General features: G+C 44.7%; 1 protein-coding gene and 1 long non-coding RNA gene across 2 annotated transcripts; both read left to right on the top strand.

The window, feature by feature from the left end:
* Nucleotides 1-105,047: 105,047 nt before the first annotated feature.
* On the top strand, nt 105,048-108,444 carry LOC126425027 (uncharacterized). Its single transcript, XR_007576247.1, has 4 exons — nt 105,048-106,463; nt 107,143-107,377; nt 107,509-107,782; nt 107,983-108,444. It is a non-coding gene; the product is annotated as an uncharacterized LOC126425027 (long non-coding RNA).
* A 46,157-nt stretch (nt 108,445-154,601) lies between these two features.
* Nucleotides 154,602-287,522, top strand: LOC126425223 (uncharacterized). The gene is made up of 6 exons (XM_050088181.1): nt 154,602-154,646; nt 214,099-214,149; nt 239,997-240,990; nt 255,863-258,055; nt 278,949-279,035; nt 283,784-287,522. Exons 2-6 carry the CDS (start codon nt 214,100-214,102, stop codon nt 285,707-285,709), a joined length of 5,250 nt encoding a protein of 1,749 aa, XP_049944138.1. The 5' UTR covers nt 154,602-154,646; nt 214,099; the 3' UTR covers nt 285,710-287,522.
* The last annotated feature ends 836 nt before the right edge of the window (nt 287,523-288,358 follow it).

Raw genomic sequence — 288,358 nt, 5'->3', positions numbered from 1 at the left:
CGCAGTCAGTTCGGGGGACCACGGAGTAGCCTGCTTACGAACATATCTCGCGACGTGAGGAACAGAAACAGCAATAGCTGCTTCAATAGAAACCAATAGGTGTCCTACTGCACCGTCCACATCTGCAATTTCCATACCCAGCTCTGGATGTCGAAACTCCTGCGCCAGCCTATCCCAGTTCGTTTTTGCATAATTGTATCTCTCGACCAAGTCCCCGAGATCTTCTGTGACCTCTGTCTCAAAGTTAAAATATATACAATTGTGATCACTAATCGTAACATTCTCGGAATCACACCACTGGAGCACATGGGGCGCAGCACCCAGAGTGGCTAATGTTACATCGATGTTTGAGACCGCGCCAGCCCTTCCGGAGAAATTAGGCGGGTACCCAGGTTGATTCAAGACAATCATATTCGCTTCCATTATTAAATCTTCCAACTCTGAGCCCCGATCGTCCCGCTCCAGGCTGTGCCACATCGGGGACTTGGCATTTGCATCCATACATATTATTATTGACTGGCCTGCTAAGGCCCTTAGTATCCATCTTAGCTGGTCCAAAAAAGTAACAATGTGCTGTCGAAACTGACAGTATACATTTACAATGTATAATATATGTGTTAACATGTTTGATTGGACCACAGTTATATGTTCATTACAAAACTGAGTCAATACAGTTAATCTGATGAGCTTGTTTAAGACCACAACCGCACACATGGGGTTCTCACCAGAGAACGCCACTTGCGCGGCCGCCGGAAAGCCAGGGATTCGGCCAGCGCAGGAGGCTGGTTCCTGTATCATAATAATATCCAGCTGTTCTTCTTCCGCCACGCATAACATTGATTTGCAACATCCTGAATCTCCCCATTACCCAGGGGCATAGAAGACGTGCAGACGACTGGCGGGCCAAGGCTTCGGACGTACATTTTGACCATATCCTTAAAAATCTTGTCAAGATCAAATTTGCGACCGCGCCTATCAAAAACTTTGATGACTAATTCCTGTAATTGTTCCAACTCAGGCGGAATGTTAGCGACAGACAGCTGAATGCAATCTACATCCTCCAGAGCCGGATAAGTGACGTCTTCTCCGTTAGGGTGTCCCTTCCTGACCAGCTGCCTCAGTGCCGTAGTAAGTAACGAAGGCTCCTCCAGCCTTGACAGCCGCACCAACTCCTCCAAATCTTTGTATATATTTTTAGGATCAACTTGTCTATAAATGATCCCTACACCAGATTTTTCATCTTTGTCTACTTTCACTACACTACTTGTATCTACACTATTTACAATTCCATCTCCATCACAATTACTGCCTACTTCCACTACACTATTTGTGTCTACACTATTTACAATTCCGTCTCCATCACAATTACTGCCACCACCTCCTGTTACCAGGGCAGTAACATGTGATGCATCTTCATCCTCCTTTGAACCCATCGTTGATTCCTCTTCTGCGGAGGTCGACGGCTGAGTCGAAAGGCGGTTGACACCCGCCTCCAGATCGTCCACCGTCTGAACTCCAACTTCCACTGTCAGATGGCCAGCTGACCCCGAGAAGCACTCTGGATCAGCCAACGAACCTGTGGAAAGAGCTTTAGATATTAATTTCCCCCTTTCTGCATCTCGTTTAATTTTACTCGGAGATTTTCTTTTAGAAGTCTTAATGGTCGCCATAGTCGGTTCTCTGAATTATTCTGTCCAGAAACATTTTGTAGGTGGGGCAGTCCTTGACTCCCCCACATTTACGCCCTCTCTTACTGCAGGGTATACATATGGATGGGCGATCCTTGCTTTTACAGTCTCTTTTATCATGTCCAGTCTGCCCACCATGGGCACAGATAACTTGAGTTTCAGTACAGAACTTATTGGTATGGTTCAAATCATGACATTTAGTGCATCTAGATACTGCTAAGTAATCTTTAACATTGAGAGCTGAGTATCCCACATATAAGCTTCCTATTGTTGTCAACAGTTTCCACAACTCGGGAGAAACCTCCACCACATGGTGAACTGTCAGTTTCTCCCGAGGACCAACTTTAAACTTCAACTTAAATTGTTCATCGAACTCAACTCGAGTCATTGATACGTCAAAATTCTGGATATATACCGTGTCCAACAAATCATCAGCACTTAGATGAGTTGGAACATCGTACATAAACATCAATGGTCGACGTTTCCGTGGAGGTTCACATTTAACTTTCTCCGTTAACTGGGAATTGGAAAGTATCTTTTTACTGTCCTCTTGAGTTGCGATTTCGACTATCAAGACATTTTTGACCGTTCTGACACTGTTAATTTTAATTTTGTCTCACTTCGGATTTACGCATTTCTCAAAAACCGACTTCACCACCCATATGTCCTCACCAGATTTAGGCTTCATAAATACTGTAGGTACAGTTTTCTGAATAATTTCTGAATAGTTTCTTTTGCCGTCGGCGCTTTGCCCACAGGGGCAGCTGCGACCGCGGCATAAGTTTTCGCACTGACTGGCTGACTCCTCAAACGTTCATTTTCGCGCTCAAGTTCCATAACCCGTCCCTCTAATTGGGAGTGAGCTATCGCCCAACACGCCACAAAGTGTCTGATATTATTTATGGCATAATTGCCGATCTTACCATTCTTAATACTCGAATCAAGCAACTTTAAAAATCTTGCGTGTCGCTCAGCGACAGACAAGGTCTCTGCGATCTCGCATCCAGGCACATCATCACTCTCTATGTTTTCCGCCATATTTGACATTTAGAGAGTGAAAAAGGGGAGGCCCGTCTCTTTCCCCGGACCGGCCTCTCTGGCATGAGGGGAGGCTAAATGCAGCTCACTCACCGGTCCCGCCCCTTGACCAAGAGCTTTCAACAACTGAGCTGCTAGGTTTAGCGCGCCGTGGGAACAGCGCACTAGTCCTCTTCGAACGCTGCATCATCGAAGTTTTCTCCCGCTCCCTTACCGGCGAATGCCACCCACATTCCGGGAGAGTGGATTCACCCTCCGTCCTTCGCCCCCTACTAGGCCGAGTTCCCACCAAAAGGCTAAAGACCCGGTCCTACTCAGGTGCCGGGCCGGTCCCCCAGACGTTCGGGGGTCTGGACCCATCTAACCTAACCGGGGACGTGTCACCACGCCCCGGCTTGGTGGATCATGCCCCGGAATTCCAGGGGCAAGGCGGGTGACCTTCGCCGACTTGGGCCAGGATCCCGCCGCGACAAATGCAGCATCCGGAACCGGCGTGCAAGATATTCAGCACGCCGTCGCCCCCCTGCCCTTCGGTCGCCCGAAGGCTTAACAGCTGCACCGCGAGAAGGCGGGCAGGGACACTTGGGAAGGAGAGGCTAAGATGTTCGAGTCGCATCCTTCCCCCGCTGCCTATTCCAAACCATGAGCCCACAAAAATCGGGGCACATAGCATGAGACAGCCGCAGCAAGTTTCATAGGTACAGCGAGAGTCCACCTGTCGGCACTGAGGGCGTCGCTGTCCCACCTGTAAGGCGCGGGCGGGTGTGGCGAGGGGCGGCACAATTCCCGCCGTTGAGGCGCGGCCGTCGGGAAGACCGGAGTTCAGAACTTGATGCAAATAGTTTCATAGGTACAGCGAGAGTCCACCTGTCGGCACTGAGGGCGTTGCTGTCCCACCTGTAAGGCGCGGGCGGGTGTGGCGAGGGGCGGCACAATTCCCGCCGTTGAGGCGCGGCCGTCGGGAAGACCGGAGTTCAGAACTTGATGCAAATAGTTTCATAGGTACAGCGAGAGTCCACCTGTCGGCACTGAGGGCGTCGCTGTCCCACCTGTAAGGCGCGGGCGGGTGTGGCGAGGGGCGGCACAATTCCCGCCGTTGAGGCGCGGCCGTCGGGAAGACCGGAGTTCAGAACTTGATGCAAATAGTTTCATAGGTACAGCGAGAGTCCACCTGTCGGCACTGAGGGCGTCGCTGTCCCACCTGTAAGGCGCGGGCGGGTGTGGCGAGGGGCGGCACAATTCCCGCCGTTGAGGCGCGGCCGTCGGGAAGACCGGAGTTCAGAACTTGATGCAAATAGTTTCATAGGTACAATGTTTTTTTTTTTTTTTTTTTTTTTTTTTTTCAATGTTTATTATACATACAATGCCCACTTACTAACACTTATGCGTGGGCGTGCTACGTAACTAGACAGAACTACATGTTACAATTGTGGTTACATATGAAATATTTACAAAAACAAAAACATATCTTCTACATTACACAAATAAAAGAACGGCCTCTTAGCCTCTCTGGGCTAATCCCAGAGAGTTGCCCGTCCCTAGCCACGAGGAGGCGGGCCGCTACAATCCAACTGAAACCACTGCTTTATAACTCACAGCTCCCACCACCACCCCTATTGAACAACTGTATCTACTTAATACAAACTATATACAAAAGAACTATAACCAAACACATCACTCTTGTGCTTTAACTTCTTGATAGTACCAGCACGTAGTGAGAGGCAACCAACTAAGAGTAACAAAAACTGAAATTCCACAGTACATTAACACAAAAGGTGACCTCTTCACCTCTTACCTCCCACATACAACATCTTCACTTCCAGCGGCCAAGCCCCAGGCGGACCGAATAAATCGCCATTCCTAGGGCGGACCAGCTGGCTCTTCTCACATCTTATTGTCCACAATCAATTGTTATTTAAAATATGCCATGCATTTGAAATGTGCCATTCACTCATAATTGGTACATACGCTGAGCTTCCTTAGAAACTGCGTTAACCATTTTAGAGAAAAGTTGGAAATATTCTCCATTGTTTAGAAATTGAGTTACGTCATTTCCAGGTAAAAGCTGCCTCTCAGCTGAGGCAACTTGCTCGTATATTGGGCACTGAAATACTACATGTTCAGGAGTACCGTAAGGGAACCCACAGTCACACCCCGGCGTCGGCCGCTTCCCTATACGGTGTAAATACTCCGGATAGGGACCATGACCAGTCAGGAAGTGTACTATGCCCTGAGATGGCCGTATAATCTTATTCTTCAGACGTTCTTTTACGTTGGGAATAAAGGAATAAACCCTTCTCCCAGTATCTGAGCGATTCCACTCATCCTGCCAAATATTAAGTAATTCATTTCTGATTAATTTAATACTTGTCAAGGGTGCTCCAATTATTTCACGTACCCTCTCAATGTTTTGTTTTCGCAGCCAATAAAGGGCTGCATGCTGTCTGATGATCAAATCTAATGGGCATAAGCCCATAATGACCAACAATGCATCGGTAGGGCTGGTGCCGAAGGCACCAATACACCGTAACAAGATATTTCTTTGAATCCTCCTGACTGACATGGCTGGCCTAACCAAAGCCAGTCTGTGGGCCCACACGCTCGCCCCATAACCCACAATCGGAGCCAACACACAGTTATGATATAAATGAATTGCTTTCGCTGGCAAGTGAAAGCGCCTGTGTCCAATAGTTATTAATTTATTAAACAGGGCCAAAGATCTAGCTGCTACCTGCTCTATATGAACATTGAAATTCCAGCGTTCATCCAAGTATACACCCAGATAACGCGCTGAACGTTGTCTTGATACTAAAACATTGTCAATTCTTACGGTTGGATCTCTGTTGAGCCTCCCTTTTAGCAACATGTACGATGACTTCTGTGGCGCAACAGTTAATTTAGACCGATTGCACCACTCTTGTAATATCTCTATTGCCTGTCTTGCATGTTCTTCCATTATGGCTCGAGAATTGCCTTCCACCAAGATGACAAGATCGTCCGCATAAGCCACGACACCCAGCACTGAGGTGTCCCTCTGCAAGGTGTTAAGCAGAGACTCCATATTTATGTCCCAAAAAACAGGACCGAAAACCGATCCCTGGGGACAGCCCCGGGTGATCCTTTTGGACACCACAGTCCCAGGAGCCGTGATCCTGGCCAGTCTGTTATCACAGTAGGCCTCCAAACAACCATATAGTAGCCAAGGACAGCCCATCTCTCGCAAAGAAGAGAAGAGAGCCGGCCACCACAGGTTGTCGAAGGCCCCCGAAATATCCACCATTATCCCCAGAACATACTTTGCACTGGCTGTGTGGACAGTCCGGGCTACCTCGTTGATCGCATCCTGAGTGGAGCGACCCTTCCGGAACCCGAACTGCCGATTGCTCATGCCATGCAGAGCTCGATGACTTAACAATCTGTCAGTGAGTAACTTCTCAAAGGCTTTGCCCAGTACATCCAAGAGACATATCGGTCTGTACGACTTTGGCAGCTGAGGATCTTTATCAGGACCTTTTTTAATGATAATCACTTCTGCGATCTTCCACTTCCTCGGGTACACCCGTAGTTGCAAGCAGGTGTTGTAAATCTTGGCCAACTCTGGACCAAGCTGCGGTGCCAGATGCTGCAGGATCTCAGAAGGAATGCCATCAGGACCTGGAGCCTTCTTCTTGGCGAAGGAACGAAGTACAGCCACCACTTCTTCGACAGAAAAAGGATAGACAAGTACATCATTATTGTATGGCTCCATCATCATCCGACGTATGCCACGTTGCTCGTTTGTATCTTCGTCTTCCCTGTCGTCTGGGAGTAAAGTGTCCAGCAAAACTCTTGCGGTTTCCTCCCAGGATATAGTATATCCTCCATCCAGGCGTAGCGTGGATAACATGGTCGGCGATCTAATTTTCTCTCTGACCAGTTTATATGGGACCCCCCAAGGGTCCATTCCCAGCTGATCTTTGACAAAAGTTTCCCATGACTGCCTTCGAGTCCTCTGTAACAATGTCTTGTATCTTTCTTTAAGGCGACGATAAATCTGTAGATGAAAATCCCTCTCCTCTTGGGCAAAGCTTCTTTGATAATTACTCCGCGCCCTCCTGACAGACCGCTTAAGTGCGGTCAGTTCTGGGGACCACGGAGTAGACTGCCTGCGGACAAACCTCGCCACCCGAGGAACCGCCGCAGCAATAGCGGCGTCAATAGCCATAACAATTGCTTCCACTGCTTCTTCTACATCCTCAGAGTCAAGATTAGGTCCCAGCACTGGGGGACGGAATTCGCGTGCTAGTCGCTCCCAGTCCGTCCTTAAATAGTTATAACGTACTTCCCAAGCGCCAGTCTCCTCCTGAACCACGGTATCATACTCAAATTTTATACAATTATGGTCACTGATAGTTAAGTTGGAAACAACACACCAGTTACTTATATGAGGCGCTGCACGCAGCGTTGCTAAAGTAACATCAATATTAGAAATTGCACCAGCCCTACCAGAAAAGGTAGGTGGGTTGCCTGGCTGATTCAACACTACTAAATGAGCTTCCATTATCACATTTTCAAGTTCAATGCCTCGATCATCCAATTCCTCACTGTGCCACATAGGAGACTTGGCGTTCGCATCCATACAAACAATTACAGGGTGACCCTCTAAAGCTCGTAGGATCCATATCAACTGCTCCATAAACGGTGTAATATGCTGTCTAAACTGGCAGTATATGTTAACAATATATACATTATGTGACAGCAAGTTCAATTGGGCAACCATTACATGTTCGTTGCAGAACTGATTTAAAATTGTTGTCTTAATCATCTTGTTTAGCACCACGATTGCGCTCATGGGACTCTCCCCAGAGAACGCCACTTGCGCAACCGCAGGAAATCCTGGGACCCGACCAGCACAGGAACCCGGTTCTTGTATAATTATTACATCGAGGTTCTCTTCCTCTGAAATCTTTCTAAGTTCTTGCGTAACCGTATGGCTACGCATGGCATTTACCTGCAACATTTTAAACCTCCCCATTATCCAGGGGGATAAAAAACGTGCAGCCGACTAGCAGGCCAAGGTTTAGACAAGTCACAAACATTACGGCCGTACATTTTGACCATCTCTTTAAATACTTTTTCTAGGTCAAATTTACGATCTCTTCGTGCGTATACTTGTTCCACCAATAACTTCAATTTTTGTTTTTAAGTTTCATAGGTACAGCGAGAGTCCACCTGTCGGCACTGAGGGCGTCGCTGTCCCACCTGTAAGGCGCGGGCGGGTGTGGCGAGGGGCGGCACAATTCCCGCCGTTGAGGCGCGGCCGTCGGGAAGACCGGAGTTCAGAACTTGATGCAAATAGTTTCATAGGTACAGCGAGAGTCCACCTGTCGGCACTGAGGGCGTCGCTGTCCCACCTGTAAGGCGCGGGCGGGTGTGGCGAGGGGCGGCACAATTCCCGCCGTTAAGGCGCGGCCGTCGGGAAGACCGGAGTTCAGAACTTGATGCAAATAGTTTCATAGGTACATATTTTTTTCGAGAGTCCACCTGTCGGCACTGAGGGCGTCGCTGTCCCACCTGTAAGGCGCGGGCGGGTGTGGCGAGGGGCGGCACAATTCCCGCCGTTGAGGCGCGGCCGTCGGGAAGACCGGAGTTCAGAACTTGATGCAAATAGTTTCATAGGTACAGCGAGAGTCCACCTGTCGGCACTGAGGGCGTCGCTGTCCCACCTGTAAGGCGCGGGCGGGTGTGGCGAGGGGCGGCACAATTCCCGCCGTTGAGGCGCGGCCGTCGGGAAGACCGGAGTTCAGAACTTGATGCAAATAGTTTCATAGGTACAGCGAGAGTCCACCTGTCGGCACTGAGGGCGTCGCTGTCCCACCTGTAAGGCGCGGGCGGGTGTGGCGAGGGGCGGCACAATTCCCGCCGTTAAGGCGCGGCCGTCGGGAAGACCGGAGTTCAGAACTTGATGCAAATAGTTTCATAGGTACATATTTTTTTCGAGAGTCCACCTGTCGGCACTGAGGGCGTCGCTGTCCCACCTGTAAGGCGCGGGCGGGTGTGGCGAGGGGCGGCACAATTCCCGCCGTTGAGGCGCGGCCGTCGGGAAGACCGGAGTTCAGAACTTGATGCAAATAGTTTCATAGGTACAGCGAGAGTCCACCTGTCGGCACTGAGGGCGTCGCTGTCCCACCTGTAAGGCGCGGGCGGGTGTGGCGAGGGGCGGCACAATTCCCGCCGTTGAGGCGCGGCCGTCGGGAAGACCGGAGTTCAGAACTTGATGCAAATAGTTTCATAGGTACAGCGAGAGTCCACCTGTCGGCACTGAGGGCGTTGCTGTCCCACCTGTAAGGCGCGGGCGGGTGTGGCGAGGGGCGGCACAATTCCCGCCGTTTAGGCGCGGCCGTCGGGAAGACCGGAGTTCAGAACTTGATGCAAATAGTTTCATAGGTACAGCGAGAGTCCACCTGTCGGCACTGAGGGCGTCGCTGTCCCACCTGTAAGGCGCGGGCGGGTGTGGCGAGGGGCGGCACAATTCCCGCCGTTGAGGCGCGGCCGTCAGGAAGACCGGAGTTCAGAACTTGATGCAAATAGTTTCATAGGTACACTTTTTTTTTTTTTTTTTTTTTTTTTTTTTTTTTTTTTCACTAGCTGCTTATATTTTATGACCCACCGTCTAATTTCTTATGGTGGGTCGTATATTGCCACTTAGCCGCTGTGACTGGGTCCGGGGTCCGCAGTGACTTAAAGTAACACCACACCGGCACCCGTCCCCACTCACACCGTTGCCCGTGTCCCGCCACGTGGAGGCGGGCTCTGTTTAGATCCATTTGTTATCTTTTTTTTGTGCAGCATTAGAAAAACTTATAACTAATACAAAATCAAGTAAGATATTAATAAACAAAACGAAATTAAATATTTAGAAAGAAGGAAGGAAGAGAACTGAATAGAGAAGTTATATGTATAATATGGCCCGTCACCTGGTTGTGGGCTGCGGCCCGGGTCTTGGAATGACCATCAAGACGCTGGCCGTTGCTCACCATGCCTTTAACATCTACCATCCTAAAAACTACCTTAACTAGAAGAGATTAGGGTACGTTAAAGCTAGAAACTAAGACTAAGACCTCCATGTCCAGCCTGCTAAACTATTTACGATATACAATAGAGAGGTAACTGATATTGTGCTTGGCTCAAAGTTGCTAATGAAAGGGTACTCGTGGTAAAAGTAATAAGGTAATGACGCTAACGGTTTGTGTTGAGCCTGCAAGGCTCCTAGTAGAGTACATCAGGCGCAAGCACCTCCCGGCCCCGTCGACAACACGACCTGAACGGTGGTTTTCCCCGATCTACCATAGGTATCCGTCGGGTTGGGCTCAAAAGAGAGGAACCACAATTAAGATCCTTCCATCCAGGACGTGCGCCGCCTCTTACCAGGGGGGCGTAGGTCCCTTGAAGAGGTGCCCAACTTTAAGCTTCAGATGAGAGGTTCTTAGTATAGTGGAGGTTGAGGTATAGGCTGTGTAGGTTGGTTGTACAAACAGTTCACACTGAGCCAATGAGACTTACAATGATACGTGGTGTGGCAGTTAGCACCTTCCGGCCCCGCCAGCAACACAGCCTGAGCGGTGGTTTTCCCCGATCTACCATAGGTATCCGTCGGGTTGGGCTCAAAAGAGAGGGACCACAATTAAGATCCTTCCATACAGACTGTGCGCTGCCTCTTAACGGAAGGTGTAGGTCCCTTGAAGAGGTACCTAGCTTTAAGCTCTTATTGGACATGGAGATGCTGTAAACTATTTATATATACGGTGCAATCTGTTTTTAGGATTGTGTGTGACTTGTGCACCTCTTGTCGGTTGTTCCACTCTGTTCTTTGAATTTGACTTGGTTGACACTATGGATCATCCGCGCTGGACGCTTCAATATCTGTGTTGGTGCCCTGGTCTGTATCTGTTTCTTCTTCATCACTCGTGGTGCTAATCATATCTGTATCCCCCTGGGCATCGTGACGTCTGTTTGGACCGACTTGCCTTCGGTAGGGTCTGTTGCGCAAGTATTCTATTTGTTGGATCTTCGAGATTTCGTCCGTTAGTTTGTTGAGTTCAGTCCACCTTTCCGGGTCGCGTATTATGGCATGTAGTTCGTTCTGTGTGTTCAGGCGATTTATGTGTACTGTGTGTCTTGTGTTCGTGCGTTGTCCGCAGAAGAAGACAGTATGTTCAGGGGAACCTTCTTCCCCGCATGTGCATCTATTAGTCTGCTGCAGACTCACGCGGTACAGGTGCGTGGGATAAGGGCCATGTCCTGTGATGAAATGTACCATACCGCGGCTGGGATCAATATGTTTTAGTTTTAGTCTTTCCCGGATGTCAGGGAAGAAGTTGTAGACACGGCGGCCCTTATCGCTGTTGGCCCACTCGCTCTGCCAGGTATCCACTCGCCATGCTCTGAGTTGGCGTGTTGTCTCAATCGGTACACCAGTGATCTGCCGAACCTGGTCTATTCTCCCCATCCTAAGCCAGTACATTGCTGCGCGGTACCTGATGGTGATATCTATGGGGAAAATTCCCATGACGACACATAGTGCGTCATTTGATGTTGTATTGAATGCCCCTGTTAGTCGAAGTAGAACACTTCTTTGGCCTCGACGTACAATGGTTCTGTTGGTTGAGAGATTTAACCTGTGGGCCCACGTACTGGCAGCAAAGCATAGTACTGACTCGAAGAGAGCGCAATGGTATGTTCGTGTCACTGACAGGGGTAGTCTGAATTGCTCCGAATTTAGCCTAGCCAGTTTGTGTAGTATCTTTTCTGCTTTGTTTGTGCATATTCGCATGTGTTCGTGGAAGTTCAATCGTTCATCAATGTATACTCCTAGATAGCGTGTGACTGCTAGTCTTTTTATGTTTGTGTCCCCAATTTTGACTATTGGGTTCCTGCGCAGGATACCCTTTAGCAATGTATAAGTTGTTTTGTTTCCTGCTATCTTTAATTTATTATCTGTGCACCATTGGGTTATTGTCCTAAGTGTTCCATTGGCTCTTTCTTCTAGCTGGGCACGGTTATTTGCTGAAACTACGACGAGTAGATCATCAGCATAAGCGACAGCTCCATCTGTCAAGATGTGCTCCTCTAGTAACTGTAGGAGCGGTTCTATAACTATGTCCCAGAAGATGGGGCCGCAGATCGACCCTTGTGGACAGCCTTTTGTAATTCGTTTAATCACTTTCTGGTTGTCCATTTGCCAAACGACCGTTCTGTCTCTGCAGTAGTCCATGAAACTATTATACAGAGACTCCGGTACCTGCAGGTGTCTGAGCCTCTTGAACAAGGCCGGCCACCAGAGGTTGTCGAAGGCACCTGAGATGTCTATCATAATTGCAAGTGTGTATTTGGAGGGTGTGTCGTGTACTATTTGGAGTGCTCTGTTAATTGCGTCGTCTATAGATTTCCCTTCCCTGAAGCCGTATTGGTGTGGTGTCAGTCCCCGTAGTGTTCGGTGTGCTTGTAGTCTTTTGCAGAGTAGTTTTTCTTGTACTTTACCGAGTGTATTGATAAGGCAAATTGGTCTGTATGACTTGGGGTCTGATGGGTCTTTGTCTGGAGCCTTTTTGATGATAACCGCCTTCGAGGTCTTCCACACTGCAGGCACACGGCCCAGCCTTAATGCATCGTTTAACAACGTTGTGAGAAACGGGGTGATCTGCGGTGCAATTTGTTTCAGTACCTCAGAGTGGATACCATCCGGTCCAGGCGCCTTTTTGTTTTTGAGTTCTGAGATCGCTGTCGCCACTTCTTCCTGCGCAAATGGACAGGTGACGGTTGGTGTGGTGTATACTGTGTCTACTTCGCGTCTCAGTGCTGCGTGTTGTGGTGTGTCTGTGTCTGCGATGTCGTCGGGCAGGAGTTTGCTCAGCAGGAACTCCGCTGTGCGTCTCCAGCCCTTAGTCATCTCACCATCCTCCTGTCGCAGCGTTCCCAGAACCAGTGGGCTCTTAATTTTCTCTGTCACGATTTTGTATGGTTCCCCCCAAATGTTTAGTTGTGTTTGTGCTGCTACATGGCTGTTCCAATGGTCTTTCCTGGTCTTATTCAGCTCAAGTTTATATTTATCCTTGGCAAGCCGGTAGTCGTGTAGTCGTAATTGTCTTTCTCTATCTGAAATTGCTCGTTGGTAAAGCTTACGTTTACGTTTTGAGTCTTGTTTGAGTCGTGTTAATTGTGTAGTCCAGGGAATATTTTGGTGTTTTGTCATTCTTTGCGTGGGTATGCAGGTGTTCTGTGTGTGTATAATGATATCTGTCAGCATGTGTGCTCTGTAATCAACACTGCCGGTGATGTCTTGCGGTATGTGCTCATGTATTTTTTGTCTGACCCTGTCCCAGTCTGTTTTGTCAAATAATAGTCTTTTTGGTAGTGTTTCTGTGTTGACGTTTGGTGTGCCACTTAAGGTTAGTGTGATGATGTTGTGGTCGCTAGCAGTGATCTGGTCATGTACGGTCCAGTCTCGTACGTGGTTGATGGCGGCATTATTAACGAGGGTGATGTCTATGTTTGATGAATGACCGTTGTGTCCGATGTGAGTCGGGTGATGTCCTTCCTTGTTGAGTACGTGTAGTCTGTTTTCTTGGATGATGTCATTTATTATTCTACCTCTGTCGTCAGTTCTGTCTGAATGCCACAGGGTTGATCTGGCATTTATGTCTGCACAGATGAGAAGTTTTTTGTTGCCAGCGTATTGCGCAACATCTCTGATGAGGTCTGCGTATGGTTTGATGCAATGACAGAATTGGGCGTACAGCGACGCGATGATCCAAGTATCCCCCTTGTGTGTGACTTCAACTGTAACTAGGTGCTCGGAACAGAGTTCTGTAATTTTGACTGGATGTATTTCTTTGTTTAGGATTATGGCAGATGCCATGCAGCCTGTCCCCTCCGCAACTGTCACCGCACTTGGAGGAAAGTTGGGGATATGCCCTTGTCTAGTGTAGGGCTCCTGTATGCACAGAATGTCACTTTTTAGTTCAAGTAGGACCCGTGGGAGCTCCGAATTTACAAGTATACTCCGCATAGCATTAAGCTGTGCTATTAGCAATTTGGGTGTTTAACTGTGGCGTAGCACTTGCTGCCAGTTTGACTGTAATCGAAGTATGTTCTCCCATGAGCCCTTACGTGATCCTTGTAAAGCTTGTCCATATCGAATGGTTCCTCCCTGCGGGCGCACACCTGCATGAGCAGGTCTAGTAGGCTGTCTGGATCTGTTGGAATATTCTCCGTTTTGAGAATCAGTCTATCGGTTTGCTCTGATGTACGGAAACAAACAGATTGGCCGTACGGGTGTAGGGTGCGGATGAGCATCCGCTGTGCCGTCTCTAAGATGTCTCTTTTTTCTAGCCTACTTAATTTTACATTTATATCTAGCTTGTCGTAACTAAAACTATCGGTGTCGATGGCGTGTGTTGGCGTCTCTGCAGCCGTGACGTGTCGTGATGGTGTAGTGGCGTCGTTGTGCACCTCTGCGGGGGGCGCTGGATTGACTTCCTCGTTGGTTGTTGTGGGGGTTTCCTTGGGCGTCGGCATTGAGGTTGTTGGTTGGGAGGCTGCGAAGGTGTTGGTATCATCAGGGGTATGCACTTTCGTATCACTAGGTTTTGAGGTAGCCTGCGATTGCCGCGATTGGTCGTCACACGCTTTCACTTTCGGGACTCTCTTAGGCTGATTGGGTTTCCTATGCGGTTTTAGTTTCCTAAAGGCTGCGATGATTCGTTTGTTTTTTGTGTGTGTTTCGTTTGTGCAGTCTTGATGTGTATCAGATGTGTTGGTTGTTTGTGCCTCCATTCTGCATTGATTTGACGTGATTTGGTTCCCACTTGACTGCTCGTCTGCGCTACCTGTGACAGACATAACAGCTTTTGCACTGTCGCCTCTGTTGCCAGACCCTCCGCAGACTTTTGTTGCGGTTGTTGCTGCGGCTTTTTGTGTGGCATTCGTGATGTCTGCCGGCGCTGTGGCCTGCTCAAGGTCGGTATTACTGTTTCGAATATTATTATGAACACTACAATCTCTGGCGTAAGGGCAATAATAGACGTCGTCTTCTTCCTCTGTCAGTGAGTCAGAGAGAGTTATTTTGCGTTTGATTTGATTACAGTCTGAGGTGTCTGATTTGTTCATGTTTTCCGTTTGGACTCCAGTTGTGCTTGCTTGCGTTACGGTTGTGTTTAGCACCGTTGGGTTCAAGGTCTCGCCTTGTATGAATTTTATTGGTTTGATACGTCCTTCGCATTTTGTAGTGTCGTATGTGCGTCGTTGTGCTGGGGTGGATGGGTGATCTTGAGTCGTTAGCAACGCTGTTTTGTGCAGTTGCTTTGGTTGGTCATGTGTGGTATGGTTTTCTGGTCTGTCGGTATCAGGATTTGGGGTTATCATGTCTATTCTCAGTAGTTCGTCTTCGAGTTCGTCTATCCTGTTCATAAGGGTCGTCTGGAATGTCATCCAGTACATTATTTGTCTTTTGATTAGTTTGGCGGCTTCTGGTGACATTTGTCCTGTGAGTGTTAGGTCGTCTATGTATTCAGTGATTGCATGATGGCTGTCCTCCAGGTTTGTATTGTGTATCAAGCCTGGAATGTGACCATTGTTGGGGTAGTCGTCAGGTAATAGTTTTTGCCTCTTACGCCAGAGTATTGCACGTAGATGGTTTCTGTGCCTGGTGGATGGTGACTTGTATGATCTTATTTTTTCAGGGGTTGATTTATGGAGCATGTTGTTTGACTCAGGGGGATGTTCAGTTGCCATAGTCAGTACTGTCAATTAGTCTATCAAGCAGCTGTTTGTAGGTCTGGCAGACGCCACCCCTGCTCTTATTGCAAATTCGGTTTCTGTTCCTGCAAGGGATGCAATCGATGGGCTCTGATGCTCGACAGTCCGCGCGTTTGTGGCCCTTTTTGCCACACCTTGAACAGGTCGTACCTGTGTCTGCGCAGGCTTTGGTTGTATGGCCAAGGTCACAACAGTTGTAACACTGGCTCACTGACGTATAGTCTTTGACAGATAGGGATTGGAAGTCTATGTACACCCTTCCTTTTTTGGTGAGGTACCAATAAATTCTTGGTGTGACTTCCAACACTTGGTGGTTGTATCCCTTTCCTTTGGGCCCTGTGCGGAATCTGATTTTCACGTCTTTGTCGAATTCGTCTTTTGTGAAGTCGTCACTGAGATTTTGGTCGTATAAACACTCAAGAAATTCTCTATCCGAGATAGTGTCTGTCACTCGATAGACTATCACCAAAGGTTGCCGCTTTCTGGGCCCCTCACACGCGATATTCTCAATATCTTTCGTCTTTTCTATTATTTTCCTACAGTCCTCCTGTGTTGCTGCTTCGACAATCACAGCTGTCTTCGTGTTTCTTATTGACTTAATGTGTAGGTTGTCTCGTCTTGGGTTGATGTTTTTTGTCAACGTTTGTTTTATTGTTTTCGTGTCTTGGTTGTTGGTAGACTTTATGAAGAGAGTGGTTGCTTGCTTGGCTTTTGCCACCTCAATGCGTTTATGTTCTTTGGGTGCGGTGGAGAGTGCCGCAGCGTATGTTAGTGTCTTGGCCTGTTGCTGTGCCTGTTCAGTAACCTTTCCTGTCAGATCCCTAATTTGGTCCCTGAGCTCTTGGTTTATTTCAGCGAGTTTTGTATTGTCTTCCTCGAGTTTGTTGACCTGTTCTGTGAGAGACTCAATTCTAAGGTCCTTAACGGGGTCAGCTGAGTGCTGAAGTTCGCGCAGTAGATCTTTGTTCTGCTCTTGCAGCAGCTCGACCTTTGCTTGTGCTGACGTGAGTTGGAAAGCCAAAGGGAATATTTTATTCCTTATCGTATTCAGTACGCTACTCGATACGTGTTTGGCCTTTAATTCCGCCCCAATGTCATTTAATAGCTCGTCAATTGCAGCGATCTTCTGGCTCGGTGACATGACGGCATATTCGTGGGCACCAGACGCCATGCCTATAGGCGATACTTTGCAACTGGTGCTGCTCTGCGCTCTACTAAGCGTCCCTTTCGTGGACTTGGGTGTGGTGTTAGCACCACTTAGTAGGCGTGCTCGATCCAGGATTGCGAATCTGTGTTATAGTTCTTAAAGAGTGACCTTTTTTTTAGTGTGTATTGCGTGTGCGGCACCACATTGTGACACGTAAGTCCCAAAAGCGATACGTCACAGAGCGAGGCCGAATGTGGGCTGGGTGGCTTCGCCGGCGATGTCCGATCGACACCGAGCGCCGCGGTCAGCTCCGCACGGCAGCCGGCCACGTGGTTCGCGGGACCAGGTGGGGACTGTGAGCCCGCGTAAGCTGCTGACTCCCGCGGTTGGACGCGGAAACAGTCGTGTTTAGCAACACAGGTTTGCTGTGGCCAGCGCAGTTTGGCCTACTTGCGAAACTCACGCGTAGTGCGTGTCAGCTGGCGCACCGCGACCTACTCTCGGGACTTTGCGTTCCGTCGCTCGGCGTGTCGCTTTACGTTACTCGTAATCGATTTTCTTCACTATCGACAGTTTATGACTTTTACCTATAATATGTCTATAATTCAGAATTATGATCGTTTCCCTTCACTGTATGGGTATTGTTCACATTGATTTCCTTCATATTAAGCTAGTCTTTTCTGCGAGATTTGCTACCATATGTTAGTCTTCGTTTTTAGTCTAAGTCCGTTATTATCAGTTTTTTATTCAGGACACTTTTGGAAGCTACCCTTCACTGTTCTAACATGTTATCGTGAGTTTGGTGGATATTTAACGTCTAATTACGGAGAAAAATCCTACCATACGTTACTTTGATGATTCGTCACACGGTAACTTTCCTTTCATATTGTTTTTAACACTTTCACAGCACTGCGGTTAGTAATGTTAGTAATGTCAAGCGTTCCTAATCGTATTAGTAGTGTTTTTGGATATTAGTTGTAGTGAAATACCTTTGATGAGGTCCAATATTCCGTAAATGTGCCCGCGAAGTCACTAATGCACTATTTCTCTAGTCTAAACACGAGAAAATTTTGTAGGACTGCTTCACTTCACTATTATCCATCACTGATCACTGTTTTTTTCGTTCACTGGCGTGATTGTTCCCGAAAGAACCGACAAAAAGACCGTAGTTGCGGGAGCGCGCGCGAGACACGTCCGTACGCGCTCGTGCTGGACGACACAAAGTTTCATAGGTACAGCGAGAGTCCACCTGTCGGCACTGAGGGCGTCGCTGTCCCACCTGTAAGGCGCGGGCGGGTGTGGCGAGGGGCGGCACAATTCCCGCCGTTGAGGCGCGGCCGTCGGGAAGACCGGAGTTCAGAACTTGATGCAAATAGTTTCATAGGTACAGCGAGAGTCCACCTGTCGGCACTGAGGGCGTCGCTGTCCCACCTGTAAGGCGCGGGCGGGTGTGGCGAGGGGCGGCACAATTCCCGCCGTTGAGGCGCGGCCGTCGGGAAGACCGGAGTTCAGAACTTGATGCAAATAGTTTCATAGGTACAGCGAGAGTCCACCTGTCGGCACTGAGGGCGTCGCTGTCCCACCTGTAAGGCGCGGGCGGGTGTGGCGAGGGGCGGCACAATTCCCGCCGTTAAGGCGCGGCCGTCGGGAAGACCGGAGTTCAGAACTTGATGCAAATAGTTTCATAGGTACATATTTTTTTCGAGAGTCCACCTGTCGGCACTGAGGGCGTCGCTGTCCCACCTGTAAGGCGCGGGCGGGTGTGGCGAGGGGCGGCACAATTCCCGCCGTTGAGGCGCGGCCGTCGGGAAGACCGGAGTTCAGAACTTGATGCAAATAGTTTCATAGGTACAGCGAGAGTCCACCTGTCGGCACTGAGGGCGTCGCTGTCCCACCTGTAAGGCGCGGGCGGGTGTGGCGAGGGGCGGCACAATTCCCGCCGTTGAGGCGCGGCCGTCGGGAAGACCGGAGTTCAGAACTTGATGCAAATAGTTTCATAGGTACAGCGAGAGTCCACCTGTCGGCACTGAGGGCGTCGCTGTCCCACCTGTAAGGCGCGGGCGGGTGTGGCGAGGGGCGGCACAATTCCCGCCGTTGAGGCGCGGCCGTCGGGAAGACCGGAGTTCAGAACTTGATGCAAATAGTTTCATAGGTACAGCGAGAGTCCACCTGTCGGCACTGAGGGCGTCGCTGTCCCACCTGTAAGGCGCGGGCGGGTGTGGCGAGGGGCGGCACAATTCCCGCCGTTGAGGCGCGGCCGTCGGGAAGACCGGAGTTCAGAACTTGATGCAAATAGTTTCATAGGTACAGCGAGAGTCCACCTGTCGGCACTGAGGGCGTCGCTGTCCCACCTGTAAGGCGCGGGCGGGTGTGGCGAGGGGCGGCACAATTCCCGCCGTTGAGGCGCGGCCGTCGGGAAGACCGGAGTTCAGAACTTGATGCAAATAGTTTCATAGGTACATTTTTTTTTTTTTTTTTTTTTTTTTTTTTTTTTTTTCATTTAAACACTACAGAGTAGCCCACCACCTGGGTTACTAAGGTGGGCCGTGTGCTACTTAAAACAAGTAACAAGCCAGGCAGTATTTGGTCTCTTAGCCGAAATGGCTCCTTGCAAGTTATGTCAGCTTGACAAGTCCCCATTCCGTTACCGTCCCTGCCACGTGGAGGCGGACCTTTTCTAGTGTTTCTGCCCTGGCTGTTGCTCTGTGTGTTCGTACACTAATTATTACAATGTGTGACGTTTATATGCAAGCTAATTGATAAAAATAATATAATTATTTAAGTATAAAAGAAATAACAAATAAAATATAAAAAGAAATAAACACAAAAGAGGACAAAGGAAAGAGAAATTCTACACTATAAGGTGTCTACAAGAGAACCAGGGTCTCACTGCTACATTTTTGAGTACAGTTTACACATATGTCCAAAATTTAAAGTAGGCTAAATTCATATATGTAAGATTATAGTGATATTAGGATTTTACATGAAACATGGTAGCATAATAAATATTAAAATATCTTGCATACACAATCTTAGATACAAGAAAAATTTGATTAAAGTATGAGATAACATACTAATTAACAATTTTAGAAATAGGTGAATCTCAAAGTTAATATAATTACTAAAAGGAATATGATTATACTTAAAATTAAGAAAATAAATATCTGATTTCTCTCACATGCATCTCCTGAATACGAAGGCAATGTATATGCCTGTAGACTGTCCATAAACTAAATTCCTCTATATAACAATAAAAATTAGATTACAAAGACAGAATAACAATATTAATATATCATAAGAGCTAGAAAACTATATAGACAAATCAAAAGTATGTTGCATGGAAGTTTAAATTATAATAACTTGAATGTAAAATTACTTAAATTAATACATATAAATCCAGAATATGTAGCAAGACAAGCGACAAGGTTGCGAGCCAGGACGGGGAATCTGCATAAGTGTCCAATAAGATCTCTGATGCTCTATAAGACAAAGCTGGGAACCTTCAGTGTCTACATCCATATAGTATTGATCAACACCGTCCATCAGAATTAATCCATATCTGTAGTATTGTCTATGTCACTGTCAGAGCTTGTATCTTCCCAAGTCATGTGTTGAGGTTCTGTCTCTGTCTGTATTCTTGTTCTGTCAGTGGGATGTTGCTTTTTATAGATATCAAGCAGTGTCGTTGACACTGAGTCAGCCAGACTATTTATAGTGTTCCATTTATCTGGGTCCCGGAGGACCGCACTGACCTCATCATCTCTTATTGCAGGTCGTTCATGGTCGAGTAGATCACACCTTAGCACAACATGTTCGGGCGTTCCAAGAATGCCACATGTGCAAATCTCTGTAGGCCTTACTCCCATACGGTGTAGGTGTGTTGGATAAGGTCCGTGCCCAGTCAGGTAGTGAACCATACCACGACTTGGCTCCACATGTTTTAGTTTTAACCTCTCAACTACATTTGGAAAAAAGGAAAACACACGCCGCCCTTTATCTGATGTCTCCCATTCTCTTTGCCACATGTCTAACTTCCATTTGTGTAGCTGTTGCTTGGTTTGTATGTTTTCTCCTGTTATTTGGAAAACCGTTTCGAGGTCACCATTTTTCAGCCAATATAAGGCAGCTCTACAACGAATAGTAAGATCTATTGGGCATGTTCCTAGGACCACATACAGGGCTTCGACAGGTGTTGTGCTAAACGCTCCCGACATCCTAAGTAGAACACTTCTTTGCCCTCTCCTGACTATTGTTTTATAAGTTACCAAGCATAGACGATGTGCCCAGGCACTTGCTGCAAAACATGCGATAGACTCAAATAATGCCGTGTGATACATCCGCATCATCATTAATGGTAATCTGAACTGCACTGAGTTTAATCTCGCAAGTTTATGCATAATTTTAGCAGCTTTGTCCACAGTGCGCTGTATGTGTTCTTTAAAGGAGAGCTGTTCATCTAAGTGGAGTCCTAAATATCTTGCTACCTGCTTCCTTTGTATATTAATGTTATTGAATTTTATACTAGGATTTCGCTGGAGTATTCCCTTGAGCAATAAATAAACTGTTTTATTTCCTGCTATTTTCAATTTGTTTCGATTACACCAGTGATTAATCATCTGTAGTATTAAAGTACACTTATTTTCCAATTGCAGTCTAGATGGTGCAGAAGCAACGACCAAAAGATCATCTGCATAGCCAACAACACCTTCTACAAGTGTGTCCCTATCCAAGATGTCCAATAGTGGCTCAATTGCTATGTCCCAAAAGATGGGACCACAGATTGATCCCTGTGGACATCCCTTGGTTACTCTCTTAACCACCTTCTGTGTTCCTGCTTTCCATTCGACAATTCTTCCCCTACAATAGTCCATAAAACTAGAATACAGAGCATTAGGTAGTCGAATTTCCCGTAGTCTAGCAAATAGTGACGGCCACCAGAGATTATCAAAAGCTCCAGCGATATCAATGAGTATAGCGACCGCATATTTCTCCGTCGTATTCCCCACAATTTGCAGGGCGCGGTTTATGGCGTCATCTATCGATTTTTGTTTTCTAAATCCAAATTGGTGGGGAGTTAGACCATAAAGGCGCCTATGTGCCTGTAGTCTGTCACACAGGAGCCTCTCCTGCACCTTTGCAAGTGTGTTCAGGAGACAGATAGGTCTATAGGATTTCGGGTCAGTTGGATCCCTATCTTCAGACTTTTTAATAATGACTGCATTAGCCATTTTCCAGAGTGTAGGGATTCTTCCTTGTAGTAGGGCTTCATTAAAAAGGTCAGTTAAATACGGGGTGATCAGTATACTGGCATTCTTCAATGTTTCTGTGTATATTCCATCAGGACCTGGCGCCTTCCTATTTTTGAGTTTATCTATTGCTAGGGCTACCTCTTCCTGCGAGAAAGGGAGTATGACATCCTGATTTACATATGCAGATTCCATTCCGTCACGTAAGTCACGATGATGTCGCTCATCCTCTATGTATGAGTCATCTGGTAGAAGCTTATTTAGGAGATACTCTGCTGAGCATCTCCAGCCACTTGTCATGGTTCCGTCTGTTCGTTTTAACGTTGACATCACCATCGGGGTTTTAATACGATCAGTCAGTAATTTAAATGGTTGTCCCCATATATCTTTCTGTAGATTCGTTTTAACAAAGTCAGTCCAATACTTATGTCTGGTTTTACAGAGTTCAGTTTTATACTTTAGTTTTGCATTCCGGTACTGATCCAGTCTAAGCTGTCGTTCTTGGGCTGATGTAGCCCTCTGATAGTACTTTCTCTTATTCCGCGAATCTTTCCGTAGACGAGTCAGTTCAACTGTCCAAGATCGTTGATACCTCCGCTTAGCCCTGGCCAGTGGGATGGCACTCTTTTGTGCCTTTTGCAGGACATCTGTCAAAGCATGTGTTTTAAAATCTATACTACCTTGGGTAGTATACAATACTGATTCTTCTATTACATTTCTTAATTTGTTCCAGTCTGCCCTACCAAAAGCTAGATACTGTTGTTGTGTCTGAGTATTTTGAGTGTTTCTATAATTGTCTGTGTAGATAATAATAACATTGTGATCACTGTGTGTGGCCCCATCCATGACTTCCCACATATATATATGTGGTAAGGAAATATCATTTGCCAAGGAAATATCAATATTACTTTGGCCACCAGCATGACCACGAAAGGTTGGAGGTTGTCCTGCTCTGTTTAATGGGAATAAATTACATTCGTTTATTACATCCTCGACCATATGTCCTCTAACATCTGTCCTATCAGCATGCCATATGGTTGACCGTGCATTTATGTCTGCTAATATAAGCAATCTTTTCCCTTGTGAAAACCGTGCAATATCTCGCATTTTTTCGATAAAGGGATCAATTTCATATGAGTATTGGGCATATATAGATGAAATTATCCATGTATCACACCCGTGTACAATCTCTACTGTAGCAATGTGTTCTGTACAGAGCTGAGATATCCTTGTCACAGTCAAATTAGGGTTAACCAGCACTATTGCTGCCTTCGCATTTTGAGTTCCCACAATTGTGGTGAGTTGCACCGATAGGCCAGTAACTTTGCCACCCCGCATGTGTGGCTCTTGCAGGCAAGCTATATCGACATGTATTTCGTCTATTAACCTGTTAAGTTCCATGCCTACATGGGTACTTCCCATACAGTTGAGTTGAATTATCGTCATTTCTTTAGTATGGCTAGCATTAGATGGCTGTGTAAATACTTCCGTGACGGGTTGGGGGTGTACTGTCTCGCGATTTAAGTTACAGTTCATGTTAGTGAGCATCATTCACTATATCGTAGTCTGTACGTTCAATTTGTCTTTCATAGAGCATTTTATATGTTTGACATTCAGGCCCCCCTGCCTTGTCGCAGACCTTGTTCCTATACTTGCACGGAATACATCCAATTTCTGTCTCCTCTTTACAGTCAATTTTCTTATGCCCTGTCTTGGCACACCTTCCACACACCTGCATCTTATCACATCGTTTAGTGGAGTGTCCAAGACCCCAGCAATTAAAGCATTTCTGTACACCTACGAAATCTCTAATATTTAATGCTTCAAACTGGATGTACACCCTATCATTCAGTAATAGCTGCTGACGAATTTTTGGTGATACCTCAAGGACATTGTTTACTGTACGTTTCCCTCGTGGTCCCGTTTTGAACTTAATTGAAACACCCTCACTGAATTCTTCCCTTGAAATGTACTCACTTAGATTGATTTGATACAACTCTTCGAGAAATTCATCATCAGTTAGAGTTGTTGGTACTTGATACACAGCAAGCAGTGGCCTAAATTTTCTAGGTTCCTCACATCTGATATTCTGAAGCAGTGCTGTCTTTTCCATTATTTTTATTTTATCTGCTTGTGTTTCTGTCTCCAAAATTACAGTGTTTGCCGTCGATCTTATTGCCTTTATTTTAACTTTGTCCTGTTTCGGATTTATTGTCTTTGTTACCACTTCCCTTATTGTTTTAGCATCTGTATTATTATCCGACTTAAAAAAGAGGGTGCTAGTCTGTTTCGCTTTCATTTGACTAATCTGTTGTTCCAACTTACTTTTCAAATTTCTCTGAGGAACACTAGCAACCGCATTTGCAAAGGACACTGGAAGGGAACGATTTTCGGATCTCAACTTCTCGTTCTCCGCTTTCAGTTCAACTATCTCTGCCTGTAATTTCTCACACCGTGCCTGCAAATCAGGAGCGCTTACTGCTGCTAATTCCCTACTTAACCTAGTATTTTCTACTCTGAGTTCTTCTATTTGCCCATATAGTTTCGCCTGCCCCAAAGCAAGAATCCATATTTTATTCTTTACCAATGAGGATATAACCGTTGATGTTTTCTTTCCTCTAAGGTCTGTCTGAAGTTCTGTGATTATTTCCTCCACGGCCTCTGTCATGCGACTTTCCATGTTTGATCTTCTAGGTGTCTCTCCCCACGGACTGCTACGTGGTATCTCCCTACTGTGCCTACCTGTGGGTGTGTCAATACTATGTCGACGAACACTATTAGGTGTACCCTCCATATTTATTGACATGGTTTCACCTTCACCTTTAATTAATTCTTTAGCTGCCACCAGCTTTTATAGAAATATTCCGACTCCGTTTCCGCGTATTAACGCGAGAGTAAACAGGTCAATGTTACAGCGTTCAGCACAAATCATCATAAAGACTTTAGACAAGAGAAGTCCACATAATGTTAAAACAGACGCCAAGGATTAGCACGTCGGCTCGCTTCCCGTGTCTCTCCCTATCAAGAAAGAGTTCACTTCACGCCTGCGTCACTAGATATCAGTGTCTCAGTATCCGGGTGATGCACCCATGTATGATAAAGTAAGACACTCAGCCCTACAGTGCTGCACTCGCCAGTCGAAAGCAGGAGATACGCTCTGATAGTTGACAAAACCGCAGCAAGATAACACTACGACAGCGTACTGGACATCAAAGTGGTTACCAAACAGTGCTGCACTCTCTGGCCACAAGGAGAAGTCAGTAGTTAAGAAGATTCGCCGCAAGATGACGTCGCAGCGTCGAACTCAACACCAGGGCGGTTATCACCAAACAGATGACTCTTTTAAATTCACCAATGCAAGGCTCCTATCGCAAGTGACGCAACAGAAATGACAACAAGAAGAGGCACGGAAATATGCTAGCCACTCCGGTCTTTTCCCGCCAGGAATACGTCACACAAACGGATACCAGTCAAATGCCACGACATCCCACCACAATAAGATAGACACAGTCAAATTTCAAAGTTAGGACCATGTTACGCATAGGCCATCATACCCTTATTAACCTGTCTACAAAATTCACACAGAATATCTACAAAACGACCGAACAGACAGCATTAAGTTTTCTTTCAATCCTCAAAACACTCTCAGCCTGGCTAGTTTTTAAACCATGAAAGTAAATTCATAAACGATTCTTAAGAAATAATTTAACACTGTCGCACAGTACCTTCTTCTGCATACACCCAGAAAACACTCAACATCAAAAAGCACTACAGGATACCACTAAGAAATTCAAAGTTCACTAAGCACTTCACAACCCATAGGGACAGCGGGAATGTCGCATATAGGTACAGCGAGAGTCCACCTGTCGGCACTGAGGGCGTCGCTGTCCCACCTGTAAGGCGCGGGCGGGTGTGGCGAGGGGCGGCACAATTCCCGCCGTTGAGGCGCGGCCGTCGGGAAGACCGGAGTTCAGAACTTGATGCAAATAGTTTCATAGGTACAGCGAGAGTCCACCTGTCGGCACTGAGGGCGTCGCTGTCCCACCTGTAAGGCGCGGGCGGGTGTGGCGAGGGGCGGCACAATTCCCGCCGTTGAGGCGCGGCCGTCGGGAAGACCGGAGTTCAGAACTTGATGCAAATAGTTTCATAGGTACAATTTTTCTTTTTTTTTTTTTTTTTTTTTTTTTTTTTTTTTTTTTTTTTACAATTTGCGAAATTATAACTAAAGCCCACCACCTTGATATCTAAAGTGGGCTGTACAATGTATTTTATTTATGTTATATTACAACTTATAGTGGTTTTTATTTTATTAATTACAATAATTGATACAATTCTAGAATGATTCTGGCCTCTTAGCCGCTCCGGATATCCTGGAGCGTTGCCCGTCCCTAACCACGTGGAGGTGGGCCAGGCTCTACTTCCGGCAAAACCACTCGTTTTGTCTAATTTTTTTCCTCCCAAAACCATCCCTTGATTACAATTTATTCTTTTGTTACAATTCTACATTACAATATTCTTTTCTACCACTACAAACTACGCGCTACTTAATATAATACAATAAGATCTTTACAATGTTTACTGATTGTTAGTTTACAATTTGTTTACAGTTCTTATTCTACATCAATTTTCTTAGTTACATTTGGTGTTTTTAGCTATTGATTGTTAGTTACATTTGCACATTATTAATCTAAATACACTTGTTAGTCACAAATTACAATTCAAAACAATTGATATCGCCATGTTAATTCTACTACCAGTTCCTTGTGTCATCATCGTCTTTACTTTAACTATTATTTCTACATGATTGGTGTTTTAGTCATTTCTGGGAATTAGTATGGATCAGCATGAAGCCAAAACCTTCCGCCTCGCGCCCCGAGACATCCTCCTAATCTATTTCGCAATAGATAGGGGAGTCTCACCTACTCACCCCAACTTGCCCTCAATGCTGTCCTGTTTAATACGTGTTACGTCCAGGGCAGTGGCGGTCAGGCCCCGGACCAGCCATGCCACCGAGGGCAGAAGGATTTCTGCCCATCGGGGCGGTCATGCCCCAGCCAGCCAATCCACTTACCATGGGAATCTATACTTTCTTATTGTCATGGATTGATGCCAATACCACTCAGACTTGCTGAGTGGTAGGGCGTTTCTCCCCTAAGTTTTATTCGTTAGCAATTCTCTCAAATACTGTTCTTGATAATTTTGAAACTTGATCTACCAATCTTTGTAAACTATTATATTTGTCTGGATCTCTTATTATATCAATTAATTGATGACCACGAAGTACCTGCCTGTACTCCGAGACAGCCTGCCCGAATGCTGGACACTCAAAAACTACATGATCTGGCGTCCCTGCAGGGGCGCCACAGACACACTCTGGTGAGGGTCGGCTTCCTATCCGACACAAATGCGTCGGGTAGGGTCCGTGCCCGGTCAGGAAATGGATCATTCCTTGTGTTGGCAAGAGATGTTTTATTTTTAACCTTTGTCTTACGTCTGGGAAGAGGTTATACACCCTTCTCCCAGTGTCCGAATTTTGCCATTCTATTTGCCACGTATCCAAAGCCCAAGATTTTATTTCCTTTACATTTAGTAAGTGTCTCCCCGTTATCTCATGAATTTTATCATGCACTTGTTTTTGAAGCCAATTTATTGAAGCATTTTGTCGTATAAGTATGTCTAACGGGCAGAAGCCCATTAAGACAAGTAGTGCATCTGTGGGTGTGGTGCCGAAGGCACCAACACAACGTATAATAATGTTACGTTGTATGCGTCTTACCGACTGTGCGGGTCTCACCAGAGCGAGCCTGTGGGCCCACGCACTGGCCCCATACCCCACAACCGGCTCAAGGATGGAATTATGATACATTCTGGTAGCCACAGGAGGTACATGGAAACGTCTTTGACCTATACTTATCAGCTTGTTAAAGATATTTGTGGCTTTTGTCGCGACATGTCCTATATGTGGGGTATATGACCAGGCCTCGTCAATATACACACCTAGATATCTTAAGGTTTTTTGTCTTGTCACTATTCTGTTATTTATTCTTACTGTGGGATCACGTGCAAGCTTTCCCTTTAACAGTATGTATGATGACTTATGTGGTGCAATTTGTAACTTGGAGTCACTGCACCACCGCATTAGTATTTCTATTGCAAGTGCAGCTCGGTTTTCTATCTCCAGACGACTGTTCCCCTCCACCATTATGAAGAGGTCATCAGCATAGGCAACCGCACCAAGTACTGCATTGCTTTCTTGTAGTGCATGCAACAAAGGGTCCATGTTTATGTCCCAAAAAATGGGGCCACATACTGAACCCTGTGGGCATCCCTTCGTTATTGGTTTGGACACTACAGCACCCGGAGCGGAGATCCTTGCAACTCTATCTTTACAGTAATCCCTCAGACAGCCATATAGCGACACCGGACACTCAATTTCCCGCAAACGGGAGAAGAGTGCCGGCCACCACAGGCTGTCGAAGGCACCAGATATATCCACCGTGATTCCTAATACGTACCGACTGGTGGAGGAGCGAGCCGTTTCGGCTACTTTGTTAATGGCATCTGATGTCGATTTACCCTTCCTGAAGCCGTACTGCAACTCGCTCATGCCATGCAGTATTCTGTGGCTCGACAGTCTATGCACGAGTAGCTTCTCCAGAGTCTTTCCCAGGACGTCCAACAGGCAGATCGGTCTGTAGGACTTAGGAACTGTAGGATCTTTATCCGGATCTTTCTTAATAATGACGACCTCCGCAGTTTTCCATTTCGTTGGGAAGCGTTGAGCTTCTAGACAGTGGTTGAAGATAACTGTAAGACATGGAGCCAGCTTGCGTGCCAATTGCTGCAGGACCTCCGCAGGAATTGCGTCTGGTCCTGGAGCCTTCCGCCTGGCAAAGGAGTTCACTGCATTTACTACCTCCTCCTGTGAGAAGGGGTAGACATTTAGTTCATTATGGTATGGATCCTCTACTGCCTGTCTCAGGATGGCTTGCCTTTCGGTGTCATTTTCTAGATCGTCATCTGGCAAGAGAACTCTGAGTAATTCCTCAGCAGTCTGTTGCCAGTTTGTCATCATTATGCCTGTGTCCGCTACCCTCACTGTTGACAAAAGCATTGGTGAATGAATCTTCTCCCTCACAATCTTGTATGGAACTCCCCAGGGGTCCAAAACAAGATGCGAGTGCACAAAGTCCTCCCAACTTTTCTGTCTATGCTTTGTTAAGGATTCCTGAAAGTTCGCCTGACAGCAGCGGCAGGCCGCACCAGAGCTAACCTGTGGGCCCACACACTGGATGCGTGCCCTACTATTGGTGCCAATATACTGTTATGATACATATTTATTGCCTTTGACGGCAGATGGAACCTTCTTTGTCCAATTGATATTATCTTATTGAACAGAGCTAAGGACTTTGTCGTTATTTGCTCAATATGCGGAATGAAACTCCAATTCTCATCTAAATATACCCCAAGGTAACGGGCATATCTCTGTCGTGACACTGCTTGGCCATTAATTCTGACTGTTGGGTCCCTATTCAACTTGCCTTTCAAGAGCATATATAGCGATTTTTGTGGTGCAATAGACATTTTAGTCTTCTTACACCAGTTGGTTAACAGTTCAATAGCCAGTCGTGATCGGTCTTCGATCACATTGCGAGTGTCACCTTCTACTAGAATTGCGAGATCATCCACATAAGCAACGACTCCCAGAACTGCAGTCTCTTCCTGCAGGACGTTCAACAAAGGTTCCATGTTAATATCCAAAAAAATGGGACCATACACCGATCCCTGGGGACAACCACGGGATACCCTTTTAGATACGACGGCTCCAGGAGCCGTTATCTTAGCAGTCCTTCCATCACAGTAGGCCTCCAGACAGCCATACAGCAGCTGCGGGCACCCAATCTCTCTTAGGCGAGAGAAGAGTGCCGGCCACCACAGGTTGTCGAAGGCCCCTGAGATATCTATCATTATGCCAAGGACATACATTGATGTCGCAGAGTGAACAATTCGGGAAACCTCATTGATCGCATCCTGGGTGGAGCGACCCTTTCGGAATCCGAACTGCCTATCACTCATACCATGCAGAGTTCGATGACTTTGGAGACGGTCAGCCAGCAACTTCTCAAATGCTTTGCCCATTACATCCAGCAGACAGATAGGCCGATAGGATTTCGGCACTGTTGGATCTTTATCAGGGCCTTTCCTGATAATTACAACTTCTGCCCCTTTGTAAACAGATGTTGTAAATACGACTTAGTGCCGGGGCGACCAAGTGTGCGAGTCCCTGTAAGATCTCCACAGGGATCCCATCAGGACCAGGCGCCTTCTTCCTTGCGAAGGTGTAGATAGTTGCCTCTACCTCCTCTGCTGAGAAAGGGCACACGTTTGTATCGTTAAGATACGGAATCGAGAGCGCCTGACGTATTTCCCGCTGCTCCTGCGAGTCCTGGTCCTCGATGTCATCTGGCAGTAATGCGTCCAACAGCAATCTTGCTGTTTCTTCCCAATTCTTGGTCGTGTCTCCATCCCCAGCACGTAGCGTAGACACCTTCATGGGCGATCTAATTTTTTCTCGAACGATTTTGTAAGGAACTCCCCAAGGGTCTGTTCCCAGCTGATCGTTCACAAATCTTTCCCAGGATTGGCGCCTTGTATTGTCTAACTGATCCTTGTATCTCTGCTTCAGACGACGATAAATACGCAGGTGGTATTGTCGTTCGTCGTGGGCAAAGCTTCTTTGATAGTTGCTTCGCGCCCTTCTGACCGACCGTTTGAGCACAGTCAATTCAGGGGTCCATGGGGTGGACTCCCTGCAGATGTATCTCGCTATTCGAGGTACAGCCAGTGTGATGGCTGTTTGCACGGAGGTCACAAGTTCCTCCACAGCTTCGTCAATATTACCTATGTCCTCTCCGAACTCAGGAGGACTGAACTCCTGCACGAGTCGGTCCCAGTCTATCCGAGCAAAATTGAACCGTTCCACCCACTCGCCTGGCACATCCGTGATGGTCGGCGCTATTTCAAATGTTATACAATTATGATCACTGACAGTTAGATGTTCTCTTACTTGCCAGTTATGGACGTGGGGTGCTGCCCTCTCGCTTGCTAGTGTGACATCAATATTTGATGTTGCACCCGCCCTCCCTGAGTAGGTCGGGGGGTACCCAGGCAAGTTTAGCACATGCATGTGCGTTTCCATTATCAAATCAACAAGCTCCGCACCCCTACCGTCCTGTACATCACTGTGCCAGAGTGGGGACTTAGCATTAGCATCTAGAGCCACAATTATAGCCTGCCCGGCTAAAACTCTTAGTATCCAGTGCAACTGATCAAGATAAATCTTGATGTCATGTCTGAACTGGCAGTAGACGTTTACAACGTACATACTGTAGGACAACAAATTAAGTTGTACAACTATAATATGCTCAGTACAGAACTGATTTAATATCGTAGTTTTAATAGTTTTGTTCAATACTATAATTGCACTCATGGGGTTCCCACCCGAGGAGACCACCTATGCTGTTGCTGGAAAACCAGAGACTCGACCCGCACAGGAGTTTGGTTCTTGTATCAATAGAATATCTATTCCTTCTTGTTCCGCTACTTTCCTTAGCTCATGTGCAACCATCTGGCTGCGCATGGCATTGACTTGTACCACTTTAAATATCGCCATAATCTGTTCTTTGAATAAGTCTATCTAAGAACATTCGGTGGGTTGGACAATCTTTAAGTCCACCACACTTACGGCCTCGTCTTCTGCATGGTACACATACTGCAGCTTTGTCCTTATTAGGACAGCCTTTTTTGATATGTCCAGAGAGGTCACAATGGCCGCATATGATATCGGGTTGTGTACAATGTTTATTCGTATGATTAATGTCCTGGCATTTAGTGCATCTCGGCACCGCCAGGTAATCTTTTATGTTCAACGCAGAGTAGCCAACATACAACCGACCCACTTTCGTTAGTAATTTCCATAAACTTGGCGAGACTTCTACCACGTGGTGTACTGTTAACTTCTCACGCGGACGTACTTTGAAGCGTAACTTGAACTGTTCGTCAAATTCTCCTCTTGACATGTTTACATCAAAATTTTGTGTATATATTGCGTCAACAAGATCATCTGTTGTCATGTATGTAGGCACATCATACAGACACATCAAAGGTCGACGCTTGCGAGGAGGTTCACACTTCACTTTGTTACTTAATTGTTCGTTGTTTAATGTCTTTTGACAGTTCTCTTGTGAGGCCGTTTCTACTATCAACAAGTTCTTTGCAGTACGTACATTGTTTATCTTTATCTTATCCTTTTTAGGATCATTGCACTTCTAAAATGCTGACTTAACAGCCTTAATGTCATCGCTAGGTTTAGGTTTTATATATACTGTAGGAGTAACTTTTTTGAAGTTCTCCTGTATAGTTTCTTTCGCTGTCAGTGCCTTGGCAACTGGGGCTCCTGCAACCGCAGCATAAGTCCGGGCCAGTTGACCTCTGAATTAGAAAAAGAAAATGAGAGACTCTATAGCCAACTGGGCAATCGCCCACTCTCAGTTGGAGGGTAGGGTAACTAAGTCCCTAATATGATTGATAGCATAATTGCTTATCTTACCGTTTTTTATGCTCGTATCCAGTAGTCTAAGGAATTTCGCATGACGAAGTATCGAGCCTCGACAATATCTCTGTTGCTGAGCATCAGTATCTAACCCATTAACACTCTTGATTCTCACCCATTTTTGAATAATTAGAGAGTGAAAAAGATGGAGGCCCATCTCTTGCCCCCGGACCGGCCTCTCTGGCATGGGGGGAGGCTATATGCAGCTCGTTCACCGGTCCCGCCCCTTGACCAAGAGCTATCAATAACTGAGCTGCCAGGTTTAGCACACCGTGGGTACAGTGCAGTAGTCCTCTTCAACAGCCACACCACCACAGTTTTCACCCGCTCCCTTATCGGCGAATGCCACCCACATTCCGGGAGAGTGGATTCACTCTCTGTCCTTTGCCCACTACTAGGCCAGGTTCCCACCAAAGGCCAAGGACCTGCTCGTACTCAGGTGCCGGGCCGGTCCCCCAGACGTTCGGAGGTCTGGATCCATCTAACCCGACCGGGGACATGTCACCACGCCCTGGCTTGGCAGAGCATACCTTGGAGTCCAAGACAAGGTGAGTGGCCTTCGCCGACTTGGGGCAGGATCCCACCACAGCAAATGCAGCCACCAGAACCAGTGTACAAGTTGTTCAGCACACCGTCGCGCCCCTACCCTTCAGTTGCCTGAAGGCTTAACAGCTCCACCTCAAGAAGGCAGGTAAGGGCACTTGTGAAGGAGAGGCTGTTTGAGACGCATCCTTCCCCACACTGCCTTTTACCAACCAAGAGCCTGCACAGCTTGAGGGCCCACAGTATGGGAACGCCGGAGCTAGTTTTGTAGGTACACTTTTTTTTTTCACTAGCTGCTTATATTTTATGACCCACCGTCTAATTTCTTATGGTGGGTCGTATATTGCCATTTAGCTGCTGTGACTGGGTCCGGGGTCCGCAGTGACTGAAAGTAACACCACACTGGCTCCCGTCCCCACTCGCACCGTTTCCCGTGTCGTGCCACGTGGAGGCGGGCTCTGTTTAGATCCATTTGATATCTTTTTTCTTGTGCAGCATTAGAAAAACTAATACAAAATCAAGTAAGGTATTAATAAACAAAACGAAATTAAATATTTAGAAAGAAGGAAGGAAGAGAACTGAATAGAGAAGTTGCAGGTATAATATTGCCCGTCACCTGGTTGTGGGCGGCGGCCCGGGTCTTGGAATGACCTTCAAGACGCTGGCCGTTGCTCACCATGTCTTTAACATCTACCATCCTAAAAACTACCTTAACTAGAAGAGATTAGGGTACGTTAAAGCTAGAAACTAAGACTAAGACCGCCATGTCCAGCCTGCTAAACTATTTACGATGTACAATAGAGAGGTAACTGATTTTGTGCTTGGCTCAAAGTTGCTAATGAAAGGGTACTCGTGGTAAAAGTAATAATGTAATGACGCTAACGGTTTGTGTTGAGCCTACAAGGCTCCTAGTAGAGTACATCAGGCGCAAGCACCTCCCGGCCCTGCCGACAACACGACCTGAACGGTGGTTTTCCCCGATCTACCATAGGTATCCGTCGGGTTGGGCTCAAAGGAGAGGAACCACAATTAAGATCCTTCCATCCAGGACGTGCGCCGCCTGTTACCAGGGGGGCGTAGGTCCCTTGAAGAGGTGCCCAACTTTAAGCTTCAGATGAGAAGTTCTTAGTATAGTGGAGGTTGAGGTATAGGCTGTGTAGGTTGGTTGTACAAACAGTTCCCACTGAGCCAATGAGACTTACAATGATACGTGGTGTGGCAGTTAGCACCTTCCGGCCCCGCCAGCAACACAGCCTGAGCGGTGGTTTTCCCCGATCTACCATAGGTATCCGTCGGGTTGGGCTCAAAAGAGAGGGACCACAATTAAGATCCTTCCATACAGACTGTGCGCTGCCTCTTAACGGAAGGCGTAGGTCCGTTGAAGAGGTACCTAGCTTTAAGCTCTTATTGGACATGGAGATGCAGTTAACTATTTATATATATGGTGCAATCTGTTTTTAGGATTGTGTGTGACTTGTGCACCTCTTGTCGGTTGTTCCACTCTGTCCTTTGAATTTGACTTGGTTGACACTATGGATCATCCGCACAGGACGCTTCAATATCTGTGTTGGTGCCCTGGTCTGTATCTCTTTCTTCTTCATCACTCGTGGTGCTAATCATATCTGTGTCCCCCTGGGCATCGTGACGTCTGTTTGGACCGACTTGCCTTCGGTAGGGTCTGTTGCACAAGTATTCTATTTGTTGGATCTTCGAGATTTCGTCCGTTAGTTTGTTGAGTTCAGTCCACCTTTCCGGGTCGCGTATTATGGCATGTAGTTCGTTCTGTGTGTTCAGGCGATTTATGTGTACTGTGTGTCTTATGTTCGTGCGTTGTCCGCAGAAGACAGTATGTTCAGGGGAACCTTCTTCCCCGCATGTGCATCTATTAGTCTGCTGCAGACTCACGCGGTACAGGTGCGTGGGATAAGGGCCATGTCCTGTGATGAAATGTACCATACAGCGGCTGGGATCAATATGTTTTAGTTTTAGTCTTTCCCGGATGTCAGGGAAGAAGTTGTATACACGGCGGCCCTTATCGCTGTTGGCCCACTCGCTCTGCCAGGTATCCACTCGCCATGCTCTGAGTTGGCGTGTTGTCTCAATCGGTACACCAGTGATCTGCCGAACCTGGTCTATTCTCCCCATCCTAAGCCAGTACATTGCTGCGCGGTACCTGATGGTGATATCTATGGGGAAAATTCCCATGACAACACATAGTGCGTCATTTGATGTTGTGTTGAATGCCCCTGTTAGTCGAAGTAGAACACTTCTTTGGCCTCGACGTACAATGGTTCTGTTGGTTGAGAGATTTAACCTGTGGGCCCACGTACTGGCAGCAAAGCATAGTACTGACTCAAAGAGACCGCAATGGTATGTTTGTGTCACTTACAGGGGTAGTCTGAATTGTTCCGAATTTAGCCTAGCCAGTTTGTGTAGTATCTTTTCTGCTTTGTTTGTGCATATTCGCATGTGTTCGTGGAAGTTCAATCGTTCATCAATGTATACTCCTAGACAGCGTGTGACTGCTAGTCTTTTTATGTTTGTGTCCCCGATTTTGACTATTGGGTTCCTGCGCAGGATACCCTTTAGCAATGTATAAGTTGTTTTGTTTCCTGCTATCTTTAATTTATTATCTGTGCACCATTGGGTTATTGTCCTAAGTGTTCCATTGGCTCTTTCTTCTAGCTGTGCACGGTTATTTGCTGAAACTACGACGAGTAGATCATCAGCATAAGCGACAGCTCCATCTGTCAAGATGTGCTCCTCTAGTAACTGTAGGAGCGGTTTTATAACTATGTCCCAGAGGATGGGGCCGCAGATCGACCCTTGTGGACAGCCTTTTGTAATTCGTTTAATTACTTTCTGGTTGTCCATTTGCCAAACGACCGTTCTGTCTGCAATAGTCCATCAAACTATTATACAGAGACTCCGGTACCTGCAGGTGTCTGAGCCTCTTGAACAAGGCCGGCCACCAGAGGTTGTCGTAGGTACAGCGAGAGTCCTCCTGTCGGCACTGAGGGTGTCGCTGTCCCACCTGTAAGGCGCGGGCGGGTGTGGCGAGGGGCGGCACAATTCCCGCCGTTGAGGCGCGGCCGTCGGGAAGAGCGGAGTTCTAAACTTGAAGCAAATAGTTTCATAGGTACATTTTTTTTTTACATTTATTGTTAACTTACATAAACCCACTATCTGGTTAGCCTAAGTGGGTAGTAAAGCTAAACAATTCTACTTTATTACAATTACAGTGATTTAAATACAATACAAATATTCTAATTAACAATTCTGTAATTCCTTCCGGCCACTTAGCCGCTCCGGGATACCGGGAGCGTGTCCGTCCCTACCACGAGGAGGTGGGCCGGCTTCTACTATCTAGAAACCACTGCTTTTATTTAGAATTTTATTTTCCATCCCTCCACCACCCTTTAATTACAGAATACTACATGAAAAAAAAGCAAAACTACTCTACTACATTTGTACAAAATAAAAACGCGCTCTTCTGCGCTAAGTAACAAAAAAAATTTATTCATGCATGGATTTACAAAGTCTCGTTTGGCTACTAATGTCTAGTCGGTGGTTTTTTAGTCAGTAATCGGTTTGATGTTCGGACAAGCGAGAAGGCGGGACACTCACTTGGTACTACCCCAAGGCATCCCACTCATCTATGTTTCCATAGATTGGGGGGCCTTACCTACTTCGTCCTTCTTGCCCTCTTCACTGTCCGCAATATTTGTTTCTGCTCCATTGGAGCAAGGCAGACAGAGGTCGCCTGTCCAGAGTGGCATGGAAATCCACATCACTCTGGCAGGCGGCCCTCCCTTCCTATGTCATTTCTTGGTGTAAAGTCTATAGATAGATTCACATTACTCCTCAGACGTAGCTGAGGAGTACAGCTTTTCTCGCATATTAATTTTGCGAATTTGGAGACCTGATCGACTAGTGGTTGAAATACGGGAAATTTTTCTGGGCTTCTTAGTATCTCCATGAGCGGAGTGTTCCGCAATTCCCGTCTTGCCTCGTTGGCAACTGGCTCGAATTCCGGGCATTCCAGAGTCACATGCTCGGGCGTCCCCAAAGGGGCACCACAGACACACTCTGGTGATTGTCTGCTACCAATTCTATGTAAATATGTGGGATACGGGCCATGCCCGGATAGGAAGTGTACAACTCCTAGTGTTACATTAAGGTGTCTCATCTTAAGCCTCTCTCGGACACTGGGAAAGAAGTCAAAGACCCTTCTCCCAGTGTCTGAGGACTGCCACTGCTCTTGCCAAATATCTGTTATTTTTTCTTTGATTTGTTTAATGTTATTCATATGTTCTCCTATGAGTGCTGTTACTTTTTGGTATTCTCGTTTTTGGATCCAGTGTATAGCTGCGTGTTGTCTTATTATTAGATCTAGCGGGTGAAGTCCCATTATCACCAATAAAGCGTCCGTTGGTGTGGTGGCGAAGGCACCAACGCACCGCAAGATTAGATTTCTCTGTATGCGCCTAATGGCAGATGCAGATTTCACCTGAGTGAGCCTGTGGGCCCATGCACTGGAGCCATACCCCACAACCGGTACCAGTATACAATTATTGTACATTTTGGTTGCCCTGGGGGGCAAATGGAATCGTCTTTGAGCAATACTGATTAGTTTATTGAATATTGTCAGGGATTTGGTTGCCACATGGTCGATGTACATAGCATAGCTCCACGCGTCGTCTATGAAGACGCCCAAGTATCTTGTGGATTTGGATCTCGCAACTTTTTTGTTATCCAGCTGCACGACTGGATCACGGGCCAATTTTCCCTTTAAAAGGATATAATTCGATTTATGTGGTGCAACTTGTAGTTTTGATTTTTGGCACCATTGCATTAAGATCTCAGATGCTTGCACTATTTTGTTCTCTATCTCAGCACGACTATCTCCTTCGACCATGATGAAAAGGTTGTCTGCATACGCCACTGTCCCCAGTACAGTGTCGTTTCCATCCAAAGTTCTCAACAGGTGGTCCATATTTACATCCCAGAACACGGGGCCACACACAGAACCATGCGGGCAGCCCTTTGAAATGTTTTTCAACATCACGGCACCGGGAGGCATGATTCTCGCAACTCTTTTCCGACAGTAATCCCTCAGGCGACCGTATAGCGTCCCTGGACACTCCATCTTCCTTAACTGGGAGGAGAGTGCCGGCCACCACAGGTTGTCGAAGGCGCCGGAAATATCCACCATGACACCCAGGACATACTTCCTCGTGGTCGAGCGCGCAATACTTGTTACTTTGTTTATGGTATCAGATGTAGACTTGCCCTTTTTGAACCCATATTGCAGTTCACTCATACCACGAAGAATCCTGTGACTAGACAGTCTTGAGATCAGAAGCTTCTCAAAGGTTTTGCCCAGAACATCAAGTAGACAGATGGGCCTGTAAGAGTTTGCAAGTGTGGGGTCCTTGTCTTGACCCTTTTTTATTATGACAACTTCTGCTATTTTCCAGCATGTTGGGAAGCTCCGCATTTCCAGGCATCTGTTGTAAAGTTTGGCAAGACTTCGAGCCAATTTGTGTGCTATGCACTGCAGCACTTCTGCCGGGATACCATCTAGCCCCGGGGCCTTCCGCTTCGCGAAGGATTTTATTGCTTGCACCATCTCCTCTTGCGAGAAGGGGTAAACTTGTAGATTATTGTTGTATTCTAATTGATCCTGCTGGCGTATCTCCCTCAGCAGCTCAGTGTCCATGTCGGGTCGGTCATCTGGGAGGAGCACATGAAGTAGCTCCTCTGCAGTTTGTTTCCAGTCAGTTGTCATGTCGTCTGTGTCATCCTTTTTGAGCGTAGAGAGCTGCATTGGGAATGCATTTTTTCCCGCACGATTTTGTATGGCATGCCCCAAGGGTCCAGGGTAAGATGCGCCTTGACGAAGTCCTCCCAACTCTGCTGTCTGTGTTGATTTACGGTGTCCTTAAAGACCCTCTTCTGCCTTCTATATGTGACAAGATGGAATTGTCTTTCTTCGTGGGCAAAGGCCCTTTGATAGTTCCTGCGTGCTCTTCGCATAGACAGTCTGAGCCGTGACAGCTCCGGAGTCCATGGTGAAGTTGCTTTCTGGATGAGACGTCTTTTCACTGGTATCGCTACGGCGATAGCCGCCTTTATAGAGATTGTTAGGGCCTCAACTGCCTCCTCCACGTTAAATTCATCTCCCAGCTGTGGAGGATCGAACCCCGCCTCCAGAAGATCCCAATTGGCCTTCCCATAGTCGATCGGCATCGTCCACCCCTCCGGCACCCGGTCCTCCTCCACAGATATTTCAAACTCGATGACATTGTGATCACTCGTGGTAACACCATCGTGTACTTTCCAATTATGTACTTTGTTTGCTATACCCATAGGTGTTAGTGTGATGTCAATGAAAGAAGCGGCCCCGGCTCGGTTCCTGTAATTAGGAGGGTTGCCGTGGAGATTCGCAACATGCAAATGAAGTTCCATAACTATGTCTTCTAATTCAGTGCCTCTGTGGTCTTGTACTGGACTGTGCCAGAGTGGCGACTTTGCATTTCCGTCCATGGATATTATTATTGGCTTATCTTGTAGGACTCTTATTGCAGTCTGCAGTTGCGCCAGGTAGGTATCAATGTTGTGTCTATACTGACAATACAAACTTATTAAGTACCAACTGTGTCCCTTAAGATTCACCTCTACAGCCGTAAGATGTGTTGTACACAGTTGCGTGATTACAGTTGTTTTAATTATCTTGTTTACTATTATAATTGACGACATGGGCTGCATTCCTGAGGCAATCACCTGGGCTGTGATGGGAAAGCCAGGAACCCTTCCAGAGACGGAGTATGGTTGCTGTAATAGTAAAACGTCTACTTCATGTTCCTCTGTTAGCCTTCTTAGTTCTTGTAAAACTAACAAACTTTTCATGGCATTCACCTGAAACACTCTAAAGTTCATCAGGACACCTTGTGTAAAAATGACTATTTTGCCAAGTTTGGGCAGCATCAAAGGCGATCCTGCCATACATCATTACCATATCATTATACACCATATCATTATACACTTTCTTTAAGTCAAAAACCCTTCTCCTTCAGGCAAAAACTTTTGATACAAGTTCCTTTAATTCCTTAAACTCAAGAGGTATGTTTGCTGCGGCAAGCTGGATGCAGTCCGCATCCTCCAGGGCAGGGAATGCTGTCTTTCTTCCTCTGGGATACCCGGTTCTCACCAGTTGCCTGAGAGCCACCATCAACATCGTTGGATCTCCTAAATGGGATAACCATAGTGTTTCTTCTCATATACCGTACGTGTTCCTAGGGGGACAGTTATTAGAAGTCTTTTTTTATCTACAGAGGTCACTTGGTCTACTGAGTCTTTTGTCTTTTTCTCCACACCGCCACCAGTTACATTTTTATCTACATGCAAACTTGTTGATGCTACTTGTTCTACAGAGTCTTTTAACATTTTCTCCGTGCCGTCACCAGTTACATTTTTATCTACATGCAGATTTGTTAATGCTACAATTGTCTTCAGATTGTTCAGCAGCCGAACCGGTACCGGACGCCAATGACCTCCCCCTCGAGGCCAGGAAGCCCCTGACCTGGCAGGAGAAGTCTGTTCCAGTTCCCGCGGTGCAGCAGGAGATGGCAAAGTAAGAATCCTCAATTTCGTCATCATCCAAGGAGGATTTCGATCTCCACCTACGCCATTTGTCCGCATCCCATGCTAACTTACTGGGTGACTTACACTTATGGACTTTACAGCTAGTTGCCATAATTAGTGCGTTGAATGAGTCTTTGAAGTAACAGTTTATATGTCATGCACTCCCTTCCGGAAGAGTGACAGACTCTCTTCCTATATCTACAAGGAATGCAGATTTCGTGTATTTCACAAGATTTTTAATCATGGCCATCTTCACCACATTTTCCACATACTGGGGTTTGGAAATTACAATATTTAGCTACATGCCCCGTAGTCTTGGCACATGGTACATTTTGCCAATGCTGTATAGTTTTCTATGGATATAGCTGTTTAGCCAATATACATCTTGTTCGTCCTCATTATCATTTTCCTGAGGTCGGGCGCCACCTCTACGGCGTGATGCACTGTAGGTCAGTACCGTGGACCTGTTTTGAAACTTTACTTGAACTTTTCTAAGAAATCTTCCCTCGTCATCTTATCCTCATATGTGCAGATGATGATGTACGACGTCCTGGTGTACATGTCTCAGGATGACATCATCATTAGGAGTCTACGCTTTCTCGGTTTTTCACATATGAAGGAATCATTTAATTTCTTATTTTTCAGTAACTTGTTGCAGTCCTCAGTTGAAGCTAATTCAACTGTTAATATATTTTTAGTTTTTATGACGTGATTGATTTTTATTTTGTCTGTTCTGGGGTTGACACTCTTTTCAAACTGTTCTCTGGCTTTCTTTATATCTTCACCTTTCTTAGGTTTGAGAAAAATGGTGGGAACAGTCTTTTCTATGTTCTGTTTTATGGTCTCTTGGACCATCTTTTTCGGTTGAATCGCTGCTGCTGCTGCAGCATATGTCTTTTGGGGTTGTTGTAACTATTTGTGGAGCCGCTCGTTTTCAGCTTTCACTTCCATGTATTGACCGTCAAGTCTTGATTGGGCAAGAGCCCAGATTGCAATGTTTTCTTTTAGTGCCCTTTCTGATCTGTGTTGATCTTTCCATGCTTTACACTCTGATCTAATAATCGGAGAAAAGGAGCAGGTCTCCCCATAACGGTTTGATTTTCATTGTCATCTCCAATGGGAGCATCATGCCGTTTCCAGCACACTCGTCCTCTTTGACGGCCTCACCATCGTGGCTTTCATCCGTCTCTCCCCAGCAGCTGCCCCCCACACTCCGGGAAGGTGGATTCACCTTCCATCCTTCGCCCCCTACTAGGCCAAGCTCCCATGCAAGGCCACGGACCCGGTCCTACTTAGGTGCCGGGCCGGTCACCCAGAGTTTCGTGGGTCTGGACCCAGCTAACCTAGCCTGGGACATGTCACCATACCCTGGCTTGGCAGATAATGTCTTGGGAATCCAGAGACACGGCGAAGGACACTTGACGGCTCGGGCTGGAATCCCACCCCAGCGAGCCAGACCATCAGAACCAGTGCACAAGAAGTTCGGCGCACTGTATTTCGGGAACAGGTGTTGTGTCCCAGTTGATGCAGCTTCCCCTGCACCATGCACCCTTTGCTTTAGCTTGGGTTGGGGGCATTAACGTCCTGCCGTGATGGGAGTTTTACGTCCTACCTTGACACAACGACAACCCACACCTATCAATGCAGCCCAGAAGGTGTTAAAGGAGTCAGTCCGGGTCTTATATGTGGAGTTTTACATCAATGAGACGGTGCGACACTCAAGCCCGAGTTACGTACCCCGGAGGGTCTCCACACGTACTGGGGGATCATGACCGACCATGTCTCACCCACTGCTTTTGTTAATTCACGGTGGGCCTGTGCGGACCAGTGTGGGTTGCACCCAGTTAAGGGCTAGCCTTTTAACGTCGTGCATGGACGGCCCTTCCTGTGTTAGCTTCGCCCCATCCAAGGGGGGTACTGAGCGCCAGGGCTACGTCAAGGCCACGGGATAGGACATTGCGGTCCCCGTCCCACTCAGGTTGCTCTGAGCCCTGCTGTAGACAAAATTTCAGGGAATCAGGTCTCCTGGCGGTTTTAACACCGTTCTCGGGAGGCAACGCACCTCCCCCGGGTGGCGCCACGCAGACCGCTTTCCCAGCGAGTTTCATAGGTACAGCGCGAGTCCGCGGTCGGCAATGAGGGCGTCGCTGTCCCACCTGTAAGGCGCGGGCGGGTGTGACGAGGGGCGGCACAATTTCCGCCGTTGAGGTGCGGCCGCCGGGAAGAGCGGAGTTCAAAACTTGATGCAAATAGTTTCATAAGTACACTTTTTTTTCACTGCTGCTACTCTTTTTAATAACCCGCCATCTTTATACATAAGACGGGTCCTTTCTAGCCTATGGGCTGGTCTCTTAGCCGCCACACGGAGCACTACAACCATGCTCTGTGTGTCGTTGCCCGTGCCCCACCAACGAGGAGGTGGACCACTATGCCCTCTTTCTAAGTATTGATTGCAGCCATAAATACTTATTAAAATATAAATATACATAGATTTAACATATTATAATTCTAAAGTTTAATCACTACTTAAGTTCATACAATATCTTAACTTACACTAACATTAAAGATTGTCTTAAACATGCAGGAGTATATTGATAAAATTTTTGTTTAAGTTAACAATGCATACAGTTACTGTTCATTTATCAAGAGTGCAGACTTTAAATTGAGACAGATTTATTTTGTGTTCATATTAATTTGCTTCTTCTATATGACCAATGAAATTTTACCAATATTTGATTATATAAAACATAAAACTTAGGATTAATAGATATCATTTGTAACTCGTTGTTTACATGCACTTAACGCATTAAAACCTTACCTATCTAGGACGTGATAACATAAAACTTGCCATTGACATAAATATTAACATTGAAATTGTTGTCAGTCACTAGCTTAAATTTCTCAAACACATGTTAAAAACTTAAAATATTACTACTACGTCAATTCATAAAACTTACAGTTAGTCAGTCATAAAAGTTGCAATTAGTACATCATATCTGTAATCTCTGTTTATACCGTCAGAGCATTACAACTTTACAGTTCTTGGTATACACATCGTGTTAGCCCGTCAGTGCTGTCTCCCTCTGTTTCCTCGCTGTCACTGTCGTCCTGGAGTGTCTGCCGTTGCTGTGGCCGGAACTGCGCAGCTTAGCGTTGCCTCTCTCTTCTGTACTCTTCCTTCAGGGCCCTTGAGACTCTGTCTACCGTGTCACTGATTAACTACCATTTATCAGGGTCCCGCAGCACTTGCTTCACATCGTCTTGTAGCAGTTGTACTGCCCCACCAGGTTCATGTCTATTGCACTGGAGAACAACATGCTCTGGTGTGCGCACGTTTCTACATGTGCAGTTGGCAGCTCTGTCCTGACGTATACGGTTAAAGTACGTTGGGTACGGTCCGTGACCTTTAAGGAAATGCATGTCAGCATGTCTCATTTTCAGGCGCTCTTCAATATTAGGAAAAAACTCATATACGCGCCTGCTCTTTTCTCTGGTGTCCCACTGCCTTTGCCACTCCATCAGTCTCCATCGCTTTAAGCCGTGTCTGGTTGGGACATCCTCGTCAGTTATCTCCTGAACTTTGTGATTCTGTCCCCATCTCAGCCAATACGCTGCTGCTCTGTACCTTATTGTTATATCTATAGGATACATGCCAAGCACTACACATAGGGCTTCAGTAGATGTTGTTCCGAAGGCGCCAGATTGCCGCAGGAGTACATTCCTCTGACCACTTCTGGCGGCTGTCACATATGTCGATAGACGTAATCTGTGTGCCCATGTGCTAGAGGCAAAACTCACTATCGACTCGTATATTGCATAGTAATACGTCTTGATCATTCTTAGTGGCATCCTATACTCTGCGGTATTGATTCTGGCGAGTTTATGTAGAATAGCTACTGCCTTGTCTGTTGTCAGCTTTATATGCTGCATAAATGATTTTCTGTCGTCTAGCTGTACTCCAAGGTATCTAGTTACCTTCTTCCTGGCAATGTTATTAGTACCTTATTTTATCAGAGGATTCTGCTGTAGGTTTCCTTTCATCAACATATATGACATCTTTGCTGGGGCTATTGTTAACTTATATTTCTGGCACCAGTTGTTCATATCAAGCAGGGTGTCATTTGCCTTTGTTTCCAATTCAGCTTTTGAGTTCGCCGTCACTAAAACTGTTAGATGGTCAGCATAGCCCACAATCCCTTCTGTGTTGACGCTTTCTTCCACGAGACTGAGAAGTGGCTCAATTGTAATATCCCAGAATAGGGGCCCTAGGATAGATACTTGTGTACATCATTTTGTAATTTTCTTGACTACCTTTCTGTTTCCTTCTTTCCATTGGACGACCCTATCTCGACAGTAATCTTTCAAGCTGTGGTACAGGGTTCCTGGGACCTGCAGCTCTCTTATTGTAAAGACCGAGTAGTCGAATGGCAGATGGACAGCCGGAAAGTAATTAAAAGAATTACCAAAGGCTGTCCTCAAGGGTCGATCTGCGGCCCCATCTTCTGGGACATAACAATCGAACCCCTCCTACAACTTCTGGATGGGGATGACAGGTCAGACGGAATTGTCGCCTACACAGATGACCTATTAGTTGTAGTCACTGCAAACAACAATGCCCAATTAGAACAGAAAGCCAGTGGAATACTACAAACAATTACTCTGTGGTGTCACAACAACAAACTCAGGATACCTGAAAACAAAACAAAACAATTACTCTGTGGTGTCACAACAAACTCAGGATACCTGAAAACAAAACAACATACACTTTACTGAAATGATTACTTCAAAGGAATCCTTCGGTTAAATTTGGGAACACAAACATCAAACGAGCACACGTTATTTGCTATCTTGGGGTACACATAGATGAAAAATTGAATTTCAATGAACACATCAGGGTAACAACAGACAAATTAGAAAAAATACTACACAAACTGGTGAAGCTAAATACAAAACAGTACAGTCATACGTACATACCACTGTGCGCTCTTCGAATCAGTACTCAGCTTCACAGCTAGCACGTGGACACACAGACTGAACGTGGTCACCAATAAAGCATCTGTCAGACGAGAGCAGAGAAGTGTCCTACTTAGGCTATTTGGAGCATTCAGTACCACCTCAGCGGATGCACTGTGTGTGATCGCGATATCTATGGGGCATATTCAGAGCACCAAATACAGAGCTGCAAGGTACTGGTTAAAGGTGGGGAGACTAGATAAGGTACACACAATAACCGGTGTGCCGATACACGTCACCTTAAAAGTTGGCGTTTGGATACATGGCAAGGTGAGTGGGATATAAGTGATAAGGGATGTAGACTGCACTACTTTCTCCCTGACATAAGGGAGCAGTTGAGAATCAGACATACCGATCACAGCCGCAGTATGGTATATTTCTTAACCGGACACAGACCTTATCCCTCGCACTTAAACCACGTGTGGGGAAGAAGGTTCCCCAGAACACACTGTCTTTTTCTGCAGGCAATACGCGAACAATAGACTGTCTCTGCCTGTGTAATCTAAGTGTAGTGTCTTAGATACACACACAGCAATAAGAGACGAAGAACAATGGGCACAATTAAACGCACTGACAAACAGTATTTCAAAAACAACACATGAAGAGTATATGCGGACACGACATTACAGACATGCCTATGTGCAGCGTAACGGAAGTTGAGATGTGACAGTAAATAAGCAAAGGTGCTGGCAATCTAGCCAAGAAAACACCAAATGCTATACATGGATGGGCACCTAAAGTAGTTAATACACTCCTGGAAATGGAAAAAAGAACACATTGACACCGGTGTGTCAGACCCACCATAGTTGCTCCGGACACTGCGAGAGGGCTGTACAAGCAATGATCACACGCACGGCACAGCGGACACACCAGGAACCGTGGTGTTGGCCGTCGAATGGCGCTAGCTGCGCAGCATTTGTGCACCGCCGCCGTCAGTGTCAGCCAGTTTGCCGTGGCATACGGAGCTCCATCGCAGTCTTTAACACTGGTAGCATGCCGCGACAGCGTGGACGTCAACCGTATGTGCAGTTGAAGAACTTTGAGCGAGGGCGTATAGTGGGCATGCGGGAGGCCGGGTGGACGTACCGCCGAATTGCTCAACACGTGGGGCGTGAGGTCTCCACAGTACATCGATGTTGTCGCCAGTGGTCGGCGGAAGGTGCACGTGCCCGTCGACCTGGGACCGGACCGCAGCGACGCACGGATGCACGCCAAGACCGTAGGATCCTACGCAGTGCCGTAGGGGACCGCAACGCCACTTCCCAGCAAATTAGGGACACTGTTGCTCCTGGGGTATCGGCGAGGACCATTCGCAACCGTCTCCATGAAGCTGGGCTACGGTCCCGCACACCGTTAGGCCGTCTTCCGCTCACGCCCCAGCATCGTGCAGCCCGCCTCCAGTGGTGTCGCGACAGGCGTGAATGGAGGGACGAATGGAGACGTGTCGTCTTCACCGATGAGAGTCGCTTCTGCCTTGGTGCCAATGATTGTCGTATGCGTGTTTGGCGCCGTGCAGGTGAGCGCCACAATCAGGACTGCATACTACCGAGGCACACAGGGCCAACACCCGGCATCATGATGTGGGGAGCGATCTCCTACACTGGCCGTACACCACTGGTGATCGTCGAGGGGACACTGAATAGTGCACGGTACATCCAAACCGTCATCGAACCCATCGTTCTACCATTCCTAGACCGGCAAGGGAACTTGCTGTTCCAACAGGACAATGCACGTCCGCATGTATCCCGTGCCACCCAACGTGCTCTAGAAGGTGTAAGTCAACTACCCTGGCCAGCAAGATCTCCGGATCTGTCCCCCATTGAGCATGTTAGGGACTGGATGAAGCGTCGTCTCACGCGGTCTGCACGTCCAGCACGAACGCTGGTCCAACTGAGGCGCCAGGTGGAAATGGCATGGCAAGCCGTTCCACAGGACTACATCCAGCATCTCTACCATCGTCTCCATGGGAGAATAGCAGCCTGCATTGCTGCGAAAGGTAGATATACACTGTACTAGTGCCGACATTGTGCATGCTCTGTTGCCTGTGTCTATGTGCCTGTGGTTCTGTCAGTGTGATCATGTGATGTATCTGACCCCAGGAATGTGTCAATAAAGTTTCCCCTTCCTGGGACAATGAATTCACGGTGTTCTTATTTCAATTTCCAGGAGTGTACATAGGATTAGTAATAAATAGGATAAGCAACATTATTTCTCTAATAATAACTATTTCTCTCTCTCTCTCTCTCTCTCTCTCTCTCTCTCTCTCTGTCTCTCTCTCTCTCTGTGTGTGTGTGTGTGTGTGTGTGTGTGTGTGTGTGTGTGTGTGTGTCACTGGCGGTCAACGGCTCGAAGAAACCATTCCAAGGTAATCACCGTCAGTCATATTCGGTGATCTTACTAACAAATCTCACATCTATACTATCTTCTTTTTATATTCTTCTTAAAAAACAACAAAATTTTATGCATATTTCAACCTTAAATTATTGTTATTTTGAAAAGTATCATTCTTTGTAATTGTTGTAGATAAAACAATAGGAGAAAAAATTCTAAAAAGATGAAAAACGAAAATTGTAAGATCTACGCCCTGTTTTAAACATCAGATAACAGGTCTATAATTTGGCAATAAATAAATAAATATATGTACCTATGAAACTATTTGCATCAAGTGTTGAAAGCTGCTCTTCCCGGCGACCGCGCCTCAATGGCGGGAATTGTGCCGCCACACCCGCTAATGCCTTACAGGTGGGACAGCGATGCCCTCGGTGCCGACTGGCGAACTCTCGCTGCACCTATGAAACTACAGGAAATCGGTCTGTGTGGCGCCACCTGGGGAAGGTGTGTTGCCTTCCAAAACTGGGTTAAAACCGCCAGGAGACCCTCTGATTCCCTGAATCTTCGATCGCAACAGGGCTCAGAGGAACCTGGTGGGGCAGGGACCGTAATATCCAATCCTGTGGCCTTGTTGTTGCCCCGTGGCTCAGTAATCCCCTCAGATAGGGTGAAGCTAACACGGGATGGGCCATCCATGCATGACGTTAAAAGGCTAGCCCTTAACTGGGTGCAACCCTCACTGGTCCGCACTGGCCCACCGTGAATTATCAAAAGCGGTGGGTGAGACATGGTCGGTCATGATCCCCCAGTACGTGTGGAGGCCCTCCAGGAAACGTAACTTGGGTTTGAGTGCTGCACCATCTCGTTGATGTGAAACTCCACATATAAGACCTGGACTGACTCCTTTAACACCTTCCAGGCTGCGTTAATAGGTGAGGGTTGTCGTTGTGTCAAGGCAGGATGTAAAACTGTCGTCACGGCAGGATGTTAAATGCCCCCATCCCACGCGAAAGCAAAGGGTGCATGGCGCAAGGGGAGTTGAGTTACGAGAGACACACCATCACTCTCTCCTGAGTTGAGCGCGGCGCCTGGGCGAGGGTATGAGGGTAAGTCTAACGACGATCCCGGATCCCAGCAGTCTGGCCTCTGCAGTTCCTCACGCCTCGGACGACGTTAATCGTCCCCCAACCCAAGACGAAAGCAAAGGGTGCGTGGCACAGCGGAAGCTGCGTCAGAAGGGGGCACAACACCTGTCACTGCACAGGGCACAAAACATCTGTGCCCTGTCTTCCCACGGCCACATTTGTTGTGGAGGGATCGCAGCCTGAGCCGGCAAAGGCTCATTGCTGTGAACGGGATGTCCCGGACACGTTCTGCCAAGCCAGGGCGTGGTGACATGTCCCTCACTAGGTTAGATGGGGCCAGACCCCCGAACGCCTGGGGGACGAATCCAGCACCTATGCAGGACTGGGTCCTTGGCGTCAGGGTGGAATCGGCCTAGTAGGGGGCGAAGGCCGAGAGGTGAATCTGCCTCTCCGGAATGCGGTGGGCATATGCTGGGGAAGGACGGATGAAATCTCCAGTGATGTGGTCGTGGAAGGTGACTAGTGCGCTGGAAATGGCGCGCTAAACCCAGCAGCTCATAAGGCTCTTGGTGAAGTGGTGAGACTGATGAGCGAGCTGCAGATATCCCCCCCCCCCCTCCCTGCCAGAGGTGCCAGTCAGGGGAAACACAGGCTCCATTCTTTTTTCACTGTTCAAACAAATCATGGCTGAGCAAATGGAGAGTGAAACGGAGATATTGGAGCAAGATGCTCCCATTGATGTGAATATGGAGTTACCTGTCATGGAAAGACATACAATTTTCCTACGACTACTTGATCGCAGTGTTAAGCACAGTAAGATCACCGCTGACCAGATCTGGGTGATAAAGGAGGACATAGCCAACTGGGCTCTAGCACATGCTAGGCTTGAAGGGCAACCTATGCTGCTACGTTAGAAACAGCACCAGTAAATAAAAGAATGGTCCAGGAGCCCATCAAGTAAAATGTTGAGACAGCTCTTCTGACACTATTCATAAAACCTAAAAAATGTGATGATGTAAAGAAAGCTAAAGAAAAATTTGAACAAAGCATAAACCCTCTTGTTGACAAAATTAAAATAAATAATATCAGGACAACCAAAAAGTGTTATTCAGTATTTTTTCACTGTCCTCAACTGAGGCCACTTCGACGATTAATTCGAAACTAAAAGAATCATTAACATGTGAAAAGCCAAAGAAACGTCGCCCCCTGATGATGACGTATGATGTACCGTAATACATGTCGCAGGACAACATTACAGACTGCGTGTATGTGCAGAATTTTGAAGATAAGATAAGTTGTTCGTTAGACTCTTCGCAAGTCAAAATACGGTTCAAAGCAGGTCCTCATGACATGAACCCTGTCCATTACACAGTAGAAGTCGCACCTGTACTACGAAAACAGATAATAACAACAAATAGACTATACATTGGGTATAACACAATATCTGTAAAAGATTACACAGCTTTAACTAAATGTTCAAAATGTCAACTATGGCCATGTTGCCAAATACTGTAATTTTCAGAGACCTGTGTGTGGAAACTGTGGGTGTGACAGTCACGATAAAAAGAATTTAGAAAGAGAAACTCCACTCTGTATCCTGTGCAAATACCGCAAACGAACATGTGACGCTCCTAGTAAGGAGTGACTGACCTATAAGTTACTTTTAGAACGACTTATCCAGAGGACCGATTATGGCAGTGCGCTATAAGGTCACTCATCGGAAGTCACCCAGTAAAACACTAAGAGACGTGGGAAGGTGGAGAAGTTGCAGGAGTGACTGTCCTCTCTGGACGGTGAGGGTGAGGAGGAAGTAAAAGTTTATTCTGTTTCAGTGCCAGCAGTACAGCTGGAGATGACGGATTTCTCCTATCAGGTCGGGGGCTTCCTGGCCAGCAGGGAGAGTCCTCCAGGTTCGTCGGTGGTGAAGGCGGCTGGGCCGGCGGGTTTCTCCTCCCTGCGCGGGGACTGCTCCTTGCGGGAGGAGGGGGAGATCTACGCTGTTCCGGTGCCTGACGTGCAGCCGGAAACAGCAGACTTCTCCTGCCAGGTCGGGTCCTTCCTGGCCTCCAGGGGTGGTCTTCCAGGTCCACCGGAGGCATTGGTGGCTGAGGTGGCGGGTCCCCCCTCCCTTCGAGATGGGGATTCGTGCCTGAGGGTAGAGATGTCGGCATCTGCTTCGGAGGGGCCTGCAGATGGGAAAACGAAAGAGACTTTAGAATTAACAAAAGTAGCCACAAATGTTGACAAATTAACTCTTGGTGACGGTGTTGTGGGAGATACTCATATAGTAGAAAAACAGACTTATAATAAATGTCCACCTGGAAATACGTTCGGGCTGGGCATCCTCGTGGAAAGAAAGTTACATTCCCCACTCTGGAGGATGCAGACTGTATAAAATTAGTTGCATTAAACATTCCTATAGAATATACTAAATTAAAAGACTTAGTTTCGAAAGTCTATATCCGACGGGGAAGGAAATTTGACCTAAATAAAGTATATGAAGACATGGTGAAAATGCATGATAGAATCGCGTTTGACCCTGCCCGGACGTGGCCTGCAAGTCACTTTTATACCTGGTTCCCTGACTAGACTCAATATCTTGCAGATAAATGCAATGCGGAGCTCATTGGTCACTCAGGAGCTCCGCAAATTGGCGGAAGAAAGGGACAGTGATATTTTATTGATACAAGAACCAAACTCTGTCTCTGGCAAAGTCTCAGGCTTTCCTGTAACTGCTCAGGTAATCTCAACCGGTCAAGATCCAATGTCAGTTATAGTTATTCTGAATAAGTTAATTAAAACTACTGTTCTCACTCAATTTTGCACTACACATGTAACTGTGGTTGAGATATACTATTGCAATGCACGCTGGTATTTGATAAATATAGAGACCCAATAGACATTTACCTGGGACAATTGTCAATCGTTTTACGTGCCCTAACTAGCAAGTCACTCATTATTACAATGGATAGTACCGGAAAGTTCCCTCTCTGGCACAGTGGAGTCCAGGACCGAAGGGGTCTTGCACTGGAGGATCTTATCATGGAAAACCATTTGAATGTGATAAAATCTCACTGGAAGCCCTCTTACCTATAGGAGTCGAGTCAGGGCAGCTTCGCACATCGATGTTATGCTGAGCTCTATCAATGTAGCGAATAATATTCAAAACTGGAAAGTCTTGGAAAATCTTACAAGTGACCATAATGTAATCGAGTTCTCAATAGTACCACATGTGGAACACGTGCAGGGTGGTGGACAATGCAATTCGAGTACGGGAGAGCTGACTGGGACATGTTGGAGGCAGAGTTACAATCCTACACAGTTGGGAGACGGCCCTTTTGACGTGGACGAGGCTGTTGAGGCCTTGGTTGTCTCTATCAAGGCGACTGTGGCCGTGGCGATACTGACGCGAAGGCGTCTCATATGGGAAGCGGCCTCTCCATGGACTCCAGAGCTTACCCAGCTCCGGCAGTCTGCGAGAAGAGCACGTCGTAGCTATCAAGAGTCTTTCACCCAGGAGGAAAGGCAATACCATCTTGCCTTGTACAGAATACGGAAGTGGCTCTTCAAGGAAACTTCGAGACAACACTGCCAGCAGAGTTGGGAGGACTTTGTGAAGTCTCACCTCACTCTGAACCCATGGGGTACTCCATACAAAATGGTGAGAGAGAAGATACACTCTCCAATGCATCTTTCGACTGTAAGACTTGGTGACGCTGACAGGATGACGAATGACTGGGTTGAGACTGCTGAGGAGTTACTAACTGTGCTCCTCCCAGACGATCAACCTGAAATGGACAGTGAGATGCAGCAGGAGATCGGAATGCAAGATCAGATTGAGTACAACAACGACTTACAAGTGTAACGCTTGTCTGTTGAGGAGGAAAAAACAGCCATTCTTTCATTCGCCAAACGCAAGGCCCCGGGGCCAGACGCTATTTGTGTGGAAGTCCTGCAGAGTATTGCGAATAAGATAGCCCCAAGTCTTGCAAAGATATATAACAAATGCTTAGAAACACAGTCCTTCCCAACCCGCTGGAAGATTGCTGAAGTCATAATAATAGAAAAGGCACCAGACAAAGACCCCATAATGCCTATGTCCTATAGGCCCATCTGCTTACTGGATATTTTGAAGAAAACACTTGAGAAGCTACTGGTCTCAAGGCTGTCGAGTCACAGGATTCTATGTGGAATGAGTGATTTTCAATATGGATTTCGCAAGGGAAAGTCAACATCAGATGCTGTAAACAAAGTGGCAAGTATTGTACACTCATCTACGAGGAAATACGTTCTTGGAGTCATGGTGGACATTGCCGGTGCCTTCGACAACCTGTGGTGGCCGGTACTCTTTTCCTGTCTTCGGGAGGTGGAGTGTCTGGTAATGCTATATGGTTGTCTGAGGAATTACTGCCGGAACAGAGTCGCCAAAATCACGGCTCCTGGTGCTGTGGTGTTCAAGAATATATCAAATGGCTGTCCCCAGGGTTCTGTGTGCGGCCCTTTGTTCTGGGATATAAATATGGATCCTTTACTGATAACACTCGAAGAGAACAATGTGGCATTGGGAGTCGTGGCATATGCAGATGACCTCCTCGTCCTTATCGGGGGCGACAGTCATGCTGAAGTAGAGACAAACGCAGGCCATGTTTCTGAGATCCTAGTACAATGGTGTCGATCTTCAAAGGTGGAAATTGTAATTAGATTTATGGGGTGCATTCTTCGTAAGGGCAAATTGGCCCGAGACCCGATTATAAGACTATATCAGCATAGCCCAACGGTGCTTTCATCTTCCTCCGCTAGCAACAAAGATGTACCATAAGTGCATACTCGTACCAATAGTTGGATATGGCTCCAGTGCCTGGGCACACAAACTCACTCAGGTGAGGCCTGCAATGATGGTCAGGCGCATACAACGTAACGTCATTCTCAGATGTATAGATCCTTCGGCACCACCCCAATTGACGCTCTTTGTATCATCATGGGGCTTTGCCCATTAGAGTTGTTAATGAGGCAACATGCGGCCGTCTACTGGCTGGCTAAATGGGACTATCGACGAGTATCACAGATTATGGGAGAACATTTAAACAATGTTAAAGAAATCAAATAAAAGACACTAAGACTATGGCAACAGCAATGGAACACATCAGAGACAGGAAGGCGAGTCTATGACCTCCTTCCTAATGTTCATGAGAGGTTGAACACTAAATGCTTCATACCTACACAAGGCATAGTTAGCTTTTTAACAGGACACGGCCCCTATCCTACATACCTTCACAGGATAGGTAGCCCTCCTACACCTGAGTGTGTTTGTGGTGCCCCTATCAGGACACCTGAGCACGTGGTTCTGGAATGCCCAGACTTCGAACCGGTTGCCTCCAAATTAAGGCAGGAACTACGCAATCAGGAGGTTGCAGACATACTAAGAAACCCTGATGCATACAAGGCTTACAAAATCTGGTCGACTCAGTATCCGGATTTGCAAAATTAATTTTTGAATAAATTCCCTAAGTTAAACTAGAGAACAGCCATACTCCTCAACAGGAATGAGGAGTATTGAGTGACAACCATTTTCAAAATGAACTCAAATCACATCCCGGTAGAGGATGAAATGGTGGTTTGCCTGGCCTACTGGAATTCTGTTAGCAGAGGCACCCGTCCGCCTCCCTCACCAGGGGGTCAGAATTGTTTATGGACAGAAATGAGGGCAAGTTGGAAGAGATGGTGGGGCTCCCCAGACTATGGCGACACAGATGCGTGGGATGCCCAGGGGTGTTTCCATAAGGTAATCTTTGCCTTCTTTTGAGTCCAAATATATACACAAAGAACTTGGAAACATGATCAGATTAAAACAATAATTAATCATTCTCATAGTTTTTACAAAATGTCAAATGTGCAATCACGTTATCAAGTATTATATAATTAGTGCAGAAGTAGAAGTAGTGTAAAGTAATAAATGTGTAAAGTAAGGGTGGTGGAGGGAAGACAAAAAAAATTAAAATACGGCAGTAGTTCTCTAGATAGTAGACGGCCCACCTCCTCGTGGTTAGGGACGGACAACGCTCCTGGACATCCGGAGCGGCTAACAGGCCGATTTTGTAATAACATAAATGTAATAAATAACCTTTTGTAAAGTAGAAATACTGCTATCATGAATGACGTAGAATTGTTTAGTACTTATTACCCACTTTTGTATTCTAGGCAGTGGGTTACAATAAAACTGTAAAAAAAAAAGAAGCTGTACCTATGAAACTATCTGCATCAAGTTTTGAACTCCGCTCTTCCCGGCGGCCGCAACTCAACGGCGGGAATTGTGCCGCCCCTCGCCACACCCATCCACGCCTTAGAGGTGGGACAGCGACGCCCTCAGTGCCGGCCGGCAGACTCTCGCTGTACCTATTTCAACGATCAGCTCAGAACTGGCACAGAGTGGGGGAATCCGACTGTCTAATTAAAACAAAGCATTGCGATGGCCCTAGCATGTGTTGACGCAACATGATTTCTGCCCAGTGCTTTGAATGTCAACGCGAAGAAATTCAAGCAAGCGCAGGTAAATGGTGGGAGTAACTATGACTCATACCGAGGCTTGTTCATATTCTTCAGAATAGTAACATTACAGCCAAGAAGTTGGACTACGTGCACCACCTTATCATACAGTTTGTCAAGGCAACTCCCCATCTGCCCAAGACAACTCCAATTCCATTCCTCCATGCTAAGCAGCGTGACGGTGGCTTGGGCATACCAGCATTAAGGCTGCTGATTGGTTCTGTATTTTACAGGAGAATTCAGCAGCTGTCGTCTGTTAATGACATACATTTGCAAGCCATCACCAGAGCAGAAACGTGTCCAAGCTTGTAGCCAAGCTCAAGAGAATCCTAAGAGTTAAAGGTACAGTAGTCGTCCCAACATCTGACGGGGTTACAAGATATTGGCGGGCACGGTTACACAATTCTGCACTAGGCCACGGCTTGGAATATTGTCAACATGCCTCTGAGTGCAATAAGTGGATCAACGACCCTCCACCATTCTGGACAGGTAGGCAATACATCGGCACAGTCCATCTGCAAATTGGTTTGTTGCCCACCAGAGGAGCCCCGTATATACGGGGTCCTGCCGCCTACTGCAGAGCAGGAGTTCCTTGCAGGAACCGGGGAGAGACTCTTCAGCAGGAACCGGGGAGAGACTCTTCAGCATGTCCTCCAACGTTGCCCACTTACCCACTTCGCTAGGATTGATAGTGTGGTATCACCGCCAGACACCACACTTGCTAGGTGGTAGCCTTTAAATCGGCCGCGGTCCGTTAGTATACGTCGGACCCGCGTGTCGCCACTGTCAGTGATTGCAGACCGAGCGCCACCACACGGCAGGTCTAAAGAGTCGTCCTAGCACTCGCCCCAGTTGTACAGCCGACTTTGCTAGCGATGCTACACTGACCAATACGCTCTCATTTGCCGAGACGATAGTTAGCATAGCCTTCAGCTACGTCATTTGCTATGACCTAGCAAGGCGCCATAGCATTTGATATTGAGATTATAACATGTATCGTGAAGAGCGATGTACACCAATTGTGGATTAAAGTTAAGTATTATATCAACTACGTACTTTATTTGCTACTATTAATTCCCTTAACTGTTACAGACCTCACGCCAGTCAGCATGTAATTAAACGCGTGCATTTCGGCCTTCTCTAGCAGATAGGTACAACCGAGTTGGTAGCACAATCCAAAAAGAACTTGAGCACAAAGGGTACAAGGTAATTACAACCCCATCTATCACCCTTATCAACTCAGACTGGTATGTCCCAGATCTAATAGTTACCCACGATGCGGATTTCAAGCCAGGAATGGGGCTTGGGACAATAATTGAGACAACCGTAACATATGAATACACCGGGAGTCTCAATCGTGCCGAAATGCTTAAGAGGCAAAAGTATGAGAAGCCAGCGGTTCTCAGCGCACTCCAGCGGAAATACAATCTAAGCCGCCCGCCCGATATTATGCCGCTCGTTGTTGACGCACAGGATACTTGGGCACCCTGTAATAAGACTATATGGAGCTGCTTCCATCTCTGCCATTTCCTCATTAGGGAACTCATCTGTAACACCGTAACTGCAAGTGTCCGAATACACCAACAGTTCATGTGTACAGTTTGGTGGACGGCTCGACAAGAATGAGCACTCTTTCTCAAACATCGGTAGAAGGCAATGCTACATGAAGGAACCCAGACATTATTGCTTCCTTGCCCCACCAGTGGCATTTTAATAACTTGGACAAGATGGCCACGAGGCTGTCCACCTACCTGTCCAAGTGGCGGCTGTTCGGCTGCATCCAGACTCGACTTTCCGAAGCGTGGTTCTGCTGTAGTCGGGCCACTGCTATGAGGCACCTTCCTGGGGTTGTAGTTACAGGGAGAGTGATGCGCAATATATGGGCCTAGCCCTCTTAGCCTCTCCTCTCCTGCAGTCTTCCCCCCTTCATGTGGGCCCTCTGATTTCGCTGAGTCGAAGACTGCACTGGGGGTTGGGGGGGTTACCAGCCCCCCCTCACATTATACCCTTTTTAGTTGCAGGCAGCAAGAAAGATAAAGGGGAATTGGCCCTCTCACTGGAGGTGCCAACCCAGCTATGCCAGTGCCTACTCAGCCAACCAGTCCTGCTGAGGGTCTTGTACAGGATGCAGCACACCAATGCCCTGATTGTCCCCATGCCTTCACCACCAAGTCTGGCCTGGGGGTCCACCGCCGCCGACAACACCAGGTGGCAGACAACACGGCCATAGTGATGGACCGAAAACATGCGAGGTAATCCGAGGAGGAGGCCCTCTCCCTCGCCCGGGCGGAGGCGGAGCTCTCCTTTGGGAGGGACTGCCGGTCCTTCTTCTCCAACCAGGAGCTTCTCCGACTTTCCCGACAGGTCGCTCGATTCCATCAAGTGCCAGAGGCGGAAACCTGCTCACCACCAGCTTGTGCAGGCGTTTCTGGCCACCCTGCGGGAGAGGGATGCGGAGGGGCCCGCGCACGGCCCAGGGCCGCCGGACAAGAGAGAGGACAACACGACACCGCCAGGGACGCCGCCACCAGAGGCCAATGTCGTCGCTGGACTGCATCATTCGTTAGGGGCCGGGGACGCCAGCTGCTACGATCTTGGACATGCTTCCTGAAGCCCTCACCGCTGTTGGCTCTAAGAGGGGGAGAATTCACAGGTCATCACCGTGCTCACCACCTAAGCGACAGCAGCCGCCTGAACGGCGGAGGAAGTGGCGCTGGTGGGAGTTCGCACGGTCACATGAGGCCTTCCAGCAGTCCAGCGTGCGGTGCGTGTGGGGCCTCCTGGATCGCACCCTGTTGCAGCCGCCACCTGACATCCCTGGTCTGCAGAACTTCTGCGCCGACCTCTTCCAGCAGCAGCCGCAGTCCACTGCTGGCGCCATCGATGACCGTCTGACGCTGCACTCACAGCCCGTTGACTTCGAGTGCCTATGGCGACCGGTCACAGAAGATGAGGTCGCTGCTTCTCTGCCACCCAGGGGTTCTGCACTGTGCCCAGACGGCCTGACTCCAACCGAGCTGCGCCGCCTGCCACGCGAGGTGCTGCTGAAGCTCTTGAATCTTTTCCTCCTTGCGCGAGCACTCCCTCCCTCCTCCAAGCCCGGACTACCTTACTCCCCAAAATGGCTGCACCAGCATCCCCCGCTGACTTACGCCCCATCGTCGTATGCTCGGTGGCGTTCGACTCGCTCGACCATGCTGATCTACGCCCTGTGCTGAAAGCGCATGGTCTTCTGACCGAATTGTGCTGCCCCTGTAGCAGCTCTCGACGTAGTCAGCAGTCAGTGATAGCGGGCGGCGGCGGCATGTGCAAGGCCATGCAGCTGTCAAGGGGTGTCCGTCAAGGGGACCCACTCTCTCCCCTCCTATTCAATATGGCCTTGGACACGATGTTGAACACCTTGCCTTCCCACATAGGAGCCCGGATTTTAGGTCTCAAGATCAACGCTGCGGCCTTTGCTGATGACGTCCTGCTCTTTGCATCGACGAAGAGGGGCCTGCAGTCCCTCATCGACGCAGCCACAGCAGCCCTCGCCCATCTGGGGTTACATATCAATGCTCGGAAGTGTTCACCTTCGCCTTAGTGGCCTCGGGCTGCGAGAAGGAGGTGAAGGTGGAGGACACTATCACCTTCACAGTGAGCAACGCCACCATGCCCGCCTTATGCGTGGGTGTAACCTTCCGATACCTGGGGCTCCAGGTCTCCTCTTCCGCTTGGTGCTTGTTCCATCCGCGCCGCCATCTGCAGGAGCAGCGGGACGTCATCACCCGGTCTCCTCTGAAGCCGCAACAGCGCCTCTACACCCTTGTCCACGTGCTGCTGCCAGGCCTGTATCACGGGCTGACTCTCAGCCGCACTCAGATCGGTGCCCTGAACACTACAGACACCGCAGTGCGTGCAGCTGTGAGACGATGGTTCCGCCTCCCAGCAGACACCCCCTTGGGCTACTTCAACACTCCTGTGGCCCATGGGGGCCTTGGCATTCCATCTGCCCGCTGGATGGGCCCTATACTACGGCGGGGCCGCCTCTGGACACTGCAGAAGATGGGGCCAGCTGTGGACGACGCAGGCCTGCGCGGGGCACAGCGCGAGGTCGCGGCGCTCGAGCGGCACCTGACGTGGGATGGCCACTTTCTCAAGACGTTGGAGCAGATAAGGGACATGTGGGCAGCACACTTGCACGTCGCCTTCGATGGTGTGGCCCTCTCGGAGTCTACCACCATCCGGGGGCATCACCAATGGGTCACCGACACCAGTCGTTTTCTATCTGGGCGCTACTTCATCAACACCATCCACGCCCACATCAACGCCTTGCCGTCCAAGGCGCGTCGAAGTCACGGGCGCGCGGCTGACAAGCAATGCCGCGCGGGCTGCAGGGCCGTCGAGACCGCCAACCACGTCATTCAGGCTTGTGGGCAAATGCATGGGTCCCGCGTGAAACGTCACGACGCAGTCGTGAAGTACCTCGCGCGTGGACTCGCGCAGAGGGGCTTCGATGTCTCGCACACCAGAAGGCATCCGCAAACCTGACATCATCGGGGTCAGAGACGGCCAGGCCCGCGTTGTCGACGCCCAGATAGTCAGAGATCACCTCCAGCTCGACTGGTGTCACCAGCAGAAGGCGGCGAAGTACAACACGCCGTCCATCAGGCGTGCTGTCCTCGGCCTTCGTCCCGGCGTCCAGAGTGTTGTCTTCTCCTTGGCCACCCTGAACTGGAGGGGAATCTGCTCCCCACAATCCGCGTGTGACCTTATAATGAATTCTACTCTGTAAATGATGAAAGTCTATATGAATGCAGCTTGCCGCTAACTTGGTGTAATGTTTTGTCTGTACAGAAGTGTATCTGTCGCTTTTATCGCTCTTTCACCCTCACACATAAATCGGTACAATAAAGTCAGGGCTTCGTGTTTTCTTATTAGGCTGATCCGTGAAAAGACAGACAAACAATTATGCTAATGGAGGATTCTGAGTAATTTCTCGAATTTCATTCGCTCTCTCTCTCTCTCTCTGTCCTTTATCTGTGTACAGTTTAACTATATTATTTACGTGAAATCAGCCTTGTAGAATCTCTGGTGGAGCCCTTCGTCTTAATGTTCAGCGGCTTGCTTGCTGGAAAAGATCTTTACATTTGTTATTATTATTAAGCGCTGCATTCAGTTGGGAAAATCGATCGTTTGAACAATTCGTTCAGTTTACGACAGATCTAAAATTTCAGATGTGGACGAAGCCTTTTTGGACGATTTATAAAAACTCAGAGATTGCAGGCTCTCTTCGTCACAGCTGAAACTTCCCAATTAATTACAGAGCCCAGACAATCATCAGTGATTCAGACAGAGAACTCATTCATCATTCATTCTAGAATAAAATGGTCACAAACCTTATTTCTGAGGAAAATTGTATATTGAATCCATTTTCGTACATGTTCCGTTTTCTGTTGGTTCCAAGTCTCATGTAATTTTCTTTTACAGGTTTTTCTTTCTCTTTATCTATCACGCTAGTGGCACAAACTTTCCTAGCTCGCTTTAGCGCGAAGAAGAGTAAATAAATCTCTTTTAGCAATCCGAAAATCTTCCAACCGATACTTCCGAAGCTGTTCCTTTCTCCCACTGTAATAACCATGGAGCATACATATCTGTACCTCTGTTGTTCCAAAGAATAAACGTACTAGAAAAATACCTTGGCGTCGACGAGCTGTCGGCGCATATATTACTAGAGAATCTGATCAGATACTTTTCAAACGTAAATAAATGTGGATGATTTGATTGACCATTATTAATTATTGCGTGGTAGAGGGTAATTTTCCGTGGGGAGATTACAATGCCCCTCGCAGCGAGCGAAGTTTGTGAGCTCAATTTTTATTTACCGAACACACTTCGCGAGCTATCTATTAGCGTGGATAACCCGGAAGTGATGATTGTCAGTCCTCCGACTGGAAAAGAATATTATGTTTGCGACTTGGAACCAACAGAAAACGGAACATGTACGAAAATGGATTCAATATACAATTTTCCTCAGAAATAAGGTTTGTGACCATTTTATTCTAGAGTGAATGATGAATGAGTTCTCTGTCTGAATCACTGATGATTGTCTGGGCCCTGTAATTAATTGGGAAGTTTCAGCTGTGACGAAGAGAGCCTGCAATCTCTGAGTTTTTATAAATCGTCCAAAAAGGCTTCGTCCACATCTGAAATTTTAGATCTGTCGTAAACTGAACGAATTGTTCAAACGATCGATTTTCCCAACTGAATGCAGCGCTTAATAATAATAACAAATGTAAAGATCTTTTCCAGCAAGCCAGCCGCTGAACATTAAGACGAAGGGCTCCACCAGAGATTCTACAAGGCTGATTTCACGTAAATAATATAGTTAAACTGTACACAGATAAAGGACAGAGAGAGAGAGAGAGCGAATGAAATTCGAGAAATTACTCAGAATCCTCCATTAGCATAATTGTTTGTCTGTCTTTTCACGGATCAGCCTAATAAGAAAACACGAAGCCCTGACTTTATTGTACCGATTTATGTGTGAGGGTGAAAGAGCGATAAAGGCGACAGATACACTTCTGTACAGACAAAACATTACACCAAGTTAGCGGCAAGCTGCATTCATATAGACTTTCATCATTTACAGAGTAGAATTCATTATAACCTCTTGAAACTGAGCTTCAAGGTGCGGGAATTTTCCATTGTCTCATCAAGGGTGTTAATGTCGTGCTGCGCTTCATACAAGATCTTCGAGCGTATGACGGCTCGTCGCCCGATTCCCAGGGCTGGCGTTGGATAGTGCGTTGGTTCTTTTCTACCCTGACTCCTGGGGTCTTTCACAGGAGCAAGAACCAGTCTTTATTCCTTTCTTCCTTCTGTATTTTGTTCTGTTTTGATATTTAAGTTATGTTTATTTCTATCTATATACATTGAGGTGTTACACCATGTAAACCTTCGTTCCGGAGGTATGGCATGGTATAAGACACCCAGTACCTGTATCTCATGTATGTTTATTTCTTGGGATAAAGACGGCTTTAAATGGCCAAGTGGCAGCAGTGCGGCTGCATCCGGACTCGGCTTTCTGAAGCGCGGTTCTGCTGTAGTCGTGGTGCTGCTGTGAGGCGCCTTCCTTGGGTTGTAGTTACAGGAAGAGTGATGCACAATACATGAGCCTAGCCCTCTTAGCCTCTCCTCTCCTGTGGTCTTCTCCCCTTCACGTGGGCCCGCTGATTTCGCAGAGTGGAAGACTGCACCAGGGGCTTGGCAGAGTTACCAGCCTTCCCTCGCATTATCCCTTTTCAGTTGGGGGCAGCACAGAAGAGATTACGAGTGGTAGCCCTTCCGCTGAAGGTGCCACCCCAGCTTCCCCAGCACCTGCCCAGCCAACTGACCGTGCCGCAGATATGGCAGCAGTTGCAGCAATCTACGCCTGCAGCGAGTGCCACTGCACATTTACGACCAAGAACGGCCTTGGGGTCCACCGCTGCTGCGAACACCCAGCGGCCGCCAACGCAGAGATCGTGACAGAGAGACATTACACGAGGTGGACAGAGGAAGAGGTCCTGTCGCTCACCAAAGCGGACGCCGAACTTTTTCTCGAGAAGGACGCACGGTTCTTCTTTGTCAACCAAGAACTGACACGGATGTTCCCTGACCGAACACTCGAGGCGATCAAGTGCCAGCGGCGGAAGGCTGCCCACAAGCAGCTTGTCCGTGAGTTCATGGAGGCACTTGAGATCGGTCAGGGGGAAGAGCTGGTGTCCCGCCGGGGTGCGGAGAGGTCGCCGCCCGACGTGGGCGACGGAGCTGCGCCAGCCGATGACGCAGCTGAGGACTTAGCTGCCGACACCACCGGGTCGCCGCCGGAGGGGCCGACCGATGCTGCTATCTGTGAGAATTTAGTGGGGCTACCCGCTTCCGCTCAGCGTTTCTCGGCTCTGGACCGTGTCATCAGCCTGGGGCCGTGGTCGCCGCCTGACGTCATCCTAGGCATGCTCCCGGATGACCTTGCGTCGGTCGGGTCCGCAGGGGAGAAGACGAGTACGAGGACGCAGAGGCCACACCAACCACCGAAGCGGCCGTCTGTAGGGCCGCCGCAGCAGAGGCGCAAACAGCGCAATTGGGACTATGCAAAGACACAGGATGCCATCCGAAGGGAGCGCGCGCATTGCCTGTGTGAGCTCTCGGATGGCACCCTGCTACAGCCACCACCCAACATCCGTGGTCTGCTGGACTTCTTGGCAGACCTCTTCACGAAGAAGCCCATTTCCACCATGGGCTTCATCCGTGACCCCTCCTGCCGCACTCGGAGCCTGTCGCTCTCGAGTGCCTGTGGGGGCCAGTCACCGCCGAGGGGATTAGTGGCCGATCCGGACGGCATGACTCCCGCTGAGCTTCGGCGCCTGCCACACGAAGTCCTCGTAAAGCTTCACGCCCGTGCCCTTCCCAAGCGTCTGCTACGCACGCGCACGTCCCTTCTCCCCAAAATGGCTGCACCGACATCCCCCACTGACTTTCGCTCCATTACAGTCTGCTTGGTGCTGGCGTGGACTTTTCACAAGGTTCTCGCATCGTGCCTGATGTGCACTTGTACTGTGGGCGAATGTCAGCAGGCATTGATCCCCCGAGATGGGATGTTGGAGAACTGCTTCATCCTGGACACTGCTCTCACCGACGCAGTCCGCACCTGCCGCTCTGTCTTTGTGGTGTCGATCGACGTTTCCCAGGCATTCGATTCGGTGGATCATGCTGCCCTTTGCCCTGTGCTGAGGGCGCATGGCCTGCCGGACTGCTTTATTGAATACGTCGAGCAGTGCTGCGAAGGCAGTGCAACGGTGATAGCGAGTGGCGCTGGCGTGGGCGTGTCTGTGCAGCCGTCACGGGGCGTCCGTCAGGATGATCCTCTCCCACCTCCTGTTCAGCTTTGTGGTGGAGTGTTTTAGGACAACTCCCCTCCCACATCGGAGCTCGAATTCTCGGTCGCAGAGTCAATGCTGCGGCCTTTGCAGATAACATCCTGTTGTTCAAGTCGACTCTGAGGGGCCTGCAGTCCCTCATAGATGCAGCTGTCACAGCCCTCGCACACCTGGGGCTGCAGATCAATGCCGGGAAGTGTTTCACCCTCGCTTTGGTCGCGTCTGGCCGCGAAAAGAAGGTGAAGGTGGATGGCGACGTCACCTTCGAGGCTGGCAACACCACCGTGCCTGCCCTATGTGTGGGTGAGACCTACCGATATCTGGGGGCTGCAGTTCTCCACCTCGGATCGCTGCGTCTTCGACCCCCGACGCCACCTGGGGAAAAGCTGGATGTCATTTCCTGAGCTCCGCTGAAGCCGCAACACCGCCTCTATGCTCTCACCAACGTGCTTCTCCCTGGCCTGCACCATGGGCTGGCCCTCAGCCACACCAAGTGGGTGCCCTGAATTCGGTGGACACTCGCCTGGGCGACTTCCACACTCCTGTTGCCCAGAGGGGCCTCGGCATCGCTGGATGGGGCCAACCCTCCGTCGCTCCCGTCTCCTGGCGCTGAAGAAGAAAGGGCCAGCCTTCGATGGTGCAGGCCTGGATGAGGTGCAGCGTGAGATCAAGGTGCTGAGGCGGCACCTGATGTGGAAGGGTCACCTCCTCAAATCGTCAACGCAGGTTGGAGAGATGTGGGCTGCGCGCCTGCAATTTTGCCATCTACGGTGTGGCACTGTCATCTTCCGCCGCAGTCTGAGGGCAGTACCAATGGGTCGCCGACACCAGTCGACTACTATCTGGGCGTGACTACATCGACGCCCTCCGCGCCCGTATCAACGCCTTCCTGGCGAGGGCACGGCGCAGTCGGGGGCGTGAGGCAGACGCCAGATGTCGCGCGGGCTGCCAGGCCGTCGACATCGCCAATCACGGACTACAGGCTTGCTACAGGACGCACGGGTCCAGAGTCAAATGACATGACGCAATCGTGCGATATGTCGCTCGTGGGCTCGTGCAGAGGGGTTTCAATGTCTCCGTGGAGACCCACCTCCGAACACCTGACGGACTATGCAAGCCTGACATGGTGGCGGTAAAAGACGGCACCGCCCGCGTGATAGACGCCCAGGTAGTCGTCGACCATCTTCGACTTGACTGGTGTCATACGCAGAAGGCAACCTATTACAACACATCATCCATGTGATGTGCTATCTCCAACCTGCATCATGACATCCAGGAGTTGACAGTGTCCACTGCAACGTTTAATTGGAGAGGCACATGGTCTCCTGCGTTGGCGAGGGACCTCATTAACTTGGGTTCCGATCTCGAGAGCTGGCGGTACTTAGCAGCAGGGTTCTGCAGAGCTGCTGCATCAGTTACCATATCTTCGAGCGGATGACGAAGAATAGGCTGATGCCACGAGCCGGTGTCGGTTAGGATGCTGGATATTCTTATCTCCCTGACTCCTGGGGTCTTTCAACAGGAGAAAGAACGTCTTTATTCTGCTTTTCTTCTTCTTTCATTTGTGTTTTCTTCCTTTCCTTTAGTATACACATATACGAGGGCGGTTCAGAAAGTAACCTCCGATGGGTCATAGTGCGGGTTGTGGGGGAAGTAGCGACGCCATCTGTGCGTTCACGCACTCAACAGGTCAGTTGGCATCAAGCCGTGGTCGAGTGAACGTCGTACCTGCGGTAGTTTAGTTTTTGTGGCAGTTTGAAATGTGTGCTGCAATAGAAAACCCCGCCAAATGTGAAGTGCGTGCTGTCATAAGGTTTTTTACAGCCAAAGGATATTCTGCAGCAGCTATTCATCGTGAGCTTTGTGCCGTGTACGGACCAAGAGTTATGAGTGAAGGAGTTGTCCATGAATGGGTACGTTTATTTAAAAGTGGACGAGAAAACGTTCATGATGAAGAGAGGAGTGGTAGACCATCATTGGTGACTGACGAACTCGTTCAGACAGTTGATGCAAAAGTTCGTGAAAATCGACGTTTCTCAATGTCGGAGTTGTCTACTGGTTTTCCACAGATTTCTAAGACTCTCTTGTACGAGATAGTGACAGCAAGATTGGGTTACCGTAAGTTCTGTGCACGATGGGTGCCCAAAATTCTTACCGACCACCACAAAACTCAAAGAATGGCCTCTGCATTAGACTTTCTGTCACGTTATGAGGACGAAGGAGAACCATTGTTAAACAGAATCGTGACCGGTTACGAAACCTGGATTAAGTACGTGAACCCTGAGACAAAAGAACAATCAAAGATGTGGGCACATTCAAATTCGCCTACCAAACCAAGAAAAGCCTCGCAAGATTTTTCTGCCAGAAAACTGATGGCAACGGTGTTTTGGGATGCCAAAGGGGTGTTATTGGTTGAATTCATGGAACGTGGTACGACCATTAATCAAGACGTGTACTGTGAAACAATAAAAAAGTTACGACGGGCTATACAGAACAAACGCCGTGGTATGCTGACTTCCGGTATCGTTTTTTTGCACGATAACGCCCGTCCTCACTCTGCTCGCAGAACAACGGCCCTTCTTGAGTCCTTCAAGTGGGACGTTATCAACCATCCACCTTACAGCCCAGACCTGGCGCCAAGTGATTATCACCTCTTCATGCATTTGAAGAAATGGCTCGGGTCACAGCGGTTTGATGACGACGAAGAGCTCAAAGATGCGGTCACAGGCTGGCTCCAGGCACAAGCGGGTGATTTTTATGCAGAAGGAATTTCAAAGCTTCTGAAGAGATACGATAAGTGCCTCAATCGCTATGGAAACTATGTAGAAAAATAGTGCAAAGATGTAGTTGTAAGATGTATATATTAAAATATTTTTATTTAACTTGGTGTATTTTTTTAAATCAACCGGAGGTTACTTTCTGAATGGCCCTCGTATTATTTGGTATTTCGCCCTGTAAGTCCCCACTTTGGTGGAGGAATGGCGTGGTATAAAACACCCATATATACCATATGTACCATTTCTATATTTATTCTACGGAATAAAGACAGCTTAAATAGCCAACAGCCTCGTCATCTAATTAGCCGCCGACCAGAGCGGATGTGCCGGCCGCGCGCTCTCCGCGTCGGTTTTTTCCGGTATAATCGCGCCAAAGTGGGTATATCACTTCACACTACACTGAAGTTGGTCACTGTTGCTCACTGTTTATAGTGTAAAAATCGTTTTATCTGAGAAAAGTGTGCATAGTGAGATCGAGACTGCGCGCACTGGATTGGACCTCACCAAAGGTATTCGACAACAACTGACACTCAAAAACATTACTAACACCGCTAGGAACTCTTGACTGTACTAACAACACTAACTGCTGTTTGTGAAGTGCCTAAAGTGACATGAATAGAAAACATCTCGTGTGACGAATCAAAACCGTAACATGTGGTAGGAGTTTTCCCCGCCATAGGACAACAAAAAACTACCAAAATCAAGTCACAACTGCGCAACAGCGTAGGCAAACGTCTGTAAAAATCTCAGACTGAAAACTCTAATTTTAACGGAGTTACAAGGCAATGTAAGATAGATCGTGGCTAACATTTGGTACCGATTCTCCAAGTACAGTCTAGCTAGATTTGAATTGAAATGATACTAAAATAAGCAGAGTAGTGTAGGGAAGTGGCGAATAGGATTTTAGAACACAAAACTCAAATCATCGACAATTTCTGAGCTAAAAGTGACTGTTGCCAAGGAGTGAAAAAACTGTTTAAAACTGACTAAAATGCCAACAAAAGCACCTTAGAACAGAGTCTCAGTAAACCATAGACTTGACAGCCAATATACAAAATACCTAGCTGCCTGGCGTAGCTTTTTCCGGAAAACGAATAAATCAAAGCGATATGTCACACATAGCGACACAACGCAAAATCCCCCGAAGCAGGTCGACGCACGCTGGCAGTGGCGAGCTGTGTGCAAATCCCATAAGTAGGACATAATGCGACGGCTGACGCGTGCCCGTGTTGCCAATCGCGAACGTAGTTCCGCGCCCGACCGGGGGAGGCAGCAGAGCATGGGGACTACACAGCCGCCATTTGTGCGTGAACTGCGTGGCTGGCCACAGCGCAGAGCCCGAACGCGGAGCGCAGTTCCAGCTGGCCGCTGCAGGCGAGAACAACAACAGTGACAGCCGCTGCTACGCTTTAAGCTGGCACAGGCTCAACTTATTCGATACCAAAGAAGCTTGATGCTTGTGCCAGTCTGCACACTGCGTAATGTTCTACTTTCGATCTAAGTGTGAAAACTGGGGCGAAGTGCGGGACAGGCAGATTCGGCGGCTGTCAAGCTGGCCTCTGCTAGGAGAAGAACCAGTAACGCTTCCAGCACGCCAGGGACATCTCGACAATGCGCAAACACGGAGGAACGATCTAGTAAAATTCACAAGGAGAAGGTTGATGCCATTGATACATTCATAGCGGAAATTCAAACAGAGTTGAAAGCCAAAAAAGTTTCACTGAACCTACCTTCTGCATTCCGAAACAAACTAATTGGCAATGCAGTGACACACGCTAGGTTAGAAGGACAAATCCAGGCCCTATAAAAGGAAAATGCTCGACTAAGGCAACAGGTGGAAATACAATTGCAGCAGCTAGACACGATCTAGAAGCAACTGACTCACTTATACATGCGAGATTGGAGGGGCAGATTGACATTCTCAAAGACGAGAATAATAGTCTGTCTGTCCAAGTAGAGGAGTTTAGGCTCGAAAACTTCAATCTCAAAAGAGAGAATCACGACCTAAAGAAAGAACTAGATGAGGCAAAAATAATCAAACCTGAGACAACACTCCCAACACTACCATCCTTCGCCAGTATTGTCAAATCTGAACCTAAAACCAAACAAACACTGAAAAAAGAACAGGCCAAAGCTAAACAAGCCACAACATTGTTCATTACCTCAACGGAATATAAGGATCCGAAAATAGTGCGACAAACCCTCACACAGAAACTTGACCGCAAAAAAGACAAAATAAAAATCAAGGCGGTCAAAACCACAGCAACGGCTGTTGAAGTTGAAACTGCAACGCAGGACGACTGCAAGAAGTTGCTCGAGTCAGCCAAGAATATCACCAGTGGTCGTCTCTTCAGTGGGGGCTCACACCTGATTGTGTTGATCATTCGTCACATGCCTGGCACAACCAGCGACGAAGATTTCCTCAAGAGCCTGTATGAACTGAATCTCAGCGAAGAAATTGAGAAAGAAGCTTTCCTGAAAGACACTAAAATTAAATTCCGAACAAGACCAAGAGGGCGAGGTTACAACAATCAGGTAATTGAGGTCACGCCGGAATTGCACAAAATTTTGACAAAACGGGACAGAATCTATATAGACTTTCAGTCCCTAACCGTCAAAAACTTTGTGCACGTCCCCACCTGCTACAAGTGCTGTGACTTAGGACACACCATAAAGCAGTGCAAAGACACAAAAGTCACATGCTCAAACTGCAAAGGAAGGGCCACATAAAGAGTCAGTTTAGAATACCAGAACAAGACATTTGCATCCCCTGCAGAATCCGAGGTAAACTGTGTGCCAGACAGAGAGGCCTTGACTGTCAGACCCACAAATTCCTCCAAGATCGACTCCTACAGAGCTTCGACTATGGAGGGTGAAAGCAGTCCAATACTGTTCAAATAGCTCTGAGCACTATGGGACTTAACATCTGAGGTCATGAGTCCCCTAGAACTTTGAACTACTTAAACCTAACTAACCTAAGGAAATCACACACATCCGTGCCCGAGGCAGGATTGGAACCTGCGACCGTAGCAGTCGCGCGGTTCCGAACTGCAGCGCCCAGAACCGCGTGGCCACCGCAGTCAGCTCCAATACTGTCCCAATCTACAAAGTAAAAAACTAAGTATAAGTCACCATCGACCATTAACCGAAACCATCACAGAGCGATAAGCTGGCACAGGCAGATGAGATTGCTCCCCAACGACCTCACTCATACAAACGATATCCCATCTCTTCAAGGTTTGCATGCACTGCATGATAGCTACGTAAATACCATAGATTACACCGATGACATGGTGTTTAATGGAGCAATACACTATAACATAGCCAAGCAATCGAATAAACAGGTGCATTACTGGGTCAATTACCAACAAGCATTGCAGGCACTAATTGACGTGCTGGAGTTAGAAGTGCTATATAATGCACACAACAACATCAATCGAAAAGGAAACAATAGCACGGAAACAATAACACACAGACAAGTCTGAAACCACGAACAAACATACTGAGAACGAAAAAACGGATAATACACTGAAATCTCACACGGTACTCGACTGTACAAAAGCTCACAGCAAAGAAAAAACAAAAGACAATACACCGAGGATGTACAACACAAAAAGATGTACAGCCTACATAAAACCTGTGAACTTTGTGTCTGGAGGGATAATCAACCCTGCAGGCCCCGTACAACAAAGCGAAACACAACAACACAAACAACTACAACAGCAGACGGGATGTAGCGAAACAGAAAGAAAAACGGTAGTAATTCTTGTTGCAAACCTAACTGCAGGAGACCGTGACAGTGATGATGAGAGTGCAGATAGTGTAAACAAAATGAAAGGTGATGAGAGTGCAGCAGATAGTGTTAGTAAAAGAAAAAGTAGTGGTGAAATAGGAAGAGCCACAGGTAGCAGTTCATCAGCATCACGGAAGACCGATCAAGACGCCACACCGGTGGCATCTGCCCATCGAGAAAAATGCGAAGGACTCATCCCATAATATCTCTTTATATTCGATGAATTATTCTGATACAATTCTACCCTTGAATGACGTTTACTAATTTTCTATCTTCATACTCGCAGAATCCATGCGAAAAGTAGCTCATACAATAGCTATGCCATGAGTGCATAAGTATTCTTTGCAGTACAATAGCTATATGCCATGAGCGCATAAGTATTCTTTGTAGTGCCGACTAGCCTGAGCTTTGTTTGGAAGAACTGTAATCTGACTATTGAGATTTATCACAGAAGATAACTGATACGAACTGTACGATTAAAAAGGAAATATATATAGATTGCTCCTTCATACCAAAGGTGTGTACTTGACATTTGAGAATTAATGATATTTATCGATATATTGCGTAATTGTTAATCAGAAGGGAACTTCCGAAAGACTGGATACGAACCTGCATTTAATAATCCAAGATCTCCATTACTTCTTTGGAAGGTTAAATTTCATCAAAGCCAAATACCTGCTTGATCTGAGGTTTCCCGACTGATTATACAACGCTCCCAAAAATTACGAGGCATTTTATTTGTACAGATTAGCAGACTGCCGCAAAGCACGAGCCTCCAGAGAAGAAGAATCATCGCCTGATTTCATTCTAACAAGTAAAATTTCTGAATCATTTTGAGTGAATGAGCTATGACTGTGTTTCATATTATGAATGACTGATTGCTCGAACGAATTGAGAGCTACATAATCACGTAGATAGGAGGAAAAATTACAGTGGCGCCAGTGTGACAGGACTCTCTTCGATTGTTATATGTATTTTTTGTTTCATGAAAACGAACGAGAACGATAGGTAACGAACCTGAAGTGAGATTTGGTGCCCATAGTAAAAGATTGCTGATACCAAGAAACGATTTCAACTATTGGACAACACCGAGACTACTGAACAAGGCCAGAGAAATCTAATTTTTTATCCTGTAGTTAAAATTGTTTGAAATCAATTTAGAAAGAACTTTTTTCCAGGTAGTAGTTAGATTGTAGAACTGTATATTGTGTGATTTTCGTATCTGGACATTGAACTTTATGCCATCTGTGAAGTAATTTGAAAGTTAAGTGTGTCTACGACAGTAAACTTGAAACTGTATTTAGTGATTAGAACCTGATATTGACAGTTATTTAATGGTATTGACTAGAGCAGCATTTAAAATGTCTTTGAATCAGCTATTAGACGTGCAACAGTCTTCAGCTGTTTGCACAGAAGCAGAGGCCACAGATAGCAATTCTGAGACTGTTGTGGCTAGCGGTAGCAATATAATTAATCCCGCTGGTTCAGAAAACACTCATACAACAGCTGATCAGAGTGTTGTTGACACATTAGTTGTTATTATGCAACAGTTGTCTCTATTAGCCGAAGGCCAAGCGTAGGTAAAACGAGACTTATCCGTTATACAAAATGAACTCCAAAATCAATTAGCTGAAAATCAAACAGAATTACAAAATCAATTAAGAGCATCCTTTACTGAATTAAATCAGAGATTAAATACCCAGACACAGGAAATAAAAGAACAGGCAGTAAGGACCGAACAGAATCTTATTGCTCAAATTGAGCAGGTCCGCCAACAATGTCAAGAAAGCAATAGTAAATTAAAAGCGGAACTAACCGAATATGTATCTGTCAAAATTGACATGATACAAAAACAAGTAGAATTGTTTCCTCAAGTAATACAGGCTCAAGAGGACATACAGTGTTCCGTAGCTATGATACCAGAAATTATAGAATCCCAAGATTATCTAAAGAAGCAATTTGACGAAGTGAAGGAAAAAACAGACGACAGTTGAACATAGAATGAATGTACTTGCGGGAAAGTTTTCAGAAATGACATTAGAGCGGCAAAATTTCCCTTCGGAAACGATAGAAGAAACTGTGAAAGTAGCTTTACAGTCAATTTCGGAGAGTTCCGAGGAGAATTTTTTCAACAAAGGGTTAAAGGAAGTTCGTGAACAACTTGGCGAAGAATTCTCGCGTTGGAAAGAAAATATAGAAAGATCACTAAATCTCTCGCAGGAGGATTTAGAAACTGCGAGAAGTAGGAAACAAAATTCTCAATCTGCGCGTGACATTCCGTCCATGTCAAGATCCGATGTAGACAGATCAGGAACGTCACAAGCCAGATTCGATATAACGGATAGCCACAGGGAAAAGTACGAACAGGATGATTTTTGGAATCGTAGTACTGTTGAGGAGAAGATGATTAAACAGAGACAATTTCAAATCTTTAACCCTGACAAAAAGAATGTTCATCCTGTAGTCTTGATTCGAAGTTTCAGAGGTCTATTTCCACGACAGAATGGCAAAAGATTAGTTTTGTATCTGGATATATACAAGGATCAGGAGCATTGTGGGCATCCGAACAAACATCTTCTTGTAAATGTTACGGCTTTTCTAGCAAAATATTGGTCTGCTGGAATACAAGAAAGACTTAGGCAGGAAGTATTATATCCTGAGTCTTTCTCATTTTCTAGAGGATCTCTAAAGAGATATTTTGAGAAATACATTAATAAATCTTTGTATTGGGATCTACCGATTCCTTTGCCGGATATACTTAGGATACTCAACTCCAGACTACCCACCATACCCACCAGTATAAGGAATCAGCTGTTATATATAAATGATAAGGATATAGACTCATTTATGACTACGCTTGATCATATTGATATAATTGAGGAGGACAATAAAAGGGCAAGAGAAATGTCATATCAAAGAAGAGTAATAGAAGCGAATCCGAGCTGCAACTCGAATGGGAATGGCAGTAATGGTTGCAGTAACAATAATCATAACCAACTACACTCTCCGAGGACACTTAGAAATGGACAAAATGCAAACAGTAATTATTACCATAATGGAAACTTTAGTAATGGTGCAGCGAGGGGCTATTTTAGGAACAATAGGAATTTTAATCGATATAATCCAATGTATGGCAACACAAGACAGTTCTACCAACACCAGCAGAACAACAACAATAATTACACAAATCAAGCAAGACAATATAGACCGAATTCACCACAACAACCGATAATCACTGAAGTAGCTGAAGAGACAAATACCAGTCGGACCAACAATCACTCAAACTAAACATGACCGCATCGTGCCCTGGAGGAGCGGTCAGGGGATCTGTTAGGGGCAAAACAGTAAAATTACAGTTGTTAAGATATAATGATGGTGAGCTGTTGACTGAAGAGTTAACAAAGGATTTAATAACGTGTCATAATGACAGATCGAGTGTTCCGGTATCGGAAGTATTTGTTGAAATAGAGGAAGTTCCAACGAGTGTGATATTAGACACCGCCACTTCCGCCAATTTCATCTCAGGCGCTCTTTTTCGGAGAATTATTAGGGAGAAGAAGGTACCAATTTTGCAGGTACAGAACTGCAAAATCATCGGAGCTGTTGGAGCACGCTCTCCCAATGTCAAAATCCAAACACAATTAGAGATGAAAATGGGAAATGTAGCAATAAAATGCACGTTCCTTGTAGTGGAGAAGTTATTAGTGGACTGTGTCCTTGGTATTGGGAGTATGCAGGAGAACGATTGTCAGATTTATTTTTTGGAAGGAATAGTTAAATTTAGATTAAATGGAGAAGAGATAGCACTGGATTTAAATAGAAAGGAAACGGTGCATGAGAAATATTGTCGCGGTGCCATAATTCAATTAATTGACACTACAAACGGTCGTTGGAAGGAGCTTTCAAAGGATTTGATACAACAGGAGGACTTTAATCAAACAACAATGATAAAAGCTAGTGAATCAAATCAGCTTACCGGAGAACAAAGGCAGCAGCTTCATTATTTGTTAGAGGCATATGAAGAGATTTTTGATGAGAAACCAGGAATTATTAAAGGGTATATTTGTCACCTACAAGTGAAGCCACATCAGACTTACTGTTACACGCAGTATCCGATCCCCTGGTGTTTAAAACAATCTGTTCAAAGGGAGATAAATAGAATGTTAGAATGGACTTGATTGAGCCATCAACTAGTCCATATTGTTCTCTGCTCTTAGTCGTTTCAAAACCTGGAGGCAACGTAAGATTAGTTCTGGATACGAGAGAGATTAATAAAATAATAGTACCTGTAAGAACTCATCTGGAAAATATAGATGAATTAATTCAAAATTTCCAGGATGTTTCGTACTTAACTAGTGTTGATTTGAGAAGTTTGTACTGGCAGGTCCAAATGGATGAAGAATCTAGGAAATATACCGCATTTATCTATGAGGGGAGAAGTTACCAATTTAGAGTTGTCCCATTCGGACTTAATATTAGTGCTGGAATATTTATTTCAGCGTTGGGTTATGTTCTTGGACCAGAATTGCGTAGTCGTATAACTTTGTTTGTTGACGACTTATTAATAGCCACGAAAACATGGGAAGAGCATTTGCATTTTTTGGAAAGGATTTTTGCTGTTTTCAAGAAAACCGGAATTACAGTAAACTTACAAAAGTCTCATTTTGCTTTACCACAAATTAAGTTCTTAGGACATATGATAGATGCGAAAGGTATCCTGCCTATCGAGAAGAAAATAAGTGCAATTCGAAATTTCCATCACCACGGAATAAAAGACAGCTGAAGGGATTTATAGGTATGGCATAGTTCTGTCGTTTCATAAAGACTCAAGCCATGAATTCTGAGGCATTAAACCGGCTTCTACAGAAGGATGTGCCATGGCAATGGACTGAAGAATGTGAACTAGCTTTTCGAGACATTAAAGACCAACTCGTTAACGCATCCTTATTATATCACCCTGATATGAATTGTGAGTCCACGTATTCATCGGATGTTGGATTAGGTGCTTGTCTCTTCCAAATAAGGAAAATAAAAGGGGTACCAACATTCTGTCCGATAGCATTTGCTAGTCGAGTGTTATCGCCCTGTGAAAGAGCCTATACGACCACAGAACTTGAAGCACTTGCAGTTATCTGGGCATTCGAGAAGTTTAACTAATATTTATATGGTTCGAAAACGATTGTGTATTGTGACCATCAATCACTAACCTTTTTGCAAACGTGTAAATTATTACATCCTAGACTGTCACGTTGGACAATGACACTACAACAGTACCAATTTAAAATTATTCATGTGTCTGGCAAAGAAAATATTATTGCGGATGCACTGTCAAGATCCCCAGAAGGTTTAACGCCGGAAATAGAATCAGTAAATACTTCGGATTTTCCAGTATTACTGTTGCAGGACAATATCTACAAGACTTATTATGTACATCTTTGTAGAGATATGGGAAATTTACAACGAAAAGACCCTCGATGGAAGAAGATAATTCAGCTAAAGGAACAACAAAATTCAAGGGCTGGTTTAGATCATTATAAATTAGTAAATGGAGTATTATTCTTCAGATGTGGGAAGGACAACAATCCATGGTTGTGTGTATGTATCCCGAAGGAATATGAGGAAAAATTAATTTGGTTTACCCACTTATCATGGGGACATTTTGGTGTAATTAAATGTGCCAGTAAAATAGGAGCATACTGTTATATTCCGAATATTCGGAGAAAAGTGCACCAAACAATACAAAACTGTTTACTCTGTCAAAAAGCAAAACCGGATAATAGAGGTAGTAAGCATGTTCTGCATTCAATTATTCCACGAGAGCCAAGGGCGTTAATTTCGTGTGATATCTGCGGCCCTCTCCCACAATCAAGAGGAAGAGTCAAATTCATTGTTGGATTCTTTGACATGTTTACAAAATATGTAAAACTATATCCATTAAAGTGTGCTACTGCCAGAGCTGTTGTAGTGAGATTGGTGCGTGACTATCTTCCACATGTAGGTTTACCGAAATCCATAATTACAGATAATACCAGAATTTTTACTGGATTTAAATGGAAGCAAACATTAACACAACTTGGTATTCGACAAATTTTGACATCACGTTACCATCCACAGGGTAGTCCAAGTTCCGAGAATTAAACCGATTTATGCATACCTACTGTCACAGTAAACAAACATCATGGGCTGATTATTTGTCAGAATTTGAACAAATATTTAATAATCTGACACATACCTCAACTAACTTTACTCCAACAGAGCTTATGTTCAGTCAGATTGAAAAGAACTTCTGGATAAACCATCTGCCAAAGTATGAAGACCAGAATTTAAAATGGGAGGAAAAGATTCGACTCACACTTGTCAGTTTAACTAAAAAGGCAATACAACGGAAATTGACATATGATAAACGGATTCACCAGATTCAGACGTTTCATCTTGGAGAAAAGGTTTTATTGAGATGACACATCCATTCCTCGAACCTGATGAAGAACATAAAGAAATGGAATCTTGTTTATACCGGAACATATGTTATTGTAAATATACCAAATCCTGGATCATACTTGTTGGCATATCCCGAATCGAAAAGAATAAAGGGACTATTCCCGCATAATGATATTAAGAAGTTTTTTGAAGGATCGTAGATCTGTGATACCAAATATGGAGAAGAATTTAGAGTGGAATTTGACTATGAGTCGAATGTGTATATAAATATCAAGAAGTTTATGTTGTCCAGAGGTTAAGAGACAGTGAGATTACTCCTGTGATAGGTTACGAGACAGTGAGATTGCTCCTGTGATAGGTTAAGAGACAGTGAGATTACTCCTGTGATAGGTTAAGAGACAGTGAGATTGCTCCTGTGATAGGTTAAGAGACAGTGAGATTACTCCTGTGATAGGTTAAGAGACAGTGAGAATACTCCTGTGATAGTATAACACATAAATTTTAAGATAGGTAGAAGAATTTGTTAAATACTAGTGTTTGTAAGTGTGGACTATGAGCAGAAGGCACCGTGATATACAATGAAAGTGCGTCTACATTTCCTCAAGACACGGCACTTATGTGAGAATTGCGTGTGAAACTTGAACTGTGTGGGATATGTAGGTAAATACGCTGTGTGTATGATGTGCACTGTTCGTGCAAGAAAACAAATGAACTGTGAAATGAAGCAACGTCGATAATGTCACTGTTGCAAAGAATTGAAGAAACTCTGGTTGCGCGAGAGAAAATTGTTATAATTTTTAGATTTTTTCAATATGCTTTCTTTACCAGGAGAATTAATTTAAGAATTTTAATTAACATTTTAAGAATAGCAGTTTGTGTGTTTCATATTATGGACATAATTGTTGAAATATATTTCCATAAATGTTCATGAGAGGATGAAGAAGATTCTGTGAGTGGATGATTTGTGAAATGAACATACATCATCATTAATGATATTTATTTGCAAGTGGATCTATAAATCAATTAATTATAAGAATAATGAAAATTTTTCAAATTATTCCTTTTGTGGAGTCAGTGTCATATGCCTATGTTTAAAATTTTTCATCAGGTGTAAACTTAAATTTTATCCATAATTTCGTAATTGAAAGCAAACCTCGGACAGATTCAATGCTCTACTTCCACCTGTACTATAACAAAACGAAGATTAGATTAAAATTTTTTAAGAGGAATACATTCGATATGAGCTACAACAAAATTTAAATGCCCACAGTCTATTTGGCAATGTTTTGGACAATCAGCAGTTGTAATGCACAACAACTTTGGTATTGAGGACTACAAAAAAATTCGCGATTGTCAGGACTGATGGATGTTCCAGTCTAGTACAGATGGAAGAATATAAGAATCCACTCCGATTTTGAGTTCAACGATGAAATATGGACTTCGTTGCCTTAATCCACTCTCTTCCAGGGATTCATTCAGTCAGAACCTTTTCTTATTCCACTTTAAACCTGTTCCATGTTCACATCCCTGACCATCTGTTCCTGAGATCATCTTGCTGTTTCTACGGCACATTACCAGCTTCTGTCCTGTACCATAAGCCATCGCCTGTCCTCCGCACCGCCTCCACCAAACGCTGTATGTCGCCTACTCGCTGTCCGTACCCAGTGTTCCTGTTCCATCGACTTCACAACGAGATCGCCGGCTACATCGTCGAAAGAAGAATTTAGAAAATTTGTTTTGAGCAATATTGTAAAATTTTTTTTGGCTATGAGGCACTTTTCCTTCGATCTAATCTATGGAGCTTCTATATATTTCAAAATTACTGGATTTAGGCTTTCCTATCTTCTTTAATACCTGAGCTGGGGTCTATTCTTCTGGGTTTTCGAGGGTTTCCCTGTGAAGGCCAGTTCCCAAATGGGTAGACCTTTTTCGTAATTACACCAGTCTACATCTTCCCTGGTTATGTACTCGGGATGCGGGTGTACCCCGGTACATGTAAAAGCTACAGCTTAGGTATTCTCGTAACTTATTGTCTTAACATGTTACCCATACTCCTATAGTAAAATTCTACTAATTCAAAATATTCCTCTTTTGAATAAACAACCCAACAAATTTTTTCTGTTAGCTCGCAAAGTGTATTATCATTAACTTTGCTCGCTGCGAGGGGCAATTGTAATACCTCTTTATATTCGATGAATTATTCTGATACAATTCTACCCTTGAATGACGTTTACTAATTTTCTATCTTCATACTCGCAGAATCCATGCGAAAAGTTGTTCATACAATAGCTATGCCATGAGCGCATAAGTATTCTTTGTAGTACTCTCTCTGGTGGTTGTAAAAAAAAAAGAAAGGGAGCTTCCGAGATTGTCTTCATGCCGATTAGCCTGAGCTTTGTTTGGAAGAACTGTAATCTGATTATTGAGATTTATCACAGAAGATAACTGATACGAACTGTACGATTAAAAAGGAAATATATATAGATTGCTCCTTCATACCAAAGGTGTGTATTTCACATTTGAGAATTAATGATATTTATCGATATATTGCGTAGTTGTTAATCAGAAGGGAACTTCCGAAAGACTGGATACGAACCTGCATTTAATAATCCAAGAGCTCCATTACTTCTTCGGAAGGTTAAACTTCATCATAGCCAAATATCTGCTTGATCTGAGGTTTCCTGACTGATTATACAACGCTCCCAAAAATTACGAGGCATTTTATTTGTACAGATTAGCAGACTGCCGCAAAGCACGAGCCTCCAGAGAAGAAGAATCATTGCCTGATTTCATTCTAACAAGTAAAATTTCTGAATCATTTTGAGTGAATGAGCTATGACTGTGTTTCATATTATGAATGACTGATTGCTCGAACGAATTGAGAGCTACATAATCACGTAGATAGGAGGAAAAATTACAATCCCATATGCAGAAAAAGAACAGAAGAGAAAAATCAGTCGAAAACTATGGCATGCTGACTATAACAATGTAGAATTAAATTTAAGACTAAGTAGGCTAGAACACAAAGACACATTTACCACGGCACAGAGACTACTAACCAGACTGCTTCATTCACTGGGCAGCTACGTTTGCTTCCCGACCACCGAACAATCTGACAGAATGACTTAAGACGGAAAATATACCTACAGACCCTGCAGATTTAGAAAAATTAGTTATACTAGCGCGTAGTCGGAGGGCGGAAACACAACTCACACCAGGTATACAAGGACCAGGTGAGGGCACACGGCAGAACAGACTTCGACATGTGAAACATCCATGAGTATTATGCAACTAAACGCGAACAGAAGCACTCTCGTTTGTGCAGATCTGCAGCGGGTTGCATTGGACCTGCAGGTGGACATTCTCTGCCTGCAAGAACCCTATGTAACAACCCAGGGAAACTTCACCAACCTACCCTGGGACGCTGTCACAATCTCGGACAGTCTAAACTACAAGGCTGCCACAGTAGTCCTCAATAATACGATAAACATTATAAAGATCTCGCAGCTATGCAATAGGCATCTGGCCACAGCAGAAATAACCAAGTGTGGAGATACATGGGTGGTTGCATCATTGTATGCACAATACAGTGATAACGTTGAGCCATATCTTGAAATGATAAAAGACGTAGCTGAGTACTCTAGACATAACAATTTAATTATATGTGCAGACATTAATGCCAGATCCACACTATGACACTCGGACAGAACAGACGACAGAGGAAGAAAAGTCAACGACGTCATACAGGAGACGCAACTACACATCAAAAACAAAGACGGACCTACACCTACGTACAGAGGTGCAGACGGTTCCTCCAATAAAATCGATATTACTCTAATGAATGACAGAGCACTAGGACGATTGCAAAGATGGACCATACACGACTCTCTGACCGCAAATGATCACAACATAATCGAAATAATACAACAAACAATAACCACACTACACACAATACAACACATTTCAACTTCAAAAGAGCAAACTGGAACAGACTACAACAAATTGTGTGCTCTGTAATCCACGCTTACCTGTATATGGTGTATGTTTTCGTTTCGAACAAACTGACACAAATCATCCAAAAAGCACAAGAAACAGCAATACCTATGTGCACGCACAGCAAACAACGGGAAACCCCGTGGTCAGATGAACTAACTAGACTCCAACGTGACATGGCAAGGAAACGTAAATTATACCAGAGGACCTGGATATAAAGAGACAAACTACTAAGACTAGCTGCATATAGGGAAGCCAAAGAACTCTTCAAAAAGACATTACTTCAGACCAGAAAACAACACTTGGAGAGCTACTTGGCCACGCATACACAAGAAAACATTTGGGGGGAACAATACAAGTTATTGACAGACAAAATCAAGACCCCATTGGCATTAAGCACACTACGGCAGGATGACGGCACAAAACTCCTACTGGAGGATGTCACAGAGACAGACACACAGGAACAAACCACACTCAGGCAAGAACTATGTGAACAATACAATACTAATGCCGTCACCTGTCCCTTTGCACACGAAGTTGCGGTAGCGATAAGAGAACTAAAAAATAAGAAAGCACCTGGACCTGACAGGATCCATGCAGAAGTGCTCAAGAGGCTGGCACCACAGATCACCCCATATGTAACAGAACTACTAAATGACGCCTTAAGGCTAGGCCATGTACCGACAGTCTAGAAAACCTCAAATGCATTCGTCATACGAAAATCAGCAGACAGAGACCAATCAGATCCGAAATCATACAGACCTATATGCCTCATAAAAACTATGGCAAAAGTCCAAGAGAGGCTTCTGTGTGACTGCTTGCAGGCTCACAGAACCCTACTTGGAATGATTCCTCACCAATTTGGATTTTGGAAAGGAAAAAGCATTGATGATGCAATAAACAGAGCTCTCGAAATTGCCAAGGAATATGTTTAGTCTGGGTTTTGTGTAGTCATGATTGACATCGCAGGAGCATTTGACAACCTGTAGTGGCCAGCCTTGTTTCTGAGGTTATGCCATATGGAAGTACCCGCAGCCCTAGTCTATTAGACTACTGCAGGGACAAAATAGTGGAATGGCATGTGGGCAACCGGAAGGTAATAAGGAAAATTACGAGAGGGTGTCAGCAGGGATCGACCTGTGGGCCCATCTTCTGGGACATAACTTTTGAACCCCTCCTGCAACTGCTGGATGATGATATGAGGATAGACGGAGCTGTCGCTTATGCAGATGACCTACTGGTGCTCATCACAGCAAATACAAGAGCCCAGCTAGAGGGCAAGGCGAGTGGCACACTACAAACAATAACACAATGTTGCAACACAAACAAGCTCAAGATAGCGGGCAACAAAACAGCGTACACACTTCTGAAAGGACAACTCAGATGTAATCCATCAATAAAGATAGAGAACAACAACATAAAGAGAACGACAGTAACCTGCTACTTGGGCATATACATAGATGAAATACTGAACTTCCATGAACACATCAGAATAACAACAGACAAGGCAGAAAAATACTACATAAACTGGCAAGGACAATACAGACTTCCTCTGTCAGTCACACGAACCTCCCACTGCGCTCTCTTCGAATCAGTGCTAAGCTTTGCGGCCAGTACATGGGCGCACAGACTCAACCTCGTCACAAACAGAACAGCGGTTAGGCGAGGGCAGAGAAGTGTCTTTTGCGGCTATCTGGAGCTTTTGGCACTACATCAGTCGAAGCACTGTGTGTCATGCTAGGAATCTTCCCGATAGACATTACAATCATAACGGGCCGCTTAGTACTGGTTAAAGATGGGTAGAGTAGACCAGGTCAACATAATGACTGGTTCACCGTGGAACAATAAGCAGGACCTCAGAAAATGGAAAATCGACATATGGCAAGAGGAATGGGGCACAAGTGATAAGGGACGGAGAGCGTACACATTTTTTCCGAACTTAACGGAAAGGTTAAGAATGAAACATGCCGATCCTAGCCACGGCATGGTGCATTTCTTGACTGGCCACGGACCTTATCCCACGCACTTGAATCGCCTGAGTCTAAGAGACATGTCAACATGCACATGCGGAGGTATGGGAACCCCCGAACACACGATCCTATTCTGCGGGAAATACAAACAGCACAGGAACACACCTGGGATACAACATCTACAGACAGAGCAACATATATATGACGCGATTAGAACACCAGAACTGTGGGACGAATTAAATGCACTGAGAGACAAAATTTCTGATGAATGCCATAAAGAATTCAGAAGTGAAAGACCTTACAGACGACTAACCCATATGCAGCACCTAGATAGACACCATAGTGTGGAGGATGTAAACTAAGAATTAACATAAGATGACAAATATGTACTAGACTCACATAAGTAGTTCTTCTGCAATGGACAATACTGATTAGACTAATATATGAAATTATATATAAATAGTGTCGGCACACCGTCGCAGCTGCCACCGGCTACCACTGCACTTTAAACTTGTACATAGCATATCTTCTTAGTAACATATCGAGAAATTACCTGTTATAGATAGATTAGTATAGAACTTCCTAGGTTAAGGTCCAGAGACTGAGGATCAGTGGCTTGAAGACCAATCCCAAGGCGCTCATCCTCAGTACCCCAAGGTAGTGGGACTATCAATTCTTCCTTTCCTATCTTCTTTCCTCCTCTTTAGTTTAACCTATTGCTTGTACTTTCATCTTCCAATCTGAATTTTAATTTTGTAAAATATTTGTTAAAGTGGTTTGGGGAAGCTGCCAAAGAAAAGAAAGAAATGAGCAAAAATGACCCGCCTCCACGTGGCGGGACGGGGGCAATGGTGCGACCAGATGTGGGATCTGATGGGAGTTTCAACTACATCAGTGCGCCCGTACACTGGTCACAGCGGTCAAGTGAGACCAACCTTAAGTAATTATGTGGTGCGTCGTAAAATCAGCACAGCAAGTGAAAAAAAAGTGTACCCATGAAACTCTGGTGGGAGCTCAGCCTAGTAGGGGGCAAAGGACGGAGAGTGAATCCACTGTCCTGGAATGCGGAAGGCATTCGCCAGTAAGGGAGCGGGAGAAAACTTCGATGATGCAGCTGTCAAAGAGGATTAGTGCGCTGTTCCCACGGCCCGCTAAACCTAGCAGCTCTGTTGTAGAAATCTCTTGGTCGAGGGGCGTGACCGGTGAGCGAGCTGCAATTAGCCTGCCCCCATGCCAGAGAGGCAGGTCCGGGGAAAGAGACGGGCCTCCTTTCTTTTCACTCTCTTATGGCACTATGGCTGAAAATCAGAAGAGTGAACGAGTGCTCGAGGTAGACTCGTCGCTTGATGCTAATATTACTATCGCTGAGCGGCATGCGAGATTTCTTAGGTTGCTGGATAGTAGCATTAAAAACGGGAAGATCAGTAATTATGCGATTAACCAGATTAGGGACAGTATAACGGGATGGGCAATGGCCCATGCACAGCTGGAGGGAAGACCTCTAGAACTTGGAAAAGAGAATGAACGTTTAATAAATCAACCGGTTGTCCAACAAACATATGCCAAGGTTGCAAGTGCCCCAGTGGTGAAGGCGCCGTCAGCTAAAGAGACGATACAACAAAACCTAAAGAAAACTGTATCGACTGCTTTTATCAAACCCAAGTCGGGTGAAGATATCCGCACTGTCAAGGCAGAGTTCGAAAGTGCATCAACCCAAAGAGGGACAAAATCAAAATTAACAATGTTAGGACTGCGAAAATGTATTAATTGTAGAAACCGCCTCGCAAGAGGATAGTGACAGATTTTTAAAGTAGTAAATGAGTTTTGCTATTTGGGGAGAAAAATAACTGATGATGGTCGAAGTAGAGAGGATATAAAATGTATACTGGCAATGGCGAGGAAAGCGTTTCTGAAGAAGATATATTCGTTAACATTGAGTATAGATTTAGGGGCTAGGAAGTCGTTTCTGAAAGTATTTGTATGGAGTGTAGCCATGTATGGAAGTGAAACGTGGATGATAAATAGTTTGGACAAGAAGAGAAATAAGCTTTCAAAATGTGGTGCTACAGAAGAATGCGGAATATTAAATGTGTAGATCACATAACTAATGAGGAGGTACTGAATAGAAATAGGGAGAAGAGAAATTTGTGGCACACCTTGACTAGAAGAAGGGATCGGTTGGTAGGACATGTTCTGAGGCATCAAGGGATTTCCAATTTAGTATTAGAGGGTAAAAAATCTTAGAGAGAGACCAAGTGATGAATACACTAAGCAGATTCAGAAGGATGTGGGTTGCAGTAGGTACTGGGAGATGAAGAAGCTTGCACAGGATAGATTAGCATGGAGAGCTGCTTCAAACAAGTCTCTGGACTGATCACCACAACAACGACAACATACAGAATTCACATGACAATGTCTGTGGAATATTCAGTCGCTGTGCGAATTAAAGCCGAATGGCGAAAGCAAACTATTGTAGAGTTTGTCTCCAGCGTTCAAGTGGGCAGTGTTGAAAATCGCTCTAATACAAATGAGAGTGAAACACGTAATCATACTACAGAGAGTACATATACAGGGTGTTACAAAAAGGTACGGCCAAACTTTCAGGAAACACTCCTCACACACAAAGAAAGAAAATATCTTATGTGGACATGTGTTTGGAAATGCTTACTTTCCATGTTAGAGCTCATTTTATTACTTCTCTTCAAATCAAATTAATCATGGAATGGAAACACACAGGAACAGAACGTACCAGCGTGACTTCAAACACGTTGTTACAGGAAATGTTCAAAATGTCATCTGTTAGCGAGGATACATGCATCCACCCTCCATCACATGGAATCCCTGATGCGCTGATGCAGCCCTGGAGAATGGCGTATTGTATCACAGCCGTCCACAATACGAGCACGAAGAGCCTCTACATTTGGTACCGGGGTTGCGTAGACAAGAGCTTTCAACTGCCCCCATAAATGAAAGTCAAGAGGGTTGAGGTCAGGAGAGCATGGAGGCCATGGAATTGGTTCACCTCTACCAATCCATCGGTCACCGAATCTGTTGTTTAGAAGTGTATGAACACGTCGACTGAAAGTTGCAGGAGCACCATCGTTCATGAACCACATGTTGTGTTGTACTTCTAAAGGCACATGTTCTAGCAGCACAGGTAGAGTATCCCGTATGAAATCATGATAACGTGCTCCATTGAGCGTAGGTGGAAGAACATGAGGCCCAATCAAGACATCACCAACAATGCCTGCCCAAACGTTCACAGAAAATCTGCGTTGATGAAGTGATTGCACAATTGCGTGCGGATTCTCGTCAGCCCACACATGTTGATAGTGAAAATTTACAATTTGATCACGTTGGAATGAAGCCTCATCCGTAAAGAGAACATTTGCACTGAAATGAGGATTGACACGTTGTTGGATGAACCATTCGCAGAAGTGTACCCGTGGAGGCCAATCAGCTGCTGATAGTGCCTGCACACGCTGTACGTGGTACAGAAACAAGTGGTTCTCCCATAGCACTCTCCATACAGTGACGTGGTCAACGTTACCTTGTACAGCAGCAACTTCTCTGACGCTGACATTAGGGTTATCGTCAACTGCACGAAGAATTGCCTCGTCCATTTCAGGTGTCCTCGTCGTTCTAGGTCTTCCCCAGTCGCGAGTCATAGGCTGTAATGTTCCTTGCTCCCTAAGACGTCGATCAATTGCTTCGAACGTCTTCCTGTCGGGACACCTTCATTCTGGAAATCTGTCTCGATATAAACGTACCGCGCCACGGCTATTGCCTCGTGCTAATCCATACATCAAATGGGCATCTACCAACTCCGCATTTGTAAACATTGCACTGATTGCAAAACGACGTTCGTGATGAACAGTAACCTGTTGATTCTATGTACTGATGTGCTTGATGCTAGTACTGTAGAGCAATGAGCCGCATGTCAACACAAGCACCGAAGTCAACATTACCTTCCTTCAATTGGGCCAACTAGCGGTGAATCGAGGAAGTACAGTACATACTGACGAAACTAAAATGAGCTCTAACATGGAAATTAAGCGTTTCTGGACACATGTCCACATAACATCTTTTCTTTATTTGTGTGTGAGGAATGTTTCCTGAAAGTTTGGCCGTACCTTTTTGTAATACCCTGTATATCGCATGTAATACTACCTGTGTGAATTAAGTGAATCATCTGTTTTAGGACTGACGTACAAGTACGCATGTCTTGAGTGGCTGTTATCTAATTCTTATTGGCCTCTGGGTACATACTACTTATTGATGTTTCTGATAATGAATTAATTATAATGCATTGGAAATTGTCTTTAGTTTTATTTAGTAGAACAGTAACTAATATCCTGTTCTAATAATTATAAATATTTTGTCTGCTTTCAGTAGGCCCTACGTTAAGCCAGTTCAAAATGGCCGGTTTAGTGATGTTATGTTCGTCTCCAAATTCCTACGTATATTACTCGAGCCAGCAGTCCACAAAATTAACAGGATTTTTGCACCATCTGTAATAATTACACGCTCAGGCCTCACCAAACTCAATATTTTTCACCGACGACCCATGGCTTTGAGAATTGTAAAGTTACACCCAGAAAAGCACACATATGACACTAAAGAGACTCTTACGTCATGTCACTGAGGTTAGCAGCAAAATACTTTTTCTTTTTTCGTCGTCTATGTAATGTGTCACACCACTCAAACATCCAACTTTGTACAGCTACATCACTTTTCTTTTCATTTTATTTTGAGGGACGCGTTACAAGAGGAAAGGTCCACTTTATTTATACGACGGTTGCCCCGAAAGTAATGCACCGCATTTCTTTTCTCAACAGAATACAATACTCCCAATGCGAAACGCTACGTATGTATTTGAAGTCTCCCGAGTGTACGAGCCAAGTTTTCAGTCACTTCCGCCATATCGCGTAGCTCCAGGACAGCTTCAAAATGGCGTCTGTAGGTGATACACGTTACGAGCAACGTTCCGTCATTGCACGAGAGCTTATTCTGCAGTGAGAAATTCAAAGTCTGTGGAGCACTTGCTGTCGACAGAAGTCCAGTCAAGCGCTGGGGTCACCAGAAGGCGGTTCGGCGGAGCTCCACGGTTTGCAGCGGCCAGGGAGGCCATCCACCGCTGTCACACCTGACACACCTGGCCTAGCCGCCTCTGACTGGCATTCTTTGATGGTCCAAACCAGTGGAAGACATTTTGAGGACGATGAGGAGGTGATTCATACAAACGAGCACTGGCTCCACCACCAGGACAAGGTTTGCTACCGACAAGGCATTCTTGCGTGTGTGTAATTCTCATTATTTTCAATAAAGAATTATTGAAGAAAAAAATGCGGTGCATTACTTTCTGGGCAAGACTCGTATCTTGCATTTAAAAACTCGGTGATATTGGCATTAGAGTTGTTTCTGCGACCTTTGATGGGGAAAATTGCAACCTGACCATGCCAAGATGTTTGGGTGCAGATTAGTGTGACGAGAACATGTTTAATACATTGTTTCTGCACCACTGGTTACCATCCGCATCCGTTAGTGCATTTCTAGAGGCATGCCATATGATTAAACTGGTCGAGCGGAAAAGAAGGTACTTTACACTGTCAACGGAGTAATTAAATGGTCTTATTTACAACCACTTTTTGAATTTCAGAGTGTTGAAGGTCTCCATTTGGCACATAAAGTAAGTAGCAAACATATGCTTCGCTTTGAAAGCAAAATGCGGGTGTGATTGGCTGCCCAGACGTTAACTAATAATGTAGCTGAGGCTTGCAGTTCTTTGATAGGCATTTAGGACCAATAAAATTTACAGATGGTTATGAAACTGCAAATTCCTTCACTAATGCTGCCAAAACTTTTGATCTGCTTAATTCATCAAGTGAATTTGGCAGCGGACAAAGCACTGCTTACTGTTGAAAAAGAATCTTTCTAGCAGCAATTCATTCACGATAAGCTATGTTATATTAAGTCACTGTATGTTGGCAACTAATGTAAACTACCAACAACTCATAGTAAAAGGAAGGCAGTGTTCTTAGGGATTAAAATTAGTTGGCTGAGCGTTGGTGCATTATTTAATTTGTGTGTTATAATTCATGAATGTAACTGTCTACTGGCATAAAAACTTTGTCAGGATCCCATGGAACTGTTGTTTGGGCTAATATGACAGTGTGACGACTGGTATGTAAACCCAACATACTTACAACTTGAGTCGGTGTTTAAGACTCTAGTTACGAGATAATGTAAGGATCCTGTCTGTAAGTAGATAGCATGAACTGCAACCCTCGTCGTTTATAGAAGACCAAACTCAATCTAGTGCTTTACATGTTCCTCATCATAATTACTGTTGAATTCATACTACATTGTCCCTATTTTCTATAAATATCAATAAGTGCATTGTTGGTTTCAGGTCCAAAAAATTATTGACCTTTTGAAGTGGAATGTAAGTATTAATGCAATTGTGCAGAGAGATATTCCTTACTTTTTATCTTATCAGAACAAGGCAGGAGGGTATGGATTTTTTATTCCCAAAACAGTGAAAATGTGCAAAACGATAGAGGTTGCTGTCAGGGAAAGTGTTACAAATTTGCACACAGTTATTAGCCAAATATGCCATGCCAGGTTGCGATTTTTTTTCTTGTCTAAACTCCAACACATTAAATTTAAATACCGTGGATACACATGTTTGCAGAGCAATACAATATCTGAACATTATACTGAAGGTCCACAATGCCCATGTAACCAAACTCGATCACAGACCTGTTTATAGCAGAATGAGCATTTTCAGGGATATGTAAATGTAACCTGTCAGTTTCTTTTGTATGACTGCATTATTCTGAAACGAAATGAATGAAAATACAAAAAAATCAGTTTCCCTTTACTTTTCGTATAGTAGTGGTAGCATGATTGTTCAGTACGAGTTAGTATACCTTAACGACTTACCATGCATTTAGGGTTTTATTTATTGATATATTACTAGTTTTGAGTTGGTTTCTTTTTCAGATCGTACACTTATTATAGCAGAATTTCTCGAAATGGGACATAACATTTGACGTTTATAATTCTGTTTACATCGGTGTTTTTACGAACATTTAAGCGTTCTGTGGAATCTTAACATGTTAGTACAAGAAACTTGTGTTGTTCTTTGTTTTTCGTGGTCTTGTGATATGTACAGTGATGAGTCACTTTGATTTAGTGGCGTTACTGTTTTATAAATCTCTTCAGCTTCGATCAACTTTGGATTTTTTTCGAACAGTCTGCTCGTTATAAAAGTGCTCCTATAAGTATAACGTGCTGTTTGTTGTTATTAAGAAGTATGTTAATTCATTTTGGGTTCTTACGAAAACTACATCTACTTTAAACATGTGTATATGTAATTTGATGTTCTCATCATAACACTATTCTGCAACGCATGTGTTAGTTAAACTCAACTACGACGTACATATTAGCTGAAGTGCAGAACTTGTTTTGACCAGTTTCTAAAGCTTACTTCGTCATTTCTTTTCAGAAAATCGATGTGTATAAACTTCTTTATGTTTGGTGAGGTACGAAGGCGGCATCAGGCTTCAGTAACAGGTGCATCTTTGCTGGCCCACTAAGATACGTCTGTGAATCACAGCTATGTTTCGGGCATATCTGCTTACTTTCAGTTTTATAGTTTCTTTAAATCAAATAATGTTCAAAAGTCATCATATATAGTCAGTTCATGATATGCAGTATTACAAATTTATTCTTTCTGATGGACACACGTCCAGATCGTCCGCTCTCAAAATTCTGCAATCTCTCTGCCCACATCCACCACTGCTGGCGGCTCACCTCCAACTGCCCAACGCTACGCGCTGTTGTAAGCAGGCTGTTTAGGTTTTTATATTGGTAACGCCACGTAGCGCTTTGTATGAAAATTGTGGTGTCACCGCCAGACACCACACTTGCTAGGTGGTAGCTTTAAATCGGCCGCGGTCCATTAGTACATGTCGGACCCGCGTGTCGCCACTGTGTGATCGCAGACCGAGCGCCACCACAAGGCAGGTCTCGAGATATGGACTAGCACTCGCCCCAGTTGTACGGACGACGTAGCTAGGGATGCACACTGTCGAAGCCTCGCTCATTTGCAGAGCAGATAGTTAGAATAGCCTTCAGCTAAGTCAATGGCTACGACCTAGCAAGGCGCCATTAGTAACATTGCATGTATCTACAGAGTCTCACTTGTATCGTCAAGAGTGATGTACCACAAGTATGGATTAAAGTTAAGTATTCCAGAAGCTACGTACTTTTCTTTATAGCATTCATTACGTATCCTGTTACAGACCTATCTCTTGCCTGCGGTAACTAAACGCGTGCCTTTCGGCTACTTCCGTGGCGTGGCTGTCTTGCTACGCCACAACAAAAATCACTGGCTGTGCTGTGTGCAGTCTGTGGCTGGTTGGTATTGTTGAAATAGTCGCCATTGTAGTGTTGGTCAGTTGGATGTGAACAGCGCGTAGTGCTGCGCAGTTGGAGGTGAGCCGCCAGCAGTGGTGGATGTGGGGAGAGAGATGGCGGAGTTTCAAGAGCGGACGATCTGGACGTGTGTCCGCCAGAAAGAGTAAATTTGTAATACTGGATATCATGAACTGATATATATATATTATGACTTTTGAAGACTATTAAGGTAAATACGTTGTTTGTTCCCTATCAAAATCTTTCATTTGCTTAGTATGCCTATCAGTAGTTAGTGCCTTCAGTAGTTTGAATCTCTTATTTAGCTGGCAGTAGTGGTGCTCGCTGTATTGCAGTAGTTCGAGTAACGAAGATTTTAGTGGGGTAAGTGATTTGTGAAAGGTATAGGTTAATGTTGGTGAGGGCCATTCTTTTGTAGGGATTATTGAAAGTGAGATTGCGTTGCGCTAAAAATATTGTGTGTCAGTTTAGTGATGATCAGAATAAGTAAAGACAGAAATGTCTGAGTACATTCAGTTGTGCTCAGCTGTTGAAAAATCAAATAACGTAAGATGTTTATCAGCATAATAATTCATTAATTTTTCTAAGGGGACGTTTCACTGTTCACATCCAACTGCCCAACACTACAATAACAAATATTCCAACAATGCAAATCAGCCACAGACTGCACACATCACAGTCAGTGATTTTCATACAGGGCGCTATGTGGCGTTACCAACGTAAAAACCTAAACAGCCCACTTACAAAATGTACAGAAAACAAATAAATAGATGAATTAAAGTCAACTATACTAGTCCCATACGTGATTTTGGCGAGTAGACAAGCACAAAAAACCTAAATTATCTGGCGCACTATGCGAGAATGTAGCTGGGCTCTAAATCGTTAATATTTCTCTAAACTAGCCCTGTGTCAGCTACCACATGTTGTACATTGCCTTGTATAGTGTACGTCGAGATGCATGCTTATGGGTGTTACGTCTCGAACATATGTCTCTTTCACCATCGACTCTTTCATCATCAACTTACAAAGACTACATCCTGTTTCTGCAGACCGCGCTACAGATACCATTCCAGAATTGTTCGCAGCACTTACTGAACGGTGGACCGTTGACTGTTCAGCTGTCGTGATGCAGCTCGAGATCGCACACGGCGTCCAGCATTCTCAGCCGTGGCAGCACTGACTTCTTCAACAATGTGAGGTGTAATTGGCCGTTGGCCTCTCCCAGAATCGAGTCCCAAACGTCCGGTTAATCCGGACTTCCGAATCATGTTGTTGAACTCCGGTGCGGAGAAAGGTCCTCTCCGCATTCCTTTAATGCACTGTTGGTGTTGTTTTGATGAAGCACCTGTATGAATCAGGCCTGCCCCACGTTGACTGTCTGCAACTCCAATGCGCTCTGATGCTCGTGTATCAGAGCCGGCGCCCAGGGGCGTTCGTGACACTAACGCTGCTAACAATGCAAATCCTGCCTTGTACAGTCTGAATATCATTCCTGTGAATTTTGGTACCCATACGGTAAGTGGTTTTTCCGCGTACACTGGCTGAAGCTGCAAAAGTTCAATTGTAAACACAGTGTAGTTTTGTCCAGAGCCTGTACGACGACTCTTTTGCACTGACCACAGCTTGAGTTTACTGCGCACCCTCGTAATGCTCTCCCGCTTACTGAACGAGCCCGTGACAAAACGCGCCGTTCTCCGATGGAACTTCTCTCTGTCTTCATATAATCCTACTTATTTTTCCGTCCGTTGTGAAAGCATAATCGCTCGCGATCCATTTCCGTAAGTTATTGGTTTTTGGTTCAAATGGCTCTGAGCACTATGGGACTTAACATCTATGGTCATCAGTCCCCTAGAACTTAGAACTACTTAAACCTAACTAACCTAAGGACAGCACACAACACCCAGTCATCTATTGGTTTTTGGCCTGGGCATATTCGTAATTTGAAGAAGGTAGCAATGAGTCGATGTGAACAGCGCGGAAACACACACACGACTGATTCATATTCCGAAATACCAACAATAACTAGTAGGGTATTGTCGGCGCACTGCAGAGATGAGGTGAGCGACGTGAACACTCATTAACTGCGGACAACAAATATCGAAGCACGTGTCGACTCCGATAATCCTTCTTCGAGCAATGAACCATCACAAGTCCTTAGCATCCTAATCCGAGAGGCTACCTAAGTGGAAAAACAAGGCTATGTCCCTCCATTAGCTACCCAGTGCCCAAGAATCGGTCGAACGAGTGGTTTTGTAAGCCACTTCTTTCGTGGATGAGTTATATTTCTCTAAGATTTTTAAGGGCACATTTGCAGGATGGGCGTGATATTATTGCAAAAACGTAGATATAAGTTCAGAATATAAATAAAGAATTACTTAAGATGGTAATTAGTATAAGCGGTTGTATCAATTGTGGGGTGCAACCGCTGAAACATTAGAATAATTATCAGTTCAGTTGTCTTGCCGAGAAGACGGCACCCTTTTTGTTATTGAAGCGTTCCAGATAGGACTCAAATCTGCCATCGCTGCAGATAATTACATGGCACACCGCCATTATTCCAATTTAATTGAGACGCAATCTCACTGGGCGTACTCATAGTTACACACAGCAACAGAATTAATGGGCCTATGTTACTTAATTTAGTATAATATTGTGTGAGTATAGTACTATTATTTAATCTTGTCTTTCATTTATGTTGCAAGCTATTGTTCCAATCAAACGGCGTCTTGCCTCGCTGAAGATTCCGTGTTACAAATGGTCCAGTACGAGCCAAAACTTTGGAACTATTCAGTCTACCAAGTCCGACAAAAAAATATTTTCAGAAAAGTCACTCATGGTCTACATCTACATCTACATCTACATGGTTACGCTGCAATTCACACTTAAGTGCCTGGCAGAGGGTTCATCGAACCATTTTCATACTAGTTGCCTACCAGTCCAGTCTCGAATGGCGTGTGGGAAAAAGGGACACCTAAATCTTTCCGTTCGAGCTCTGATTTCTCTTATTTTATTATTTATGATCATTTCTCCCTACGTAGCTGGGTGTCAATAAAATCTTTTCGAATTCGGAAGAGAAAGTTGGTGATTGAAACTTCGTAAGTAGGTCTCGCCGCAAAGAAAACCGCCTTTGTTTCAATGACTTCCAGCCTAACTCGCGTATCATGTCAGTGACACTCTCACCCGTATTGCGCGATAACATGAGACGAGCTGCCCTTCTTTGTACTTTTTCGATGTCCTCCGTCAATCCTACCTGGTAAGGATCCCACACAGCGCAGCAATATTCCAGCAGAGGACGGACAAGTGTAATGTAGGCTGTCTCTTTAGTGGGTTTGTCGCATCTTCTAAGTGTTGTGCCAACAAAGCGCAGTCTTTGTTTTGCCTTCCCCACAATACTATCTATGTGTTCTTTCCAATTTCATTTGCTCGTAATTGTAATTCCTAGGTATTTAGTCGAATTAACAGCCCTTAGATTTGTGCTATTTATCATATACCCAAAATTTATCGGATTTCTTTTAGTACCCACTTTTCTTTGTTTAGTGCCAATTTCCACTTTTCGCACAATACAGAAATTCTCTCTAGATCATTTCGTAATTGGAATTGATCGTCTGATGATTTTATTAGTCACTAAATTACAGCGTCATCTGCAAACAATCTAAGGGGGCTGCTTAGATTATCACCTACATCATTTATGTAAATCAGAAACAGCAGAGGACCTATGACACTACCTTGCGGAACGCCAGATATCACTTCTGTTCTACTCGATGATTTACCGTCTATCACTACGAACTTTGATCTCTCTGAAAGGAAATCACGAATCCAGTCACACAACTGAGACGATACTCCACATGCACGCAATTTTATTAATAGTCGCTTGTGAGGGACGGTATCAAAAGCCTTCTGGAAATCAAGGAATATGGATTCGATCTGAGCACTACTCATTACTTCATGGGAATAAAGAGCAATGTTGCACAAGAACGATATTTTCTGAATCCATGTTGGTTATGTATCAATAAGTCATTTGCTTCGAGGTGATTCATATTGTTCGAATACAGTATATGCTCCAAAATCCTACTGCAAATTGAGGTCAGTGATATGGGTCTGTAATTCAATGGGTTACTCCTATTTCGTTTCTTGAATATTGGTGTGACCTTGCTACTTTTCAGTCTTTAGGAACAGACCTTTCGTCAAGTGAGCGGTTGTATATGATTGCTAACAAAGGCGCTATTGTGTCTGCATACTCTGAAAGGAACCTGATTGGTAGGCCTATACCATCAGGACCGGAAGACTTGCCTTTCTTAAGTGATTTGAGTTATTTCGCAACACCTGAGATATCTAGTTTTATGTCACTCATGCTAACAGCTGTTCAGGTTTCGAATTCTGGAATATTTACTTCGTCTTCTTTCGTGCAGGAATTATGGAAAACTGTAGTTAGTAACTGCTGTGGCCTTCTCCACCAGACATCACGGCGCCTAGAGTATGAGCAACCAAACTGACAGCCTGCAGCCGCGGGTTGCCCGCCTCGCAGGCACACCCAAGCACTACACAACCAACAGGTAATATTGATGAACGGCCACAACAATAACATCACAGCAAAGACACCAGCGGCCACCAGGGGCTACTACCGGCCCACATAAACATAAGGAAGAGGTCGCTGCAGATCCCGGAACTATTTTCACACGTCAAACCACGTGATGGAAAATAGTTCCGTGGTACTCATCCGCCGAAGCGCTATAAAGGCCGGCGCTCGGCCGCACATCGGCAGTTCATCGACCGCCAGCAGACTTGGATAGCTGCCGCCCTGGCAGCCTGGCTTGGATTTTCAAAATGGTTCAAATGGGACTTAACATCTGAGGTCATCAGTCCCTTGGAAGTACTTAAACCTAACTAACCTAAGGACATCACACACATCCATGCCCGAGGCAGGATTCGAACCTGCGACCGTAGCAGTCGCGCGGTTCCAAACTGAAGCGCCTAGAACCACTCGGCCACCATGGCCGGCTTTGGATATTCTCGCTGATCTCTGGATTAGGCTTGGTATATCGGAGAAGTCTCTGGCGGAAACTAATAGGAAATTATTTTAGTTGTTTTCTATCTTATTCTTGTATGTAGTTGTGATTCGAAGACGGATCACTGTTTTGTGTTGGTGTTATACTTGGAGAATTTGATTTGGTTAATTGAACAGTCCAATAAATTGTTTTCGGACTTTGACCGTTAGTTTCTTCTGCTTACGCAGACATATCAGTAACTCCGCTTTAGTGGCACCATCGTCGGTAACATTTCCATCGCTATCGCGCAGTGACGGTATTGACTGTTTTTTGCCACTGGTGTACTTTACATACGATCAGAATCTCTTTGGGTTTTCTACCATTTTTTGAGACGATGTTTCATTGTGCAAACTATTAAAAGAATCTCGCATTGAGGTTCACACTAAATTTCGAGCTTCCGTGAAACTTAGTCAGTCTTGGGGATTTTGCGTTCTTCTGAATTTCGCATGATTCTTTCGTTGCTTCTGCAACAGTTTTCTGACGTGTTTTGTGTACCATGGTGGATCAGTCCCGTCTCTTATTAACTTATGCAGTATGAATCTATCTAAGGCTGTCGATACCGTATCTTTGAATTTGAGCCATATCTGGTCTACACTTACATAATTAACTTGGAAGGAATGGAGACTCTCTATTAGGAAGGCATCAATCGAATTTTTATCTGCTGTTTTAAATAGATATATTTTGCGATTATTTTTAGTGGTTTTGGTTGATATCGTTTTTAGCCTCGCTACAATGACCTTGAGTTCACTAATCCCTGTATCTGTCATGACGCTCTCTATTAGATCAGGATTATTTGTGGATAAGAGGTCAAATGTGTTTTCGCAACTATTTACAATTCTTGTGGACTCATGAACTAATTGTTCAAAGTAATTCTCAGAGAAAGCATTTAGTTCCATTTCGGAAGATGTTTTCTGTCTACCATCGCCTTTGAACATGTATTTTCACCAACAAATCGAGGGTAGATTGAAGAATCCACCAGTTATAACTGTATGAGTGGGATACTTATTTGTAATGAGGCTCAAGTTTTCTTTGAACCGTTAAACTATCGTATCATCTGAGTCGGGGGGTCGGTAGAAGGAGCCAATTATTATTTTGGTATGGCTGTTGAGTATAATCTCTACCCATAGTAATTCGGAGGAACTATCTATTTCATCTGCAGTACAAGATAAACTACTACCAACAGACACAAACACGCCACCACCTACTTTATGTAATCTATCCTTTCTGAACACGGTTTGAGCCTCTGTAAAAATTTCGGCAGAATTTATCTCCAGCTTTCTGTTCCCATAACGATTTCAGCTTCAGTGCTTTTCATCAGCGCTTGAAGCTCTGGTATTTCCCCGACACAGCTACAACAATTTACAACTACAATATCGACTGTTGCTTGGTCGATTCTCGTCGTTTCTTTGTCCTGTACCCTTTGAGACTGGAGCTCTTTTTGATCTTTCCCGAGACTGTCTAACCTAAAAAACCGCCGAGTCCACGCCATACAGCCCCTGCTACCCGTGTAGCCGCCTCCTGTGTGTAGTGGACACCTGACCTATTTAGCGGAACCCGAAACACCACCACCCTATGGCGCAAGTCGAGGAATCTGCAGTTTACACGGTCGCAGAACCGTCTGAGCCTCTGATTCAGACCCTCCACTCGGCTCTGTACCAGGGGTCCGCAATCGGTCCTGTCGACGATGCAGCAGACGGTGAGCGCTGCCTTCATCTCGTTAGCAAGACTGGCAGTCTTCACCAACTCAGACAGCCGCCGGAAACCAGAGAGAATCTCTTCCGACCCATAGTGACACACGTCATTCATGCTGACATGAGCCAACACCTGCAGTTGGCTGTACACTGTACCCTTTATGGCATCCGGAAGAACCCTTTCCACATCTTGGATGACTCCCCCCTCCCCCAGTATTCACACAGAGTGCACATTGACTTTCTTCCCGTCCTTAACTGCCATATCCCTAAGGGGCTCCATCACCCGCCTAACATTGGAGCTCCCAATGACAAGCAGTCCCACGCTCTGCGCTTGTCCGGACCTCTCAGGAGGACCGGCCACTGCCGCAACAGGCGAGGCCGCCCCTGCTGGCTCAGAAGTACTTTCAGCAGTGGGCAGTACCTCAAATCTGTTACGGAGGCGTAAGGGTACAGCCTTCCGCCCAGGGATTCGCGACCGCGCCACGGTTCGCAAGTGTCGACCGGCAGGGACGTCCGAATCCGAGGGCGCAGTGGCATCAGAGATCCCCTGGCGATGCTACAGGTTCCAGAGGCTCCAAAGCGCTCGTCTCGGGTGTCCCAATGTCACCGCGGCCCAGGGCAATAGCCTGGAGTCTGTCGACCACGGCCAACACATCTTCCAGCTGTTTACGGATGGTAGCCGATTCCCCTGAATTCGTACACAACAGGCACAGTCCCTATTCATCCCTCACATCTTTTTCCTCTCACAAGCCGTTTAAAAAAAAAAAAAAAAAAAAAAAAGAAAAAGAAAGATGACTGACGATTACGAGAATTTACACTATACAGGTACTAAAACGCAAAAAGCCATTGTATTATAATCTGATCACATACTACTATCGTTATTTATTATTATTTGTCTGTTCTCTGATATTCTCAAACCAGATAGGAAAAGTCACGATAAAATGAAAGATTCTCTCAGTGAATACTTTCCTAGAATTTCTTTTGTGGGGTCATTTTGCAAGGTGCCAGGGCTAGCAGTATATTTAACACTAAATTCTTCTAGAATCTTCATATGGAAATGATGCTCTAAGCCCCCCCCCTTTTCTAACTACGACTTTTACTGTTGCACATGGATTAAAAAGGAAACGCGAATTAACTGTAATCGACCCCACAAGTGGAGTAGAAAAGAGTTAGAATTCTGCAATAATTTAATTTGATAAAGGAAAGTTTCATTAACGTAGTGAGAAATGTTTTACCGATCCACAGAATGAAAGTTCTGTCCAAAATAACAATTTGATTTATTATGACTAAACTCAAAATAATAAACAAAACACATGAAACATTTACAATGCATCAAATTGGATACTCAAATAAATGTTGTGAAGGTGAAGTTGTCCATAAACTAGCTTGTCACGTTGTTGACCAAGTGGTATGTGGAGCCAATTCCTTGCAACTCAAATCTTAAGAGAAACACCGAGCCAACCCAACATTAATTGCTGCTACAGTAGTGAGAACTCAGACAATAAACATCCAAGACAGAACCACGTAATAAAAGACAGGAACAGGCGCGCTCTGCTCAGCTCTGATTATCACAGAGCAAAATTCCCTAATCTGCCGGTGCTGCGGTCATACATTACCAAGCTGTCTCCTTAACTGCAAGGACACTATCTGGCGTACCGGAGGCGATGGCTGGTTGCTTCGACGTCCCGTCGTGGTGATGATAATGTCGCGAGTATAGCCCGAAACAAATTATCCTGGTCTGGTTGTTCTAGACTAAAGACTTCCTATCAATACAAATGCGCCTCTGAGGGAGACGAAGAAGGCTCATCACACAATCACTGCAATCACTGAAGGTACAGTGATTGATTTTAACAAGTGAAGTCACACAGTAACTCCGATACAGTCAACTTTGGCCAAAACTGCTCAATACAGACAACATAGGCCTCTTGTACACAGAACGCTCAATTGCCAACTGTACTCGGAAAGTTACGTTGAAGTAGAAACTTCAGCAATTTCTTCAAACAGTTACAATTAAATGAAAGTATATTAGACAGCCAACAGAAGGCAGGCTGACCAGAGTAGCAAGAGCTCAGTCTTGCAACCAACCCCGACCGAAAGGCGAGAGCCAACTCGTTCAAGAGCACCCGCACAAGCAGAACACAGAACATTTCCGCCCCCATGACAGTGGCAGTGGTAAAACGTTCCAATCAGCAACTCGAAAACCGGCGGAAAATTCCACGCTATTGCCGACGCACTACTATTCCATCAATGAAGATACTTGGCGCCAATTTCTGCGCCGATTTTGCTACGTCATGGAGCTATCTCCCGAGCAAGGCAATCATGATTTTGCAGGACACGCGGGAATTTGCCCGCCAAGACTGCATGGAAACACAACACGCCTTGCTGGTAGCCCGCCAGAAAGTGTTTTCACTAAGTTTCTGCGAAGTAACGGAATCTCTAGCCCAGCCGCTCCGTCAGGCCCCTGTGGGCGTGTCTCCGCCGCTATTATGACAATGTCGGCATCTGGAAAGCATCCACTCGACTCCCTCACACCCGTCGGCTTAACCCTCTCTAGATCAGGAGAAACCGCCTGTCACCGGACCACCCGGGTGACCAGAGATGCTGCGTGGGAAGTCCGCGTGTGAAGGAATAGCAACTTTTCACCGCATGCTATTAGAGAGGAAAATCGAATTACTCAGAGTAGGATAGAAATATGAGAGGGGGCTCATGCCACCTCTCAATTTCACTTTACGATCTTCTGGGTGTTTGCTCGTAGGTAACAAGTGTGGCAGTGAAACCGGTGATGTGGGAATCCTGGAAATAGCGCATTGAGTTAAGAAGCAGAAGACGATAATGGTGTCTCTGGACAACGAACCTTTGCCATTGACCCTGACATCGATGTTCAGTCGAAATGACTTCACGGACCGTGGACATCGCACTGCTGCAGTGCAGGCATTTTACAAAAACGACAGCTACGGGGCGGCGCAGCGTGCATGCCGTACTCCAGTCCCGTCGGCAGGTGGGTACAGAACTCTGAGGAAGCGGATGACGGGATTTGCACGTGCAAAACGCTTGAGAATGTTGCAAGACTTGGAAAGGCTCCCAGACGTTCTGCTCGCTGCAACATGACATATCGGATCGCAGTGGACGCGAATGCTGCACAAGGACCTGTAATATCTCTTGTACAAAACTCAGATAATCGAAAAACAGAATGCGGACGACTTCACAAAGAGACTACGCATTTGCTGACAATTGTCGGAAGTCATGAACGACAATCCTGAAATGCTACATGAAATGCCACTTCTGAGACAGAAAGTGGTAGTGTCGTGCGGCATATCATCGTTTGGAATCACAGAGTCTTATTATTTTTTTTCTTTTTACTGCGAATACAGAACGTTATGTTCACATGTTAAACCATCTCCTAGTAACAGCTTGCGGTTGTTCCTCTAACTGCAAACACGTGCTTCCAACAAGATGGGGCCACATGCCATACCTCCCGGCATTCCATAAACGCGCTACAGAACATCTTTCCTGGTCATCTCATCTCCAGCAACGGGGACATTTCGTGACCTGCATTATCTCTTGACCCTTGAGCGTGCCACTCATTCCTTTTGGGCCATTTGAAACTGATGACACACCATCCGGGAACTCAACGATAGTATTCGGGAGTAAGTTACTCCAAGTCCAGCGTGTTTCCTGCAAGACGCGATGTCTAAGTTCCGTAACAGACTTGAAATTGGTTCAAATGGCTCTGAGCACTTTGGTACTTAACATCTGAGGTCATCAGTCCCCTAGAACTTAGAACTACTTAAACCTAACTAACCTAAGGACGTCACCCACATCCATGCCCGAGGCAGGATTCGAACCTGCGACCGTAGCAGTCGTGCCGTTCCGGACTGAAGCGCCTAGAACCTCTCGGCCATCTTGGCCGGCAGACTTGAAATGTATGTGAAGGAAATTGGTGGTCACCTACGTGATGTCATTTTCAAGTGAGTGGCATTTTAAATCGCGGGCGTTGTAACTTTGTGTTCCATTTCCTTTATATCACTGTGAATATATCTGTATCGCTGGTGGATGTTTCAAAGTCGCCCTTTTCACTGTCACACCTGATATTTTATGCTTGTGCTGAACCGCTCACAGTTTGAGTCGGTAACTCATAAAACCACCTGGACCTAAGACTTTGTGTTCACATGAAATGGAATGACCGTATAGGGTCAGTCGTCGGTAAGGTAGGTAGAAGACTGGCAGCGAAATGAACGCAGTCTACTAAGAAGACTGGTCACACGTGACTCGTGTGCGCCATCCCAGAATATTGCTCGCGTTCGTTGGACCTGTGTCAGACAGGAGTAACAGGTGCTGTGGAACGTATACAGAGAAGGGCAGTGCGAATGGTCACAGGTTTGCTTGGCCCGTGCAGGAGTGTAACAGAAATGTTGAAGAAACTGAACTAGGAGACACAGACGCAAATTATCGTGATAAAAATAAACTTACTGAGTTTCAGGAACAGACATTAAATGATGACGGCCAGGAATATGCAGCAACCCCCTATGCATCGCGTCCGTATTGGTCGAGGCCAATAAAGGCTAGACGCAAATTAAGACGCGTATAGCGCGTGTGGCGCGACGCACCGCTGCGCGCATTTTTGTAACTTGTCGCAGGTTCGAATGGGACCGCGCAAATTGCGACGCGACGCGACTGGGACGCGACACGCGCCTGCGCCAGGTCGCGCGGCGTTGTTGTGGTTGAGGCACAGTTCCTCGCGCCGCGGCAAGGCGGTCCTGTCGTATGTTCACTTCAGCATGGCGCATATGGGCAGTGGAAGTGTTGCCCAACCGAAAAATACGGCCTTACTGTATACTGAGTTTTATTACCACCAAGTAGTGTTTCGCTTTTCGAAGTTTAAGCGCTCCATCTCTTTTCGTTAGTACATAATAGTTTTCAGTTACATATATCTGTACAGTTCTTTTGTTTTGTTTATTCTTTTGTCAAGAACAATGCACAGTTCAATAACTGGTGAGGCATTAGCCACTGGGATATATCTTCTGCCTCCATAATGTTTTCAGATAGTAAGAAGGGACAGACGATTCATCGTGAAGGGAATGAATAAGGAAGTAAGGAATATTACAAAATCACGTGATTTAGAAGCAAGGCAGGAAAACCGAGCGAGGTGGCGCAGTGGTTAGCACACTGGACTCGCATTCGGGAGGACGACGGTTCAATCCCGTCTCCGGCCATCCTGATTTAGGTTTTCCGTGATTTCCCTAAATCGTTTCAGGCAAATGCCGGGATGGTTCCTTTGAAAGGGCACGGCCGATTTCCTTCCCAATCCTTCCCTAACCCGAGCTTGCGCTCCGTCTCTAATGACCTCGTTGTCGACGGGACGTTAATCACTAACCATCACCACCACCAAGGCAGGAAAGTAAAACAAGGTTATCTATTTGCTGCCTGTTACGCTGACGTATCTCTTTGATTTGTTGCAAAAAGTCGAAAAGGTGTAATTTCCACAGATATGACCCCTTTGTGCATCTGTTAAAAAGCGTCCAAGGAATGAAGTACATAAGTGGAGTTCGGATTTTGCATATCATTTTTTACGGTATCTGGTGTTGTATCTTTGCGAATTATGAAAATTTGGAGGTTTAAATTGAAATTTAAAATGCATATATTTGCATATTTTTGGCGTTTGCACGTATTATTGTCATATTTAGATGAAATAGCCGTAAAGATGCGTATTTTTGACAATTATGTCATACTGAGGTTCATTTTGTTCCCTGACAACCCAAGAACCTTCCAGAATATTAGGCCAATAAATTTGCAAAATGAGATAATAAGGGACAAGACATCAGAATAAAAGCCTTTCAGGTAAACGTGGGTAGCCAATGGAGGGGCATGGTCTTGTTTTTCCACTTAGGTAGCCTCTCGGATTAGGATGCTAAGGACTTGTGATGGTTCATTGCTCCAAGAAGGATTATCAGAGTCGACACGTGCTTCGGTATTTCTTGTCCGCAGTTAATGCGTTTTCGGGTCGCTCACCTGATCTCCGCTGCGTGCCGACAATGCCCTACTAGTTATTGTTGGTATTTCGGAATATGAATCATTCTCATTGTTTCCGTGCTGTTCACATCGACTCGTTGTTACCTTCTTCAAATTACAAATATGGCCAGCCCAAAAACCGATAATTTACGGAAATGGATCGGGAGCGATTATGCTTTCAGAACGGACGGAAAAATAATATTCTGCCAACTGTGTGAAAAAGAGGTAAGTTTAATTCTGTTTTTTTTTCTTTTTCGATAATTTTTCCAAGAAATTAAAACACTTGTTAAGTTCATTTGTAAATTTGCGTGCATGTTTTCTATGTACGAATGGGAAGGAACAAGATAAACCTTTAGAAATTACCTTCCGCGTTCTTGCAAATTAAAAAAAAAATGTTCTGTGTTGTGAGGGGATCGAGTTCCAATTTTTGGAAACTTACTGCGGCTACAACTTTGCTTCCGCCATTTTTTCTCAAAGTTCGAGGCTTTATTGCGAGCATCTCACAAAAAATTTACATTTCAAAATATTGGCTTTCGTTGGCCACTTCTTTCTCCCATGTTTCGGGCAGCATACGAATCCCGCCTCGGAAGAACCGAGCGTCTTTCGAGAAGATCCATGCATCGATCCAATTTCGTAGTTGTTCATATGACAGGAAGCGCTGGGCAGCCAGGTCGTGTGCCATTGAACTAACAAGTTGGCAGAGAAAGGGAACAATGTCTGGAGAATACGGCGGGTGGGGTAGGACATGCCATTTGAACGTTCTGTATGTTTTGGCGCGTTTTGCGACATGGGTCGAGCACTGTCATGCTGCAAAATCACCTTTTCATGTCTATAGCTGTATTGTGGCAGTTTGTCTTTCAGTGATCGGCTCAAACAAATCAAGTGCTCTCGATAAAGATCTCCTGTGATTGTTCCCGTCGTTTGCAGTAGCAACGGAAGCTTTCTCCCCTTCACGACCATGCCGGTCTTCAACGTCAAAATCACCGTTCTTGAAGCATGGAAACCATTTTCTGGTAAATCTGTCACTAACAGGCGTCTCATCATAGCTTTTACCCAGCCGTAGATTTCTTCATATCAAAGCAGAAAATTAAAACCTCCCGCAGATAACGAGAATTTGGCTCGTAAGTTGGCACATTCAGCCGAGAATAACTTTAAGATGGAATCAAAAATCGACTAATATTTTGATGGCGCTATGTTCTCAAATGCCTAAGTTTACTGTATGACACTTACGACCTACGACTTGCGTCACTACTTTCCATTAATACCGTGCACTGCAAAACGGCGGAAGCAAAGTTGTGGACCTAGTATTTGTAGTCTTAATTCACTTTTTTGAGTGGCCATCTCGCAGGTACATACTGTTCTCTTACATGTTTGTACAGTTGTATGTACATATTGATATTTATTCACTTCTCCAACGCTTTAGGCCAGGTTTGAGAAAAAATTTCAGCTGGATCAGCATAAAAAGACATCTCAGCACCAGAACAACGGAACCAAGACACGGTTAAAAACGACACAGTAACCACTGATCTCCTCATTTTCGAAGCATATGGACGTCAAAAATGAGTTCAATGAAGATATTTGCGAGGCTTTAATAAAAACGAACATCTCGTTGAATAAGATGAGAGAGTGAAGGACCTTCTTGAAAAAATACACAGGAAAAGATATTCCTCACGAGTCAACGCTGAGAAAGAACTATGTGGACCCATTGTATGAAAAGGTAAGGTTTTTCGGTAGTTTTTCTTTGTGCGAATTAACTTACTATTATTTTGATAAATGTATATACATAAGAAAATAGTCAAAATATAGGTAGGTGCTAAAACGGATGTTGTGACTTGGCAAGACATCCAAGCCACTATGAGGAAGCCGAAAGGCACGCGTTTAAGCTCACGCAGGCTGGCGTGAGGTCTGGAACAGGTAAAGTAATTGAGACTAGCAAATAAAGTACGTATCTGCTGGAATACTTAACTTTAATCCATAATTGGTGAACATCGGTCTGACGGTACATGTATCACAAGATAAATAGCAATTGATAATGGCGCCTTGCTAGGTCGTAGCAAATGGCGTAGCTGAAGGCTATGCTAACTATCGTCTCGGCAAATGAGAGCGTAATTTGTCAATGAACCATCGCTAGCAAAGTCGGCTGTACAACTGGGGCGAGTGCTAGGAAGTCTCTCTAGACCTGCCGTGTGGCGGCGCTCGGTCTGCAATCACTGATAGTGGCGACACGCGGGTCCGACGTATACCAACGGACCGCGGCCGATTTAAAGGCTACCACCTAGTAAGTGTGGTATCTGGCGGTGACACCACAGCGGATATAGTTTGTTTTCCTGTGTATGTCTCCTGCGTAGTGTCCACATGTTTATGTGTATTTTTTTAATTTAGTTTCCCTATTACAGACATTGGAGAATATTAGGAAAGACATTGGCGATTCTCCAGTCTGGCTATCCGTTGACGAAACCACTGATTCTTACAGTCGTTATATGGTGCACGTCATAGTTGGAAAACTCTCTGCTGACGAGACTGGATGAGGACACCTCATACTGTGCAAAGAAGTGAAATGAACAACACACGCCACGATTGCACGCACAGTCTAAGTTTCGCCAATATTGAATAGTTTAAAATAAATTACAGGTAATATAAGCGTGCAGTTTTTCACATCATATCCCGAGCCAATAATTAGTTTTTCACACCATGTCCCGAGCCAATAATAAAATAATTTAAAAAATGTGTAACATTTGTAAAATCCTTTGATTTTCTTTCAGGCGTGCTGTGGAGAAGTGAAGATCAGAAACGTGGGGAGAACAAGGTTTTGGCCATTTTGACGGATAGTGCCGCATATATGATGAAGGTTGTAGAGTGTCTCCGGGTGTCATTCTTCACCTTAAGTGTCGCTGAAGAGGTCAGAGCCGCATTGCCAGAGGTCAGCTGCCTTATATCTTCGGCAATGAAGGTTTTCATCAAGACACCAAGTAAAGTGAGAGCTTTCAAGACTGCTCACTCTGACGGTCCTCTGCCACCTGAACCAGTCTTGACGAGGTGGGTAACGTGGATTTCAGCTGCAAACTATTATGCAGACAACTACAGAAAAGTTGAAGAGGTTTGGATGTGTATGTAGTTCTGGATAAATTGAATAAGCAAAGAAAACGAACACAACATAGAATTCCAATATTATTTATCTGTACAGCAGTTTTCAGCTTGAAACCGACATTCACTACATTACTACTTTCTTGTTCCAGGTCCTAAAGGGTTTTGAAGATAGCGAAAATTGAGCCATACCAAAATCCAAGGGCGCCTTGAAGAATTCCAGCATGTTACACAGCCTATCTTTCACCCGAGCGCACTTGGGTGACCTTCCAAACCTAAGTGAGAAACTTGAGGCTCGTAACATGGAAGTTACGAAGGCTGTGGCTCTCGACGGAGGACTCAGGACACAGAGCAAGAATTGGCCAGGTCCGATCGCTGAGAGATTTAGAAGAAAATTGGATGCAGTTCTCGACAGAAACCCTGGTTGACCTACGATTCGGAAGATCGCTCAGTTTCTCGGAGCGTTTCTGTTCTTCCAGTATCTAGATGATTTCACGTCGTCTAATGTCGCTGCTCTTAAATTTTTACCTGTAGTGTCATGTGATGTTGAACGATCATTTTCAAGATTGAAAATGTTATTATCCGGCCACAGAAAAAATTATCATTTAGAGAATATGGATTGAATTATAGCCATTATTGAAAATATTTGATGGTTATTCATTAATTTTCCCAAGTAAGATGCATATTTTAAAGAACATATCTAAGAGAAATGAATAATTAAGGAATTGTATCTGCACATTTAAAGGCATATACTGGCAGTAAGAGCATATTTTAACTGCATACTTCGAGGAGTTTTGGCGCATATTTCGATCCGAACACTATTCATAAGTTTTACTATCGTTACTTGGATATGGATGTAATAAGAGACATTATACTACGTACATGTGGACACCACATTTCCACTGCAAGGTAGAAACAGTCGAAAAGCAGTCACAAATAACGATGTTTTAATTGGATCGCCGTGTTGAGAAAAAGCATTTCAGCTGTAGCATACACATAATCAGCATTAATAAACTAATTATACAACAGGCTACACAAATGGAAAAAAATGGTCGGTATTATTACGAAAGTAGGAGCATCCTGAAAGAGTATGGTGATTAAATATATTTAATTTGTTGAAATATATTGCTGACAAAGGCAGATCTACTTTCATGACAATGTTTTTCGAACTCTCGCTCACCAGCTTCTTCCGCATTCCTTTCGCGCGCGTTATGCTCAGCTGCTGACAATGCACTGACAGTTGTGTTGTGCGACAGATCAATTGTTTATTTTGCTGGGTAACAACTATTTTATTCGCGAATCAGACATTGTCAGTTTGGCAAGCCGCAGGTGAGTAACCAGCATCTGGCATGTGCCTATCATTCCGTGTGAAGGGAATAGTCGTCCTTATTTTAATACTGCTCAGATCAGGAGAAGGAATAAAATTCTTTGGTAAGTTTCCATTCCAAATGGTTCAAATGGCTCTGAGCACTATGGGACTCATCTGCTGAGGTCATTAGTCCCCTAGAACTTAGAACTAGTTAAACCTAACTAACCTAAGGACATCACAAGACATCCACGCCCGAGGCAGGATTCGAACCTGCGACCGTAGCGGTCTTGCGGTTCGAGACTGCAGCGCCTTTAACCGCACGGCCACATCGGCCGGCTTTCCATTCCAGTCGTTCAGTGTTAAAAATACGATGGTTTACGGGGATTCAACCAAAATTCCAACAAAATTGGCAATTTATTTTGTGTGAATTGTTAACCTTTTCTCATTCGAAGAAGCATTACCGTTTATGAATAACGGTCACATTTGTCTTGTTGACAGGTTTAATTGTACGTCCTGTACCAAAATACAGTGTAATTTGCACAAACTCATATCACAGCAGCTATTGTGACAGAATTCTGAAACAGAGTGCCTCATTAAACAAGTATTTGGCAGTCAAAGAACTCAAAAGTTTACGAAAAACCTTATACTGTCTGTTTGCAGTAACATAAGAGAAGAAATTTCGTGTTTATTTTCATACTAGGAAACTGTTGTTTCACTAGCTGTCGAAACATAAAAAAATGCGGTCACTGGAGTGAACAAAATATAGAAGGAAGTATAAATATTGATATATCGCCATAGATAAGAAAGTCCGCGTGCTTACGAATTGGCAAAAGACTCTCCTCCTTGTGTGTATCATTCGCCAAAATTTCGTTTCGATATCTCGAGCGGTTTAGGAGATATGAGGGATGCTGTGAATATTTCATTTCCGTGGGCGTGAGATCGGAAGTGAGCGCGCTACATGGGATCCATTTTCTCGACATCGGAGGCAGATCGTCTAAGGAAAAAATTAACATGTTAGCCAAATTTCATACGCAGCAACATCTTGTGTGATACGCACCAAACGAAAAATCATAGTGACCCCTATTTTTCATTGCAAACTTTTCAAATTTTGTGTAGCGTCTTATTAAAATGTGTATACCTTAATAATTATGACCATTAGCGAGATGATGGGCACTTCGCCTCGATGCTGAGACATAACGCTACAAGAAAGGTAAGAATGAAATATTTTTACCGGTAAGTTTCTGTGAAATCGTTTGAGGAAGACTGCAGGGTGTGTCCGCTTCGTTTCTGTCAGCGCAGAGCAGTGTGTGTAGGACGCTGCACGTGGTGCTGTAATGTCGCGTTGCGTCACGGCGCGCACACGGCCGTTCCAACGTTCGTTTCTCCCGCGCTCCACGCGTCAATAGGACGGGAAAAGCCCTGATAACTCGAACCGTGGGAAATGTTCTTTGCCATGCACTTCACAGTGGTTTGCAGACTGTGGCGTTCGCTGTTTTATTCAGTGGTTTGGTATTGAACTAATTTGTAGATGAAAATGATAATCTTATTTTATTACATTGGGTAATTACTAAATAGCCGGCCAGAGTGGCCGAGCGGTTCTAGGCGCTACAGTCTGGAACAGCGCGACCGCTACAGTCGCAGGTTCGAATCCTGGCCTCGGGCATGGATGTGTGTGATGTCCTTAGGTTAGTTAGGTTTAAGTAGTTCTAAGCTCTAGGGGACTGATGACCTCGGAAGTTATGTCCCACAGTGCTCAGAGCCATTTGAACCATTTTTGAAGCCAATTACTAAATAATTTTTCTCCCGGCTAAAGATTTGGTCAAGTTGCTAAAGAACTCCAAGTCAACATCGTGTTAAAGTGTTGTCTGTGAGTTGTGTAAGTGTCACTAAATCACAGTTCATACAACAGATTCTATACAACTATTGATTATGATGGAAGCAGTTATCTTCAGCAAAATGATCATTAAAACCACCGAATATCAGCCGCGCACAACACTGACGTATGTTACCTGAAACAATATTCTTCGCAACTGGTGCTTAATTAATTTCGGCTCCATACATCAGCTAGAAAAGTTTGTTATAAGGATCGTGCTATGAGCACTGTTTTTAAAGAACCAATCTGATTCGAATTATTTTCATTAAAATGAGTGCCGGACGACCGGTGCACATTTATTTTTACACATTTGTATTACCTTCGGCATTTATGTCTGCAGAGTTGCGTAATTTGAATTTGCCGCTGAGATAATTGTTGAGATGGCGGCAGACAATTGATGGAGACTTTCTATTGTTAGAGCAAATAAGATAAGTATTTGAAATGCTTATTAAACTTTACTTTCGTATTGTGCACTATTTAGACTTCATCAAGCAAACATTTAATTTTTTTCTAAGGAAAACACAGACGAAAACGCGATACAAATCGCTAGCATCAATGGCTGCTCTCCTTGCAGCGGAAAGAAATAATTAACACAGATAATGCTTACTGAGAGAGGAATTAAAGTTACAAATAATTATTCACTCATATTTATAATAATAATGAACTCTATTCTCAAGTAATAATTAACAAAGAATTAAAATTTCTTAACAGACCTCAGTTTGATATGCGTCCGAAACCTACAAAAGCCATCCAACAAAAGGTAAAAACAAAGGAAGACAAACGCAGATCATAAAAGGAATTTACAATTATCATTGTCTTTGTATGATACACATCGATATGTCCAATTACATCATAAAATATTATATAAATATTTAATATTTATCATCGTTTTCACTGTTTTTTCATATGTTGAACATCTAATGTTTATAATTGTTACAGGCATAATTTCCTCTCGTCGCACTGTAGCTAAAATTTATCTCGTGGATGTTTCAAGACTATGGCTGTAGATGAAGGTGTACATTTATAAGGGGCGATCAAAAAGTTTCCGTTCGAAGGACGTAGAATACAGAATCGGTACGCCAATCAGGGGAAATCGCCGTGAAGATTTAGGCAATCATCCGAGCGACGAACTCGGTTGAAACCATCCGTTTGGTCTTGCTAAAGGGAAGGAGTTGGTAAATTCCAGCTGCACACCCTCGTGGACCCTTCGAGGTCTTTCTTAAGGGACCGGAGGTGGGGTTAATCGCTCGGACAGAGATCACGACTGCAGGGCGGGTGATCGCGTGTCTCCCACTTCAGCCCCCTACACATTCCTGATTCTACGATGGACATGTACCAGTGTTTGTTCTCCGACAGCCAAGAAAACAGTAACAGCACGTTTGACCTGTCTGGACGCATTTGGTAATAACGTCGCCGTAGAGCACGTGCCCGCACCTATCCCACAGCCGTCGGGAAGACACGAATGCCGCCCTAGTTCCCGCCAAAGTCGCATCGCAGCGACGCTACGTTGCATAGACGCTCCAGGAACGCCCTCAAACGGAAACTTTTTGATACCGAACCATATGGAATTTACAATTTCCATTAATTTATCGCCAGTAGTGCAATCGAACTGTAAGGGCACCTCTTCACCCGTTTATGCGCGACACGTTAGGTTTATTTAGGTTAGGTGCCAACCGTGAGTGCTCTGCAGGTCTTGCTCCGTCTGCGCTACAGTCTTCAGGGGGTGCGACCTTCCTGTACACAGTGGGCTGTCGGAGCCGCCGGGTCATCAATCTGCAACTTGTAACCGGTAGCGGCCCTGTAACACGCTCTTGGGATACTCCCGAAATCTGTCGATTTGGTTTCGTTAATAACGGGAAGTTGAGCTCTTTCTGCAAAGAAGACAGCTATCCGACCACAAATCTGGTCCGGCACGCAGTAAGTTCGTATTGTATTCACGGAACGCGAGCGCAGAACCGTACCGAACGTGTTCCGCAAGTCACCTACCGTGGCATCAAACAGAGCACGCGCATCCCTCGCGCTCTGGAACAGAGCGAGACGGTAGGAAATTCGCGACTGCACCGTTGCGCTGGCAGGAAAAGCTAATAAGACCGTCCTTTATGTTCTGCTGTTGACACTATTTCACACGAAGTTAGATGGATTCTGCTTTCCTTTTATCGTCTTTCATTAATTTAATTCCTAGTTTTAATACATGAATTATCAGCTTTATTGCTGATTTATTATTGTTTCTTTTCCTTTAGCTTTAGCTCGATCTAATGAGCAGAAAATGGTCCATTCTCAGAGAGAATGGAACTAATATGACCACAAGGGAAAGCTAAGGCAATACGTCAAGACGCCTTTGTTCTACAAGTTGCGCAGAGATGTGACAAGTTGTGAAATTTCTCTTCTATAAGTACACAACGCCTTTTCCCTTGTTGCAATGTATGTTATTTGTTCCTTACATGTTTCGTGTTTTACTTTAAGGTGTCTTAAGTCCCATAGTTCTCAGAGCTTTTAAGGTGTCTTCACTGGAATCCAGCGTGATACAGTTTTGTTTTAATACGCGATATGTGTATATTATAGAACAGTTCACGTCTTACTTTTTACGTAAATGAGTGACTACTTATAGTTACTCGAATTTCTAGCTGGCATCTAAGTTTCCTATGGTCTGATCACATGCTGGCGGTCGCTCTACAACTTCACTTACGAAACATAAGCACATTTTCACGTTACGAACTTTGTTCTGTACAGTTTTAATGTTCTTTCCGCTAATTGCTGTGGAGAACTATTATTCTTCTGTCACAAGCTGTACATATTTCACGGAAAACGCTGATTTAAAGTCGTAAGCAATATGTGTTCACTTAATGTCTCTTCCTGTTTCGTTTGTTTCTGTACATGCTGCCAACCTAACGAAGTATATGCTGAAGGCTGATGTCTGTACATTTCTGTTCTCTTTATATCTGCGCGTGTGCGAGTGTGTACATATGTGTGTGTCCGTGTAAGAGAGACAGACGGAGAGAGAGAGTGAGAGGGGTATATTATGTATGGTTTATTATTTTGACTGTGTGTGTCTGTGTGTGTGTGTGTGTGTGTGTGTGCAGGTGTGTGAGGTGTGTGTGTGTGTGTGTGTGTGTGTGTAGGTGTGTGTGTGTAGGTGTGTGTGTGTAGGTGAGTGTGTGTAGGTGAGTGTGTGTAGGTGAGTGTGTGTAGGTGAGTGTGGGCCAGTGTAGTCGTGAGTAGGCGAGTGTAGGGGAGTGTAGGCGTGCGTTGGCGTGTATAGACGTGTGTAGGTCCGCTTATAGGCGCATATTACCGCGTGTAGACTAGTATAGGTGCATGTATGCGCTTAAAGGCGCGTGCAGGCGCGTGTTGGTGTGTATATATGTGAGTAGAGATGTGTGTAGGTGTTGTAGGTGTGTGTAGGTATGCATAGGTGTGCGTGCATTCGTGGTTAGTTGGGACGAGTTGTAGATAGTTGAACGTGAATGTAATATCTGTCAGAGAGTGGTTGGAAGTTTTGGGGCTCAGTTGATTTGAGTTTTGGTTTAAATATTTTGAGATGAGGTTCAGCGAGGAGTGAGGGGAATGGGGTTATTTATTAATGTAAACAGTGAATTGTTTGTTACGTATACCTGATCATTCAACAGGGTTTTCTTTTCTGATTCGGTTCTTTGTATGAGGTAATATTTTTATAATGTGCTAGAAGCTGTCTCGTATTGTTTATTCTAATCATTTTCATGTCTTCTTCTTTAGAGATTGACTTGTAATTGTTTTTGATGTGTTGGTAAATGTGCCAACACCTTGTAGGTAGAGGAGGCCGAAATGGAAACTATCTAACGCAGACGGGCGTGAATTCTGGAACAAGATAAGTAGTGAATTCTAATAAGAAAAGTATGCAGCTCCTCAAATACTTAACTTTATTCCATGTTGTGGTACATCGCTGTTGATAATACAAATAAGACTCTCTTCAGATACGGTTAATGGCGCCTTGCTAGGTCGTAGCCATGGACTTAGCTGAAGGCTATTCTAACAGTCTCTCAGCAAATGAGAGAAAGGCTTCGTCAGTGTAGTCGCTAGCAAAGTCGTAGTACAACTGGGCGAGTGCTATTCCGTATCTCGAGACCTGCCTTGTGGTGGCGCTCGGTCTGCGATCACACAGTGGCGACACGCGGGTCCGACATGTACTAGTGGACCGCGGCCGATTTAAAGCTACCACCTAGCAAGTGTGGTGTCTGGCGGTGACACCACATTCCTCCCCCGCAAATCGGCGAACGGTCGTGTGATAAGGCTTCCGCCTGCCGTGGGGAGGACCCCATGTTGACGTATGCGATGAGGTGGGGAGCCTAACAACAGGCGAGGCTGTGCCACCCGCACCCGGCCATTCGGTCCGAGGGGAGCTAGGAAACGCCTGAAAACCTAGTCCAGGGTGCACGTCAACATGCGGTGTATGCGCCCGTAAAGAGTCAGGAGGGGCCGAAGGGTCGACCTCCATTGCGTCGGGGTAACCGACGCGCGATGACGTCATGTGGTCCGGAGCGGGCAAGAGTTCCATGGCGGAGGACAGCTGGTCACGGGAAGCGATCGGCGGCGCGTGACCCAGGGAGGCGCTTGGCGGCAGCAGCGAAGCGTCGAATGCGGGCGGCGCCGGCGGGAGAACAGGCGGCGGCGGCGGCGGCGGCGGCGGCGGCGCGTCGCCATGGGGCAAAATGGCGGAGGCAGCGTCGGTAACACCTGGGGATGAGGCGAGCCAGTACAGGGGTCCCCAGGGCGCTGACCGGACGGCACCGTCGCTGAAAGCAGACGGGGAGCGGCAGAACCCGTGCGACGACAGAGGCGCAGCTGATTGAGATGCCGACGCACCTAACCAGAGGCCCCCAAAACCAAATACATCGCGCGGCCGAGGCAGCGAAGAATGCGCCCTGCGAGCCAACGCCGTGAACCTCGATAGTTGCGATAGAATACAACGTCGCCTGGAGCAAAAGCAGGAGTCTGCCGCTGCACAGGAACCTGATGCGGCGGATGCAGCAAAGACATCAAGGTTCGATGAGGACGACCGTGGAGCAACTCAGCCGGCGAGCGACCATCTCGGGGCTGAGAGCGATACGACGACAAAAAGAGCAACAATGCGTCCTCCCGAGAATGCGACTCTTTCAACTTCAACATCTGTGACTTAAAAGTCCGGACCAGTCGTTCAGCGGCACCGTTTGACTGAGGCGAAAACGGCGCGGATGTCAGATGTTGAATACCATTGGCCTGGCAGAATGACTGAAATTCAGCTGACATGAATTGTGGGCCATTGTCGGAAACAATAGTCTGCGGAAGACCTTCAATGCAAAAGATAGCAGACAACGCTTGGATGGTGGCAGAGGACGTCGTGGAAGACATCCGGACAACAAAAGGAAAATTACTGAAGGCATCTACCAGAACCAACCATCGAGCATTCCAGAATGGACCAGCAAAATCGATGTGCAAGCGTTGCCAAGGGGAAGTGGCTGTTGGCCATGCAAAGACTTTCCGCGGCGGTGCGGACTGTTGTTCGGCACACGCCATGCAAGAAGAACGCATATTCGTAATCACAGCATCGATTCCGAACCAAGTACAGTGCTGACGAGCAAGTTGTTTCGTTCGCACTATACCCCAATGTCCATGGTGAAGAAGCCGTAAAACAGAGGACTGTAACGAACGTGGGACCACGACTCTGGACTGATCATTATCAGATCGCAACAACAAAACACCACGTCGAACAAAAAGTCTCTCCTTGTGAGCAAAAAATCGGCGAACCAACGGATCCTCGATCCGAGACTTTGACAAAGGCCATTGCGTAGCAACAAAACGCAAAACGGTAGCAAGGACAGGGTCAGCAGCTGTGGCTGCAGCGACACGACGAAAATCAATCGGAAACGATTCGACAACTTCATCGGTTTCCGAATCAATGAACATGCAAGCAAGTTCGGATGAATCGAATGCTTTATCCTCAGCAACAGGCAAATGGGACAACGCATCGGCGTTTCCGTGCTTAGCAGTGGACCGATACAAGATATCGTAGCGGTACTGCGAGAGGAAAATAGACCAGCGAATGAATTTCTGCGCTGTACGCGGAGGTACAGGCTTGTTCGGATGAAAAAGCGACGTCAAAGGTTTGTGGTCTGTGATGATGGTAAAGTGACGACCATACAAGAAATCATGAAACTTAGTAACACCAAAGACGAGAGCCAAAGCTTCTTTCTCTATCTGTGAATAATTTCTTTGCGCAGATGAGAGCAATTTGGACGCAAAGGCAATAGGGCGATCATGCGAGCCAACTTTGTGCGCAAGCACAGCACCGATCCCGAAATCCGATGCATCTACCATCAACAAAAGGGGTTTCTGGGGATCGAATGGCGTAAGGCAAGTATTAGAAAGCAACGCCGATTTCAACTGGCGAAAGGCGCGTTCGCATTCCGTCGTCCAGACGAACGGAACACCCTTACGGCGTAAGCTATGAAGCGGAGCTGAAATGGAAGAGGCATTGCGCAGAAAGCGATGATAATAGTTAATTTTACCCAACATACTCTGTAGCTGTTTCATATTCTGTGGGGAAGGCAAATCTTGTATGGCACGGAGGTGCTCTGGACTCGGATGTATGCCTTGGGCATTGATGACATGCCCCAGGTATGGTAAGTCACGAGCAAAAAACACACATTTGTCCTTCCTTATTACAGAAAAAGCAAATAGCTTGGCGTGACGGGCAACTGTCATGCGAATGTCTAGTAGCACACCGCGGGCATGATTTCACTGCATTTGTGTGCTGGCGCGGCACACCTGGTTTAGAGCGTGGCGGCAGCTGCTCGGACGTGTGTGAGGGCAGTCTACCGGGCCGCGCAGCGCGCCCGGCAGGCCGGTTAATGTTACACACGGCTGGCGAATTTGCAAATGAGTCCTGAGCACAGTCAAGTGTGTCTTGCCTATCCAACATGTCTATCACTTGTTGAAGGGAGGGATTAACTAGTTTCAAAATCTGTTCCCGTATGCGAACATCAGAAACGTTCTGTGCAATTGCATCACGCACCATAGTATCTGAATAAGGAAGGCCACAGTCACATTCAAACGCACAATCCCTAGTAAGGCCTTGCAAAGTTTAACCCACTCCCTATTAGTTTGACCGGCCGTACGTTTTGTACGAAAGAACGTATACCTCTTTGCAACTACATTAACTGTTTGTAACTCTTCAGGCTTTCCCGGCGATCTAATGACATCTTGGGTTGTCGGGTGTTCTGCCGGATATCAGCGTCGTACTTGCACGATATTTCGGTCACGTAGCTCGAGACCTTCATCAGGTGCGACCTGAGACTGCTCCTCGAGTGGACCTGGTCCAGTATTTATGCCTATGGCCTTCCCCCTCCACCAACGGCTGCAGGCGCTTCCTCTGTGGTCCGCGCCCATTCCCTGTGACCTGCTGGAGCGTTGCTGCTCCGTTTTCCGTCCGCTGCGGTTCTAGGTGTTCGCGCCCACCAAACCCGCTCCTGGGGGTTTCATCTACGGTCTGGGGTACCAGGCGTTCCCCCTGCGGTCCGTGCCCGCTCACCACGACCTGTTGGAGCGTTGCCGCTCCGTTTTTCGTCTGCTGCGGCTCTGGATGTCCCCTCTGCGGTCCGCGCCCACCAGTCCCACTTCTGGGTCTTCCATCTTCGGTCTGGTGCTCCTGGCAGTCCGTCAGGGGCTCGTTTACCATCTCCATGTCTCTGGTTCTTCTGTTTGTGTAGTGTTGCAGCTGGCCCCGTTGCTCCTTTAACAATTCCAGAGCCGGCTCGCAAGCTCTGCTTAGCTGGTACCCTGTGTCACGATTCATAAGATCGTCAGCCATTTTAATCTCAATCGATTCTCTTATAACACTGTCCCAAAATCTGGGTGTTTGTGCTAGAATCTTGGTATCCTCATACTTCATGGCATGATCTAGTTCTAGACAGTGTTCAGCAATGGCTGACTTAGTCACCTGTCTTAATCTAGTGTGCCTCTGATGTTCTTTGCACCTGATCTCCACAGTTCTTGTCGTCTGGCCAATGTAGGACATGCCACATTGACAAGGTATATTGTAAATCCCTGGTTTTCGTAACCCCAGGTCGTCTTTGACACTCCCCAGCAGTCCCCCGATCTTGTTGGATGGACAGAAAACACACTTGATATTGGGTTTACGCAGGATCCTACTGATTCTGGCAGAAATAGAGCCAGCATAGGGCAGATATGCCACCTTCCTTGCTTCATCTTGGTCTTCTTCAGGAACCTGTGGTATAGTGGCTGGTCGGAGTGCCCTCTCAATTTGTCTGTCCATGTATCCATTCTTGGAGAAAACTGTTTTGAGACGTTCTATCTCTATGGGTAGATTCTCTTGGTCTGATAGGGCACGTGCTCTGTGGACCAAAGTCTTCAGAACCCCATTCTTCTGTGCAGGGTGGTGACAACTGCTGGCCTGCAGATATAAATCAGTGTGTGTAGGTTTTCGGTACACACTGTGGCCAATTGATCCATCTGCTTTCCTCTGGACTAGTACATCCAGAAATGACAGCTGGCCATTCTTCTCCAGTTCCATGGTGAACTTGATATTAGGGTGGCATGAGTTAAGATGTTCAAGAAACTCATTGAGCCTGTCCATCCCATGTGGTCAGATCACGAAGGTGTCATCCACATACCTAAAGAAGCATGTGGGTTTAAATGTGGCTGTCTCCAATGCCCTCTCCTCAAAACTCTCCATAAACATGTTGGCAACCACAGGGGACAGTGGGCTGCCCATAGCTACACCTTCAGTTTGCTCGTAATATTGGTTTCTGTACAGGAAATACGTGGATGTCAGTGTATGACTGAACAGGTCCAGCAGAGCACCATCAAATTTCTCTGCAATCAGTTCTAGTGAGTCCTTCAGTGGGACCCTGGTGAACAGCGATACCACATCAAAACCAACCATGATGTCCGAATCTGTGATGTGCAGTTGCTTGAGGCATTGCAGGAAATCTTCTGAGTTGCGGGTGTGGTGAATACATTTCCCCACATATGGAGCCAGGAGACCTTTCAAGTACTTGGCTGTTGTGTACGTAGGTGCCCCAATATTACTGACAATAGGACGTAGGGGCACACCCTCCTTGTGTATTTTAGGCAGACCATACAGTCTAGGTGGCACTGGCGCTTTTTCCCGTAGTTGTCTGATGATCTTATCGGGCATCCCTGTTTCCTTCAAGAGAGCACTAGTCTTCTTGGCCACCTTGTCCGTGGGGTCACACTCCAGAATTCTGTATGCAGGGTCCTCCAGAAGTTGGCGTACTTTCTCATCATAATCCACTCGCTGCAAGATGACAGTGGAGTTCCCTTTGTCTGCTGGCAGCACCACAATGCCATTGTCTTCCCGTAGTTTCTTGAGTGCAAGCCTCTCCTCACAACCAAGTACGACGCTGATATCCGGCAGAACACCCGACAACCCAAGGTGTCACATTAACTGTTTCTTTGAAATAGGCGTCGAATGCCGACAAAATTTCCTCGTAGGACAGAGAAACCGAAGTCCGAGAGACTGGAAAAACGCTATGCTCACGAAACATACAATCTAGTTAAAAATATTCAACATGGTAAAGTAAATGAAAACTGGGATCAAATTAAATCTGGTATATATAAATAAGGAGAAAAGATAGTTGGAAAAACTAAACCAAAAAACAAGAGGAAATGGGTTACAGCAGATGTTATTGAGCTTATGGAAAACAGGAGAGTATACAAAAACGCGACTGATGGACAAGGAAAGCTGAATACAGAAGACTAAAGAATTTAGCCAATAGAGAAGCTAGGAAAACAAAAGAAAATTTTCTTGAGGAAATGTGCAGGGAAGTGGAAGAAAATATGGAAAAAGGGGAGAAATGATTTAACCTACAAAACACCAAATAATTTTTTTAACAAACGTAAAACAACACTCTCAGGCACAATAGAAAATAAAGAGGGCAAAATGCTGTTTGGTGAAGACATGGTGGAGAGATAGAAAGAATACATGGAGGAGTTGTATGCCGGAACACCGCTTTCGGAGGAAGTGATAGGAAGAGAAGAGCAAGAAGATGAATATAACAAGGAAAATGACATTCTGCGAGAGGATTTTGACAGAGCTCTAAAAAAACTACAAGACAACAAAACAACAGGTATTGATGACATCCCTGCAGAACTAATAAAGAATGCTGGTGACAGCATGAAAACGATGCTGCGTAAACTTATTAGGTCCATCTATAACACAGGAGAGTGAACGACAGACTTCCAGAAATGCGTCATTGTTCCCACACTAAACAAGGCAGCAGCTACAAAATGTGAACAGTATTGAACTTTAAACCTGTTATCTCATGCGTCAAAAATTCTCATAAAAATGATTCTGAAGAGAATTAAAGAGATGGTGGAGGATATGCTGAGTGAAGATCAGTTTGGTTTCAGAAGGCGACTGGGACCAAGAGAAGCGATTCTGGCACTGAGACTCCTTATCGAAAAGCAATTACAGAAAAATAAACCAACTTACATTGCCTTTGTAGGCCTGTAAAAGGCATTTGATAACGTTATGATGTTGATGTTCAGAGTACTGAGGAAAAGTGGAATGAAGTACAAAGGCATCCGTGTGATGGGCAGAAGGTAGACATACTACGTTATGCAGATGATGTTGTTATTGTCACGGAGATAAAAGAAAATTTAGAGGAAGTCCTCAGAACAATGGAAAGGATTCTATGCAATCAATATGGAATGAGAAGAAACAAGAAAAAGACTAAAGTGATGGTATGCAGTACAGAAGAGAATGAAGATTGGAAGAGAGGAGCTGGAAGTGATAGAGGAATTTACCTACCTCTGAAGCAAAATCACAACGGATGGTAGAAGCTGGAAAGAAATTGCGAGCAAACTGGCCAAAATTGCATTTAATCTGAGGAGAAACTTACTCACCAGCAACAGCATCAGTCTGAAAATAAGGAAACGTATCATGAAAGCTTTCGGTTGAAGTGTGGCCCTATACGGATGTGAAACTAGGATTGGAAGAGAAGAGAGAAGACGGCTAGAGGCCCTGGAGATGTGGTGCTATAGAAGGATGATGAAGATCAGCTGGAGACACAAAGTAACAAATGAAGAGGTGCTTAGAAGAGTACAGGAAACCAGATCTCTGTGGAGGCACACCAAAACAAGAAGAGACAGACTTGTAGGGCACATCGTACCACATAACAACATCATTGGAACCGCTACAGTCGCAGGTTCGAATCCTGCCTCGGCCATGGATGTTTGTGATGTCCTTAGTGTTATGTCTGCGTAAGCAGAAGAAACTAACGATCAAAGTCCGAAAACAATTTATTGGACTGTTCAACTAACCAAAACAAATTCTCCAAGTATAACACCAACACAAAACAGTGATCCGTCTTCGAATCACAACTACATACAAGAATAAGATAGAAAACAACAGAAATAATTTCCTACTAGTCTCCGCCAGAGACTTCTCCGATATACCAAGCCTAATCCAGAGATCAGCGAGAAGATCCAAGCCGGGGTGCCGGGGCGGCAGCTATCCAAGTCTGCTGGCGGTCTATGAACTGCCGATGTGCGGCCGAGCGCCGGCCTTTAGAGCGCTTCAGCGGATGAGTACCTCGGAACTATTTTCCATCACGTGATTTGAAGTGTGAAAATAGTTCCGAGATCTGCAGTGACCTCTTCCTTATGTTTACATGGGCCGGTAGTGGCCCCTGGTGGCCGCTGGTGTCCTTGCTGTGTTGTTGTTGTTGTTGTTGTTGTTGTGGCCGTTCATCAATATTGCCTGTCGGTTGTGTAGTGCTTCGGTGTGCCCGCGACGCGGGCAACCCGCGGCTGCAGGCTGTCAGTTTGGTTGCTGATACTCTAGGCGCCGTGATGTCTGGTGGCCACAACAAATGGTTACCTGTAACACGCAGGCCTTACAATATTTTCGTAAGTAGCACGTAGGCGTCCAAGAGAGGTGTCATTATAAATGTTGAGTGTCCCTATCACACACGAGCGCACGCCAGGTACTGCCGAAACTCCGGCTCTGTACTTACACTGCAGGCGGCGTCACGAGGTGGCGCTAGCAGGAGAGGCGCTAATGTGTGTCACAGCTCGCGTCATAACAGGCTCTGCGTGTGTGCTAACGCCACGTCATTAGGGCTTGTGCATAATTCTAGAGGTTACTGTATCACGTAAACATATACAAAACTTATGAAAGCTGCACACATACACAATTGCACATCTGCCTGGTCACATATACGACATATCGAAAAGCAAATGCAAATTTCATGAGAACTGCGGAATTACAAAAATGTACATCTGTCTGCTCCTATACGTAATAAGATGCGACAATACACAGATATTTAATGGGATCTGGACGGTTATACACAGCACATCAGTCTGGTGATATATAAAATCTACCAAGAGTAGACACAAATTTTAAGAACATTACAGGGTTACACAGTGCATACACGTCTGGTCATATATAAATACAAATTTATTCCGGTCATATCAAACGCACATCTGCCTGGTTACACAGAAAATATACCGAAGAGAAATGCAAATTTTCTGGGACTGCCGAGTTTCTGACTGTAATTCTCATCTTACTGTGTAAAACGTTTAATAGAAGGCTATACCTCGTAATTAATAGATAATGACAGCGTTTTAATTTCCTAAATTCGGTTGGTAATTATGTGAATTATTGGAAATGAAATTTTTGTTGCCCCTGGAAGGCGTTACATAACCAACCTGAAACTGTTACTGGGTTCCCGTTTCAAGTTAGACGCTTAGCAAATTAAGAGACCACGATCACGTTCTGTCACAACATGCAATTAATCCACGGCTACGTAATTCTCAGGAAGGAGGTTCAGCGGTCGTGCGAACCGCTCGCACAGTAGGCAACATCGAAGCTGTTCGAACCGCTGCTACAAGAAGGCCACGCCGTCCCATCAGAGGGCGAGCATCGTCTTTGCCGTCCAAGTGGAGAAGGAAAAGAGAATCGAGGATCTGTTGTATGGCGATCACTTTGGATTTTGGAAAAGTAAAAGCACCAGAGAGGCAGCTCTGGCGTTGCAGTTGTTAATGGAAACAGAGCTGAAGAAATCTCGAGACATTTTCATAGGATTTGCTGACTTCGAAAACACCAAGACGGAAAAATAAAAGCGGAAGACCAAGAACAAAGTGCTCCGATTGAATTTGGTGTAAGACGGGGCTGCAGTCTTTCGCCCCTACTGTTCAGTCTATACATCGAAGAAGCAACACCAGAAATAAAAGAAAGGTTCATAATTGGGATTAAAATTCACGGTGAAAAGATATCAATGACAACATTCGCTAATGACATTTCTATCCTCACTAAAGTGAACAACAATTACAGGATCTGTTGAATGGAATCGTCTAATGCGTACAGAATATTGTTTGAGAGTAAATCGAATAAAGATGGAAGTAATGAGAAGCAGCAGAAACGAGGACAGCAAGAAACTTAACTCAGATTCTGGGATCACGAAGCAGATGAAGTCAGGCAATTCCGCTATCTAGGCAGAAACCATGGACCTTGCCGTTGGTGGGGAGGCTTGTGTGCCTCAGCGATACAGATAGCCGCACCGTAGGTGCAACCACAATGGAGGGGTATCTGTTGTGAGGTCAGACAAAGGTGTGGTTCCTGAAGAGGGGTAGCAGCCTTTTCAGTAGCTGCAAGGGCAACAGTCTGGATGATTGACTGATCTGGCCTTGTAACACTAACCAAAACGACCTTGCTGTGCAGGTACTGCGAACGGCTGAAAGCAGGGGGAAACTACGGCCGTAATTTTTCCCGAGGGCATGCAGCTTTACTGTATGGTTAAATGATGATGGCGTCCTCTTGGGTAAAATATTCCGGAGTTAAAATAGTCCCCCATTCGGATTTCCGGGCGGCGACTACTCAAGAGGACGTCGTTATCAAGAGAAAGAAAACTGGCGTTCTAGGGGCAGGTAGGTTAGAAAATTTAAAAAGGGAAATGGATAGGTTAAAGTTAGATATAGTGGGATTTGGTGAATACAGGATAATAAATACATAATCAAATAGGGGTAATGCAGGAGTAGGTTTAATACTGAATAGGAAAATAGGAATGCGGGTAAGCTACTACAAACAGCATAGTGACCGCATTATTGTGGCAAAGATAGATAGATACAAGCCCACGCCTACTACAGTAGCTCTGCAGATGACGAAGAAATTGAAGAAATGTATGATGAAATAAAAGAAATTATTCAGATAGTGAAGGGTGAAAAAAAATAAGAGTCATGGGTGACTGGAATTCGGTAGTAGGAAAAGGGAGAGAAGGAAACGTAGTTGGTGAATATGGATTGGGGCTAAGAAATGAAAGAGGAAGCCGCCTGGTAGAATTTTGCACAGAGCACAACTTAATCATAGCTAACACTTGGTTCAAGAATCATAAGAGAAGGCTGTATACATGGAAGAAGCCTGGAGATACTGACAAGTTTCAGGTAGATTATATAATGGTAAGACAGAGATTTAGGAACCAGGTTTTAATTAGTAAGACATTTCCAGGGGCAGATGTGGACTCTGACCACAATCTATTGGTTATGAACTGTAGATTAAAACTGAAGAAACTGCAAAAAGGTGGGAATTTAAGGAGATGGGACCTGGATAAACTGAAAGAACCAGAGGTTGTACAGAGTTTCAGTGAGAGCAATTGACAGGAATGGGGGAAACAAATACAGTAGAAGAAGAATGGGTACCTCTGAAGGATGAAGTAGTGAAGGCAGCAGAGGATCAAGTAGGTAAAAAGACGAGGGCTAGTAGAAATATTGAATTTAATTGATGAAAGGAGAAAATATAAGAATGCAATAAATGAAGCAGGCAAAAAGGAATACAAACGTCTCAAAAATGAGATCGACAGGAAGTGCAAAATGGCTAAGCAGGGATTGCTAGAGGACAAATGTAAGGATGTAGAGGCTTATCTCACTAGGGGTAAGATAGATACTGCCTACAGGAAAATTAAAGAGACCTTTGAAGATAAGAGAACCACTTGCATGAACATCAAGAGCTCAGATGGAAACCCAGTTCTAAGCAAAGAAGGGAAAGCAAAAAGGTGGAAGGAGTATATAGAGGGTCTATATAAGGGTGATGTAGTTGAGGACAATATTATGGAAATGGAAGAGGATGTAGATGAAGATGAAATGGGAGATACGATACTGCGTGAAGAGTTTGACAGAGCACTGAAAGACCTCAGTCGAAACAAGGCCCCTGGAGTAGACAACATTCCATTAGAACTACTGACGGACTTGGGAGAGCCAGTCCTGACAAAACTCTACCATCCGGTGATCAAGATGTATGAAACAGGCGAAATACCCTCAGACTTCAAGAAGAATATAATAATTCTAATCCCAAAGAAAGCAGGTGTTGACAGATGTGAAAATTACCGAACAGTCAGTTTAATAAGGCACAGCTGCAAAATACTAACGCGAATTCTTTAAACACGAATGCAAAAAGTAGTAGAAGCCGACCTCGGGGAAGATCAGTTTGGATTCCGTAGAAACACTGGAACACGTGAGGCAATACTGACCCTACGACTTATCTTAGAATAAAGATAAAGCAAAGGCAAACCTACGTTTCTAGCATTTATAGACTTAGAGAAAGCTTTTGAATATGTTGACTGGAATACGCTCTTTCAAATTCTGAAGGTGGCAGGGGTAAAATACAGGGAGCGAAAGGCTATTTACAATTTGTACAGAAACCAGATGGCAGTTATAAGAGTCGAGGGAAATGAAAGGTAAGCAGTGGTTGGGAAGGGAGTGAGACAGGGTTGTAGCCTCTCCCCGATGTTATTCAATCTGTATATTGAGCAGGCAATAAAGGAAAAAAAAGAAAAGTTCGGAGTAGGTATTAAAATCCATGGAGAAGAAATAAAAACTTTGAGGTTCGCCGATGACATTGTAATTCTGGCAGGGACAGCAAAGGACTTGGAAGAGCAGTTGAATGGAATGGATAGTGTCTTGAAAGGAGGATATAAGATGAACATCAACCAAAGGAAAACGAGGATAATGGAATATAGTCGAATTAAGTCGGGTGATGCTGAGGGAATTAGATTAGGAAATGAGACACGTAAAGTAGTAAAGGAGTTTTGTTATTTGGGGAGCAAAATAACTGATGACGGTAGAAGTAGAGAGGATATAAAATGTATACTGGCAATGGCAAGGAAAGCGTTTCTGAAGAAGAGAAATTTGTTAACATCGAGTATAGATTTAAGTGTCAGGAAGTCGTTTCTGAAAGTATTTGTATGCAGCGAAGCCATGTATGGAAGTGAAACATGGACGATAAATTGATTGGGCAAGAAGAGAATAGAAGCTTTGGAAATGTGGTGCTACAGAAGAGTGCTGAAGATTAGATGGGTAGATGACATAACTAATGAGGAGGTATTGAATAGGATTGGGGAGAAGAGAAGTCTGTGGCACAACTTAACCAGAAGAAGGGATCGGTTGGCAGGACATGTTCTGAGGCATCAATGGGTCACGAATTTAGTATTGGAGGGCAGCGTGGAGGGAAAAAGTCGTAGAGGGAGACCAAGAGATGAATATAGTAAGCAGATTCAGAAGGATGTAGGTTGCGGTAGGTACTGGGAGATGAAGCAGCTTGCACAGGATAGAGTAGCATGGAGAGCTGCATCAAACCAGTCTCAGGACTGAAGACCACAACAACAACAACAACAACAACAACAGGCAGAAATATAACCCACAATGGACGGAGCAAGGGGCGCATTAAATGCAGACTGGCGCTAGCAAAAAGGGCATTCCTGACCGAGAGAAGTCTACTCGTATCACACACAAACTTTTATTTGAGAATACACGTTTGGGGCACGGGGCTGAATGGTAGCGCAACGGATTGCGGGAAAAAGATCATTGAAACATTTGAGTTGTGGTGCTACAGAAGAACATTGAAAGTTAGGTGTACAGGTAAGGTAAGGAATGAAGAAAGGAATGTATAGAAAATACTGACAAGAAGAAGGACCATGATGATAGGATACCTGTGAAGACATCACATATGAACTTCCATGGGAGGGAGCTGCAGAGAGTAAGAACTGTAAGGGAAGACAGAGATTGCAATACATCCATCAGGCACCGTCAACGTAAATAGTGACAATGAGTTTGTTAACAACTTGTAGATGTCGTTCGTAGCCCATTTCCGTCTTAATGGAAATGTTAGTGATTAATATTTTCGCAACTAACAAAAGAAAATCCTACCCTCTTTCCCCAACGTCCACTGCACAGCAACACAGTTAGCACTACTAATTATAGTACACAACTCTGCAGCTGCTGCCTTAACCAAAGTCGCCCCTTTAGCATCCAGTAATGGAGTGAACGTTATGGAACTATTTGTGCTCAGGTTTGTTTCCATCAGGAGCAGCGTAATCCACGACCGTATTAATAAGATCCAAGATGGGAAGAAGGGAAACATCGGTGGTAAATTTCGTTCTGACTACTAGAGATCGATTTCAGCTACTGTCCAAAGACATTTTCGCTGCAATTATATCCAAATCATGACGGCTCATTTACATACGATACGTCATAATAACTTGGATATAACTGCATTGAAAATAGCTACACACTAGCTGGAACTCATGTGCAATAAACAGTTTAAAATTTACGACCTATGCTGTCCTTCCTTCTACCTTAGACTATCCGCGATGTTCAGGAATTGGTACTAAGATCGCTTTTTCTCTACGGAGTAGTTCGGAGGCATTTAGTGCTCGCGAGACGGAGGTGTGGCGTAGTTCGCACTAGCGCATACCCACACGACTGCTTCTGATTACATCACCCCAGAACGAGACATGAATCCCACGTAGATGAACCGAAGTTATGGGAACCTATGAATCAGTGGATTGACAGACAATTTTCGTAGTGGGGTCGACATGTTGCAGCGTTCAGATACACTCGGTCAACTGAATAGCTTGGTATTATCATCCCAAAGTTTCTCCTTCGCCAGCTTTCTTTTGGGTAGTGCTCAATCGACATAATGTTACCAAATGAGGAACCAGTCATTAGCATGCAAGTCGACGGCTGTAGCTCGAGGGAATATCGAGAAATCAATGGCGGAAAACTCTTCCATAACAGCCTTCCACCACATAAGTATTGGGACAACCTGTGTATCAGTCCACTGTGCATTGTTGCCAGATGTATCCAAGATGGCGGCGAACACGTCATCCTAGATGGCGTCATTGAAGGTAGCCTTGGCAAGAGTGCATAACGTCATCCAAGATGGCGGCAATGACGTCATTGAAGGTGGCGGGAAGTTTGAATTTTGGAGGAGAACTGCCACGCCCCCCTCTGCCAGAAAAATGGCTCGAAGTTCAAACTCCAACAGGATAATGTATCACTCGCCGGTTATTTCTACTAAGCAAAGAAAATCGCTCGAGGATATGTCACTTCAGCTACCTCCACTAACCTGTCAACTGACCGCCAATTCCTCCTACGAACTGGCGCCAACTTTGAATTTTGGCATCGAAAAAAGCTCAGTTGCGATTTCACTGCTAAGGTAAAAAAATGGTTCGAAAGAAAACACACTTGTACTAACCTCACTCGCTCCCTCCTCCTAAGGATTCGTGGGAAGAAAGGACTTCTCTTTATTACTTAAACAATTTCATGCAGATGTGTTCGCCACTAGGTCCGGAGCCCAACTGGCTTAGTAAGCATCGTCACCACTAGACGGCGCTCTCATCTGTGACGTAATCCAAGATGGCGACACGCAGTGTATTAAACAAGAGCTCCAGACTCCAACTGACTTAGTACACATCGCCACCGCCAGAGGCCGCTCTCGTAACGTCACGTGATGACGCAAGTACCGTTATTGAAGATGGCGGCATATAATGTGTCCACCAGGAGGCCTAGTACATATTGACATCACCAGAGTGCGCTACTGTGGACTTGGAATGAATTTTCGCGAATGCCACACCCACTTGGACTTTGGAAGGAAATAGTCAAACTCTCCACCACGATACTCAACTGACCACCACGTCCCTTACCGATCCATATCGGCGGCTAACGTGTACTAATGTGCACTAACCTGTACTAACTTGTACTAACGTGCACATTGCATGATGTCATCCAAGATGGTGCGGTGAAATGGCCAGGAAACTGCGCTGAACACAAGTCTTTATTTTGCAGGCAGTGTCACCACCACGAGATTTAGTATCCAACTGACCTAGTACACATTACAGCCTCCAGACGGTACTGTCATCCCTAATATGACCTAATCCCAGATGGTGGTGTGTAGGGCCGAAAATGGTGCGAAAATGACTCAGGCTGCTCTTGGCTGCTGGGCAGAGTAAGGAAGGAGTGAACCTATTGAATATATTTGTCACACTGATGTAACACATGCTTGGGGTCACGCCACATAGCCCACAGATCTGTAAACTACTACTAAATAACGCTCTCCATAAACGCAAACGACTCCTAATTTACCCAAAAAATGGTGCGGTGAAATGGCCAGAAAACTGCGCTGAACACAAGTCTTTATTTTGCAGGCAGTGTCACCACCACGAGATTTAGTATCCAACTGACCTAGTACACATTACAGCCTCCAGACGGTACTGTCATCCCTAATATGACCTAATCCCAGATGGTGGTGTGTAGGGCCGAAAATGGTGCGAGAATGACTCAGGCTGCTCTTGGCTGCTGGGCAGAGTAAGGAAGGAGTGAACCTATTGAATATATTTGTCACACTGATGTAACACATGCTTGGGGTCACGCCACATAGCCCACAGATCTCTAAACTACTACTAAATAACGCTCTCCATAAACGCAAACGACTCCTAATTTACCCAAAAAATGGTGTGGTGAAATGGCCAGAAAACTGCGCTGAACACAAGTCTTTACTTTGCAGGCAGTGTCACCACCACGAGATTTAGTATCCAACTGACCTAGTACACATTACAGCCTCCAGACGGTACTGTCATCCCTAATATGACCTGATCCCATATGGTGGTGTGTAGGGCCGAAAATGGTGCGAAAATGACTCAGGCTGCTCTTGGCTGCTGGGCAGAGTAAGGAAGGAGTGAACCTATTGAATATATTTGTCACACTGATGTAACACATGCTTGGGGTCACGCCACATAGCCCACAGATCTCTAAACTACTACTAAATAACGCTCTCCATAAACGCAAACGACTCCTAATTTACCCAAAAAATGGTGTGGTGAAATGGCCAGAAAACTGCGCTGAACACAAGTCTTTATTTTGCAGGCAGTGTCACCACCACCGCACTTTCAGACTCCTCCTAAATAAAGCAGTACAGTGATGCGTAGACACGCTCAGTACCCGTAAACTGTCCAAATAACGCGTAGCACAGCCTACAGACCTGCTCGAAAAATAATGCGACGGACACGCAACCATTGTATGCAGTCACCGCCCCTGTCCACTGGAGCGCAATAGGAGCCGTGCCAAGTGACGCGGCCGTCAGCTGTCAAACCACACACAGCTGCCTACAGGCATGATGCAGATACATCCCTTTTCATACTTGACACAAGAGAAATTCCTATCCAAATGATGACGCGATCGGATGGGAGGGAAGACTTACGTACAGAGAGCAGATGCTCTGAGCTGTGCTGTGCGCGCCGGCGCAGGTGGAAGTTGCGTCTGTACAGTTTGCGCTATACCGACGTCACAGAATTCCAAGGCGCAGCCCCCACACGCGATATACCTCTCGACAGCACACGTCTTTATCGCAGATGGCAGAATAGCACAGGCTGCTTCCATCTAATGGAACATACGAACTGCCTTCAGCCGTGTGTACCCACCCCAGCATGGCTCTCGCCTCGCCGCGAAACGTCTGCGTAGTGACTCGCCATCTAAAACTTTCTCAATGTTATTCTTACATCAAATGTCTTTGTAAAAAAAATAAGAGCCAACTCGACCTCTCGGGAACTGCATAGTGTTCCAGAAATAGTTAACGCTCGCATTCTAGATGTCTCAGCTTGTATGCACGGAAAATCCTACTCTAACAGAACCTGTTTACGAGAATAACATCGAATGCACTCATCCCAGCGTTCCTAACGTTTTACCCTTCCAGATTTCAACTTACGCAAACGTTCCCTACGCTATATAGAGCTCCTATATCCCAGCACAAACGATGACAATGAATCGAACATTCTGATTGGGTCTTATCGAATTTACCCGCCGAATTAGTTGTGCCGCCTGTATCGAAGGACCATCCACCTATTCTTTCTGGGGCTTTCAGGGGTTATTTTACACAGATCGCTAAATTGCATTGACAATTAAACCCGCAAAGTTGTCTCCACATTATCAAATACATGCAAGACTGACAAGAATATTTCAAGCCAGGGAGATATTTACCACTGTAACTACAATTAAATATTACGATTGTAGCTTACGTCTGACACGAATCAATGTATGGGTAATATCTCCTCTTGATGACTGTGCTTCACAGTATCTATAGCGCATATGATTTTCCACCTAAAAACTCTCTCTCATACCCTCGTTGTTATTGATGTGATGAATCTATACGTCCCCCACGATAGGACACAGACATCCTCTCTAGTCATGCCATAACATAAACCATATACAATATAAACACATTTTACACATTGTAAGCCACACTAACTGTACAATACAATATATACACATTTTACACAAACAGTGCACAATTTTGATATCTGTTCAGCACCCGAAAAAATTATCGTACACCTACACTCACGCCGGCTACACTTTACGATGCTCCCCAGTCCCAGGGAAGCGCTGTCAGCCTTTTCTTTCTTTCTACAGACGCGTCATTCAGCGGTAATAAAGTACTTTACACTGATCAGCATTTCGCACCGTCAACTAAACCTCACAAAGTTGTCTAAACGTCATCAATTACATACGAGACTAGCAAGAATATCGGAGCATGAAACCGATCAGCGTCCCAGCATTATATCACCGAGTACCGTGTCGATCTAGTGAACATACAGTTCATATCGCCCACCATACAAAATAACCCCTTTCACATCAGCGGGCCGAAGTCGCTCTCAGAACTCTTCTATAAATTCCGGATCGCTCCCCTCAACACAAACGCTTTACTGTCTCTACTTCCTTGCCTGTCGCTTTTCTGTGCACATCTCCAGACTCGCGGATCACAATAACACACTTATTTTCGCCATAATATTATCCCATTTTCGCAATACTTCTGGATATCAAGCACCAGGCAGCATGCTACCGATCGCTTACGCATTCCCCGAGATTTAGACTAAATTATTTCTCTACAAACACTACATGGAGCGTGCTTTAGACGGTTGACAAACTGAAAACACATGAAAAATCATATTTCCACTCACGAATACTCCAAATCATCCATATAATTGAAACGTCCCCTTAGAAAAATTATACATGACTGTGCTTAAACTGAGACACAATATTTTTTAGCGCAACGCAATCTGACTTTCAAAAATCCCTACAAAAGAATGGCCCTGACTAACATTAACCTATACGGGGGAATCTGACTTTCAAAAATCCCTACAAAAGAATGGCCCTGACTAACATTAACCTATACGTTTCTCAAATCACTTACCTCACAAAAATCTTCGTTACTCGAACTACTGCAATACAGCGAGCGCCAATACTGCCAGCTAAATAAAAGATTCAAACTACTGAAGGCACTAACTACTGATAGGCATAGTTAGCAAATGAAAGATTTTGATAGAGAACGAACAATGTATTTACCTTAATAGTGTTCAAAAGTTATAATATATATAGCAGTTCATGACATCCAGTCTTACAAATGTACTGTCTCTGATGGACACACGTCCAGATCATCGGCTCTCAAAATTCCTCCATCTCTCTCCCCACATCCACCACTCCTGGCGGCTCACCTCCAACTGCGCAACGCTACGCGCTGTTAACAGCCAGCTGCCGAACACTACAATAGCAAATTCCAACAATGCCACCCAGCCACAGACTGCACACAGCACAGCCAGTGATTTTCATACAGAGCGCTACGTGGCGGTGGCGTTACCAATATAAGAACCTAAACAGCCTACTTACATAACCTACAAGACAACTAAGGTCTTTCCCTTCTCTAGCGAGCAGGCAAACGTATCTTCCAAATGCCAGATACATACACCACAATCGATCTTCTCTCAACTAAATAAAGACGCGAAATGTGCAGAAGCAGTCAACCGCACAATTTACTTGTGAGGGAATAACGGTCCAGCGCAAATGCACCTCCATACACAATCTTCTCAAATTTCCACTTGATCAGGAAAGCCGCCCGTCTTACGATCGCGATCTCAATTGAACGTCATTTGACAATGAGCGAAGTATCAGAAATACACCCTACTGTAGGCGGTGGCTCTGGAAACGGAAATGTCTGTACCTGCTTTATGACTGGACATACCGTTCCCTTTGCTGTCCCAGTACTCCAAGTCAAATCCATACCTTCCCTACAACAGCGCATAGTCATCTCCTTTCCACAAACACATACTTCATAAACCTGATGCTCAAATACGTACATATCATGCTCCCACCACTACTACTAATTATAATACTTCGTCAATAAACCATTGCCTACGATACGAAATAATACTGACCCAAAATCAACAATGCGTGTGCATCTCCCTTATGTTCTTCTTGTGAGTCCTACCACCGTGTCATAGAAAGAGAGATGTAATCGACCAGATGTTAAAGAAAAGCAAACATTATCGCTAATATAAGGCAATGTGCAGCAACAAGAAAAATAAATCAGTAGTAAAACTGGCTTAACAGAGTAATACAAAGTGAAATTCAGTAGCACTATGGCTGGCAAACAGCAGCAGCAAATGCAATAACTTATACCTAAACATGACAAAGCTCAAGCAGAAAAAATATTACAGTAAAAATGGCCATGTTTAATACCTATGTCACATCTTAACACTAGAGTGATGCATCACGAGAACTTCCTCTAGCAGGCAAATTACCAAATTGTAAAAAAATTATTTATGCAATTCCTGTGAAGGGAAATGTCTATTTATGTTCCCTCGTTTTCTTGGAAGTAGATCATAAAATTATTATTTACTGGATCTGTAGACACCAAATATTTATATTAGTACATCTACAAAATTTTATTTTAACCAATGCTGCAGTGCAGCTAGAAACTAGATATTAAACAAAACAGGCAAAGCAAGGCGTGAAACGTCATTCACTAGACATATGTGTGTGCATCTGGCATGTGGAGGATATGTTTGCCTGTTCTCCAGACATGGGAGGGACCTTAGTTGCCTTGTAGATTATATGGATGATTTGGAGTATGTTAGACCAGCGAGAGCGGTATTCGCGAGTGGAAATATGATTTTTCATGTGTTTGTTTCTAGTTAGTCAGTGGTCTTGAGCACAATCCACGCAGCTAAAGTTTCGTGTTTGTAGAGAAATGATTTCGAGTATATATCCCAAGACTTGTGTTGCATTAGCGACCGGTAGCATGCTGCCTAGTGCTTGATATCCAGAAGTATTGCGAAAATAGGATAGTATTATGGCTAAAATACCTGTGTTCCTGTAATCCACGAGTCTGGAGATGTGCGTAGAAAAGCGACAGGCAAGGAAGTAGAGACAGTAAAGCGTTTGTGTCGAGGGGAGCGATCCGGAATTTATAGATGAGTTCTGAGAGCGACTTCGGCCCGCTGATGTAAAAGGGGTTATTTTGTATGGTGGGCGATATGAACTGTATGTTCACTAGATCGACACGGTACTCGGTGATATATTGCTGGGATGGTGATTGGTTTCACGCTCCAATATTCTGGCGAGTCTCTTATGTATTTGATGATCTGTAGACAACTTTGTGAGGTTTAGTTGTCAGTGCGAAATGGTTATCTGTGTAAAGTACTGTAGAAAGAAAGAAAAGGTAGATAGAAAGAAAAGGCTGCCTCTACTTCCCTGGGACTGGGGAGCATCGTGACATATAGCCGGTGTGAGTGTAGGCGTACGATAATTTTTTCGGGTGCTGAACAGATAAGTGCACTGCTTGTGTAGAATGTGTATATATTGTATTGTAAAGTTAGTGTGACTTACAATATGTAAAATGTGTTTATATTGCATTGTAAAGTTACTGTGGTTTATGTTATGGCCTGACTAGAGAGGCTGACTGTTGTCCTATCGTGAGTGACGTATACAGTCAGCATATTGATAACCATTAATGTATGAGAGAGAGTTTTTATGTGGAAAATTATATGCGCTATAGATACTGTGAAGCACAGTCACCAAAAAGATTCATTACCTGTACATTGATTGGTGTCACACTGTGGCACCAATGGTAATATTTAAGTGTAGTTACACTGGTAAATATCTTGTGAGCTTCCAACATTCTCGTGGGTCTTGTATGTATTTGATAATCTGCAGACAACTTTGCGAGTTTAACTATCAATGCAATTTAGCGATATGTGTAAAATAGGCGCTGAAAGTCCGAGAAAGCACAGGTGGATGGTGCTTCGATACCGGTGGCATGAGTAATCGGCGGGTAAATTCGATAAGACCCAATCAGAATTCTGGATTCATTGACATCGTTTGTGCTGGGATATAGGAGCTCTATATAGCGTAGGGAACGTTTGCGTAAGTTGAAATCTGGAAGGGTAAAACGTTAGGAACGCTGGGATGAGTGCATTCGATGTTATTCTCGTAAACAGGTTCTGTTAGAGTAGGATTTTCCGTGCATACAAGCTGAGACATCTAGAATGCGAGCGTTAACTATTTCTGGAACACTATGCAGTTCCCGAGAGGTCGAGTTGGCTCTTATTTTTTTTACAAAGACATTTGATGTAAGAATAATATTGAGAAAGTTTTAGATGGCGAGTCACTACGCAGACGTTTCGCGGCGAGGCGAGAGCCATGCTGGGGTGGGTACACACGGCTGAAGGCAGTTCGTATGTTCCATTAGATGGAAGCAGCCTGTGCTATTCTGCCATCTGCGATAAAGACGTGTGCTGTCCAGAGGTATCTCGCGTGTGGGGGCTGCGCCTTGGAATTCTGTGACGTCGGTATAGCGCAAACTGTACAGACGCAACTTTCACCTGCGCCGGCGCGCACAGCACAGCTCGGAGCATCTGCTCTCTGTACGTAAGTCTTCCCTCCCATCCGATCGCGTCATCATTTGGATAGGAATTTCTCTTGTGTCAAGTATGAAAAGGGATGTATCTGCATCATGCCTGTAGGCAGCTGTGTGTGGTTCGACAGCTGACGGCCGCGTCACTTGACACGGCTCCAGTGCGCTCCAGTGGACAGGGGTGATGTCTGCATACAATGGTTGCGTGTCTGTTGCATTATTTTTCGAGCAGGTCTGTAGGCTGTGCTATGCGCTATTTCGACAGTTTACGAGTACTGAGCGTGTCTACGCATCACTGTGCTGCATTATTTAGGAGGAGTCTGGATGTCTCTACTTAAATTATTTGGGTAAATTAGGAGTTGTTTGCGTGTCTGGAGAGCGTTATTTAGGAGTAGTTTACAGATCTGTGGGCTGTGTGGCGTGACCCAAAGCATGTGTGTTGCATCAGTGTGACAAGTATATGCAATAGGTAAATAAAATGTTCGAAAATAAATAGGGTGCACTCCTTCTATACTCTGCCCAGCAGCCCAGCGCAGCCTGAGTCATTTTCCCACCATTTTCGCCCTTACAGATCACCGTCTCGGATTAGGTCTTAGGAGGGATGGCAGTACCCTCTGGTGGCTGTAATGTGTACTAGGTCAGTTGGACACTAAATCTCATGGTGGTGACACTGCCTGCCAAATAAAGACTTGTGTTCAGAGCAGTTTTCTGGCCATTTCACCCCACCATCTTGGATGACGTCATGTCTGTGCACGTTTGTACAAGTTAGTACTCGTTAGCCCGCCAACATGGGTCGGCAAGTGGACGTGGCAGTCGCTTGAATACCGTGGTGGAGAGTTTAACTATTTCCTTCTGAGTCCAGGTGGGCGTGGCATTTGCGAAAATTCATTCAAAGTTTAATGGAGGTAGGCTAAGTGAGCTATTTTCCCGCGATTTTCTTTGCTTGGTAGAGATCACAACAGTGTGATGCATTATCCTATTGGAATTCAATCTTGGTGCCAATTCTTAGGAGGAGGTGGCAGTCTTATGAATTAGGTTACTAGAAGTGACCTATCTTCCTGCAATTTTCTTAGGTTGGTTGCGAAACCCCAAGTGACCTTTGTTTACGTCAAAAATTCAAATTTGGTGCCAGTTCTTAGGATGAATTGGCGCTCGGTTGACTTAGGTTAGTGGGGGTATCCAAAGTGAGATATGTTTCAGCGATTTTCTTTTTTTAGTAGAGATAAGAGGGGTGTGGTGCATTATCCTTTTGGAAATCAAACTTGGTGCCAGTTCATAGGAGGATGTGGTGGTCAGGCGACTTAGGTTAGTGGAGGTAGCCCAAGGGGCCTTTCTTCCCTCCATTTTCTTTGTTTAGTAGAGATAACCTACGTGTGGTGCATTATCTTGTTGGAATTTGAACTTTGCGCCATTTTTCTGGGGGAGGGGGGCATGGCACTTTCCCACCAAAATTCAAACTTCACGCCATCTTGAATGACGTCATCGCCGCCATCTTGGATACATCTGGCAACAATGCAGACTGGACTCATAAGCTCTTTGTCCCAATACTTATGGTAATCTGAGGGAAAGTTTGTTAGAGGAATTAAAAGATGTGGCGAGTGAAGTCCACCCAATAATTAGTATAGAAATCAACAATGTAATTGTAGCATGTGTCACCAACACAGGCAGCGTAACGAGTGTGTTGAGGGAAGATGTGTTTAACTGCTGTAGTGTAACAAAGCCATGGCCAACATTGCCATTACAGAAGACTACAGTGAGATGAGAAGTTTCAGGAAAGGGAATAGAAGTGAAGTCGCAAGTGTAGGTAGATTTTGTGTGCCAGTCAAAGAGGTTTAGCACTTTGTTTATGATTGTGTCATCATTAACTGTTGAAGGAATATTGGGAGCAAGTTTTTTGAATCAATATAAAGCAGTTGTTAACATGCGAAATGGGTTAATGGCGTTAAGTCGAGGTTCGGAAGAAGTTATAATGAAATTCGATGATTGTTTGTGTGCTAATGAAGATGTACACTTAGCACTATGTCTCGTAGTAAAGTCCGATAGACACGAACAGGTTATGGGGTTGAATCAAGGGAAAACTGAAATTCAGAAATGTTTTGATGAAGAGATTAGTGAGAAAATCTGGCACATATGAGGGACCACGGTCTACGATGATTTACGAAAAATTTTGTACATGAACAAGAGTGTGTTTAAACAGGATGCAGGTGGGATAAGGAATTTTGTATATAGATTTAAGGTCAAGCGTCATAAACAGTTTAGAGCCCAAGTATACCCGATGCCTGTCGTATACAAACAAAGAGTAGAGGCATAAATCGAAAGTATGCTGCAACAAGGCATTATAGAACCAGCATCCAGTCCATACAACAGCCCCTTAGTCTGTGTTGAGAAAAAGGATGGTTCTATCAGACTAGTTTTGGACGCAAGGAGACTCAATAAAATAATAGAGGCAGAGACAGATCGGCCACTGACGCTCGATGAACTGTTACGAAGGTTCCATGCGATAAGATTACTTAGCTCAGTAGATCTGAGGATGAGTTTTTGGCAGGTGGAGTTAGACAGGGGGTGCAGGAAATACACGGCGTTCCTGTGTTACGGGAAATTATATCAGTTTCGGAAACTACCACTTGGATTAAATGTGTCATCCGCAGTATTTATTGGAGCATTAGACACCGTCATTCCTGATGAAATAAAAGATAAAGTGACGCTGTATGTAGATGATGTCCTTATAGCAGAGAAGAATTGGCAAGATCGCAATAGAACATTAAGTACATTGCTCGATGCATTACAGAGACATTGAATAACCGTGAATTTAGGAAAGTCCGAATTTGGACGGAAAGAAATCGAGTTTCTAGGTCACATTGTGACGCCAGAGGGAATAAGGCCGAACCCAGACAAACTCGAAGCAATCTGATATGTTCCTGTACCGAGAACGAAGCGCCAGTTACGTGGTTATTTAGGGTTAATCAATTTTTACAGGAGGTTCATTAAGATTGAGGGTGCGGCGACACTCAGACCATGTCAACTAACTGGGAAGAAAACTGTATGGAATTGGGATCCTACAGCGCATTAAAGAGGGCACTGTTATCGGTACTTCTTCTCGGGCATCCAGACCTAGGGAAAGAATTTTGCATGGCCACGGACAGTTCCCGTAGTGGACTTGGTGTGACATTGTTCCAAGAGCGAGAGCGTGGAGAAGAGGTATTACAACAACCAATTGCTTTTGCGAGCCGACTGCTTAGCAAAGCTGAGAGAAACTACACGGTAACTGAGCTTGAAGCTTTGGCAATAGTATAGGGTTTTAGTAAGTTTCGCTACCATTTGTATGGGAGGCAAACTAAAATCTATACTGACCACAAGTCACTACAGTTTTTGATGTCAGCCAAACTCAATCATAGAAGACTCACCAGGTGGGCACTATATTTACAGGAGTTTCAGTTCACAGTTATGTATATTCCTGGACCACAGAATATTATGGCAGATGCATTGTCGAGAAGCCCGGTGGGCCATGGTCAATGCTTTGACGAGGTGCTAAATGAGAACAGGTATAACATACTGTATATGCAGGGCGTGCCGTTCGAGAAATACGTAGGATCGGCACTCAAGAATGTGGCGAAAGAAGAAGATAAAGACGCGACATGGAGAAAGGTGAAGGACAAAGTTTGAGCAAAGTTAGATATCAGTATAGCACGTTTCTATACGATCCAGAACGGGATCCTTTTCTTCAGGAGGAATCCGATTACACAGGACTGGGTGTTATGTATACTGGATGAAACTGTCAACAAGCTGAACTGGTACACACATTTAAGTTTTGGTCATTATAGGGCAAGGAAATGCTGTAGGAAGTTAAGAGAATCCGTTTACTTCATTAGTATGGAAAGGAGGATAAAGAACGTGCCGAGCAGTTGCAAATTGTGTCAGAAGGCAAAATCATTAACTATCTAGTGCAAAGCACCGTTTTTTCCAATAGTGCCAGGCAGGTTGAGGGAACTTGGAGCAACAGATTTGTTTGGCCAAGGCAGTACAAGAATATAGGTATGCTTTCGTGGCAGTGGAATTGGTTTCAAAGTACGTAAGTTTTGCCCCATTGAAACGTGCAACGGGAAGGACAGTAGCAGCAGCAATAGTTAACAATTTTCTGAGAGAAGTAGTAACAGTAGAAAAGTCCATAGCGGACAATGGTCCACAATATAGATCCAGACTATGGCTAACCACAATGAAGAGAAGGATAAGACCAGTATTCATATCCAGATACCATGCCTCAAGTAACCCGAGTGGTCGGGTTGTAAAGCAACTAGGAAAGTTGAGTACGATCTATTGCCATAGGCAACAAAGAAGCTGGAGTGTTTTTCTTAAGGATTTCCAGAACATCCTCAATGAGCTACCACATGGAGCAACTGGATCGAATCAGGGAGCTGGTAGATTTCCCGCCAACAGGGAAACACAGGCCCACCGAAATTGTTAAGGCTGCAATAGAGCCGGCTAAGAACAGTCAGGAGAAGCAGAAAGGGATGGTTCGCAAGATCAGATTGGCAGTAGGAGACAAGAGCCTAATAAAATCTCATCTTATCAAAGAAGCACAAACTAACAAATTCTTTACTATGTACAGTGGACCGTTCAGAGTAAGGCGGATAGTTCATGAAAAAGCTGTACTGGCAGAAACAATCAGAGGAAAATGTTCGCATCGGCTTCATCACATCAAACTGGAAAAATTAAGGATAAATAGAAAGCAGGCAAGTTATGGTAGCTAGTGAGTGCATTTATTTTTGCTGTTGTGCGTAACGCTGTGTAGCGTCGAACCGAACATAAGAATTTGCAGGTGGGACGTCAGGAAGTATGATGGAATAGACTGGTCGAATGAGTCAGGAACAGGAGTCGATAAAGTGGTGTACACAAGAAATTTTTGTCATATAAATAATGATTAAGGAGAAACGACGAGACGAGCAGTAGCGGTTAACGATGGTGAATAAAGAGAGAGACGACGTGACGAATAGTAGTGCATAAGGATGGTGAATAAAAGGAAATTCGACGCGATGAAACAGGGGTGAATAAAGGTGAATAGAGGTGAGTAATGTAGAGAGGTTCTAAGCGCTACAGTCTGGAACCGCGCGACCGCTACGGCGCAGGTTCGAATCCTGCCTCGGGTATGGATGTGTGTGATGTCCTTAGGTTAGTTAGGTTTAAGTAGTTCTAAGTTCTAGGGGACTGATGAGCACAGCAGTTAAGTCCCATACTGCTCATAGCCATTTGAACCATTTTTAGATGTATGTAACAGAGAGGCCTGTGTATACTACATTTGAGATTGATGCGAATGGCGAAGGAGGACCAAGAAATGACGGAGCAATGGATGGACGGAAGGCCGAGTACGAATGAAGAGATGAGGGTAGCTGCACAACGCGAAGAACATAAAGGGAGTATAAGACCTAAATCATAAATATTGTGGAATACTGACGTGAGATAGAGACTAGAGAGGAAACTTACCTATTACGTGAGTGATAATTAGTTATACCATAACGTTTGCAATCTTGCAAGATAGTATTTTTTTATGTTGAAGCGTGATACCAGTAGAACTATCAAAACAATACAAAGAATGTGTGCCGCTACTTTGCAGAATGAATAACTGCTATTTTTTTTGTTGTTGTTCTTAAATTAAAGGTAAATAATGTGTGCCGTTACTTTGCAGGATGAGTAGTTGGTGTGGTTTTGTTCTTTGATAAAATGTCGCTAATCTGAGCTGTTGTTTAGCGGAATAAATAATTAATAAATTGGATGCAGATGTTAGACGACCCAGAATAATACCAGAGTGAAAGGATGTAATTGGATGCTGAAATGCTATCTACAAGACAACTCCATGGATTATATGGTTGAGTATGATGAAGTGAAGGTATGGTATGGTAACGTGAGTGTAACTGTTAGCATACTTCTAGACCGATTCTGCTGGTGTGTTAGTGCGCTGAATGAGAAGGACGATGTGGTGTTAGTTGAACGTGTGCTGTAGACTAGTGTGATCTATGAGCCAAAGACTTCCAAGACACGCACTCCTACAAAGAAAATGAAACCTATCTACCCTAGAATATTGTTATATGTTAGGCATAATCGTACTTTGGGAACATGTTTCTATTTTTGAAAGGATGTCATTAATCATACGTTTCAGATGTTGTATCTTTTTTAGGGGAGTATTTGACTATTGTCACATGTTTAAGTCATAATTGTGCTTTAGAAATGTTTTTGAGATGAACTTAGTTTAGTACATGATGTTATGTGTCTGGCAGAAGTGTTATAGAGGTATTTTTTAGAATGAAATGTATAATGTGTAAAGAAGTAGCACTTGGTTCTGTCAAAGGCACAAAAGTGCACTGTAGATTATAGATTCAGTACCATTCGTTTCAAAATACTTATTGTGACAGGATTTTGTAACAGTTTACTTCTTGATATTATGTGATAGGCGCTTATGAGCTACAGAAATATTTCTTATTTTTTTCTGAGAACACTTTCTTGTTTTGTGATGAGGTACAACATGTACTGTCATCAGCACTAGAGTGGAGTGTACTTAGTTAAGGAGTAAAAGTATTGCTGTTATGAAAGATTAGAGAGGAAAGTAGCCCGCTAAAGTATTGTGTGTTCATGTTGCATTTGTACAGGATTTTGTGTTTAAATAATTAAGAGCTAAGGTGAAACAAGTGTCGCAGCACTGAAGGATGCGAGCGGCTCAAAATGGTTCAGATGGCTCTGAGCACTATGCGACTTAACTTCTGAGGTCATCAGTCGCCTAGAGCTTAGAACTACTTAAACCTAACTAACCTAAGGACAACACACACATCCATGCCCGAGGCAGGATTCGAACCTGCGACCGCAGCGGTCGCTCGGCTCCAGACTGTAGCGCCTAGAACCGCACGGCCACGCCGGCCGGCGATGCGAGCGGCACGGGCCGGTAGACGTGGGGGACACGGCAGGCCGAGGTCACGTGGGCAAGGCAGAGGCGGGCGCGGCTGCAGCTCACTCCGCGCGCTCGCTGCGGCCCGGGGCAACCCACCGCACCCACCTGCCACTGCTCCATTCGTGAGCCGCGCCACCCCCACAGCTGGAGAGAGAATCCCTTGAAAGCAGGAGCGGGCGGCCGTCCTGCTCTCTGGCGGCGAGAGAGCCGAATGAACGACCCGAGGCACCACTAAGAACGACTGTAATCTTGTTTGACCAGTCGTGTTGTCTCACGGCTCCTCTCTCTATCTAAGAACGTGTCATCGAGTCAGAGAAGTGAAAGACTGGTGAATCCACACTCCGTGTGACAGAAAATGTTTTGTCTTTTAGCAGACAGGACAATTGTTTTGATTTCGCTCGACCACTGAACTATGGGATTCATATTCTCTTGAAAGTGACGCGTTAACTGTACCTTGTCAAAGGCAGGAGTGACACTTTGTATAGCTATAGAGGACAGTTGTTTGGTTATCAATTATTATCTCATTGAAGAACATTAAACGGAAGGAACTAGAGTTGATGCTTCGCAATGTCTTTGGGTTTATGTAAACAAAGGTTGTCGGCAGGCAGATTTAAAGTGGAATAACAATTATGCTATAACCGAAAGGACAGTACCACGGATTGTAGGAGTTGCCGTGTTGAATCATCGAGAAAGGAACCATTTGTGGGTAGCCAGCTTTTTCTGGAATGTGATATAAAAATGACATTGACATTTGCATTTGTTGTAGGTGATATTTCTCTAATTGGTGCGTGAATTAGTGCCGATTTGATAGAACTAAAGACTTTTAATTACACCATGAACTGAAAGGACAGAACTGTGGATAGTGGCAGTTTTAATACCATTTCTGGACCACCAGATTCTTTGGAAATGTAATCTACAGATGACTTTCACATTTGCATTTAATGTGAGATACGGTTCTCTGGTTAGTGCGTCGCTAAATGCCGATTTGAGTAAGCTAAAGACTTTCATTCGGGTAACCATGGAAGATCTTTGAGACTGAGACAGTTTTTCTAGGAAACCCTTCAGCAACTTTTTGAACCTTACAATATAACAGAGTGAAATAATTCTGCGTGACTCGCAAGACAGGGAGTGATGTATTTCTACTGGTATACTGTGATTTGTTTTTCTTTTTTTCATGAAGAAACAACAGGTTTATTTGTACTTCATTAACAAACGTGTTTAGAGTAGTTAGTATGTCTTTCTGATGTGGGTTACCAAATTCATATATCTTGTTTATTAGAATGTTTGGTACGAATTTTGCTCTAATTGTTGGCCACTGTGGTAACCTAAACGTAACGCCTCTTGTTAGACTGATAAGTAGGATTGTCATCCTTATAATTGGCAACAGAACAATGAGTAGTTGGATAGTAAATGCAAGCACTTGTCGCTGATTATTAGCCATATGTATTGATCAAAGTTGATGGACTGACTGGCTCAGCAGTAGGCATTTATTATTTTTTTTCTTTTAGTGGTATATATTTCAACTTGTAAACTAGGAAAAGGTTGAGGTCACAGTCAAGTAGTGGTTGTAGCTGCATAAACGATTAACGTTACTGACAAACCTACAAAGCTGAATTTGTGTGTGATATGGTTAGGTTTTGTACATGGATTTATAATTGTATGACGTATGACATGATGTCTTAGCTGGTCTATATTATGTAACTAGGATGTAACTCGTGGTATATTTCATTATTTTTCCCCTTTAATTTTGGTATTCGGACATTGCTTTTAGCGTAATTGTGTGGAGATTAGTACTCTAGATGTAAATAGTGTACTTTATTTTTTCTTTCTTTCGTTGTTTTGTTTTGTAATTGGACATTGCTGTAAGGGTAACTATGTAAAGATTAGTACCCAGTATTTCATGTATGTCAGATTACTCACTTTGTGTTTTGACTGTAAGCTATTTAGAATTTCATGACTGCAATTGGTCATTTTTATGTTATTTGTTATGGGATTAGTAGAGTTTGAATTACTCCACAAACTACTGGAGATCCTGGTAACTTATCATAGTTTATCTCACTGCTCTTACAATTTGTGTGATGTGATGTTTTATTAGTCATTTGAATTAGTGCAAATTTATATGTGTACATTTCAGCGGATTGTGGAGAGTACAATAATTCAATACCTGTGTCATAATTTGGTAGAACTGATGAGTAATGGAATTTAATCATCTGTTTGGGATCACCAGGGGCTAGGGTCTCCCCCTGGCTATGATCACGTGCTAGGTTTAACCAAATAAAGATTTTTTAAAAAAGTGTTCAGGACTACCCTCTCATTGCAAGGATAGTACCGTGCCATTTATTTTCTACGTGGGTTGCCAGTGGTGGAAGGGTGCAGCACTGCCCGACATAGAAAAGATGTACAACAACATATTGCATTGTTCTTGTCAGAACAGCGATGTTTGTATAATAACACCATTATATTTACTACACCGAAGCCGGATAGCAATGTGGGAAAGAAGGGCAATTTCTATGTTTAATTATTCAGATATGCACTTCCTTAAAATAGATCCCTGAATCCAATTTGGTAATGTTTGTGAATTGAATGAGTGGCTGGTCGTCTGCTGACCACAGATAGTGAAGGTGGATTATATAATCATCTTTGAAACGGTTGTCTGGTCACCTTTGGCTGAACCAAAGAGAGGAAGTATACCAGAGCAGCAGAGGGCCTGGAATGCGGCTGACCAACACGGTGGCAAGGTGCTCCCCCACGTCTGCGGAAGCGCGGAATGACCGGATGGACGGGCGAGTTTCGGCACTTTGTCGCTGGTTCCTGAGGTGTGAAGACGTGCTTCGTGTGTGCTCCAGGACAACAAACTTAAATGAAAACGGTATGTATGTGGAATATTTAAGTGTAGATAAACTAATAATTTCTCTTTTCAGAAACTTTTGCTGGGAGGCTCATATAAATTGTTCGGAAAAAGATAGGCAGGTAAAAAAAATTCATGGGGGACATAGAATTCTTCGGAAGTGACAAAGAAACCACGTGTTGTAATTATAAGACGAAATGCTAGCGTGTGGTAGTATTAAGATGAAATACTTGCGTGTGTAAATCTAAGTTGAAAATAATTAAGATTTCCGTGTGCAGAACTTGAATTAGAGACAAGCACTTCCACGTGGTGAGTACAGTGCGAGTCTCAACCTGTCTACGAGACAACGAAAAAAATCACAAGTGCTTGTCCTAGCATTCAGTTCAGGATCCGTATGTGAGGTAAATAGGACACCAAAACTTCCATTATGAGATACATTAGTGTGACGCCAGCTTGATATTCAGATAGCGGCCGAGCGGTTCTAGGCGCTTCAGTCTGGAACCGCGCGACCGCTGCGGTCGCAGGTTCGAATCCTGCCTCGGGCATGGATGTGTGTGATGTCCTTAGGTTAGTTAGGTTTACGTAGTTCTAAGTTCTAGGGGACTGATGACCTTAGAAGTTAAGTCCCGTAGTACTCAGAGCCATTTGAACCATTTGATACTCACATACTCTGAGAGTGAATTAATGTGAGTCAGCCATGAACCCGGCAACACCATGTGGGCTGCATTGCACTGGCAGATATGCATAAATCGTCCAGAGATTGTGGTAGGAAAATTATCGCGTGCGTCAGTGACGTGTGAATCTGGGATGACTATTGTTTGACGGGGGAAAGCAGAACGAGTACATAACCAAACATTTTGTTTTTGTGATGTGTTTTATACTGGCAGTGTGGTTTATTTTGTGTATTTAACCTGTGTGATTTGCATCAGACAGTAGCGAATTAGTTTCATATATGGTAGCTCAAGCATGATTTTTCCTAGTACAGCACGAAAGTCAGTAAATTCGTTATGTTGTTAATGAATGAGGTTAAGAGAGTGTGGGAGAGAATGAAGTAGCGAAAGGTTAATTACCAATCCAGAAAGTGTACAGCAGCAATAGACAGAAAGATTACGAGACCACAGAATAGTAAAACGCTTATGTTATGTCATGCCCACTGGGTGGAGAATCCCTTGTTTAACTGTTTTGTTTAAGTGTAATGCAAGAAATTTTGCAACATTAACGTGAAATAATTTATTGTAATAAAAGAGGAGAAATATGAGACAAATAATGGCCTTCATTGTTCAGTTGTGGATAGCCATTTTGTTGAGGTATTTTACCATAACCTCCATTTTCTTGCTGGGATGTCCAAGCTTTGATTAAAATATATGCCAGAGTAAGGAAATGTGGTGTTGCCAGGGTGGAGTGAGTCCATCAGAAATGTGCACAATCTATTAGTCAGATGCGTTGTCCATTCCGTTGCGTTAAGAAGGGCGAGAGTAAATTGTAGCTTAACTGGCAGGCACTAGGGCTCATATTTCAAGCATAGTTGCAGTAGGTGTGATAAATCGTGAAAATATTTCTGATGAACGAATAATAATTTCACTCGCTTGGCAGAGCACTCACCTGGTAGGCCTGACACCAGATGCCACAGAACGGGGTGGGAACCTCCCGACGTGATGAGAGGAAAGTGCGTGCCGGCTGTTGCTCGTCTCGAGGTGAGTGCCCCCGGAGTTGTGACCCTGTACCTGCCTGATGGAGTGTTGTCGTGTTGTCTGTGTGATTGCCAACAGTAATTGTAGTAGTATTCAAAGGAACTACCGAATATGAGACACCGTCACGAAAGTTTGTAAAATGATCTGAAAGTCAGTTTTCTATTACTCATTGTACCACAACTGCCTTAATTTAATTGCATATTCCTTGCTAGAAATAAGTACCACATTTGAAGATGACCGTCTCTGCAGTGCTCATTCGCGAGTCCACGTTACCTCTGGGTCCAGATTTCTAACACAGCAGCTGATCAGTCCAAGTCGCACGCGTCTGTAAGTTTGCAGCACTGGGAGACAAAGACTGAACGAAACATTGCTCCTCTCACATCCTGCAATCCCACAGTGGCCCGCCCCTGAGGTAAGCAGTCAATTTTACTTAGATAACCGACGTCAGTTTAAATTAAACTTACCTTAAGAGGCAGTCATTTGGAGACAAGACAGATAGAGAAAAGTAAGCAAATTGTTTATTATTTCAGGCCTAAGAGACGTAAGTGCTGAAACAGTTATCGCACAGTGAGACAGGTCGGTGAGTGCTTTCGTGGAGAAACGTTGGCGGGCGCCCCCTGAACAGTTATCGTACCCGGGCACGCACCTCTTCGTCCGAAGGAAATCGACGGCGTCGAAGTGCACGTGCCTCTGGCGCCGTGTTGCAGGAAGTCACTGACCGGCGGTCTCTCTCAGGGCCGTCATGACTCTCCGGCAGCTGGCACGCCTGTTGTTTCGACTACACTGCGGAAGTTTCGCTGGAAAGCGCCGGCAGATCCTCCGTGTGGCGCCGACCTCTTATTTCTGGCGCCGTGAAGGGACACATTTGTGGCCGTCGATTACATCTACATCTACATACATACTCCGCAATCCACCATACGGTGCGTGGCGGAGGGTTCCTCGTACCACAGCTAGCATCTTCTCTCCCAGTTCCACTCCCAAACAGAATGAGGGAAAAATGACTGCCTATATGTCTCTGTACGAGCCCTAATCTCTCTTATCTTATCTTTGTGGTCTTTCCGCGAAATGTAAGATGGCGGCAGTAAAATTGTACTGTAGTCAGCCTCAAATGCTGGTTCTCTAAATTTCCTCAGTAGCGATTCACGAAAAGAACGCCTCCTTTTCTCTAGAGACTCCCATCCGAGTTCCTGAAGCATTCCTGTGACACTCCCGTGATGGTCAAACCTACCAGTAACAAATGTAGCAGCCTGCCGCTGAATTGCTTCTATGTCCTCCCTCAATCCGACCTGACAGGGATCCCAAACGCTCGATCAGTACTCAAGAATAGGTTGCACCAGCGTTCTATAAGCGGTCTCCTTTACAGATGAACCACATCTTCCCAAAATTCTACCAATGAACCGAAGACGACCATCCGCCTTCCCCACAACTGCCATTACATGCTTGTCCCACTTCATATCGCTCTGCAATGTTACGCCCAAATAATTAATCGACATGACTGTGACAAGCGCTACACTACTAATGGAGTATTCAAGCATTACAGGATTCTTTTTCCTATTCATCTGTATTAATTTTCATTTTCTATATTTAGTGTTAGCTGCCATTCTTTATACCAATCACAAATCCTGTCCAAGTCATCTTGTATCCTCCTACAATCACTCAACGACGACACCTTCCCGTACACCACAGCATCATCAGCAAACAGCCGAACATTTCTATCCACCCTATCCTAAACATCATTTATGTGGATAGAAGAGAATAGCGGACCTACCACACTTCCCTGGGGCACTCCAGATGATACCCTCACCTCCAATGAACACTGACCATCGAGGACAACGTACTGGGTTCTATTAGCTAAGAAGTCTTCGAGCCACTCACATACTTGGGAACCAATCCCATATGCTCGTACCTTAGTTAGGAGTCTGCAGTGGGGCACCGAGTCAAACGCTGTCCGGAAGTCAAGGAATATGGCATCCGTCTGATATACTTCCCTTCATCCACGTTTCGCAAGATATCATGCGACGGAGGGGCGCATGCTCGGCACAGCCGTGATCGCGTAGGGAACCGCGAACATTTTGAGTTGTCTCACAGTGGGATACGTGTTTAAACACTTATGGCGTTCACTATTGAAATAATAAACAGTTTAACTACTTTTTTCATCCTTCTCGTTTGCATTATGTAACTCTTTCTGCAAGTATTTTTCGTTTTTTACTGAGCAGGAAAACTACACTCTTAAAAAATTCTGAACGTTAGTTGACGTATTTTCATTCTGGTGTTAGTTACTGTATGCTTATTATTAGAACAGCGGGTAACTGACCCGGCCGCAGTTGGGCGACGACCGACATGAAGTGTTGTGAGGCGCACGTGGGAACACGCGCTAAGCGCCTGCCTCGGAGCTCTGCCGGCGCACGTGCTGGTTCACAGGGCGGCAGCTGAGAGGCGGCTGGACGTTCTCTCTTCCTCCGTGCGACGTCGTGCGTTCACGTGCGGCTTCACCCCTCTGCGAAACGTAGCGTTGACGTGTGTTTGGTAACGAGCCAACTGAGATACGAAACAGTGTGAAATGGCCTTATCGAATGTACTGAAGTATTTTACTGATCTGGCTAACAGTAAAGAATCCACAAATAATACAAATTTAGTGAAATGACAACAAAACCGACGTCGCCTGAATCTCTAGATATGAACATGTTTTTTGATTCTCCAAGAAAGGAATATAAATGAAAACGGAAATTTACGGAATGCCACAATTTTGACAAAAAGTTATTGCACGGAACAGTGCTTAGACGTCACGACCGACGGGACTATCAGACGACTAGAAAAACACAAGGTGATCTCCGAGAAACAGATTATTTTGGCTCAGAGACCTACGTTCCTTGTATTCTCCGCTCATTTGGTTTTTGATTCATAAAAATATAACGGAGAACGAAATGTTTTAATGGGGTGCAGAGACACTGCAGCTGCAAGAACCAAGTTTTGTGAACAATGCACTTATTGCAACCTGTGCACAATAACCTTGTAGTATGCTTCGAATAAAACTTGGCTTTCACAGAACCATACCAGCAAATAAAATTATGCAGTTTCAACGGAATTAGTGGCCTGAAAGTACATACAGTCAATTTTCTATAGTGTATATCGCCGATTCGGGTGATCATTGAATGGCGAAGAGTCAATAAGAACAGCAAATTAAAAAAAAAGATTTGGGAGATAGGGAATATTCTCGGTAGTAAAACGTCAGCGGCGGCGGCGGCGGCGGCAAACAAACACACACGCGCTGTCGCGCACAGAGTCTGCGGTAAATACGAGTAAAATACTTTCGTGCGTCACGCGATACAGTAGTCATGTCTCAGATGTTAGCAAAATTAATTTCATAGTTATATTAGAACAAGTAAGCCCTCCGTCACAAATATTAAGTCAAAATTGACCTGGTTTCGACGCTACTATGAGCGTAGTCTTCAGAAATAAACTAACTGGTCTAAAACATATTAGGTATATAATACATTAATAAAATTAAAGTTTGTACTGACTGGAAAAAGATGCAGTAGTTACAAGTCACATATTAAAAAAAGATCTAAGCCGGAAAGGCGACCCTTGTTCACTCAGGTACGAGCAGCCCTTAGCGGCTCGCCAGCTCACTTGCAACTATTCATGACGTCGCCTCTCCGGCTTAGATCTTTTTTAATATGTGACTTGTAAGTACTGCTTCTTTTTCCAGTCACTACAAACTTTAATTTCATTAATGTATTATATACCTAATATGTTTTAGAACAGTTAGTCTAATTCTGAAGACGACGCTCATAGTAGCGTCGAAACCTGGTCAATTTTGACTTAATATTTGTGACCGAGGGCTTATATGTTCTAATATAATTCTGACACGGCCACTGAACCTTAGCAGCTATGTTCAAAGTTTTAATTTCATAGTTTTCCTAATAACTTTCTCGTTGGAAGTTTCTAGAATGTCCGACAGAACGAAAATTGGTTACACAGGCGGAACAGTTTCACACGTCTTACGGTATTTCATTTTTCTTTCGTTCTTTTTTTGTCTCGGGCTACTTTTATATATATAAATATAAACCTTCAGGATGTTCATGTATTTTTTTTACAGTCCAAATAGGTTAGTTGTTCCGTTTCAGCAACAGTTTGAAGTAAAATAAAAAATACTTTTTTTTCCAAAATTTCTTGTTACGGTCATTTTCTTCTTTTTTTCGTAGCAGCTGGCAGTAATTGTCTTTTAGAAACTATTGCATCACATTCTAGACTAAAAACAGAGATGACCATTTTTTTAAATTTTTACTAACATTGGAAATTGTTACTAACTGGAAATGGTGAAGAAAGGTAACATCACCTCGATATGCCTTGCCTACTTCCGTGGTCAAAGTATTTCATACACACCCGAGGTGAACAACTGCAGTGCTTCATTTGTTTTGTGTTTCGCAGTATCGTAGATAATGTCCCGCGAGACGTTAGATTTTATGAATGTTTAATATTTTAAATTTAATATTTTTTTGTGTATCTAAAATTTAAAAACCTCTCTCACATCGGCCTGATTTAGCTTCACTGATCAGGATAGTAAAAACATGCGTATGTTAAGGGAATTTTCATTCACAAAGCAGGCTTATCACATTCACACAGTTCAGTACTGTTCTGTCCTGATTAAATTGAGCTTAACTTAAATTCCATAAGGCAGTGAAGCAATTTCGAAGTCTCGGTGCGACGAAAATTGTCAGTCGATCTGTTGGAAACATTTGTAATGATTATTAACTTTTGGTGATCATATGGGGAAGACCGGAGATCTGCTGGTAAGACCGTGTTAGCCTATTTATTTGAAGTAACTGGGTATCTTGAGTGTTGTGTCTAAACAAGACAGCCTTGACACAATGAGAGGTAGCCGAAAGGCACGCGCTTAAACTCACGCAGGCTGGCGTGAGGTCTGAAACAGGATACGTAATGAATGCTATAAAGAAAAGTACGTAGCTTCTGGAATACTTAACTTTAATCCACATTTGTAGAACATCGCTCTTGATGATACATTGATAGAATCTCAATATCAATTGAATACGGCGCCTTGCTAGGTCGTAGCAAATGTAGCTGAAGGCTATGCTAACTATCGTCTCGGCAATTGAGAGCGTATTTGTCAGTGAACCCCTTCTGGCAAAGTCGGCTGTACAACTGGGGCGAGTGCTAGTACGTCTCTCTAGACCTGCCGTGTGGTGGCGCTCGGTCTGCGATCACTGACAGTGGCGACACGCGGGTCCGACGTATACTAACGGACCGCGGCCGATTTAAAGGCTACCACCTAGCAAGTGTGGTGTCTGGCGGTGACACCACATTGAGCATACAAAACGACAGGTTCGTCCAGTGTAAATCAGACGTTCCCCACTGATCCCGTGCAACACAGCGTAGTAAGCAGACACTGTCAATAATAATCAGTTAAATAATACGCGAACACACTTACTTTAGTTTAGTTCATGTATTAAATTCCTTCTCATACAGAATCTCATCAAGATGGCGACTAGCTCAACAATACATACATATACATCCTCCGTCTTTCACGACTAATCGGCAAGTATTCCTTCATTCTTTTCATAAGAGAAAACATAGATAGCAGAGAAGCTATTCCATGGAGTAAATGGGTGCTGCAAGGAATAATTGGGCTTGAAACTACTTTGCATTGATAATCGGTAAGATAAGAAGAGATATTTCGAGATATGTACTGAGTTATATAATTTATAAAATTTCTGAAAATATCGCGGAGACACCGCTGCAAGAGACATTAGAAATGGTTTATACTTCAACTTATTCTCGCACTTCTTTATTAATGCAAAACCTTCACTGTGTTGTGTAATTCATCCTTTCCAAACCAAATTACAGATTTCCCCGCACCGAGAAACCTGTCGCCCTTGGCAGTGGTTCGCCTCTGCCTCCCTGGGGCCGACCTTGCTGAAGGCAAGACCTGAGGACAGGGACAGCGCTCTGCCGTGGCGTGGCGCCAGCTGGCGTGACGTCGTAGCGGCTGTGGCGTGTTGCGCAAGAGGAAGCGGGCTCAGCGCATGCGCGGTGCGCTGCGGTGACGCGGCCTCGGCCTCGGCCGGGGTCTTACTGCGCACGTGATGCCCCCGCCGCGCCGACGCTGAGGAAACCGGATTCTCCGCAAACGTAAGTTCGCTGCGCTGAGCGACGTGTTTACGTCCTTCCTACCTGCTTTTCCATTGTGTGTACATCGTGGAATCTACATCCACAGTCTGCAAATTACTGTCGAGCGCATGGCGAAGCGTACTTCCCGTTGTAACAGCTATTAGGGCTTCTTCCTGTTCAATACGCGAATGCAGCACAGGAAGATTAAACGATCGAAAGCCTATGTGCGCCCCGTAACTAATCGACTCTCGTCGTCGTGGAAAATGTAGCGCACTGAGGTGACAGACGTCATCGGATAGCGATGTACACAAATAGAGACGGCGTTGGTGTCGCGTACACAATGTTTAAAAGGGCACTGCATTGGCGGAGCTGTCTTTTGTGCTCAGGTGATCCGCGTGGAAAGGTTTCCGACGTTATCGCCAGGGATTAACAGACATTGAACGTAGCTGCAGCCAGTCACATTCGACATTCCGTGTCGGAAATCGACGGGGAGCTCTGTATTCTGAGTGTAAAGAGTGTGCCGAGAACAGCATATTTGAGAATTTCAGGCATTACCTGTCACCACGGCAACTCAGTGGGCGACGGCCTTCACTTAATTCCCGATAGCAGCGGCTTTCGAGTAGAGTTGTCAATGCTAACAGTCAATAAGACTGCGTCAAGTAATCGCAAAAATCGATGTGCAACTTACGAAGAATGTACCCGTTAGGGCAGTGCGGCGAAATTTGGCGACAATGGGCTACGGTAGCAGACGAACGACACGGGTGCCTTTACTAGCGGCACAGCCTCTGCTGAGCTCGTGTGCATGTCGCGTGAATCCTAGACAACTGGAAAACCGCGGCCAGGTCGATTTCAGTCGATAAGAGCTGACGGCAGCGTTCGAGAGCGGCGCAGACCCCACAAAGCTGTGCACCCAAGTAGCCCAGCGAGGCACAGTCGTGTGGGACGTGCTTACATGGGATGGGCCACTGAAATTGTCACTCGCTGCAAATGGTTATGTTCGGCTACTTGGAGGCCACTTGCAGCCATTCGTTAAGCTCTCAAACAGCGATGCTATTTTTATGGATGAAAATGCGCCATGTCACCAGGCTACAATAGTTCCCTACAATAGTTTGAAGGGCGTTCTGTATAACTGGAGCGAATGATTTGGCTGTCCAGATCGCCCGAGATAAATATCATCGAATGTTTTTGCGAAGTAATCGACAGGTCAGTTCCTCTTGGACAAAATCCTGCACCGAGGACGCTCGCATTATGGGAGGCAACGCGGCTCACTCTTTCTCCCCACGTGAAGTGCTGCGTTACACCCAGAAACTGAGGCCTCAGACGATAGTAGCAGCTATCCCACGACTTTGCAATAAACAGGTTCAAGTGAGGAATACGGAAAATGTGTAAGTAGGCTGCCACGGGGTATTTTGCGTCGTTTCAAGCGTCTGAAAGTTTACCTTATTTCAGCATTCCAATTCACGTTGTCCTTTTAGGCTGTGAAAAATCCGTTAGTGGTCTTATTCGGTTTGGATTCCATCCACTTGAGTAATACTCTCGGGTGGGTTGCGCAAGTGGTCTGTAATCGGTCTCATTTTTAGGCTGATTCCATTTTCCTAGTATTCTACCAACGAACTGCGGTACACCACCTGCTTTAATTATACAACTCAGGGAATATAATATCCCCAGAAATTTTTGCACCCAGGCACTTGTACGAGTTGGTCGTTTCCAGCTGTGACCCATTTATGTTGTAATCATAGTTCACTATGTTTTCTTCTCATTTCGTGAAGTGCAAAGTTTTACGTTTCTGAAAATCTACAGCAAGTTGCCAATTGTTTTACCACTTTGAAATGTTATCCAGATCTCACTGAACATTTACGCAACTTTTTTCTAGACAGTAATTTATTGTACATTACTGCATCATCTGCTAGCTATTAATGTTGGCAACGGCCTTGCCACAGTAGTCATACCGTCTCCCGTCAGATCACCGAAGTTAAGCCTTGTCGGGCTGGGCTATCACTCGGATTGGTGACCATACAGTTTGCCAAGCGCCGTGGATAAGCAGTATGCACTCAGCCCTTGTGAGGCAAACTGAGAAGCTACTTCATTGTGAAGCGGCAGCTCCGGTCTCTTAAACTGACATACGGCCGGGAAAGCGGTGTGCTCACCACATATCCAGTGATACCTGTGTCTGAGGAGGACACGGCGGCCGGTCGGTCCCGTTGGGCCTTCATGGCCTGTTCGGACGTAGTTTAGTTATTTTTTTAGTTTGTACTGTTAATATTGACTGTAACATTGTTAGTATACGGCGTGAACAGGAAGGGACCAACCTCCGACCACAAAAAAGGTTCAAATGGCTCTGAACACTATGGGACTTAACTTCTGAGGTCATCAGTCCCCTAGAGCTTAGAACTACTTAAACCTAACTAACCTAAGGACATCACACACATCCATGCCCGAGGCAGGATTCGAACCTGCGACCGTAGTGGTCGCGCGGTTCCAGACTGAAGCGCCTAGAACCGCTCGGCCACAACGGCCGGCTCCTCTCACCACAGATGTAAGTTGGGCAACCTTGGCATGGTGCCAATGTATGTCGTTGGCATTCGACGTGAATATTTCTGTATTAGCAATTATCAGAAGCGTGCTCCATTAAGGATACGCGCTGGGCACGCTATACTGCCTACGTGCAAAGCCTAGGTCTGGGAATATGTTTCTTATAAATCTGTAACCAGTACTTAGATCTCATGGCCACATTAATTGGAGTAAACGAAGAAAGCCCTAGTGTAAACACACCTGTTCTACATCTACATGGATACTCTGCAAATCACATTTAAGTGCCTGGCGGAGGGTTCATCGAACCACCTTCACAATTCTCTATTATTCTAATCTCGTATAGCGCGCGGAAACAATGAACACCTATATCTGATTTCCATTATTATATCGTGGTGATCGTTCTTCCATTTGTAGGTCAGTGTCAACAAAATATTTTTGCATTCAGAGAAGAAAGTTGGTGACTGGAATTTCGTGAGAAGATTCCTTCGCAACGGAAAACGCCTTTCTTTTAATGATGTCCAGCCGAAATCCTGTATCATTTCTGTGACACTCTCTCCCATTTGTCGTGATAATTCAAAACGCACTGCCTTTCATTGAACATTTTCGATGTACTCCGTCAGTCCTATCTGGTAAGGATCCCACACCGTGCAACAGTATTCTAAAAGAGGACGGACAAGCGTCGTGTAGGCAGTCTCCATAGTAGGTCTATTACATTTTCCAAGTGTCCTGCCAATAAAATCACTTTGGTTAGTCTTCCCTACAACATTTTCTATGTGTTCCTTCCAACGTAAGTTTTTGTAATTGTAATACCTAGGTATTTAGTTGAATTTACGGCTTTTAGATTATACAGATTTATCGTGTAACCGAAGTTTAACGAGTTCCTTTTAGCACTCATGTGGATGACCTCACACTTTTCGTTATTTAAGGCCAACTGCCACTTTTTGCACCATTCAGACATCTTTTCTAAATCCTTTTGCAGTTTTTTTTGATCTTCTGATGACGTTATTAGTCGATAAACGACGGCGTCATCTGCAAACAACCGAAGACGGCTGCTCAGGTTGTCTCCCAGATCGTTTGCGTAGATAAAGAACAGCAGAGGGCCTATAGTGCTACCTTGGGGAACGCCAGAAATCACTTTTACTCGATGACTTTCCATCAATTACTACGAACTGTGACCTCTCTGACAGGAAATCACAAATCCAGTCACATAACTGAGACGATTTCCATAAGCACGTCATTTCACTACAAGTCGCTTGTGTGGTACAGTGTCAAAAGCCTTCCGGAAATCCAGAAATAAGGAATCGATCTGAAATCCCTTGTCAATAGCACTCAACACTTCATGTGAATAAAGAGCTAGATGTGTTTCACAAGAACGATGTTTTCTAAACCCATGTTGACTGTGTGTCAATAGACCGTTTCCTTCGAGGTAATTCATAATGTTTGAACACAATATGTGTTCTAAAATCCTGCTGCATTTCGAACATTAACGATATGGGCCTGTAATTTAGTGGAGTACTCCTACTACTTGAATAGTGGTGTGATCTGTGCAACTTTCCAGTCTTTGGGTACGGACCTTTCGTCCAGCGAACGGTTGTATATGATTGTTAAGTATGGGGCTAATGAATCAGCATACTCCTAAAGGAACCTAATTGGTGTACAGTCTGGACCAGAAGACTTTCTTTTATTAAGGGATTTAAGTTGCTTCACTACTCCGAGGACATTTTCTTGTAAGTTACTCATGTTGGCAGCAGTTCTCGATTCGAATTCTGGAATATTTACTTCGTCTTCTTTTGTGGAGGAGTTTCAGAAGGCTGTGTTTAGTAACTCTGCTTTGGCAGCACTGTCTTCGATCGTATCTCGATTGCTATCGCGCAGAGAAGGCATTGATTGTTTCTTGCCGCTAACTTGCTTCACATACGACCAGAATCTCTTTGGATTTTCTGCCGGGTTTCGAGACAAAGTTTCGTTGTGAAAACTGTTATATGCATCTCGCATTGAAGTCCTGGCTAAATTTCGAGCTTCTGTAAAAGATCGCCAATCTTGGGGATTTTGCGTCTGTTTAAATTTGGCATATTTGTTTCGTTGTTTCTGAAACAGTGTTCTGACCCATTGTCTGTACCAAGGAGGATCAGATCCGCTGTTTGTTAGTTTATTTGGTATCAATCTTTTAGTTGCTGCCGATACTAAAATTATTAATTTGGAATGAGTGGAGATTGTCTGTCAGGAAGGCATCAAGTGTATTTTTATCTGCTTTTTTGAATGGGTATATTTTTCGCTTATTTTTCGAGTATTTTGGGATTACAGTATTCAATCTCGCAACGACAACCCTGTGTTCACTAATCGGTTTTGATGCTCGTTATTAACTCAGGATTATTTGTTGCTAAGCGCTCAAGTCTGTTTTCACATCCGTTTACTATTCTCGTGGGCTCATGAACTAGCTGCTCGAAGTAATTTTCAGAGAATGCGTTTAGCACAATTCCGGATATTTTACGCGTACCTCCTGGAAGTAAACACGTATTTTCGCCAGCATATCGAGGGTAAATTAAAGTCGCCACGAACTATTATCGTATGAGTCGGGTACGTGTTTGAAATCAATCTCATGTTTTCTTTGAACCTTTCAGCAACTGTATCATCTGAATTGGGTGGTCGGTAAAATGATCCAATTATTATTTTATTCCGGTTGCCTACAATGACCTCTGCTCACAGGAAGTATCTACTTCAATTTCGCGACAAGTTGAACTATTTCTAATAGCAACAAACACGCTACCGCCAACCGTGTTTAGCCTATCCTTTCGGAACACAGTTAGGTTCTTCGCAAAAATTTCGGCTGAGCTTGTATCCGGCCTTACCCAGCTTTCAGTGCCTATAACGATTTCAACGTCAGTGCATTCTATTAGCGCTTGAAGCCCTGTTACTTTCCCATCAAAGCTACGACAATTTGCAACTGTTACACCGATGGCTCCTGTATCTACGTTCTTCATGTGTTCAGCCTGCACGCTTTGTGACTGAAGCACTTCTTGTGTTTTCCCGAGACCTTCTAACCTAAAAACCGCCCAGTCCACGCCACACAGCCTCTGCTACCCGTGTAGCCACCTCCTGTGTATAGTGGACAACTGACCTATTCAGCAGAACCCGAAACCCAACCACCCTTTGGCGCAAGTCGAGGAATATGCAGTCTACAAGGTCGCAGAACCGCCTGAGCCTCTGATTGAGACCCTCCACTCGGCTCTGTACCAGGGGTCCGCAATCGGTCCTGTCGACAATGCTGCAAATGGACAGCTCTGCTTTCATCTTCCAAGCAAGACTGGCAGCCTTTAGCACTTCTGTTAGCCGCTCCAAACCAGAGAGAATCTCTTCTGATCCAAAGTGACACACATCATTGGTACCAACGTGAGCAACCACCTGCAATTGGCAGCACCCTGTGCTCTTGATGGCATCCGGGAGGACGAATTCCACATGTGGAATGACTCCACCTGGTATGCACAAGGAGTGCACATTGGTTTTCTTATCCATCTTATCAGCCAAGTCCCTAAGGGGCCCCATAGCGCGCCTAACGTTGGAGCTCCCAACTACCAATAATCCCACCCTCTGCGATTTTCCGGATCTCGCCGGCTGAGTGGTTTCCTCTGAAACAGGACAGGCGACAGCATCTGGCTCAGCGGCAGTGTCAGCCACAGACAGCGCCTGGAACCTGTTTGTCAGACTTACCGGGGAGGCCTTACGTGCGGCCGCCTGGGAAGTCTTTCGCCGCCTGCTTCGCCCCGGGGCGACCTCCCACTCGACCACAGGTGAGGGGTCAGCCTCAGTGCGAGCAGTGACTGGGTTGGCCACCAGTGAGGACCGATCGGAGGACTCTGACGCGCTGGACGTCCGTCGGATCCCCACGGCCGGCCCACAACAGTGGCGCCCATCCACTGCAGCCTCAAGCTGTGTAACCGAAGCCATCACAGCTTGGAGCTGAGAGCGAAGTGTCACCAAGTCGTCTCGCATCCGCATACAACAATCGCAGTCGCTGAAGACGGCGGAAAACTTAAATATGCAGATAAACGGACTATCGACTCACGCTGCGGAAATCTGCTGTAGACCCTGACGAAAACGCACAAACCGTGTCTAGTAGTACGCAGATATTCAAAAACCTAACTACCGAAGCACTCAGGTGAACCTAAATAATTCGCCCCTGATTAGGAACGTGTAATATGTCACAAAATCGGTTTACTTTCCGACGCAAACGAAAACGCGAGAACAGTGGCTATTAGATATTAAATTTACACGCAGAAACTCAACAAACTAAACTACGGAAGCACACAGATGGTACAATAAAATTCGCTCCTGGTTAGGAACTCATAAATGTCACAAATGCGGTTATTTTCCTGTTGCTGCGTCTGTCTCGGTCGGCTAGTGCTGTTACATGCAAGGAATTCAACTAGTTCTTTCGCCCAAGAATTTCTATCTGCGAATAATTTGTACTAAATGGTGTGAATTATGACTCGAGAAATTACTATAAAATCCCAGCTGTAACTATTCCTGAAATCCGTTTAATTGGAGCAGCCCAGAAAAAGGGCAAAGTGCTAAATATTTCACTCCTTCCTTCTCTTGCAAAATAATTGCCTAACGCAATATCTAAGCATATTAGGAATATTACATCTTGGATGGAAAATGAATGTACATAATATGTATGCATATAAAGTTTCATGAAAAACTGCATCTGGCAACACAATGTGGTATTTAAATTAAACTGATAAACTGAGTGAGCAATGCACAAGTATTTTATTAGTACATAATAAAAATTAAGCACAGCCCATTTTATGTCCCTTAAATAATACTGTTTTTGTAAGCAAGCTTCGTTTCTGCGATGATTACGTCATAATCTTTACCGAATGACAATTTCTGACTTCCAAATACTGAAGTAAAATAGATTTCGTAAACGTTGTGTTTGACTTTTTAATGAAGAATTTACACATTCGGTACGGTATACGAGGCGGCTACACAGGTAGCGGGGGTCTGAGGTTTGGACTGTGAGAGTTTTTACACTACTGGCCGTTAAAATTGCTACACCACGAAGATGACGTGCTACAGACGCGAAATACAACCGATAGGAAGAAGATGGTTCAACAAGGAGATTTTCACTCTGCAGCGAAGTGTGCGCTGATATGAAACTTCCTGGCAGATTAAAACTGTGTGCTGGACCGAGACTCGAACTCGGGACCTTTGCCTTTCGCGGTAGAGGTAGAGCAAGCCATCCAAGCTCTGTTTGACTCAATGCCCAGGAGTATCACGGCCGTTATTACGGCCAGAGGTGGTTGTTCTGGGTACTGATTTCTCAGGATCTATGCACCCAAATTGCGTGAAAATGTAATCACATGTCAGTTCTAGTATAATATATTTGTCCAATGAATACCCGTTTATCATCTGCATTTCTTCTTGGTGAAGCAATTTTAATGGCCAGTAGTGTAGATTAGAGAGTCACAAAATGCGTTTCTGTCACAAAGAGTGCAGGTCGAACACAGGACAAGGACTGACAAAGGAAACACAGGTATTGTAACAGTAAATTGTTCCAGCAGTATTGGGACAGACCAGAGCTGCAGGCACTGATAGAAAACACTGAAGCACAAAGTTACAGGTACTGAAAGCGGTGTAAAGCCAGAGATATCTTCAGTCGATTTTTTTTTTTTTCGGGAAGGATAGACTAAACGTAGTTGGTTGCCTCGACTTTGTTGCCGTTAAGAAATGTTTTCCCCAACATGAACCATGGACCTTGCCGTTGGTTGGCAGGCTTGCGTGCCTCAACGATACAGATAGCCGTACCGTAGGTGCAACCACAACGGAGGGGTATCTGTTGAGAGGCCAGACAAACTTGTGGTTCCTGAAGAGGGGCAGCAGCCTTTTCAGTAGTTGCAGGGGCAACAGTCTGGATGATTGACTGATCTGGCCTTGTAACAATAACCAAAACGGCCTTGCTTTGCTGGTACTGCAAACGGCTGAAAGCAAGGGGAAACTACAGCTGTAATTTTTCCTGAGGGCACGCAGCTTTACTGTATGATTAAATGATGATGGCGTCCTCTTGGGTAAAATATTCTGGAGGTAAAATAGTCCCCCATTCGGATCTCCTGGTGGGGACTACTCAAGAGGATGTCGTTGTCAGGAGAAAGAAAACTGGCATTCTATGGATCGGAGTGTGGAATGTCAGATCCCTTAATCGGGCAGCTATGTTAGAAAATTTAAAAAGGGAAACGGATAGGTTAAAGCTAGATATAGTGGGAATTAGTGAAGTTCGGTGGCAGGAGGAACAAGACTTTTGGTCAGGTGAATACAGGGCTATAAACACAAAATCAAATAGGGGTAATGCAGGAGTAGGTTTAATAATGAATATGAAAATAGGAATGCGGGTAAGCTACTACAATCAGCATAGTGAACGCATTATTACGGCCAAGATAGATACGAAGCCCACGCCTACTACAGTAGTACAAGTTTATATGCCAACTAGCTCTGCAGATGACGAAGAAATAGAAGAAATGTATGAGAAGATACAAGAAATTATTCAAATAGTAAAGGGAGACGAAAATTTAATGGTCATGGGTGACTGATAATTCAATAGTAGGAAAAGGAAGAGAAGGAAACGTAGTAGGTGAATATGGATTGGGGGTAAGTATGATAGAGGAAGACGCGTGGTAGAATTTTGCACAGAGCATAACTTAATCATAGCTAACACTTGGTTCAAGAATCATAAAAGAAGGTTGTATACATGGAAGAAGCCTGGAGATACTAGAAGGTATCAGATAGGTTATATAATGGTAAGACAGAGATTTAGGAACCAGGTTTTAAATTGTAAGATATTTTCAGGGGCAGATGTGGACTCTGACCACAATCTATTGGTTATGAACTATAGATTAAAACTGAAGAAATTGCAAAAAGCTGGGAATTTAAGGAGATGGGACCTCGATAAACTGACTAAAACAGAGGTTGTACAGAGTTTCAGGGAGAGCATAAGGGAACAATTGACAGAAATGGGGGAAAGAAATACAGTAGAAGAAGAATGGGTAGCTTTGAGGGCAGCAGTGCATCAAGTAGGTAAAAAGACGAGGGCTAGTAGAAATCCTTGGGTAACCGAAGAAATGTTGATGAAAGGAGAAAATATAAAAATTCAATAAATGAAGCAGGCAAAAAGGAATACAAACGTTTCAAAAATGAGATCGACAGGAAGTGCAAAATGGCTAAGCAGGGATGGCTAGAGGCTAATCTCACTAGCGGTAAGATAAATACTGCCTACAGGAAAATTAAAGAGACCTTTTGAGAAAAGAGAACCACATGTATGAATATCAAGAACTCAGATGGAAACCCAGTTCTAAGCAAGGAAGGGAAAGTAGAAAGATGGAAGGAGTATATAGAGGTTCTATACAACGGCGATGTACTTGAGCACAATATTATTGAAATGGAAGAGGATGTAGATGAAGATGAAATGGGGGATATGATACTGCGTGAAGAGTTTGACAGAGCACTGAAAGACCTGAGTCGAAACAAGGTCCCAGGAGTAGACAACATTCCATTAGAACTACTGGCAGCCTTGGGAGAGCCAGTCCTGACAAAACTCTACCATCTGGTGAGGAAGATGCATGAGACAGGCGCAATACCCTCAGACTTCAAGAAGAATATAATAATTCCAATCCCAAATAAAGCAGGTGTTGACAGATGTGAAAATCAGTTTAATAAGTCACGACTGGAAAATACTAACTCGAATTCTTTACAGACGAATGGAAAAACTGGTAGAAGCCGACCTTATGGATGACCAGTTTGGATTCCGTAGTAGTATTACGTGGGGCAATACTGACCCTACGACTTATCTTAGAAGATAGTTTAAGGAAAGGCAAACCTATGTTTCTAGCATTTGTAGACTTAGAGAAAGCTTTTGACAATGTTGACTGGAATACCCTCTTTCAAATTCTGAAGGTGGCAGGGATAAAATATAGAGAGCGAATGACTATTTACAATTTGTACAGAAAGCAGATGGCAGTTATAAGAGTCGAGGGACATGAAAGGGAAGCAGTGGTTGGGAAGGAAGTGAGACAGGGTTGTAGCCTCTCCCTGATGTTATTCAATCTGTATATTGAGCAAGCAGTAAAGGAAACAAAAGAAAAATTCGGAGTAGGTATTAAAATCCACGGAGATGAAATAAAAACTTTGAGGTTTGCCGATAACATTGTGATTCTGTCAGAGGCAGCAAACGACTTGGAAGAGCAGTTGAACGGAATGGACAGTGTCTTGAAACGAGGATACAAGATAAACATCAACAAAAGCAAAACGAGGATAATGGAATGTAGTCGAATTAAGTCTGGTGATGCTGAGGGAATTAGATTAGGAAATGAGACTCTTAAAGTGGTAAAGGAGTTGCGGAGCAAAATAACTGATGATGGTCGAAGTAGACAGGATATAAAATGTAGACTGGAAAGGGCAAGGAAAGCCTTTCTGAAGAAGAGGGTTTTGTGAACATCAAGTATAGATTCAAGCGTCAGGAAGTCGTTTCTGAAAGTATTTGTATGGAGTGTAGCCATGTATTGAATTGAAACATGGACGATAAGTAGTTTGGACAAGAAGAGACTAGAAGCTTTTGAAATGTGGTGCTACAGACGAATGTTGAAGATTAGATGGATAGATCACAAAAGTAATGAGGAGGTTGTTGGTTGGTTTGGGGAAGGAGACCAGACAGCGAGGTCATCGGTCTCATCGCATTAGGGAAGGAAGTCGGCCGTGCCCTTTGAAAGGAACCATACCGGCATTTGCCTGAAGCATTTTAGGGAAATCACGGAAAACCTAAATCAGGATGGCCGGACGCGGGATTGAACCGTCGTCCTCCCGAATGCAAGTCCAGTGTCTAACCACTGCGCCACCACGCTCGGTCTAATGAGGAGGTATTGAATAGAATTGGGGAGAAGAGGAGTTTGTGGCACAACTTGACTAGCAGAAGGGATCGGTTGGTAGGACATGTTCTGAGGCATCAAGGGATAACCAATTTAGTATTAGAGGGCAGCGTGGAGGGTAAAAATCGTAGAGGGAAACCAAGAGATGAATACACTACGCAGATTCAGAAGGATGTAGGTACTGGGAGATGAGCAAGCTTGCACAGGATAGAGTAGCATGGAGAACTGGATCAAACCAGTCTCAGGACTGAAGATCACAACAACAACAACAAGAGAGGTTTGTCTTGTAGCTAAATTGAAGTAGATAGTTCCTGTGAGTTACTGTGGACAGAGGTTATACTTGGCAACCGGAATAGTATCGACAGCAGTGAGGAGATTTATACGAAATAGATGGATACGAGACGGATATGAGACCCACTCCTCATAGCACACTAAACGGTTTAGAACCGGGAGAGGGGGTGGTGGGTTCTAACGCGTGTTGCGTACCATGGGGAGTGGGTCTCAAATCCGTCTCGTATTCATGAATTTCCGTGTGAACTGGAAGGGAGGAGGGGGGCTTTAACTTGGCGCACAAAAGCGTTAGAACGCTGTTGCAGAGAAAACGAAGAAAGTGTGCCGCATTTAAAAGAATACAGTATCTCCAAGATTGGCAAAGGCTTACAGTAGCTAGAAATTTAGCGTGAACTCCAATGCGAGATGATTTTAATAGTTTCCACGACGAATCTCTGTCTCGAAATCTGGCAGAGTATGCGAAGATGTTCTGGGTTATCGTGAACTACACCAGTGGGGAGGCATGGTCAACACATCCATAGCATGTTAGCCGAGGTGATGGTAGCACTCAGTCGGGGTTACTGAACACGGTTTCCGAAATTCCTTCACCGAAGAAGACGGAGAAAATATTCCAGAATTCCATGAAGTACTGTTGCCGACATGATTAAGTTAGACGTAGATCCTCTTGGCGCAGCAAAGCAGCTTAAATCATTTAATAAAGGCAAGTGCACCGTTCCAGATTTTATACCGATCCCTTTCAGAGTATGGGAATATAACAGCTCCATACTGTTTCGTTACATATAACAACTCGCTCGACGAAAGATCTGACGTAAAGGCTGGAAAGTTCCGCAGACAACATCAGTGCTCAAGAAATGAAGTATGAATAAACCGATGAATTACAGATCCGTATCACTAACGTCAATTTGCAGTAGCATTATGGAACATATATTGCGTTCGAACATTATGAATTACTTCAAGGATTCAGAAAATATCGTTCTTGTCAAACACAACTAGCTTTTTATTTTCTCGAAGTAATGAGTGCTACGGACATAAGATCTAAAACTGATTCCATATGTCTACATTTCCGAAAGGCTTCTGATACTGTACGCCACAAGCGGCTTCTTATGAAACTGCGCGCCTGTGGAGTGTCGTGGGAGTTGTGTGTCTGGACTCGTGATTTCCCACTGGAAAGGTCACAGTTCGTAGTAATGGACGGCAAGTCATCGAGTAAAACAGAAGTAAAATCTTGCGTTCCCCCATGAAGTGTTATAGGCCCTCTGATGTTTCGGATCTACACTCCTGGAAATTGAAATAAGAACACCGTGAATTCATTGTCCCAGGAAGCGGAAACTTTATTGACACATTCCTGGGGTCAGATACATCACATGATCACACTGACAGAACCATAGGCACATAGACACAGGCAACAGAGCATGCACAATGTCGGCACTAGTACAGTGTATATCCACCTTTCGCAGCAATGCAGGCTGCTATTCTCCCATGAAGACGATCGTAGAGATGCTGGATGTAGTCCTGTGGAACGGCTTGCCATGCCATTTCCACCTGGCGCCTCAGTTGGACCAGCGTTCGTGCTGGACGTGCAGACCGCGTGAGACGACGCTTCATCCAGTCCCAAACATGCTCAATGGGGGACAGATCCGGAGATCTTGCTGGCCAGGGTAGTTGACTTACACCTTCTAGAGCACGTTGGGTGGCACGGGATACACGCGGACGTGCATTGTCCTGTTGGAACAGCAAGTTCCCTTGCCGGTCTCGGAATGGTAGAACGATGGGTTCGATGACGGTTTGGATGTACCGTGCACTATTCAGTGTCCCCTCGACGATCACCAGTGGTGTACGGCCAGTGTAGGAGATCGCTCCCCACACCATGATGCCGGGTGTTGGCCCTGTGTGCCTCGGTCGTATGCAGTCCTGATTGTGGCGCTCACCCGCACGGCGCCAAACACGCATACGACCATCATTGGCACCAAGGCAGAACCGACTCTCATCGCTGAAGACGACACGTCTCCATTCGTCCCTCCATTCACGCCTGTCGCGACACCACTGGAGGCGGGCTGCACGATGTTGGGGCGTGAGCGGAAGACGGCCTAACGGTGTGCGGGACCATAGCCCAGCTTCATGGAGACGGTTGCGAATGGTCCTCGCCGATACCCCAGGAGCAACAGTGTCCCTAATTTGCTGGGAAGTGGCGGTGCGGTCCCCTACGGCACTGCGTAGGATCCTACGGTCTTGGCGTGCATCCGTGCGTCGCTGCGGTCCGGTCCCAGGTCGACGGGCACGTGCACCTTCCGCCGAGCACTGGCGACAACATCTATGTACTGTGGAGACCTCACGCCCCACGTGTTGAGCAATTCGGCGGTACGTCCACCCGGCCTCCCGCATGCCCACTATACGCCCTCGCTCAAAGTCCGTCAACTGCACATACGGTTCACGTCCACGCTGTCGCGGCATGCTACCAGTGTTAAAGACTGCGATGGAGCTCCGTATGCCACGGCAAACTGGCTGACACTGACGGCGGCGGTGCACAAACGCTGCGCAGCTAGCGCCATTCGACGGCCAACACCGCGGTTTCTGGTGTGTCCGCTGTGCCGTGCGTGTGATCATTGCTTGTACAGCCCTCTCGCAGTGTCCGGAGCAAGTATGGTGGGTCTGACACACCGGTGTCAAAGTGTTCTTTTTTCCATTTCCAGGAGTGTATATAAAACATTTAAAAGACACTTTAAGCAGGCTTTTTTTACCATTTAGTAAATTCATCATAAGATAAAAACAAAAGGCAAGATGATTTGTACACCATATCTGGATGGTGCAAAAAGAGGCTATTGACCCTAAATAATAAAAAGTGCAAGGTCGTCCGCAGTAGTACTAAAATGAATCCGTTGAATTTCGGTTAAACGAAAATTCACACAAATCTAAAGGCTGCCAATTCGACTAAATACGTAGCAGTTATAATAACGAATACCTTAAAATGGAACGACCACATACAGAATGTAATATTGCGAGGAAGAGAAACCGAAGACTGTGTTTCATAGCAGTGTAGGCAGTTTGTTTAGAAGACCTGTTGCATCTTCTAAATATTCTGACAATGTAACTTCCTGACAGATTGAAACTGTTCCGAACCCAGACTCGAACTCGGGACCTTTGCCTTTTGCGGGCAAATGCTCTACCAACTGAGCTACCCAAGCACGACTCACGCCCCCTCCCCATAGCTTTAATTTCACCAGTACCTCGTCTCCTACCGTCGAAACTTCGCAGAAACTGTCCTACATACCTTGCGGAACTAGCACTCCTCGAAGAAAGGATATAGCAGAGACATGGCTTAGCCACAGCCTAGGGGATGTTTCCAGAATGAAATTTTCACTCTGCAGCGGAGTGTGCGCAGATATGAAACTCCCTGGCAGATTAAAACTGTGTGCCAGATCGAGACTCCAACTCAGTTGGTAGAGCACTTGCCTGCGAAAGGCAAAGTGCCCGAGTTTGATTCTCGGTGCGGCACAATGTTTTAATCTGCCAGGGAAGTTTCACATCAGCGCACACTCCGCTGCAGAGTGAAAATTTCATTCTGACCTCACTGCATTTGTCCATACTGTTGTGGAGTACTGCTGCATGTGGGATCCGCATGAGGTAGGATTGACAGAATGCAAAGAAGGGAAGCTCGTTTTGTATTAAGGCGAAATAGCGTCGCGTCACGGATATCATGCACTAGTTGGGGTGGCAGTTATTAAAACAAAAGCGTTTTTCCTTGCGGCGATATCTTTCCGCGAAATTTCAGTCTCTAACTTTCTCCTCTTGAATGTGAAAATAATTTTGTTAACACCCATCTACACAGGGAGAAATGATCGTTGGCATGAAATAAGAGAAATCAGAGGTGGCATGGCAAGATTGAAGTGTTTGTTTTGGTCGAACGGTAGAGAAATAGTATGAAATAGTTTGATCAACCCTGTGAGAGGCACTTAAGTGTGAAATGCACAGTAGTCCTGTAGATCTAGATTGAATCTTTTCCTTTTGAGAGATTTTTAAAGGAGCGATCTCGAGGTAGATGAAGATTAAGCAATGTGAGTTAAAATTTTCATGTTAGACACCTACCATTGTACTATATACATGATTCCCATCAAAAGTTGTTAATATCAAGTCAACACTAGTATCAAAAGAAAACTTTAGAGCCTTATTAAGTAGGTTGGATTTTTCAAGAACACTTAGTACAGCGACCACAAAGTAACCAATCAGAAGTTTCCAAGTACTGTTAACAACAGTTTCCATAAATGTTAGTGTCTCATTTGCAACAAGTATGCTACCATAATCAAGGCAAGAACGATAATCTTCATACCAAACAAACGAAGAGTCAATGTGTTTACTTATAGCAGTTTCAACAAACTGCATTGCACATAGCAATTTCTTGACCTTCTTCATGAATTGCTGATATTTTATTTTGAGTGTAACTGCTGCTTCTTTGCTGAATCCTGGATTCCCACTTACAACACTGTACAATCTTCTCAATCTCTTTCCATAGGCAGAGATGTACTGAAATTTCTCCTGATATAACTACATGCCTTGCTGCTGCAGAAATTGAGAGTTACAGCGATGGTTCGAAGAGCTGATGGGCGCTTTTGTCTTGTTTGACCTCCACTGGCATGCTTTAATAACTCGGAGGTAAGCAATATGGCAGCATCACTTTGGCATACGTGTCTCCTGCAGACCTGCAAACTGTTCTTAATACATTCATGACGAGAAATTACATTGATATGGAATGAGAAAACAACGAAACGGAACTAATAACAACTAAATTTTTTCACAGTGGGGTCAAATAATAACCTGTTGTTGTGGTCTTCAGTCCTGAGACTGGTTTGATGCATCTCTCTATGCCACTCCATCCTGAGCAAGCTTCTTCATCTCCCAGTACTTACTGAACCCACATCCTTCTGAATCTGCTTAGTGTATTCATCTCTTGGTCTCCCTCTACGATTTTTACCCTCCACACTGCCCTCCAATACTAAATTTGTGATCCCTTGATGCCTCAGAACATGTCCTGCCAACCGATCCCTTCTTCTAGTCAAGTTGTGCCACAAACTCCTCTTCTCCCCAAATCTATTCAATACCTCCTCATTAGTTATGTGATCTACCCATCTAATCTTCAGCAATCTTCTGTAGCACCACATTTCGAAAGCTTCTATTCTCTTCTTGTATAAACTGTTTATCGTCCATGTTTCACTTCCATCCATGGCTACACTCCATACAAATCCTTTCAGAAACGACTTCCTGACACTTAAATCTACACTTGATGTTCACAAATTTTTCTTCTTCAGAAACGCTTACCTTGCCATTGCCAGTGTACATTTTATATCCTCTCCACTTCGACCATCATCAGTTATTATGCTCCCCAAATAGCAAAACTCCTTTACTACTTTGTCTCATTTCCTAATCTAATTCCCTCAGCATCACCCGACTTAATTCGACTACATTCGATTATCCTCGTTTTGTTTTTGTTGATGTTCATATTATACCCTCCTTTCAAGACACTGTCTATTCCGTTCAGCTGCTCTTCCAGGTCCTTTCCTGTCTCTGAGGTTCGCCGATGACATTGTAATTCTGTCAAAGTTTTTATTTCATCTCCATGGATTTTAATACCTACTCCGAATTTTTCTTTTGCTTCCTTCACTGCTTGCTCAATATACAGTTTGAATAACATCGGGGATAGGTTACAACCCTGTCTCACTCCCATCTCAACCACTGCTTCCCTTTCATGCCCCTCGACTCTTATAACTGCCATCTGATTTCTGTACAAATCGTTAATAGCCTTTCGCTCCCTCTATTTTACCCCTGCCACCTTTAGAATTTGAAAGAGGGTATTCCAGTCAACATTGTCAAAAGCTTTCTCTAAGTCTACAAATGCTAGAAACGTAGGTTTGCCTTTACTTAATCTTCCCTCCAATATAAGTCGTAGGGTCACTATTGGCTCAAGTGTTCCAGTATCTCTACGGAATCCCAACTGATCTTCCCCGAGGTCGGCGTCTACTAGTTTTTCCATTCGTGTGCAAAGAATTCGTGTTAGTATTTTGCAGCCATGAATTATTAAACTGATAGTTCGGTAAGTTTCACATCTGTCAAAACCTGCTTTCTTTGGGATTGGAATTATTGTATTCTTCTTGAACTCTGAGGGTATTTCGCCTGTCTCGTACATCTTGCTCACCAAATGGTAGAGTTTTGTCAGGACTGGCTCTCCCAAGGCCGTCAGTAGTTCTAATGGAATGTTATCTACTCCCGGGGCCTTGTTTCGGCGCAGGTCTTTCAGTGCTCTGTCAAACTCTTCACGCAGCATCATATCTCCCATATCATCTCCATCTACACCCTCTTCTATTTCCATAATATTGTTCTCAAGTACATCGCCCTTGTATATACCCTCTATATACTCCTTCCACCTTTCTGCTTTCCTTTCTTTGCTTAGAACTGGGTTTCCATATGAGCTCTTGATATTCATACAAGTGGCTCTCTTTTCTCCAAACGTCTCTTTAATTTTGCTGTAGGCAGTATCTATCTTACCTCTAGTGATATAAGCCTCTACATCCCTACATTTGTCCTCTAGCTATCCCTGCTTAGCCATTTTGCACTTCCTGTCGATCTCATTTTTGAGACGTTTGTATTCCTTTTTGCCTGCTTCATTTACTGCATTTTTATATTTTCTCCTTTCATCAATTAAATTCAATATTTCTTCTGTTACCCAATGATTTCTACTATCCCTCGTCTTTTTACCTACTTGATGCTCTGCTGCCTTCACTACTTCATCCATCAAAACTACCCATTCTTCTTCTATTGTATTTCTTTCCCCTATTCCTGTCAATTGTTCCCTTATGCTCTCCCTAAAACTCTGTACAACGTCTGGTTTAGACAGTTTATCCAAGTCCCATCTCCTTAAACTACCACATTTTTGCAGTTTCTTCACTTTTAATCTACAGTTCATAACCAATAGATTCTGGTCAGAGTCCAAATCTGCCCCTGGAATTGTCTTATAATTTAAAACCAGGTTCCTATGTTTTTAATATCTGTGCTCATATTAAATTTAACACAGTTTGTTTGGTTAGGAGAGCTGCATCAAACCAGCCTCAGGACTGAAGACCACAACAACAACAGGTTGGTTAGAATGACTCTGCTTTGATACAAGTTTTTGCTTTCTCATTTGTATTTGCAAAACCTTTTGAACAATACATTTGATCATTTCTTTATTAATGCAATTTCCCCATGAAGATCATGCATATGTAAATGAAGTTTTTGCAGCTTTACATTTTCATCTTTGACAACAAAACTGTCAATTTCAGTATTCCTTTTTAAATTCATATTGAATACACTCCTGGAAATGGAAAAAAGAACAGATTGACACCGGTGTGTCAAACCCACCATACTTGCTCCGGACACTGCGAGAGGGCTGTACAAGCAATGATCACACGCACGGCACACCAGACACACCAGGAACCGCGGTGTTGGCCGTCGAATGGCGCTAGCTGCGCAGCATTTGTGCACTGCCGCCGTCAGTGTCAGCCAGTTTGCCGTGGCATACGGAGTTCCATCGCAGTCTTTAACACTGGTAGCATGCCGCGACAGCGTGGACGTGAACCGTATGTGCAGTTGACGGACTTTGAGCGAGGGCGTATAGTGGGCATGCGGGAGGCCGGGTGGACGTACCGCCGAATTGCTCAACACGTGGGGCGTGAGGTCTCCACAGTACATCGATGTTGTCGCCAGTGGTCGGCGGAAGGTGCACGTGCCCGTCGACCTGGGACCGGACCGCAGCGACGCACGGATGCACGCCAAGACCGTAGGATCCTACGCAGTGCCGTAGGGGACCGCACCGCCACTTCCCAGCAAATTAGGGACACTGTTGCTCCTGGGGTATCGGCGAGGACCATTCGCAACCGCCTCCATGAAGCTGGGCTACGGTCCCGCACACCGTTAAGCCGTCTTCCGCTCACGCCCCAACATCGTGCAGCCCGCCTCCAGTGGTGTCGCGACAGGCGTGAATGGAGGGACGAATGGAGACGTGTCGTCTTCAGCGATGAGAGTCGCTTCTGCCTTGGTGCCAATGATGGTCGTATGCGTGTTTGGCGCCGTGCAGGTGAGCGCCACAATCAGGACTGCATACGACCGAGGCACACAGGGCCAACACCCGGCATCATGGTGTGGGGAGCGATCTCCTACACTGGCCGTACACCACTGGTGATCGTCGAGGGGACACTGAATAGTGCACGGTACATCCAAACCGTCATCGAACCCATCGTTCTACCATTCCTAGACCGGCAAGGGAACTTGCTGTTCCAACAGGACAATGCACGTCCGCATGTATCCCGTGCTACCCAACGTGCTCTAGAAGGTGTAAGTCAACTACCCTGGCCAGCAAGATCTCCGGATCTGTCCCCCATTGAGCATGTTTGGGACTGGATGAAGCGTCGTCTCACGCGGTCTGCACGTCCAGCACGAACGCTGGTCCAACTGAGGCGCCAGGTGGAAATGGCATGGCAAGCCGTTCCACAGGTCTACATCCAGCATCTCTACGATCGTCTCCATGGGAGAAAGGTGGATATACACTGTACTAGTGCCGACATTGTGCATGCTCTGTTGCCTGTGTCTATGTGCCTGTGGTTCTGTCAGTGTGATCATGTGATGTATCTGACCCCAGGAATGTGTCAATAAAGTTTCCCCTTCCTGGGACAATGAATTCACGGTGTTCTTATTTCAATTTCCAGGAGTGTAGTTTAAATGACCATTAAAAGTCACTAAAAATCAAAGTATTTGTTGAGTTATACTAAAGCTTCCCAACAAATAATAATAACAATAAATATCTGCGAATTGTAAGTCAGGCCAGATGATGACAACACTTTTTCTTGCCAGTCTCCTATCCAAAAGAGAGATCCTGTCCTCTTTTTGTTAGTCCAATTTTAGTACTCTGTACCTCAGTCTGTGAAAACAGAACCATTGTAGGACAACTGTATTGTCTGTCTGTCTGTCTATCTGACGGTTCAACACCCTTTTTGTCACGAATGTGTGGATATATCAAATTAAAATTTATGTCACGTACTAAGGTCTATGGTCCCTTGATGATATAATAAACGTTAGTCATTAGAATCAAAGGATACAGTTCAGCTTCTAAGTCATTACTATCAAAAGATGCAGTCATTTATGTCTCATATTTTGTTAGACATCAATGCATACATCAGAACCTATAGGGTACTTCTTCTTGACAGGGAATCGTGGAATTTGACAACAAGAAAGGTTTCATAGTACAAATAAAGGAAAAAGTCGGAAAATTGTGAGTCCATAATTAAATTGCACGAAAAAAACAGTTTTTTGGTGTCAGTTATCTGACTGTTTGTCCAGCCGTTTGCTAAACCACCTATTTCTCAGGAATTGGTCGATGTATTAAAATGAAATATATGTCATACTGAGGTTTATGGTCCTTGAAACGTTAAGCTTCTAAGTCAATATAATCAAAATATATGACCATTTATGTCACATATTTTGATACTCACAAACTGTTTTATTGCAACCTATGGGGCACTTCCCTTTCAAGTATAATCATGAAACTTGGAAAGAAGGCAGTCTTCATAGTACAAGCACAGGAAAAGAATGAGAAATTTCTTTAATTATTAATTATATTACACGAAAAATTATTTCTTTTGTCATTTGTTATCCAATTTCAGAATTGAAATAAAAACATTCTCGAAAGTCTTGGAAACCCTGAGACCAATATCTTGCCCTTATCAGTGTTCATAACAGGCAAAAATTGTCGGATTCTCAATTCCCAGAATCGATGAATGTCTGTATATATAATTAAGTTTTTATGTAACCTTCATTGAGTGAGTTGTAATCGCACTTGCCCATTTTTTAAAATGACTCACTATATTATAAACATCTACAATTGCTATGCAGTGACTTTCCATAAGTTTTGCAGTTTTCTTAAGCAAATTTAAAATATGGCTATCAAAATGGGAGTAAATTTAAATTAGTTGATCTTCAGTGATAATCATAAATAAGTTATGGAAAATCATTGGAGGATTCACTTGTAAGCTGACAAAATAACTTCTAACAGCTTTGCAATTTATTAATAAAGTATCTGTGTGGGGTGAGGGAGACAGACGTCCCATGTGGCATTTTTCTTCATGAAAGTCTGCATCTACTGATTCCATGAGGTTTTTTTCAGTTCTCCTTTTATAGCAGAGTCGAAAAAGTAGGTATACATTTTCAAAATTGCAGACTGAATGTCACATGAGAAGAAAACCTAATGGCATGTGTCATGAGCTCACTTGGCTCGCTTCAGGAACGATCCAAGTTACCCAGGACCTACACTTTTTATCTACTATAGACCACAATTCTAGATCAAATCATATATTTTCGTTTAAAAACATCAATTTTATATTAAATTACTTAAAAGATTAATGAAAGTTAATATCTTTTGTTATGACATTCACTTATTATAAAATAATTCTTTTTTCTCACAAAAAGGTATATGCAATTTAATAAATTTAATATTTTTTAAAAAAAGTCAATGTAAGAAAATAAAAAATGGATTATGGTGAACATAAAAATGTAAATAAATAAATGAATAAATAAATTCACTATCAAAAAGTGCAAATTTCCACAAAATGAATTCCCGATCATGTAATTCATTATTTCTATTTTTAAGTTATTTCATTCCTTTATATTTGTTTCATCTATTGGTTTTCTATTAATTTAAAATTCCAATTAGTAATTGTGTTACAATATCTATCTGGTAAAATAACATTAAACTCATTAAAAGTTCTACAAAATTTTTTCTCCATATCTAGTATTTAAATATGCACATGCAGTAATTTTATATAAAACATTTATCTCTAATGGATGAGGAGTGCTAGTTTGCTTTTGTTCTACAGTATTACTTTTATTGTGTTAACCGGTTTTTGGCTTACAAGGCCATCTTCAAGACATTATTATAATGTTGTTCTACCAAGTACTAATGGAAGATTCAGTTAACAGTTATCTCTAACTCATGTAGTTTTCTTGAGCTTCATGATTAATATCCATTTGTATAGAAATTTTTTTTTATAGTTTGTAACATCCATATGGTCATGTATCTATTTTAGTTTCCAAAACACGCCTTTTGTCATTATGAGGTCTCTTCGCTTTCTTGTATATTTCAACTGTATAGGTTTCATGATTTTCACTTTTTAATATATGAATTTTTTTATTCTGCTCTCTGTTGGTAAACAAACAATGTTTATAGTCTTCTGAGCTTATTCTATTTTTGACAATTGATGTCTTAACTCCTTAAAAATTTTTCTCTATTTTATCACCAACTTTATAAGCATACATTTTTGCTTTCAAACCACAAAATTCTTCGATTATTTTTCATTGCAATCATATTTCATTTTTGATGATGTTTAATATTTCTATTGTGTACTACATAATTATGTTTGTAATTCAGAGTAAGTAACTATTTTCTTACTTTAGTCCTGGTACAATTTTATTTTCAGAAGCTAATGATAAATCTTTATTTCAATCATGTAATCCTTTTGGATATTCTAAATAGATTTCAAAAATATATCCAATTTGATCTTTTCCAAATTTTTTGAATGTTTTTCAAATGATAAATTCATAAATTTAATTGTAACAGTAAACCTCATTTTCAAGCTTTTTGTACTCTTATCAAATCTAAAATCTGTGTTCATTAATCGGTATTAGATCTATATCTTTTTTGAGATAAAAATCTTCTTTCACAAACAGATGCAAATCGAATCCTAATAAATTATGTAAATAAATTAGTACAAAACTTGGGTGTTTCAGCTGTAAATTACAATTATGAAATAATGGATTTCTAAATTTAAATGATCCTAAAGATGAGCCTTTTCATTTTTTCTGTGAATAATAACATCACAAATTGTACTCTACTTTGAACATGAATATCTTGATTGTTTTTCAGGAGTTTATGATACCATTTCTTCAATTTCAGAATAAATTCTTCCAATTTTCTAAACTCTTTTTTAATACAGTCAGTAAATTTCATATGACAATTAGGCCTTCTACAAACAACAGCATTTTTATAATGTCTATTTATATTTTTAAATAATAACAGAACCACTTGCATCATGTTTTTGATATTTCATTGTATATGAATTTTCTGGATTGCTCTGACAATTGTGCATCTTTAATAACAAACATTCTAAATCAGCATAAATGTCAAATGGAACATTTTATGTTTGTTGATAATTTTTAAAAAGAAATAGGACCTTTATTTTGGCATTTGTACTTTTAGTGGTTTGTTAACTAAACAGCTTGATGTGTTATCTAATTTTTCTTCTTATCGTGGACCCAGTGGTATTTCTTATCACTTCAGCACTTTTTCATGTGTAGTTCGAATATCTTTATAAAAAATGTCTTTGATGAATCCCCATAAGAAAAAATCCAAAGGCATCAAATCTGATGAACGAGCCAGCCACAACACATTTTCTCCATGTCCAATCCAATGATTTGAGAATTTTCTCTACAACTCATTTCTTGCCATCTGCAAAAAATGTGCTGCTCACCCATTGTGTTGATACAATATTCTGTTCCTAAAGGTATTTCTTTTAACAACATTCTTGCAGGAATGTGGTGTAATTCCTACCATTAAAATTTCCTTCGATGAAATAGGGGCCTATAATTCTGTCCTCCAGAATCCCACACCATACATTCACTGCCCATGGATTCTGGTGTGCAACATGCTGCAGCCAATATGGATTTTCAGTTGCCCGATAATGAATGTTATGCAAATTAACATTTCCATGGTTCGTGAATGTAGTCTCGCCAGTAAATATTTAAAATTAATAAATGTGTCATCCCTCTGAATATGAAGTTGACCAAGTTGGCAGACTTCAATACGACGCATACAATCCATGCCAGTTACACCTTGGTGGAGACTGATATGGTAAGGATGATATTTAAGGCAATGCAGGACATGAACAACACTACGCTGGCTCATGCCACATATGCTTCTGATTTGATGTGAACTAACACAAGGAGCTAGAACCAGAGTGGCAACAGTTCCAATATCCATTTTGTCGTTAGTAACTTTCCTTTGCCGGATATGTTTCTGATGCATTAAGGATCTAGTTGTTTTCAATTTATCATACACGTACTTAAATTTACAGCATGTAAGGTGAGTATGTTGAGGGTATCTTTCAGCATATAAGTCTCTAGCTCTCACTGAATTTTGTTGGCATTCTCTGTAAACGAGATCATATCGACTTGGTCTTTAAAAGAATACATCATTCACATTCGCTTGATTCGACAATACTAGTCTCACCATTCCTAATAGTGTTGTGTTGCGAAACTATCGAATGGTGTTTGCATTTCAATGGCACATTAGATGGATTCGGCATATTCGGTGAATATTTACTATTTCCACGATATACGAGAGAGAATTGTCAGAGCATGTGCTTCAATAAGTTCTGAAGTGATAAGGAATACCACTCAATCCATGATAGGAAGATTGCAGCACTGCACTGATACCATGGTCATCACTTCGAACACCTTCTGTAAATGGACGTTCATGCCACCTTTGTGACCTTTGTTGACCTTCAAAGACCTTACTGTTACACATCATTGGGTTTGCCTTGATAGCTGCTATCAGAAGATAGGTACCAAACTATAGCATCCCATTTAAAAAAACAAAGGTGACCTTCATATCTTTGATGCGACCCCACCAAGCAACAAACAACTAACATCATATTATGGCCCCCATTGTCCCATGCAACATTTGTCTCACAAACTTTTCTTCTCCCATCATACTTTTGGAATTATTCAAGGTGGATATAGTTAGTGACTCACCCTGTATAATGGATACATTATTGATTCATAAACACGTGAATCAAATAAACCTAGTAAGTGACCAATTTTATGAACTGAAAATTGAAATAAATTGTCTGATATATTTGAATTTCTTTACATATTTCCATGAACCAAACCTTATTTTTACCCATATGTATTTCTATAAGATCATTATTCATAATGGGAAAAAATGCATGAATTAACAGAGTTCCTTTTCCATCTAGTTCCTTTGAACATTAATGACCAGATATCTCATGTGTATGCGAGGTGCGACAATAAAGTAATGAGAGTGATGTGAAAAAAATATTGCTTACCGTTTTAGTCAAGTTTAGTGTTGTCTCCTTCAAAGTAGTTACCTTCTGATTGCACACAATTTTTCCAGTGCTTCTGCCATTGATGGTAACATTTCTGGAACTCAACTTCTGTAATATCCTCCAAGACCCTCGTCACAGCTGTTTGGACATCTTGTGTTGTTTGAAAATGGTGTCCCTTGACCACCGTTTTGACTCTTGGAAATAGAAAAAAGTTGCACAGAGCGATACGATATCTGGTGAATAAGGTGGCTGTAGTAGTACTGAAATTTGTTTTGCGGTTAAAAATTGCTGTACTGTCAGAGCAGTATGGGATGGCGCATTATCGTGATGCAGAATCCAGTTATCAGCAATGTTGGCACAGACACAAATAACTCTTTTACGAAGTCTTTCTAAAATTTCTTTGTAGTAATTTTGGTTAACTGTTTGTCCAGGAGGCACCCACTCTTTATGAACAATTCCCTTGGAATCAAAGAAGCACACAAGCATGCATTTCACTTTTGACTTTGACACGTGAGCTTTTTTTGGTCTGGGTGATCCCTTTGAGCACCATTGCGAACTTTGGTGTTTTGTCTCTGGATCGTACTGGAAAAAACAACTTTCATTACCAGTGATAACATAGCTCAACAATTCTGGATTGATTTCCGTTTGCTATAACATATCAGCTGCCACATTTTTCCGTGTTTCTCGCTGTTGTGGTGTGAGATTCTTGGGGATCATTTTTGCACAAATCTTTCTCATACCAAGATCTTCAGTTATTATTAGACGAACCGATTCTCGATTTATGTTCAGTTCTTCTGCAATCATTTTCACGGATAATCTTCGTTCAGATCGTACGAGTTCACGCACCCCAGACAAGTTCACATCCGTTCGTGAGGTTGATGGTCGTCCACTGTGGTCTTCACGTTCAACATTCGTTCTACCATCACTAAACATTTTGTGCCAACGAAAAACTTGAGCTCTTAATATAACCACCTCTCCAAAAGCCTTCTGAAGCTTACCATAAGTTATCGTCGCGTTTTCACCCAATTTAATGCAAAAAGAAATGGCATACCATTGCACAATATTGTGCAGTTCCATTTCTGTGACAAGAGACACAAACATGTGTTAACTTATTATAGCACAACTCATGACTGAGCAGTTGCATTGATGTGCCACTTGGACTAGAAGCAGCTTAAGGACCAAGGTCGAAGATGTTGTGCCTATGCAAGCCTGCAGGATTGCCATATCTTGCAACGAATATCAGCTTCATTACTTTATCATCACACACCTTGTATAATTGTCTTTTACTATTAATTAAAATATCAGGATGATTAAAATTATGAGCAAATTTAATATTAATAAATTTTGTCATAAATGAAATACTACTTATGTTATTTCTGACATTTTTTCTTTGCTCATTTATAATTCCATTTTTATATTTTCCTAATTCCATTTATACATACTAGTTGTATAACTCCCAAATGATTCTTGTACACCACATCTCGGACTGTACATAAAATTTAAAAATTCTTTACTTAATTCACCAGTTATCTCAAGATTGTGTGTTATTTAAAATAATATTAATTGTTCTTTCACTAAATCATCACTCATTTGAATTATTTCGCTTGTTAATGGAATATTCAAATAACCAAAATCAAATAAATAATTTACTGCACGATCTTTATCATCAGTAATTACTATTTTCACAAATAACAGTAGCAGAACTAACTTAGTTTATATACACTCAATAAATTATAAGATTAAACCAAAGTATCACTGATATTTATTAAAGAACCTGCATCTGTGTGTGGTATATATATAATAATTATTAATAAAAATAAAAAAATCTAAAAAGAATTTTCCCTTAAATGGAACCATTTATAGATATTATAAAGCTATTCAACAACACCCCCCCCCCCCCATGAACCATGGACCTTGCCGTTGGTGGGGAGGCTTGCGTGCCTCAGCGATACAGATAGCCATACCATAGGTACAACCACAATGGAGGGGTATCTGTTGAGAGGCCAGACAAATTTGTGCTTCCTGAAGAGGGGCAGCAGCCTTTTCAGTAGTTGCAGGGGCAGCAGTCTGGATGATTGACTGATCTGGCCTTGTAACACTAACCAAAACGACCTTGCTGTGCTGGTACTGTGAATGGCTGAAAGCAAGGGGAAACTACAGCTGTAATTTTTCCTGAGGACATGCAGCTTTACTGTATGATTAAATGATGATGGCGTCCTCTTGGGTAAAATATTCCGGAGGTAAAATAGTCCCCCATTCGGATCTCCGGGTGGGGACTACTCAAGAGGATGTCGTTATCAGGAGAAAGAAAACTGGCATTCTATGGATCGGAGCGTGGAATGTCAGATCCCTTAATCGGGCAGCTATGTTAGAAAATTTAAAAAGGAAATGGATAGGTTAAAGCTAGATATAGTGGGAATTAGTGAAGTTCAGTGGCGGGAGGAACAAGACTTTTGGTCAAGTGACTACAGGGTTATAAACACAAAATCAAATAGGGGTAATGCAGGAGTAGGTTTAATAATGAATAGGAAAATAGGAATGCGGGTAAGCTACTACAAACAGCATAGTGAACGCATTGTTGTGGCCAAGATAGATACGAAGCCCACACCTACTACAGTAGTACAAGTTTATATGCCAACTAGCTCTGCACATGACGAAGAAATTGAAGAAATGTATGATGAAATAAAAGAAATTATTCAGATAGTGAAGGGAAACGAAAATTTAATGGTCATGGGTGACTGGAATTCGAGTGTAGGAAATGGGAGAGAAGGAAACGTAGTAGGTGAATATGGATTGGGGCTAAGAAATGAAAGAGGAAGCCGCCTGGTAGAATTTTGCACAGAGCACAACATAATCATAGCTAACACTTGGTTTAAGAATCATGAAAGAAGGTTGTATACATGGAAGAACCCTGGAGATACTAAAAGGTATCAGATAGATTATATAATGGTAAGACAGAGATTTAGGAACCAGGTTTTAAATTGTAAGACATTTCCAGGGGTAGATTTGGACTCTGACCACAATCTATTGGTTATGACCTGTAAGTTAAAATTGAAGAAACTGCAAAAAGGTAGGAATTTAAGGAGATGGAACCTGGATAAACTGAAAGAACCAGAGGTTGTACAGAGTTTCAGGGAGAGCATAAGGGAACAATTGACAGGAATGGGGGAAAGAAATACGGTAGAAGAAGAATGGGTAGCTTTGAGGGATGAAGAAGTGAAGGCAGCAGAGATTCAAGTAGGTAAAAAGACGAGGGCTGGTAGAAATCCTTGGGTAACAGAAGAAATATTGAATTTAATTGATGAAAGGAGAAAATATAAAAATGCAGTAAATGAAGCAATCAAAAAGTAATACAAACGTCTCAAAAATGAGATCGACAGGAAGTGCAAAATGGCTAAGCAGGGATGGCTAGAGGACAAATGTAAGGATGTAGAGGCTTGTCTCACTAGGGGTAAGATAGATACTGCCTACAGGAAAATTACAGAGACCTTTGGAGATAAGAGAACCACTCGTATGAACATCAAGAGCTCAGATGGAAACCCAGTTCTAAGCAAAGAAGGGAAAGCAGAAAGGTGGAAGGAGTATATAGGGGGTCTATACAAGGGCGATGTACTTGAGGACAATATTATGGAAATGGGAGAGGATGTAGATGAAGATGAAATGGGGGATATGATACTGTGTGAAGAGTTTGACAGAGCACTGAAAGACCTGAGTCGGAACAAGGCCCCCGGAGTAGACAACATTCCATTGGAACTACTGACGGCTTTGGGAGAGCCACTCCTGTCAAAACTCTATTATCTGGTGAGCAAGATGTATGAAACAGGCGAAATACCCTCAGACTTCAAGAAGAATATAGTAATTCCAATCCCAAAGAAAGCAGGTGTTGACAGATGTGAAAATTACTGAACAACTAGTTTAATAAGCCACAGCTGCAAAAAACTAACAAGAATTCTTTACAGACGAATGGAAAAACTAGTAGAAGCCGACCTCGGGGAAGATCAGTTTGGATTCCGTAGAAACACTGGAACACGTGAGGCAATACTGACCTTACGACTTATATTAGAAGAAAGATTAAGGAAAGGCAAACCTACGTTTCTAGCATTTGTAGACTTACAGAAAGCTTTTGACAGTGTTGACTGGAATACTCTCTTTCAAATTCTAAACGTGGCAGGGGTAAAATACAGGGAGCGAAAGGCTATTTACAATTTGTACAGAAACCAGATGGCAGTTATAAGAGTCGTGGGATATGAAAGGGAAGCAGTGGTTGGGAAGGGAGCAAGACAGGTTTGTAGCCTCTCCCCGATGTTATTCAATCTGTATATTGAGCAAGCAGTAAAGGAAACAAAAGAAAAATTCGGAGTAGGTGTTAAAACCCATGGAGAAGAAATAAAAACTTTGAGGTTCGCCGATGACATTGTAATTCTGTCAGAGACAGCAAAGGACTTGGAAGAACAGTTGAATGGAATGGACAGTGTCTTGAAAGGAGGATATAAGATGAACATCAACAAAAGCAAAACGAGGATAGTGGAATGTAGACGAATTAAGTCGGATGATGCTGAGGGAATTAGATTAGGAAATGAGACACTTAAAATAGTAAAGGAGTTTTGCTATTTGGGGAGGAAAATACCTGATGATGGTCGAAGTAGAGAGGATATAAAATGTAGTCTGGCAATGGCAAGGAAAGCGGTTCTGAAGAAGAGAAATTTGTTAACATCGAGTATAGATTTAAGTGTCAGGAAGTCATTTCTGAAAGTATTTGTATGGAGTGTAGCCATGTATGGAAGTGAAACATGGACGATAAATAGTTTGGACAAGAAGAGAATAGAAGCTTTCGAAATGTGGTGCTACAGAAGAATGCTGAAGATTAGATGAGTAGATCACATAACTAATGAGGAAGTACTGAATAGGATTGAGGAGAAGAGGAGTTTGTGGCACAACTTGACCAGAAGAAGGGATTGGTTGGCAGGACATGTTCTGAGGCATCAAGGGATCACCAATTTAGTATTGGAGGGCAGCGTGGAGGGTAAAAATCGTAGAGGGAGACCAAGAGATGAATACACTAAGCAGATTCAGAAGGATGTAGGTTGCAGTAGGTACTTGGAGATGAAGAAGCTTGCACAGGATAGAGTAGCATGGAGAGCTGCATCAAACCAGTCTCAGGACTGAAGACCACAACAACAACAACATTCAACAACAAGCTTAGATATAATAATAAACAAGTGTTTATGATTGCTAAGCAGAAATGCTAACCATTACACCACCAAAGTACGATGGTCAACATTGCTTCTCGAACTATCTAAGCTGTGCGCCCTCCCCAACACAAATTTGAATTCATTTTTCCCTTACGTATTGTCACTACTGCCGATATAGGCAAGCACCCCAGCATTGGGCGTGATGGGACGTCCTCGCCTAGCAAGCAAGAAGACCCGGGTTCGAGTCCCAGCCACAGCACAGATTTTGATTCATTTCGTTTGCCTCGATCATTATCGTAGATAATAAAAAGAGAATTAAATGTCTCAGGGAAACATTTAAATGTAAGATCTATAAGATCACCAATGGTACAAGGACGTTCCATTACGTCCAGTGCATGCCTATAACGGAGAGCACTGGCAGTAGTGACATTACGTAAGGGAAAAATAGATTGAAGTTTGTGTTGGGGAAGGCGCTCAGCGTAGGTAGTTCATGCAGCGATGTTGACCATTGTACTGAGGTGGTGTAATGGTTAGCACTTCCGCCTTGCTAGCGAGAAGTCCCGGGATCGAGTCCCGACCGCAGTACAAATTTTAATTCATTTCGTCTGCTTCGATCATTATCTTATTTTGAGTGTTGTAAACGAGAATTACATGTAATTTACGTTTCATCAGTTCAAATGGCTCTGAGTACTATGGGACTTAACATCTGAGGTCATCAGTCCCCTGGAACTTAGAACTACTTAAACCTAACTAACCTAAGGACATCACACACATCCATGCCCGAGGCAGGATTCGAACCTGCGACCGTAGCGGTCACGCTGTTCCAAACTGAAGCGCCTACAACCGCTCGGCCACACCGGCCGGCTCTTCAAATAAAATAACGAAAATGTGAAGAAAATAATTTATTTACATCCAAAATAAATTAATGAAAACAGCATTTTTATAATGTACTTTGTCACTCGAATACAAACTATATAGACAAACTGCGCTCGAAACATTTGCTCCCGGAGTGCTCCAGGCTGGGAGTGGGCTGCTTCACATCTGCTGTGCAGCGAGCTACGTTAATTTAAGTATTAAGTGTATTTTTCTTACTTTTCACTTCTTCTTCCGTGTGTTTTTGCTTTTAGGAAGCTTTAATTTTCGAGTACTAGTAATGGCGTTCCATAGATTTCGTGTTTGTTTTGAATACAGTCAGAGAGAGTCCCTTCAGTCAGCTATAGTGCCAGTAGTGCTAGTGTTTGTTTTCAATACAGTCCAGAGACAGGTAGCGCTTATTTTCATTGTTTTCTACAAGAAGTGTCTAGTAACCACAGTTTAGTCGGCTATCAACCGTCTTTAGTGAATTAGAAGTCTAGTTAAAAGTTGATTAACTCTCTACAGTAAATTGTTGATTTCGCAGGATGGATAGGATGTGTGACTGCTGTGTACGGACGCAGGAGGAGCTGGCCACTGTTCGCGAACAGCTGAACGTGTTGATGGCCGCGGTCAGCCGTCTTCAGGGTGCTGCCTCGGAGTGTAGCGGCAGTGGGGGGTCTGGTGCGTCGCACGGTACACCCCAGGTGTCACATGCTTCACCCACTGTCCCTGCTGTCGAGACATCTTCACGGGTACCGGGCGCGGTTGGGCCACCCTCTCCCCAAGGGGAGTGGCGGGTTCAGCGGCTTTCGCGGCGCACGAGGCGGAGGGTCAATGTGGAGGCTGGCTGTGTGGCATCGCCCGCTCTGCCTGTGAGTGGACATGTGGCCGCTCCTTCAGCAACGTCCGATCAGGCACGCGTGGAGAGGGGTTTATTAGTGAATGGGAGTTCCAAAGTTCACTCTGTCTGCTTGCCAGGGGTCTCATCCGAGAAGTGGAGGAGGAAATGGTTCAAATGGCTCTGAGCACATCTGTTGTCATCAGTCCCCTAGAACTTAGAACTACTTAAACCTAACTAACCTAAGGACATCACACACATCCATGCCCGAGGCAGGATTCGAACCTGCGACCGTAGCAGTCGCGCGAAGTGGAGGAGGCCCTGCCGGTGGCGATAGAGAGCACTGGGTGCACCCGACTGCAAATTGTTGCCCATGTCGCACCAATGGCTCCTGCCGTCTGGTTCAGAGGTCATCTTCGGTTCATACAGGCGGTTGGCGGAACTGGTGAAGGCGGAAAGCCTCGCTCGCGGGGTGGAATCAGAGCTAACTATTTGTAGTATCGTTCCCAGAACTGATCGCGGTCCTCTGGTTTGGAGCCGAGTGGAAGGCTTAAACCAGAGGCTCAGGCGATTCTGCGGAGATCTGGGGTGCAAATTTCTCGACCTCCGTTATCGGATGGAGAAATGTAGGGTCCCTCTGAATAGGTCAGGCTTGCACTACACGCAGGAAGCGGCTACGAGGGTAGCGGAGTACGTGTGGAGTGTACAGGCGGGTTTTTTAGGTTAGAGAATTTCCTCCCTAGGCCCGACAAGACGCTTCCTAAGACGCGGCAAGGTAGCAGTAGGCAAAACGCAACAGGGAATAACAGTATTAATGTGGTAATAGTAAACTGCAGGAGCGTCTATAGAAAGGTCCCAGAACTGATTTCATTAACAAACGGTCACAATGCCCACCTAGTACTAGGGACAGAAAGTTGGCTGAAACCAGATGTAAACGGTAATGAAATTCTAAACTCAGATTGGAATGTATACCGCAGAGACAGGCTGGGCAGTGAAGGGGGAGGCGTGTTTATAGCGATAAAAAGTGCAATAGTATCGAAGGAAATTGACGGAGATCCGAAATGTAAAATAATTTGGGTGAAGGTCACGGTTAAAGCAGGCTCAGACATGGTAATTGGATGTCTCTATAGGCCCCCTGGCTCAGCAGCTGTTGTGGCTGAGCACCTGAAGGATAATTTGGAAAATATTTCGAGTAGATTTCCCCACCATGTTATAGTTCTGGGTGGAGATTTTAATTTGCCGGATATAGACTGGGAGACTCAGAAGTTTATAACGGGTGGCAGGGACAAAGAATCCAGTGAATTTTTTTAAATGCATTATCTGAAAACTACCTTGAGCAGTTAAACAGAGAACCGACTCGTGGCGATAACATATTAGACCTTCTGGTGACAAACAGACCCGAACTATTTGAAAAAGTTAACGCAGAACAGGGAATCAGCGATCATAAAGCGGTTACGGCATCGATGATTTCAGCCGTAAATAGGAATATTAAAAAGGGTAGGAACACTTTTCTGTTTAGCAAAAGTGACAGAAAGCAGTTTTCAGGGTACTTGACGGCTGAACACAAAAGTTTTGTCTCAAGTACAGATAGTGTTGAGGATCAGTGGACAAACTTCAAAACCATCGTACAATATGCGTTAGATGAGTATGTGCCAAGCAAGATCGTAAGAGATGGAAAAGAACCACCATGGTACAACCGAGTTAGAAAACTGCTGCGGAAGCAAAGGCTCTGAGCACTATGGGACTTAACATCTATGGTCATCAGTCCCCTAGAACTTGGAACTACTTAAACCTAACTAACCTAAGGACATCACACAACACCCAGTCATCACGAGGCAGAGAAAATCCCTGACCCCGCCGGGAATCGAACCCGGGAACCCGGGCGCGTGAAGCGAGAACGCTACCTCACGACCACGATCTGCGGACGGAAGCAAAGGGAACTGCACAGGAAACATAAACATAGCCAAAGCCTTGCAGACAAACAAAAATTGCGCGAAGCGAAATGTAGTGTGAGGAGGGCTATGCGAGAGGCGTTCAATAAATTCGAAAGTAAAGTTCTATGTACTGACTTGGCAGAAAATCCTAAGAAATTTTGGTCTTTTGTCAAAGCGGTAGGTGGATCAAAACAAAATGTCCAGACACTCTGTGACCAAAATGGTACTGAAACAGAGGATGACAGACTAAAGGCCGAAATACTAAATGTCTTTTTCCAAAGCTGTTTCACAGAGGAAGACTGCACTGTAGTTCCTTGTCTAGATTGTCGCACAGATGACAAAATGGTAGATATCGAAATAGATCACAGAGGGACAGATAAACAATTAAAATCGTTCAAAAGAGGAAAGGCCGCTGGACCTGATGGGGTACCAGTTCGATTTTACACAGAGTACGCGAAGGAACTTGCCCCCCTTCTTGCAGCGGTTTACCGTAGGTCTCTAGAAGGGCGTAGCGTTCCAAAGGATTGGAAAAGGGCACAGGTCATCCCCGTTTTAAAGAAGGGACGTCGAACAGATGTGCAGAAGTATAGACCTATATCTCTAACGTCTATCACTTGTAGAATTTTGGAACACGTATTATGTTCGAGTATAATGACTTTTCTGGAGACTAGAAATCTACTCTGTAGGAATCAGTGTGGGTTTCGAAAAAGACGGTCGTGTGAAGCCCAGCTCGCGCTATTCGCCCACGAGACTCAGAGGGCCATAGACACGGGTTCCCAGGTAGATGCCATGTTTCTTGACTTCCGCAAGGCGTTCGATACAGTTCGTCACAGTCGTTTAATGAACAGAGAAAGACCATGTGGACTATCAGACTAATTGTGTGATTGGATTGAAGATTTCCTAGATAACAGAACGCAGTATGTCATTCTCAATGGAGAGAAGTCTTCCGAAGTAAGAGTGATTTCAGGTGTGCCGCATGGGAGTGTCGTAGGACCGTTGCTATTCACAATATACCTAAATGACCTTGTGGATGACATCGGAAGTTCACTGAGGCTTTTTGCGGATGATGCTGTGGTATATCGAGAGGTTGTAACAATGGAAAATTGTACTGAAATGCAGGAGGATCTGCAGCGAATTCACGCGTGGTCCAGGCAATGGCAATTGAATCTCAGTGTAGACAAGTGTAATGTGCTGCGAATACATAGAAAGGAAGCTCCCTTATCATATAGCTACAATATAGCAGGTCAGCAACTGGAAGCAGTTATTCCATAAATTATCTGGGAGTAGTGTTTAGGAGTGATTTAAAATGGAATAATCATATAAAGTTGATCCTCGGTAAAGCATATGCCAGACTGAGATTCAACGGAAGAATCCTAATGAAATGCAAATCGAAAACAAAGGAAGTAGGTTACAGTACACTTGTTCGCCCACTGCATGAATATTGCTCACCAGTGTGGGGTCCGTACCAGGTGGGGTTGATAGAGGAAATAGAGAAGATCCAACGGAGAGCAGCGCGCTTCGTTACAGGATCATTTAGTAATCGCGAAAGCGTTACGGAGATGATAGATAAACTCCAGTGGAAGACTCTGCAGGAGAGACGGTCAGTAGGTCGGTACGGTGTTTTGTTGAAGTTTCGAGAACATACCTTTACCGAGGAGTCAAGCACTATATTGCTCCCTCATACGTATATCTCGCGAAGAGACCATGAGGATAAAATCCTAGAGATTAGAGCCCATACAGAGGCATACCTACAATCTTTCTTTCCACGAACAATACGAGACTGGAATAGAAGGGTGAACCTGTCAGGCGTCGTGACGAGATCTCGGGACATCATTTGCGGCTGCTGCGAGGTGCTGCGGGCCTACACGTCGTACTGATGGGCGATAATGCTCTACTTCATGTAGGGGCTGATATTTTCTTGGAAACGGAAGATACTGCACGCATGGCGTGGGCTGCTGGTTCTCCCAATTTAAACCTGGTAAAAGATGTGTGGGATGCACTATGGAGATGACTTCGATCGGGTGAGCATCCGCCAACCACTCTCCAAGGCTGTGAACAGCTCTGCTGGAACAGTGGGTGTTGCTGCCTCAACACGAGACTGCTGACATCATTCACAGCATACCCCGCTGTTGGCAGGCCTGTATTTGCTGCCAGAGGTGGTCACACCCCGTACTGAGCACATTAACCTGTTGTCGGAATGTGTGTGCAAATCCATTAGATTGAAAAAAAAACGAACATTTTTGTCTATCATTATGCACGATGCAGTTGTTTACGTTCTGTATTCTTTAATTTTTTTCTACTTTACTATCGCGTGTTTATTCTGTTTTGTGGAAAAATGTCCGTTTGCTGCTTTAATGTTGGACCCCAGTGTACATAAATGGTCTAGCTGACAGGGTGAGCAGCCATCTTCGGTTCTTTGCTGCTGATGATGATGATGTGGTTTACGGGAATATGTCGACGTTGAGCGATTGTATTTGGATACAAGGTAGCTTACACAAAATTTCTAGTCGGTGTACTGTACGGCAGCTGATGCAAATGTGGAAAGATGCACAGATGGGAAGCAGAAACAGTCCTTCCGTCTTCCAGCTGAGTGCTGCTCGACACAGGGACGTCGATCAAATGTCTGGGCGTAGAGTTGCGAAGTGACGTGCGATGGAACGAACACGTAAGGACTGCAGGAGGGAAGGCAAGTGCTCCACTTCGGCTTATTGGGACAATTTCAGGAGAGTGTAGTTCGACCACTCATAGAACAGCAGTGCGACCTATTCTTGAGCACTGCTCGAGTGTTTAGAATCCGTACCAGGGTGAGTTAAAGGCAGACGTCGAAGTAATGCAGCGCCGTGCTGCTAGATTTGTTGCTGGAAGCTTCGATCAACACGTCATTATTATGGGAATGCTTCGTGAACTCAGACGGGAATCCTAGCAGGGAAGAGAAAGTTCTTTTCGCGGTGCACTATTGAGAAAGTTTAGAGAACCGGAATTTGCAGCTGACTGCAGAACGATATTACTGCCCCAAACGTATGAAGGTAATACAATTTAGGACTCATATGGAGGCATACATTTAGTCGATTTGGCCTCGCTCTACTGCTACGGTCGCAGGTTCGAATCCTGCCTCGGGCATGGGTGTGTGTGATGCCCTTAGGTTAGTTAGGTTTAAGTAGTTCTAAGTTCTAGGGGACTTATGACCTAAGATGTTGAGTCCCATAGTGCTCAGAGCCATTTGAACCATTTTGAAGCCTCGCTCTATCTGCGAGTGAGACAGGAAAGGAAATGACTAGTAGTGGTACAGTGTACCCTCCGCCACGCACCGTACGGTGGCTTGCGGAGCGTGTATGTAGGGGTATAAGTAGCAAATATCACTATTTTCATAAAGATATCTCAACTTACTTTGAATGCTATTTTTATCTGCAAAATATTAACTCTAATGAAAAAGTCTTTTGCTTTTTTGTTAAAAGCATCAGTTTCCAAGTAGTGAATTAAATTGTCTGTATTTAAATAATCTATTGCATATTGTTTCATTTTGGTTTTAGCCAGACCAATACGAGAAGCTGTACATGGATAAACATAAAATAATTTTCTTCATTGTTACAGTATGGTTGATAGGCCTACTGTTGTAGGACAAATTGTATTTTACAATGTGATATGTTAAGTCAAGTTCAACTGCGATAACATTTTGTTGATCACTGGCAAAATGAACTTTAGATGTGTAAGCAGAAGTAGAGTTCATAAATTTCTCTAGATGTTTTTTTCATTTCTGATCAAGATTTATGATGTTTTGTTTCTAAGTGTTGCTTAACCTGATGTAGGCACGAATACACTGTTCCACTCAACCTCTAACCGAAAGTCAAGCCAACCGTCATAATCGTAACAAAACATACACACACGTATAGGCTTGCACAACGCATTCGTGTACAGAAGATGGTTCCACTCAGCTGTTCGCTCCATCCCAAGCAACTGTAGGTGCAATTCGACATAATACGCATTTTCGATTATACCGGTTTCGTGAATAATTAGTTGAAACTGCATGTTAGATTTCCCGTTGACTCATACTTCTGCAATCATTTTGTCTTCTGCACAGTCGGATTAACCACTTGACGCATTTTTCCGATATCTGTTTTATCCTTTTCACGATTACGTCTTGTAGGTCTAGAGGGAGTATTCGGTTTACTAAAGTTGCCTTTGTAAACCCTATAGTCAGTCTTTATTGCACTCAGCGTGCCTTTCATGAAACAAAATGGTGGCACAACTGCCGGATCGCCGAGGCTGGTAGCAATCATCTGTTAAGGTCACGGTAGGTCGCGCGCGACTCGTGCCGTGACGCAATGAACATTACTTTGGAGGCCGTCTACTGGTTTTTCTTCCTTTAATTGTAATAAATAACCCACAGAGAGAGGTTTGCGTCACACGGTTTAGCAGGCTCGTGTGTGGCATTTAGTGCTATAGTTGCAAAAAATATGAAATCAAAGAATTCTCACTTTTTCTCAGTTGAAACTTTGACATTGACATTCGTCTTGACGTTCGAGGTTAGGCTGCATTCACAAACGAGTACTCGTTCCATGGCTCAGTTACCCAACATACGTTATAAGCAAAATCTCTATCAGCTTTTGTCGTTTTTAATGATTTGATAAAAATAGAGTCTACAAAGAATCAAACTGTGTGAAATAAAGTACTTTCAAGTACCTCATTCTTCTCATAAAATAGAGAGAACAGTTGCCGCAATAACATACAATACTCCGTTCCGTGGCAACCAACATGGATTCTGAAAACATCTGTCGTGTGAAACACAACGCCAACTCTTCTCACATTATATACTGAAAGCTTTGGATCGAGGTAATCAGGTAGAGGCAGTATTTCTTGATTTACGGAAAGCATTTGACTCAGTAACATTCAGAGTGACGATTATTGAACTACATGAAACAAAATCGTCATAACTTTTGAACAGTTTGCGTTAGGACACTGAAACTGCATGGTTGACTACGGGTATGATGAGAATTAGTATGCGCATGCATGGTTTGGTTTAGCAACGAAGCCCGCTTTCATTTAAATCGGTTCGTCAATAAGCAAAACCGGCGCATTTAGGGGACTGAGAATCCACATTTCGTGATCGAGAAGTCTCTCCACCCTCAAAGGGTGACTGTGCGCTGTGCAATAGTCACTGAATATTTGGTGCGATATTCCCCGGTGACTAAAGAACGGTACGTGAAGGTAGTCCCCATTATCGAAAGTGACCCTGATTTCGACAAGACGTGGTTCATTCAGGACGGAGCTGGATTCTGCCGAAGCAGAAGAGTGTTTCATGTCCTGGAGGAGCACTCTGGGGACCGCATTCTGGCACGGTCCTCGATTGGCCGCCATATTCTCCGCGTCTCAGTACATGCGACTGCTCATTGTGGGGCTATGTTAAAGACAATGTGTTCAGCAGTAATCCCAAAACCACTGCTGCGCTGAAAACAGCCGTTCAGGAGGCCATCGACAGCGTCTATGTTCAGACACCTCAGCGGGTCCTGCAGAATTTCGCTATTAGTCTGCAACACATCATTGCCAATGATCGCAGGCATATCGAACATATCATAACGTAAATACGAATACCTATAGTGACGTTCACATGTTGAATAAAGTGTGTGCACACCGTAGTTTGTAACATATTTACTTTTTTCATATAGATTAATAATTATCACCCTGTCAAATGTTCATCCACATGGGGTGTCGAAATTTTAGTAGGGAGGACACAGCATGTTATCTTGGACGGTGAGTCATCATCAGATGTAGAGGTACCTTCAGGTGTGCCCCAGGGACGTGTGCCCCAGGGAAGAGTGCTTGAACCGTTGCTGTTCGTGTTGTGGAATGCGGACGGTGGTAGTTGTAACACCAGGCTCTTTGCAGACGATGCAGTTAATGGTAACGAAGTACTATCTGAGAAATCTGCGTAAATATCCAGTCAGGTTTTCAGAAGATTTTTAAGTGGAGCAAAGATTGCCAGTTTGCTTTAAATGTTCAGAAATGTAAAACTGTGCACTTCACAAAGCGAAGAAACGTAGTATCCTATGACAACAATATCAGCGAGTCACTTTTGGAATGGGCCAACTCATACAACTATCTGGGTCTGACACTTTGTTGGGCTATGAAATGGAATGATCACATACGCTCAGTCGTGGATAAAGCAGATTGTAGAGTTCGGTTTACTGGTAGAATACTGAGAAAGTGCGGGTCAGCCTGCAAAGGAGATTGCTTGCAAATCACTCATGCGGTCGGTTCTGGAATGTTGCACAATTTTGTGAGACGCTTATCGGATAGGTCTAACAGGGCATATTGAACAAATACAGAGAAGGGCAGCTCGAATTTGTTTGATCCGTGGGAGAGTGTCACTTAGATACGGAAGGAACTGAACCGAGAGACTCTTGAAGATAGACGTAAACTATCCCGAGGAAGTCTATTAACAAAGTTTCAGCCGCGCGGGATTAGCCGAGCGGTCTAGGGCGCTGCAGTCATTGACTGTGCGGCTGGTCCCGGCGGAGGTTCGAGTCCTCCCTCGGGCATGGGTGTGTGTGTTTGTCCTTAGGATAATTTAGGTTAAGTAGTGTGTAAGCTTAGGGACTGATGACCTTAGCAGTTAAGTCCCATAAGATTTCACACACATCTGAACATTTGATTTGAACAAAGTTTCAGGAACTGGCTTTAAATGATAACTCTAGGAATATACTACAATCCCCTACTATCACTCACATAGGGATCGTGAAGATAGGATCAGAATAATTACTGCACGTACGGAGACATTCAAACAATCATTCTTCCTGCGCTCCATACGTGAATGGAACGGGATCAAACGCTAATAATTGTTACAGTGGGACGTATCTCTGCCATGCACTTCACAGTTCTTTGCACCGTATCGATATAGACATATAGATACAGTTACGGTGCCTCATCTGGTACGTTAAATAATGCAGGTACTGTAGCCGATAGCAGTTTCTTATTTTGTGTGTTCATAAAACGGTTTATTACGATGTAGTGAACAAAACTTCACCTTATTTTAGATATACTCGAAGTATTTCTGGAGGTTACCACGTCTTCTTCAGTTTGCTATGTATTTGCTTTTCTTAAAAAGGTATGTTATTGTTTCGGAAATATCTATGAGTGACAAGAAAATCGTAAGTAAACAGCCACGTTTAGCAGGCCCACTCTGTCCTTGTCGGATATGTAGTTATTCGTGGTGTTCCGCTGCGCCCGCTGAGACAAAACAAACGGAGTATTGCACTAGATTAATTTCGGACCGCTCTATCGATTTGACATATAAAATTCCAGATCAAGAAACATTTTGTTTGCAACGAGACACAATCGAAATTTTGCAGTTGACACAGGCGGTTGTATGAAACCAGCATTTACAGCGAGGTGACAAAAGTCGTGGGGTAGCGATGCGCACATGTACAGATGGAGGTAGTATAGCGTACAAAAGGTATAAAAGGGAAACGCATTGACGGAACTACCATTTGTACTCCAGTGATTCATTTTAAAAGGTTTCCGACGTGATACTGGCCACTCGACGGGAGTTAACAGACTTTGTACACGGTATGGTAATTGGAGCTGGAAGTATGTGACACTCCATTTCCGAAATCATTAGGGAATTCAGTATTCCGAGATCCACAGTGTCCAGAGTGGTTTTTTTTGTGTTTAGGGCGCTCAACTACTAAGGTCATTAGCGCCCAGTCACAAACGTTAGTGCACTAATAGCGTAGATAAACGCAAGGGGGCAACATCAGAAAGTATTTACAAAGACACAGAGAAACAAAAGAGTTAGATCTTTTTGGACAAGTCAATCAGTGTAATAAAAACGAAGAACACGAGCAGCTGCACGAGCGTCATCATTTAAAATTTCCTTTAATGTAGACGGCAGACATAGGACAACACGAGAGTGAATAAAACGGGGACAGGACAATAAAACGTGGCGCACCGTCAATGGATGACCACAGGGGCACTGTGGGGCGGGGTCGCCGGACAACAGGTAGCGGTGGCTAAATCGGCAATGCCCAATCCGCAACCTGGCCGAAGTGTGCCGAGAGTAGCAGAGTTCAGGCGTCACCTTCCACCACTGAGAAGGCAGAGGACGACTGCCTTCACGTAACGACCGAGAGCAGCAACACCGAACCTGTCGAACATTTATGGGACATAATGGAGAGGTCAGTTCGTACACAAACTACTGCACCGGCAACACTTTCGCGATTATGGACAGCTATAGAGGGAGCATGGCTCAGTATTTCTGCACTACGCCGGGAAAAAGGAGCTCCGACGAATTATTAGGAGGTGCTCCATGACTTCTGTCCTCTCATAGTATTTAGGCTTACTCCATGCACATTTGGGCTTTCCCTTTCGAGAGAAGGTAACAGTCGTATAAGTGACAATGATTTCGTCGTCAGTTCGTTTTCTCTGTTATTACTCCCATGAAATAACTGCAAGCAAAGTTTCATGTGTTAAAGCTTCCTTCTACAATTGGGTGGTCTGTAAACTAATTGTACTTCAAACTGACACACTGGTGGTGCTGGATATTATGTTTCATTGGGAAATAGCGCGAGTTACGACCCAGGACTTAAGAAACTGTGTTTCATGTTCAAAATATTGTCAACAGTTTTGACATAACGCATGCTACTGCTTTAACACTAGAACCACCGTCAGGACATTTTTTACCCATAGCAAAATTTGAACATCCCTCCCTTCCTCTGATTGTTTCGTAACTTAATTTTTCCTAGTCCATTTTGAATTAAAAGTCAACGCTTGCAAATGCATAGCTTTCGAGGAAAAAAAAACTAAAATGCTGAGTGACGTTTTAGGCTCACTGAAGAAACTAATCACTGCTGATTACTACACATTGTTAGTATTTATTACTTGTGTCTGCTGCTGCAACGCAGGTACGAAACTGTACGTGCGGCATCTTTGACAGCTGTAAACATGCTAGAAGCGGTAAGTCCCGCGGAATTCAGGTAATAGATTCTTTCGCCTTCGCTCGGCTGTCAGTACAAGGGCAGAAGCTCCTGATGCAAAACAGTGGGAAGCAATGCTTACTAAGACACTACAATTTCAGAAAAATTACACGAATTTTTGAAGGGAAACAACTTGACAAATCGAGCTAGTCACTAACGCACTGGAGCACTTCTGACCCAAACACATATTTTACTTGGCACAGATTGATTGCGTCGTTCCTAACGGATCTCGTCTCAATTTGCGTCCAATTGGATAGCTCTCCCGAGCTGACTGCGGGACCCTGCCCATAACGTTCAAAACATTCACAATTGGGGAGAGATCAGGCGACCTTGGTGGACGAGGTAGGGCTTGGCAGTGACGAAGACAAGCAGCTGCTGGGCATTATCTTGCTGTACATCTACATCTACATTTATACTCCGCAAGCCACCCAACGGTGTGTGGCGGAGGGCACTTTACGTGCCACTGTCATTACCTCCTGTTCCAGTAGCGTATTGGTTCGCGGGAAGAACGACTGCCAGAAAGCCACCGTGAGCGCTCGAATCTCTCTAATTTTATATTCGTGATCTTCTCGGGAGGTATAAGTAGGGGAAGCAATATATTCGATACCTCATCCAGAAACGCACCCTCTCGAAACCTGGACAGCCATCTACACCGCGTTGCAGAGCGCCTCTCTTGCAGAGTCTGCCACTTGAGTTTGCTAAACATCTCCGTAACGCTATCACGCTTACCAGATAACCCAGTGACTAAACGCGCCGCTCTTCTTTGGATCTTCTCTATCTCCTCCGTCAACCCGACCTGGTACGGATCCCACACTGATGAGCAATAAGTATAGGTCGAACGAGTGTTTTGTAAGTCACCTCCTTTGTTGCTGGACTACATTTTCTAAGGACTCTCCCAATGAATCTCAACCTGGTACCCGCCTTACCCACAATTAGTTTTATATGATCATTCCACTTCAAATCGTTCCGGACGCATATTCCCAGATATTTTACAGAAGTAACTGCTACCAGTGTTTGTTCCGCTGTCATATAATCACACAATAAAGGATCCTTCTTTCTATGTATTCGCAATACATTACATTTGTCTATGTTAAGGGTCAGTTGCCACTCCCTGCACCAAGTGCCTATCCGCGGCAGAGCTTCCTGCATTTCGCTACAATTTTCTAATGCTGCAACTTCTCTGTATACTACAGCATCATCCGCGAAATGTAAGTCCAGGAAGTTTTGGCATACAGGGCAACAAAACAGGGCATAGACGTACCTTTATGCCGTAAGGGCGTAGCGTATAACCAATGGGGTCGTTGTGTGGCACCCCAGACCGCCTCTGCTCGCTGTCGGCGGCAGTCGGGGTGCTACCCCACGGCTGTCCGTTGCGCCTCCAGAGAACTCTTCGCCCCTTATCGGGGCTCAGTTTCAAAGCGAGACTGAAGACACTTCTTGTCCAGTCCATTCCATTCCAACTCCTGATGATTGACAAAGACATTACCTGCAGACGCCCCACAAATAGCCCACCCAGTGGTGATGGGCTGCAGTGCCGTTCCATTTCATAGCGGCATCCCCTTGGCTGTGATCCGCGGCACTCCAACGGCACGGCGGTACGTCGACGATATTCACGACGTTCTGCCCTTCATGGCAAGGCGTCCTGCGATTACATTTCAGCAAGATAATGCCCGCTCACACACAGTGAGAGTTTCTACTATTTCTCTTTGTGCTTCCCAAACCATACCTTGGCCAGCATGGTCGCCAAATCTCTCCCAAGTTGGAAATGTTTGGAAAACTCCTTTGTGGTGTAGAAGGGGAGAGAAAAAGACAGAGAGAGAGAGAGAGAGAGAGAGAGAGAGAGAGAGAGAGAGAAAGGGAGGGAGGGAGGGAGAGGGAGAGGGAGAGGGAGTGACTATTAGGACTCCTGGATGGAGTGGACAACAGATTGTTCTTCGGTAGTATTCTGACCGTAATCCACACATGAAAAGGTGTGTTATCAAACACATTGAAAAGTTCACTGAAACAGCGGCCCATAGAGTATTGTAAGCCGAACGCTATTGCTGGACTACCTTCATGCTTTTTTGTTCACTGTTCTCTCTGTTAGGGGTGATACTGAAACCAAAAGAGTAGAAGTGGAGATTCTTTGGTCAGAGAAACGGAGAATGCATTCTTACAAATCTGTGTTGCCACGTCATCGTTTCATGAAAACCATGAGGTTCCTCAGGTTTGATTTGAGGTCGACATCGTCGGACTGGCAAGTTTACTCCCACGTCAGATATGTGGGAGGGGTACACAGCAAACTGTGAAAGCATGTATGTTCTTTGTCCATATATTTGTGTCGATGAGCACTCGTTCTAGTCCAAGTGTAGATATCGGTTCATTCAGTTCATGGCTCGAAAACCTGACAAGTATTACGCAGAAATAGTGGATTGGTATCGATAAAAATTCCAAATAAACGCCAAATGATTCGACATATATTAGTAAAGATGATATTTATTGAGCAATCCGTGGAATTCTAGTCTCCTTTGTACCTGGCTTTTGTTGACTTTGAAAAAGCCTTTGATAAGGATGTAGCGTGAAGCCATCTGGAAAACAATGCAGATGTACGGAGCACCTCCAAACGTCATCAGTATCGTGAAGATGATGTACCAGGCGAAACATGATGGAAATCTCTCACATCCATTCATTTTAAATTCTGAAGTAAGGCAGCGCTGTTTGCTTTCACCACTGCTGTTTTTGCTGACATCAGATGGTGTCATGAAGAAGGCGACCCGAGAGAAAAGGAGAGGTACGCAGAGGACCCTATAAGGTCGCCTGGAGGACCTACACTTTGCGGACGACATCTGCCTTCTGTCCCACACTTTCAAGGATTTGAGCGAGAAGCTTAAGGAATTGGAAACAGAAGCTCAGAGAGTTGCATTAAAAATAAACACAGCTAAGACTAAAGAACTTACGATGAACAGTAAGAACAAGAATGCTCTAGCCGTGAAGGAACAGGAGATTGACCAGGTGGAGAGCTTTTATTATCTGGGAAGTATTGTTTCCAATAACGGATGGGCCACAGAAGACGTCGGAAGTCGGATCAAAAAGGCAAAAGGGGGCTTTGCCCAGCTGCGACCAGTTTGGACATCTCGTGAAATATTGTTGAAAGTAGCGTAAAGCTTAAAATCTTTGACTCAAATGTAAAATCTGTTCTCTTTTACGGTTGTGAGACGTGGAAGGTGAGAGCACAAATGAAAACAAGAGTACAAACCTCGATCAATAAATGTTTTGCCGGCCGGAGTGGCCGAGCGGTTCTAGGCGCTTCAGTCTGGAACCGCACGACCGCTACGGTCACAGGTTCGAATCCTGCTTCGGGCATGGATGTTTTTGATGTCCTTAGGTTAGTTAGGTTTAAGTAGTTCTAAGCTCTGGGGGACTAATGACCTCAGATGTTAAGTCCCATAGTGCTCAGAGCCATCTGAACCAATAAATGTTTGCGGACTATACTGGGAGTACGCTGGCCAAAGTTATCTCAAATCAAGAACTATGGCAACGCACCCAACAATGGAAAGCCGAGATAACCGTAAAGGAAAGGAAATGGAGATGGATTGGACACACCCTGAGAAGAGGCCCGCAGCATATTCCAAAGAATGGAATCCACAAGGAGCAAGGAGGAGAGGCAGACCGAGGTGGAGGAGTGTTGGAGCTGAGGTGGCGGCCGTTGGCCACCCCTGGAATAACGTCAAGAAGGTGGCAAGAACAGGGTCAGACGGAACGCTCTAATGTGTGCACTATGCTCCACACCGAAGTGAAAGAAAGTAAGTCAAGTCACTAAAGATGAACCTCTTAGTAATGGTGAACGTTTTAGTGAATTTGTAGAAAAAGCTTGCAGGTTGGAAGAAATGTTAGGTGTGAGAACCTCTTCACCCCACTTTCAAATCGAGCAACCATGCGTGGTAGCATAAACAAAGTTATGAGGAAAGTGTGTGAGTGCATGAAGAGCGTTCACGAACACCTATACAAGAATGTAACATTCAGAGACGACGATATCATCTGCGCAATGTATGAAAGAAAGCCAGGAAAGAAGATGTTAATTCCGTTCCTTGATGCCTGATGTACAAATGGCTCAGCACTATGGGACTTAACAGCTGTGGTCATCAGTCCCCCAGAACTTAGAACTACTTAAACCTAACTAACCTAAGGACATCACACACATCCATGCCCGAGGCAGGATTCGAACCTGCGACCGTAGCAGTCGCGCGGTTCCGGACTGCGCGCCTAGAACCGCGAGACCACCGCGGCCCCTGATGTACAATTGGCACTGACATTAAGTCAAAGCCTCACGCAGTGACAGGTTACAGTGCAATTAATTAGGGCCGCTAGATGTTGTTGACCAGATGGTCCGCAAGTACTCAGTGAAAGCTGATGCAAGAAGGTGGCCTGTTGATGCTTTCTATAATACTCTAGATTTATCGGCCATCAATGCTTGGCTTGTCTACAGAGAAGTAGCAAATATCGAAATAAGAAATGAGATTTCCTTCTCGAGATCGCAGATGAACTTACCAGAGATTATACAGAAACGTTTGTCAGAACTCTAGCTATTCACAATCAGTGCTCTTCATTTTATTCACATTTAGATCGTTTTAATGCTACCACACTCGTAACTTTTTCTCGGACCAACTTCCTGAACTGGTAACGTCAAGTTTCAGCAGCGCTGAATCAGAGTAACTTGATTTCGGGTAGCTACAGGAACAGTAACTGATAACACGGTCTCAAAATTTTCATCGCCACATGTAAAAAGGGCGAAGGTCACGCAGTAATGACTTTCAAATATATTTCCCTGTTTCAGGGGCTGTGCGTCATTCGAGGTGGATAACGAAACCCGTTTATCGATTGAAAGTATTCACGTTCCGTGATGAATTTCAATTACACCACAAGAAAGGATGGAATTTGTAATATCTACACTTTTCTTGTTAGGGTGTATGTGCAGGCACCGTTCATGGATTTCAGCACTGGCAGAGAGTGACACGGCGGTCAGTCGCTACCGATGGGTCTGCGGACGGAGTTGACGTGTTCCGATTGTGACACGTATTTACAAAAACTGAAAAATCATTTAGGTACCCCCCCCCCCCCCCTCTTCAATCTCTCACCTTTGGATTCTTTGATCCTAATTTTTGTTATTAAAAATTCAAAATATTCACTGCACTGTATCAAGGGCTAGAACCGTCTGACAAGTATATTAAAAGGGACCAAGAAGAAATTCACAAAATCTTAGGAATTCACAATAAGAGGATCGTAAAGTTTGTTTTGAATAGAATAAGACTATTTTCTACCAGGCTGAACTTGAGTACGCCGAGTTCGTCAAGACAGGTTCTTCGTAGTGGCATGGATTCCATGGACGCTTTAGAAATAATGAGTAAACTGAAAGTTGCAAATGATCCGGCTAAAAGAGGCGTCAAGCTCATGCTGGACTGCAGTAAATTATTACAAGAAACGAGAAACAAAAGTAATATGCGCTTGAGGTTGTTTACAGAGCATGGAGAAGAAACTTGAGCAAAGAATTCAGCTTTACAAAAGAAAATTTGATGTTCTCATCTTATTTGCCTCACAAACATTGCACTTACCAATTGTATAAGTTAAATTAGTACAACAAATTTAATAATTTAGTTGAAAGTAATTGGTTAATGAACTATTGCAGTGTAATATTTTTTGAGATAAGAAGTACATGAGATGCTTACGTGTTCATTTATTTATTTTCTTCAAATGTACGGGCTGGTGGGAACAGATTTCCCTTTTCCTGTGGACCACAAATTACACACAACTAATCTTTTTATTTCACAGAACCAAACAAAGCGATAGCACAACGAAAAGTATCAAAGTGGAGAAATAAGAGCTACCCTAACATATATAGTGCCAAAAGCCTTTCGTGGTGCTTGAAGTCAAGCACCGCCGGACGTGGCTGTCACGTGGATGAGTGAGCATCCGGGTCTGCAGTGGGCTGTGGGGTCCACTCAGCTCTTGCGTGGTCTGTTGAGAAGCTGTCTGATAAACAAGTAGCGGCTCCGGTCACGAAAACAGAGGACGGCTAGAGAGCGATGTGGCCACGTCACGCCCTCCATACCCGCATCCGATGATCCGATGACGCCTTTAGGCCAAGGATGACGCGGCTATCGGTCGGGAAGTTCACGAAATCCGAGGCTGGTTCGGACGGAGTTCGGGGTATTATAGATATTGCGAAAACAAAATTGAAAATCACCGATGAAACACCAGAGGGAATACGCCTGGCAGCTGTGTACCAACGCTGATGAGCCAAAACCCTGGGAACACAGCCCGTCGCGAGAGTGAATGCCGCCTAATGTGGTCACGGCCACGCGACGCGTAACAACAAGCGGGGAGCGACAGAGGCGAATGGAGACTCAGGCTGGTGGGGAAGTGCAGTGACGTAACTGAGTCTGGTACAGGGCAGGCCACGTTCTTCTAGAAGAACATAACTGAGAAATTTTAGGGGATCGGCATTTGAAGGTGACTGCAGGACGATTCTGCTGCCGCCAGCAAACACTTCGCTTTAAGACAACTTACGTTAAGAGAAATTGGGGCTCATACGGAGACACATAGACAATCCCTCTACGTGCGAATGCAACTGTAAACGAAATGACTTCTACGAGTCATGACTCTTGACGCTGGATCAAAAACGCAAGAGAATGGACATATCGGAACAATGTTTGACCCGTTTTAGGAGAAACGAAGAAGATTTTTTGCGCTGCTTTGTGGCCACAGATGAAACTTGGCTGCACTAACGTACCCCAGAGACAAAACAACAGTCAAAGCAGTGGAAACATGCTGATTCTCCGCCATAAAAGAAAGCAAAGACAATTCATTCGGCGGGAAAGGTCGTGGGATCACTGTGGGATGCAAAGAGGATTTTGGTCTTAGATTATCTTCCCGCTGGGCAAACAATTACTGAAGAATACTATGTTAACCTCCTGGACAAATTGCAACGAAAGATACGTGAAAAAAGGCCAAATTTAGCAAGGAAGAAATTCATCTTTCATCAAGACAATGCGCGCCCGCACAGATGTGCCGTCGCCATGGCAAAATTAGATGAACTAAGGTATCAATTGACGCCACACCCACCTTATTAACCTGATATGGTTCCGTCGGATTTCCATCTATTCCAGAACTGAAAGGTTTTCTTCGTGAACGAAAATTCCATTCAAACGAAGAACTGATAGCCAGAGCTGACAACTATTTTGCGGGCCTGGAGGAGACTTATTTTCAAAATGGGATCAAGGCACAAGAACATCGTTGGACCAAGTTCATTAATCTACAAGGAGACTACACTAATAAATGATAAATGATTCAGTGATGTAAGTACTTTTTTTCTATTCCATTCCGAGAACTTCTCGAACAACCCTCGTAGTGACGAAGTGTACCCTCCGCCATCCACCGTACAGAGGTTTGTCTAGTGTGTATAGAGACTAGGAGTAGGCCAAAAGGTGTCGGACGCCCATGTATCACCAGAGAACGTGGAGCTCGGGGCCTCACCAACTCTGAAAAGCAGGACATCCAGTGATGTGTGTCGGCTCTGATGACAGAGCAAACACGGTTGAAGATTGTGACCAGCAGCAGGTGATTCCCAACTGCTTCGATCAGAATCCACCGCTTGGCACACACTGTTGAAGATTGTGACAAGCAGCAAGTGATCCTCACCTGTTCCAATCACAGCCCCCTGCTCGCCACACACGATTGACCATTGTGAACAGCAGCAGGTGATCCCCAACTACTCTGATCAGAGCCCACCACTCGGCACACACAGTTGAACATTGTGACCAGCAGAAGGTGATCCCCACCTACTCCGATCAGAGCCCACCGCTCCGCACACACGGTTGAACATTATGACAAGCAGCAGACGATCCCCACCTGTTCTGATCAGATCCCACTGCTCGGCACACACGGTTGAACATTATGACAAGCAGCAGATAATCCCCACCTACGCCGATCAGAGCCTACCACTCGGCACACGGTTGAGGATTGTGACCAGCAGAGGGGACTCCCAACTGCTCCGATCAGAGCCCACCGTATGGCACACACAGTTGAAGATTGTGACCAGCAGCAGGTGATTCCCACCTACTCAGACCAGAGTACAACACTCCGCACACACGGTTGAACATTGTGACCAGCAGGTGATTCCCACCTGCTCCGACCAGAGTCCACAGCTCTGCACACACGGTTGAACATTGTGGCCAGCAGGAGCTGATTCCCAGCTCCTCTGATCATAGGCCACTGCTCGGCACACCCCGTTGAATTTTGTGACCAGCAGCAAGTGATTCCCACTTGCTCCGATAGAGCCCACCACTTGGCACACACGGTTGAACATTGTGACCAGCAGGAGGTGATCCCCTCCTGTTCTGATCGGAGAAAACCACTTGGCACACATGGTTGAACATTTTGTCCAGCACTAGGTGATCCCCAAATGTTCCGATCAGAGCCCACTTCTCAACACACACGATTGACCATTCTGATAAGCAGCTGATCCCCAACTACGCCGATCAGAGCCCACCACTCGGCACACACGGTTGACTATTGCGGCCAGCTGGAAGTGATCCCCACCTACTCAGATCAGAGCCCACCACTCCGCACACATGGTTGAACATTGTGACCTGCAGCAGGGGAACCCACCTACTCTGATCAGAGCCCACCGCTCGGCACACACGGTTGAATATTTTGACGAGCAGCAGGTGATTCCCACCTGCTACAATCAGAATCCACTGCTCGGCACACACAGTTGAACATTGTGACCAGAAGCAGGTGATCCCCACCTGTTCCGATTAGATCCCACCACTCGGCACCAACGATTGACCGTTCTGACAAGCAGCAGGTGATCCCAACCTACTCCGATCAGAGCCCATTGCTCGGCACACACGGTTGAAGGTTGTGACCAGCAGCAGGTGATTCTACCTACTCCGACCAGAGTCCACTGCTCTGCATACACGGTTGAACATTGTGGCCAGCAGGAGGTGATTCCCACCTGCTCCGATCATAGCCCACCGCTCGGCACACACGGTGTAATATTGTGACCAGCAGCAGTTGATTCCCACATGTACCTATCACAGGAGACCACTCGGCGCACATGGTTGACCATTGTGTCCAGCACTAGGTGATCGCAAAATGTTCCGATCAGACCCCATATCTCGGCACATACGATTGACCATTCTGACATGCAGCAGGTGATCCCCCCTACCCCGATCAGAGCTCACCGCTTGGCACAACCGGTTGAACATTGTGTCCATCAGCTGGTGATTCCCACCTGGTCTGATCAGAGCCCACCGCTCGGCACGCACGGTTCACCATTTTGACAAGCAGCAGTTTATCACCACCTACTCCGATCTGCTCCCACACCTCAGCACACATTGTTCAACATTGTAACCAGCAGCAGTTTATTCCCACATGTTCTGATCAGACTCCACTGCTCGGCGCACACGGTTGTCCATTCTGACCAGCAGCAGGTGTTCCCCACCTACTCCGATCAGAGCCCACTTCTTGGCACACACGGTTGATCATTGTGACCAGAAGCAGGTGATCCCCACCTACTCCGATCAGATACCACACCTCGGCACACACTGTTCAACATTGTAACCAGCAGCAGGTGATTCCCAGCTGCTCCGATCAGAGAAGACCGCTCAGCACACATGGTTGACCATTGTGTCCAGCACTAGGTGACCCCCAAATGTTCCAATCAGAGCCCACCTCTTGGCACTTACAATTGACCATTCTGACCAGCCACAGGTGATCCCCATCTACCCTAATCAGATCCCACCACTCGGCACACACGGTTGAATATTGTGACCAGCAGCTGGTGATTCCCACCTTGTCTGATCAGAGTCCACAGCTTGGTACACACCGTTGACCATTATGACATGCCGCTGGTGATCCCCACCTGTTCTGATCAGAGCCCACCGCTTGGCACGCACGGTTGACCATTTTGACCAGCAGCAGGTGATCCCCACCTAATCCGGTCTGATACCACACCTCAGCACACACTGTCCAATAAAGTAACCAGCAGCAGGTGATTCCCACCTTCTCCGTTCAGACTCCACCACTCAGCACACACGGTTGACCATTGTCACCAGCAGCAGGTGATTGCCATCTGCTGCGATCAGAGCCCAACGCTCTTCACACACAGTTGTAAATTGTGTCTAGCAGCAGGTGATTCCCTCCTACTCCGATCAGAGTCCACTGATCGGCACACACGGTTCAACATTCTGATCAGCAGCAGGTGATCTCTACCTGCTCTGATCAGAGTCCACCACTCGGCACACACAGTTGACCATTGTGACCAGCAGCAGGTGACCACCACATGTTCCGACCAGAGCCCACCGCTCAGCACACACGGTTGACCACAGTGACCTGCGGCTGGTGATCACAACCTACTCTGAACAGAGCCCATCCCTCGGCTCACACAGTTCAAGATTGAGACTAGCAGTTGGTGATTCCCACCTGCTCCGATCTGAGTCCATCCTTCAGCACACACAGTTGAACATTGTGACCAGCAGCAGGTGATCCCCAACTACTCCAAACAGAGTCTTCAGCTCGGCACACATGGTTGACCATTGTGACCAGCAGCATGTGACCCCACCTGTTCCGATCAGAGAATGCTGCTCAACACACACAGTTGACCATTGTGACCAGCAGCTGGTGATCTCCAGCTACTCCAATCAGAGTCCACCACTCGGCACACACGATTGACCATTCTAACCAGCAGCAGGTGATTCTCTCCTGCTCCAATCTGGGCCCATCCTTCGGCTTACACAATTGAACATTGTGACCTGCAGCAGGTGATCCCCAACTACACTGAACAGAGTCCACAGCTTGGCACACATGGTTGGACATTGTGACCAGCAGAAGGTGATTCCCACCTGCTCCGATCAGAGTCCACCACACGGAACAAATGGTTGAACATTGTGACTAGCAGCAGGTGATCCCCACCCCCTCTGATCAGAACCCACTGCTCGGCACACACAGTTGAACATTGTGACAAGCAGCAGGTGATCCCCACCTACTAGGATCAGAGTTTACAGCTCGGCAAACACGATTGACCATTGTGACAAGCAGCAGGTGATCGCCACCTGTTCCGATCAGAGCCCTCGGATTGGCACAGACAGTTGCCCATTGTGACCAGAAGCAGGTGATCACTACATGTTCTGATCAGAGCCCACCGTTCGGCACACATGGATGAACATTTTGACCTGCGGCAGGTGATCCCAACCTACTCCGATCAGAGCCCACCCTCGGCACACACAGTTCAAGATTGTGACTAGCAGCTGGTGATTCCCACCTGCTCCGATCTGAGGTCATCCTTCGGCACACACAAACTGTGACCAGCAGCAGGTGATCCCCAAATACTCCGAACAGAGTCTACAGTTCGGCTCTCATCGTTGACCATTGTGACCAGCAGCAAGTGATCCCCACCTGTTCCGATCAGAGCCCACCACTCAGCATACACGATTCACCATTGTGGCCAGCAGCAGGCGATCTCCAGCTACTCCAATCAGAGTCCACCTCTGGCCACACAGGGTTTAAGATTGTGACCAGCTGCAGGTGATCTCCACCTGCACTGATTAGAGTCCACCACTCAGCACACACGGTTGAACATTGTGACCAGCAGCATGTGATTCCCTCCTGCTCCGATCAGTGCCCACTGCTTGGGACATACTCTTGACCTTTGTGACCAGCAGCTGGTGATCCCAAACTACTCAGATCAGAGCCCAGTGCTCGGCACTCACGGTTGTAGATTGTGACCAGCAGCAGGAGATTGACACCTGCTCCAATCTGAGTACATTGCTCAGTATACATGGTTGAACATTGTGACCAGCAGCAGGTGATTCCCACCTGCTCCAATCTGAGTCCACCAATTGGCACACACTGTTGACCGTTGTGACTAGCAGCATCTGATCCCCACCTACTCCGATCAGAGCTCATCCTTTAGCACCCACGGTTTAAGACTGTGACCAGCAGCAGGTGATTCCCACCTGTTCCGATCAGAGCATAGAAGTTTGGTACACATGGTTGAACATTATGACCAGTAGCAGGTGATACCCACCTACTCCGATCAGAGCCCACTGTTCGGCAACACGGTTGAAGATTTTGACCAGCAGCAGGTGATTCCCACATGCTCCGATCAGAGTTTACCACCTGGCACACACAGTTGAAGATTGTGACCAGCAGCAGGTGATTTGCACCTGCTCCAATCAGAGTCCTCCGCTCGGCACACTCGGTAGAACATTGTGACCAGCAGCAGGTGATCTCCACCTACTACGATCAGAGTCCATAGCTCGGCACACATGGTTGACCATTGTGACCAGCAGCAGGAGATCCCCACCTCTTCCAATCAGAGCCCACTGCTCAGCACACTTTGTTGGCCATTGTGACCAGCAGCAGGTGATCCCCACCTACTCCAGTCAGAGCCCATCACTCGGCATACACGGTTGTAGATTGTGACGAGCAGCAGGTGATACCCACCTGCTCCATTCAAAGTACACCGCTCGGCATACACAATTGACCATTGTGACCAGAAGCAGGTGATTCCCACCTGCTCTGATCAGAGCCCACCGATCGGCATACATGGTTGAAGATTGTGACCAGCAGCAGGTGAATTCCACCTGCTCCGTTCAGACTCCACCACACGGAACAAATGGTTGAACATTGTGACCAGCAGAAGGTGATTCGCACCTGCTCCGATCAGAGTCCACCGCTCGACACACACAGTCGAACATAGTGTTCAGAAGCAGGTGATCCCCACCTACTCCAAATCAGAGCCACTGCTCGGCACAAACGATTGACCGTTGTGACCAGCATCAGGTGATCCCCACCTACTCCGATCAGAGCCCATCCCTCGGGACACACGGTTGAGGATTGTGACCAGCAGCAGGTGATTCCCACCTGGTCTGATCAGAGTCCATCGTTCGCCACACACGGTTGAGCATTGTGACCAGAAGCAGGTGATTAACACCTGCTCCGATCAGTGCGCACCTGGCTGAACATTGTGACCAGCAGCTGGTGATTTCCACCTGCTACTATCATAGCCCAATGCTCGGCAGACATGGTTGGAGGTTGTGACCAGCAGCAGGTGATTCCCACCTGCTCCATTCAGAGTCCACTGCACGGAACACATGGTTCAACATTGTGACCAGCAGCAGGTGATTCCCATCGGCTCCGATCAGAGGCCATCACTCGGCACACATGGTTGTCTATTGTGACAAGTGGCAGGTCATCCCCACCTGTTCCGATCAGAGTGTAAAAGTTTGGTACACACGGTTGAACATCGTGACCAGTGGCAGGTGATTCCCACCTACTCTGATCAGAGCCAACCGCTCGGCACACATGGTTAAAGATTGTGACCAGCACCAGGTGATTCCCACCTTCTCCAATCAGTGTCCTCCGCTCGGCTTACCCGGTAGAACATTGTGACCAGCAGCAGATGATCTCCACCTCTTCCAATCAGAGCCCACCGCTCGGCACACTTGGTTGGCCATTGTGACCAGCAGCAGGTGATCCCCACCTACTACAATCAGAGCCTACCGCTCGGCATTCGTGGTTGAAGATTGTGACGAGCATCAGGTGATTTCCACCTGCTCCGTTCAGCATACACCGCTCGGCATACACGGTTGACCATTGTGACCAGAAGCAGGTGATTCCCACCTGCTCTGATCAGAGTCCACCGCTCAGCACACATGGTTAAAGATTGTGACCGGCAGCAGGTGATTCCCACTTACTACAATCAGAGCCTACCGCTCGGCATTCATGGTTGAAGATTGTGACGAGCATCAGGTGATTCCCACCTGCTCCGTTCAGCATACATCGCTCGGCATACACGGTTGACCATTGTGACCAGAAGCAGGTGATTCCCAACTGCTCTGATCAGAGTCCACCGCTCGGCACACATGGTTAAACATTGTGACTGGCAGCAGGTGATTCCCACCTTCTCTGATCAGAATCCACCGCTCGGCACATATGGTCGACCATTGTGACTAGCAGCAGGTCATCCCCACCCACTCTGATCATATCCCACTGATCGGCACACACGGTTGATCATTGTGACCAGCAGCAGGTTATTCCCACCTGCCCTGATTATAGACCATCGCTCGGCACACACGGTTGAACATTGTGACCAGCGATTCCCTCCTGCTCCGATCTGTGCCCACTGTTCGGCACTCACGGTTGTCCTTTGTGATCAGCAGCAGGTGATCCCAACCTACTCAGATCAGAGCCCAGCGCTCGGCGCACACGGTGCAAGATTGTGACCAGCAGCAGGAGATTGACACTTGCTCTGATTAGAGTCGACTGCTCGGCATACACGGTTGAACATTGTGACCAGCAGCAAGTGATGCCCACCTGTTCTGATCAGAGAATACTGCTCGGCACACATGGTTGACCATTGTGTCCAGCTTAAGGTGATTCCCACCTGTTCCAATCAGAGCCCACCGCTCGGCATACACGATTGACCATTGTGGCCAGCAGCAGGTGATCTCCAGCTAGTCCGATCAGAGTCCACCTCTGGCCACACAGGGTTTAAGATTGTGACCAGCTGCAGGTGATCCCCACCTGCACTGATTAGAGTCCACCACTCGGCACACCTGGTTGAACACTGTGTCCAGCAGCTGGTGATTCCTACCTGCTCCTATCAGAGCCCAACACTCGACACAACTACTCCGATCAGTGTCCACAGTTTGGCACACACAGTTGATCATTGTGACCAGCTGCAGGTGATCCCCACTTACTCTGATCAGAGCCCAACGCTCGGCCCAACTACTCCAGTCAGAGTCCACAGTTTGGCACACACAGTTGGCCATTGTGTTCAGCTGTAGGTGATCCCCACCTACTCTGATCAGAGCCCTCCGCTCGGCACACACGGTGCAAGATTGTGACCAGCAGCAGGTCATTCCCAGCTGCTCCGATCAGAGTCCACCGCTTGGCACACACATTTGATCATTGTGACCAGCAGCATGTGATACCTACTCGCTCGGATGTCAGCCCAGTGACACAATCACTTACGATTGCGCTGGACACAGCATTATCAATATTAGACAGTGGATCAACGGGACCTCTTCGACAGGTTGGATGAATCATGTTTCCCAGTGGTCGTGTCTGGGTAAAGCATCAACCAGACGAAGAGCTGCTAGGAACGTTCACTGCATGTGGGCCTGTGGAGAAAGTATTATGCTAAAGGGGCCTTCGCTTGGCCCTCATGGGGCCTACGATAGACTGGAAAGCTCCTTAGCACTTTTGAGCCTCCTGAATATTATTACAGACCACACGCGTCCCTTCATGCTTCATGTTTTTCCCAGTGCGAAGGCTTCTTCCAGTAGGATAACTAACCGTGACTCGAGGCCAGGATCTTGTTACAGTGGTCGGGCGAGCGTAGTGGTTCGACGAGCGTGAACTTCCTTTAGTGACTTGGCCACGAAATTTGGCTGATTCGAACCCCACAGGACACATCTGGGACGCTACCGGTTGTCAGTTCCGGGATCCTAAACCACCAGCCGCTAACTTACGGGAGTCGAGTGACCTGCGCGTGCACATCTGTTGCCACGCTTCTCCAGAAACCAACCAGAGACTTGCCGAATAGCTGCTATATTGTACGCTATTAACGTTCGGCTCATTAATGTCCGTGTGCATGTGTGTGTGTGTGTGTGTGTGTGTGTGTGTGTGTGTGTGTGGATATTTCCGTGCATGAGCTTGTGATGAAACCGGAAGTGGTATCCAGAGTTGAAATCATAAAAAATTGTTAATCAGTAATGTAACTGGGCATTCATGTGTTGACATATCCTATTTTTTGTTTTCTTTTCCAGCATGTCCGCTCTTCAGGATATTCTAACTGCAGTGACGTCTGCTGATGATTGGTGAGTTTTGCTTTGTTTGTGAAACGTTTACAAAGCTCCGTTGTTGTGCACGTGCTAGTAGGAACTGAATGACACACAACTACCTAGTTGCATGTCCGTTGACCGTTTGACATTCTCTAAGTAGGTTACCCTTCAGACTGGCCTACTACATGGGCTGCGTCTACGTCTATGCAAAACATACAGCAAGAAAAACATATTCTAAACATATCCTTTTATCGTTTCTCAGAGTACTTGCCTTTACACCTAAACTTTCTAATGCGTTCAAACCAATTATGGAATCGGAACCTGGAAAATAATCGTTTTATATGACCTGTGGCAACTAAATTGTAGCATGCTATTCAGCGTTAATTGTTCTCAGATCCCCTAAAGCAGTGGTCTCGCCAACGACTGTTTTATAATGAGGTCTCATCGTTCGGAATTACTTTAGTTTCGCAATAAATCTGAAATGCGAGTGACTCTGCCGACCGATCCAACTAAACGGCTTACGGTGTATGCACGGCGCGCGACCGAACTAATAACTGCTTTGAATCTCACTAAGTTTCAGAGTTTTTTTGTTTAACGCGTTGAGTTCACAAGGCTAAACAGCATGTTCGCAACACAATAATACTTCCGTTACTGCAGCCTTTACTCCGGATTGTAAGCTTGGTAACTATCATACATGGCTTAAAATTTTTCTTAAAAGTCACTGGAAGAAAATAGAGTGCTTAAAAATGCATGTATATATTTATACTTATTTATTAATTGTGAATGAAAACCCAGCGCTTAATAAATCAAAACACTATTGCTGTTTATGCGAATATGACCTCGAACGACAGGAAGACAGCGATCATAAAGTGAAGTTTGAATGTCTTGTGGGTGATTGGTGAAAAATAAAATTAACGCACTACAGTCTCCTTTAAAAAGCTAACAGAATGTTTTTAAGCTTAAAGTTCAAAGTAACGAGTGAGTGTAAGTGCGACTTTAAAGGCAGCCGAAATACTTGCCAAGTATGGCCGATCGTTGCCGACAGCGAACTAGAGAAACAGCGTGCTTAACGGCAAAGAAGGTGTGTCCAAATAGAAAAAAACTGGAGATATCTGTCTGTCAGCCAGAACTTGCTGCCAGAGTACGGAAGATCTGGGCACTAATTTGTTTCAACAACTTCAGCAAAAGGCGCGATTATTTGAACGGTTCTCTCAATCTATCTATGGAAATTATGATATTTCAGATACTGCGGAGCTACTAATATTTGTTTCCGGTACTGATTACAACTTAAATTATTTCAGGAATTTTTTCATATACACAGTTTGAAAAGAATGACTGCAGGGGCAAATTTATTTTGCCACTCAGAACAAGTGTTAGTGTCAATGCAGGTATTACGTTTAAAACTGATTTGCGTTACAGCTGATGGAAGCAGAAATAAAACTAAAGTGACAGATACAGGTTGAGGTATCCCCTTATTTTTCAATTGTACTCTCCACGGAGAAACATTATTCAGTAAAATTTTTGCATCCAAAGAAATAACGAACATCGTTATACCAACTGCAAACTTCCTCAGAAAAAACTGGGTTGATACACTGCCAGTTGACCTCAGAAAAGAAATCAGCACATTTATGACAGAAAAAGGCAAATGTGTTCCAGAACTTACACGCCTCTAGTGTTTGATGGACTTTGGATTTTTGACAGATTTAACTGATGAGTTAAATATGATGAATATGGGACTTCAACGAAAACACAAATTAATATCTGATATGCATACAAGTGCAGAGGCATTCCGAATAAAAAAACAAGCTCTGCATAAAACATTTTGACGACGGAAAGTTCGGACAGTTCCCAAATCTTAAAAATAATGTTTAGGGACTTGGAAGAAATTCCCTATGGAAAAACAGTAAAATGAAATGCATTTTAATGCAGCTACAAAACCAGTTCAACGAGAGATTTTGTGAGTTCGAGAACATTTCTGGCAACCTCAAGAATTTTGCACGCCCTTTTTCATGTGTACTGAGAACTTGCCGCGTAATCTACAAATGGAGGTGACTGATCTTCAGTCTAGTGACAGTCTGAAAAACTCCGTCTCTGAAGTCGGTGATTCTGTTCAATTTCGTGACACTCTGCCATCTAATTTTGAAGAGTTGAAACGGTTTTCTGAGCAAATAATTTCTATTAATGGCAGCACTTATTTATGTGAGCCATCTTTTTCAGTTCTCAATAACAGAAAAAATAAACATTGTCCTCATCTCACAGGCAAGCATTTGAGTGCCATTCCACGAATTTCTACGACAGAAATAAAAGCAAATATTCCACAAACAGCCAGTCAAATATATCCCCAAAAATCACATTAAATTTTGATTCGCCTCGCATGTGTAATTATTTACAAGTCCTCATTTAATATTTTTTCTCATTTTACTTTCGTCATAGTTCCTACTTATTAATAAAAATGATAGTGAATAAAATTTAAAAGTAAGTATTTTATGTTTTTGCATTTTTAATATCATAGAGATAGTTATAGCCAAATGAAGTTATTAACGAATACCGCCCGCCTTTATTTCATTCTCGAGCTATATGGTCCTTACCAGTTAAAATGTTGCTGACCATTCCTTTAGAGCAAGTCCAGTGTAACCTAAGGAACAAGCCATCACGTTCACTAAAGCGCATTTCAGTCACACCACTATCATTGGTTTGGGTTAATCTTCGAACCCTAAACACTTGACTGCTGCATAAGTTCTGGCTCTTACAAATGAAGGCAACTTTCGTCGTCTGTTATACGAATTTTGCTTTTCCTTAGGCAAATTTCTGAACCCCTGTTTGTGCATCACAGTACGCCCGGCTCACGCCACGTTGTGTTGACGACGGTGTCGGGAGGAGATTTAAAAGTTTAACCTGTTGCCAGGTGGAGAACTGTAGCATCTACCTTAGTACGTCAGGCGTGCACTACATGCGGGAGACAGCTACTAGAGTAGTCGAATACACGCGACATGCACGTGGGCTTTCTTTTAGGATAGAGAAAGCCCTCTACAGCCTCGACAAGATGCGTTCTGATTTCAGTCAGGGAAGAATGCTACTCATACTAAATAAACAGAGCAGCATTCATCACAGCAGATCATAGAAGGAATTAATACAGTAATAGTTAAGCACAGGAGGGTTGATCCCTGTGTGGCTCGTGTTCCCGCCATCACGTATTTACACCCTGTTTTTCCACCTCACTACGCTAATTTAAATTACTACTGTCACTGAGTTGCTGATTTGCCTAACCGTGAGGGGCGCTAGCGGCGCGTATCGGTGTCTTCCCTCTCGTAGTATCTTTGCTCGACTGCTATTATTTCCCGGTTGTCGTCCAGTCAGCTGGAAGGTGCCAGCAGAGCAGTTCGGGTTGCGAGTTGGGGTCGGGAGTCCGGGTCTGCCAGTCAGTTGCGACGCGTCTGGAGCGCAGTCCGGTCCTGCCAGTCGGGGAGCTGTAATGGGGCACTGGTGCAGTCGGGTTGGAGCAGCCGATAACTTGTTTTAAATGTTGTCGGCATACTGGCAGTGAGTCGGTCAGTTGCTGTGGACCAGGGAAGATATCTCCACGCGGTGCAGTCGGCTGGATCCGCTGGCTGTCCCTGCGCAGTGTCGGAGCGTGTGTGGAGCTGTCCGATCGCTACGAGCTTCGTGGCTCACCGACCCAGGACGTCAACGTTGAGTAGGGGTTTCAACTACCCAAGCCACGTCTATTTGTGTTGTGTGGTTCGTTTCGGTGGTTCGCTGTTGGGAAGGTTTTCCTGTGAGCAACAACGAGTGAAGTGTTTGAGATAGCCGCCGTCAGGTGGAATTGATGAAATTAATTTATCCATAGTCAAATGCACCAGCGGAATTTTCTGCTTTGTGGCCGTTAGTGTTCTGGTTACCTGCCCTGGCCGCTAACGTAGTTTTTAGGCAGTGTCATTTCCTCGCCTATTGTAGCTGCCCAACATGGTGTGTAGTTTTGGCATTTCAGTTCAGATACGCGTTGGTTTGGGGAGAGTAATACTTGTAAATTTTTTGGGGGGGCCTTGAATTCTCGTGTACTCCGTTGTGGCAAACAAGCGGTTGGTCGGTCGGTTCATGACTGTCCCTTGGTTGGGTTCGCACGAATTAAGTGTAGATGGATTCACCATCTGTCCTGCCTAAGTGGACGAGGCCAGACCGACCCACTGGACACTCCTGAGTGCCGTTCCCTTAATCATCCTTTTGGCAGTCTTAATGTTGTTCTAATTTAACTGTATTCTATATTTTTAATTTGGCAAGGTTAGTTGTGGGCCTTCAGCCCTGGAAACATGTTCTCAGAGTTTCCTTCAAGTCCAAACATTATCGCCTTCTGCTCTTGAAAGGTTACTGTAATTTTCTCTGAAAGATTTTACAAGTTATTCTGGGCCTTCCGCCGTCGGTGTCGCAAAAGGAAATTTTTCAACTTAATGTATTGTTCTAAAGATTGTTGCAATACATATTTCCTTAATTTGCAGAATTTAACTTTGCGGCCTTCAGCCACCTTATTGCGATTGTTTGTCTCTTTCTGTGCACCTTGTGTGCCATCAGCTCTGTTAGCATCTTAAAACATTGTGGCCTTCTGCCTTCAGTAATCATCATAGCATATTTGGAATTTTGAAGATTAAATCCGGCAGCGTTCAACCATTCCGCATGCTCATCTCATATATGTATACGATTTATCGTATTCATAAATTTAACTGTGTGTCATGTCTTTTCGAAATTGAACTTATTCTAAAGCATCTGTTTGGAGCCCTTCTTTCAAATGTGTATTTGTTAACTAAATGATAATAAATTACAATTGTGAAATGAATCGGACCGCAACTCCCTTGGCCCTTTCCACAATCCTGATTACAAGTTAGCCCTGCGTGATTTATCAAGCGTTTCAAGGGTCTACGGAAGGGTTCAGAACTAGTCTTGCTCATAAATGGTAACAATGGCCACATAGAACTAGGGACAGAAATCTTGTTGAACCAGATCATAACAGCAATAAAATTCTAAATTGGTATGTATACTGCAAAGATAGGTTAACGTCTAATGAGGTTGCAACAGATTTGTAATGTAAAACGATTTGGGAGAAGATTAGTGTTAAAGGCGTATCAAACATGGTCATGGGATGCCTTTATAGACCCGTGCCTGAGCAGCTGTGCTTGTGGGAGATTTGAAAGGGAACCGGCAAAAAATTTCGCGTAAATGTCCTGGCCTGTACAGTAGTCAACTTACCACCTACATACTGAGAGACACAAGAGATTAGTGCGGGTAGAAAGAACGGTGAAATTGTTCTAAATGTCTTGTAGAAAAATTACTTTTAGCAGCTAATCAGAGAACGTAAAAATTACATATTTTCTGCAGGTCATCAATACGTCAGATACAGCGTGAATGACCCAAATGTTGGCAATCAGGGCCTGACATTGTTATCCAACCAGCAGTTTGTGTTAATATGAGGGACGTTCAGTACGTAATGCCCCACATTTTTTAAAAAGCCATTAATATGCATAGACAAACATCCTTGTTGGTGTTTCACGTATGATGTTTGATCTGTGCGCCGGTGAAGTTTCGAACCGTTCTGGCAGATGGCAGAGCCGTAGTTCAGTGTCAAAATGGTGTCTAATACGACTCACGTTACAAGCAGCATGCTGTTACTGAATTCTTGCGTGCAAAAGAACAAACCGTAGTGAACATCCATAAACGCTTGTGCGCACTGTATGGCAGTGTTGCAGTGGACAGATGTACAGTTGGGCGATGGGTAAAGAAAGTTTCTGCCTCAGGGAGTACAGAAACAGAGCTCCACGGTCATCCGCCCTACAGTGCAGGCCTGGCACCTTCGGACTTCCGTTTCTTTGGGCCGCTTAATGTTTCTCTATGGGGAACACACTTTGGAGGTGACGAGAGTGTCAGTCATTCAGTGAAAACAGGACAAGACCTGCAGCCAGCAGGGAACAGATGCCCTTCCACAAAACTGGCGTACGGCCATAGAAAGTGATGGAGAGTACGTAGAAAACTAGGACTTAGACCAGACATGGTGAAGTATATTGTCGTCAAATTCTAACATCAAATATGTCCCGAGAAAAAAAAATGTGGTGCAATACTTATTGAACGATCCTCGTTGTTAGAAAGTGTGATAACAGTTTTTTTGCGTAAACATACACTTTTAAATGGAACATTGCCCATTGACATTAATAAACTAAAAGTAGGATAAATCAGAAGGTGGGCGGCGTTTGTTGCAGGGCTCTACTGCGAGTCGCTTACAAGGTATCGTATTTTGAGAAGTTCCCTCACTGACGCTTGGAAAATACCAGTGGTAGGTCACACTACAGAAGTGCATACACTAGTTACGTGGATACTGACTAATAACGAGACAACTGACCACCACAGGTTGTGTTCAAAATTACCACCTGCATCGGCAGTAATTGCTTCCAGTCTGGTATGGAACGACCGCTGCACGCGTCCTGGCATTTTAGCGGAGACGTTCGAGCAGGCTGCAGTAATACGAGTACATCGTTGCATATCATCGGGTGTAGTTGGCATGTCCTTATAGGAGCGACTTTCGGCTTTCCCCGCAGAGAACAGTCTACAGGCTTCAAATCCGAGGAATGGGCCGGCCAAGGTACAACTCCTCTGCATTGAATCCAATGATTTGGAAACAATTCGTGAAGACATCATGCAGTAATTCGTGCACTATGGGCAGGACAGCCATGATCAGAGATTCCTACTAGTCTGCTAGCATCCGTGGAAGATGGTCTGTGAGGACGCTGCGATACCTTGTGCGTTCAGTGTTCCGTCTATGAAAAAAAATAGCCTATGAGCCGATGGCTCACTAACCCACACTACAAATTAATACTTCATGGACGCGGACGATCCACCTGACGAAGTCAACGGGGTCTATCAACTGACCAATGGTGGACGTTTCGGTGGTTTACTTGGCCATCGTGTGGCTTCATCACCAAACAAGTTACATGATACATCTGGAGTATCCGTCTTAATGCCCGTGCACAGCAGTTAACACAATTCTCAAAATCGTTTCCATGCAGCTCTCGATGGAGGGAGATGTGGTGGTGATGGAGCCTGTGCAGACGGACTGCCTCACCCAAGCCACTTCCTGACGCGATTGTGATGGAGATAACGTGTCGATCAGCTGCAACAGCAGCGAGAATGTTAATTTGTATCTCTTCTGTCGTCACTTGTTTCCCTCTGATACGCTGTCTAGGTGTTCCACTACTGCTGCCACATAACTGTTGAAGAGGTTGAAAAATAACTGCCGTTATTGTTGACCCCTACTGAGATATTTTGCAGCTTGCACCGTACAAGAACGAAATGCGTTCTTCCTACACCCTCTGTACACCTTGAGCACGTTGGCTTCTTCTGCATTCGCAAATCGCATTGCCCACTCACGACATATTGCTCGGATTGTCACACTATAACTGGCTAGCAAGCCGCAATGCACTCGAGGGACGCACAGCTGCACTGTAAACAAACATAACAACACAAGACCTAGCAACTACCTATGTAGAATGGCACAAACAAGTTTCGATTTGGAAACTTTTCAAAATACGATATCTCGCAAACGACTCACACTAGAACCCTGCAACAGACATCATCGACATTTTAATTTACCCTACTTTCAGTCTGTTAATGTGAATAGGCATTGTTTCATTTAAAAAAGTGCATTTTTGCACAAAACTACACTTTCTAAGTATTATTACAATCTGTTTATTGGCCAACAATACGAGCCACTGAGTACCATTCAGTGAAAACCGCACATAAACAGCAATTTCCATTTCCGCAATATATGCGATGCAAGGTTTAGGTGATTCAATCTGTATATATATTTTCTTGTGACCGCGTGATGGCTCCATGACATCTGGTTCAGTGCGGATGCACTAATATCGTCCAGACTCCTACGGGAATCAATGATTTGCGAGCAAAGGGTTAATGGACGAGGGACGCCGCGTTGCAGCCTGCGGTGTGTTGGAAATCTCGGAAGTTAGGGACCGTGTCCGGATGGGCGAAGCAGCTATGGCAGCCGTCCACGAGAAGCGGTAAATCCTGGGTCGAGTCCCGTCCGGCACAAATTTCCAACTTTCGCCGTTGCATTACCACAATGCCCTGGGCGGCTGGAAGTCAGCAGTTTCTCACCCACCCTTTCACTTTGCTTCCCATTCCTCTATTTCATATACGCTTCATATTAACTGAGCTGTCATCCAGAAAATTTCATCTCCAGCACTGACGATGTTGAGCATCAATGAAGAAAGTTCGAGAGATCAGTGGACATTACAGCCTTCTATCGAGACACACTGCGGCACTGAAACAGAGCGCGTCACTGCGGGAGATGGCGCCGCGGTTTCTCATTTAAACTGTGGCAGACGGAAGGCGGGTCTGCGCTCCTTGGTTTCATGTCCAGCGACGAGGGGCAGTTAGGTTTAATTAGTTCTAAGTTCTAGGCGACTGATGACCTCAGAAGTTGAGTCGCATAGGGCTCAGAGTCATTTGAACCAAAATAAATTGATGCTAAATCACATTAAGACACTGTTTTAAGAATTTTAGCACATTATTTAGCTAAAACTGTCATTTTCATGAGGCAGATCGGGCATACGATTAATGAGACTAAACATTCCAAATAATTAGGTGTTCAGACTGACGGTAAGCTCTCATGGAGAGCCGCACTCAGGAACTGCTGTATGTACCACTACAGTAATATCTGCACTAAGTGATAATGCAACATGAAAAGAGGTCTAGTTTGTTTTATTATAATTCCCTTATGCCAGCCGGCCGTTGTGGCCGAGCGGTTCTAGGCGTTTCAGTCCGGAACCGCGCTGCTGCTACGGTCGCAGGTTCGAATCCTGCCTCGCGCATGGATGTGTGTGATGTCATTAGATTAGTTAGATTTAGGTAGTTCTAAGTCTATGGTACTGATGACCTCAGATGTGCTCAGATCCATTCGAACCATTTTGAACCCTTATGACACACGGGATCATATTCTGGGATAACTCTGCCCATTCGCAAACGATCCCTCTGGCTCGGCAACGGAAGGTACGAGCGGAAGGTGGTGCAAATTGTGAATTGTTCTCTGAATAGAGGGTGTCCCAGGATGAACGACGAATACTCAGGGCTACGCCGGAACGATCATCCGAAGCAAAAAAGCTCGATAAAACTGGGCTCTGAAATGCACGCCTTAAGAGCTACACTATGTGATCAAAAGTATGCGGACGCTTGACTGAAAATGACTTACAAGTTCGTGGCACACTCCATCGGTAATACTGGAATTCAATATCGTGTTGGTCCACCCTAAGCCTTGATGACAACTTCCGATCTCGCAGGCATACGTTCAATCAGGTGCTGGAAGGTTTCTTGGGGAATGGCAGCCCATTCTTCACGGAGTGCTGCACTGAGGAGAGGTATCGATGTCGGTCGGTGAGGCCTGGCACGAAGTCAGCTTTCCAAAACATCCCAAAGGTGTTCTGTAGCGATCAGGACTGTGCAGGCCAGTCCATTACAGGGATGTTATTGTCGTGTAACCACTCCGCCACAGGCCGTGTATTATGAACAGATGCTCGATCGTGCTGAAAGATGCAATCATCATCCCCGAATTGCTCTTCAATAGCGGGAAGCAGGAAGGTGCTTAAAACATCAATGTAGGCCTGTGTTGTGATAGTGGCACGCAAAACAACAAGGGTTGCAAGCCCCCTCCATCAAAAACACGACAACACCATAACACTACCACCTCCGAATTTTACCGTTGTCTCTACACACGCTGGCAGATGACGTTCACCGGGCACTCGCCACATTGTGTACCGTGATTCGTCACTCCACAGAACGTTTTTCCACAATGTTTACGCTCCTTACACCAAGCGAGGCGTCGTTTGGTATCTACCGCCGTGATGTGTGGCTTATGAGCAGCCGATCGACTATGAAACCCAAGTTTTCTCACCTCCCATCTAACTGTCATAGTATTTGCAGTGGATCCCGATGCAGTTTGGGATTTCTGTGCGACGGGCTAGATAGATGTCTGCCTATTACACTTTAGGACCCTTTTCAACTGTCGGTGGTCTCTGTCAGTCAACAGGCGAGGTCGGCCTGTACGCTTTTGTGCTGTACGTGTCCCTTCACGTTTCCACTTCACTGTCACATCGGAAACAGTGGACCTAGGGATGTTCAGGAGTGTGGAAATTTCGCGTACAGACGTATGACCCAAGTGACATCCAATCACCTGACCACGTTCGAAGTCCGTGAGTTCCGCGGAGCGCCCCATTCTGCTCTCTTACGATGTCTAAGGACTACTGAGGTCGCTGATATGGAGTACCTGGCAGTAGATGGCAGCACAATGCAGCTAATATGAAAAACGTATGTTTATGGGGGTGTTCGGATACTTTTGATCACATAGTGTATGAGCTCCTGCGCAATAGGAGAGAAATGTTACACAGTAGCGAAGATGAACAAGTGCTCTTAGCTGTTAAAGTATGCATTCTAGAGCCCTTGTTTACTAGGGTTGTTTTTGCTTAGAATCATCGTTCCTGTCATATCGCTGAGTACTTGTCGTTCCCACTGGGACATCCTGTATTTATTTTCTTTAACCAAAGAACACTAACTGGGGAAAAGTGCTCCATTGTTACTAAACTATCGTAAATTTTGTTATTCCAATTTATAGTGTATGCGCTAGATAATTACAATAATTAGGTCTCCAATGGTATGCCAAAACAAGTACAAAATGTCCTGTTTTACACCTTATACTGACAATACCAGATTGTCGGGACCAGTTGCAAGGGTCCTGTAGCCACCATTCATTAGTCCGGTAGCTCATTTTCACTAGCATTTCACTTTCTTTTCCTTGTTTCTCTTTTCTCAAAACTCTCATAGTGGTGTGATTGAATGAATGTTGTGTGCCATTTTGCTAGAGGGTGGCGTAGTCTGCTGCAGAAAGTTTTCAATAGTCATACAGATTCAGCTGTACAGAATAGCCAACTCTCGTAGTGGTCAAATAGGCAAAGAGGTTTGCGCTACTTGTGAGAAATCCACCTGCGTTAGGTTGGTGGCGGAAATGGCATCCTTGGGTTTTCCGGTCCACGCAGAGCGTGGAGGAGGCTGGAGAAGAGAAAGGGTGGCAGTCTGCCGCGTCCACAGCTGTGCTCCAGTCGAAGAAGGGTGAGTTAGACTGACCGCGTGGCGCGCTGTTACTTGGCGAGAGGAGAGCTGTTAGCTTTTGGTCTCGCTTTTCAACTCTGAAAGATTGCTTTGCCTTGTCGCAGCAAGGAATGCAAAACTTTGGGAGATTTTTCTTTTAGTAAATTTCTATAGTAGGCTTGGATCCGCCGGAAGAACGCCACACAAAGGTGTCGATAAGACGTGAGCACTCGCCTTCAGCTGTGCCTGTGTAAGCTTTTATTTTTCTAAATATTAATAGCTTTGCCTTCTCGTAAATTTTCCTTCCTTTATACATCTTCCGTCCGTGGGGAGCAGACCACGTGGTTGAACATTAGAGTTTGTTGGGCTACCGTCATCACTAACAGTCCGATCTCATGTTTCTTTTAAAGAATGTTAACTGTCCATGCCTCCCCCCGTGAAACATGGACACTGCCGTTGGTGGAGAGGCTTGCGTGCCTCAGCGATACAGATAGCCGTACCGTAGGTGCAACCACAACGGAGGGGTATCTGTTGAGAGGCCAGACAAACGTGTGGTTCCTGAAGAGCGGCAGCAGCCTTTTGAGTGGTTGCAGGGGCAACAGTCTGGATGATTGACTGATCTGGCCTTGTAACACTAACCAAAACGGCCTTGCTGTGCTGGTACTGCGAACGGCTGAAAGCAAGGGGAAACCACAGCCGTAATTTTTCCTGAGGGCATGCAGCTTTACTGTATGGTTAAATGATGATGGCGTCCTCTTGGGTAAAATATTCCGGAGGTAAAATACTCCCCCATTCGAATCTCCGGGCGCGGACTACTCAGGAGGACGTCGTTATCAGGAGAAAGAAAACTGGCGTTCTACGGATCGGAGCGTGGAATATCAGATCTCTTAATCGGGCAGGTAGGTCAGAAAATTTAAAAAGGGAAATCGATAGTTTAAAGTTAGATATAGTGGGAATTACTGAAGTTCGGTGGCAGGATCTACCGTATCTTCCTTCGCCGTCGGCGTTGTCGTTGTTACCGTGAGACACCGTTATACCAAGAGGAAAGGCGCGTCGATCTTAGAGCATGAGATATGATGACCTTAAGCCATTGACAACACACAACGGTCACGGTAGCACCTGATTCCAGAATAGCTGCAGTAGTTAAGATCTACAAACTATCCCCTGTTGACCAGGTCCCCAAAACTTAACTCGTAACGTGATCCCTTCAAAGCAAATTGTCATAACGATCGTCTATAAAGGCTTCGTACAACGAGAAGAAATGTTACGGTTTATGGAATAATAACAGATACGACCAAACTGTCTTGTCTCTTCTGCTTTATTTAACATAACTTCGTTCACAGTTTCATTTCGCATTCACCACTCATTCACCGAAACCCTTTGATGAACAGTTTTGGTTGCTTAACACCAACAGTCAATGATAATGATACAGCTTTTCTCCTTTTTATAAACTGAAGCCCGCTCTCCGTGATATAATAAAAAAAACCGGTCTCAATACCGCGTCCCTCGTGAGATGCGAATAGACTTATCCCGGAATTGGCCGCCCTGTAGGTGTACTCAGTTTAATGACCACACTTCACTGTCCGCTATTTCGCGTAACTGAATGTCCATTTGTTAGTCTGATTATACACTGTAGCTATTTAAAATTCGCCCCTATATTTTTCACAATGCACAATTAGCACTTCGTTACTTGTTTTGTTTTTTTCTTCTTCTAAGAGTAAATGGAAAAAAAAGACGCCGTATCATCGGCTTAGTCGATATAAAGCAAAACACCTTAATATGCCCAATTTTACCTCTTCTTATAGGATCGGCTACCTTACTCATTAATTTATTACATATTATTTCCAATAACGCTAAACAGGTATCGCCGTTATATTTTAATTGTATTCGAAAGCATGTTACTACTATTATGACCGACCAAATCGTAACAAATCGCGCGGCGTGCGTTTTTAACGATAACTTTACGCTATTCAAGTTCCGTTACAGCTGTCTTGACTCATAATGTTACACGGCCCCCCAGACTGTGATGTCTTGAAGAGGGTTCCAGACATAACAGGCTTATTTTTTTTGTGTACTGTGACAGGAGAGGGTATTTGTTTCGGCGAATACACTCACTCTCAGATTCACTCAACAAGTCAGTACATACATTCTACAATATTTAAGTTGAGTTAATGGGCCTAGACAAAATGCCCTTAACTAAATTCCACATTTGTTTATAGGTTGTCTTAGAAACACTTCGCACTAATCACTTCATATTCACACCACATTTTTTTTTCTTGGATGAAGCCCTCAGTTCTTCAACCGACTGTGCAAGGCAGGGATCACAGCCGGGTTCGACGATTGGCATCCTAGGCCAAAACCCTTATCTGGCCACTTGTTTAACCAGAGAGGATTTGGTCCTTTTCTTTTCCTCTTAATTCCACTTTTAAATCATCCATCCTCGCTGTTCGGTGAGAGGATAAATCGTATTTCAGCGTCGTCATTGTTGCTGATACCAAGAAGGTATCTCATGGAAATCGTCGGTACATTCTTTAATTTTCTTTGTAAGTTGGTATAAGTACGTATTAATCCATTGGTGCTTTTATTTAGTCCACTGAGTGTAGTCTTGGTATCATTCAGTGTTTCTTGAATCTATATTTTGCTCATTATTGATAATACTTCTTCAGGTCTATGTGAGGGAACAAGCCTTTAATTACATCAGTATCACAATCTGCCAGGAGGTAGCTACCCTCATGAGGTATTTTCATTATTTTATATGGACCTGTATATAAATATTGCCATTTCTTATTCAGTCTTTTCCTGGTTGATGCTTTTGGGTGATTTCTCAATAAAATTTCTTCCCCTACATCATATGTGACTACTTTCTTCACATTTTTATCAAAACGGGTTTTTCTCAATTGTGCTTGATGCTTCAGGTTTTCGTAGACCTTCTTCACCATATCTTCTTTCTTGGTAATCTTTTGTTCTATTGCAGGTAATTTCTTCATCCATTCTGGCACAATACTTTCACCAAATACTATTTGGTTAGGTGAATAACATGTCGATAAGTGTGGTAAGTCATTATACACTTTCTCAAATTCATAAATCCAATCGATCCATTTATAATGTTGTTTGGGTATGCACGTCCGTAAAAATCGGTTCAACTCTCGGAAGATTCTTTCAACCGGATTTCCACAAGGGTAAAATCTTGAGATGTAAATGTGCTGGATTCCTTGTTCTTTCATAGTGTCTCTCCATACTTTGTTTGTATAATAAGCAGCGTTGTCTGTCAAGATCATTATAGGTTTGCCAAGCTCAGTTATATAGTTGTTGATCAATTTGCGTAACATGGGTCGAACGTGGAGATTTTTCAAAGGATATAATTTCACATATTTTGAAAAGAGATCATAGAAAGCCAATACATATTTGAACCGTCCACGTGTCACGGGACATGGCCCACAGACATCACATGACACCAACATTAAAGGTTGTTGTGGGATGATAGGATGTAATTCTATCTTCCGACAATAGTTTATGGGTTTCGCCTTCTGACATATTTTGCACTTCTTAAGAATATTTGTAGCTATACGTCCCAAATTTGGATGATAGCAGTATTGTGCTATTTTGGCTGTACATTTAGCGGCACCAAAATGACCCCAATTCAAGTGAGTGTACCATACTAGTGATTCTAAATATTTATTTGGAACACAAACTTTCCAAACATCTTCTTCATCCTTCCTCCGATACAATATTCCGGATTTTAATTGATACTGTTCTTGAGAGTGACTTAGCGTTTTGCTTTCAACAGCATGCCTAATGGCTTTCCACAACTTATCCTCTTCTTGCAGTTGTGGAAGACTTCGAGATAGCTGTGAAATCTGCCTCTCACAATATTGCCTTGATAAATTCATGACTTTAAAGTCAATAGTTCGTTCTTCACACTCGTCGTCATTCTTTCTTTTCGGTAGTCTTGAAAGAGCATCGGCTATGATGTTGTCTTTCCCTCTGATGTATTTGAGCGTAATATCATATTCTTGCAGTAGCAAGACCCACCGGGTTAAACGTGAATGGAACATCCTTCCTGTTAAAATAAAAGATAAAGCTTTGTGGTCGCAGAATACAATGATCTTCTTTCCATATACAAAATAGCGAAACTTTCTAAGTGACCAGACCACGGCCAGTACTTCCAAATCAGTAGTACAATATGCACGTTCACAGCTAGAGAGTGTTCGGCTGGCAAACCCAATTATCTTGATGGTACTGATATCTTCTGGATTGTCCATCTGGAAAAGAGTGGCACCCAATCCTGTTTCAGAAGCATCCGCAGCAATATAAAAATCTTGATCAAGTCTCGGATGATGTAACAGTGGAGCATTAGTCAAAGCATTGCGGATGTTATCAAAAGCTTGCGTGCATTCGGAATTCCACTCCCACATGACATTTTTTCTTAACAGCCGTAACAAACAGTCTTGGCTTCCTAACTGATTGGGTAAAAATCGTCGAAAAAATGAAACTAAGCCGATAAATGACTTTAATTCCGTTCTGTTCTTTGGATAAGCACATCTGTTAATCGCATCCATCTTTTTAGGATTTGGTTTTATCCCTGCAGGAGTGATTATATGTCCAAGAAATTTCAATTGGTTATGAGCAAACTTGGATATGCTCAAATTTACGGTAACTCCGTATTCCAAAAATTTCGCAAAAACTCTTCTTAATAAGTCCAAATGTTCCTCCCAAGTTTCAGAAGCAATTAGCAAATCATCCACATATAAAGTAACTTCATTCAAAAGGTCTCTGCCCAGTACGGTATCTAATGCCGATATGAAAACACCACCGATTATTTTCAGCCCAAATGGCATGACAGTAAACTGGTAACTTCGGCCCAGAAAAACGAATGCAGTATATTTTCTAGATTCTTTCGATATTCTAGTTTGCCAATATGAACTACGCATATCCAAAGAAGTTAAGAAGCGGGCACCATAAAACTTTTGTACTAACTCTTTTAGGTTCTCCGGTCGCGTTTGTACAGGTATAATGATCTTATTGATCTCTCTGGCATCCAACACCAATCTGATGTCACCATTGGGTTTAATTACCGCCACAAGAGGGTTACAATATTCAGAATCTGAGTGCTCGATAATACCCCATTCTAACATTTTATTGATTTCCTTTCTGACTGCTTCTTTCTTTGTCCATGGGATAGAATAGGAAGTACGACAAAAGGGTTTATGTGCATACGTCTTTATATGGTATTCAAAGTCTTTTATTATACCCGGACGTTTACTAAAAATTGACTGATATGCTTCCAACAAGTAGTACAGTTCATTCCTTTGGATAACAGATAAATATTCTGATTCTAACACCTTTTCCTGCAATGACATTTTATCCATCATTTCTTCAGAACATTCAATAAGGCATATATCATACACATTTTCATAATCAATACTGACATATTTTACCATTAGATTCATACACAATTGATTTGGAATTACTCGGCCCTTTCTCAGGGTGGTTGTCAAAACATTACCATTGGAATTAAATATACATTCACCTTTCTCTAAATTAATGATTGCACCGGTCTCACATAAAAAATCCAAACCCCAGATACATGGTACTGTCATTTTAGGATCAACCAGGAATGTACTTTCTATTTGAGCCCCCTGTATTGTAACGTCAACACGTACCTGTTTCACAACTTTTTGCATTTTTGCGCTGAATGCGCCAGACACGGTACATCCTGTGATAGGAAAAGTGGGCATTTTTACCCCTCGGCTTATCTGTTTTAAACAGTCCAACGTTATGACACTAATAGTTGCTCCAGTATCAATTAATATTTCAACATCAACATTATTTATACTTGTTGGAATTATTGCCTGTAAAATTTGTCCGCATTTATTAGAAACTTCAGGTTTTTCTTCAATTAACTCATTCCTTATATCCTGATCATTATTGTACCTTAATACTCTCACTTCAAATTGATGCCTGCCTTCCTTCTCCGTTCCAGTCATCCTAGGAAGGCATTTGGTGACTGGTATTAGTTTAATCTATCTCGTTGAGTCATCGGTGGGGGTTCATGAACTTCCACAATCCGTACAGTATGATCCGAGTTATGGTATTCACCCCGTCGCACATTGGATTCACCCCGTCGCACATTGGAGGCTCCTTCGCCCATTGGTATAACTCCTTGTGCTGGATGAGGACTCGAGGCATTTGTTTCATCCTGCCGATGAACATTATGCTTCGAATTATCTTCCCAAGGTCGAATACAATTGGGTTCATCACTTGGGTATCTGTTACTCTTATTAATATCACTACTATGCACACTCGTGTCACCATATCGAGGTTTACCTCTAGCACAGTAAGTATCTCTTCTATATTTATTATAATCATTGTTTTTATTGCAACTGTAGGATGAAGATTGTCCACGCTCCTGTGATGCGGGTTTGACCTGGTTTTCGGTATTATTATTATCATACGTTAAATTATTATTATAATTATTCGTATTACTATGAGTGTGAGTCGACATTTGATTACTACTCATTTGTCTTGCGTCTTCCATAATCATATCTATAGAGTCAATCACCGACAAGAACTGTTCTACATCGTGGTCAGGAACATTTATTAACTTTTCACGTATATTTATGGTCAACCTTCCCTTCAAAATTCTGATCACTTCCTTGTGAGAAATTGAATCACTCCAATAACGTGTCTTATTTATGTACTTTTCAAAATATTGCCTTAAAGTACTCCTTTTACTGTTAAAATACTCAGGTTGGTAAACCTCTTTTCTTAATTTCTCTTGTTTACTCAACGACCAGTATTTAGCCAAAAAAAGTTGTTCAAACTCAGCGCAAGTATGGCAACTTTCACTTACTTCGGCGGCCCATAATGCAGCTTCTCCGGTAATTTTGGATACTATAAATTGAAGTCGGTCGTGTTCTGACCAGCTACGCGGAAATATTCTTTTGAAATTATTGATAAAGATTTTCGGATGTAGGTTGTTCTTTTCAGTGGAGAATGTTGGGAATTGTCTACTTTTAAAAATGCTGTTCTCCACCTTTAAAGAAGACAAATATCCTCGCTGACCAAAAGAATCATCATCTTTACCAACCGAATCATTAACTTCCCAATGCAAATTTTCACCACAATTGTACTTCGTATTATCACATGTTCGGTTGTTTTTCGACCTATTCTCCGAACGTTCGTCCTCTGTCAACAAATTTTGTGATGACTTTCGTTCTAACTCCGCCAATTTATGATTGGTTTCCTTTTGCCATTTAGGTAACTCATCAACTATTTTCTCTTTTATTTCCTGAATTTCGCTAGTGAAGAGCTTAATTAATTCATCATTTCTACTTAGGTGCTCATTGATATTTTCATTTGGCTGGGATCCAATAGTAGTCTTAACCTTGTCTACAATTTCATTTCCTTTTATTTCTATCCATTCAGATAGATCTTCGTCAAGTCTTTTAGTTTGATCTACTAAATACTTGTCAATCCCCTTACGAGCATCAGACTCAAACTCGACTATTTGTTTCGAAAGCTCTTCTATCTGTGCGCTAGCACTGAAACAGCTGCTTTCACACTTAACCATCCTATTGGACAGGCCATCATAACTCTTCGAAACTACCTCATATTTCTTTTCTGCGTCATGAAGTTTTCCCATTAAATTATTATATTGCCTTTCTAAGGTGTTAGAAAACTCTACATCTAGATCTCCAAATTTCGCATTTAATTGAGTCTCCCAGTCCGCCTTTAATTCTTTCTTAGTATTTTCCAGTTTATAATCAAAGGTGTTCAGTTTGCTTTCCAAAGAATCCATTTTAACTTCTAATGAACCAAATTTGGCCTCAAATTTTTCATTTAACTTTTGATTGTCCTCTTTTAATTGCTTATTATCTTTTTCTAGTGAACCAAGTCTTCCATTCATTACACCCATTTGAGTATTTATTGATACCAGCATATCAAACATTTTTTGATTAATATTTCCATTTTGAGGATAAACTTGCTGATCTACTTCCGAAACCTCAAGATCTTTATGTTCTCCCACGCTGCTTACCTTACTTATCATTGTATTTGAATCTCCTAACGGCTCTAAATCAATAACTGTATTATTATCTGTACATGTCTCCTGTCCCACATTGAGCTCATGGGATGCATCATCCCTTTCCTCTTCACTTTCCTCTCTCTCTCTACTTATTACTCTACTCAACTGCACATTATCATGTATTCTTTTCGTTCGTTTTGACATGATTATTCACTACCAAGACATACACTTATTTTCACTATATATTTATCTACCGAAATCACAAGTCTCAACTTCCCTTTTTTTTATAATTATACAGTTATTTTAATCATACCTGGTAGTATCGGTCACTTTTAGCGATTATTGAAGAATACCTGTTTCATTGGACAGACTCACTGGCTGCTACAATATTTTCCAACTCTAGGGTTCGTGAATCCGGATGACACTCGACTCGATGCAGCAATCCTCCTCGATCGAGCCGCACGTTGTGGCGCCACTTCTACCGTATCTTCCTCCGCCGTCGGCGTTGTCGTTGTTACCGTGAGACACCGTTATACCAAGAGGAAAGACGCGTCGATCTTAGAGCATGAGATATGATGACCTTAAGCCATTGACAACACACAACGGTCACGGTAGCACCTGATTCCAGAATGGCTGCAGTAGTTAAGATCTACAAACTATCCCCTGTTGACCAGGTCCCCAAAACTTAACTCGTAACGTGATCCCTTCAAAGCAAATTGTCATAACGATCGTCTATAAAGGCTTCGTACAACGAGAAGAAATGTTACGGTTTATGGAATAATAACAGATACGACCAAACTGTCTTGTCTCTTCTGCTTTATTTAACATAACTTCGTTCACAGTTTCATTTCGCATTCACCAATCATTCACCGAAACCCTTTGATGAACAGTTTTGGTTGCTTAACACCAACAGTCAATGATAATGATACAGCTTTTCTCCTTTTTATAAACTGAAGCCCGCTCTCCGTGATATAATAAAAAAAAACCGGTCTCAATACCGCGTCCCTCGTGAGATGCGAATAGACTTATCCCGGAATTGGCCGCCCTGTAGGTGTACTCAGTTTAATGACCACACTTCACTGTCCGCTATTTCGCGTAACTGAATGTCCATTTGTTAGTCTGATTATACACTGTAGCTATTTAAAATTCGCCCCTATATTTTTCACAATGCACAATTAGCACTTCGTTACTTGTTTTGTTTTTTTCTTCTTCTAAGAGTAAACGGAAAAAAAAGACGTCGTATCATCGGCTTAGTCGACATAAAGCAAAACACCTTAATATGCCCAATTCTACCTCTTCTTATAGGATCGGCTACCTTACTCATTAATTTATTACATATTATTTCCAATAACGCTAAACTGGTATCGCCGTTATATTTTAATTGTATTCGAAAGCATGTTACTACTATTATGACCGACCAAATCGTAACAAATCGCGCGGCGTGCGTTTTTAACAATAACTTTACGCTATTCAAGTTCCGTTACAGCTGTCTTGACTCGTAATGTTACAAGGAGGAACAAGACTTTTGGTCAGGCGAATACATGATTATAAATACGAAATCAGATAGGGGTAATGCAGGAGTAGGTTTAATAATGAATAAAAAAATAGGAGTGTGGGTAAGCTACTACAAACAGCATAGTGAACGCATTATTGTGGCCAATACAGACTCGAAGCCCACGCCTACTACAGTAGTACAAGTTTATATGCCAACTAGCTCTCCAGATGACGAAGAAATTGAAGAAATGTATGATGAAATCAAAGAAATTATTCAGATAGTGAAGGGACACGAAAATTTAATAGCCATGGGTGACAGGAATTCGGTAGTAGGAAAGGGGAGAGAAGGAAACGTAGTAGGTAAATATGGATTGGAGCTAAGAAATGAAAGAGGAAGCCGCCTGGTAGAATTTTGCACAGAGCACAACTTAATCATAGCTAACACTTGGTTCAAGAATCATAAAAGAAGGTTGTATACATGGAAGAAGCCTGGAGATACTGACAGGTTTCAGGTAGATTATTTAATGGTAAGACAGAGATTTAGGAACCAGGTTTTTAATTGTAAGACATTTCCAGAGGCAGATGTGGACTCTGACCACAATCCATTGGTTATGAACTGTAGATTAAAACTGAAGATACTGCAAAAAGGTGGCAATTTAAGGAGATGGGACCTGGATAAACTAACTAAACCTGAGGTTTTACAGAGTTTAAGGGAAGCATAAGGTAACAATTGACAGGAATGGGGGAAAGAAATACAGTAGGAGAAGAATGGGTAGCTTTGAGGGATGAAGTAGTGAAGGCAGCAGAGGATCAAGTAGGTAAAAAGATGAGGGCTAGTAGAACTCCATGGGTAACAGAAGAAATATTGAATTTAATTGTTGAAAGGAGAAAATATAAAAATGCAGTAAATGAAGCAGGCAAAAAGGAATACAAACGTCTCAAAAATGAGGTCGACAGGAAGTGTAAAATGGCTAAGCAGGAATGGCTAGAAGAGAAATGTAAGGATGTAGAGGCTTATCTCACTAGGGGTAAGATAGATACTGCCTACAGGAAAATTAAAGAGACCTTTGGAGGAAAGAGAACCACTTGTATGAATATCAAGAGCTCGGATGGAAACCCAGTTCTAAGCAAAGAAGGGAAAGCAGAAGGGTGGAAGGAGTATATAGAGGGTCTATACAAGGGCGATGTACTTGAGGACAATATTATGGAAATGGAAGAGGGTGTAGATGAAGATGAAATGAGAGATATGATACTGCGTGAAGAGTTTGACAGAGCACTGGAAGACCTGACTTGAAACAAGGCCCCGGGAGTAGACAACATTCCATTAGAACTACTGACAGCCTTGGGAGAGCCAGTCCTGACAAAACTCTAACATCTGGTGAGCACGATGTATGAGACAGGCGAAATACCCTCGACTTCAAGAAGAATATAATAATTCCAATCCCAAAGAAAGCAGGTGTTGACAGATGTAAAAATTACCGAACAATCAGTTTAATAAGCCACAGCTGCAAAATACTAACGCGAACACGTGAGGCAATACTGGCCCTACGACTTATCTTAGAAGCTAGATTATGGAAAGGCAAACCTACGTTTCTAGCATTTGTAGACTTAGAGAAAGCTTTTGACAATGTTAAGTGGAATACACTCCTTCAAATTCTGAAGGTGACGGGGGTAAAATACAGGGAACGAAAGGCCATTTACAATTTGTACAGGAACCAGATGGCAGTTATAAAGAGTCGAGGGACATGAAAGGGAAGCAGTGGTTGGGAAAGGAGTGAGACAGGGTTGTAGCCTCTCCCCGATGTTATTCAATCTGTATATTGAGCAAAGAGTGAAGGAAACAAAAGAAAAATTTAGAGTAGGTATTAAAATCCATGGAGAAGAAATAAAAACTTTGAGGTTTGCCGATGACATTGTAATTCTGTCAGAGACAGCAAAGGACTTGGAAGAGCAGTTGAACGGAATGGACAGTGTCTTGAAAGGAGGATATAAGATGAACATCAACAAAAGCAAAACGAGGATAATGGAGTATAGTCGAATTAAGTCAGGTGATGCTGAGGGAATTAGATTAGGAAATGAGACACTTAAAAGTGGTAAAGGAGTTTTGCTATTTGGGGAGCAAAATAACTGATGATGGTCGAAGTAGAGAGGATATAAAATGTAGACTGGCAATGGCAAGGAAAGCGTTTCTGAAGAAGAGAAATTTGTTAACATCGAGTATAGATTTAAGTGTCAGAAAGTCGTTTCTGAAGGTATTTGTATGGAGTGTAGCCATGTATGGAAGTGAAACGCGGACAATAAATAGTTTAGACAAGAAGGGAATAGAAGTTTTCGAAATGTGGTGCTACAGAAGAATGCTAAAGTTTAGATGGGTAGATCACATAACTAATGAGGAGGTACTGAATAGGGTTGGGGAGAAGAGAAATTTGTGGCACAACTTGACTAGAAGAAGGGATCGGTTGACAGGACATGTTGTAAGGCATCAAGGAATCACCAGTTTAGTATTGGAGGGCAGTGTGGAGGGTAGAAATCGTAGAGGGAGACCAAGAGATGAATACACTAAGCAGATTCAAAAGGATGTAGGTGCAATAGGTACTGGGAGATGAAGAAGCTTGCACAGGATTGAGTAGCATGGAGAACTGCATCAAACCAGTCTCATGACCGAAGACCACAACAACAACAACTGTTATGATTGTGTGATGTGATATTGTTGCAACTTGGCCACGATACCTAGAAATTGCGTCGCCACAAACCACGTGGGCACGCAGGTTTACTGCGAAACGTGTACCTTTTCAGGAGTTATTGCGATCAGTTATCAGGCAACAGCAGTTGTATGAATGATTCACACCAATGATTTTAGGTGTAGATTATAACGGTGAATGTATCGATGCTTTTCTTTAATGTTTTAGGAATTAATGTTATGAGGAATTATGTACATGTCTCTCATCCATAGCTTAGGAACAAATGATTTTATCCACAATTTTCTCTTGTATTCCGAGGTTACGTTTTTGCACCTAAGCCACTCACCTCATAGCCTTCCCGTTAGCACATACAACGCGTTTCCTTACGCACAGGTCCAGTGATTAGTTTCCCCTTTTATTTTAAAACAAATGCGTTAGATTAAGTCTTATTTTCAGATGCGTTGCTGGGAGCTGATCTTATGCACAGTGTTCATGCATTTTCTATTTTATTTTAAATGTTTGATTCTCGTCAACAGTGCACAGGCAATACTATTAATTACATCGCATCCCCTATGAGTGACATCACAACGCATGCATTTTTATGAGTTTTTGGTCTGTGAACAAATTAATTTATTTTCCGACTCGGCCAAACCTTTGATTAGTTGTATGGTTAAATCCTCTGGCGACCCTAATCTCAACGTAATAACCCGTAGAAACAGCTCAGTTACACAGTGAACTAGTATCAACTAAAATCGTGTATTTTCCTAGAGTTTAGTAATCTAGGATTAATAACGTTTGTTATTAACAATGTGAACTTATTTCCAAGAATTTGCAGTTTTCGCTCTATTAAGACTGGGCAGAATCGCGACCTGCCTTTGGACCGCACTTCCTCCAGTCTTGTGCAGATAGTCGTGCAGTATTCCGCTGCATCTGTTTTCAGTAACCCGTCGGAAGAATAAACAAGTTTTTCTAGTCTAAATTGAAGAATTCCTTCATGTCTCACTCATTCTGTTCTGTCATGAAGTCCATTGCTGATAATGCTAATACATATTCAGCAGTTAGTCGTCTGCATGCGATTGATGTAAATTTTATTTAATATGTATTTATTTATCGTATAACGAATATATATATATATATATATATATATATATATATATATATATATATATATATATATATATGGACATCCACAGCCTTGTTCAATGTTGTATCTCCAGATCTAATTCACTGACCCACTACATCGGTTCATCCAATTCGTAGTGAATGTGCATTATCGTTCCTCTATACGGTTCAAGAGGACACTCAATAACAATATAGTGGACTGACTGTAAGGAGGCACCGCGCTCACAATTTGCAGAACTAGTCATCTCCCACTTGTACAATACGTAACCACACGTGTCTGGTGCAGTTTGAATTCTGCTCATTATCCCCCATTGACGCCTGGTGAGATCGAATTCTTGTATCCAGAGGGAAGGATTCTCAACAAGACGTTTGGTCACTATTGATGACTGCTCCCACTGTATTGTGGTTGAATGTTGTGCGTGATCTTCAGGAGAGTTTCTGATCCCCTTGGAGCTGGAGATGGAATATTTGTGAGTACAGGATGCCATGGAGTATTCCGAATACATGCTATAATTATTCACATTGCCTGACTGAGTAACACATATATCTTCTTAGCACGAGCTCTATTGATCCACGTCGAACAGGAGTAATCAGAAACACAGTATGACAGGAGCAAGGCGTAAAACTTGAGCAGTAACTTCCCACGGGGCCTCAGAAAGTTTTTGAAGGATGTTGTTTCTCGGTTTAACTGTGGAGCTAGATCTGCAACATACCACTTGTTAGAGCTCTGTAAAATGTTATTCCTAGGTTTATTGGTGTATTGCAGTATGGCAGGACTTTGTCTTCTGAATCTGACTTCTGGTCTGTAATTTGCCTGTCCGCTGCATAGGTGAAATGTACATATGACCCACCATTTCTTGAAGCCGGCCGGAGTGGCCGAGCGGTTCTAGGCGCTACAGTCTGGAACCGCGTGACCGCTACGGTCGCAGGTTCGAATTCTGCCTCGGGCATGGATGTGTGTGCTGTCCTTAGGTTAGTTAGGTTTAAGTAGTTCTAAGTTCTAGGGGACTGATGATCTTAGAAGTTAAGTCCCATAGTGCTCAGAGCCATTTGAACCATTTCTTGAAGTGTACTTCCAGTACTTTTGTACCAGCAGATAAGGTGGTTTGAGCTTCAGAAAAGTTGGTACATTGGACTACCACATGAACTTCATCAGCACAAATGAATTGTCTTGTAGATGTTTTTGATAAGTCGTGTGTGTGTGTGTGTGTGTGTGTGTGTGTGTGTGTGTGTGTGTGCGTGTGCGTGCGTGCGCACGCGTAGACTAAAAAGAAATTGAGCCAAAACATCCTTGAGGTAAACCACCATTATTAATTTTCCAATGTAATCTCATGTACTGACTCGTTCCATGACCACGGAGTTTTTTGGTTTCTCGATCTGATCCTGTGGAACTAGGAGAGTAAGAAACACGAAATCGTCTGTTGCAGGTCCGGTGGCCTGGAGTATTGCAAGGGCGCCCACTCCACGGGAGAGGGGGACCGGTACGAGGAGCGCGTGCTGGCCCTGGTGTTCCTCCGCTGCCTGAAGCACCGACTGCACTTCCAGTTGTCCTCCAACAACGACGATGCGGGGAAGTTCGACGACCTGGTCCTGGTGTGGCGTCCCCAGGGGCACCCCGAGGCGCGAGGTCTGCTCGTCCAGCTCAAGCACAAAACCTCCGAGCGGGCCAAGGTCATCCACCGGAACACGTGGCTGTCAGAGGCCCCCAACTGCGACTTTGGGCTCGCCAAGTACCACGCCTCCTACAGGAAGATAAGCGGCTCGCTGAAGATGGAGGGGCTCGCACTCGTCTTGCTGACGAACGCGCGTCTGGCCGACAGCTGCGACGGCATGTTCGTGAGGCAGGCCGAGGCCGGCGTCCCGGGGGCGGAGCTGCTGCGGACTGGCGGCTGTCTCTACAGGCTCGACCCGGCCGACGAACAGGTGTGGAGGGCGGTGCGCGAGGACGCCGGCTTCGCGGAGCGCTTCTACGTGCTGTGCGGGCAGAGGAACAGCGAGGAGATCGCCGGCGACATTTACGGGGAACTGGAGGAGCTGCTGGGAGCCGGAGACCTGTGCGCCCGCATCTGCGACAGTCTGTGCAGGAGCGTCAGGGAGTGGATGAACGGGCAGAGCGTGTGCCTGACGAGCGACTGGAGTGAGTGGCGGGCACTCGTCGACGACTACGTCAGGGACGAAGTGACTGGCTGCGGGGCGGCGACCACCGGGCTCAAGTTCGACAGCGTGGAAGATGTTCGGAATTACGTGACCGCCTGTAACCCGGCGTGGGTGAGACCTCCAGACAAGAAAACGGTAGCCCTGACTGCTACCAAGATCCACCAGGCACTGGCTCACGAAACACACATCGTGGTCGGTATGGAACATTTCAGAGCGCGCCGACAGAGGATCCTGTGCTGTTGGGGGCCGTTCTGCCGATGGCTGGTACGTGTTAGTGTGATGGAAACATCAAAAAGATTTTAACTGTGCACCTTATCTTTAAGGACTATTGTGAATAGGGTAATTCACTTTCGCTGTTTACTTCCTGAGTGTTTAAGATATCCTAATTCTGCTTTCACCCAAATGAACTGTGAGAAATTAATTACAGAAATATTAATAGCGACGTGTAATTTCTTTGAAAATACTAATCGGATTTTGAACAATGAAACACCATTCAATTTGCCTCTTTTAGAAATATCGATAGTAGAAAAAAATGAAATAAATAACTATAGAGGGAGATTCAGCTGCAATACCACTGTCGTTTTATGCAACCCGCAATGTTATAGCTGGCCTTCATAAACCACGCCCAAGATTTTTATGTTCTCTCGCTCTCTACGCGCTCTGCAGAAAAAAATAACTGGGATCTTTTTGTAGGCAATTTAATGCAGTAACGTTTTGTACTGGGGTACGTTTTCGCTACGCCGTTTTCCAGTGATTCGAGTGGCCTTCCAACACAGCCGGACTCCCCCATCGGGCCCTACCAGTCAGGATTTCTAAAGTGCGCGTCATTTACGACGGCGGACGAGTTTAGGTTCCTTCTGCCCATCGGACGTCACAAAACACAGCCAGCCAATGAACAGAGAACGACGTTGCCAGAGCTCGGCTGCTGTGGAGAGCACGGACGAGTGTCTTTAGTTTTAGAAACGTTCAATCATAAATAAAGTAATTGAACAAAAGCAATGTCTTGATAGCAGAATTTCTTTTATAGAAAGTTTGGAAAAAGCATTCTTTATACCAGTTGCTTCATATTTTATTAATTAATTAAACCAAACAAGCAATAAGCCTCCTAATTCATGTGATAGCAAGCAAAGGTGTTTGTATCATTCTCACTAACCGCTTTTTCACATATAAAGAACAGCAATAATAGTTTATTTTCTATTGTACGTCGACGAAACGTGAGTAATTCATAGTCATACCAACAGTGTTTGTCGGTATTTTGCGTGCTATTTTAAATCCTCCGGTAGGTCAATTGAATGACGAGCTGCGTTAGCGTAATGGTTAAAGTGTTTGGATGCTAAGTGAAAAGTTTTGAGTTCAAACCTTATATGGTGCTTAATATTTTCTTTATTTGAAAACAATATCGAAGTGTCTTACTTCATGAATTTTATTCGTTTGAATGTAATTTTTTGAAATTTCTAGTGGCAACTAAAATCGACCATGCGGAAAGTTTACGCTATGGACTTTTACCTCTGCAAACTCTTCAAAATTTCGTACAATGGTTTACTACATTTAATGCTGCAGAATAACTCCGTTGAACATCGAAACAAAATTAAGTCATTTAAGGGGGGAAGGTATCAGTCAAGAAGATGTGTAAAAATCAAATTTTTGGACCAAATAGTTTTTGTGCAATCGAATGATACGTGTGTCAAAGCAGTCGGAACGCCATGTGTCTGCACAGGCAAGCAGTGCAGTGACAACAAAATCGCGCGAATGCGAGGAGCACGTCTCTGTAGCAGCGAAAGGGTTAATGCGGCTGTAGTGGCTTTACTTCACAAACTGCGCGCTCCCCCCTAAACGTAAGTTTGCGAACTATGCTATACTATGGCGTTACTTCTCTTGGCGCGTGCGTCGTGTGCAACTGGCAACGCAGCAATATCCCGCGTCTGGGCGGGCATGCGCGAGCCGCCAAGATAAAAGAACTGAACTATAGTACGTTGTTCATGGTACTCTCTCCTACCATTGTACAAATATTGACGTTTTGTGAATTTTAACAGCATAAAACACACAATTATGCCGTTGTATTCGTCAAGGCTTCTGACTACGAAAGTACTGTGCTTACAGCGTTAAGGTTGGATCGAACTGTCACCGTAATTAGTTTTAACGTAATGTTTACAAAAGTCGTTTTCCGTTCTTTACCCTCTCGGTCACGTTTAAATTAATAATGTGAACGAAGTAGCCCACTATGCTGGAGGCGTAGTAGCCTAACCAGTAGAGACCAAAAAACGTCGAATATTGGGAATAGTTCGGAGACTTTTGTTCAGTGGCAGGAGGGAGTGCCACCAACAACATACTCGAAATCATGACTCGTGAGGAATGAGTTTGAGAGCAGAAATGCGTTTGAGGGTCACTTTTCTACGTTTTTCTTGAATAACTAGTGAATACGTAACCTGGTACAAAAATGTAACTAAATTAAATTCGCTAGAAAAATATCCTGCTCATTTTTTTCTGTAAGACTAACAGTTTGTGCGTGCCGAGTGACAGAATATGAAAATCTCGCGCATGGTTTATGAAGGCCAGCTACAGCACTGCGAGTTGCATCGGTAGGGGCAGCTGACTCACCCTGAATATCTGTAATTAAAATAGTAATCAATAGTGGCTATAAGTCACTTACTGAGGACTTTTTCACAAACAGTTTGGATGAAAACAGAAATGCGATATCTGAAACGGTTGAGGAAAAACTGATATTAGCAACTTAGCTGATTTACCCTCTCGTATATATCTTCGCCTTGTGGCTTGTTTCCTGTTGCTTTTATGCCGAGCTCTTCAACTCTCTAAACGTTTTGCTCTGCTTTGGCTTCTTCCTGAACTGTCTTCCTTCGTGATGTCCTTGGTCTTCCTAGTTTCCTTTCACACTGTGGGTTCGAGCAGAGAGTCTGTCTGTCTACAATATCCTCCCTTTTTCGGAGCATGCGTCCGATCCAGCTACACTTGCATCCCTTGATTTGGATGGCGACAGATTCTCCTGTCGTTCGATTCCAAAGGTCTTCATTGGATAAAAAATTTGACCAAAAGATTTAAAGAAGTTTCCTGAAACATCTATCCGGGAAGACTTCCAAAGTCTTTGCGCTAGTCGAGGTAGCGTTCCGTCTTTCACATCTGTGTAGCAGCACAGCTTTCACGTCCGTGGCAAATATTCCAAGTCTGGTTGTTATGCAAATTTCTCTTGTTCTCCGTAATGGATACAACTGCATGATGGCCCCATTCGCCTTTCGGATTCTTGCTCTAACATCAGCAGCTGCTCCTCGTCTTCAATAGCTACACTTCCAACGTACTTTACTTTTTTAATGTGGTCTCAGCTTACTCGTATCTCTTGTATTGATTTTCATAACCTCAGTCTTGACGGCATTCACTTCCAGACCAAAAATCATGTCTTTATGTTGATGGTCCTGCAGCTTTCCTTCCACATCAACGTGGTTCTGCGAGAAGAGGCAGATATCGTCAGAAAGTCAAGATCTTCCAATCGGTTAGTCAGTTCCCTTTATATCCTACTCTTCTTCACCACCACTTCATCTGGCACCAATAAAGGAAAGGCCCGAGCTAAAACTCATCCTTGGCGAACTCCAGGCTTAACTTGGAAAGATTTTATAACTTTAACCTCTTGGATGAGTCAGCATATGTAGTTACTGTAGACCTCTACGATAACCTTTACTATCTTCTCTGGTATCGCATACTTTTCAAAGATTTCCGCATATGAGTTCATTCAATGGAGTCGAGGGTCGTTTCAAAGTCTACAAAAAGCATATAAAGCCTAGTAATAAATTCATGTGATTGTTCAATAATGATTCTAAGCGTTTTCATTTGATCTGCAAAAGAACAGTTACTTCTAAAATGAAACTGGCACCATCCTTTCTTGCCTGCATTTCAAGTTGCACATTGAGTCTATAAAGGATCGTCTGTTGCAACACTTCGCTTCGAATCGTAAGCAAGTTGATCCCCTCCGATTACGGCAGCTGGTGATGTCCCCATCTTCTTTTTTGGCAATTTGATGAGAAGTAATTCTCTACACTGCTGTGGCACGCTCGGCAAGTACGAGTCCTTATCAAAAGATAGTGAGCAATATCACTGGCTGTGCCTGGGTCAGTGGTCAGAAGCTCCGCTGCAATGTTATAGGCCCCTGGGGACCTTCTATTTTTTAGCTACTTGATTGTTCTCTTCCTCTAAAGGTGACTCTGAGTTAATCACATTTTCTACAATTTTGAGATCGTGTTCATCTTCGGATTCTCTTCCTTGTTCGGACTGTCTCTCTTCATCTCTGTTCAGCACCTGCATAAAGGGCTCACGCCAGACTACATATATACACTGATCAGTCAGAACATTATGACTACCTAGCTAATAGCTGGTATGTCCACCTTTGGCTTGGATGACAGCATTGACACGTCATGGTATGGAAACAATGAGGCCTTCGCAGGTTGCTGGAGGGAGTTGGCACCTCATCTGCACAGACAGCTCACCTAATTTCCTTAAATTCCGGGGATGGAGCTATGAACTCTGACGCCATGTTCAGTCACAAACCCAATTGTGTACGTTTGGGTTTAAGTCTGGCTAGCTGGGAAGTCAGCACAACTGGAACTCTCACCACTGGGTTCCTCGAAGCACTCCCTCACACTCCCGGCCTTGTGAGATGGCCATTGTCTTGTTTGAAAATGATGCTACCGTCGGGAAACATGGACGTCGAGCGAAGAGTACATGATCTGGAACCAGTGTAGGATACGACTTGGCCACCACGGTGCCTTGCAAGAGCCCCACTGGACCCACGGGTGCCACGTGAATGTTCCTCAGAGGGTAATGGAACTGCCGCCAGCTTCCCTCCGTCCTCGACACCGATGTCGAGGAACTGTTTCCCTGGAAGGCTACAGATTCGCGTCCTCCCTTCGGCGTGATGAAGAAGCTATCAGGATTCATCAGATCATGCAACGCTTTACCACTGCAACGTCCAGTGCCGATGGTCAGGTGGCTATTTCAGTCGTAGTTGCCGATTTCAGGTACTAACATTGGCACATGCACAGGCCGTCAGCTATGGAGACCCATAGTTAGGAGTGTTCAGTGCACTGTGTGTTTAGACACACTTGTGCTCTGCGCAGCACTAAAGTATAATTTTAGTTCGACACCCGTCCTTTTTTACCGGTGTGCCCAGCCTACAATATCTGACATCTATGATGAGCGCTTGCCACCCAATCCCACTGAGCTGAGCGTGGCTCGTGTTCCCGCCATCGTGTATTTTACACCCTGTTTTTAACGTACTTCCACCTCACTACTGTCACTGAGTTGCTGCTTTGCCTGACTGCGAGCGGCGTTAGCAGCGCGTATCAATATATCCCCTCTCGAAGTATCTTTGCTCGACTGCTATTACTTCTCGGTTGTTGTCCGTCGTAAACCAGTTCGGGCGCGAGTTTGGGCTGCCAGTCAGTTGGAACGGGTCTGCAGCGCAGTCCGGACCTGCCAGTCGGGGAGTTGCAGTGCTGGAGTAGTGCAGTCGGGTTGGAGCAGCAGTGAGGTCTGCGTCGACGTGGCTCGCCCGGCCATTGCCGCCACGCATCACTTGAGCCGGGCCACGGTCTTGTTGGATCGTCGGCCGGTCGTCCCACTGGAAGACGCGTTTTGGTTCACCGATCGTTCATGAGTCGGGTGTGTGTGTGTGTGTGTGTGTGTGTGTGTGTGTGTGTGTGTGTGTGTGTGTGTGCGCGCGTCGACTCCCGATTTGTCTTCGTGTGTGCTTAGTTATTGTTGGGTATCGTTCAGGTCTTCGTGCAAGTGTTTGTCAGGGTGTGTCCGTAGTTGGCGTTACTTCCACTGACGACTATTTTAGATGTTGTCCGCATTCTGAGGGTAGTCGGTCGGTTGGTGGGGACTAGGGAGGATCTCCATGCGGTGCAGTCGGCTGGGTCCGCTGGCTGTCCCTGCGCAGTGTCGGAGCGTGTGTGGAGCTGTCCGATCGCTACGAGCTTCTTGGCTCACCGAACCAGGACGTCAACGTTGAGTGGTGTGTTAAGTACCCGAGCCACGTCCGTTAATGTGTCGTTCGTTTCGGTGGTTCGCTGTCGGGGAGCTTCTCCTGTGAGCAACACCGAGCGTTTGTAGTGGTGAAATCGAGCCGCCGTGCGGTTTAGTCAACGACTCGAACACCCGGCAAGTCGCACAGTTCTCGAAATACTCACGGCCATCGTGTGGGCCATCACAGCCTGCGCTCAGTCAAACACACAGGTTTCGCGCCTCCCCCATTCTACATGGGGACGACATGCTCACTGGCACTACGTGTGTGCCGTGTGTCTGCCTGACCAGCATTCATTCCTCGCCAGGAGACGGCGCCATGAGCCTGCACGGGATTATATCGACGGTAGGTCGGGGGTCATCATGCTCTGGCTGACCTGTGTACAGCACTTGAGCACCCCAAATAATTGTCCGGAAACAAAATAAAAAAAGTGTCAAAAGAGAAAGTGGTTTAGCTACCTGGGAGACATTAACCGCATGATTGTCTTTCTTTAATTTCGTTTCGAAGATATGAACAGCTGTACATCTTTTTAAATAGCGCCCCATATATTTTGTGTTCCGTAATCCACTTCCTTTCCTCAAGCCCTGTTCACAAACGTATTATATTATTCATTCAAGTAAACACGACGTTACTAAAAGATGTTAAAAACGTAGCGTAAAACTGATTTGACTCTCCTGGACTAGCGCATAGTTCGCAATATAACTCGTCCACTTGCTGGAGCTGACAGTAAACAAACGAAAACACCGGGATCATTCACTCAGCCGTCTTGAGTTGAAGATTTGTGGGTGCAGTGTACACCGACGTGGAGCAGCAGGTTTGTGCAGAACCGAAGCCAGTAGAGCAGTAGTGACGGGTGTGCGTTCTCCTCGTGTTTACATTTGTTTACTGTCAACTCCAGCAGGTTCATGACTTACTTTACCCTGCACTTTGCGCTAGTACAGGAGAGTCATGGTCAGTTCTGTGTCACGTTTGCAACACTTTGCCGTCCGCACGTCTCGCACCAGTTTACTCGCTTGGCGGCGGCAGCGCTGATTCGGATTACTTGGCTCGTCGCCGGCTTCCCGTTGATGGCAAGCGTCAAACAAATTCTCTTTTGCGCGCTTTAATTTCTCCGGAAATCCTCTATTGTGCCATACCGTTCCACAAACTCGAATTTTCTTTTGAACTAACGTCTGTGCAGGTTCTACACCGTTATAATAATTATCCATGTAGAGGCGATGCCACTTTCCATAAGAAGGAGTCAATAGTTCCATCACTGTTTGTGCTAAAGGTTGTCCAGCGCCGGAATATATATATTGAATGAGGAAATGTGTCCCGTACTCCAATCGCACAGCATCCGAATGCGTACCCCATATTTCGTAATTTTCGACGGATTGTAAACTTTAAAATCTAACTGTCCACGCCACGGTATCATTCCTTCATCGACTGAGATGTTTTGACGTAGATTAAACGTTTCTTCAAACTTTTTGGGAAAATAATGAATTACAAATTGCACTTTGAAAAACCGGCCGGCATTATCCGATTTATTGTTGGTGTCGGAAAAATGTAAAAATGATAATATTGTCTGAATCAGTTGCGGGACATCGTTTTACGAAATATTGGTATGTCTATCAACGGATTCGTTGACCAGTCATCATCGATCCTTGCTTTTTTTACATTTCCCATAAGGATAGCAACCTCAAACCATATTCTAAGTTCGGGTCCTGTAACGTTGACAAATTTGGCATTTTTTAAAATCCAGTTTTCTTCTATTGCAATTTTGACTCTAATACTTCTTGGTTTCGTTGCTAATATATTCAAATAGATCGTTCCCAATATATAATTCTACGGTACCCAAGACGCTCTGTGTATCTTTGGGAAATACGTGTGGACCCGGAGATCCTTCAAATTTATTATTGGTCCTCAGTAAATCGTAGTCTGCGTTCTTCGTTTGATTCATCAGAATCAGTTAGCAACCGTAGCGTTCGCTGAATTCTTCTTGGACGTATTTCACTATCATCCGACGATTCTGCTTCACTTTCATTTTTTTGACATCCAATGTCTTCTTCCCAATCGGCCAATTCGTCCGGAACGTCAGACAAGACGTCCGCGCATTCATCGTAAATAATAGTATCGTCTCTTTCGTCTGCCATGATGAAAGTGCACAAGTACTTATAAAAACAAAAAACTTGTTGATGTGTGTAACTCATTGTTACCTAAACAAAACACCAACAGAATGAAAAAGATGCTAAAGTGCCACCGGCCGCTGCGGGAGGCTATGCTCATGACACCACTGTGGTGTCGCCGGCCGTTGTCCGCTATTTCGTGCACGACACCACTCTGGTGTCGCCATGTTTACGTGAATAGTACACTGTGACACGTTTATGAACAAGTCTTGAGATGAGGAAATTGATTACTGACTAAAAAATGTCGGATGCTACGAGCATTTAAAAATGATGCGCTGCTGCTATTCACATTATAAAGAACAAAGTTGCAAGAAAAGAAACCATGCTGCTTAATGTCCCTTTGGTAGCTAAACAACATTTGCTAGACATTTTTTTATTTTGATTCCGGCCAAAACGTTACTTGTGGTGCTCAAGATAAAGTGGGCGCCGTTTATATATAAGGAACATTGAAAAATTGTCCGTTTGATGGCGTTGGTGTGGCGCATATGAAACGTAGCACGACTCCGATGGGGCATACAAACGCCGACGTGTAGGCAAAGGACTAGTGTAGCACTCGTGTCTTTCTGACGTGTGTGCGGTAAATGTGGAAACGTTAACTATTGTAACGTTATTACCAAATGCGTCCAAACGGGAACAACGTGCTGTTTTCTTTTCTTGGCTGACGATGGATAAACACCGGTAGACATCAATCGGAGAAAGAAGAATGCGTTTCGTGCATAACTTACGCCAGATCCGTTGTCAGACACTTGAGCTCCCATCCTCTGGTCCTGATCTCTTCCCGCGCTATTATCACACCTTCGGTCCCTTAAGAGAGGCCTTGGAGGGTCGACGATTCCTGTCGAACGAGGATGTGGGGCAGGTGGTCACGGACTTCTTCATGCAGCAGGACATGGTTGGTGTTTTACCAAACAGGTATCTTCAACTTAGTGGGACGATGGACTGATTGCTTCAGTTTCACAGCGATTTTGCGCGATTGGCGTACTGATTTTGGACTCTTAGCCCTTCGAATGGAACCTTTTTGATCACTTGTTGTACATATGTGGGGTCATTTGTGAAACGCCCTTTTTATTTTGTGAGTTTCACTGATTCCGGACTGTAAGCCCTTCGAATAGAAACTTTTTGATCACTCGTTGTACATATATGGGGTCATTTGTGAAACACCCTTTTTATTTTGTGAAAGTTTCACTGATTCTGGTCTGTAAACCCTTCGAATGGAAACTTTTTGATCACTCGTTATACATATATGGGGTCATTTGTGAAACACAGTTTTCATTTTGTGGAAGTTTCACTGATTCTGGTCTGTAAGCCCTTCGAATGGAAACTTTTTGATCACTCGTTGTACATATATGGGGCCATTTGTGAAACACCCTTTTTATTTTGTGAAAGTTTCACTAATTCTGGCCTGTAAGCGCTTCGAATGGAAACTTTTTGATTACTCGTTATACATATATGGGGTCCTTTGTGAAACACAGTTTTCATTTTGTGAAAGTTTCACTGATTCTGGACTGTAAGCCCTTCGAATGGAAACTTTTTGATCACTCGTTATACATATATGGGGTCATTTGTGAAACACCCTTTTTATTTTGTGCAAGTTTCATGATCATGAAAAAGGTTTCTACAGTATCATTCAACACGTTAAAGCAAGTATGATTTTTTTGAGAGGTTTCTAAACTCATTGTGAAGTATATAGTTCCATTAAAAAAATGTGCAGGGATCTTACACTAATTAACATTGGTATTCAAATACTTTGCAGTGGTACCTGAGAAATGAGTTACAATTGAAAAATAAAGAATGAGCTATTTGGTTGTAAACACTGCTAAATGGGACTGTTAGTGCATTAAATTTGAGGCCAATTAATTGGTATCTTAATCGATAAGTTTATATCAAACACTTTTTTACTAACTAGGACCATACTTCACACTGAAGTCGGTGATAGGTGGTAAACACCCATTTGCAATTAATTCCCAAATGGCTACTTTGTGGACCCCCATTTAGAGGAAAATTTCTGCTTTTATTATTGGATACTTTCACTTGTACCAGTTTTTACAGTTAATTATGATATCAACCAAATTTTATACACATACTACTTGCTATCTGAGAAGGAGCACTGCAGAAGTTAGAACCTCGTAGCTCCCAGAGGAGCAGACATACAGGTGTAAAGAGTTTTTGAATCCCTCAGATGTAGGCTGTCAAGCATAACAAGTATGTTCTGCAGTTTGTATCGTCATGCATTGCAGGAGCTACACTTACAGATGGACAAGGCTTAGGAAAGAGATGGAGATGAGATGGACAGAGAAACTGGGGGTTGGGGGGGGGGGGGAATTCACAGAGAGACGGTAGTAGCTGATGGACATAAGGAGAGGGGTTCGAGGGTATGGAGAAGCAAGGAGAGTAGGGAGTAGGAGATGGACAGGTTAAGGTGAGAGGATGAGGAGGACAGAGAGAGGGTAGGGAGAAGGAGATGGACAGATTAAAGTGGAAGGAAGACGTGGATAGAGAGAGGGGAAGGACGAAATGTGTGGAATACATGTGCAGAACACAAGTTGTGGATAAAAGGCTAGAATACATTTACAGCGTCGTACCCTAGCCAAAGCTTCACTCAGGAGCTCTAAGTATGTATGGCGAATGACTTGTCTCACTAGTGATAATAATTTATATACGCAAACTTTTCTCATGAATCAGTCTACCTATTAGTGGAAACCACGTTAAAATCCCTTTCATAGTATTGGCAGTACTAGCAGTGGAGGGTATATAAAGTATGCTGAGGGGTGGGGGGTGGGGGGGGGGGGTGGCAATGCAGTCGTTGTCGTAGTGCAGAACTCGAAAAGGGCGCAATCACTGTTTTCAGGCCAAGGGTGGAAGCATTTCCGAAACGGCTAAATTAGTGAACTGTTCACATGCTGCTGTGGTTAAGTACATGGTGCATGGAAAAATGGTGCTATCCATATTGGGTACTCTGACAACTGTGGTGCACCAAGGGCCACAGATGATGGAGCTGAATGATGACTGTGGAGACATGTATGGGGGAACAGGCGTTCAACTGTTGAGCAGCTGACCACCAGATCAACCAAGGGTTTGCCAACAGTGCCTGCTCAAGGGCTGTTCAGTGAACTTTGCTGTCTATAGACCTCAGCAGCGTGCACCTGGCTAACGCACCAATGCTGACTGCTGTTCATTGGAGATGGAGGCTGGAATTTGCATGCCAGTGCCGCAAATGGACGACCGCTGAGTGGCGACAGGCGGCTTTTCCAGATAAATTACGTTTAATTTTCCATTGGATAGATGGCCATTGTATGTAAGACGTGAAATCTGAAAGAAAACACGGAGGGAGCATTATGATCTGGAAAATGTTTTCGTTACATTCTTTGAGTGACATCGTCATTCTGAAAGACACAGTGGGTCAACAGAAGAATGCCTCCATCATTGGGGACCATATCCACCGATACATACTATTTGTTTTTTCTCGACACGATGGCACTACCGGCAGGACAATGCTAAGTGTCACACAGCTCGCAGTGTACATGTGTGATTCGAAGAGTCCCAGGATGAATTTGTCGTACTTACGTGTTCACCATACTTCCCAAGCACAGTTGAGAATCTTTGGGACCACCTCAGTGGGGCTGTTCACGCTACGGATCGCAACTGAGAAACCTACCGCAAATAACCACGGCACTTGAGTCTGCATGGCTCTGCATCCCTGTCGGTGCGTCCCACAACCACACTGGCTCTCCTCCTACCGTGTCTCACGACAGTCCATTCTGAAAAATGCTGCTTTTCGGACTTTCGATGGGTGGTCATATTAACGTGGTGGACAGTGTTTAATAGGTTGTGGAAACAATAATTTTGTGTCGCACATTGACTTGGTGCATGTATTTTAATAGGATGCCATTTTGGCGACCTGTGTGTCCTCGAACGTCCACAGTTATCTAATCAGGAAAAGGGGACTTGCATGTTAAGTGGAATCTTAACCATATATTAATCCTGGCAAATCTTCACATTATTGAGAGGTGAATGCTAGGTTAAAGGCAGACTGAAGAGTCGATGTTTCTGACAGGTCTAAATGCCACAATCTTTTGGCAAGTGCTATACTACAAAACTACCCTGCCCAAAACAGATTCTGGTTAAGATTTGGTGCTCTCCCAGAGTTGTGGTGGCTGTTTACTTTGCTACTTTTCCTGACAGATGCCGCCCCCTCTTTCGCTGACCATCTGTAGCTCCCATCATTGAATTGAGAAGTCATTCCAAACGCGAAATAAATATGGAATAGATAAAAATACATATACGCACACTTATCATTTAACATACGTAAATCACATCAACAAAGCCTTCTCATAATTGTATCTATTAGTGAAAATCGATTCCTGAGATTAGCCCAAAAATAAAGACAGAAAAACACAGCACAGCACTTTAATATATCATAATAGAAACGTACTGTTTCTGCATTTATCGCTAAAGCGCTAAAGTAATTGTTGTGTTTGGTCGAGGGGACAATTAGTCTATGTAGTGGCTATTTCAAAGTAGTTTTCAAATCTATCGTTGTTAAATATGTTGGAAGGGTCAGAGCTATCAGCACGTACACAATGTAACAATTTCTTTCACCAAATGCCATTTCTCTAAGCATGCAATTCATGTTTATATTTATTCAACTTGGCTGACTTGAGTACAATAGTGCTAGAAATGAAAACACTGCTTTAATATTAACGGAATAATTGAATTCTGTCTTATAGATAAACAAAGCAAATGGTGAAGTTTGATCAAGGGAATGTGAATATTTAAGATTTTGCCTAATACTCGTCTGTGAAAAGTAATTTATGTTGTAATTTATGCATATTAATTAAAATATGGTGTTGTAAGGGAAATTAGATATCTCAGTCGAGTTATTTCGACCTTCTACTTTGACTGAGGTAAACTACACTCCTGGAAATGGAAAAAAGAACACATTGACACCGGTGTGTCAGACCCACCATACTTGCTCCGGACACTGCGAGAGGGCTGTACAAGCAATGATCACACGCACGGCACAGCGGACACACCAGGAACCGCGGTGTTGGCCGTCGAATGGCGCTAGCTGCGCAGCATTTGTGCACCGCCGCCGTCAGTGTCAGCCAGTTTGCCGTGGCATACGGAGCTCCATCGCAGTCTTTAACACTGGTAGCATACCGCGACAGCGTGGACGTGAACCGTATGTGCAGTTGACGGACTTTGAGCGAGGGCGTATAGTGGGCATGCGGGAGGCCGGGTGGACGTACCGCCGAATTGCTCAACACGTGGGGCGTGAGGTCTCCACAGTACATCGATGTTGTCGCCAGTGGTCGGTGGAAGATGCACATGCCCGTCGACCTGGGACCGGACCGCAGCAACGCACGGATGCACGCCAAGACCGTAGGATCCTACGCAGTGCCGTAGGGGACCGCACCGCCACTTCCCAGCAAATTAGGGACACTGTTGCTCCTGCGGTATCGGCGAGGACCATTCGCAACCGTCTCCATGAAGCTGGGCTACGGTCCCGCACACCGTTAGGCCGTCTTCCGCTCACGCCCCAACATCGTGCAGCCCGCCTCCAGTGGTGTCGCGACAGGCGTGAATGGAGGGACGAATGGAGACGTGTCGTCTTCAGCGATGAGAGTCGCTTCTGCCTTGGTGCCAATGATGGTCGTATGCGTGTTTGGCGCCGTGCAGGTGAGCGCCACAATCAGGACTGCATACGACCGAGGCACACAGGGCCAACACCCGGCATCATGGTGTGGGGAGCGATCTCCTACACTGGCCGTACACCACTGGTGATCGTCGAGGGGACACTGAATAGTGCACAGTACATCCAAACCGTCATCGAACCCATCGTTCTACCATTCCTACACCGACAAGGGAACTTGCTGTTCCAACAGGACAATGCACGTCCGCATGTATCCCGTGCCACCCAACGTGCTCTAGAAGGTGTAAGTCAACCACCCTGGCCAGCAAGATCTCCTGATCTGTCCCCCATTGAGCATGTTTGGGACTGGATGAAGCGTCGTCTCACGCGGTCTGCACGTCCAGCACGAACGCTGGTCCAACTGAGGCGCCAGGTGGAAATGGCATGGCAAGCCGTTCCACAGGACTACATCCAGCATCTCTACGATTGTCTCCATGGGAGAATAGCAGCCTGCATTGCTGCGAAAGGTGGATATACACTGTACTAGTGCCGACATTGTGCATGCTCTGTTGCCTGTGTCTATGTGCCTGTGGTTCTGTCAGTGTGATCATGTGATGTATCTGACCCCAGGAATGTGTCAATAAAGTTTCCCCTTCCTGGGACAATGAATTCACGGTGTTCTTATTTCAATTTCCAGTAGTGTATTTCAATAAACTCTTTCTGAAAGCGTCTGATCCAAATAGTGCAGTACTATCGAATCACAGGTTTGGTGCAGTCATGCCAACTAACTTGTTGTGCATAGAATTATTACTGCTATCACTTTGTGCATAAGTTGTATTTCTATTAATAGATGATAGCAACTTTGTCTACTTTCTAGAAGACAATTAAAATCGAAATTCTGGATCACATGTTGACAACCTCATGTGCATATATAGTGTATGCAAACTTAAACTGGCCCAGAAAATATTTCATGCACTTTATATAGATGACACAACGTACATTGTCTGCCCCAGATACGAATGATGGGAGCTGAGTTGTGTATCTCAAGGTGCACGAAATATTTTATGTCCCACTTTTAGTTTTCCCATACGTTATATATAAAAATATTTGTACATAAGGAACAGGAAATTGGAAGCAATTTTGTTTTGATGTCAGAAGTTTATGTTATATTACGTCAGAACCAGATTGTAATATTTACAAAGTTCAGTATCTTGATTTTGTAGTTTCTGGAATAATCTAAATGCCGCATTAAAAAGAATTTAAACTTTTGAAAATGTCTGAAATTAACTTATTAATTTTAATCATCTACAGGTACTTGTAGACGACGATAACCGTGATAACTCCGACATTTTCTTTGAGCTGATGGAACAGATGCACACTGACCGCCGCCTGGTGATTGCATCAATGACAGAAAATAGCTGCTTCATTGACACTTGCCAGTCTTCGAACATCAGTGACGACAGCTGGAATGAGAGCTTGAATATGAAGGTCAGACTGAATGGGGACCACTACGAATGCCACCTGAGTGACCTTATGGGAGATGCTGACACCCTCAAAGCAGTGGTGGATGGGAATCCGGCACTGTTGTTGGCCCTGGCACAGTTGTCTCAGCCTCTGCGGATGGGCCAGGAGTTGGAGCCACTGCTGTCAGACTATTCTCCAACGAAACTGGTGGAGCGGCGTCTTTTGGCGACCGAGTTCTTCTCGTCTGTGGGGCAACAGGATGTGTGCATCACCGACAGTGCATCCTACAGACTGCTATCGCACGAAATTGGTGGACATACAGTGTCGAGTGTGGCACATGTGGGAAGTGTGTTCACTTCATCAGAAATAGAGTGGCCCCTGTTTGCGTTAACTGACAACCTGGAGATGTCTATTATTCGAGAAATCTGTAGAAAACAGACCAACTGGAGTATTTATGTGTTACAATTTGCTGATGATGGGTGGGAAATTCTTTACTTTCGAGGGAACCCTCGTAAGATTCGAGACTATGTAAGAGAGAAGGAGAGAGAGCAGCTTGAAGTATTAGATGCCGCTAGTAATACAGTAATTGTGGAGGGGAGGCCTGGTGTGGGAAAGTCGACGATGCTGTCCCATGTGGGGAAGCAGTTAAAAGATAGGGATTCTGCCTGCTGGTTATTGAGAGTTAATTTGTTGGACTTTTACACAGTTTTTGATCACTGTGACAGTGGTACAATAGCCCTAGAAGACATCTTACAGCAATCTGTCTTTAATAAGGGCGATGAGGGCAGGCTGGAGTACGCACTGCTTCACCACAGCCTGCTGGAGTCACCGCGAGTCGTCTGTCTCGTGGACGGCTTCGACGAGGTGTGCCCAGATTACGCCGACAAATGCCTCGAGGTGTTGTCTCTCCTGACGCCACATCGGGGGAAGCTCCTGGTGACGACGAGACCAGCGCCAGTGACACAATTGGAGACACAGATGGGTGTGCTGGCCCACACACTGCGGCCTTTCAGTGATCCAGAGCTACAGGAGTTCTTCACTCTTCACAGTTGGAGGCGAAACGTCCCATCCATTAATGGTCTCAAAAAGAGTGTGAGGGATCTCCTGAGAATTCCACTCTTCGCCAAAATGTATGTGAATCTGTCAGGGGAAAGAGCAGCAATATACGATATTGTGACGCTGTACGAGGATTTCTTCCGAAGTAAATTCAGGAGGCTTTACGAGGAAAAGTGGGGTGACAACTTGTCTGCTCCCGGCAAGAGGAAAGAGATCGAGGCGGCGAGGAAGAGGCACGAAGATCAGCTGATGCTCCTCGCAGTGTCGGCTCTGGTGCACAGTGCAGACGAACCATTGGGTCCGTCACTCGACAGTGACATCTTCGTAAAAGCTGGAATCGTGTACGAGTTCACTGACAGTAAACCCGTGTTCCTGCACAGGACGTTCGCCGAACACTTCCTCGCTAAGTGGTGCTTCGTCGGGTTTCGAGAGCCGAGCTGTGCGACGGTGTACCGCGAAGCGTACGTGGACGGGAGCCTCGAGTTCTTCCTGGAATCCTTCGACCGCAGGGCAGCGAGAGGGCGGCCGCTGCTGCTGGCCGTGCTGGACGGTGACGAGGGGGAGGTCGGGGCGCTGCTGGCGGCGGGCGCCGACACAGCCGGGGAGGCGGACGAGTGCGGGCGCGGCGCGCTGCACCTGGCGGCGGCCCACGGGGCGGGCTCCTCGCTGCTGCTGCTGCGGCTGTGCAGGCGTCCGCAGGAGGGGGCCATGTCTGCCGAGGACGCCCTGCTGCGGTGGACGCCGCTGCGCTACGCCGCGGAGGGCCGCCGCTGGGCTGCGGTGAAGGCGCTGCTGGAGGCCGGCGACGACGTCAGCCACCTCGGCGACTTCCGAGGGGGCTCGCAGGACCCCGCGCTGCTGCGGTCAGTGTTCGACCGGGGCGGCTACCGAGCCCTGTTCAGGCACGTCCTCCGAGAGTGTCAGGGAGCTCGGGTAACTCAGTGGTGCACTGCTGGAGAAGGCCGCATTTCTGCACAAATACAGGTAAATTAAAACAGCGTTATAGTTACATTATAGTTGCAACATTAACATACACTACTGGCCATTAAAATTGCTACACCAAGAAGAAATGCAGATGATAAACGGGTATTCATTGGACAAATATATTATACTAGAACTGACATGTGATTACATTTTCACGCAATCTGGGTACATAGATCCTGAGAAATCAGTACCCAGAACAACCACCTCTGGCCGTAATAACGACCTTGATATGCCTGGGCATTGAGTCAAACAGAACTTGGATGGCGTGTTCAGGTACAGCTACCCATGCAGCTTCAACACGATACCACAGTTCATCAAGAGTAGTGACTGGCGTATTGTGACGAGCAAGTTGCTCGGCCACCAGACGTTTTCAGTTGGTGAGAGATCTGGGTGATGTACCTGTGGTCTAGGGGTAGCGTCTTTGATTCATAATCAAAACGTCTTCGGTCCTGGGTTCGATCCCTGACACTGCCTAAATTTTGATAAATAATCAGCATTGGCAGCCAAAGACTTCCGGCATAAGAAGTCAGCCTCATTCTGCCAACGGCCTTGTCAAAGAGGGTGGAGGAGCGGATAGAGGTTCAGGGCACTCTCTTGTCCTAGGGGTGGGAAATTGCCCCTAAAGGCGGAAGAATCAGCAATGAGGATGCAGAAGGCAATGGAAACCACTGCATTAAAGACACGTAACGTGTATCCACAGGACATGTGGCCTGTAATTGAAGAAGTGTCATGATGATCTCTCCATTGGCAAAAGATTCTGGAATAGTCACCCACTCGGATCTCCGGGAGGGGACTGCCAAGGGGGAGGTTACCATGAGAAAAAGATTGAATAATCAACGGAAGGATAACGTTCTGCGAGTCGGGGCGTGGAATGTCAGAAGCTTGAATGTGGTAGGGAAACTAGAAAATCTGAAAAGGGAAATGCAAAGGCTCAATCTAGATATAGTAGGGGTCAGTGAAGTGAAGTGGAAGGAAGACTAGGATTTCTGGTCAGATGAGTATCGGGTAATATCAACAGCAGCAGAAAATGGTATAATAGGTGTAGGATTCGTTAGGAATAGGAAGGTAGGGCAGAGGGTGTGTTACTGTGAACAGTTCAGTGATCGGGTTGTTGTAATCAGAATCGACAGCAGACCAACACTGACAACCATAGTTTAGGTATACATGCCGACGTCGCAAGCAGAAGTGAAAATCTCATTCTGGAAACAACCCCCAGGCTGTGGCTAAGCCATGTCTCCGCAATATCCTTTCTTTCAGGAATGCTAGTTCTGCAAGGTTCGCGGGAGAGCTTCTGTAAAGTTCGGAAGGTAGGAGACGAGGTACTGGCAGAAGTAAAGCTGTGAGTACCGGACGTGAGTCGTGCTTCGGTAGCTCAGTTGCAGAGCACTTGCCCACGAAAGGCAAAGGTCCCGAGTTCGAGTCTCGGTCGGGCACACAGTTTTAATCTGCCAGGAAGTTTCATATCAGCGCACACTCCGCTGCAGAGTGAAAATCTCATTCTGAAGATGAACAGATAGAGAAAGTGTATGAGGATATTGAAAGGGTAATGCAGTATGTAAAGGGGGACGAAAATCTAATAGTCATGGGCGAGTGGAATGCAGTTGTAGGGGAAGGAGTAGAAGAAAAGGTTACAGGAGAATATGGGCTTGGGACAAGGAATGAAAGAGGAGAAAGACTAATTGAGTTCTGTAACAAGTTTCAGCTAGTAATAACGAATACCCTATTCAAGAATCACAAGAGGAGTAGGTATAATTGGAAAAGGCCGGGAGATACGGGAAGATTTCAATTAGATTACATCATGGTCAGACAGAGATTCCGAAATCAGATAGTGGACTGTAAGGCGTACCCAGGAGCAGATATAGACTCAGATCACAATATAGTAGTGATGAAGAGTAGGCTAAGTTCAAGACATTAGTCAGGAAGAATCAATACGCAAAGAAGTGGGATACGGAAGTACTAAGGAATGACGAGATACGTTTGAAGTTCTCTAACGCTATAGATACAGCAATAAGGAATAGCGCAGTAGGCAGTACAGTTGAAGAGGAATGGACATATCTAAAAAGGGAAGGAAAACATAGGTACAAAGAAGGTAGCTGCGAAGAAACCATGGGTAACAGAAGAAATACTTCAGTTGATTGATGAAAGGAGGAAGTACAAACATGTTCCGGGAAAATCAGGAATACAGAAATACAAGTCGCTGAGGAATGAAATAAATAGGAAGTGCAGGGAAGCTAAGACGAAATGACTGCAGGAAAAATGTGAAGACATAGAAAAAGATATGATTGTCGGAAGGACAGACTCAGCATACAGGAAAGTCAAAACAACCTTTGGTGACATTAAAAGAAACGGTGGTAACATTAAGAGCGCAACGGGAATTCCACTGTTAAATGCAGAGGAGAGAGCAGATAGGTGGAAAGAATACATTGAAAGCCTCTATGAGGGTGAAGATTTGTCTGATGTGATAGAAGAAGAAACAGAATTTTCGCACAATCAACTTAACAGCTCATGCATCGAAGCTGCTTACAAGAATAATATACAGAAGAATGGAAAAGAAAATTGAGAATGCGCTAGGTGACGATCAGTTTGGCTTTAGTAAAAGTAAAGGGACGAGAGAGGCAATTCTGACGTTACGGCTAATAATGGAAGCAAGGCTAAAGAAAAATCAAGACACTTTCATAGGATTTGTCGACCTGGAAAAAGCGTTCTACAATATAAAATGGTGCAAGCTGTTCGAGATTCTGAAAAAAGTAGCTATCGGGAGAGACGGGTCATATACAATATGTACAACAACCAAGAGGGAATAATAATAGTGGACGATCAAGAACGAAGTGCTCGTATTACGAAGGGTGTAAGACAAGGCTGTAGCCTTTCGCCCCTACTCTTCAATCTGTACATCGAGGAAGCAATGATGGAAATAAAAGAAAGGTTCAGGAGTGGAATTAAAATACAAGGTGAAAGGATATCAATGATACGATTCGCTGATGACATTGCTATCATGAGTGAAAGTGAAAAAGAATTAAATGATCTGCTGAACGGAATGAACAGTCTAATGAGTACACAGTATGGTTTGAGAGTAAATCGGAGAAAGACGAAGGTAATGAGAAGTAGTAGAAATGAGAACAGCGAGAAACTTAACATCAGGATTGATGGTCACGAAGTCAATGAAGTTAAGGAATTCTGCTACCTAGGCAGTAAAATAACCAATGACGGACGGAGCAAGGAGGACATCAAAAGCAGACTCGCTATGGCAAAAAAGGCATTTCTGGCCAAGAGAAGTCTACTAATATCAAATACCGGCCTTAATTTGAGGAAGAAACTTCTGAGTATGTACGTCTGGAGTACAGCATTGTATGGTAGTGAAACATGGACTGTGGGAAAACCGGAACAGAAGAGAATCGAAGCATTTGAGATGTGGTGCTATAGACGAATGTTGAAAATTAGGTGGACTGATAAGGTAAGGAATGAGGAGGTTCTACGCAGAATCGGAGAGGAAAGGAATATGTGGAAAACACTGATAAGGAGAAGGGACAGGATGATAGGACATCTGCTAAGACATGAGGGAATGACTTTCATGGTACTAGAGGGAGCTTTAGATGGCAAAAACTGTAGAGGAAGACAGAGATTGGAATACGTCAAGCAAATAATTGAGGACGTGAGGACGTAGGTTGCAAGTGCTACTCTGAGATGAAGAGGTTAGCACAGGAAAGGAATTCGTGGCGGGCCGCATCAAACCAGTCAGTAGACTGATGACCAAAAAAAAAAAAAAGAGAGAGAGATCTGGAGAATGTGCTGGCCAGGGCAGCAGTCGAATATTTTCTGTACCCAGAGAGGCCCGTACAGGACCTTCAACATGTGGTCGTGCATTATCCTACTGAAATGTAGGGTTTCGCAGGGATCGAATGAAGGGTAGAGCCACGGGTCGTAACACATCTGAAATGTAACGTCCACTGTTCAAAGGGCCGTCAATGCGAACAAGAGGTGACCGAGACGTGTAACCAATGGCACCCGACACCATCACGCCGGGTGATACGCCAGTATGGCGATGACGAATACACGCTTCCAATGTGCGTTCACCGCGATGTCGCCAAACACGGATGCGACCATCATGATGCTGGAAACAGAACCTGGATTCATCCGAAAAAATGACGTGTTGTCATTCGTGCACTCAAGTTCGTTGTTGAGTACACCATTACACGCGCTCCTGTCTGTTATGCAGCGTCAAGGGTAACCGCAGCCACGGTCTCCGAGCTGATAGTCCATGCTGCTGCAAACGTCGTCGAATTGATCGTGCAGATGGTTGTTGTCTTGCAAACGTCCCCATCTGTTGACTCAGGGATCGAGACGTGGCTGCACGATCCGTTACAGCCATGCGGATAAGATGCCTGTCATCTCGACTGCTAGTGATACGAGGCAGTTGGGATCCAGCACGGCGTTCCGTATTACCCTGCTGAACCCACCGATTCCATATTCTGCTAACAGTCATTGGATCTTGACATACGCGAGCAGCAATGTCGCGATACGTTAAACCGCAATCGCGATTGGCAACAATCCGACCTTTATCAAAGTCGGAAACGTGATGGTACGCATTTCTTCTCCTTACACGAGGCAGCACAACAACGTCTCACCAGGCAACGCTGGTCAACTGCTGTTTGTGTATGAGAAATCGGTTGGAAACTTTTCTCATGTCAGCACGTTGTAGGTGTCGCCACCGGTGCCAACGTTGTGTGGATGCTCTGAAAAGCTAATCATTTGCATATCACAGCATCTTTTTCCTGTCGGTTAAATTTCGCGTCTGTAGCACGTCATCTTCGTGGTGTAGCAATTTTAATGGCCAGTAGTGTATTTTTAGGTGATATACGATTATTTTCTTTCCCTTAGGGAGTGGATAACCATTGTTTAAGCTTTTCTTGATGGTACTGGGCCCTGCAGAAACTATTACAATTTTGTTATAGGCCCAACAGTAACACTACAGAGAGAATGTGAAAGATGAGAGTAGTAATTGATGAGTAACAGAATGTCATTTTATGACACAATAACTGAAGTCAGTTTTTTTTATCTATTTATTTTAAAATTACATACGTTAGACGGCCACCATCTCCTGTGACGCAGTGACAGAGTCGATGAGTGGAGCTATGCACTACTTTCAGCAGGTTTTCCTGTAGAACTGCCTAAACCTCTTCAAGGTGGTTTCCCCTCAGAATCTCTAATTTGGAGGCTTGTGATGCTAACATTTGGCACTCGACGTGCCCCGACAGAAAGAAATTGCAAGCGCCCAGATCGGGAGACCTGGCTGGCCACGGTATATGCCCGAAGCGCGAGACGGCCCTGCCTGCGAACGCCGTGTACACCGGTTCCATCACATCTGCCGCCGTCGTCGCAGTTTCCACGTCTCGCTAGAAATAAACTGATACCAAATCAACGCCTGTCTCTGCATTTCAGCAGTCAAAAAAGTCGTCAGGACGCATCTGCAACGTTCCGAATTGACTGTCATTAAAAAAAGACTTTTTCGTGGAGTTCCTGTGGACGGACATTACTCCATTACCGCTCGGTGTGGTTGTTGATATGGCCTGTCATTTCAAAGTGTGCCTCATCCGACATAATCAGGTTGGGAAGAAAGTCTCTATTCTCGTCCAAGATCCGTACTGAATTACGCTCAAGCACCTTGCACCTTATGTTGCAATTCGGCAACGGTGGATGCTGCCTCAGGAGATCGAGCAAGTTCTCAGTTGTCCGTGTCCCAATTTGCTGGCAAGCGCTGCTGTTGCACACTATGAAGACCACACTGCGTCGCATTAGCCGTGTCTCGATGTGCGTCGTCGTGCTGACGAAGCTCGTCAGCTGCCTGTGGGAAGGCATGACGGTAAGACTGACATAACAGCCTGCGCACTACGGCGCGGACGGGTTGCTTCGTCCTGCAGGAACGCCAAATGTGACTACGAGTTCTGTCTGATAACATGAAGTCTGTAATGCGACATTTGTGTAGTGGGCGAATGCACTCCGCAATGGGCCGCTCAACATGTCAGAGGTCTATATGGTGTCACACCAGAACAAACTTTTAATATGTGAAGATGCAAGTTTGCGAGACAAAACGCTGTGAGCCAGATGTGTTTTCTATGAATCTATGGATGTGGGGACATCAGCATTTTGCCACACGTTCGCTCTGCCAATGCGTCACATATTAGTTAAAGGTTCCATTCGGTTGCTGCATAAGTTCGTAGCGTTTTTCCATAAGTTCTACAAACATCACAAGCATTACAAATACACATAACTGACACTTTATTCATCAATAATATATTTTCCTTCATTATTTACAGCAGTCTACCAATGCTGGAGTAACTTTTCGATTCCGCGACCGTAGAAACCACGTAGTTTTGAGCCGAAGAACTCGTCGAACCATGTTCTTAGTGTATTTTCATCCGGAAAAGAAGTTCCTTAAAGGTTGTTCTATAGAGAGCGAAAAAACTGAAAATCTGAGAGGGTAAGATCTGGTGAATAGCGCGGCTGCAACCCGACTCCTCTACAGTGTTTTTCGTCAGTCTAGCAAAATGTGGACGGGCGTTATCGTGGAACAGCATCACTTGAGACAGTCTTCCTGATCGTTGTTCTCAGAGTGCGTCTGCAAGGCGTCTCAGCTATTGACAAGTAAATGTCAGCAGTGATGGTTACGCCTGCGGGAAGCAATTCATAGTGTGCCACTGAGTCACTGTTCCACCAGATCCATAGCATCATCTCTTGTACGGGGAGTTGCCGCTTTGTTTCCACTCAGCCAGTTAATCTCTCCCCTACGTTAGCGTAGAGACATCACGTATCGTCACCACTAACGATTCGGGATAGGAATAGTCGGTGTTGTTCACGAGCCAATAGGTGATCAGCAAGCAGAGATGCGCATATCGCCATCCGCTGATTTTTGTGATTCTGCCTTAGATCATGCGGTACCCATATACCCAGTTTTTGAACACTTCTCATTGCATTCAAACGTCGCACGATCGCGGGATGATCTCAGTTCGTCTCATTTGCCTATTCTCGAGTACGCTGACGCGGATCATTGTGGATTTTAACAACCATCATCAAACTCCAGAGATCTTCCTGAAAGTGGAGAACAAGTAATACTAAAAGAATCCTTGTTGAAACGAGAAAACCATTTCCTTGCCGTGATCTGCCCAGTGGCGTTATCCTCATACACGGCGCAAATGTTTGTGTCTGCCTCCGCTGCTGTCGCCCCTCCATTGAACTCAAACAGTAAAATACGTCGCAATGTTCCCATTTCTACAACTTGCACTGGAGTTCTTAGCGTCCACAGCTCCACTCGAATGACCAAATATGCAAACTTAAATAGCAATAGCCATCTACAAATAAAAAATGCCAATCAATAAATAAATCCATAGCAACCGGAATACCAATATGCAAAACAAAAACGCCACGATCTTATGCATCAACCTAATACATCTACATACATAATACACACACAACCAGGTGGCGAGTAGCGGAGGGTGCCTTCTACCACTACATGTCAGTTCCTTTCCTGTTACACTCGCAAATAAAGCGAGGGAAAAACGAGTGTCTACATGCCTCCTTACAAGCCGTAATCTCTTTTATCTCCTCTTCGTGGTCCTTACGCCATGCGGAACATAGGTTGGTGGCAGTAGAACTGCCCTGCAGTCAGCCTTAGATGCGGATTCTCTGAATTTTTGCAGCAGCGCTCCTCGAACAGAACGTCGCCCACCATTCCCATTTGAGTTTCCGACGCATCTTTGTAATACTTTCGCGTTGTTAGAACCTTCCGGTAAGAAATCCAGCAGCCCCCTGTGAATTGCTCCGATGACTTCCTTATGTGCGCATTCCAAACACTGGAACAGTTGGCTACCCAAACGTGGGTCGCACCAGTGTCTTATACGTGGTCTTCTTTACTGATGAACCACACTTCCCTAAAATTCTCCCAATAAACCGAAGTCGACCATCCGCCTTCCCTACTATAATCCTTGCGTTCTCATTTCATTTCATGTTGTTTTGCAGCGTTATACGTGTGTCAAGTACCACAACATACATTTTTCTACACTCAGAGCTAGCTGTCGTTCATCACACTACCTACAAATTTTCTCCAGTTCACGTTGTATGCTCCTACAGTCACTCAGCGACGACGTGTTACAGCGTCTTCAGCAAACAGCCGCAGATTCCTGCTTATTGTGTCTACCGGATCATTTGCATTATGTGATGAAAAGTATCTGGTCGTCCCCAAAAAACATACGTCTTCCATATTAGGTGCATTGTGCTGCCACCTCCTGCAAGATACTCTATATCAGCGACCTCAGTAGTCATTAGACATCGTGAGAGACCACAATGGAGCCCTCCACGGAACTCACGGACTTCGAACGTGGTCAGGTGACTGGGTGCCACTTGTGTCATACGTCTGTACGCGAGATTTCCACACTCCTAAACTTCCCTAGGTCCACTGATTCCGATGTGATAGTGAAGTGGAAACGTGAAGGGCCACGTACAGCACAAACCGTACAGGCCGACTTCGTCTGACAGAGACCGCTGACAGTTGAAGAGGATCGTAATGGTCAATAGGCAGACATCTATCCAGACCATCACACAGGAATTCCAAACTGCACCAGGATCCACTGCAAGAACTATGACAGTTAGGAGGGAGGTGAGAAAACTTGGATTTCACGGTCACCGGCTGCTCATAAGCCACTCATGTGTCAAACGTGGCCTCACTTGGTGTAAGGAGCGTAAAAATTGGACGATTGAACAGTGGAAAAACATTGTGTGCAGTGACGAATCACGGTACACCACGTGGCGATCCGATGGCAGGGTGTGGGTATGGCGAATGCTCGGTGAACGTCATCTGCCAGCGTATGTAGTGCCAAAAGTCAAATTCGGAGAGGGTGGTGTTATGGTGTGGTCGTGTTTTTCACGGAGGGGGCTTGCACCCCTTGTTGTTTTGCGTGACACTATCGCAGCACAGGCCTACATTTATGTTTTAAGCACCTTCTTGCTTCCCACTGTTGAAGAGCCATTCGGGGGTGGCGATTGCAACTTTCAACACGATCGAACACCTGTTCATAATGCACGGCCTGTGGCGGTGTGGTTATACGATAATAACATCCCTGTAATGGACTGGCCTGCACGGAGACCTGACCTGAATCCAATAGAACACATTTGGGATGTTTTGGTACGCCGACTTCGTGCCAGGACTCACCGACCGACATCGATACTTGTCCTTAGTGCAGCACTCCGTGAAGAATAGGCTGTCATTTCCCAAGAAACCTTGCAGGATCTGATTGATCGCATTACTGCGAGATTGGAAACTGTCATCAAGGCTAAGGGTTAGACCAACACCATACTGAATTCCAGCATTACCGATGGAGGGCGCCGAAAATAACAACGGCCCCGTTACACTTCCCTGGGCACTCCTGGCAACCCCCTTGTCTCGGATGAACATTCGCCGTCGAGGACAATACGCTGGGCTCTATTACTTACGACGTCTTCGAGCTACTCACAAATCTGGGAACCTCTTCCGCATGCCCGTAACTTCGTTAACAGGCGGCAGCGCGCCACCATGTCAAATACTTGACGGAAATCTGTTGCCCTACATCCATGGTTCACAGGACATGTGACAATAGGGCAAGCTGAGTTTCGGACGAGCGATACTTTCTAAAACCGTGCTAGTTTGTGGGCAGAAGGATTTTCCTCTCGAGAAAATTTATTACATTCGAACTCAGAATATGTTCAAGGATTCTGCAGCAAGCCGATGTTAAAGATATTGATCTGTAATTTAGCAGGTCTGTTCTAACGTTTTATGTACAGGAGTCACGTGCGCTTTTTTCCAATCGCTTGGGACTTGCAGCTGGGCGAGAGGCTCGTAATAAATGCAGGGCTCTGTCAGGACCTGGCGACCTATTTGCTTTCAACTCTTTCAGTTATTCCTCTACACCAGGGATGCTGATTTCTATGTTGTACACACGGGATCTGTGCGATCATCAAACGACGGTACGTTTGCGTGATTTTCCTACACGAACGATTTCTTAAATGCGAAATTTAAAACTTAAGCTTCACTTTTGCTATCTTCTACTGCCGCACCAAACTGGTCAACCAGTGACTGGCTAGAAGCCTTAGACCCACTTAAGGATTTTGTGTAAGACCAGAATTTTGCCGGCCGCTGTGGCCGTGCGGTTCTAGGCGCTACAGTCTGGAGCCGAGCGACCGCTACGGTCGCGGGTTTGAATCCTGCCTCGGGCATGGATGTGTGTGATGTCCTTAGGTTAGTTAGATTTAATTAGTTGTAAGTTCTAGGCGAGTAATGACCTCAAAAGTTAAGTCGCATAGTGCTCAGAGCCATTTGAACCATTTTGAACAAGAATTTTCTCCAGATCTCGGGGTGATCTTTTGCTAAGGCATGTCGGTGGTAGTTGTAAATTTCGCGCATCGATCTTTCTATAGACGAAGTAACTTTTGCCTGTCGTCATCTTGGCGCTTTCTTTTGAACGGAGAGTGCAACAGTCTTTGCTTCCTCATCATTTTTCGAATTTCGTTATTAAACTACGGTGGGTATTTTCCGTCTTTAATCCACTTTCTCGGCACATAGTGCTCCAGAGCACGTCCATCGCACTGGAACTGAATGACGTTAATGCATTGTCTAAGTGGTATGCTAAAAACTGTGTACCTACCCTTCCTAGCAAAAATATTCTCCTAGCCTTGCTGATGAATTTACAAACTTTAGTAACCGAAATCGCTATGATGACATCATGGTCAACTATCTGTGTGTCTGTAGTGATGCTGTCGATTAGTGTCTGTAGTGATGCTGTCGATTAGATCAAGCCGCTTCTTTGCAGATGCAACGTCTGAAATGTTTCCACTGGATGTGAGGTGTTGAAATAGTTGCTCAAGACAGTATTCCGAAAACGTGTTGAAAAGGATATCGGTAGTCTGTCTGTATCCGTGGAATGGATCCGTAGACATTCCAGTCTACACTCGGTAGCTGAAAGTCGCCCTGGGCGATCTGGTTATTTCCGTGTTACTGCTCGTGCGCTTTCTGTCAATGGCTTTAAAAGCGTCACAGCGGAATCAGGTGGCCGGTAAAAACGTACAACAAGGAGCCTGATTTCACCTAGACCTGTTATACGCGAGCTGATAGCTCCACTGTCACAAATTCGACCTCAGTAGAGACAGTATTTTTGTCAACTGCAGTGAACACACCCCCTCCTACGGTGTCTAATCCGTATAAAGATTGCTTGTAGAGCAATCAACCAAGGAAAATTAGGTGAAAAAGCATGTAGCCGCAAATTGTTGTACAGGGGAAGGAGGAAGTGTCACGAACAACGGCGTTTAAAGGTAACTTTTTTACATCCTTATTGAATATCTCGAAAACCGCGGATTATAGAGAAAAAATTTCCTTGTTCAAAATTAAACTATATTAAATTTCCTGCAAAAAAGTCTTCTTTATTTTTTCTGTATACCTTTATTGTTTGCAGGGGATGGCAAAATCGCATATTAATAAGAATTGTGTTTCAGTGGTGTAAAATTATTGTTATCTGTTAAATGAAGTAGGTTAACAACAAATGTTAAATGTGCGTAACACGTCTGACCGCAGTAGATCAGTGTTGAGTAATAAATTGCTTTCCGGGGGTGTAGAAGTGGGAGAGAAGGCAGGTGGAGATCCGGAGGGACGATGGTCCAGAGAGTGAGCAGGGGGCGGGTGACGGCCACAGCGTCGCGAGGAGCGGCTGCAGGGCGTCTGTCGCGCCGGCCCTGACCAGATATCCCTGGAGGTGTCTGTTTCCCACAGGGTGCGTTAACACTTTATGAGGTACGAACAATACCAACACGAGAAGCGCATATGCCCTCTCTTCATGTCGTAGACGGACCCTGCCTCCGCAGCGTTTCCCGCCCACATCTCGTGCGTGAGCAGACAAACTAACTTCAATGATCTCGTGTCTGTATATTGGGTTTAATTTCACTTTACTACATCAGTAATTATTTGCATGGGACGGAAATCGGTAGATGTGATGTACATGTGCAGTCGAGGAAAATGTAGCGGCGCTACCGCGTAAGGTAGTTTTACAGGCGTGTTCCAATTATTAGATTTTCCTGGTGTAAAAATAGGAGAGAGAAAGTGTAATAATTCATTTGTTTTAATGGTTTGATTGATGCCACGAAATTTCCCTTCCGAGCAACTCACAGATCACTGAATTTTTCACACTTGGTAACATTTGTCATTTTCCCTCCAAATCGTGTTGGTGTTAGTTGTCTGTGTTCATGCTTTGAAACTGTGTTTACAGTAATGTTTTATGTTTCTGTTGTGTACTTCGTCTTGTTATTTATTCTATCAACTTCTTGCTACATTAACAAGACATTATATATCGTACCTTGTGAACTTGCATGTTTTTTAGCTCTAGGAATAAATCGTGGAGTTTCCAAAGAAAGTGAGGTTATGCGGACGACAAAAGATGTTTCACCTCAGATAGTTTCGGCTCTGGTACCTCTTTTTGCTAAAATCGTTATAAACATCAAGAGATTGCTGACAAAACTAGAATATCACAGAAAACTGTCAGCACAACCAAACTTTCAGTGCAGAAAGGTAGTGAATACAAGCTAAACAGGAAAGGAAAATATTGACGTAAAATGAAAATCACTCCTACTTCAATACTTACAAACATGGCAACAGTGAACGGTAACCCTACTTCTACAGACATGAGCCGTCGGCTGACAGGTTCGGGTGTTGAACTTTCACGTGTGGCAGTGAGGATGACGCTCTTTGACTGTCGTTTAAAGGCATGCCGACCGAGGAAAAAACAGAAAACCAAAAGATTGGCGTGGGCTAAACTATTTGAGGAGTGCACAAGTGACAACTGGGCTAAGGTATGTGCAATGATGTTGTAAATTATGTGGGTCTGATATCTAAAGTTAGGAGTTTTGACTTGAAATTGTGATGTTTCATTGATACTGAGCTACTATTCCCAACTTTCCCAACTAGCAATTTCGTACACGTGCTTCAGGTACACTTCAGTGATGAATCTGTATTCACTGTGATGGAAGAAAGCAGCCAGTATGTTCCTCCCAGACCTGGAGAACAGTTCAAAGCTGAGTGTGTGCAGCAATGTGAGAGGCATCCAACTTCCGTTATAGTCTGGAGTGTGCTGTGCGTGAAAGGTCATGGCAGATTACACATTGTTGACAATGAGGCAAGAACAATATAAAGAAATCCTTGAAAACAAACTTTTCCCCAAATAAAGGAGTGATTTCCTAATAAAGACGCCATTTTTATGCTTGATGGGGCACCTTGCCACGTAGCCAAAAGTGTTTCCAAGTACTTGGAAGAAAAGCAACTCGAAGTGTTGCCCTGGCAAGGGAATAGCCCTGATATGAACCCAACTGAAAATTTTTGGGGCTATTGTGAAACGGAGGATAAGGAAATTTGCAATAATCACCAAACAGATTTCATGGAGAAACTAGAGGAAATCTGCTACCGTGACAATGATATTAGAATGTCATGTGAAAAGTTAATAAAAACTGTGCCAGACAGGATAAAAATGTTGATGGCATGCATACAAAGTATTGAATCTACGAATATAATATGTAGATGTAAATTTGTAATAAATGTAAAGCTTTGGAAGAAATTTCTGTATTCTCATATTTTGAACACGTCTGTAGTGTGAATTTGCGTCAGTGGATTCAAGCTGTACAGTAACTCAGGCGCGGGCTTGTCGATAGTAACTTTGTGCAACGTGAAGTAGCAGAGTTTGTCAGGACGATGTCAGCGCAAGAGTCGCTCAGCGCGACTGCGAGTAATCCTTGCCGCAAAGCGCTATCGATACCAGCGCAATGACGCTAATCTAATGTGTGTCAGTACGTGACTCGAAATTCGTGACTCGAAACGTACTGACACTGCCGAGTATAAAGAGGGGGTAGTGACGTGATACCAGTGCCCTTAGTGCCACAGCTCTCACAGACGGCGGTGCTGTGCTGCACGGGCGCGGCCTCTGCTACAATGTGATGTGTAGTAAGAGCAGTAGTGGCTTACTAAAGTGCGCGTCATTTACGACGACGGCCGAGTTTAGGTTCCTTCTGCCCATCTGACGTCACAAAACACAGTCAGCCAATGAACAGAGAACGACGTTGCCAGAGCTGGACTGCAGTGCAGAGCACGGACGAGTGACTTCAGTTTTAGAAACATTCAGTAATAAATAAAGTAATTGAACAAAAGCAATGTCTTGATAGCAAACTTTCTTTTATAGAAAGTTTGGGGAAAGCATTCTTTATACCAATTGCTTCATATTCTATTAATTAATTAAACCAAACAAACAATAAGCCTTCTAATTCAGGCGATAGCATGGAAAGGTGTTTGTATCATTCTCACTAACCGCTTTTTCGCAATAAAGAACAGTGGTAATTGTTTATTTCCTATTGTACCTCGACGAAACGTGAGTAACACATAGTCATACCAACAGTGTTTGTCGGTATTTTGCGTGATATTTTGAAGTCATCCGCCGGGAGATCTTTTGAGTGACGAGTTGTGCACCGGCACGGTAGCTCAGCGTGTTCCATCAGAGAGCTGGTCGGGCTCTGTAATAAAAAACTGAGTGGAAGGATCAACAAACGAACTTACCGGATGTCATGTGATGTCCGCAACGACCAAACCCAACGATCAACAACGAACACAAAAAAAAAAAATGTTGTGTTAGCGTAATGGTTAAAGTGTATTGCTGCTAAGTGAAAGGTTCTGAGTAGAAACCTTGTTTGGTGCTTAAAATTTTCTTTATTTAAAAACAGTATGGATGTGTCTTACTTCATGAATTTTATTCGTTTGAATGTAATTTTTTGAAATTTCTGGTGGCAACTAAAGTCGATCATACGGAATGTATACGCTATGGACTTTTACCTCTGAAAACTCTTCAAAATTTCGTGCAATGGTTTACTACATCTAATGCTGCACAATAACTGCTTTGAACATCGAAACAAAATTAATTCGTTTATGGGGGGAAGGTATCAGTCAAGAAGATGTGTAAAAATCAAATTTTTAGGCCAAATAGTTTTTGTGCAATCGAATGATAAAGTGTGTCAAAGCAGTCGAAACACCATGTGTCTGCACAGGCGAGCAGTGCAGTGATGACAAAATCGCACACAGCGCGGAATGCAGGGAGCACGTCTCTGTAGCAGCGAAAGGCTTAATGTGGACATCGTGGCTTTACTTCATAAACTGCGCGCTCCCCCCTAAACGTTAAGTTTGCGAACTATACTATGGCGCTGCTTCTCTTGGCGCGTGCAACTGGCAACGCAGCAATCTCCCGCTTCTGGGCGGGCATGCGCGAACCGCCAAGATAAAAGAATTCAACTATAGCTGCTGTAGTTCGTGCAAGGTTGGGTCTGTCAGTGTGGGTATCATGCATCAGTACCGTGGCAGGCGATGGCCGTGTATCCCGGTCTGCCGCTGCATTCCTGGAACACTCGAGATCGTTATATATTAGTGAGAGATCGGCCATAGATGTGTGTGGGGTGGGTACAGCTTGTCTGCATGTAGTGTACGGTACGGCTTCCCTGGTTGGTGCCGGTTTTTCGGCAGGTTTATTCCAACTGGGTGTCCAGTGTGTGTGTGAAATCTTATGGGACTTAACTGCTAAGGTCATCAGTCCCTAAGCTAACCTAAATTATCCTAAGGACAAACACAAACACCGATGTCCGAGGGAGGACTCGAACCTCCGCCGGGACCAGCCGCACAGTCCATGACTGCAGCGCCCTAGACTGCTCGGGGGTGTCCAGTAATGGTGGCTGATAAACAGGGGCTCACCTGTACCGTTGTGTTTGCGTGTACTTGGCCATAGATGTTAGGTCCTTACAAGTATGTTTTTTGGTCTATTATGTTTCCATCTATGGCTGTGATCGTAGTTCCCCAGATTCAGAATGAACGGGTTCTGCGAATGTCTGGAGTTTCAGTATAGTCTTGTGGTGAGTTTGTGGATTTCCTCCGTGAGAGTCTCAAGTCGGTATTCCCGGTGAAGATCCGCGATACGTGTGTATCGTGGAGCGCTGCTTATGATTTTGAGTACTTTGTTTTGTACGATCTGCAGACGGCGCAGGTGTGTGGGCGCAGCGGATCCCCAGACAGGAGCTGCTTACATCATCAGGGGTCGAATAAGTGTCACGTACATGGACCTCGACACCCTTCTGTTCAGTGTGCTACGCCTGTCGAGTATAGGATAGAGATGTTTCAGCCTCGCGCTTGCTCTGTTGGTCACGTGTTGTATGTGGTCCCCCCCAGAGTAATTTCCGGTCCAGCCACACACCGAGGTATTTGACTTTCTCACGGAAACGTATTGGGCGTGCATGTAGTGTTATTGGTCTGCAGTCTCGGTGTTTGCGCAGTTGCTCCGCACTTGTCGACGTTCACTCTAGCGCGCCATTTCTCTAACCGAGGCTCAGCCACTCCGCAGCCGTGAGCTGCCCTGTGGCCCGCCCCACGCCCTCCACTGCAGCACCCACGTACCTCTGGTGACTTCAAAATGATTACAAATTCAACAAAAATTGGGTGATCTGTTCAAGAGAAAGCGCTTCACAAATTGAGCAAGTCAGTAGCGTATTGGCTCGACTCTGGGCACTCGGCACCACCACTCCTGGCTGCCGGGCCGCATGCCGTGGGGCAGTCAGGCTGGTGTCCGACCGTCGGCTGGGGTACCTCCAGACACGTTCTCGTTCTAAACGAGACTTACAATATCTGATGAAAAGTATCCGGACAGCTGCCTAAAAATAATTTACAAGTTCGTGGCGCCCCCCATCGGCAATGCTTGAATTCAATATGGTGTTGCCCCAGCCTTAGCCTCGATAACAGCTTCACTCTCCCAGGCGTACGATCAATCAGGTGCTGCAAGGATTCTTGGGGAATGACGGGCCATTCTTCACGGAGTGCTACACTGAGGAGAGGCCTGGCGCAATGCAACGTATTCTATAGGATTCAGGTCAGGACTCCATGCAGGCCAGTTTATTACCGGGATGTTATTGTCGTATAACCACTCCGCCACAGGCCGTGCATTATGAACAGGTGCTCGATCGTGTTGAAAGATGCAATCGCCATCCCCGAATGGCTCTTCAACAGCGGGAAGCAAGAAGGTGCTTAAAACATCAGTGTAGGCCTGTGCTATTATAGTGGCACGCAAAACAAGAAGGGTTGCAAGCCCCCTCCATGAAAAACACGACCACACCGTAACACCACCGTCTCCGAATTCTACTATTGTCTCTACATACGCTGGCAGATGACGTTCACCAGGAATTCGCCGTACCCACTCCCTGCCATCGGATCGCCACACTGTGTACCGTCATTCGTCACTGCACACAACGTTTCTCCACTGTTCAATCGACCACCACACGAGGCGTCATTTGGCGTTTACCGGCGTGATGTGTGGCATATGAGCAGCCACTCGACCGTGAAATACAAGTTTTCTCACCTCCTGCCTTACTGTCATAGTAGTTGCAGTTGATCCAAATGCAGTTTGGAATTCCTGTGTGATGGTCCGAATATATGTCTGCCTACTGCACATTACGACCCTCTTCAAGTGCCGGCAGTCTCCGTCAGTCAACAGACGAGCTCAAGCTGTACGGTTTTATGCTGCACGTGTCCCTTCACGTTCCCATTTCACTTCACAACGGAAATAGTGGGCCTACGCATGTTTAGGAGTCTGGAAATCTGGCATACAGACGTATGACACCCAGTCACCTGACCACGCTCTAAGTCCGTGAGTTCCCCAGAGCGGCCCGTTCTCGTCTATCTCAATGTCTGATGGCTACTGAGGTCGCAGATCTGGAGTACCTGGCAGTAGGGGGCAACACAATGCACCCAATATGGAAAACGTATGTTGGGGGGGGGGGAGGGGTGTCCGGATACTTTTGATCACATAGGACGTCACTGGCGGTGGCATAGCGACCTGACGTTCGCACACCGTACAGCCGGGCGACCAGTCGTGATGGCCGCCCGCGGCGCCCCCACAGCGCGGCCGCACGTCGACGGTGTTCCACGCCCCGTTTTGTTGTCCTCCTTGGGAAGCCACCTGGGCTCACATTTCACCTGGACAGCGCGCCCGCCAGCACACAGCGCGTGTGCCTGCTGCTTGTCTTCGTGTTTGCCAAACCCCACCTTCCCCCCCACCCCCCTCCCCCCAGTAAGGTCGCCGGATCTCTCGCCAGTCGAGAACGTTTGGAGCAATATGGGCCCTCCAAACAGCTAGAGACTTTGTGAGCGTGTGGGTTTTGCTATTCTGTCATTCTGCGCAACGGATTAATCTGAGATGTCCCCTTTACCCTGTGGCTCCTGCAAGATGCAATTTCCACCCCCACACTACTACAGAAGTCAGACACACGCTCCTAACGTTCTAAAGAGAAATGCCTGAAAAACTTTCAGCAATAAATATCTTCTGGAGTCGTCCGCTGTAAGGAAATGACACAAAAATTCACAAAATTTCTTACGTAACTAGCAGGATACTTGGGTACTGCAGTAGAGCTAGTTAGTGTAAGAAATACATGAAACTAACGAAAATTATTATTTATTTTTTTTTTAGCAAAAATTCTGAGGAATCACAATCGCACTTTTGGTTATGAACTCAACACGTTATTTCCTGGTTGTTTTCGGAATGTGAAGTTACCTCTCAAGGATAGGATTCGCTAATGAAATTTCTGTACAAAGTTTAAGATTGTTATTGACTTGGCAGAATGGCTGAGAGCCGCGCCTACTCAACTTGAATAATTATCCGTTTGAATGTTGCTAGGTACGGTCGTTTACATGAATTCATACAATATTGACTTTATCTTATCGAGTTTGGGTTCGAATGAAGCGTCATGATGTGCGGAATATGATTGTGAGGGCGGAACATGTAAGCAATGAAGGTCGGGAGACCACGACGTCTTACAACTTTGACAATCTAATGGAGAGAAACTGGCGCGATATTCCCCAGGAGGACATCCCATAACTCTGCCTGTCAACACCAGTGCAAAAAAAATCGTTGCATAACGACCAGAGATGGGCCAGCACGTTAGTGACATGCTGAATATCTGAAGTTCTATCTGTCGAATAAATGATGCAATGTTTCTGAAATTGTAATCCGTATGTTTGCGAGTACTTGTACATCAGATCATTACATCTATCAATTTACATCTCATTCGGATGATTCTTTCGTTGCTCGTCGTTTTTATTTTTTTATTTTTTGTAGAGTTACGTTCCTATAAATGTCATGTTGTTCTCAGTGATCCATTTGCAGTGTTGATGGGAAGGAAAGGGACTGGATTGATAAATGCGGCGACTTCCTGTTGTCTATCTTGTACAGCACATTGTGAAGCCACGAACAGCGTCATAGTCACTCAGTGGAAAGATACTGCAATGATCTCACCATTAATTTTGTTCTTGGTAGGCCGCAGAAACCTCTTCCATTCAGGAATCACTGCCACTTACAGAGTGGGCTGCACTGAGTGGAGCCACTCGTCACACATCTGCTATATGTCCACCAACCAACGAGGACGTGCATACGTGTCGTGGAATGAGTCTGATCGTGTACAAGTCCATAACAGTGATCTGCTGCATCCATTGCTTAACTGATGTTGAGATAGCCCATGTTCTGTAACACCTAGGTGACCTACTTCTGTTACAGACGGAGAAATTTTCATCCAGTGGGGCTCTCCATATGGCGGGGGAGACAACGCTGCGGTCATGCTCCTGATACTCTTCGTGCTGTAAAAAGTATTGCAGCCAATGACAGTGGCGGTAATAAAATCGACGTTGTGGAGAACATACTGGCAGCGAGTTGCACCAGGGGCACGCTCCGGCTGTCCTACATTTTTCCATAAAAGCTCACTCAACAACTGTGTATAATCGTTCATTTCATAGGCTAAAAATAACTCCAAAACATAAACATAAGTTCCGTGAAGTTATTTTGTCTACTCATATAAGAGGACTCGACAGGAAATAATGGGGAGGTGAATCTAATGCAAAAGTAAACGTGATGGGCGGAAAATTCCTTTTCCGCAAGAATGCTATAGCTGCCGTACGAAATGACTAAGAATCGGTTCCCCTTTAGGAGAGTAGAATACTGTGCAGATATTTATGCAGAATCTGTCCATGTGTCTCTCTTAATTACTCATATCTGTATTTCATCCAGGGTTAACGCACTTGGTGGAAAATAAACAGCCCCGGGTGTTTCTGTACACTGCGTCATCACAGATACCTGATGCGCGCTCTAGGCGGTCGGTATAACTCTCTGAAACGTCATGGAGTTGCTTCTTGTGACGTAGTGCGGTAGAGAGAGCGGGAACCACCTGCTTGCTCTTCCGTTTGCACACCTATCAAAGAGGGCAGTGCATGACCCCAATCTCGCGACGTAACTTCCTTTGAGCTTCTACCAGCTACGTATTACCTTCCACCCTGTTACACCCCTGGATCACTATTTATCCCTTAATACGAGTGACTGCACTTAGATATAGTACATACATTTAATATTTGTCCTAAACCCACTTCAGTTAACAGTAAAGATTAATTTAATACCATTAAAACACTATTTTTAATAATAGGCGAGTTTTCCGTGCCCTGCAACGCCGAGGCTGTATTACTTCTGGAGAGAAAATCAATAGGACCGTTTTTGTAGGAAATTTTGTACAAGGAAATATTTTCGTTAGAAGCCGTTGTTTTCGAAATACTTTTAAACGCCGTCCCCAACATCACTGCTCGCACCTCATTGGTCAGGACTGTCCCTCCCACCACTGTACAAAAATTTACGACTACACGATTTTTCCCCTACTCGACCTTTTCGGTTTTCGTTGACTGGACTGTATGCAAGCAGTTCGGACTCTGTAAACTGTATTTACATAGACAAAGACTTTTAAAAACTGCAACACTATTTACATAGTGTATATTTTTCAGTTTGCCGTGTCCTTGGTCTGTGCAAATATGGCGGAAGATTGGCTGGATCTTATCACTGAAAAGGCTATGGACGAAGGTCATGTGGAGGTAAATATGATTGTTTTACAGTAACTCTTCTTATATGAGACAATTGTGTCACAATGTATATGGAGCTACAGTATTATGGTGAGCCGGCCGGTGTGGCCGAGCGGTTCTAAGCGCTTCAGTCTGGAACCGCGCGACCACTACGGTCGCAGGTTCGAATCCTGCCTCGGGCATGAATGTGTGTGATATCCTTAGGTTAGTTAGGTTTAAGTAGTTCTAAGTTCTAGGGGACTGCTGACCTCAGTTGGTAAGTCCCATAGTGCTCAGAGCCGTTTATTATGGTGAACATTTCTACCAGCATTTCTGTCACTGTTATACCCTGGTTCTGTTTACACACTGATGGTACTTCGACGTGAGAGTTCGCTGGCCCATGCCCACTGACGCCTGCAGTGTGTTCTCTGAATACTTTTGTACGGGAGGTTTCACTTGGAAGTTACAATTACCTGACATTGTCAGTGTTGTTGGAGGCGATCTTTAAATGTATTATTTAGTTTTCGTTGGGAGAACTTCTTTATTTGCCAGGATCGCAAGGATAAGTTCTTCGGTTCCTCATTTCGACAAATTAAATGGCTATCTTCAGATCTGAAGGCATATACAACCAACAGCGCGATGTTCATAATACACTCCTGGAAATTGAAATAAGAACACCGTGAATTCATTGTCCCAGGAAGGGGAAACTTTATTGACACATTCCTGGGGTCAGATACATCACATGATCACACTGACAGAACCACAGGCACATAGACACAGGCAACAGAGCATGCACAATGTCGGCACTAGTACAGTGTATATCCACCTTTCGCAGCAATGCAGGCTGCTATTCTCCCATGGAGACGATCGTAGAGATGCTGGATGTAGTCCTGTGGAACGGCTTGCCATGCCATTTCCACCTGGCGCCTCAGTTGGACCAGCGTTCGTGCTGGACGTGCAGACCGCGTGAGACGACGCTTCATCCAGTCCCAAACATGCTCAATGGGGGACAGATCCGGAGATCTTGCTGGCCAGGGTAGTTGACTTACACCTTCTAGAGCACGTTGGGTGGCACGGGATACATGCGGACGTGCATTGTCCTGTTGGAACAGCAAGTTCCCTTGCCGGTGTAGGAATGGTAGAACGATGGGTTCGATGACGGTTTGGATGTACCGTGCACTATTCAGTGCCCCCTCGACGATCACCAGTGGTGTACGGCCAGTGTAGGAGATCGCTCCCCACACTATGATGCCGGGTGTTGGCCCTGTGTGCCTCGGTCGTATGCAGTCCTGATTGTGGCGCTCACCTGCACGGCGCCAAACACGCATACGACCATCATTGGCACCAAGGCAGAAGCGACTCTCATCGCTGAAGACGACACGTCTCCATTCGTCCCTCCATTCACGCCTGTCGCGACACCACTGGAGGCGGGCTGCACGATGTTGGGGCGTGAGCGGAAGACGGCCTAACGGTGTGCGGGACCGTAGCCCAGCTTCATGGAGACGGTTGCGAATGGTCCTCGCCGATACCCCAGGAGCAACAGTGTCCCTAATTTGCTGGGAAGTGGCGGTGCGGTCCCCTACGGCACTGCGTAGGATCCTACGGTCTTGGCGTGCATCCGTGCGTCGCTGCGGTCCGGTCCCAGGGCGACGGGCATGTGCACCTTCCGCCGACCACTGGCGACAACATCGATGTACGGTGGAGACCTCACGCCCCACGTGTTGAGCAATTCGGCGGTACGTCCACCCGGCCTCCCGCATGCCCACTATACGCCCTCGCTCAAGTCCGTCAACTGCACATACGGTTCACGTCCACGCTGTCGCGGCATGCTACCAGTGTTAAAGACTGCGATGGAGCTCCGTATGCCACGGCAAACTGGCTGACACTGACGGCGGCGGTGCACAAATGCTGCGCAGCTAGCGCCATTCGACGGCCAACACCGCGGTTCCTGGTGTGTCCGCTGTGCCGTGCGTGTGATCATTGCTTGTACAGCCCTCTCGCAGTGTCCGGAGCAAGTATGGTGGGTCTGACACACCGGTGTCAATGTGTTCTTTTTTCCATTTCCAGGAGTGTATAATAGGTGGTGAAGACTGATGTATTGCTCTATTGTTATATCAGACTATATGAAAGTACGTTAACGTAAAATGCTAGATGCTACATGAGACAATAGTACGTTTGAAATTATAAAACTGAAATACAATGCTCGTTTACAAATTTCAAATGTAGTTTACCGTGGACGGACACTATGTAAGTAGCAGATCGTTGACATAGTAAATGGTTCAAATTGTATAAGAGAAAAATATTTTGACTGAAGTTCACAGTACCTGAAAGCATATTCAGTTGCTGGCTACACTTAAATTCTTGTCAACGTTTCATTCTGAATAAGAGTACAGAATACAATACTGAATGTTCTGATCATAACCTGATAAATGTCTATGGCAGTTAAAATGTTTTGTAATAAAATATAGAAACAAGTACATACCATAAGAACATACAGTGATGTACAAAAAGCAGGTCAACAGAAATATAAATACGGATCTACATGTAACGCAAATAAGTGAACAGTTTGTAGAAAGTGTTCAATGTAGTATACGTATACCCACTAATGTAACGAATATGGCATTAGAAGCAGTACAGCAAAGCATTTTCAGTTTATGAAAACTGTAACCTCCTTTTACAAGGGCAACTGTTACAGTTAAGTAATATATTGTGCATAGGTCAATGCCTACGTTAGTACGAGCATTATGTTGGCCGTTGAACACAGTACTATACAGCCCCTTTGTGTTCTTTAGACAACACACATATATGCCCTTCTCTCAAAATTTTTTGACAGTCTGTTAGAACTACGCAGCAATTATATAGACTTTTGTAGTATGCACATTCTGAGCATTTGTCTGATATGCACGGAATCGTATTGCTGCATTCATATCTGCCTCCATACCGTACATTTCTAGCATATTTCTATTTGATTGATATTCTGCGCTGTAGGCAAAATGTTCTCGGCGTTGCGTTGCAGAGCGAAAATAACAATGTAGACATCGATCCAGGAACAATGAATTAATTAACTGTAACTGTTTGTTGTGTAAAAGTAGGTTATAATCTTGTCGTTTCTATAAACTGAAAATTCTATAATTATTACATTTATGTAACACTATATTTGTACTGTTTTGACTGCCATATTTGATACATTAGCGCTATGTACCATAGAGAGTGTCACAAAGCTGCATTCTCTATACGCTGTTCACTTCTTTCTGTTGTATGTCAGCTACTACTATATTTCTCTTCATATACTTCTTGTACATCACTGTATGTACTAGGATACTTATGTCTTTATGTGTGCTTCTTTTTTTATTTTTTATATAACATTTCCAACTGCTGTAGACATATTTATCAGGTTATGGTCGGAACCTTCAATACCGTATTTTTCGCTGTTATGCAGAATGAATCATTGACATGCATTTAAATGTAGCCAATAACTGAATAAGCTGTCAGGTACCACGACGACAGTCAAAAACAATTTCCTCTTATATGATTTGTACCATTTTCTATGTTGACAGTCCAGGTGAAGAGGTGCCTGGTCCGGTGGCCGTGGCAGCAGTGCAGTTGGTGCACCTTGGCCAATTCATTTACCTGGGAAGCGGACATTCAGGAAATCCTAGACGTCAGGGAGGTAGCATGGCGGTGCGCAATCTTGCATAACTCTGCGTGGCGCTCCTGGGCACCAACGTCAATCTGGGGGATTAAAAAGTTTTCCAGTGTATCTACGTACACTAACCCATTCACAGTTTTCTTTTGGAAAAAAGTCCCACTAGCTTTGCTCTTGCTTAGTGCACAAAACACATTCAATTTTGCACATTACATTCATATTCCAGGAATTTTAGAGGATTTTTACTGCCCCAAATTCTACAATTGTGTTATTAACTTTGCCACTTAAGTGAAAGGTCACCACTCAAGATAATCTTTCCAATGAAACCTTCATCTTCATTCAACCAACGTAACATTTCAAAACAAAGTCCTTACGAGAAATCCTATTAGTATCTTCTTATTCTTGCACCATTATCGACTTGCACAGTTTGAGATGCAACCGTTTTCTTGAGACCCACCAAATAGTTATGTGTGAGCTGCCCATCTCTTGAGAAGGACACCATTTCGATTTTGTAGGACTGTTCGTGAAGCTTTGTCTGACTTACTCTACAACATCTTCAGATGAACATGGACAACTTGAGGATTTTGTGTCTTACTCAGTATTTAGATTCAGTAAAACATTATGTCACTTGTAAACAGTAGGCTGCTGGAAGGATCTTTACCGTACTACGTATGAAAATTACGTTACACAGTTCTCTCAGATATCGACTCTTCAAACCACAACATGCAGCGAGTATGCTGGGGACCAGTAAAGGCTGTCATCTTTACTTCAATTGCCACTAGCGCTTGCAGTGATGCGATACTGTACTAGCGTACGATGAGAGTCAAAATATGAGCTGTTTCCCTTCCAGATGATATCAAGACTAAGTCTGTAAGTCGCATTAATAGGTATGTACGAATTTTCTAAGTTATAAATTTCTTTCTGATAACACATTTATTGTGTCCACTGGACACTAAGAACGATCAGTATTTCTGTGGGCTGTTTCATCAACTAATAACTTTCAGCTGTAAGAATAAAAACCTATTTTAAAATTATCTTTTTTACATAACAGGACTGTGACGTTGCCACACCTTCAGCACTAATTAAACCAATAATCTCACACGATTGGGTTCTAAACACTCATGCTCTTTTACAGGTTCACAATTTACTCTTACGCGCAAATGTCAACACAGCAGAAGAAGAAACTGGTGACGCAGTAACAAACCTGAAAGCCAAAGATCATCGTGCAGACCAGTTGAGAAACATTCAGGACACTGGCCAGCAACAAAAAGTGTCCACAGAGGTGGTAGGACATGGTCTAGGTGGTGATTCTAGCCCCAGCTGTGCTGTAGGGGTTCCAGATGGGGGTGCTCTATCCACAGCAAACGCCAGTGGATGTGAATGGACAGAGCTGCACAATATGTACCTGGTAGGTAACGATAGGGGCGCTATGTTGCTTGTGGATGGGGGCACAATAGTGCAACGTGCGACAGTGGTTCCAGGTGAGAAATGTCAGAGACTGCTTGCAGAATCTGGTGGTCGACTATTGTGCCTGTCTGCAAAAGGGGACACTCAAGGAATAAAGCTTAAAGTAGTTCCCACAGAGGGTGAACTTCAGCAGCATCCAGCAATCTCATCACTACACTATGACGCAGCCGTCGGCAATGCCGACATTCTTCGCACACTTATAAATATCGGTACAGATGTGATCGAAACAGATGAGTACGGCAATGCGGCACTACACTACGCCGCCACCTCTGGGAGTGCAGAGTGTATCTCACTCCTCTTAGAAGCAGGTGCAGACGTACAGGCGAAAACTGAAGACGGCTCTACAGCCCTGCACTTGGCGTCGAGGAACGGCTATGCAGACAGTGTGAGACTGCTTATAAGGAGTGGTTCAGACGTCAATGGGCAGAACTCAAATGGGGATACACCTCTGATCTGTGCGGCAGGCAGTGGCAGTGTAGAGTGTATGAGGGTGCTGTTAGATGCTGGCGCAGACGTGTGCGTGACAGATAACCGCGGTGATACTGCTCTCTGCATTGCAGCGGGTGGTGGCAATGCAGAATGTGTTGCGGTCTTGGTAGCCGCAGGTGCAGAAGTCAACGTACGGGACTCGGGGGGTTATACACCGGTCCACGCTGCAGCCGTGTCGGGGAGTGTGGAGTGTGTCAAGTTGCTGACAGACGCCGGTGCAAGTGTGCGAGTACAGGATAACGCACGTAACACGCCTCTGCACTTTGCCGTTGCTATGGGCAACACAGACTGCGTCAGGCTGTTGATCGAGTTGGGTGCTAGTGTGCACGAGCAGAATTGTGACAGGGCCACCCCACTGCACCGTGCGGCAGAAGAGGGTCACGCCGATTGCGTAAGACTTCTCCTAGATGGTGGGTCTGACGTGAAGGCAAAGAATAATGACGGCTACATTCCATTGCACTTTGCAGCACAAGGTGGTCACACCGAGTGCACGAAACTTCTCGTACACGGCGGCTCTGACGTGCTGGCTCAGAGTGCCGACGGATCGACTCCTCTGCACTACACAGCTCTGAATGCTGGCAACGTCGACTGCATCCGCCTCCTGTTGAACGCTGGCGCCAGTCTGGCAACGCTTGATGGCGAGGGCGGCACGCCGCTGCACTGTGCAGCAGCCAACGGGGACGTGGAGTGCACCGGCCTGCTGCTGGCTGCCGGGTCGGACATCCGTGCACGGGACTCTGACGGCTACACGGCGCTGCACTTTGCTGCACTCAACGGCCATGCCGAGTGTGCCGCCTTCCTGCTGGGCAACGGCGCGGACGTGCGGGCTCAGACCGTAAACGGTGACACCCCTCTGCACCGGGCAGCTGGTAAAGGTCACGCTGATGTCGTCACTGTGCTCCTCCGAGCAGGTGCGCCTGTAGGGGTGCAGAACAGAGCAGGAAAGACAGCCCAGCAAGTGGCGCAGGAGGAGGGGAACGTGGACTGTGTGGCACGACTTCTGCTGCACGGTGCTGAAGTTGTCGAGGTGGGCGATGATGTCCACTCCAGAGGTACAAATTGTCATACTCGTCAAAATCACAGGTGGTTGTGTTCACTTTCATAATTTCTACAGCTGAACTGCAACTACTTTCACTACAGGAAGTTGTCAGTAAAAACTGATATTACTATTGTTTCAAACATTTTGGGCTGAAACTATCCAGAAGGTGGAAGACTGCAAAATGAGTGTTTTTAGATGAAATTTTGTTGGGCTGTGAAATATAGAATAAACACTGTCCATGACATACGTCTTGGTAAACTGTTACTTCTCATAACACAACAAGCCTGCAGATTGGCGTTGCTGTCTTCCTAAATAATGCATAATCGTGACTGTGAAGTTTGACCAGTACCGTTTGAAGAAAAGCTTTTAATGAATGGTCCTGCACTATGAGGTATAAATGTGCATGCATAACAGCCATCATGTGATTCCATATACGTGTGTTTGGAAAATTTTCCTCTTAATCAATGTTCTGTTGTAACATTATTTATTTTTTTGTGTCTGATATAATTATGTATCTGTGTTCACTCTTGGCAGTGTACCACTCAATATAAAATGTCAATTATGCTATATATGCTCTATGTAGCAAAAAAGACGAAGACTGTTTCTTCACCTCACTGCTTTCTTTTGCTCTCTATGCTATTGTTAAAGCTTTCTAGGTAGACTGGTCACTGGCCTTCATATGAACTTCTGATCAAACAATGGGCAGAACATGGAAGTCTCAAGTACACAAAAAATGTACAACTGTCACAGCTAAATCATCCATCAGATGTGCTTCAATTACGACAAGTGATTTGCTCACACGGCATGTGTATACACAGTTGTAGTATGAGAAAATTGTGGTGATACACGGAAATGGACACAAATTCATTTTGATTGTACAAAACTGGTAACAATTTGGTCATTTGATATGTTTGCACCTTATTTTATATATTTTGTACAGGCACTAGTAGGCAGCTTTCATTGAAGGATAGTAACAGCATCATACAATACAGCACTATTTTTTGTAGTCGGTATCAGTCATACTCAATTCCTTTGTACTAGAGGAGAATAATTGTATAAGGAGCAGACAGATTAAAACGAGACAGATGGAAAAAAGGAAGTAAGCTGTTCATTATTTCAAATGTAATCGCCATAACTGTTAATGGACACGCCCACATGTTGTCACAATTGTTTAGAGTACGCTGCAGCAGTATTCTTGGGAAGCCCATACACGTTCTCCATGTAGACCCGACCTCTCCTCGTGTAATTTCCATTTTTTTGGATCCCAGGAGAAAGACGTTTGTGGACGTCGATTTGTTTTGAACGACGAAGTGCACGCCTGGGTGCAATCATGATTCCATAGACAACTGAAAATATTTTTCAGTGAAGGCACTGACCATTCTGTCTCACAGTGAGATAAATGTTTAACAGTTACAGCGATTACTTTTGGAATAATAAGCAACTGGCTTACATTTTGTGCCCTGACAAATAAATTGTGTACACTGACTGTACATAATGTCTCATAAGACGTTTTTCATGTAGTATAAATGCGTTATACACAGATTGACAGTTATACAAAAGATGGAAAAATGTTTTATAAAGCACTATGTACAGTCAATGTATGCACTTTGCATACACTTGTTCTCCTTTGGTACAAATAACTGGATGATGCTCGGTGTATGAGAGAAATCGATTATAAAGAAAAAGTAATGATACAGTTCCCAAGCCATAATCTATGTTTTTGGACTAACCACTTTTATGGGAAAAAGCGTAATTTTTTATTCTTGCCAGTGATTTGCATGGTGTAATACTTAACTAATCAAACACAGAAACAAAGTTCCTACTATTTGTGTGATAAAAATGTAATTTGTATGATCACATTATGTGTATATGTGTTCGTGTGCGTAATGTTAATAAACCTTTGTAATTTCATAATAACAGAATTTTCCTTATAAAACTGCCTTTCTTTTCAAAGACGACCAGTGTGACGGAGCAGTTCTAGGGGCTACAGTCTGGAACCGCGCGACTGCTACGGTCGCAGGTTCGAATCCTGCCTTGGGCATGTATGTGTGTGATGTCGTTAGGTTAGTTAAGTTTAACTAGTTCTTCGTTCTAGGTGACTGATGACCTCAGAAGTTGAGTTCCATAGTGCTCAGAGCCATTTGACCATTTTTTCTTTTCCAATAATAACACACCTACACAAACGTTTATAACCAAAAAAGATGTGTTTCAACCCAGTTTTCATTCCATTTCTCTGACTCACACTTCCTGAAACCTGATTGGTAGGTAGTCAGACAGCGCACAGGATAAGGTTAAGGTTGTGGATGGGGCCATAAACAGTTATTGTGGGTTGCACAATCAAACACACAACTTTATTTTTCTACAAACCACTTATTTACATAATGGCTTAAAAGATCACAATCAAACAATAAGTCTGAAAGCCACACATAACACATGGAACAACTTAACGGCTTTGGGCCTGGATTACAAACAATGTCAGATAGAACAATTTCTAAGAAATAATTTTTTTAAATAATCAATGCTCAAAATTTTAATTTAACATGTCTGAAGGTCTTTATGTAAAATTTTAAAAAACTGAATTAATACACGGTCAATGACCTTGTACAGTACTTCAAATAAAATCACAATTTAAAACAAACAGAACAAGTGGTGCTCAGAAGTGTTCCAAGGGTCGGCCTGGGGAGGTAGCTCAAACGTAAGAGGAGGTGAGACAGG

This window comes from Schistocerca serialis, chromosome 10, assembly GCF_023864345.2.
Source record: "Schistocerca serialis cubense isolate TAMUIC-IGC-003099 chromosome 10, iqSchSeri2.2, whole genome shotgun sequence".
Classification (NCBI taxonomy): Eukaryota; Metazoa; Arthropoda; class Insecta; order Orthoptera; family Acrididae; genus Schistocerca; species Schistocerca serialis.
The sequence above is the reverse complement of the archived record's forward strand: the minus strand, read 5'-3'. Positions and strand labels throughout refer to the sequence as shown.

Bases quoted from the DNA above. Each gene is read 5' to 3' on its own strand.
- LOC126425223 (XM_050088181.1), top strand. From the start codon at position 214,100: ATGTCCGCTCTTCAGGATATTCTAACTGCAGTGACGTCTGCTGATGAT. The intron at 214,150-239,996 runs GTGAGTTTTGCT...CGTCTGTTGCAG, and splicing joins GTGACGTCTGCTGATGATTG to GTCCGGTGGCCTGGAGTATT. The intron at 258,056-278,948 runs GTAAATTAAAAC...TATATTTTTCAG, and splicing joins GCATTTCTGCACAAATACAG to TTTGCCGTGTCCTTGGTCTG.